At 42.5% G+C, this 288358-nt stretch overlaps 5 protein-coding genes across 17 annotated transcripts; 3 read left to right on the forward strand and 2 right to left on the reverse strand.

Moving 5' to 3' along the window:
* Positions 1-2974: 2974 nt before the first annotated feature.
* Positions 2975-42823, reverse strand: FBH1 (F-box DNA helicase 1). Of its 4 annotated transcripts, XM_081048123.1 has the most exons (22): positions 42010-42151; positions 41519-41641; positions 34012-34167; positions 31412-32013; positions 28187-28317; positions 27946-28081; positions 26448-26638; positions 24133-24225; positions 23714-23805; positions 21813-21981; positions 20860-21082; positions 20131-20218; positions 19963-20049; positions 19114-19250; positions 15825-15924; positions 15613-15734; positions 13765-13840; positions 12954-13151; positions 12297-12422; positions 10497-10603; positions 4589-4720; positions 2975-4077 (listed from the first exon to the last, which is right to left on the reverse strand). In XM_081048123.1, the coding sequence occupies exons 2-22, from the start codon at positions 41538-41540 to the stop codon at positions 3907-3909; spliced, it is 3159 nt and encodes a 1052-aa protein (XP_080904249.1). In that variant the 5' UTR covers positions 41541-41641; positions 42010-42151; the 3' UTR covers positions 2975-3906. The 4 variants fall into 4 exon arrangements, with proteins under 4 accessions (XP_080904249.1, XP_080904251.1, XP_080904250.1 ...); XM_081048125.1 differs by lacking the exons at positions 41519-41641; positions 42010-42151 and adding an exon at positions 42779-42823; XM_081048124.1 differs by lacking the exon at positions 41519-41641 and having other exon boundaries at positions 42010-42145.
* An 87-nt stretch (positions 42824-42910) lies between these two features.
* On the forward strand, positions 42911-53998 carry ANKRD16 (ankyrin repeat domain 16; the record flags this gene model as incomplete). 2 transcript variants are annotated; one of them, XM_081048168.1, is made up of 7 exons in its annotated part: positions 42911-43237; positions 45189-45409; positions 47111-47153; positions 50012-50120; positions 50818-50979; positions 52055-52133; positions 53158-53998. In XM_081048168.1, 7 exons carry the CDS (start codon positions 42918-42920, stop codon positions 53313-53315), a joined length of 1092 nt encoding a protein of 363 aa, XP_080904294.1. In that variant the 3' UTR covers positions 53316-53998. The 2 variants fall into 2 exon arrangements, with proteins under 2 accessions (XP_080904294.1, XP_080904295.1); XM_081048169.1 differs by lacking the exon at positions 52055-52133 and having other exon boundaries at positions 42918-43237.
* Positions 53999-83354: 29356 nt separating this feature from the next.
* GDI2 (GDP dissociation inhibitor 2) lies at positions 83355-110222 on the forward strand. 4 transcript variants are annotated; one of them, XM_081045209.1, is made up of 12 exons: positions 83355-83505; positions 83846-84687; positions 94904-95011; positions 96858-96957; positions 99262-99396; positions 101308-101506; positions 101772-101903; positions 105832-105931; positions 107318-107489; positions 108806-108950; positions 109146-109200; positions 109290-110222. In XM_081045209.1, exons 2-12 carry the CDS (start codon positions 84643-84645, stop codon positions 109434-109436), a joined length of 1338 nt encoding a protein of 445 aa, XP_080901335.1. In that variant the 5' UTR covers positions 83355-83505; positions 83846-84642; the 3' UTR covers positions 109437-110222. The 4 variants fall into 4 exon arrangements, with proteins under 4 accessions (XP_080901335.1, XP_080901336.1, XP_080901337.1 ...); XM_081045210.1 differs by lacking the exon at positions 83355-83505 and adding an exon at positions 91891-92029 and having other exon boundaries at positions 84099-84687; XM_081045212.1 differs by lacking the exons at positions 83355-83505; positions 83846-84687 and adding exons at positions 85925-86125; positions 91891-92029.
* A 1515-nt stretch (positions 110223-111737) lies between these two features.
* On the reverse strand, positions 111738-193277 carry TASOR2 (transcription activation suppressor family member 2). 6 transcript variants are annotated; one of them, XM_081044641.1, is made up of 24 exons: positions 192684-193221; positions 190546-190675; positions 169230-169375; positions 168840-168935; positions 167477-167549; positions 160131-160222; positions 158062-158199; positions 157795-157919; positions 157697-157716; positions 157497-157596; positions 155532-155632; positions 148160-148263; positions 144947-145019; positions 144790-144852; positions 138080-138796; positions 134984-135226; positions 130832-131705; positions 128882-129311; positions 122183-126052; positions 118095-118220; positions 117142-117295; positions 115793-115898; positions 113601-113782; positions 111738-113054 (listed from the first exon to the last, which is right to left on the reverse strand). In XM_081044641.1, the coding sequence occupies exons 8-24, from the start codon at positions 157818-157820 to the stop codon at positions 112936-112938; spliced, it is 7308 nt and encodes a 2435-aa protein (XP_080900767.1). In that variant the 5' UTR covers positions 157821-157919; positions 158062-158199; positions 160131-160222; positions 167477-167549; positions 168840-168935; positions 169230-169375; positions 190546-190675; positions 192684-193221; the 3' UTR covers positions 111738-112935. The 6 variants fall into 6 exon arrangements, with proteins under 6 accessions (XP_080900767.1, XP_080900768.1, XP_080900764.1 ...); XM_081044642.1 differs by lacking the exon at positions 158062-158199 and having other exon boundaries at positions 192684-193277; XM_081044638.1 differs by lacking the exon at positions 190546-190675 and having other exon boundaries at positions 192684-193269.
* A 13373-nt stretch (positions 193278-206650) lies between these two features.
* ASB13 (ankyrin repeat and SOCS box containing 13) lies at positions 206651-236231 on the forward strand. Its single transcript, XM_081045639.1, has 6 exons — positions 206651-207080; positions 222928-223115; positions 224368-224518; positions 224705-224839; positions 232852-233043; positions 234287-236231. The coding sequence occupies exons 1-6, from the start codon at positions 206732-206734 to the stop codon at positions 234412-234414; spliced, it is 1143 nt and encodes a 380-aa protein (XP_080901765.1). The 5' UTR covers positions 206651-206731; the 3' UTR covers positions 234415-236231.
* Positions 236232-288358: the final 52127 nt, after the last annotated feature.

The raw sequence follows: 288358 nt of genomic DNA on the forward strand, positions 1-288358 counted from the left end.
CCCTTACACTAAACTACCTTAACCACCCCTTACATACTGAAAATTTAAAACTTCTATTTCCAGCCCAAAGCCATCTGCTGAAGTATAATTCTGTTTCCCCAATAGCCTCCTGTACAATTCTACTTGGATTTTTCATAAGCACCCCAAGGTCACATGTCAAAACAAAGAAACAAAAACTCATAGACACAGACAACAGTTTAGTGGTGGGAGGGGGTGGTAGAAAATATATGGTAATGGGAGAACTGACTCTGGGTGCTGAACGTACAATGCAATATACAGATGATGTATTATAGAAAAGCACACTTGAAACCTATGTAATTTTGCAAACCAGTCATCCAATAAATTTAATATATATATTTTTAAATTCATCATTGTTTTTACACAAACCTATTACATTTCGTTTTCTGTCTCAGTGAAGGGTACCCTCATCTACCCTGCAGAACAAGGCAGAAAATTGCGGCCCTACTGAGAGCCTATCAGTAGGCTCTAACTCACCATCCCCACCTAACTCACCATCCCCACCTAAGCACTCTCTAAGTCTTACTGATTCTTCCTCTTAATCTCGAAAGCAAAAGTTCTCAGAATTTAGTGTGCATCAGAATCATTTGTAGGGCTTTTTAAATACTAACTGCTGGTCCTCAATCTCAGTTTCTAATCCAGCAGATCTGGGGTAAGGACCGAGAACTTTGCTCTCATCTGGGGACCACACTTTCAGAACCACTAATCTATGTATCCATCTTCTCACCAGTACCACGTCAGTTGCCTAGGTCCAGTCCACCAGCTGTCTTTTTTTTTTTTCCTGAGATTACAACTCTTAGCCTCTTAATTTATCTGACCTTCTTAAAACATCCTCCAGTCTGCATCTGTAATGTTCTCCCTATGAACAAAACCTGATGTCTTAAAATTTTTCAATGATTCCTCAACATTTTTCCGAATATCACTGAAACTCGCTGGCCTGGTGCTCTAGGCCCTTTATTACCTGGCCCTCTCACTAGCCTGCTACCACTGTATACATACTCTAACTACACACACATCTTATTTACCCAAGCTTTCCTGACAGTTTCACACCTTTAGTGATTGAAATTTCAGTGGCATTCTGTATACCAGACCTTAAAAATACCTATACACCAATATTTTAGATTGGTCTAATACCATCACATTACTTTTAAAAAATCTAAAATCTGAAATATGTCTTAATAATTATGTAAAAGGACAAACTAATGAACAGTCTACAATATATTAGGTTGGTGCAAAAGTAATTGTGGTTTTTACAATTATTTTTAACCTTTTAGACCACAACTACTTGCGCACCAACCTAATACTATGGTATTTTAACACTTCTGTTGCAAGAATAAATTTTTTTAATTGTAAATACCTTCTAAACAAATGGAATATGGCATAACAGCATTTATTGTTATATGGCTAACTGCACCTGAATCATTATAGCATGATAAAATCAAAACGAAGACAAATCAGAAATGCTTTCTTTAAATAAAAAACTAGAACTAGAATCTGCTATCAATTGATTGCAGATTCTTGAATTTAAAAAGACCTCATCTAAGTTATCAAATAATAGGAATTATTTGAAATGATTGAAGCAAAAAAAAATATTTGAACCTAGTTTATAATTATTTTCCTTATTCTTTTCCCAATTACTATGGTAAAAAAAACAAAACCTCAATAGAAAATCTTGCACAAAAATATACTCACAACTAAACAAAATCATGCAAGCCTCTTATTTTGAAGACTCTACTTTTTAAAATATCTAATAGATTTTCATTTTCATGTAGTGCTCAGTTTATATTTTTGCATAATACTTTTATTCTCATCTCATTATTTATATGAAAATGATAATGGACATTTAACATTTAAAAAAATTTTACTGAATATTTAAAAAATGTTTTTGAAACACACTCAATATTTAGTTTTACTGATTTTAAAAAAAATTCTTAACACTTAAAAAACTAATTCCTAGATTCTGTTGTTTTTCAAAATAAGTACCAAAATACTAATACTGACATTTTGTTCTGGTGGTGCCGTTACCTAACCCATGTCCTTTGCATCTTTCATGTTGTTTCTTCTTCCAGAATATTCTTTCACTCTTTAATAGCTTGATAACTACTCGTCGCATTATGATACACAACTCCCTTTTGTGCAGCCCTTGGACCTTGTCCCTGAGGAAGACGCCCCTCCCATTCCCAGAGCACTCACGCAGGCCTCTTGCCAAACACTTTCCACCTCAAAGCACAATCACCAATGACTGCGATCTCCATGAGTCAAGACCACGTTTTGATTCCATATACCCACTAAATGGCACCTGCCACACAGCAGGTGCCCAGTGAAGGTCCACTGAGTTAATGACTTGTCGTCCAATAAATAAGTCGTTTCCTCTGCTATGTTGGCAAAACTAAATTTCCAAAATATGTGTTAATGAGCCCTGGCTTGCCACCCCTCTGCCAAACCCTTCTTTTGAAGGACACTGACTACTGTGACCAATCCAAATTGAAATAATTTCCTTTCCCTTGCTCTTTTATTCCGAGTTATCCATAAACATCCAATAAAGCTAGGCCAGGAATACCAGTCAAGTGGATGAAACAGACCCGTCCCTTTCTCATTAAATTTGTCCTCAGGTCCAATTCTGTGAAAACGTCCCTTAATATGCACACAGTAAGTTGGCATTCACCCTTTCCAAGCACCCCTGGCCCGATCCAACAGCACCTTGGCTTTACTCACCAGCCCGCACTCTAAGCACTCCTAGAGGCCTAAGGGAGGAGAGGTTAAGGGGAGACTGCAACAACTGAAGCTATGAGGTCTGCTCTTGGACTCCGCCTGGGCTCAGACACTACATGTGGTGAACTCTTTGGGCAATGCTGTGCCAACTCCCTCAGCTGCCATCTGCATGCCTGAAGCGCTATATGGCAAAAATGTAAAAATACCAGATCCATGTCTATCTAAGCGATGTGCATTTTTCATTGGTTTCTATAACAACAGCTTTATTACAACCACCCAATATCCCCAGGCAGCTAACCAGGTTATCAACTTTCCATCTCTACCTACTCCCATCCCCCGCCCCCAACCCTGGCTGGCCATCTTCGCCTTCTTCTCAAGTATTTCTTTTTCTTTTGGTTACAAATTAGTAGACAACAGTAAGTTATTTTCTGCTGTTGCTCAGTAATGCACTGTATTTATTTATTTTTACCTTTGACCCTCTTCACCCATTCCCTCTCAAGTATTTCTGATCTTCAGTTCTACTTGTGGGAAACCCCAGAAGCCTCTGTGTTGTCACTTTGTGTGAGTCTTTTTATGGGCGATGTTGCCTCCCTGTGTAAACGGCGACCCTGTGACGACGAAGTCACACACTACGTCTTCTACAAGTGTGCGTCTCCCCCGCATTTCTGAAGCAGCAATTATCGCCCTGCACGTTAAGTCTCATACTCTGCTCGGTGTATCATGTGAGCAGCGACAGAGCGGCTAAAAAGAGTAAGTGGAAAAACAGAGAAAGCTGGAGAAAAGTTCGAAAACAACAGGGCTGAAGGCAGGTGTCACACAGTGCTATGTCAGTTCTACAATGCCTGTTTAATTGAAACCTTGTAATAAAAGTTTAAATAATAAAATGCTTTGTTGTTTTTTTTTGTTGTTTTTTTTTGTTGTTTTTTTCTTATCAAAAGAACATCTCTCACGCCCCCATCCTGGTATGCATGGAGTTGGGGGCAGTGGCAAGTGGCTACCTACAGGGAATGGAGAAATGGCAGGTCCAACTCCGGTTGGCTTCGTCTTCCTCAAAAATGCTCTGGGAGTGAATTCAGAGTCTTGGATGAGTGAGAGCCCCACCCCACACTGGCTTTCTTCAAGTAACTGGAGTCCACAGAAGGCAATCTGTACCCTGGAGAATGCTCCTCTTGGCTTTCAGAAGACAAGGAAAAGCAGGGCTTCGTGTCTGGGCAGCACGATGTTCTCGACGGTGTGTTCCATGGAGTGCACCTGCTCGGGGGAGGCGGTGAGGAAGGCCAGGGGCCCGACGCGCTGCTTTGCACACCAGTGGCACAGGTAGCCACCTTTGTTCTCCTTTCTGTTGCTCTGCAGGGCGGGACAAGGAGACGGGAAGGGGGACAGAGAAGGAGGGCTTTCCAACAAGAAGAGCTGAATTGCTGTCAGCCCTGTCAAGGGACTACGCATCTGATTCTGCTATTTTCTGACCTTTGCAAACCTCCAAGGTAACACTTCCCACTGCACGGTCATCTGGGGTAGACTCAACTCTATCAGACTGCCTTCGAGCGGAAACCCGAATTTAAGGCAAGGGCTGAAGAGCCAAGAACAACTCAACCGGGCCCTGCAGGTAGGCAGTTCTCCTTGGAGCGTCAGTCGACCCACCCCCTAGGCTGTGCTGTGCACGCTGTGTCTGTACCATCCCCTCTGACATGGGGAGGTCCGGCCTCTCTTATGCCTTATGGACGACCAGCCCCAGGGAAGGGTCATACAAATGTCGTTTCCCCACAGCCACAGCGCAGGCAGCATGCAGCTCACATGCACTAAGAAACAAGTGACTGGAAGCAGTCTGCAGGCGGGGGGCTGTGCCAGGACCACCTACGTAAGTGATGGGGAGCTTCTTCATGGTGAGCACCGTGTCCACCGGGATGGCGTTGCTGCACTGCCCCACGCAGCAGCGGACCACTCCTGTTTTTAAAACGTTACTTGTCAGCTCAGCTTGCAAGAAGTACTCCTGAGAGGGAAAGAGGCAGAGGAGAATAATGGCAATGCTTCAGCCACGTGCGACTGGGAAGCTAAAGGCGAAGGAGCTGGAAACGCTCTCCAACTCCCCAAATCTTGCTGTTGAATCTACTACTGCTGAACGGCTTCCCTCCCAGACTGCAAGTTCAGTGAGATCACAAAGCACGTCACTTGTTTTGTTTCCTGTACCTCCCACACTAACTACAGCGCTGGGTACCTAGCAGGAGCTCTATAAATCTAGTATTTGTCAACTGAATAAACAGGTAAATCAACTCATTAAGCCACCCACATTCTTTAGTGACATCCTGGGTAACCAATACATTCACAGGTATGAAGACCAATAAATATGGGGAATAACCAGCACCCAAAGAACTGTGACAGGGCTTACGTCAAATTAGGTAATGTACTGGCCGATGGACCACTGCCAGCTGCTGCAAACATTATCACAGAGAGAAAAGCTTCTTTGGAACCGTGGCCTTCAGAAATCCAAAGCGACATGATACTACCACCTACTCCTCCCCTCCTTAAATCATGCCAGGCTGTTTTGTTTTTAAATGTCGTGGCTCCCTACTAGCATCAGGTCCTTTGCTGATAAAGTACCGTACATATAATCCTCACCAACAACTTCCTAGGAGTAATACTGTCATTATTCCCATCGCACATAGGAGGGCATGAGACCTGAGAATTAGGCCACTTGTGCAGAAGATCGGAGAGCTAGACCACAGCAGATGTGGGGCTCAAACCCAGGGGTGCCTAAGTCCAGAGCTGTGCTTTTAATCACCCAGTTTCTCTCTCTGTCTCTCCTGTAACTTCCAGATACAAAGCTAACCGACCTGGAAGCACATGACTCAACAGCACTTTGGTCATGCAGAAAGTGCTCGACAATTACTGCTGAATGAGCACACACACACCATGAGCACAGCTCCCCCACAAATGCCAGTTGTCCCCTTGATACCTCCCTTCTGGGGTTCGTTGTCTTACAGACAACTAATTGCCTTTGAGTGTCCCTAATTGGTTGTAAGGCAGTTATTTCACCAGCTCATTATGGCCCTTCTCTACCTCCCTCCTCAGAAGTGCAGTTACTACTGTCATGCCAGTTTCACAGATTAGGACAGACGTACAGAGTGATAAGTAATCCACCCATGGTAACAAAGCGCCCAGGTGGAGGAACCAGGAATCAGGCCCTGCCCCACTCAGAACGGAGGGCTTTCATCCATTCCACAAACACTGAGCACCAACCATGTGCTCCGCACTGTTCTAAGGATATGCCTGCAAGATTTGGATTAAGGATCTAAGATTCTGGAAGGCTACTAGCATACTAGCAAAACTCGGTGTCACTTCACAATTCAATAATGTAATGATTCCCTTCACTTCCTCCAAACTTGAAATAAACAAAGGAACAAAAAGGCTCCCGGGGGTTAGCTCGAGTTTTCTGAAAAGGTCAGGGAGAAAAAGGAGGCTCTCTGCCCTACCCTAGAATACAGGGGCATCAATGGCTCACTTTTTTTCTAAAACGGCACTCACCATGCGTGACGCTACTGTTCACAACATGCCTTCATGTTCTCTAAATTATTACCCTCCTGTCCTCCCCCAGAGCCTTCCAGATCCTTATGGCCTTCCTCTCGGAGCAGAGGGTGTGCTTAGCCACTTCTGAAACAGGATGTCCCCGAACTGATTTATAAGCTGTGATAAAGAAAAAGCAGAAGCACTCCCCCGTCACAAGTAAACATCTACTCACACAAATGGGCCATGTATCCGGGGCTCCCTCCCAGCACTCCTGTGGGCCAGCAGATGTTTCCCAAACCAGTCTCGGTAAGGCGGAAGTATTATATTTCTCTAGATTCTGTATTCTTTTCTTTATGGTGAAAACTCATTTTCCCCATAAAATATATGCAGTAACCAACCAGCTTCCAACTGGCTTTAAAAAGCCTATTTGACTCTTAGACACAATCTGGTGGGACTCTAAAATATACAACCTCTGTGAAGAATTTGGCAATATCTATAAAAGTCACATATCCATTTATCCTTTATCCAGAAATTTAGATTCTAGGAAGGTATCCCCAAGATGCACTGGCAAGAAGAGAAAATGGCTTGTGCGTAAGATTATGCATTGTGGCATTATTATTAAAAGCAAAAGACTGGAAAGAACCCAACATGCATTAGTGAGAAAGTGCATAAATCATGATACGTTGACACAGTGAATACCAGTGAATAAAGGAATAAGAAAGAGCTTCATGAACTGCTAAATAGTGATTTCCATGCCTATTTCTCAGAGGCAAAGTGAGGTGCAGAACATTATATAGAGAATGCTGACTTTTGTGGAAAAAGGAGAATAAAATACACATATTTGCAGAAAAGAAACACTGAAGGATAAATCAAAAACTAATTTAAAATAAGCTATTAGTGACAGAGGGTGAGAAAGTCTGAAGAGGACAGGTAGGGAATGAGACTTCTCTGAACATACCTGTTACAGGTTTGACTTTGAAAATCATAAATGTCTCACACATTCAAAAAAAGAATTAAATCAAAAAGAAGCAAAGCAATTCCTACAGGGATTGTAAAGAAACCAACATGTCTAACTCGAATGAAATTGGTGATCAAACCACAGAGGAAAAAGGATTTATTCCAAGTGCCTTCAGAACATGGTATTCTGACTGCACATCCTTAGTGGAATATGAAGGAATGGAGCTACTCGGAAATCTTCAATTCCATTCAGTATTCTGTTAACAGTAATATTGGTATTATTTTAAAACTAATACACAGTAGAATAGTATAAATACAATAGTGTAAATTAATCAATACTGTTAGATTTTCAGTGTAAGAGAAAAGATTCAAGTGTAAAAGAAGTAAACATCCTTTAATGGTCATCTGAATTGGATTGGAGAAGTGTAATCGATGAATTATAAATGTACATGGCAGACACAGTGCAACCTTACAACAACGAAAGAATGAAGACAGCATGTGCCAAAGTGCTTTCAGTACTTACATTGTTGGTGGCACACACTTGGTAGGAAACTATAAGGAAATGGAAGAAAGTGCTCATGCTAAAAGCTGGGACAGTCGTTCCTCTCAGGAGGGAGGGGGGTACTGACCATGAGAGGCTACCTGGAAGGCACCTGGGGTGGCTGGCAAATCCAGTGTCCTTACCTGGATGGCTGTTCACTTATCCTAACTGCAAACTGCAAATCTGTTGTATATACTGTGTTATATTGAACAATAAAAAGTTTAAATAAAAAGTCAGGATTGGAATTATCAGTTTCAACTCTTGATTTTTCTTTCTTTTCAAAAATATAGATTTCCTAGCTCTGTCTATTAAAAAGGTGAACAATCAGCATTGCTAAAAGGGAGATAATGTGGCATCATTGCCTTCTGATGTGAGGCAATATGAAGCAAATACCCTCCCCCCACCCCCAAATAAAGGATTCCTGCCAGAAAAGTTAAGCCTGAACCTAATGAAGCCTCTATGGCCAACTTCCAGTTATAGGAAATCCAGGGTAGACAAAAGTAGAATAGGTTATACAACCACACAAGGAAGCAAAGCCGGAATGTGGAACATTAGGTGGGAAAACTGACCATTTCTGCAGAAAAAACCAGGAGCATTAAAAAGGAGGGAAGGGATCTTGACTGCTCTAAATTAAGAAGCTCAAGAGACATAACAACCAAATGTTTAGATCCTGATTTCAATACCAACTGTAAAAAGGCATTTTTGAGATAATCATAAAAGTATAATTATGGATTGGGTATTAGAGGTCACATGGAATTATTATAAATTTTGTAAGATGATAATGGCATTGTGGGCATGAAAAAAAGGCCCATATTTTTTTAGAGATGAGTACTTCAAATATATATAGGGGTGATTTGGACATGGTAACTTATTTTCTCGACCTTTGAATGTCTTAAAATTTTCCTAAGTTAAAGAAAAATTCTATTTAGCCCATGCTGTGAAATGATATTACTACTCTATAGCATCTCCATTAAAAGTTACCAACATGACAATTTGGTTTTGTTTTAGATTTAGCCACTAATGCAACACTGTTTCCATAAGAAAACCATACTGCAGGTATACTCATGATCAAAGTTTATACAAAAATTTATGTTACAGCTAGAGATTATTTGTACCTAAAGGTTATTATTCTACTCCATTCCCTGAGATTAAGAAAAGCCACACTTAATCTCTAAACCAAGAGTCAGCAAACTACAACCAGGGGGCCAAATTCAGACCAGTGCCTGTTGTAAATAAAGTTTTATTGGGACATGACCACATTCGCTTATTAACAAATTCCTGTGGCTGTTCTCTTGCTACAACAGCAGAGCTGAGTAGATGCCACAGAGATCCCCTGGCCTGCAAAGCCTAATGTATTTCTTGTCTGGCCCTTTCTAGAAAAGTTTCTAGAGCTCTGCTCTAAGTCATCTCTGGAAACACCACTGTAACCCAGCTACCACTGAGGATGCAAGCAAAGGAGAAAGCTTCGGTGCCAAGCTCTGCCGTGTGAGGTGTTGGTGCCAAGCTCTGCCACATGAGGTGTCACACACGGCGAAGCCCACGCGAGGCAACGCTGCTTGGGAACACAAGCAGCTAATTTCAAATTCCAGAAAAGTCTCAGAGAGGCTTGGAAGAAAAGTGAGACGGAGACTTGAAAGAGCAAAGTTCAAAAAAAGGCAAGGTAACCAGTCTTATGCAAGCAGCTTTTGCTCTTCTGGCTGGTCAGAGAATATTTATCTGTAGTTTCTCCTTTTTGAGCTCTGATATTCTCTTCCTCAAAAATACACAAAGAAATCCCATATGCTTACTTGTTTACTGTCTGTCACTTTACCTAGGAATTTCTCTTGCCCACCATTATAGCTCCAGAAATGTGCTTGGCACATATTAGGCACTCAGTCAATATTTCATGATGAGTATCAGGGTTCAGTTTCATCACCAGTGAACGCTGAGACTGTGAATACCATTTACTAAAACATGATCACTACCTCCACCCAGGCCTAAGGGCAAAGCCATTGGCAGCAATGCTCAGATTCCACAGCTCCACATATTCTCATCCACTTGAGAGAACACACGACGCGGCACTTTGACTAAATCATCCTGCTGTACAAAATCTTTTGTTTTGGAAATACCTAAGGAAAAGAGAGTATTTATAACAACTTTTACACTTAAGTGTTAGGTTTCAAGCTTAAGTATCTCTGGTTCAGAGAAAATAGGAACTGTTAGCTCTAATTTCTGCTCTAGTTTCCAACAGGGTTGAAAAGACTAAGTGGCTTATACTCCAGCCTGTGAGAGACAGAGATAGTATTAGAAAGGAGAAGGTTGGCTTGCAGGGTAAAGACTGAGTGCTGACACTTCTCTGCATCTCAGCCACTGACAAGGTGCAGGCCAGATGTCTGAATACTCATTGTCCCCAGGCAAGAATATGTTCTACTGGAGGCAGCAGTGGTGGCCAGTTCAAAAGGGACCAGGCAGTGAGAGGGAGAAAGTTCAGACACAGAAGACAGTCTTGCCTTTTTTTCTTCTCCTAAAAGTGCTGAGCACTGATTGACCAGGGAAGAAATTAAGACAAACATGAACACAGTTGATATTTTAAAAAGAATGTTTGAAACTGAACTAGGAAAGAACTTAGAAAAGAAGCCACGTTTTTGTTTCCTTGGTTAGGACACTTCCGGAACTAGCAGTCGACCTTTGTGCACTCAAGAAAGAGACCCTTCTCTTCCAAGCCAGGATAGGTTGATCCCTTATTCAAACCCAGTAAAATCCAAATGTTGTTAAATTAATTTACCCCAGCCAAAGTCAAAATGTTCTCCAACGATTTGGTCATGATGAGACGCTTCTTGGCACGAGTTACTGCAACATACAGTAAATTCCATTCATCCTCAGAAAATGACTCTAAAGAAAGTAAAGAGAAAAGATGTATCAATTGAAAAGCCTGCTTACAATTTATGTTCTCATCTAAATGTTTACCACCCTTCACCACCACCCCCCCCCAAAAAAAACCCACTCAAGATTTGCTGGCTGTGTGTGTGTGTGCACGTGCATGTGCATGTGTGTATGTGTACACAGAGGGTGCCAAAAAATGTATACAGGTTTTAAGAAAAGAAAAAACTGTATTAAAATTGTAATACTCAATATATACCTATAACAAAAGATGAATACAACTCATGTGTATACATTTTTTTGGCGCGCACACACACACACACACACACACACACACACACACAATTATCCTATAAACACCAACTCCAAAAAATGAACAAACCCTAACAAGCTAGTGGCACAAAAGACTTGAGGTTTAGTTCGTGCTACTACTGGGAAATCCTGGGAACCTGTTCACTGGTTATTCCACCCCGGTGATGTGCCCAGGGCATATTTCTGTTCGTTCTCCCAGTTTTCCTCATGACAATCCTGTAAAACTGGTGGGGAAACTGAGGTGTCCAGAGGTTAAGTCACTTGGACAAACAGGCCATGGCTAATCAAGGGTCCAGGAGTCGAGCCCAAGTCTCCAAAACCCTAGTTCATCCTGTTTCCTGATGCTGTCTCCGTTACTCAGGCCAGTCTGGAAATGACTTATGTTGTCACAGAAAACCAGAGAAGAAAAACACTCTACAGGTCTTTACTGCCTACCTCATGCCTCGGTTTGGTCATTTACCATACCTAGCACAATGGTAAGAACTGAATAAAGAGCAGTTGATCTGTGAATACACCAAAGGCCACTAAATTGTGTACTTTAAATGGGTGGACTGTATGCTTGTGAATTACGTATCAAAAAGCTGATACCCCCCCCCCAATACATAGGTAAACATGTAATGACCAGCAGGGGGGAGAAAAGTAGTGTATTAAACATCTCTTCCCCAGTGTAAAGCCATTGATCTCTCTTTACAGCCATTCCTTTTCCCCACTCTACTTCAATTTATGTTCAATACAAACTCTTCCTCTCATTTTATGAGTATGTTCATCAGATACAAGGAATTTTTAGTATTTCTATTTCAGCCCGCCAATGTACACCCTATGCCCCAAATTTTGAATCCAGGGTTAAAAGAGAGCTTTCGTTTGTCTGTAAGAAAATTCCAAAATGATTTCATTCTGAGATTTAAAACCAAAACAATTGCATGATGCTTGGGATTTTTATAAATAGCCTTGAGTATAAATATATACAAAGCAGGCAAATGATAAAGAGTATTTACTATTTTACCTTTTGTGATTTTCTGGCCTCTTTAATAAAAAGGGGAGTTAATTAAAGAAAAAACACCTTGGGGAGCAGGTAAACTGTATGTTTTAAAGCTTTTCTGAGTCTGATGGTGAAAAACCCAAAGGTGAAGAGTTGCTGCAGGCTAAATAGGGCCACTATAAACACAGCTGCCCTACATGCAGCCCCCAGAGAGGTGGGCTCTGTAAGTTCAGTTTTTCTAAAAAAAAAAAAAAAAAAATGTAGTCTACGAATAACAAATGTAAGACTAGGTGCTTTTTTTCTTCTAGAAGACTCCTTCCAAAAGGCCACATCATCCAACAAAAAGCAAGGCTTCCAAGGGCAGCATCCCTGGTCGCCTCCTAAAGGCGTGCTCCGTATGACCGGTCCCCTTACCGACTCTGAAGTGGGGCAGCTGTGCGAGGTTGTGCCTGGCGCATGGCACTTTGACAAAATCATCCAGAACGTACACGGTATCAAACTCCAAGCCTTTGGCTTTGTGCACGGTCCCCAAAATGTACTCTGGAATAAAAATGGCACAAAGTTAGAAGGGAAAGAAATGAGAGGAAAAAGAAAACTGACCCTTTAAACTCTAACTTCCGTTTTTCTACCTGTGTTCAGCTTTGTTTGAAAAGGGGGAAAGAGGAAAATACAGTCAGAAAAAAAAAAAAGAGAGAAAATTAAAAGATGAGGGAGAAAGAAGAAACTTGGTTGCAGGCGAATTAGTGCATCTTAGAAATCCCTTTCCAGAGCTCACAGTGACCTGTCCACAAGCTAAGCTTCACACCACGGAACAGAGGCCAGAAGAGGGGTGACTGGCTTGCCAAAGTCACCACAGCAGAGCTGGGAACAGCAAGTCCCATTTGGGCTTGGAGGTAGGACAGAAATAAAGGCCCCACAGAAAGACGCAGCTCTGCTCCCCTCTCCTAGGCAACGCCAGGAACGCAACAAAGCCGCCCACGGTCACACAAGATATTCGTGCAGGCAAGAAGCGTCAGGAGACCATTTGTCCCTCCTCCTGGTGGGAAGTGAAAAACCAAGCGTTTTCCTTACCTGCAAAGTCCAAATCTTCTATGTGGCATTTTTCTATCCTTTCCACCAGTTCTGGGATCCTGATGTTATACTTTTCAACAACTGCAATCTTTGCTTCGAGCTCCTTATCCTCGGCTGCGGTCACATACCTCTTGAAGCCACTGAAGCCTTCTTTGTGCACCCATCTTCTAATAAACCTGTCTTTAATAATGAGGTTTCCTAAGGAGAATACAGACGCAGGTTAATGTGATGCAGGTCACGGTGCCACACAGTGGCAGCAGCCCCACATCCTAACAACGGCGTAACAAATGGTCTTCAGGGGGGAGACCCAGGTTCTAGTCGCGAGTACATCACTAACATGCTGTGTGTTCCTGGGCAAGTCAGTGAAATGACCTGTGCTTTAGCCTCTCCGTCTCCAAACTGAGGATCAAGAGCCCTACCCTTGAGATCCTTACCTACTTCACAAGGATTTGCAACAGCGCAGTAATGAAAAGAAAAGCACTATAGAGATGTTAGAAATGATCATTTTGGGCCCATGCAGAAGTTTCCACGTATAAAGCTGCCCAGGAAGACAGAAAGATGTGACGGAAGACAGCCTAAGGGGCCAACGATAGAAATTTACACTCCTGAAAGAAGAATCTGGAAAAGCTATCAGTATCTCCGAAAACAGGAGGCCTTGGGTATCACAGTCTCGATGGGAAAAGAGCACCATTCGCTGCACCCTTCTCTAGAAGAAAAGTAAGAACTCTGACTCAAAGCAAGCCCATCCTTCTCCCATCCCTCGTCACTAGAGTGCTTCTATCCACTGTACCGTGGCCAGGAGGGTACTTACGTCTCTTCCGTTCTTCCTCCGGCTGAAGAAGGATCCAAATATCAATGATTCTGTCCAATCCAAATGACTTAATCCCCTGAAAAAGTTTTTTGGTGGGATTTTTGGTTTTTTGTTGTGTTTTGTTTTTGTGTTGTTTTCACAAAACAAAGTAAACCAAAGGTATAGATGGGATTCTGAAACGAGATGGTTTCTTGAAAATGGACTTCAAATGGCATCCAAAGCATAAATACTGTAAGCAGAAAACTTCATCAAGCACAAAAGCACCAGGCTATAATGCAGCTTGAAAACTCAGGATTATCAAATGCTAAGTTTTAGCTGCTACCTCAAACTCTTCTAATGTTTTAAAGATGGCAAGAATTAGCTCTGCTTTGCTTTCTTGTTACAAAAGGGCAATTTAAATCATCTACCTTCCAGGAACATAAATAGGTTGCAATAAAAAATATAATGATACCTGAACACTGCGTGTGGAGTATGAATACTTACCATTGTTTCTTTTGAGAAAAGAACTAGAAAATGTCTAGAGATCGAATTTATTGTATGTTTTAAAATGTTACCACCTGGAGGAGAGGGCCTGACTGTCTCACAGGTCAGCCTAGTTCTACCCAGAAGCATGTAGGGCAGGGGGTCCCCAGCCTTTGCATGGCACCAGGTCCCCGTATAGAAGAAACACGACACAGGCCGCACACGCCAAGGATTTATCATCATTTTGGGAAGGGACATGCAACACACTGACATAAAAGAGACCAAAATAAGACAATATATCTCATAATTGGACACCATATGTGATCCCGTGTAAGCACACATGCTACAGGTGATGAGTGGATGGAGGGGGAAGAAAGCCACTTACTTTCTTTCATCCCCAGCATGGATGGTACTCCAAAAGTACTATTTTCTTACAATAAGGAAAATGGCTAAATTATGTTATATCCACTGGATAAAATACTGTAAAGTCATTAAAGTAGCAACATGAAAGAAAACATGCTTATTGCGTTGAGTAAAAACAGCATACTTTTTAATGTACACTATAATTACAATTATGTAAACATATATGTCTATAAAGACAAAGACGTAAACGATTAGCAAAAATGAGAATTGTATGCAATACTGAGATTAAGGCTGAATTTTTTCCCTATAACTTGGTTATATAATCTTTACAAACAAAAGAGAGAAAAGTGAGAACATCTTTGATTATGACTCACTCGATATATTTACTGAGTGCCTACGCATAGCAGGCCCTTCAAAATGTCTTTTCACAAATGAGTAAGTGCATGTCTTTTAGTCATATAACTTTGCTTCGAAGACTTGAAAATGCCTCACACATCACTTAACCCTAACTTCCCTGTGAAACAGGTAAAGGAAAGGCATTATCTTAGAGATGGAGAGAAAGAGGCACACACGCGTTGTGACTTGCCGCAAGCCACACAAAGTTAATGACAGAACCAGAGCTAGAACCCAGGTGTTCACACTCTATCCGCTGCAGCCCGCCGGCATGTCCCAGCTGTGTTGTCACCTCACTGTTTCTTAAACTAATCAACATCACACATCAGAACACTCGTGGAGAGCCAGCAGCCTCGTTTGCATAGTCAAAGGAGAGAAGGGCACTTATTTTTTTAGAGAGTAGAAGAAAAGATCCTCGGTCCCTACTGGGTGTGACTTTATAGGAATGTTTGGCGACCATCACCAGCATGGCCAGGGAGAACGACTTCAGTGGCGACACAGAGGGTGAAAATCATCAAAAACCCAAATGCTTGCCTGTATAATAATCCTAATGAAATTCAACGTGTGTATCGGCCGTGTTTGTCTGCAACGTTGCTGCGCATGAAGCAGTCAATAGAACTGTCCTCTTACCCCAATCAAATGTATCCTTGCAGGTACTTCTCCGTCGGTCACCCGTACAGCCTCGTCAAACACACTGGCGTTGGTCCGGGACAACAGGGCCACCTGCCCCTTTGTATCTCCTCTAATGCCACCTTTGGGGAGAGAGTACAAACTCTACGGCAAATTCAAATAAAAAGGAAAACTAATGTTTTGTAACAAATGAGAGTAACTGAAAGCCTTACTCTGATGGTTTCCTCCAACCAAAGTCTTTTTCCTTACTCTCTTGCAGACATCCAAGATAGTAGCTCCCACATAAGCTATTTCCACACCAAATCTAAAACTCTGTTGGAAAACAACAAAACAAAAGGAGTTAGCAACCTTTCCCTGAAGTATGTTGGCACATTTCTATCACTGCCAAGTCCTGGCCTTGTCAACCCCAACCAATCACTCCTGATTCGCCCTACCTGGAAAGGGTATTTGGAAATTCCCTACTGTAAACCCACTCGTACTGAACAGGAGCTTGACAATCAAAGAATCACTGACTTTATTTTTAACTTTTCAGAATAGTATTTTTCTATCCTGAAACTTTAAAGTTACCTATTTTTCTTTACTCCTTGCCCCTAAATCCAAATCTCAACAACTCACCCGCCATGTTTTCTATACCATTTTTATTACCACTGCGGCCAGGTCAGCTCAGAAACCCAAACTTCATACCTCACCTACTTGGTCTCTTTCCCTCCAGTCTCCTCCCACTGCCAAACGCCCCACCTCACCTCTGTCAGATCAATCTTGCCCACGCACTTTGCTCAAACCATGCCCTTTCTACAAAAAGGAAGAGCAATACACAAAGGAAAAGGCGATGCATACACTTTCAAGATTCCTCACAGCCTGGACATCCTACTTCTCTTTATTCCCAAAATTAATAGCAAACTTTTCTTTTAAGCAAAAGAAAAGTTTTTTTTCTTTTTTCCAAATCAAATCTAACGCATACGAGTTGTACAAAAGATTAAGGGAAGGGAGGGAGGGTTTCTTTCCTTGCCTTTGTGACTCCCTCAACGTTTATTTAAAATCTCTGCCCCACATAACCAACCACAAGTATAATCATCAGTTCCTGAGTGTTTCCTGCGCTTTCCCTGCCTTGGTTCATAGCAAAACAATTTCCTACCCTTCAAAACTTGACTTATCACCCGACTTACTTGACCACTGCAGCGGGAATGACACCGTTCTTCTCTAAACTCATGATATTTGTTGCCTTTTCCATGCATTTTTAACTTAGGTAATAAAGTATTATATGCTTTGGTGAACATCAATAACACAGCCTAAAGAAAACGAGGTTTTTGACAAACAGTACTTTGTTGCTATTGTTGCTCAGAACTATTCTGAGTGAACCACAACCGAAATTATAAAATAAATATTTGTGAGCCCATACTGATATACAAATAAAGAAATCATTGAATAAATAAATGGGAGAGAAGACACAAATCTCCTTTGCAGAATAATTCCAAGGAATTGACATAGATACTCCAACACTCCTTGGGTGAGGACTGAGTAGAGTCCCTTTCTTCCAAACATATAGTACGGGAAGGGCAGGGGGCAGGGAGAGTAGCTTCACAGTAGAGAAACATGGCAAACACTACATTAGCCAGCTGATCAAGGTCACATCAACAGTCATAACTCATGCGCCCTTGAGATTATGTGATGAAAATAATAGCATGTGCCCCAAATATTGTGACAATTTTCCTTCGGAGATCTTCGTCCCCCAAACATGTAACATCCGTTTGATTGTGAGAAAAACATCAGACAAATTCCAGCACAGGGGTATTCTACAAAACATCCAACCAGTACTCTTCAAAGCTGTCAAGATCATCAAAAACAAGGAAAGTCAGAGAAACTGTCACAGCCAACAGGAGCCTAAGAAGACATGACAACGACATGTAATATGGTAACCCTAATAAGATCCTGGAACAGAAAAGGACATTAGGTTAAAACTAAGGATATCTGAACACACTATAGACTTCATAATAATGTGTCAGTAGTAGTTCACTAATTGTGGCAAATGCAGTACACTAAATAATAGGGGAAACAGAATGCACAGCATGTGGGAACTATTTTCTCAATGTTTTTACTACTATTTTCTAATTTTCCTGTAAATCTGAAACAAAAAAAAAAATCTGTTGAAAAAAATTACTCTGAGTTGACGCAACCCTGAATCACTATAACATACAAGAGGAACTCAAGGGAATAAAGTCACAGAGTAGGCTACAGGACTTTCTGTAACAGAACAAAACAGTTTAGATTACCCTTCAATACAGTGGCCACATCTCAGATCCTCTAACCAGAAATGAATCTCTTACAAGCAATGGTTCTCGCACCTCTAAATCTCAGGACTCTTCACCTACTAAAAATTGCTGAGGCCCCAACGGAGCTTTTATTTATGTGAGCTGTAGCTATCTCTATTTACCATACTAGAAACTTTAATTTACACTTAAATTACATTTAAAATTTACATTTAAAAAGTAACAATAATAAGCCCATTGCATAACGTAAAAAACATTTTTTTTAAACTATATTATCCAAAACAAAAAAACGTTTAGCAACAAGAGTAGTCCTGTTTTCCGTTTTTTGCACATCTCTTTGATGCCCTGCTTAATAGAGGACAGCTGGATTCTCAGTTCCGCCTGCACGTAGTCCGCGGTGATGAGCTGTTTTGGCTGAAGTAGGTGTAGAAAGCTCAGCCTTATACACATGCGAACTGAAAAGGGGAGGGCCATTTCACAGCCTTTTCGGGCAATCAAGGACACCATGAGTTCTCATGCTCATAGTGGCAGGCACAAGTTTTTCAAATTTTGATTACACATGAAAGCAAGAATTTTATCTTTGGCAACAAACACTGGTCAGTTGTTGTCACAGCTCATTTCATTCATTTTTGGGAAAATACCAAAAACTCAAGTCTGAATCACCTGAGTTTGTCTGTTAACAGTTCTTTCGATGACAAATGGTACTTGAAGAAAAAACTACCAGTGTAGCTCACAACACAATCACAAAAGTGCTCTTCATCTGACATCCATGAGACTTCAGTATGCAGACGGATTTTATTCTTACTTCCCATCTCACCACCCAGAGGCGTACTCAAGGGACAGCTGTTAATCTAATTAATCAGTTTTGCCGTGTCACCTACATTCTTAAGTGACCTATTTTTGTTTTTTGTTTTTGAACTCTAAAAGTGCGTTGCAGTAAAGAATACAATCCCTGCCCTGGCTCATGGGAAGGCACTGGCAGTTTTACCCATCAATGCTCTGCATCCTCAGTGCAAAAGTCAACCCAGTGAAAAGGGGAAACGACTATGAAAACCATTTTGACTTTGTAGATCCTCTGAGAATCAGTGCTTAGAAGCAAGGGTTGGCTGCTACCGTCAGTCAGACAAGAAACCTTGCCCGGGGGCTGGCACATAGTAATCAATGAAAAATGAAGGTGGGGAACCAGTGCTTGCTTAGATGCTTCTAGAATGCTGGAAGCAAGGGGATGTCTTACCTGCGTGAGATAGAACACGTGTGTGTGAGGGACTGTGAAGAGAGCGTTGACCGCACCACGGAAGGTGTAGATTTGCTGGTGGGGGTCCCCCACAAAGATCTTCCCACATGGCTGAGACAGAACTATATTCATGATAGCTGCAACCAAAGAGGGAAAGTCAGAGCTCCAAAAGAACGCCAACCCACGTCATGAAAAGAAACCAAATTTCAGAGAGAGGGATGAAAAACGCTTTCATGAAACTAAGCCGGGGCACAGTAGATAGCAGTTGTCTTTTCCTGCCAGATAGGCACACTCAATGCAAAGAAACGATTTGATAATGAATAAGAGACACTTTCTAGTCCTAGGAATGTACATTATTTTTAGCCCTGGGCAAATTATTGTGTATAAGAAACCACACAGGCAAATACAAAATGAGGCCAATTGTCTTTGCTCGCTGATATTGTAACTTAGGGCCCCAAAATGACCTGCAAAGGCACACCATCTATTTTCTGTTGGTCGTGTGAAAAATATACGACATAAACTGTTCACTCTAAACTGACTACCTTTTCCCACTCAGCTAAGTCTAGGTCCCAATCATCTGATGACCTATGTGTAGTCAACATTTTAAGAATAACCCAAGCAAAACATTTAGAGGAAAATTAATCTGCTTTGCTGGGGGTTGGGGGGGGCAGACAACTATTGAAATCCAAAGTCAACTAATAATGGATTTCTGAATGACTGAATGTCATTTGCTCCTCTTCTTTAGGACAAACAAGAGTAACTGACTGATTTCACATGTACGTCGTCTTCCGTCACCCTGCTCCCGTTTCCGTGTGTGGGAGACTACCGAGGTCCTGAACAGTTTATCACCTGGGGTGCAATCCTGTGCCTCATCCACAAAGATGGCGTCAAAAGAGGCCAGCAAAGGCTTGCTCAGCTGCCAGAGTTTCAAATAGCCTAAAAGAAGGGAGAAGCTAGACTGAGAACTCGTGACTAAAGTTACGTTTAACGGACTCTAACATTTGTGAACTTGCATACCATCATGAGTCATTTGGTAAGCCTCTTCTTTGCATTCCCGAAGCTTCCGCATGTTGTCCCAAAGTCGGCTTGCTTCAAGGACACTGTTCTAGAAAACAAGTAATTGGTAACTCATAGTTTAAGACCCTGGAAGAACCAGCATCTTGAAATCACCTTTTCGTTTCCACCTAGAGGTCAGAGTAGAGAAACCATCCCAGCTCGGTGAGTGTAGTCACTTCCTCAAGCTCCCTCCGGCTCCACGACAGCCTTTTAGTAATGGCCTAAGCCCAGTGACAGAACACTTCTCAAAGAGAACATCAAAAACAACATCTGATGGACCAGAAAGGCTGGATTATTTCTCTAGATTTATGACTAACAGTTAATTCATAAAAAGAATGGCAAATGATTAAAAAAACTTGATAAAAACTAGAAAAGGGATTCCCAATCTTTAGATTCGTCCAGCAGCCCCAGTGACAAGCTCCTGTAAACCCTGGGCAGGTGCCTCATATGTTAAATGAGTGGACAAGTGTGAGGATTAAGTGAAGTGTCTACGAGTGTTCTTCACAGAAAACGCTTCACAATTCACAACTGTCAAGACGGGCCTACAGTCTTTCCGTCCATTTCTTTCCGTCCAGAACTGCATTTTCTGCCAGCAGTTCTGAAGAAATGAAAGGCGAATATAATAATGTACCATGTCGACGCTTCTCTTTCCTCCCCGGCCCCAACACTTAAAGATGTTTAGATACTCACCAGTTTCTCACTCTGCTCAACCATCACTCTCTGTCCTTGGTTGTCCTTACACCAAATAGGCACGTGATCAATAGTCAGCTCTTCGTCAGCCGAGGCAAAGAAGTTTTCCAAAGTCTTACACACTAGTTTGGCCCTTATGAAGCCACCTTTCCCTTCAGCGAGGACAGAATTGACCATAAAGGGTGTTAACTTGAAGAGATTCAATTTCTTCTTTGATTGGTACCTGCAATGCACAGCCCAAATGAACAGTATTGGACTTTACTGGCAATGCCAATAAAGTGGCCCCCCGCACCCCACCCTCTTCTCTCTGATGACACCACAAGGTCACTCTCGGTGTCACATATACGTGAGGGGAAAAAAAAGAAAGCCAGAGAAGTTGAGCTAGGTCCATGTATGATTTGAAATGGCTTCATTAGGCTTTCAGAAATTCACATATATATTCACCTAGAAGACGAAGTGGTTCATGGCAGATACTGCTATTCCAAAGTGTGGACCAGACTTCAAGAGGCCCTGGGGGTGGGGGAGTGGACACTCGAAGTGCCTTGAAGCCTTCGCGTCCAAGGGAACACTGGTTCAGAGGCCCCAGGTGACCTGGGCCAAGATCACCTCAGCTTAGGCTCTTTCTCTTCCCTCCTTCCAAGGAAAGCCTGACACTAATTAATCAGATTGCTGATATCCTGAACTTTAAACAAGTCATTTTGACTTTCTGTGCCTCAATTCCAGAGAAAGGAGAATGCCCCCCTCAGTAAGATATTAACTGGTAAACAATATATTTTCATGGGGTAAAAGTACAAATCACTAAATCTATCGTTATAGTTCCTGCCTATCAGTGGAGGTAAAAGCATTACATTTTCTTAGTGTCACTGTGGTGTAAGGTCATATGTGGTCATGGTGACTGCAACATAAATAACAGTAATTAGACATAACAATGACGGTGGCAACGCAATGCTCACTTCCGCCCGACGTGTCCATAGGCCATGGAATGAAAGGTTTTGCAGATGACATTGCTGGGGAAGACTAGCTCAGCCTGCTTTGCGATGCTCTTGTTGAATGTCACATACAGAAACCTGCTCCCAGACCACTTCTCAGCGTACTTGACCAGGGTAGAGGTCTTCCCGGTGCCTGGGGAAGCCAAGAGGAAAGGAGGTGACCCTCTAACCAGGAAAACCTGTTCCAAAGGATGTCCTAATCAGGTCTTATCCACGCCTATCTTGCCTCTTGCTTGCGACCAGACAGTGTCCACTTTTTTAGTAAGATAAAAACCAACAATGGTGAAAAGAGAAGCAGATTCTAAGCCAGATTAACCTGTGTTGGGATCGTGGCTCTGTCAGCTTCTAGCTGAGGAGTGAAGGGCAAGCCACTTGACCTCAATGAACTTCAGTTTTACTCCTCAGCCTCGAGTGGTAACACTGACCTTGCAGTCTGGCTGGATAAAGATAATCATCAAGGTACCCGGAAGAACTCACTACAAGGTAGCTACTGCTGGCCTGGGAGTCAACTAACGGCAAGAGCATACAAACGAGATTCATTCTGAACGCTCTTGTCGGCCCTGCCTCGCCACCATTCAGCCAACCATTCAATTATGCAACTGTCACTCATTTAACAAATATGTATTGAACTACTACACGTGCATCTAAGCACTGGAAGTATATTAAAAGACAGAAAGCAAGGCTCCTGCATTACAATCTAGCTGGAAATAAAATACCAACACAGTTGAAACAATTAGAACAAAATGAGAGTATGATGGTAACCCAGTAGAGTGAAAAAGAATATGGACTTGGAAACAAACAAAAAAAAATCACACCTGCCAAAGAAGAAAAAAATAGTACCTCTTTCCCCACCTGGGCTGTTTTGAAAATTAATGATCCAGTGTGGAAGTAGTGATAAAATGCATATGTTGGCTATTCTTACTGTACAATCAGGTACCAAATAGTTAATGTGGATGATTAGTTATAGGTATGAATTCGGAGATCATACAGGACTCAAATCACTGAAGAAGCCTCCATCAAGAAGAAAGAGAAATGATGGGAGTCCATGTGGCAGGACAAAGAAAGAGAGGGAGTGGGAGGAAAAAAAGAAAGAGGGGCTGTGTTTTTGGAGAGAAACAGATCCAGCTTTGAATTCTACCTCCCTCACTTATTTGCCTATTTAATCCGGGGCAAGTCATTTTAATTTCTCTGAGCTCCAAGTCTTTACCTACCAAATAGAGGTAACTAAGCAACCTTACAGAACGTTGTTAGGATTAGCCCAGCACCAGGCACATGGCAGGCATTTAAGAAATGGTTGCTGTTTTTGGCAGGATATTTAGGCAGAAAAGAAGTGGGAAGGAATTCCAGGTCAAGAAAACCACATGAGCAAAGGTTCAGACAAAAGAATAACCAAGTCCTTTAGGAGACTGTAAGGACAATCAGTTGACCAAGGCAGGAGAACAGCAGACAATGCATTCAGGGATGTAGTTAGAACCAAATGGTGGAAGGGCCTTCTAGAACTTCACCCGACAGAAATCAGGAACTACCGAAACTCTCCAAGCAGGAGATTACCACGGCCTGCCAGTCTATAAGCAGTGACTGAGCGTATACGATGATAAATGACAGGCGGGATTGATGCTAGTGGGACCTACTCCACAAATTAATCCCTATGAACTATTTGTCTCACCAGGAACTCCAGCATGGATGCTCCCTGGAGTGCTAAGAAAAAGCAGGTGTTACTTGGCGGCTGCTTTTTAGATTATTTCATTGCAGTAGTTCGCTAACAGATCAAGTTAAAGATCCTCTGGCAGGGAGCAGGGAAGGGGGATGCAGTGATAAGAAGTATGAACCTGACTCTCTAGTCCGGTACTGGCGAGCCCCCTTACCTGCAAATGCCATAATTTTTACCACCTGGAGAGGTTCCATCTTATGGCTCAGAATCAGCTGTTGCTCATGGGTCAGCTGAATCGTTTTCTTGCTAAAATCATTACAGAAGAGAAATTAGAAAAATACAGTGGAAGTGAAAGACCAGGTGATGACCATCAAAAACCAAATCGGCAAGTCCGATAAAAAAAATTTAACCAAAGAAAGGGCCTCCCTTTAGGGTGATAAAAATGTTCTAAAACTAGATTATGACACTGATTGCACACTCTCAGTAAATTTACTAAAAATCATTGACTCATGCAATTAATACGGGTGAATTTTATGTAATGAAATTATACTTCAATAAAGTTGTTAAAACACCGCTCCTCCTTAAGCATGAGAAAGAGTCAAAAATGGAACACACACACGCACACGTACATACCCTGGCCAAATCGATGGCTCCTCTTTAACTTCTGTAGCGTGAGTATATGAATTCTCCTGAAGATACAGGCAATAGAAAATGTTGTAGTGAATCCTAACAAGGAAAAAGCAGATTTAGAGAGTTTCAAAGTAAATCACAACCTGTATCTTACTTTTCCTTAGATGTATTTAGATTCCTTACCATTTCTACAAAGAAAACAGTATTGTATGAAAAAAAGGAAAGAATTTAAATATACCTAGAGCTGACCAAAGCCCTCTGGGGAGCACGGTTCTGGGAAAGACACCTGGCTCCAGTGTGCAAGAGCAAAGGCAGAGAGACCAGGTCATGCTCTTTGGGGAACAAGGCACTAGCTAAGACCTTAAGAGACAGATTATCACAAAGCAGTAAGCATCAGTTAAATACAAGCATAAATTCTGCTCCTAGTGGCGAGATTCGTGTTCAACATCAATGTAACACCATCTTAGTTTCTGAGCCCCCCTAAAGTAGTTGTTCTGCTCCCTGCTTCCTGTAAGGTTATATTGGCTTAAAAGCATGAAGAATATTCCACCTTTTATGGTCCCAAAGGAAGGGTGCTGTACAGGTAACAAGATATAATTACCAAGGATTAGAAAACAAAAAAGCCTCCAAGTCACTAAGAGGTGCTAAATACGACAGTGCACTCAACAGAGACCCTGGATAAAGCCAAACCCATCCCACCACTAGCCACACCAAGCCTCTCCATGTTCACTGAATCCAAATTCATCTCCTTCCATCACCAGTCGCCCACCACTGGTGCATTACTCCCCATCTTGAGAGTGAGAAGAGGTGAGCTCGAAGCATCAATCTTTCTGAGGCAACAAATACCTTTAATAATGCAACGTTTCAGTCTCTGGTCATATTCAGATTATCTCAGAGGTAAAGCAGGAAAAAATACATAAACACAACAAAACTCATCATATCATCCCTCCACTCCTCATCTGTGTCCTTGCAAACATGCAGATAATATGTAGGTTCATATTTGCACTTAGAAATTACCCATCGTTTGTGTATGTCTTGTCTGAGTTATGTCATACAGGTCCTTGCCCCACGCCTCTATGCCATGGAGTAGAATACAACATAAACTGTATTTAATGAATTGAAACATATCTCAGAAACACAGAAAATACTGGACATTTCTGGAGAATAAATTTTCCATCCTTGAACCTCACCACGGATGACTGGGCCCCAGCTCACTGGTGCCATGACCTACGTTCCTCCTGGGGCTCACTCACTGCAGAAAAGAAAATCCCCTCTGGACCTTCTGCTTCTGTAAGACCTGCTGCATTATCACACTGCCTGTCTCTAGATCAGCGCTCAGGGCCTTCTGGTCGCTGCTCTGGATTCCATTGTAACTTTTTACAAGGCCTATAACAGTCTCCTTCATCTGGTCACTGTTGACCTCTCACAATCGTATGCCAGGCTCCCTCTTACTCATTACATGCTTGCCACGAGACTTCTTCTGTTCCTTGTATATACTAAATTCATTCCCTAAATTCATTGGGCCCTTAAGTGATCTGTTCCTTCTGCTAAAATGCTCTGCCCCAAATTTAAAACAGCCTGCTATTCCTGGCGTCCCGGTTTCAATCACTATGGTACTTCCTCAGGAGTCCCTTTTTCTCACCCCATCTAAACGAATGCTCCCCAACACATCCTTTGCCCGTCACCCTGTTCTTTTCCTTTGCAGCACTAAGCACTTGCTAAAATGTTGTTTAACACATTTACTTATGATGTGTGTCTCCTCACTAGCACACATAGACCACGGGAGCAAGAATGTTGTCCAGCTCTTTCACGGTGGCATTGCTAGTGCCTGAAAAGGTGGGAGGTGCTCAAAGTGTTGCTTAATGTACACATCCCTCCCAAAACTGGCCTGTACCATGGAGGTCACGCTGAGTTAGCAAGCCACATGCTACAGCCTGTCCACGCTGAGATGATAAACAGACAAGACTTAACCACGATTTTTATATCCTATCCCCAAAAAGTGAGAAATGGAGGAACCAAATCCTAATGTTGTCCTAGGAAAACGTAGCCACATATGAATGAAGAAATCTTCCCTTTGGGATTCAACAGCTGTGAAACTAAGTGCCTCAGTGATTAATTTTACAGTTGCAGGGCACATTACTTTTGCAGAGCACTCTTACTGTGTCACTACACTGAAATCTCACAATGCCATCATTGCACAGACAATGAGTTTTACTGCTCGCCCAGTGTTAAAGCAGGAAGTGGCAGAGCTGGGACTTGTGGCAAATCCAGGACCTTTCTCTCCATCAGCATCTCCGCTCTTCCACTCACCGCCTTACCGATTGCTGATGTTAATCCCCTTCTCCCTCATGGCGTAGAGAAGCACGGCGATGCAGTATAAGGTCTCCGTGATGTCCGGCATGGTCACGGTGGAGCCAGGTCTCCTGAGGCAGAAGAGGAGCAGCTGGATATCATTCACGCTGCTGGAGAGCAGGACAATGGCTGCTACCAAAGCCCACACGTTGACACCCTGCAGGGAGGTAGACCAGGGAAGGGAAGAAAGACCGAGAAACACAGGGCACGATGAATAAAAACCATATCAGACAACCAGTGAAGAAACTCAAGTTTGGGGTTCAGGTGACATCTACAGACTGGGAAACCTTTTCTTTTGCCCTGGACTCCTTTCTTTTAATCACTTGTGGGTTTGATTCTTAATTTTCTTTAATTAAATAACATTTATAAAGTATTTAACATGGAACCTTGTGTAGACAAGACTCTCACATCCCCACCCCTCCTCTCCAGGTCAGTGCGAGCTCTCAGGTCTACACATACTCAACAGCGTCAAACAGGGTCATTACTAAATGGGCACCTACGTGGGAGGCACACAAGACATGGGGTACGAAGGAAGACAGTAGTCTTTGGTGGAGAGGGAATCAATACTGACCATTCTCTGGCAGTAAGATGTTAATTTACTATTTACTTTGGTATTATTACTTAATAATTATTAAGTAATAAGTTAAATACACATGAAATAAATTTTTTATAATAAATTTATTATTATGAATACAACATGCTCCACTTAGTCATGTCCCAGAAAATGTTCACTAACGTGGAAATAAACAATAACGGACATGTATCTGTAATATTTTAACTTTAGTACAAGTCTCCCTGTTAAAAAATGCATTCCAAAAAAGGAAGTTTCCATGCACCTCTCAGTACAATCATCCTGTGGAAGAAAACGCTCCACCACCATCAACAATCATTCCACTGAAGACAGAGAAACGGACATGGCTGGATTTCCAACCCTCTACCGGTAGCAGATCTTCAACCTTCTTCAGGCTGAGGTTGCATGTAGCTTCCAAAAGAAAATCTGAAAATCCCTAATCTAAACAAGGAGCCACAAGTCAGGAAACTGAGGACTACTTATAGCTTCTCATTAACTCAGTGTGCACTGTAGCAAGACCCGTAACTTCTCTGGTCCTCACATAACCCACATTGTTGACAATGGAATCGGCTGCCTTATACAGAAATCCTTATGAATCAAAGTGTTCCGAAGTTACATGACCATCACTGTTGAGGATTCATTCCTAAGCAGAATGGGAAATTGGACTAAATGCCTTTGAAAATTCTTTCCAAATTTAAGAATCTACAGCAATGTGGCCTTCTCCTTCTCTAATGGGGCCTATAAAACGATTAAGGCTTCAAAACAGAGGTTAAAGAAAGATTTCCAAAATAAACCTAAAATAACCTTCAGCCGAATTTAATCACCAATACACTTTCTTCCAATGAGAAAAGGTGTCGCCTTCCCCAATAATTCCCCACGGCCCCTTCACGCACCACAGCGGCAACGTAGAGGTCAGGGAGGTGTTGACGCAGGCACGCCTCTGCCTCCGGAAGGAGGAGGTGATCCCTCAGACTGCACAGCGCCCTTGCAGGATCCACACTGGGGGAGCATTTAGTGGTGGCTGTATAGCTGGAAGACATTCATGGCAGAGACCATGAGAAAAACGATCGTAAGTGCTAATACACGGGAAAGGACTTTAGAAACTGTCTTCCTAGGAGGAGAAAAGCAACTCACCGGATGAGGTTCAGCACACACAAGTCGGACTCCTTCTCTATCCCATTTTCCAGCAGGATGCCATCCACTTTGCTCACAGCTTGCTCTTCATTCATCAGGTACTGATGATACAGCTTCTTCCAAGGAATGAACTGTATGGTTTAAAAAATCCAAAATAACATGCAGGCAATGGCTATCAGAGAGCAGGTTAGGCCAGAAACATATAGATAACCTTCTACCAATTGAAAAGCAATTTTTATAGTTCACAATCAAAAGTTTGGTAAATAGGTTAGAGACAGTTCACAAACTTTGGTTGGAAACTAGGAGAACTGGGTCTTGGTTTTGGTTTGAACACTAACTTGTGATGGAATCTGGGAAAAGCTAATGTTTCCATTTCCCTATATGAAATACCGGGACACAATTGCTCAGCATTTCAATGAGGGTTAAATAATATGAAAGCTGTGGCTATACTAACATCAGACAAAATAGACTTTAAGTCAAAAACTATTATAAGAGGCAGAGGAGGAGATTATATAATGATAAAAGGGTCAATTCACCAAGAATATATAACAATTATAAATATATATGTACCAACAACAAAGCTCCTAAATCTAGGAAGTAAACATAGACAAAATTAAAAGGAGAAATATTGCTATAGGCGACGTAACAGCAATAGGAGACTTCATTTCATAACAGCAATATAGCAGCAATAGAAGACTTCAATACTTCACTTTTAAGAATGGATAGAACACACAGACAGAAGAGCAATTAGGAAACTGGGAGTTTGAGCAACACTAGGTCAATTGGACCTAATAGACACATACAGAACAGTCTACCCAACAACAGCCGAGTATACAGTCTTTCTAAGTGTACATGGAACATTTTGCAAATAGATCACATACTAGGCCACAAAACAGGTCTTAAGAAATTTTAAAGGATTGAAATTATAGAAAGTACCTTTTTCAATCCCTGCGGAATGAAACTAGAAATCAGTAGCAGAAAGAAAACTAGAAAACACAAAATATGAGGAAATTAACACACTCTTGAAATAATCAATGGGTCAAAAAAAATAAATCACAGAGAAATTAAAAAGAACCTTGAAACTCATGAAAACTAAAACACAGCACACCAAAACTTATTGGATGCAGTGAAAGCAGTGCTAAGAGAGAAATTTATAGTTGGAAACACATTAAAAAAGAAGGTCACAAATCAACAATTTAATTAGACACCTAAAGGAACAACAACAAGAAAAATTTTAAAAAAGGAACAAACTAAACCCAAAGCTAGCAGAGAGAAGGAAATAATAAAGACTAGAGCAGAGATAAATAAAATACCTAGGGGATAGAAGAAATTTTAAAAATCAATGAAACCAACAGTTGTTGTTTCTAAAAGATCAACAAAATTGACAACCCTTACATATATTAAGAAAAAAAAAAGAGAGAAAATTCCAATTACAAATAGGAAATGAAAGCGAGGACATTACAACTTATGTCACAGGAATCAAAGAGATTATAAGGAAATAATTGTGAACAACTGTGCATCAACAAATTGGACAACCTAGATAAATTCCTAGAAACACAGAACCTACCAAGACTGAAGAAATAGAAAATCTGAACAGACCAATAATGAGAAAGGAGATTGAATCAGTAATCAAAAACCTCCCATAAAAAGAAAAACCCAGAAACAGATGGCTTCCCTGGAGAATTCTACTGACCATTTAAAGAAGAATGAATATCAAATCTCCTTAGACTCTGAAAAAACTAAAGAGGGAACACTTCCCGACTTAATTCTATGAGGCCGGCATAAACGTATATCAAAGCCAGAAAGACACAATAGGAAATGAAAAGAAAATGAGAGCTATAATAGGTTACTGACATTAAATACATCATGTCATTGTTGGTGATGACAAAAAAAGCATTATTCTAACATTTCAAGAGGTAAGTAAGTATAAGCTGGAATATCTTGCCCAAAATCTTCGTAAGCAGAATGGAGAGAACCCTTACCTATCCCCATCTATGACTATTCAGTTCACATCAGAGAGATCTCAATTTAGTGGGTGGAAATACTATGACACAAAACAGAGTTCACATCTAAAAGCAGAAAGATATTTCTCAGAAAGTAGGAGACAAGACTCCAAGCAAAGAATGGAGCAAGAGTGATGTGAAATTTCCTCCAAAATCTTTTGTGCTTAGAAGAAAAATGTACTAAGTCATGATATATCCATTTTGCACCCCATCCCTAAATTTTTAAACTTTAATATAATTGAAGGGGAGTTAATTTCTGTGTCTCTGATTTATTCCCAATGGCTAGTCTAAGGGATATACAGGGGGTGCCAAAAAAAATGTACATACATCTTAAGAAAGGAAAAAACCTACTAAAATTGTAATATTCAATATATACTGAAACAAAAGATGAATACAAGTCATGCATGTACATTTTTTTGGCATCCCAGTACAAGCTAAGAAAAACATTTTTCTAGCCCTCAGGTTTACCTGAGAACCTGAACCTGGGATGGAAAGAAGTGCTATTAAACAACAGAGAAGGGAAGAGTGACAGAGCAGTTATATTACTAATTGTAGCATTGAGAATTCTTTTCTGAGAGCATGGCTGCCCACTGTACCAACCTCAAAAGGTACTCCAGGGTGATTCAACATCACGCTCATTTATAATTCACCTATTATATGTAAAATAGCGTGAGGCACAATGGAGAATGCAAAAACATTTATAGGACAACCAGCCTTCTATCAACGAGCTAATAATTTAAAGGGGGGAGGAAGGCTCCCTAAGCCATAACACAAAAAGGTAATAAGCTTGTAACAGAGGTAAACATTCCTGCAGCAGCACATGAGAGAGCGAGCAATTTCAATGGGAAGAAGTAAAGCCTTGAAGAAGAGGTAAGATGTCAGCAGAGATATGAGGGGCCCTTTATGTGGGGGTGGGGGTGGGGTGGTTAGGAAAGGAAAGGTGTGGAAAGGAATATGCAGTCTATGGTTGGGATGCAGCAATCATCTGTTGTGGATAGAGGACACAGGGATGTGTTGAGGAGAAGTGAGCAATGAGGCTGGGGTAATAAGGTAGGACAAACATGGAAGGTCTTACCTGCCTCCAGGGAATCTGGGAATTATTCTGGAGGCAAATGGAAAGTACCATTTCGGAAGAAACGCTATAATCAGAAGTACGCATTAAGTGAAGCTAACCTCTGTACTTTTAGAGAAAACATCAGAGAACTATGAGCACTCTACGTACCAGTGGATCACTGATTATGTCCCTCCAAAGGTGGCACACCAAGCTCAGGTTCCCATAGAGATCTTCCATGGGGAGGAAAGCAAAGATGTGCCTCAGGACCTCACTGGGCATGCTACAGATGTGGCTCTGGGGTTCTTGGCAGGGCAAGGTCCCAAGAAGCCCATAGCAAGAGTCAGGAATGGGATCAGGACCCATGTCCTCCACTTCTTGGCTGGATTCTTCAGACTCTGCAGAGAGCCATGACAGAGAGCCCTCTGCTTCTTGCCTAGCTTCCCTGGGCTTTGTGTAGCACAGGGACAAATGATGCCGTGGGGTTTTCTTGGAAACCCCATCCCACTGGCTGGTCCCCGTAGCTTGACTCCTCTCGCCCTCAAAGGACCGAGAGCGCTTCCTTGCAGGCAGAGCAGAGCCTGATGGGCCCAGTCTTGCTTCTCCATCACCTTCCTGGGGCAGGGCACAACTGCTCTCTGCAGCAAAGATCATTTCACCCTCCAAGTCCTTAGAGCTGTCCTGGCCCACAGAATTGCTTTTGGCCATGTCATTGGTGCACCGACGCTGGCCGGTGAGGAAGAATTCAGCGATGTATCTTTGACATCCTTGACCTGTACAGAGAACCCAAACAGAATGAACGAGAAAAGGATAATGACTGCTGACCCACTGTTGGCCCCAATGAGACAAACTAATTTTCAATTGCCTATATTAATAGAGGAAGGAGACAAGGACATAGTGACTGGACAATTGATTATATAAAGAGCTTAATCCAAAATACATTTGTATTTGGCTCTATCATATAGTCAAACACACATCTGGAAAGAGACAGAGACCAGTTTGCAGATGGTGCGAGGACCACATTACACCTTGCAATATATACAAACTGAATACGTAAATGGACAAAGAGCAAACGACTGCTCGCATTCACACATCCACTTACAAAAATTCAGGCCTCCTGGCTTGCTCTTAAAATAAAAAAGCTAAGTCTGCTTAAGTAGAAAGGAAAATGTTTTAGGTTATCAGGAGTCAGTACAACACACTCTCTTATGGGACCGAGTTAAAATCCTTTTATTTTCATTTCCTCCTGTGAAGCTGACACATTGATTTATTTCAAAATAAAGAGTTTATTTTAAAATAAGATTTTTTTTCATAGTATTAGAGTGGTACCTAATCTAGTCTACATATTTATTCAGTCGGTATTTACTAATAAGCACCTGTGATTCTGAGACAAAAATAAAGCGAAAAACGGTATGTATACTCCCTGACCTCACAAACTTTTCAGACACTTAGGGTGCCTGAAATGGTGACTTCACACATGACCACTGCATTGTAAACTCCTATACATTACTGTCCAAGGCCAATAAAGTATTTAAACGCCTTATCAATTTATATCAAAATACATGGTTCCTTCCTGAAATGACTATAGCCAGAATTCTCACTTTGGAAAATACGAAAGTGGAATAAAATGAGGTTTAACCTTTAATAGATCTACAGAATTTAGTATTTTTTTCTATGTTAGGAAAAAAACTATAACTGCATCTGGGGCAATTTAATAGAAACCCAGAATTTTGAGTCAACAGGCCTGGGTTAAATCCTGTTATTTTCTAATTGTGGAATTCAATCAAACCAATGTCTATGAAGAGCCTTCTACAGGGTCAGTGCTAGGACTCCCCACTGAAACATACACATGCTGATGGTCTTTGTCAGTAAAAAACTCACAACACAGAGAAGCTGACTTATACACACAAAACAAACAAAATACAACCACTTAGTTAAAAACTGCTTCATAAATTGGTTACAGCAGTTCCAAAAGTGATAAACACGTATTATAATATTTACGGAAAACTGTGTAAGATTTGTGTTGGATTCTGAAATTAGATATAGCAAAGGTAAACAAGGCAATCTGGATCATACTAACAGGTATTAACGAAAGCAGGAATTCGCTTGGCACATCAACGGGTTATAAGAAAACCAAACTGCCAGAAATACATCTTGCATGTAATAAATATCAGGTAACGGCAAGTTTGCACTTGAGTCCGTAATAGTGACAGGGAAACACTTCACTGTAGGCTCTTCAGAGGGGCGCTGACATGACAGGAAATGGTCCTCAAGATTATCTACTTAATGACATATGTTCCCGTTGATTTGAAAGAAATAAAATCTATAGGCAAGGAGAAGTGTTACTGCAACAGTCCAGGTTTGAGGTGACAAAGGGCACAGTCAACCATGAAAGCACTGGGTGAGGGAACATTTTGAAGAAATGTAATCACACAGCGGACCTAGTGACAACTAGACAAACAGGACTGTTGCAGAGTCAAAAAATCACAATGTTTCTAGATTGAAATAGTGGTGATATTGGTACATGTTTCCTACCATGTTATAACTAAGCAAGCTAATGAAATTCATTCAGTCACATTTTCCCGGGGCTTTTACCAACCACCATAATCAATGGGATTTTCATGGAAAGCCCTCAAATAACGAAAAAGGTGTCAAACAGTTGCAACAGGACTACGAAATCACAGCAGCAATACTTACAAATACCGGGAAGTATTCAAAGACCACACACACCACAGATTCTGAAATGCAAGGTAGTTTTTCGGAAGACATACCCCTAGTCCCTCTTTTTGTTCTGGGTCTAGGATAGAGACCGTGGTTTGGGTCTCTGTTTGTCCATCTTTGACTGAAGGGCTGGGTCACAGCCAAGTGACTCCGAGCTAAATGTTGGCAGTCGATGGCTGTAAGATGCTTCCGTTTAAACCGTCTCACTGTTTTGTACCAACAGGCAGAAGAAATGAGACACTTGTTAGTTATCATTAATTCTACAAGCCAGCCAGTAATACTTAATTTTCAGGAATACAGTGATTGTGGGTCACCCCAGCCAACCCTTTCCTTCTTCCCTATATTCCCACCAACTTTTAGTCATTTCCGAGTTCCTTACCATGTCTTCCTTAGACTTTAAGAAACAATCCTAAAATCAGATCCTGAAAAAGACTTTTTTACTTATTATACTTTCTAGAAGCCCTAATCACGAGATACTCATTCAAAAAGAAGTTGCCACTAACAGATAACTCAAGGTCTGGCATCGTTTTCTTGACTTAGGCAGGCCACTTATGTTCCCATAATAACCATAAATATTTAAGAGCTGGTTATAGCTTTTCAAAAATAAACTCACTCATCATCCCCTTACCCACTTCTCCAAGTCTCAGAAGCAGAATGCAGTGACTAATAAAAGTCACTATAAATTCCCAGGGAAGACCACACTGTACACCTCTTAGCCCCCAGAGGATTTGAGGATCAGAGCAAGACTCCTAAGTAGAAGAGAATGGAATCCACTTTTAAGGATCTTCAAGGGAGGAAATTTCATATTCTCCCACAGCAACATATTATAGCAGCAACTGTACCTAGGATTCTGTCTTAAGTATTCAAATGCCCACCCAAATCTAAAACATACTCTTAAATTCAGCTTTTGGAAATATGCAAGACAGATGTTACCAGCAGATTTGTATCCAAGAGGTACTCACACATTGCAATGCACCTTGGAACTTTTTCTGTAAAAAGTATGTAAGAATGGCTTTATCTACAGCCCTCCCCAGCCAACTATTATAATGATGCCACAGTAAAAACAGACAGGCACTGATAATGACCATCAACTAGGTCGTCATGTCTTAATCACATGGCTAAGAGTCAAAGCATGCTCTAGGGTAAGGAAGTATTCGGTCTTTTCACTGCTGTACCCTCTGCAGGTAGCAGGTGCCAGACACACAATACATGTTCAACAAACACTGAAAGAGTGAAGGAGGATGATAAGGCAGCAAGGTCAGAGCGGTCAGGTTGGCTGGTAGAGGAACCTAAGCCCTAGACTACTAGGAATTTACTGTACGACTGCTTTCATGTGGAACTTGGCAAAAGCGGACCACCTGGGGGGACCTACCTTAAAGGTACCACACCTGACAGACAAGAGAACATCAAACATACCCAAAAGAAACTGTTTTGGAAAAGGAGATTAATATGGACAGAGGCTGACTTTTATTTGTGTATGTATTTTATAAAACATGTCTGAATAGTAAATGCTCGTTGAAAAGATTAAATGTTTGCAGAATTCTAATAAAGACGCAGGAGCAAAAGAAAAAGGGCAGTGACTGGAAGAGGTGTTCTGCTTCCAGAGTGCTGGTATATTCCATCCTGTTCTGGCATGAAGCCATCATGGATGGAGCGATGGCTAACAGGTGGGGGGCAGGGGCGTCTGGACTGGGAAATCTGACTTCTGGGTACTAACTAATACAGCCCCCTGTGTTGTCCATTTGGAATGGCATCACCTCAGCCATGACTGCTTATCTGGGAAGCAAGCAAACACTCTTACTGTATTTACATATCAAAAATTACTTTTCTGACTTCAGCTAGATATCAGAAAAACTGGACTGTATTGTATCTGCCTCTCAGACCTCTGAGAGATGAAGTGCTGTGATTCAGAGCTGGAAGCCAGGAGTCCTGCCGCTCTCTTGAGTTAAACAAGTCATTTAACTGAAAGGCTTCGTGATGTATTCAGATTTGGAATCAGAAGGCCTCCTCCGCTTGGAAGGTATATGAATCACCAAAAGCCTTGATTCCTTATCATTAAAAATGGGGATTATAATAATGTGCCACACTGAATTCACAGAATGGTTAGGAGGTTCAAATGAGACAACATAGATGAAAGTACTTTGTAACACCCACGCTGAAGCTCACAAAACCTGTCAGCTGAAATATTGGAAGAATTACACGTCGACCACAGCATTCTGAGTGTCTCCTAAAAGATGCATAAGGTTTCATATCATTAAGAGTCTTGCAAAATTTTTAAAAAGTACTAAAATTCTAACCACCCTCCTGTTTGTATTAATATACTTTTAAACTAGCAATTCAAATACAACTTTATCAAAATAAAGATGCTCAAAGGCCACCTCTTCCATCCCTGAGCCCCCCAAACCCCATGGTATGCCCCCCTCTAAACGGCAGGTGCGCTCTGCACCTCTCTGAAAGGGCATTTGTTAGAAGCCGCTCCAGATGCTTCCAGGAGCAAAGGCAGAGCACTCCGTGATGAATACACACAGGTTAGGGCCTGGAGAGAGACCAGACTCACTCGTGGGCTTTCCAAACTCTGCAAGGTGCCAAGATGCTCAACTGAGTCTCCCCCATAGCTCAGCGGGTATGTGAACCCCTCTTGGAGACTCTCCCACACTGACTAACAGAAATGTGTCACATCCTTCAGGTGTGAGGACAGAAAAAAGTAATGAGACTGTATGAAAATCACTTTGTCAAACAATTTTGCCCATTCCCATACAGCTTTTCCAGTGACGGCTTTCTTATGGCATGACATCCCCGTGCCCCCTTTTCTAGAGCCCCCAGCTCAGACCACTGGTCCCCAGTCTTCGCTGTCAGACTTCAAAGTGGTGACTACCTGGAGTTTGGCCTTTACCCATCATGGATCTCCTCACCTTGACGACCTGTCCCATCCTAGCCCCACTTCCGGCCCCCACCCCCGCCAGTTAGGCCCCCTAATGAGACTGGACTCTGATCCGTCTCCCTTGATTAGTTACTAAACCTCTGCTAGACTACAAGCCCTTAAAAGGCAGGGAACATGTCTCATCGCCTTACTCCTCACAGCACTTCACACAATACTTTGCAAGTGACAGGTACTCAAAGACTTGGTGAATGACATGTCCGTGGCTGATTCCTCAATTCTGTTTTAATCTGCCCAGCTTCATTTTGTAATCTTCTTTATTGACAAACAATTTACAAAACAAGTCACAGAAAGTGAAATGGGATGCTTTGGGTTTTGTGGCGAAGGCTGTACTCCCTCTTCCTCAGCTTCCTGTCCTGCTTGCAGGTGGATGTCACCTAGACTGAGCTCTGGCCCAGGGAATGTGACTGAGACGTGTGCTTCTTTCAGGCCTGGCCCATGAAACCTCTCATGCTTGTCCCTCCATTCTCTGCTCCCCGGCCAGGGCACGGGGAAGCCGATTCCCCAGGGTATTCTTAGGAGACACACATTCAACGAGGAAGACTCCAGCAGCCTGCGTCCTTGGATTATAGCTTTAAAGAGTGCGACTCCTCCCCCACCACACACACACACACACACACACACACTGCAGCAACCTGGACCCACCTTAGATTGTTATGGGATTGAGAAACAAACTCTGGGACGTCATTACATGTTTGCATCTGTCACTGCAGCCAAGCTTACCCTAACCATTCCCAGATCATCTGAAATGACTACCAAATGATTTCCTTTCTTTCCCTACCTTTACTAATCAGAATTTACCAAAAAGTTCTCTAAAATTTGCAGGTGACAGACCTAAATGGACAAGACGAAGATAATAAGTGCCTACAATTCCTGGAAAAAAAAGATTACTATTTAAAAAAAAATTAAGTCACTCTAGCACAAGGTGTCTGACTGGCGAGATTGTCCACGAGAACCACAGAGGGCAGCTGTGCCAGCCGAGATAACTCAGAGTCACCTCACCTCGGCCGTTAGTTCCCCCTAAGCCTCTCCCTCTTCTCTGAGGGACTCCGTGAAGATCAGCAAGTATACTTTCCCTCTTGTGTTTCCTGTGGCGACAGCAGATGTGCTATGTAGCCCATTATGACAAGGACTCAGGTCAAGTTGCCACCTGGGAAACCCACGGAAGAGCACAATTTAAACACAGCTGAAGGTGGGCTTCCCCAACTCCAGCATAGGAGAAAGTACTCATTCCAGGCAGGAAGCACTTTGCCTGCAGTAATAAAGCCACCCTGCATGTCTCTGAGATACCTGTCACAGCTACTTGTATGTGTGTTCAATAGGTGTCATGTACAAATGATTATTACTACTAGAGTATATTTTATTATTTATTATAAACCGTTGTTTGTGTAAGTGGACTGATATGACTTCCACCCCTGGATTAAAAACTCTACAGTCTCGTGGGAGGGAAGAGCAGGAACTCACAGAACCCTAGCACAGTGTGTATTACTCCACAAATAACTGTCGATGAAATGAACAGTTGCACAATTATAGTACATCCTTCTAAAGAAGTTTAGGTTGTCTTCCTTGGCTTTGCAACCCTGTGCCATCTTAGAGCTCCTAACTGCTTCACAGTTTTTTTCCACACGTTCTCATTGGATCTTTGCACAATCCTACGAATGTGCCACGATTAAACCAGGGCTCAGAGAAGACTTGTCTGAGGTCACAACACAGCTTGTAGGTGACAGAAGGTAGGTCTTCTGACTCCCCACGTCCAGTGTTCTTTCTACTATAACATTCTCCCTTCTATATCCAGAAAGATTTAAAGCAGCTTCTAAAAACCTCAGGTTTAATTTCTAGGTCACTTTTTTTTAATCGCTGTGAAATGACATAACCAAAGATTTAATAACAAGCAAATATTTGGAAGATGTAATGAGAAGGAAAATATCACTAAATCCTGTAGATTCAAAATGGAAAAACTTCAAAGCATTTTGTCCCCATTCGCTCTAAAATAAACAAACGCAGAGAGAAAACACTACCGTGCTAGAGAGCTCCTTCCCGAATACTCAGTCTTCATACAGAGTCCTCCCCCACGCCACAGCCTGCTCCCCTCTAAACCCCAAAGGTCCAGGCTCCGCGCTCAATGGTCCTTAGATCGCCTCACACCCTACAAACACCTGCCCCTGCCTTGGAGACACATTCACTTCGCAAAGAAACTAGGATGGAGGGAGCTTCTCTATGCATGCTTCCCACAAGGAAAAGAAGGAATGGTGAATAAAAGGAAAACCACGAAAATGAACATTATCTACAGAATAGAATATACTTTTACACATTTGAAAGGCTTCTACTGTCAATTCATTCCACAACCAAAGCTGATGGGGAACACCATGAGTGCTTCCTCTCCTGCTATCTCTGGTATCAAATGCAATTTTAGCATGTGAACATACAAAAATGAGTAAGACTTAGCCTGCCCATAGGGCAGCTACCAAAAGAAACACAAATTACTGTACGGAAGGCAATATAAGTTCTATACAAATGCACACATGAAGCGCTCTGATAGTAAAGAAAAGTAAACAGAGTTAGGAAAGTTGAAAAAGGCTTTATGAAGCATTCAGCCTTGAAAGGTGACTAGAATTCAGTATGGCAAAAGAAACAATATGTGCAAAAACACAGAGAAATAGCACAGGACTGGTGTGGCACAAGTTGGGTTTCATTAGGACAAGAGAGTCACGGATGGGGGACAAAGCTGGAAAAGGAATTTGGAGGCACAGACAATGAACGTCCTTAAATATAAAGCTAAGGAAATTGGACTCAATCAGGTAGATGATTCAGAGAATCACCAAGCTTTTAAGCACAGTCAGTGCACAAATTTACACACTAGAACAGTAACTCTGGAGGTAGGATAGATGATGGGTAAACACGAAGGTTGTCAGGAAAATATGGCAGAAAGTCACTTTTCTAGCCGAAGGGAGAGTTGATAAAGGCTTGAGAGCAGCAGCAACAAAAACAGGGAGAAGGGGAAAGCGAAGATCAGTAAGTCTTTTCTGACAAGACTGGAAGAGAAAGGGTAAAGAGAAAGAACAAAGAGAACTGGCATTTCCACCTAGAACTGATGTCATTAACCATGTTAATTAGTAAAGGAGAAACAGTGTTTTTGTTTTAATCACTTTTTCCTGGCATGAAGGGAGGAGGAAAGTTGTCAGTTTTGAAAACAGGTGTTTGTTTCGTTTTAATGTTACTGTAGAATGCCAGGTGAAGCTCCAGGGGGGTACTTTGAAATATGAGACTGGTCCTCAAAAGGCATGTGAATGACAGTTGGAGACATCAGATTTGAGATACTTTAGTGAGATGCTTCTAGGAGTAGGTGATTCAACAGCCAGAAGGGCAAAGTCAGAATCAAATTCAGTCTTCAAACAAAATCACCCCAGAAAGGATAGAGGGATGTGACAAGCAGAGAAAAGATGATGGCAACCAATTTGAAATCAGAGTGGTAAGTCCAATACCAAGAGTTTGATGCTCACACACTCAGACCACAGAATGTGTCAAATGATTACGATACCAACGACCACAGCTGAATGCTACATACCTACAAAATACAACATAAGAAAAAGGAAGGAAGCCAAGTAACAAATCACCATGCCAACGTGACCACATGTGAAAAGACAAAGTAAAGGCCAGCCCACAAACGCCAAAAGCCTGCACAAAAGAAATGAGCTGTCCAACTGGGAAATCAGCAAGACCCCAGAATTGCTCCACCCGTTAGCTTTCTGTATACCAAGCTTTTGCTCCAGAAACATCACAGGGACCATGGAGAGAGTCACATACATTACCACCTAGTTATCTAAAGGGGGATACAGACCAAAATATGTTTCTAAAGAATACAGGAGAGGCAGAGTTGCGTTTGACATCAGTTAAGTGACCAGTCATCTGGATTTAAAACATTCTATCCTACTGTCCATCCGTGTATTTCAATTTTGTTTTTAAAAACAGGGAAACTGGTGGCATAAGGCAAGAAAAGGTGGGGTGATTTGTAATTAGGGTGAAGGTGGGGGGAGCATTAGCAGCAAAAAGTGTGAAACTATCAGATGCTTCAACTCCATTTGCACTGAGTCCACAACAGCAGCAGCAGACAATGCTCGGCCTGTTCTAAAACTTCATGCCTTTCGAAGCACTTTTATGCCTTCCCTCGTTTTGGAGTGGTAACATACAACACAACAAAAACTTTGGCAAAGTTGATATTGGACCTAGTTCTGCCTCCAATGACTATCAATATTACTCAGGAAGTTAACCGGATTCGCTCTGCTCACTGGTAAAACGGGCTTGTTTTCATAGGCGCATACCAGAGGTCTTTTTTTCATTTTATCGCCCTTAATTTATTTTAGCTCAAAGCCAGGCACTAGCAGACACTCACTAGGTGCTACCCTACTTCCCTCAATTTCCCCACCTGTAATGATGTCTAACAGGGCGGTCTGCGGATCACACAATTAATGTAAAGTGCTTTGTAGACCACAAAGTGCGATAAAATACGTAAAGCACAATTGTTTTTAGGACTGGCAAATAGTAGCACTCCTATTTTATCTCTAAAGGAACTGAAAACACCAAGAGGTTTCAAGTACCTAAAAAGAGCGGAGAAAACTCACCACCTGCCCAGCTCCCTTCCATCACCCCAAAGAGCTTTCTCAGATCTCGGCGGACCCTCCACAAGCTTACGGCCTTCCCACATCACCTTAATTTTCTTAACATTCAGGTAAGGGGGAGAGAGGCTACAAATAAAAGAGGCAAAAGGACACAATAAATAATGACTTGCCCAAGGTCAAAACCCCAGAGGAGTAAAGGAAATGCTGGCTTCCTGGCAGCCGAGACCACGTCCCCCGTGATCCCTACAACCACCAAGAAACGACGAGCTCCCACTTCCCGGGCGCCAGAACGCAGTGTGGGGGCGCCCCTTAGCCTCCGGCTGGCACGCCCCGCCGCTCCCCTGCAGCTCGCCCGCCGCCCACAGCCCCGGCCCCGGGTCCCCACGTCCCCCGCGGATCCTCTCCCCGCCCCGAGAGGCCGGACCCCAAAAGGTTAAGTGTCCACAGCGCAGGGCCCCACTCGCGCTCCCTGCCACGTCAGCGGGCTCACGCACTATGGCCCTCCAGACCGGGGCTCCAGCCACCGCCGTCGCCCCCGGGCCCGGGTCGCCCGGCCTCCCAGTCCCGGCGTCCCCAGGGCAGCGCGAGCCGAAGCAGGCCTCGGACTTCCTTTGACAGCTCCGCCCCGCCGCAGCCCCGGGAAGAGCCCGCCGCCCGGGCTGATGGACTTCCTCCGCGGCCAATCGGAAAAAGCAGGCGGAAGGGCGCGCTGACGGACAGCTCCTGCGGCCAAGCGCAAACCGCGCCCGGAAGGGGCGCGGCCACCGCTAGCGGCCCCGCCCCGCCCGTGCTTCCGCCGGGGTGAGGAGGCGAGTGGAAACTTTCCCAGAGTTCCTTCGAGCTCCCGGGGACCCGAGGAGCGGACACGGCGGGGCGGGAGCCGGTTGCACTTGGGTCAGGGAGGTGCGGTGGGTCGGGACGCGCGGGGCCTCACCCATCCAGGAGGGCCGCGGCCCCCTGGTGAAGACACGGGCAGCGGCTCCCGGCGGGCTGCTTCACCGGTGTCCACGCGGGCGCGACGACTCCGGTGAAGGGGCAGCTCGCCTGAGCCGGTCTCGCGCCGGCCTCCTCCGGCCGCAGTCAGAGCCGGGGCGGGTCCTGCTGCGGCGCGGAGTGGGCGTGGGCCCCGGCGGCAGCTCGCTCACTACCTAATGGTTCGCCGCCACATGAAACGAGCCCCACGCCCGCGAGCACTGCTCCACCCACACCCGGAGCGCGCGTTCGCCCCGACCCGCGAGGCGAGTTGTTCGTGGGGGGACTTACCCCGCGCCGCGTAGGGAAGCGCGGCCTGTCCCCGCGCCAGGCCCGGCGCCGGGCCGTCCCGCGGCGGGCTCCAGTACGCTGCTGACCCCCGAGCAGAGCAGTGTTGGGGGCTCCGAGGCCCCGCCCGGCGCCGGTGGCCATGGTGGCGCCGGGGGACCCGCGGCGGCTCTGCAGGCTGGTGCAAGAAGGCCGGCTGTGCGCCCTGCGGGAGGAGCTGCAGCGGGCCGGGCGCGCCGGCGGCCGGGGGCCGGCCGGGGACACGCTCCTGCACTGCGCCGCCCGTCACGGGCGTCGGGACGTCCTGGCCTATCTGGCCGAGGCCTGCGACATGGACATCGAGGCCGCCAACCGGGACTACAAGCGGCCTCTGCACGAAGCTGCCTCCATGGGCCACCGGGACTGCGTGCTGTACCTGCTCGGCCGTGGAGCCGCCGTCGACTGCCTGAAGAAGGCGGACTGGTAGGTGGAGGGAGTTCCAGAGAAACACGCCGCCCCCCGCCCCGCACAATCACAGGTTCCCATGGACTTTGCCCCTGCAGCGAAGCTACTCAGCCTTCTCCTTAGGGCACATTGTTCCCATCCTCAGGGGTTAACCGGTCCAGGTGGTTGCTTCCCTTTATAAAGCACAGAACAAGAATATCATCAAACGGTGTAATCATTCAAACAGTGAATTGTCTGCACTGCACGTAACATGAGCCCCAGAAAGCGAAGTTCTTCTGTGGACATCAAGCTGAATGATTACTTCACCAATGGCATTGCTTGTTTTGTTTTGGAAATAGTTATAGGTTCATAGTAAGTTGCAAATAAGTGTTCAGGGAACTCCCATGTCCCCTTCCCCGGGTCTCCACCAACGTTAACATCTTACACAGTTACAGTACAATAACAAAACTAAGAAATGGGCATTGCTACAGGCAAAATATGCTTATTCACATTTCTCCAGATTATACATACACTGTGTGTGTCGCGCTGTCAGAATTTATCACGTGTAGCCTGTATAACCACCTCCACAGTCAAGTTACTCATCAGTACCATCACACCAATTCCGTTTTGTGAGGTCGACCTTGTTTTCAGTGCTCACTATGTCAGGCTCCTTAGAGGTTCTGAACGTCTTAAGATTCATAACATAATGAAGTTCCTTCCTGCACATAACTCCTGATGTGATATAAATAAGAAACCCAGCAGACAGCTATATACAGCAGTTAAACTGCATCTTGCCTACTGAAGAGGGGAGGAGGACTGGTTGTGTTTTGAGGGTTGCACTTTGGCTGTGACTAAGCACAAGACTGATTTTCTTGTACTGCTGATAAATTGATATAAAGACAGTTCTAAGAGTCAAAGACCTCAATACTCAGCAATTTTGTGGATAAAGAAATAGGCTCCTAAAAAGCAAAGGACAAGGTTCATTTGATTATGTATTTGGGAGATGTTGTCACAGTGAGACATTTTTGCCTATTCTCACCTTTTTGGCTTTCTGAAATATCTTTCCTGATTTTCCAATCATCCTGCCTTGCTCAAGATTCATTCCCCCTGTGAAGCCCTTCTTGAAGATTCCAACCTTCATTTATCTGGGTTTGTCCCTCTTAGTTTCTCGTTCACTATCATTATTACATTATAAAAAGAAAAGTGTTGGTAATTAATATCATAGCAATCTTAGAAGATAGGTCCTCGATGAGACCTTAGAGGTCATTCAAGTACAGTGAGCTCCCACTATGTGCCAGACATGGGTTCTAACCCTAGGAAATAGGAAAACAAGACCTACCCCTGCTTTTCAGGAGTTGGAGCTCCCTCATTTTGCAGATGAGAAATCAGAAGCTCATGGAAGCGAAATGGCTTATTCCAAATCATTAATGTAGGAGAAGAGGAAAATCAGTCACCTCCCTTGATTTTAATATAGTTCACTCCCATAGTTGTAGACACAAGTCAGTTGAGAAACTAATCACACTGTTTCATTTGCTTCACTAACGTGTGCTTCTTATGGCCAGGCACCGTGTCAAATACTCCTTTTAAACTCCTTTTCAGCACAATTTAATTCAGAAGTGGTTTCTGACTGAAGTGAATGGGATAAGTCCAGAATACCTCTCATGCAAATATTCTTCAAGAAAACTGTTTATGGTTTGGATTAGCTTTGTCCCAATTCAGTACCATACTATAAACTAGCTCAGAAGCAATTTTGCTTCCTCATTACCCACCTTCGATAAGTATGCCTACAGTGCAATCATTTTCCCCTTGTTATTTCACCTAGGGTCCTCACAGCAGGCAGAGAAGATGCCAGTCAAAGCTGTTTTCCTGCTTCCTAGACTGCTGAGTCTTCTAGGATTTCCATCTCTGCTGAGGATGTGCACTTTTCTGAAGACCCAGTTGCACAGTTCCAATGCCCTTTCATCTGACAGCTTGTCCTGTTTCACCTTAGGACTCCTCTGATGATGGCTTGCACGAGGAAGAATCTCGAGGTGATCCAGGTCCTTGTGGAACATGGTGCCAATCCGCTTCTGAAGAACAAAGATGGCTGGAATAGCTTCCACATTGCCAGCCGAGAAGGTGACCCTTCCATTCTCCAGTATTTGCTCACCATTTGCCCAGCTGCCTGGAAGACAGAGAGCAAAATTGGCAGAACGCCTCTGCACACGGCAGGTATGGCCCAAAGCTGTGCAGCGAGGCAGGCGTGCGTGTGCGGCCTGCTGCCCCAGCCCTGAAGAGCTGCTCCAGCCCTGAGTTACCCACAGGGCATGGAGGGCAGGGAATAGGAGCAGCTCTGGGGTATTTGGGCATACACTTAGTTTAAGCTAATGTCAGTTGGCACTTAACATGTATTCTTTCTTGTATTAGTTCACTTTTTATGCATATCTGTCTTACCCTCCCTAGCTAGTTAGATGGTAAGCCGGTTCTGTTTCTCACTGTCTTTGACCTTGGGCAAAGACCTTAGTCTCTAGAGCAAGTTTCCTTATCAGCAAGATAATGACAGCAATGATGTCCATATCACAAGGTTGTTACAGAGTGTAAGAAGCCAGATGTGTATAAATTCCTTAGCACAGTGCTCGACACATCCTGAGCACAGAACTGGCTGCTGCTATTTTCATGATCATTTTCACGTTATCATTATTAAAGGAAAGAGGAAAAGAGATGTTTTATATATGTGTGTGTGTGAGTGTGTGTGTATATATATATATATATTCACATATACATGTGTATATGTATATATGTGCATATATATATACTGTGTGTGTGTGTATATATATATATATAGTGTGTGTGTGTGTGTGTGTGTGTGTGTCTGTATATATATATGTATAGTGGACTTGTGTCCACAATTATGGGAGTGAACTATATTAACATCAAAGGAGGTGACTCTGATCTTCCTCTTCTCCTACATTAATGATTTGGGGTAAGCCATTTCGTGTGTGTGTGTGTGTGTGTGTATATATGTGTATATATGTATATGTGTATATATATACATACACACACACACAAATACCTGGGCCTGAGTATATTTTACTTATCTAGCGATAATGTCAAATGTAAACATGGGGTACAATTGTCATTGTTCGGAGTAATTATGCTTAACTCTGAATTATTTGTTCATAGATTATTTTAAATTAGTAAAAAGCAAAAGTGCTATGGCATAAGATGAAATGGATATTAAGGAGCTCAACAGTCCAGATAAAGACATTTAGAAAATAATCTTTAGCCTTCTAGATAGTACATTGAATTAGAATACAGGGCTTTTAGTTCTCTAAAAATCAATACCTGTGACATGATATAGTTTAGGAAATATGCATACAATTATTGTAGCCACAGTGGGCAGTTAGAGACCAATGAATCCTTTTTAAAACTTTGCAGGTAAGTAGAAAATATTTCTCTGCTCACGAAGTTTGATTAGCTCCCCTTCTCTTCTGAAGAAATAGCACCCAGCCATTTACACAAAATAGTGGGGAACAGATAGTCAAAATCTTTATTATCGACTATAGTTATTTTTAGTAGAATTGAATTCCTGGTTATTTTGTCATGGATTACTATTAAAATATTTTACATTTCTTGGGCAAAAGCAGACTGGCCCTAGGGATTTGCAGCATAAAAGTCAGGAGATAAATTCAGGATTAAACATTTGCCATAAAAGTGCTCATAGTGACGAGACAATCAGTGTTGGCTATGTACCTGTTCAGTAAAACCATCCTACTTTACCACTTTCCAGCTAAATTTTTATTAGTGTACCTAATTGAATTACTTCTTCCTATAAGTCATAGCTAAAAAGATGGGGCAGAGATAGGTATCAGGAGGAAAGAAGCATTTTATATGCACATTAAAAAGCTCTAATTCTCAACTCTCTTCTCCCAGCAATGCATGGCTGTTTAGATGCAGTAAAGGTGCTTCTTCAGAGGTAAGAACAAAACAGCAAATTGAGGAAAATATTTGCTAATTATGACGGAGTTAATGTCGATGCTACATAAGGAGCTCAGACAAATTGTTCAGAGAGAAGCTAAGGTATCAAAAGAGAAACGAAAAAAGGACAGAAGCAGATAACTCAAAGCACATAAAACAAAAATAACTAACCAACAGGAGAGGAAATCATTCATTTGTCTATTAATTTAACAAATATTCATCTATTCATTCAATGCGTAATATGACCTATACCAGATGCAGGGGCTACAACAGAAACAAGACAATGTAATTTCCCCCTCATGGAATTGTGTGAGTCTGGTGTGTGTTACAAGGAACTGCAGGATCCCTACAGGGCCATATGACAGGAAGACCCAAGTTGGCCAAGAAGTAAGGCATCTCAGCCCCAGTGATATCTAAGCTATACCTGAAGGAGGCTGAGAGTGGAGGCACGGGGCATTCCAGCAGAGGTGACAGTGCCTGTGAATGCCCAGAACCCGGAGAAAGCATCGTGCATTAAGAAACCAAAAGAAGCTAATATGTGCAGAAGCCTGGAGTGAGGGGGAGAATCGTGCGAGGCGAGGAGGGAGAGGGAGGCCAGGTTTCCATCAGGTGGGAGGGACATTGTAGACCATGGGAAGGATTTCAGATTTTATGCTAAGCATATAAGATGCCATTGAAGGGTTTTAAGAGGGGCATGGGGAATGTGCATTTTTCAAAGATCCTCTGGTTGTAAAATAGAGAATGGTTTGGAGGGGGAACAAGAGTAAGTGCTGTGGAAGCTATTGAGAGGCTATTGTAGTTAAACAGCAGAGAAATCATGGTAGCTGGACTAAGAAGCTGACTGTAGATATGAAAAAAAAGACTTGGAGATACTTAAGTGGAATCAACAGATCTAGATGAGGAATTCAATAAAGCTTATGAGGGAGAAGGATGCTCTCGCTTAAGTAACAGGTGATGGTGCTGGTGTCATCTACTGAGGTAGCAAACAGCGGAAGAGGAGCAAGTTTTGTGGGAGAAGATGACAGTTTCACTTTTGGACACCTGGAGTTGCATGTACCTGTAAGACATCCAAGTAAAGACATAAAGGGGGCAGATACAGATATGAAGTCCAAAGGAGACGTACAAATGTGGGCCTCATCAGCATAGAGGTAGTGATTGAATCCGTAAGTGTAAAAGAGATTACCTGAGGAGACAATTGATAAGAGCGGAGGGCTTAATGTGCCCTGAACACCTTGTTTATGTGTAGGGCTTGCTACTGCAAATTGAAACTTACTTGGTTGTCTGCAAATTTATAAATATTCATTTGTTGAATAAACATTTTTAAAGTAACTTCTATGGTGTTAGGTGGTAGGTGATAAGCAAAACAGTCCTTTCCCTAACAGCGTATAGGCTAGTGTGGGAGTCTAGTATAGACAATCATAGAAATAAATATCATAAAATTATAAATTGTAATACAGGTATCCTCACTTTCTGAAAGTTTGCATTATTGCACTTATACGCAAGATCTGCATTAGTACCTGTTTTCACTAACCAAAAAACTCCAAGGAGGATTTTTGATTTTACAAAAAAAGCTGTTACTGTACTAATGTAGGTCATTCATAAAGGTTAAGTAGCATATGTAACACGAACTTTCAGAAAACTGGAGATACTCTTCACTTTACACCAATTTGGCTTTCAAAAGTTTTCATAGGAATGCTCTACTTTCAGATGGCGGGAAAACCTGTAAACTACAGAGAAAAAGGACACAGTGGTATGTGGAAGCAAAGGTACTGTTAGTGCAGGAGAGAAGACAGGCCTCAATGCGGTCACGTTGAAGCTGTGATTTGAAGGATAAGTTGTAGTTTGGCAAGCGAAGAATGGAGGAAATGTTCCAAGGAGAGAAGATCAGCAAATGCAAAAGCACCAGAGCCGGGTAAATGAAAGAGCAGAAGAAGGTAGGAGCGGAAAATGTAGTATGGAGAAGGAAGAACAGGAAGAAGGTAGGGCCCTGACGAACGTAGGACACGTGGGAGGTAGGACTGAGAAGAAAGCAGGACGAGTAGAACCGGGAGGAAAGTAGGACAGGAAAGTGGTGGAACAGAGAAGAAGGTGGGACAGGTAGGACCGTGAGGAAGGTAGGCACGGAAGAAGATGGGGCAGGGTGGAAGCAGGACCGGAAAGAAGGTGGGTTGCGGTAAGCACAACGCATGTCGGCGGGAGAAACTTGGAGGCGTAAGTTGGTGCCATATTATCCTGACCACTGCAGGTCATGTTGAGGTTTTGGATTTTGTCTTTTGTTTTGGCGAAGTACTTAGTTAAAGGTTTTGAACGACAGCGACCATATCCAAGCTACATGGTGAAAGGATTATTCTGGTAGGTGTGAGACTATTAGCAAGGCAAGTTCCAAGAAAATGGAAGAAAATATTAAAAAGCTGAGAAGATATTTAAAAAGTGAATAAGAAGAATTAAAAAGTGAGAAGAAAATATTAAAAAACTATTGTCTATTGACTTGGTCTTAATGTGTGAAAGCAGAGATGGAAAGGAAGATACAGTTTTTAAAAATACTTTGAATGCAGAATTGACAGATTTTGGTCATAGATCGGTTTTGAAGGCTATGGGGTGACTTCAGGGCTTCTGGCATGAGAAGCTGGAGAGATGATGGTCTATAAAATGGTCTGATGAAGGTTAGAGGAGGAACAACTTTCCTGGGGGAAAGCTAAATTCTGATACTGAGCTGGGAGAAAGAGGGAGAGCTCTCCAGATTTTCACAGACCATTTGTTACCATGTCACCTACTGCAGGTGGTCAAGAGTCAAATGTCCATTGGATTTGAAGCGGTGGCTTTTCTCAACTCTGTTATTTTGGGTTTGGGTTCTAGCTGTCAGTATGAACCAGACTGCAGAGATAAGTGTGGCCTCACACCCTTTATGGATGCGATTCAGTGTGGACACATCAACATAGCCAGGCTGCTCCTTGAAAAACATAAGGTACAGCAATGGTGTGAGTTCGTTCCTTTGGTTCTTCCTACAAGTTTTTGATCATAGAATAGACAGAAATTATAGTTTTTCAGATCCTGGGTTAAAATTCCAGTGCTGCCACGGTCCCCCCGTGGAACCCCTCAACTTCTTTAAGCATCAGTGTTCCTATCTGTAAAATGACACTAAATTTAAATTTTTCAGAGGTTTACTCTAAGGATTAATATAATGTACATGAAGCAGTTAGCAAAGTAAGTATTCAATAACCAGTAGCTGTTTTATAGTAATAACAGCAAACTGTCCCCACTGAATGCACTTTTGTCACCTTAGTGTAGAGCATTGAATCTTAAACATTTTGTTTGTTTGTTTAGGGAGTCATTTAAGAATCTGGTGGGCGGCTGGTTATGTCAGTGGGTTAGAGCGCGGTGCTCTTAAGAACAAGGTTGCCAGTTCCAACCCCACAGGGGCCACTGTGAGCTGCGCCCTCCACAACTAGATTGAAACAACTACGTGACTTGGAGCTGATGGGTCCTGGAAAAACACACTTACATAAATAAAAGTTTAAAAAGAAAAAGAACCTGGCAAAAGTTATATATTATCTGTCCAGAAAAAATGTACATAGACAACAGAATTTAGCCAAAATGTCAGAAGGTCCCTGGGCGCAGGTTTCTCTGCTGCTTATTGTTCCTGTCTCTCCCCGATCGGCTAGGCTTGCGTTTCTGCTGAGGACTCCCTGGGGGCCCAGGCTGTGCACAAGGCCGCAGTCACTGGGCAGAGCGAAGCCGTCCGCTTCTTGGTCTCTGAACTTGGCGTCGATGTAGATGTGAGAACAACCTCCACCCACCTAACGGCACTTCATTACGCAGCTAAGGTTTGTTCTCCGAAGGGTGGCCCTGCCTCCGTGGGTTTGACTTACTCCACTGAGGACAATCTCCATAGTCCTGCTTCTTTGGCTCCATCTCTGTGGAAGAAAGAAATTGCCCAGGACACACTCCTGAAATGTTCATGGTTCTGAAGCCTTTACTCCATGTAATGCCTAGGCTTTATGTTTCCTCCCACCCTCTTTTTGGCTTCAAGAATGGTGTTGAAGCCTTAAAAATGCATTGTATTAAATTTCTAGCTCCTTCTGTAACAGTAGATTTCAGAAGTTAAAATTTCTTTAACTGAGGCAAGGAAATTGCATTTACTGGGCTCTCCAATGTATAACATATTTAAGACATGCAAAAAGTTTCCACTAAAAACGTAGCTGCTTACGTCCTCCCATTTTAAATGCTAGGAGGCTTTTGTGTATTATCTTTAATGTTATTGGCTACTGCCTTTTTTTGTTTTTCTAGCAACAGGAATGTTTTCTGATGAACTACACACTCCTACTTGCATTTCCCTATGATACAGTGGAAAGATAGATGGGGGTGGGCTAAGATTATGGTGTATGGCCACAGAGGAATAAAGCTGGTGGATCTACCCATAGGAAGACTGAATTTGCAGCCTTGATTTTAGTCTCAGCACATACTGGACTAGCTATCTGGACAGAAAGTCTATAAATTGCCTCATGAATGATAAGGCCAGCTGTGATGAGACCGCCATCCAGGAGAGGGCATCGTTTCTAGTTTATCTAAAGATTTTAGCAAAGAGTATGTTTGCTTGGGAGCATTTGGAATCGTATGTTCTGTGTAAATCACAATATGTATACTCCTTACACTGAAGGAAACCCAACTGTATTAGTCCATAATTTGGCCTACAAAACTGATCATCTGTTAATAACTGAACATCACCAAAACCTGTCTTTAATGATTTATATGAAATTTGAGAATGATCTGACAAGTTTTCCTTTAAATGTGAAAATCAGATTTAGCAGTTGAGTATTTTAGAAAAAGGACCTAACATGCAATAGAGTTTGTGTTTAAAGGTCCTTGTCACAGTGATAACGGGTTTATTTCAACCCTCAGGAAGGACATGTGAGCACAGTTCAGACTCTAGTAACTTTGGGTGCTGACCTCAACTCTAAAGATGAAAGAAACCGATCAGGTACGACCTCTTTGTATATGTGCCTGGAAATTATTAGTAAAAGAACGTAAACAATATGTGGATTTTTAAAAACATTGGTGTTAATGTTATTCCTCTAGTAGCTCAGCAACTTTTCCTTAAAATAACACCTCTGTTTACAAAGCTGTAGAATTATTGCTGTTACCATAGCAGTATGATGATTACTACTGATTATTGCTTCTGTTATTATTGTTATTATTTTAAACCACAACAATATATGTGACATTAAAGCACTTTGTATCTTCACCCATGATGCTGCCAGCTGTCCAGGTATTGGCATAGATTCTTCATAGGACATCTTGCTTTGAAGTGTATTCGGAAACTGTAATCACTACAATTTTCTAAATTTAGGGCTCAGAAAACATTTCCAGAGATAATTCTTTAGACTTGGACTATAGAGCAAACCGCAGTGACACTCTGCGCGGCAGTGGCCACCCCAGGTGTTTGGTGGACGCTGCGTGATGCTTCAGAGCCTCACAGATGACCAAGTGCTCCCCCCAGGGCTGCAGGTCACAGCCGCTGAGTCCAGGGAAACAGACTCTCCTAGGATACGAGCAGAGCCAGGGTCCCACAGTGCTAACTTCTAACCAGAGTGGGAAGATTTGTCGGCCGTTTTTGTTTTTGTCATATTCTTATTCATGGTGAGATTTTTACTTACACAGATTTTTACTTACACCTGGTAAGAATTTTTACTTACACACAAAACTTTGAAAATGTTTTCTATACCAATTAAAGGCTCTTTTTTTTCTGATTGACTTGCTTTGTTGCTTTAGACAAGTCTTCTAAATACTCTCCAGTTGGTTATTTTTAAACCATTTCCAGCCCAATCAGGTGAAAAGGGAAAATGTGTTGATGTAGTACAGGCAGAGTCATGTAGCTGGATTAAGGAAATATAAAGTCCGTGTCATCGGAGAATCCGTGTTTTGCTTAGGAGCAGCCTATTTGCCATGTCAGTGTTGCTTTGGGGGTCATGCACTAAGGTCGTGTGATTTGTGTCTCTGCTCAGCCCTGCACCTGGCCTGCGCGGGTCAGCACGTGGCTTGTGTCGAGTTTCTTCTGCGCTCTGGGCTAAGGGACTCTCCGGACGTCACGGGCACCCTGGCTCAGCAGCTCACACGGAGCCCAGACATCCTTCAGTGCTTCAGCTGCAGCATGAGGACGTGAGGGTGTTTCTGAACAAAGGCAGTGAAACGCCTGGTGACTTACCTCCTGCTGCTTGAGTCGTCGCTGGGTCCGCTGAGATGGTGGCTAGCCCGTGTCCTCTGCCGCACCCCCAACCTCGCACTCTCCACTCCAGCTGAGGATTTCCAGATGACATCCTGGCTTCCGGGTGGGAGGACGGGCACCTGGGCTCCTGAACATGCTTAGACTCTCCTTAACCTGCGCATTGCACTCTTTGCCCCCTGCAAGTGGACTTCCAGGACCTTTGTGCGGCAGTGCCTGGGCTCCTAGAGAAGCATGTGGCGCGCGTGAATGTAATGTACACGTATGTATATATTTGTATGATATGTGAGATAGATGTTTTATAGTAAATATTATGTGGTGAGGCAATGGTCATTTAATAATAGAAGAAATTGCTATTAGCTCGAGCCATAAATCATAATCGTCCTATTTGCTTTTTCTTTCATAGGCATTTCTTGGCCATGGGTTTAGCTTTTGGTTTTGTAGCCAGGAAATAAGTGCTTATAATCTGTTTTATTTAAACAGACAACTATAAGGAATTAATTGTAAATTCTGTATTCTAAGCACTGCTTTTAAGCTATGTTTTGATCCTGAAGTTATTATTTTTTTATTAGACAAGTTCTGTATTGGCTCTCTTCACGTAATAAATACACATAAAAAATGTATCTGAGATATTTTCAAAACTTTTCTGTTACTTCAGTTGAGGAACAGGGTTTGTTGTTAAAGCCCGCAGGTCACATTTCCTGTCCCCTGCCATCTGCCCCTGAAGCCTGTGATCATAAAGGAATGAACCCTTGATATTGTAACTTTAAAAAACTTTGCAACAATTGAAACAGATTTAAGATAGGATGAGTCCTCAGGCATTTGGATTCTTTTTCTTTTTTCTTTTTTTTGATTATTTTCTCTGAATTACAAAAGATAGTTATTAGTCCAAATCTGTCTATTAAAGGATCGTGTGCATCCATCACAAGAAGACCTGCTCCCTTTGTTCAATGTCATCCAGTAAATCTGATCACACACGCAGCTGTTCTCAGCGTCATGCTGGGCGGGTTAGAACAGCAAGACCTTGCAGTTCTTCTCCATCGTTCCCAGAGGTGCTGGCTGAGTCCTCTCTGTAACAACCAAGTGAGCGTCTGGTAGAAACACACATAATTCTGTCTTGTGACCTCTGAGTCACATTCTCTGTGCATCTGCACTAATTCAAGCTGCAGTTACCATTTTCCTGTGGCTGCGGAATGCCTTGTGTCGCTGCCCTTTGGGTCTGAAGATGGCCCTGTTACATGCACAGCCGCATGTGCAGGTGGGACAGAAGGTGAGTCTGGTGCTGGAGATGAGTCTGGCCGCCTCGTCCCCTCAGCGTGCACGTGAAGCAGCTTTTTATTCTCAGAGACTCCGTGCAAGACCCATTCAGTCTGCAGCTTTGCCTCTGCCTTTCCAGCTTGTACGAGCTTGGCAGTCCGCAGCGACGAGGGAATGTCAGGCTCCATGTTTGTTCCCAGGAGTTCCCGAGATGGCTGATGATGAGGGCAACTGCGGCAAAGGCAGTAGTGGTAATATAATGGTCTAACTAATAACAGTGCACAAAGGAGGCTAACCACAAGAGGTAGTCATTAGTATTCCCTACTTCTAATTCCCTGCTTTCCTCACTTCTTAAAAACAGTCACCCTCTCTGTCAGGCCACCTGATTTACAATTTTATCTCCTGTGTCAGCATTTTATATCTTCTTTCTCTAGTTTCTTTTTTCTCCTCACACTTACCACCATCGACTATACTATACATTCCGAGTTACTTGTTTCTTGCCTGTGTCCCCCAATGGAATGTCAGGCCCTTGAGCAGGGCTTTGTCTCTCATTTACTATGTCTACGGGCCTGGCACATAGTAAGGTTTGAAATGACTGCTATATGCAGTAAGGATTCGTGTTCCTCGAACACTTAGTACAGTAGTACCTGTTTTCGAACGTCTCCATTGACAAACATTTCGGTTTATGAACGCCGTAATCCCGGAAGTAAGTGCTTCGGGTTCCGAGCACACCTCGGAAGTCGAACATGGCACGTGGCTTCCACTGAGTACAAGATCCTGAGGCCCAGCTGTCGGCTGTTTTCAAGCTTTTCAGAACTCGATCGGTCTTCCGGAACGGATTATGTTCGAAAACCGAGGTACCGCTGTGTATGCTACAAACTGTGCCACGCGTCTCCTCTAGGTTGTTTCATTTCCTCCCTTGGCTCTTGCACGATGCAGGCCCTCCTGGTTACTCCATCTGAAGCAGCCTTTCTCACCCAGACTTCTTTGGGTACACTCGGTCCCCGGAACTCCTAGGCCCTGGCCGGCCCGCTGCGGTGCCCTTCCTTGCTGCCACCCTGCGGACTTCTGTCAGCTTCCCAAAGACTTCCTGATCGCCCAGTCAGGTAATAGAGTTTGAGCCTTCAAGTTACTGATCCTTTCAGATCCTTACCAATCACTCCCGCCTTCTGGAAGCTCGTTTTTGTCACCTGCGAGGACACGCTCCTGGCATTTTCTTCCTGAGTTTTCCTTCACGGGGCTTTTGGCTGGTCCTCATCCACAGTGACTGTTCCACAATGACTGACATTGATGGGGCTGACACCTGGGAAGGGGCACACCCTGGTAAGACATGTAAACATCTGAAGATAGGTGGGACCTGACATACATTACCAAAATAAATTACACAAGAAAGTATTTACAAGACAAAACTAGGAAAATGATTGCAAAATCGAAAAGAGATTACAAAACTCAGCCTGAGAAAAACCGACAGCTGTCTATGGAGGGAGCTCAGATGAGAAAGGGAGGGGCAGGCACTAAATTCAACTTCATTGTGGTGTTACTAGAATTCACCAGCAGGTGGCAGGCCTGAGCAATGTCCCCTTTTTTCTGCCCAGATTTTTTTTAAGGCTCATTGTAAAATATAGAACAATTAGAGGAGAAAACAAAAATAACCTGTAATTCTACTACTTAGAAGTTTCCCCTCATATTTTCTCCTAGTTTTTTTAAATGCGTATAGTCCAAGTGATGCTTATATATGCAGTTTTTTCCTAACTTCGTATTGCAAGCATATCCTACTGCTTGTCAAAATTTCGTGTACTTTTAACTGCACTCTAGTACGCCATCATATTATTATCTGTGTTTATTGTATGTTGTTGTTTTCTTTGTTAAGGCAGACGTCGATAATCTGTGGGGCTTTGTCAGATTCTTCTGAAAGCAAGGATGGGAGTGAGGACTGAAGAAAGGCTGTGTCATCTGGTCGCGGCAGCTCGGGCTCAGCAAGGGGTGGGAGATGTGGCCTGCACTCTGGCTGTATCGAGTGGTGAAGAAGAAGAAAGAGCTAAGAAGGTGGCTTGATGGGATAGAGTTTTGCAGAGACGGTGAGCGTAGTGTTTGCAGACGTGAAGGAGGCCCCAGCAATGGGAGGAGAGCAAAGCAGTGAAAGCAAAGGCTCATTGATGGAGCAGGGCCGGCGGGCGGTTGGGAGAGGCTGAGCTCCAGGTGCAGGAGGCTCATTTGGAAACGGAGAGAGGATGGAGATAAGCGTTCCAGGGAGACCCACCCCGTACCATGGAACATCAGTATTTGGAGGGTATGCAGTTGGTAGAACATGTGCTACATTTTCTACAGAAATGAATAACAATGTTGTATATATTTGGTGGTCTTCTGATTTCTTAAAGTGGCTTTCACAAGCCAGCAAGGATGTGGAGGGGGTCAAGAGCCAATCTGAAAGAATGATGGGATTTTTATTGAGAAAAAATTAGGTAGAAGTGGGGCTGGCCTTTGACTGTAGCTGTGATGGGAGGATTTGCTTGGCGTGGTGATGGAGGTGTAGCATGAAGCATTTACAGCATCCCTGAGAAAGGCAATTCACCGTACTGTGCAGACAGGCCTCGGCATTCCTGAGAAAGGCACTGGGGAACCATCGCCTTGTCAGCCACCCAGGTTTGCCGCTGTGCCTTGTCTGGCCTGAACACATCAGCATGAGTGCAGGCCCATCAGCCAGCCTCCTGTGGGCTAATCACTCCTTCCTCTTTCCCAGGCTCGAAAGGCCCTGCCATGCTCCCTGGGGAGGCACAGAAGCGAAGGGAGCCATGCTAATGAACTCCTGTGCAGCAGCTTCTTATGGCACCAGAGACTTCCCGAGTGGAGGACAGGCGGCAGGCGTGGCTATCAGTGTCCTGTGGACCCACAGTATTTGCCAGCAGGAGCAGGTCCTCTGCACACTCAGCCAGCTAGCAGGATCCAGCTCCTGTGTGGAAACCTCGCTCTGAGGAAGCCTGGCAAGTGCGTTTATTACTTTACTGCTTCTGCAATATAGCAAACCCCATAAAAAGGGGGTGGGATTGGACTGCAGCACCACACACCCACCAGACGTGGTCGCCAGGACGCCTCCAAAGTCCACCGCGGATAAAGTGCTGACCGCCTGCTCCCTCACCAGAGCTGCGTGTTATATGAGGTGTAATATCTTGTTGCTTTAGTTTGTATTTCTTCAGTTATGAGTCAGATTGAAGATCTTTCGATTTGGTGGTTGGCCATTTTTATCTGTATTAGTCAGCTATGACCTATTAGCAAACTACCCTGAAACTCAGTAGCTTAAAACAACCACTGATAATTATTTCTAAGAGTCTGCACACCAGCCAGGTGGTGTTGCTGGTCCTAGCTGAGCTCAGAGGGTGGCTGGGGTCCTTCATGCATCTGCGGTCAGTTGGTGGGTCCTTCGAACTGGCGGTTTATGAAGGAGTTGGCTGTGCTTCGCATGGTCCCCTCTTCCCTCAGGCTGGTCCAGACTTATTTTCATGACAGTGGCAGGGGAAAGAGAAAGACAAGTGCTTTTCTGCTCTCTGCTGTTTGTGCGGACACTCCCATCCCATCAGTGTGACAGGGCACAGTGGGTACAGGCCCTTGGTTAGGACCATTTGTGAAATCGATCTCTTGCATTATCTTTTGACTTGTTGATTTGTAAAAGTCTCTTTGATGTTGAGTTAATCAGCTCTGCACAAAATTGAGATAGTAACTGTAAAATTGTTAGTATACATTTATAAGTAAAAAGAAAACCAGACTACAGCATTGCAGGACTAACCGCCTATGTATCTCCTTTTATAAAAAGTCTCTTTTGAACACATATGGACAAACACAAGGCCAATATCTAAATGCTAGAGGTCAGGAGGCACACGTGGGTGGGTTGGGTACTTCTGTTTTGATTACAGTCTGTGATAACTTTAAAGAAGCTCTCAGAGTTCAAGAGCTTTCATCTGAGCCAGCTACAGTAGGCTGCATGGGCTTTATTTTTCCCCCTTTTGCTGAAAATCCAGTCAACTGAGATTCAGATGAACATGAAAGACCCAGGAACAAAATCCAGCTTGCGGATGATCCTGCCCTTGGGAACAGCCTCTGGGTCTCTCACACCCTTCCCACTGTGGCTAACTCAATTTAATCACTTAATGTTGGACAGAAACAGAAGTCACTCAGTAAGAGGGGTCTGCAAATGAGGAAAAACATACACCCTCAAAGTGAAGGGAAATGGTTATCTGCACCATTAGTGTAGTTGCTGTGTTCTCTCAAAATGCCCACCTCCCACACATGCGCACACAGGCATTCACGGGGGTAGGACAGGAGAGCAGTAAAAATATTTTCACATGTAATTGTTCCTTCTCAGAGCTTCCATAGCAGTCTATTTACACCTCCTGTGTTGCCTACATTTGTTAGGATATAAATTCAGATCCTAGAGCTAAGACCCAAAATAGCAGTGGCATAAATGCAAATCTGTTTCCGTCCCACGTGACAGCATGGGCAAAATCAACCTGGGATGAGTTAGGTCAGTGAGCCAGGCTCCTTCTGGTGGTTCTGCCATGCTGAGCTCGGGGCCCTCTTCTGTGAGGTCCAGGATGGCTCACCAGCCCTGTGAAGGGGGCAAGGATAAAGGAGATGTCACACCCCTTTTTAAAGAAGGCCTGGGGGCGGCCGGATGGCTCAGTTGGTTAGAGCGCGAGCTCTCAACCACAAGGTTGTTGATTCAATTCCCGCATGGGATGATGGGCTGCGCCCCCTGCAACTAAAGATTGAAAACGGCGACTGGACTTGGGGCTGAGCTGTGCCCTCCACAATAGACTGAAATTGACTTGGAGCTGGTGGATCCTGGAGGAACACTGTTCCCCAATATTCCCCAATGAAAATTTTAAAATGTAAAAAATAAAAAAGGCCTGTGTATGATTTCCATTTGTGTCCCATTGGCTACTGCTTACCACGCGACATTAGAAGTGAAGTCGGGGGACACCTAGGGTCTCTCTACCACATGCCTGTAGCAATTTTACAGCCCTAGAGAGCAGCCCACTTACTAAGACATGAGGTTGTGAGGGACAGGAGGCCACCTGTGGAGACAGCGGGCGTGGGTCCCCTCGCTCCTGCTTGTCAGCACTGTGACCCTGTGGTAGTTGCTTCAACTCCCTGCTCTCAGGTTCCTGTAAAAGGGGTGAGATGGCACTTCCTTCTGGGCTCGTGCGTGATGCCTGCCACACGGGGACACCGTGAACGTTAGCCATTGGCGTCATTAACAGCAGTGGCACCAGCAGACTCTTGTCCAAGCTGAATGGAAACCATCACCATTAACAGCAGCGAGACTGAGTAGGACATTCCCCCAAAGTACTTCCAGGCACCTTCCGGCATCTTCCTCGGTGTCACCCCCCCTTACCCTCACGTGCCTCCATTTTCTTTATCAAAAAGAAAACTTAGTTCAATCTTTATCCGTGTCAAGATGTTAATGAATGAAAAAAATTCAAATTTAACAACCCCTGAGTTACGTACATTTTAACAGGGATCCAATTATTCAACAAAATGAACAAAGCCACGCTCAAGATGAAATGCAGGTGTTCTTGAAAGTGTAAAGAAAGACATTTTAAAATGTATTGCATCACAGATGCCGTAGACCTTCGTAACGGAGTTTTCTGGCCCTTTCAGGACGACATCTTGTTAGTTGTATGATTTCCTTTCTGCATCTCACGTGGATCCAGCTGTCTGCAAGTCTGCTGCCTCTATATAAGTTCCGGCTGCTCTTCTCGTGTTCCAGGTACGGTGGCTGCGTAATAGCTACCCCAGAATTTAAGGGTGTAAAACAGCCAGGCATCCCGCTCATGGGTTCTGTCGGTCGGGAACTGCGACACCACAGGACGGGCGACTGTCTGCTCCAGTGACCAGGGACTCCATCGTGTCTGGCAGTCAGCCGATACTGCTCTTGTTTGGAGCCTGAGTTCTTCACAGGGGCTCCTCCCAGGGGTCTCTCCATGGGGGCTGGTGTGCGCTTCTGCACAGGCTGGAGGTGGGGTCCCTAGGGTGAGCGTCCAAAGGGGAGGAAAGGTGAGGGGCAGGCAGGCAGAAGCCAGTCAACTTCTTACCTAGCTCTGAGAGTCAGGCAGCATCACTCCCCACGTCCCATTTGTCAAGGCCGCCCAAAAACTCTCACCCTGGTTTAGGTTTAAGAAGAAGGAAGTAAACACCACCTCTTCATGGGGGGGTGGGGGCGGCAAAGTTGTAGAACAGCAGATGGGACCAGAAATACTGTATGAGCCCTTCTCAAACCTAGACTACCACTCCTGCCTGAATTACTCTAATGTCCTCCCCTTCGTGTAATTCTCAAGTAGCAGCCTGAGAAAGCGGATACTAGATTAGATCCTGTGCCTCCCTGGCTCATCAGCCACCAATTGGGATGACATCTAGCTGTGAGACTGACGGCCTCCAAGTCGGCGCGGCCCAGCCCTGCCTGTGCTCCGTGTAGAGGTCTCTCTCTAGGTCACGCTTCATGTCACAGACCTTTCAGTTCCTCAGACCAAATTTTCTTCTACCACAGCATCTTCCTAGAAATTTCTCTTCTTGCTTTGCCATGTGGTTTACTCCTATTTGTCCTGGTCCCTGAATGTCACTCCCCCAGAGCAGCCTTCCCTGAGCCATCTAAAGGCCGACCCTTCCTGATAAATTCTCTCATAGCACTTGAAGACTCCTTCGCATAACTGTTCATATTGCTGGAAAAATGCCTGTCTTGCCTCCAAAACTGTAAAATCCACAAAATCAATGTTCGTGTCTGTTTGTGCTTGGTACAGTGTAAGCCCTCTGGAGATACCTGCTGAATGAATGGAGTACAGGTGAGGAAGACAGAGAATCTGTCTCTACCTTCCAGAATCTGGTCTAATAGAAGAGCATGACTTGTCATGTAACTATGACAGGACCAGTGGGCTAAGGGCCATGAAAGAGCTGCACGGGAAGGGCTGTAGGAGACAGATTCCTGGGCGAAGTGGGACTTGAAGGATGGAAATAAGTTTGATTTGTGGAGATGGTGGGAAAGAGCTTTCTGAACAGAGTCAACAGCAGTGATATACTGAGATCGGGGTTGCCAGATGAATAGGGTTCCTGGACCCAGTTCCAACTTGGGGGTGGGGTTCCCCCACACCAACAAACAATTCTCAGACACCAGCAGAGTGTCTAGGAGTCCCACTTATTTCTGACACTATCTACCAGGAGATAGACTCATTCCACAGGTTAGGGGTTCAACTCACAAGACTGCCCATCACCTGATTCTCTCTCTCTCTCTCTCTCTCTCTCTCTCTCTCTCTCTCTCTCTCTCTCTCTCTCTCTCTCTCTCTCTCTCTCTCTCTCTCATGTCAGCCTCAAGCCCAGACTCCAACCCCCTCCAACTCAGGATGCCAGTCACAAGTGTACTTCTGACCAACTGACTGGCTATAAGTCAGAGATTCCCATAACCTCCTCCTCAGGTTCAATTTATTTATTAGAATAGCTCACTGAACTCAGGAAACCCATTTACTCATTACATTACCATTTATTACAAATGATATTAAAGAATACAAATCAACAGCCAGATGAAGAGACACATAAGGTGAGGTCCCAAATGAAGGAGCTTAGGAAGCATTCTGGTTCCCCATTCGAAGTTTCGTAAAAGGGCCATGAGCTGTCCTCCTGGGTTTTATGGAGTTACTGAGCTGTGATCATCTAAGTCGTTGGCCCTTGGTTATTGAACTCAACCTCCAACCCCTGTCCCCTCCCTAGAGGAGGGTGGGGGAGATGAGACTGAAAGTTACAATCTTGTAATCACATTTCAGTTTTCCTGGCATCCAGCCTCCCCTCTTGGGCGGGGTCCAAAGACACCTCATTAACACAACACCTTAAAGACGCCTTTATCGCTCCTTTTTTGTTTGTTTTATAAATTTTATTGGGGAACATTGGGGGACAGTGTGTTTCTCCAGGGCCCATTAGCTCCAATTAGTTGTCCTTCAATCTAGTTGTGGAGGGCGCGGCTCAGCTCCAAATCCAGTTGCCGTTTTCAATCTTAGTTGCATGGGGTGCAGCCCACCATCCCATGCGGGCATTGAACCGACAACCTTGTTGTTGAGAGCTCACACTCTCACCAACTGAGCTATCTGGCCACCCCCGCCTTTATCACTCTTGACATTCCAAGGGTTTGGGGACCTGTGAACCAGGAACTGTGGATGAAGAGCAAATACCTCATAAATCACAATATCCTACCTGATAATATGCAATTCGATTTGAATCCCAGATTGACAAAGAACACTGTTTTAGTGTAAGCATGTCCCAGATAGTGCATGGAACATACTTATATTAAGGAAAGATTTGTTGTTGATCTGAAATTCAGATTTACTTGGGTGTGCCCTGTATTTTCATTTTCGAGGTCTGGCAACCCGAAATCAGATGCTAACTCACAAAGCAACCTTACGTCTCCTGAGCCATGATCCACCCAAGTGGTGCCACCACCTGAAGAGTCGTATGTTCCTGGTCTCACAAACCGGGAAGAGATGGCATGAAAAGTCCTGTGGCTCAACGTGGGCAGGCCTGTACTGGCCCCCCTCAACCCTGGCCACATTCCAGTGGCAAAACCAGTAGGAGCCAGATGGGTGGTTCCACCCCGACACAGGAGGGCGGGGAAATGTCATCTTCCTGTGTCCCTGGAGCTTGCTTCGAGCAGATGGGTAGAAGGAACTGAAAACTCTCTATTTAAATCACAATCCCTGAGACTTTGGACCAAGTTATGCAGTTTTCTCATTTGCCAAAAGGTCCCAATACCCAATACGTGGCTCCAAAAGGTCCCAATACGTGGCGCCTGGCACGTAGAAGGCACTGGAGGAAGAGCTGTTACCACAGCGTTATTTGGTCTGTGACCTGCCGTTAAGTATTGCCGTGGCTTGCACTGTGTTGTTGGTTTCCCCAGTAGCAACATGGAACAATAGTATCAAAGGTTTTCATGTCTCACATTTTTACGTCCAAGAAACCATACAAGCCAGTTGAGGCTTGGCTGAGTCCTCAGTGTCTCAAGGAGCAGCTTAGTAAACAGGGTATAAGGGTCACCAAATTCTCCACTCCACGAGGAAGCATCAGCTCGTTTGCTACTGCTTTTCAAACAGTTGGGAGACATGTTTTCTTTTAATTATCAGAATTGTGGCTAAGCTGGAATTGACGTTTCCCACTGCAGTTGCTTGAATCTAATTCAATGAAAGAAAACTTGAGAAATTTTCCGACCTTTTCTCACTGGCCTCAGCACCGTGCATGACTTCTCCATGGGGCTGAACTTCCCCTTCACGGGTCTTACTCATTTTTGCAGCACATACGACACCCCCCATAACAGTAACAAAACACTTTCACTGTCATATGTCAATGTGGGTCAAAAATCGGTTGTTATGACAACAGGCAGTTAACTAGCTCAACCACATGTTCCCCTTGCTTTGTGTGGTGGTTTGGTTTTGAATTTGGTTTTATTTTTACCATGTCAAGGAACCAGCTAAGGAGGCTGTACTGCCCTTGACCCGATAGCAGGGTCTGAGACCCTATAACTGAGAATCTTCTGTGGTTGGCACTGCTTTGTTGGGTTAATGTATCTTTACCATAGTTTTCAAAGTGAGAAGGGAGAGTGACTCAGAGAGGGAGGCCGCTGGCTGTGGCGTGAACTTCTCAGACATCTCAGCTTTGTGACCTTGGCTAGTTTATTGTGGTAGCCGTGCCCATCCGCTGGTGTCCAAAAATGGAACAGAGGCTGGAAGAAACATTTCTCCCCATCCTAGGGATAAACAGTATTTCCCCTTTTCTCATAACCCAAAGATAAGGTGGTCCACTTCATAGGCATATAATGTCTTTCAAAATAATTAGCCTACAAACTGTCTGGAACCAGTTGTTCTTCTTTACGAGTTATTCTCAGCAAGAAGCAAGATCCCACTCTCTAAGTCTAGATATTTCAACAGGGCAGATTGCAGTACAGGCATTTCCCCTGGCAGATGGGCAAGTATGTTCAAGGCTATAAATGAAATACCTGGTTCTACAGGAAGGCTCAAAAAATACCTTTGACAAAACAGAGATGAGGTTTAAGATTTAGAGTCTATTTAGAGCTGATATTTGAAAGGGTGTTCCCTGAGAAAGAGTCATGATGGCATTCCGTTTGCTCTGTCTCCCCTGAGGGAGGGGTGCCCTTTGGGTCACCATATACAGGCTGAGAAAACATCCGTAGGCGCCCCTGAGCCAACTCCCACGCCTCAAATGGAGGGACGCCTGGCTCTACCAAAGATGGGAGTTGACTACTCTGTTGTTTTGTTTTGTTTTAAACACATGAGAGCTGCTCATCAGATAACTCAATAAAGACCAGCAAGTAAGTCCAGTTCCTCTTGTGTTTCCTCTGAAGTTGGTCACCATTCTTCCTGCTGGTCAACTACAGCGAGCCAATATACTTACATAGGTTTCTTTTCAAATAAACAGAGGAAAGACAGGGAGGGAGAGAGGGAGAGCGAGAGCGAGAGCGAGAGAGAAAGAGAGAGAGAGAGACAGAGAGAGAAAGAGAGAGAGAGAACACAGCAGGTTAATGGAAGGAAATTATTCTGTAGATAAAAATGATTTCACATTTTCACTGAAGGAGGAAGGAGAAGCTATTTGATAGAATAGCTGCTCTTTTCTGAGATCTAGGGACCCTTTGAAGAGTCACACACAATGCCAGTTTGAAATTGTGCAGTCAGAAATTGTAAGCCTCGATTTGAACACAAGTTCCAAGAACTAGATTTTTTTAATGAAATTACAAAAAAGAATAGCTAAAATGGGTGTGTGCGGACAGAGCCCCCAGAGAGCAGTTTCCAGGCTCCTGGCCTCACATGGAAAGGTGCTGGCCCGGGTAGTAGATGGCCGTCAGCTGTAACCAGTGAGCCAATTAGCCCCTGATATAATTGCCGGGGCTGTGCTGGTTGGGGAGTCGAGTGGAGAGTCGAGTTGAGTCGCGTCGGTTGGTTGGCAGGCAGAGAAGCAGACAGCAGGTTGCAGGCCGTGTGACTCCAGCCTCCAGTGAGACCATAGTGGTATGACTCCCCTGCCTATGGCTCCATGGGTGTTCCTTTTTGGCCTAGCCATATACCGTGTTCTGATGCGGGGAGTGGGACTAGAGACCCCACAGGCCGCCTCGCACGACAGGGTGACTTACATTTTTTATTGCTAACCACAAAATTAATACATGACTAAATTCAGGAAAACATAAAAAACAAAAAGGAAGAAAAGCCTAAAAAATAGATTTTAAGTGTTTACTGAAATAGGAATATATACATATAAACAGCGCAAGCAATATAGAAATATGAGCACAGAAAGTGAAAGTTCCCTATTTTCTTTCCCAGGAACAACCAGAGTTAATGGCTTAGTGGGCAGCTTCCAGATGTTTCTCTGTTTGTGTGCAAGCCAATACACTGAGGGAGGGCACTACAAAAATGTGATCGTACTTTAGTACTTTGTTTTTGGAATTTATTTTCTTTTTTCTCATAACTGTATATATCTTGGACATCTTTCCATGCTACTACTTTATAGACAGACATATTTTATACTTTTTAACTGCTGCATAGGGCTCCACCGAGTGGGTATATCTGCAGATGAATATTTTAACCCAAGTTTTATTTAGCAATATTCTAATCATACCAAAGGCAATTTTTAGGGGATTCTGTTTAATCTTACTCTCATTAAATAAATACAATACTTTCATGTTTTCTTCTTGCCTCTGTCCATCAGCACACACGTTTTCATCAGTCAATCCTTTCACCAAGAACTCCTCCCTCCACCCGCCCACTTACAGCTGTGTCCTGCCAGCTCGCAGGAAGTGAGCATGGCTAGTTTTTTGAGGGAATGATAAAGCACACAGCAAGGTCATGCCAAAATGTCATTGCTAAGATTTTCCAGTCACTTTGTCATTTAAAGTTAAATAGATGTGTTTGTATACATTTTAAATATATTCCTAAAGAAATCAAAAGGCCCTCATTTTTGTCAGATGCTTTTCCGAAGGGCAGAATTCCTTTGCACTCCCCGGTCTGCTGGGTCAGCAGCACATAGGAACACCAGCAATGGGTGGGGAGGGCAGTGCTAGATTTGGCGTTCATTGGGTTATGACAGCATTGAGCTAACGTGGTTCTACCTCACAGTGCGCTCAGTTCCTTTGGGGCCAGGCAGGAAGCGAACTGTGTTTTCCTGCAGAACCTCCAGGCTACAGCGACGCTACAAGGTATATCACCTGTACATGCTACAGACACGTCTCTCTTCTTGTAACACTGAAAATAAGGGTAGAATCAGGGACCTAGATTATTATGAGAACAAAAATTGTGATGTTTAATTCCTTGTAAGTAATGAGCATTTCTTTTGTGAGAAAATGTGTGTCATACGTTAAGTATTTAAATGGCTTACGTATTTAGAAAACTCAGGAATGGATATTAAACGCTCTCGTAGTATCAAAATACTTACGAGGTATTTAAAAATAGTATATGTCAGATTTTAGATGGCTAAAAATTGAAACTCAAGTAATAAAGAGGAATTGTGGAAAGTGGCATGGTGCCTTCTAGAAACTAAAAAACAAAAAAAAAAACAACAGTTGTATGTAATTCACATGCCATAAAACTTACCCCACAGTACACAATTCAGTGTTTTGGGTTTTTTTAGTATATTCACAGATAAGTGTAGCTATCACCAGTCAAATTTTAGAATATCTTCATCAGTCAGAAAGAAGCCCCATACAGGGGCAGCCGGTTGGCTCAGTTGGTTAGAATGCAAGGCTCATAACACCAGGGTTGCCGGTTTGATCCCTGCATGGGCCGCCAATGTGAGGTGCACCCTTCACAACTAAATTGAAACAATTACTTAACTTGGAGCTGATGGGTCCTGGAAAAACAGTCTTAAAATAAATTAAAGTTAAAAAAAAACACACACACACAAAAAACCATACCTTTTAGCTATCACTCCCACTCCCACGTCTAGCCTGTGGCAACCCCTCGTTTACCTTCCATCTCTGGATGTGCCTATCCTGGACCTTTCATGTAAATGCAGTGACATAACTTGGTCTTTGGTGACTGGCTTCTTTCATTTGGCACAATGTTTTTCGTGTTGTAGCATGTGTCAGAATTGTATTCCTTTTGGTGGCCAGATAGTATTCCATTGCATGGATGGACCACATTTTGTTTATCAGCTCGTTAGTTGATGGACATTTGGGTTGCTTTCACCTTGTGGCTGTTAGGATTAATGCTGCTATGAACATTATTTTACAAGTTTCTGTGTAGGCATGTGTTTTCATTTTTCTTGGCTACCTTCCTTCAAGTGGAATTACTGGGTCATAGGATGATTCTGCGTCTAAGTAACTCCAGTGTGTAAGTTTAATCATTTGAGGAGCTGTTTTCCCAAGTGGCTGTCCCATTTTACATTCCCACCAGCAGTGTGTAAGGGTTCTGCTTTGATCACACCCTCACCAACACTTGTTAGAGTCTGTCTTTTCGATTCTGGCCCCCCTGGCAGGTGTGAAATGGTTTTGATTTGCCTTTCCCTGATGCCTACCAATGCTGACCATCTTCTCACGGCTTGGTGGCCACTTTTACATTCTGCTTATAGAAATGTCTATCTAAGTCCTTTGCATATTTTTAAATTGGCTTGCCTTTTTATGTTGAATTGTAAACCTTCTAAAAACTTTCCTTCCTCCCTTCCTTTCCTGCCCACTAGAATCGTGGACACGATGATTGTGCAAGCACAGTCCTTGAGTGCAGGATGCCACAGTCTCGTAGAGGAAATAACAGTTGTTGTTAGGGGTGGGGTCTGGGCCGCCTCACAGGAGATAGCGCTTGAAATGTGTTGGGCAGAGCATTCCAGCTCACCTGTGAATGCAGGTGAGTCTTACTCTTGATTCAGTTCTCCAGTGTACAGAAGGTCCTCCACTCACGACGTGCTCCATCCTGATAAACCCATCATAAGTTGAAAATATTGCTAAGTCGAAAATGCATTTCATACACCTAACCTACTGAACATAGCTCAGCCTGCCCGCTTCTTGCTGAATGCTTATTGCCTTTGTACCATCACAAAGTCAAATAAGTTGGGGATCTTGTATATAAGGTAAGGGGATGGTGAAGGAAGTAACTTCAGTGCATCTGTGCTCACTCAGCGTCATCTGTCAATTCAGAGAGAGTAAACACAACTATTAAGCCATTTGTTAAATAAAGCTGTTAAATTGCAGCTTCTTGGAAATGCAGACTCAGCAGTCATGTATGGCAATTTAGGGGTTATAGAAAGAACCCCCACATACAAATATTTATCCAAATTCCTCCCATCTCTTTACAAATATAGCAGATCCTCAAATAACATTCTCCCATGTCTGCGTGGGTTTTATTCGGGGACTGAGCTTTCTTCCTACGTCCCAAAGCTGTGCACATGAGATAAACGGGTGTTTGCATTGTCCCTGCCATGTGGGTGTGGGTGGCCCTGCGCTGGAAGGCTGTCCCATCCAGGTTGGGTCCTGCCTTGGTCCTGAAGGTGCCGGCACAGACTGACCACCCTGACCCCTGAACTGGAATCAGTGAGTTGGAAAATGATGATCTTCTGTATGCACTCCTATGTTTATTGCAGCACTTTACACAATAGCCAAGATATGGAAACAACCGAAATGCCCATCGGTAGATGACTGGATTAAGAAGCTGTGGTACATTTATACAATGGAGTATTACGCAGCCATAAAGAAGAAAGAAATCTTATCATTTGCAGCAACATGGATGGATCTAGAGAACATTATGTTAAGTGAAATAAGTCAGAAAGAGAAAGACAAGTACCATATGATCTCACTTATATGTGGAATATAAAGAAAAGAATATGTGTATGAACTAATCAGAAACAGTTTTGGGGACACAAAGAGTTGTTAGATGGGTGTGTGGGGGGGTTGGGGATAAGGGGGAAGGTGAAGGGATTAGGAAGCAGCTGGTAACCACAAGATGGCCTCAGGGTTTTTTGAAAATTAATTTGGGGAAGGTATTCAATAATATTGTAAAGATTTTGTTGGGTATCCGATGGACATGCGTCCTATTTGGGAGACCACCTCAGGGATACTGTGGATACCTGATCATGGCATTGTACACCAGAAGCTAAACATTAATGAATGCCAACTATAATTTTATATATATAATGTGATTGCTCGGTGTGAGGTCGGAGGGATGGTGGATGGGGGAGGGGGGCTCACAGTGTGAGAGATATAAATGATGAACATCTAAGTATTACCTTGTCTTGTACACCTGAAACTAATAAATAAAAAAAAAAAATGATGATCTTACTTGTTTTTATTCATCTTTCTTAAGTGTATGTATAGCTCACATTTATTTCAGTGTTAACTATTAGAAGTGTTTTGAATCTTTATTTAGAAGTTTGGTGATGTTTCTGTGGCCAGAAATACACTGTAGTACCGGAGCTCTTGTTTATGTATCTTGTTTATAGCACGTTTAGCCTGGGGTAAACTTGGTTTCCTTGTATGTGGTTTTGCTTAAAGTCACAGTTTCTAAGGACCTATAATGACGTTACGTGAGGACTCACTATATATACCATGACCGCAAAACTCGGTTATTTTTACTGCATTGAGACATGATGTCATTTGGGGGATAATTTCTCTAATAACTGGTTTATGAGTAGGGCTCAGTTTATTGAACGTTAAATTCGAAATGTGAATCCTATTCCACCACTCACCAGCTGTTTACTTTGGCCAGATCCCAATTTCTGAGTCTTTCCTTATCTGTGCACCGGACTTAGTAATACGTACTTTATGTGGTAATTACAAGGAGTAAGTGGACCATCGTGTGATAAATACCTACTAGTACTTGGCCAAAATAGAACCTCAAAATAGTAATTTGATTTTGTGTGTGAAAAACTTGCAAGAGCGGAAGAATGGAACACAAACTAGGCGGGCAGCATGCCTGAAGGAGAGAAGCCAGGAGTTGTCAGGTGTTTATGAAAAGGAAGGTCTGGCAGGGCATCTGAATGAGGTCTTTACAGTGAGGGAGGAAGGGCCAGGAATAAGGGGGGAGAAGGGGTTCTGAGGACAGTGGCAGGATGAGCCCCACCGAGTGCAGCAACTGTGACCTGTTAGGTTCTGTGACTCTCCAATCATCACGGGATTGCCAGGAAAACTTTTGACTAGGCCTGAACACTAGTCAGCCTAAACTCGAGGCCCAGGGCGAGCAGTGGTCCCTCGCCTCCCCGTTTCCCCACTCTGCAGCATGCAGCCTAGACCTGAATGGTCACGATGGCCTGCGACCCTTAGACACGAGACGAGGTACTCTGTGAATTGGAAGGACATCTTCCTGCCTTGCAGGGCCGGGAGTCCACCTCAGGGAAAAATGTACTTTCTAACCGCTTCATTCACACAACAGCAGCTTTGTTCCTGCCTAGTATACGTGTGGCCTCTGGGATGCTGTCTGTGCAGGCCCGCTGTGGTCGGGCAGGGAACACGCGGTCCTTTGATAACAGCCCTTATCCGGGCCTCTAAATCACAGGAACACACACACATGAGGAACGGCTCCAGCAAACACAGCCAAGATTCCGGGTCTGACCTTGAAATGAGACCCACCTCCATGGGGAGAAGCACAGGCCTCCTTGGGAATTTTGGGCCCCTCTTGCAGCTGCGCTTACCTCAGTCATTCAGACAGAACATCTTCAGAGAACACCTATTACCTGAGAGCCCTCCCTGAGCCCCCCACGTACAGAATCACCCCTCTTCTCTGGCCTACCTCTTCCTGCGCCTTATGTAACTTACGGGCGACTTCATAGGCTTTCTGTGTTGTTTTTTATTGAGGTGAAATTCACATCAGATCTGGGTGCCCAAGCCCCTATCCATCTTACTCAGTTACATCTGGTCGGAAAACCAAATCTCATTCCCCAAGTGCTTTTCCACCCTTCCCCAAGGTTACTATTCCCTAAATTCTCTTTGTGCTCTCTCTAAAGTCAAAGCAAACTTCCTCAGGACAAATTTCTGCTCACTAATGCCACTAATCTTTGGCCCAAGGGGAAGGAATCATTTTATTGTTACAAATCGCATTTCAGTGCGAGAGCCCTCCTGAATGAAATCCTCTGCCCACCGTACTTCATTCACACCTTCCCTCCTGACCTGAGTCACCCAGCCAGGCTTTTTCTGCTCCTCTCCAGCCAGCTACGACCCTTCCCCAGACACGTTGCCCACAGGGAGACCACTCTCCTCTGATCTCAGCGTACTTGGCTCGTTCACTGATTTATTCCCCATTGCCTGTACCCTTGTAGGTCAGAAGCTGTTTGGACTGCAAAGAAATGTGTAGATTATTTGGCCCAATCTCCTTATTTTTTAGAGGTGAAGGAAAAACCAAGACCCAGAATGAGTAGGTGGCTTGGCTTCAAGTGGACATTTAATGCCATTTAAAAGGATGAGGGCAGGACTCCTGACATGTAGGTTAGCGCGATGCAGTAGTTTCCTAGGTCTGCCTGAACAAACTACCACAGACTGGGGGGCTTACAACAACAGAAGTGTGTTCTCTCACAGTTCTGGAGGCCAGAAGTGTGCAGTCAAGGTGCCGGCAGGGCTGTGCTCCCTTTGAAGGCTCCAGGAGAGGGGCCTTCTGGCCCTTTCCAGCTTCCCATGCTTCCAGGCCTTGGCGTGGGGCAGTGCCACTTGCCCCTCTTTTCACATGGCTTTCTACCCTGTGTTTTTGAATCTCAAGTCTCCCTCTGCCTTTCTCTTATAAGGACACCAATCACTGGATTTAGGACCCACCCGAAATCCAGGATGATCTCATCTCCAGATTCTTAATGATACCTGCAAAGACCCTTTTTGCAAATAAGGCTACATTCACATTTTCCAGGGGTGCGGACATGGGGCTTTGGGGGCTGCACGCTCCGTGGGGAATCCTGCCATGAACGCAGTGCTTTGCCAGAAAGGTGCAGGTCACTCTTTTATTTAGGTGTTAACACTGAGTGTCTCCAAACTGTTTTCTAGCTTTAGTTTTTTAATACATAAAAAGAAAAAAATAGTATAGCTGAACCGTAGAATGCTATACAACTCTTAAAAAGAATGAGTTAGGTCTATATGTGTGGAAACAAAACAATCTGTTAAATATATAATTGAGAAAAGGCAGGAACAGAATAACGTTAGGTGTTATGTACGCAGCCCTTGGTGTTACCATGTATCTATAAACAGATGGATTCATGCTTGTGTATGTATACAATGTTTCTGGAAGGACACGTAAGAAACTTAACAGGAGGGAGCAGACAGTGGGGAGTGGATGTCCAGGCGCAAGGAACACATGCTACTTTCTACTGTATACTGTTAAGTAAAAATTAATAAAAATATATGATATTGGCTTTTGATGGGAGAAATCTGCAATGTAACTTTTCTAACATCGTAGACATGTTAGGCTCTAAGGTCACACGTTTACATCAGAGGCTTTCTCTCCTGCCAACCAGGCTAAGCCCGAGTCAGTCAGCGTTGGCTTTGTGCGGCACGTGAAGGGAGGGGAAGGTTTTTGTGCACCAACAGGATACTCAGGTACCTCCCACAGAAGGACACCTGCCAAGCAGGCCCAATATGCAGATAAAGCTGTTTGACCAAGATGCTAATCTTCCGAGCAGTTTTCCCAGGAGGCACTTGGATGAGCTGAATGAAGGATTACTACAGGGCTGGGCATAGCCCTCAAATCCACATTCCAGGTCATTTTGACTCCACACCTTGAGGATTTTTTTGGCACTGGCTTGGGCAGAACCCCTGGAGAGATTACAGAGCCCCGACAAACCCACCATTTGACAGCGCTAGGGGGACAGAGACACACAAGGAAGTTCATGGCACATTCCAGAGGGTGGAAACACCTACATAATTATGTCGCATTTCCAAACAACACACCTAGGCACCATCTACCTTCTTATGTTAGTAGTTTGGAAAAGTGTCAAAGGTGCCACGGGTGGAAAAGCCTAAGAAAGGGGAAGAAAGAAGGCAAGAAAACAAGGGAAGAGGAAGAGGAGAGAATGTGCGGGAAGAGATTGTTCTGTCACAATCCAGGGTCTACCAGGTGGCCTGCTGACCCAGCTTCCAAACCTGTTCTTTTTTTTAAAATGAAAATACTGCATTTTATTTTCTTAAAATGGGATTCTGTCCCAAAGCATTTCTTTAAAACTTCTGGTTGATTTTCTTTAACAGACTTTATTTTTTAGAGCATTTTCAGGTTCACAGCAAAATAGAGCAGAGGTACAGAGTTCCTTATATCCCCTGCATCCCTTGCTGGCAACATCCACACCAGAATCCCATCTGTGCACACGTGGCATGTCTTTCTCTCTGTGCCCCGTGTGCCAGACTGAGGGCCTTTCTGCTTCAGCCTGTCCACAGCCAACTGCCTGCCCTTGCTTGGTGGAGAGGGGCAGCAGCAGGAGGCGGGTCCAGGAACCCACAGCTCCTTGCAGGTACTTTCAGCCTGTTCCGTTTTCACCCCAGCTCACAGCCTGGCCTTCCAAGTACCTGTTTCCTGTACCTCCTGGTCTGTGTGAGTCCTCTAGCCTGACTGAGTTTGCTGCTTAATGTCCCACACCTCTTTGCAGGCCCGGAGGTTTTGTTTTTCTTTGTTCTGTTAGGTCAGGTAGATTTGACCATCTGCTTTCTATCTGTCAAAATTCCATCACCTTCTTTCAACAGCTGATCTTTTCTATTCTCTTTGAACTCTTGGGTTTCTATCCCTTTTTTATTCCTTTAATGCTGTTTTAGCAGACTTTGGGGAGGGAATCAAGGTAAAGGCATGTGTTCAGTCTGCAAAATGTCATCTCAAGTTCCGTGTTTTATTTTATTATTGGTCTCCCAGCCTCTTCCCCCAACATGCACCCACTCTAATGAATGCCAGCACAGTTCAAGTCTGGTCAGATTTTTAAACATGGTATAATATGCATGCTTATCAATTTTTACAATAATGGCAGTGTACTAGAAATCTCATTGTTTCTCTCTCTCTCAGCCACTGTTTCCAGCTTCTTCCACCTTGCCATGTTGTAGTTTAATCCTTCTGACGGCTGCACAGAGATTACGTCCAGCTCCTTGCACCCTGTATTAGCATGTGATGAACATTTCAGCATATCATCTTATACCAGATACTTTCTTTTCGGTACGTACCCAGAGATAGGGAGCTGGGATACAGGATTTACACACTTTAAATTTTTTAAATGTTACCAGATTTCTCTTCCCAACAGCCAGGCAGTGAAAACTCTGCAGAGCCCTTGACATCTGAATTGTGACTCTCCCAAAGGAGGATATAACAGGCAGCATTTCTCAAACTTAACGTGACCATGGAACTCTTTCCTGTAAAGCCCCGCGAGCCTTCAGCATCTCCCAGTCCCCTGGAGATGCTGACAAAGAGGCACTGTAGGACCAGCATGCTGTTTGGGAGATGGGACAAGACGAGTAGCGGCAAACCCAGCTTGTTTTGAATCTCACAGTCATTCTGTATAACCTGTATACAGGATATAACCTGTATAACCTACACTGCACAGTGAGTCCTTATTTGCTGGCTAGCCCAATAACTTTCTGAGAAAAGTTGAGAGGTTCATCCTAATACTTTGTTATTATTATTATTTTGTTTTTCCTGGTAGGAGTCAAGACTAACTTTGGACTTTCTTTCCAGGGCTGGGGGCAACTGAGATTCAGTGGCCAAAATTATGGCTCTTCCGGTAAAACACAGGATCTGGCCACGAACTGCGGGGACGAATGCCAAGCCCAACACCAACTCTAACAGGAAGATAATGCCACACAGGCATGAAGATGAGGAGTGATTTTTTTTTTCTTAAAGATTTTATTGGGGAATGGAAACAGGACTTTATTGGGGAACAGTGTGTACTTCCGGGACTTTTCTTCCAAGTCAAATTGTTGTCCTTTCAATCTTAGTTGTGGAGGGCGCAGCTCAGCTCCAGCTCCAGTTGCCGATGCTAGTTGCAGGGGTCACAGCCAACCATCCCTTGTGGGAGTTGAACTGGCAACCTTGTGGTTGAGAGGACGCGCTCCAACCAACTGAGCCATCCGGGAGCTCAGCGGCAGCTCAGCTCAAGGTGCCGTGTTCAGTCTTAGTTGCAGGGGGCGGGGCCCACCATCCCTTGCGGGACTCGAGGAATTGAACTGGCAGCCTTGTGGTTAAGAGCCCACTGACCCATGTGGGAATCGAACCGGCAGCCTTCGGAGTTAGGAGCATGGAGCTCTAACGGCCTGAGCCACCGGGCCAGCCCGAGGAGGAGTGATTTTAAAACTTTAAAATTAAAGACAGTAAATTAGATACCAAAGGTAAAATGACTTAGAAAATGAAAAAAGGGCTGATCCAAAGTAGGACTTTCGACCGTAATCATTAAGTTAATCTGGAATTAAAGTGTAACATCTGTGTGCACAAAACCCAGTCTGCTTAGCTCCCAAGGCCTAGCCCAGTGCCTGGCACAGAGAAGACCCAATAAATAATTTTTGAAGAAATAAATGAAAAAATGAGGTTTTTATTTAAAAGGCCTGATAATAGGAGATTTGAGGTTAAAAATTTAAAGTTATGGAGATAGCATAAATATATGTGAGAAAATGTTTCCCCTAAACTACCTATGAATATAGTAGAGAGTCAGGCTAGCACACCTTAATTCTGATGTTAAGGAAACATAACGAACACCTACAGTATCTGTCCACCCCTTTTCTGGGACCTGGCCACGCCTCCCACAGGTATGCACTCCTGGCAGCCATATTTCTGTCACATAACCTTATGCCCTGGGTCAAGTTGGACACAGAGCCTACACTGGGCCATTCAGATTCTCTCTTCTGGAGATTTGATGTTGAGTTATAAAAACCTAGATAATTTAGTTCAGTGGCTCTCACCTGAGGTGATTTTTGCCCCCCCCCCCCCCCCCCCCCCCCGCGCCCTCCAGGGACATTGGCAACATCTGGAGACATTTTGATTGTCACAAATGGGGCAGAAGAGAGGCTGGGTGTTACTGGCTGTGGGAACACAGTCCCACAGAGCACTTTCCAGGCTCTTGGCCTCATGTGGAAAGGTGCTGGCTCGGTTATTAGATGGCCATCATCTGTATCCAGTTAGCCAATTAACCACTGATATAACTGCTGTGGCTGCGTTGGTTGGTTGGTTGGTTGGTTGGCAGGCAGAGAAGCCAACGGCGGATTGTGGATTGTGTGGAGCCTACTTCCTGTGTCTCACGAGGCCGCCAGTGAGACTGGGGTGCAGGAAGACCCCTTGTTGGGGTACTGGTGATGTTTACTCCCTGTATCTCCAAACCAGCCTCCAGTGAGACTATAGTGGTATGACTCCCCTATCTATGGCTCCGTGGGTGTTCCTTTTTGGCCTCACCACATCCTACATTCTTATGTGGAGAGTAGGAGCAGAGACCTCGCAGGCCACCCTGAACAACAGATGCATGAGCCCACATCCACTACAAAGACGTATCTGGCCCAAAAGCCAGTAGTGTGAGCCCCTAAACAGATATTGTGTGTGGGGACAAAACCCCAAAAAACAGTTTCCAGGCTCTCGGCCTCACATAGAAAGGTGCTGGCTCGGGTAGTAAATGGCCATCAACTGTGATCAGATGGCCAGCAGCTGTGGCTAGTTGGCCATCAGCTGTAACCCGTAGGCCATTGGCCACTAATATAACGGCTGTGGCTATGCTAGCAGAGAAAGAATGGGGGCTAGCAAGAAGATGGTGGCTGGCAAGCGCGGACTGCTGTTAGGCAGATTATGTAGATCCTGCTTCCTGTGTCTCCAGCCTAACCGCCAGCGAGAATATATTGGTTTGACTCCCCTATCTATGGCTCCGTGGGTGTTCCTTTTTGGCCTTACCGTGTCCTGCGTTCTTGGGCGGGGAGTGGGAGCTGAGACCCTGCACGACAAATGGCGCAGCGAGCAGGGTTCCCTGCGTGACATTGTGTAACTCAGTTCACTGGGGCTGGAGCCATCGTTCACCCACCACATTCAAGGGAAGCAGGCAGAGTCAGCCTGTAGGGAGAGAAATGAGGAAGTCCTACAGAGAAGAGCTGAGCTTAGAGTCAGTTCCTGATTCCAGTTCCTCCCAGAGACCTGACTATATTTTTGCCCCTTTATCCTTCTGATACATTCTCCTTTTATACTTAAGATAGCCTGACATGGTTTTTTTGCTTTAAACCGAAGTAGCTTGGGCATAGGGTCACGTGACAGAAATATGGCTGCCAAGAGTCCACACCTGTGGGAAGGGTGGCCAGTTCCCAGGAAAGAGGAGTAGACAGATACTCTAGAAGGTGTTCGTTACGTTTCTTTAACCACAGAATTAAGGTGTGCTAGCCTGACTCCAGTATATTCAGAGGTGGTTTAGGGAAAACATTTTCTCACATATATTTATGATACCTTTAAATCAGGGGTGTCCAAACTTTTTCAACGTTTTTTACCAAGGGCCATATGCGGTAAAATACACAAACAGCCGGGCCACTCACTTGAGGTGAAGTACGTATTGCCTCACCTGGTTTATTTAAGTAAACTAAATATATTTTTGGAATTTGCTGCGGGCCAATAAAAAATGGATTGCGGGCCACAGTTGGCTCGCGGGTTGCAGTTTGAACACCCCTGCTTTAAATTAATACAAGAAACATTCAAGTGAATGATTTTAAAGTGACCTAGGAAACTACGGCTCATGCAACTTAAAGATCATTCTCAGGGTGACCAGTTAGCTCAGTTGGTTAGAGTGTGGAACCAATAACACCAAGGTTGCTGGTTCGATCTCCATATGGAGCACTGTGAGCTGTGCCCTCCCTAAAAAAGACAAAAACATAAAAATCATTCTCATCTTCCAGGATGGAAAAAATAAAATGAGATCATCTATTGTCATTACTTTTCCATGACAGCCATGCTGTTTTCCCACAGCTTCTCTACAATTAGATGCTTCAGTGAGTGGATGTGTTTTGAAGGGCAAAGGGGTTTAGAACATGCCTGTATTGCGGTTATGAGTCTTCTGGGAATTAGGACATCTGGCTCACCTGCTCTGCCACTGCAGTGAGCCCCCATCTACTCACCAACACCTAGTCATTATGTTCAGAGCTCCCTAGAGCTGCTACGAATTATCCTTGCTAATGATTTCTATTCTACATATTATTTTGTATTTCCTGTACATCATCAGTCTTAGTGCTGATTTCATTTCTCTGTGTCCAGGAATTCAATAAAAGTTGAGATCTATGACAAGCCACTGAAATGCTCTTTGAGACTCCGTTTCATCCTGGAAGTTACATTTTTCTTTAAGTCTTAGGAATATTATGAAGTCATTCCTTTATCCAGACATATGGTTTCTTAATTTGACCCCTTTGGCAATCTGATGGTGGATTCTTTCTCTGGAAAAATGCACATTTGTATTTTGCATGAAGTTCTGAGGGTCCACAGACCATTTAGAGCCATCATAATTATCTCCCAGGTTATGAACCCTACATTAAATTATTTAGTGTATACTCTGATCTAGGTGATAAGGGAAAGGGTGAAAATGTAGAGTTCTACCCTTGAGAGGAGAAACAACTTAGTAAGACTGCAGAGCACTAAACATCCAGTTACAGCACAGGTTGTAATTGACGAGTGTTAAGAGAAGGGTAATGGAGTACTGTGGTAATACAGAAATGAAGAACTTAATCCATATTGGGAATTACAGAGATTCTTGGAAGAAGTGACATCTGCACTGAGAATTCTCACAAGCAAGAGAAAGCAAGGTTGCGGAGAAGGATGGGGAAGAACATTTGACATAGGGAAAGTACGCCCAGAAGGGAAATAGCTTGGTGAGTTCACAGAACACAAAAGCGTTCAGAGCAGCTCCACTAATCGTCTGTCTGTCCGGTGGCTCTCCGCTCCATTCCTGCTGTGCTTCAGAGACTGAGTCAGTGAATCACACGTCCTAGTGCCCTCTGCCAACTGGCTTCTGGAGGCATTCTGCCAGTGGAAAGCATCGGTGGAAGACTGGAGGCAGGAGGGAGGGAGAAGCATGTGGCCCTGCCGTTGGTAGTATCTCCAGTATTGGCAGCAAGAGCAGCCTGGGCTCTGGCACAGTGGTGGCAGTGGTCACCTCAGCATGTCACTGGCTCTGGCAGTGGCAGTAATGGCGGTGGGTTGGCCTGAGCAGCACAGCAGTCATGAGCGTTACGTGGCACCATTTCCCCTCCTGCTCCAGCCTAGAGTTTTAGGCAGTCCCTAACCTCTGTGTAACCTATCTTTTTTGCCGCTCCAGCCCTTTCAAGTTTTGAAATCAAATCCCTGTATTGCCTCTGTTTATACCTAGAGTGGTTTCTGTGTTTGTGACCGGACACTGACTAATACAGCAGTGAATCAGAAAATGTGAGGGGTGCAGTAGGGTTGTGGTGAGAGACTTGGTTAACCAGGTAATTAAAGGTCAGGTTTTCAAGCTCATCGTAGGAAATGATCAGGTGTTTCGACTTTATTCTTAGAGCAGTGGAGACCCAGGAAATATTTCAAAGAAATGGTCAACTTGGTCACTTTTGATTTTTATGAAGATCACTTGGGTTATAACATAGAGAACAGGTTGGAGACACAAACTGAAGGCCAGGTGCCCAATTAGGAAGCTTTTGCAATTATCTAGGAGAGAATTTTACAATGGTCTATACTAGGGTAGTGGCAGTGAGGTTGAAGAGAAGAGATTGGAAGGATTTTTATGAGGTAAATGGCCAGAATGTAATGGGATATTATGGCAGCTTAAAGATGGCTAAAGCTGCATTGACTTCTGATTGATATGTGGGAACTGTAGCTCCTCCTTTTAAATTTGGGTGTGCTCTGTATCTGCTTTGACAATCAGAATATGACAGGAGGGACATTGTGCCACTTTCTGGGCCCTAAGAGACCAGCAGCTTCCATTTTTCTTGGAACTTGTACTATTGGAATACGACTACCATACTTTGAGAAGTGCAAGCCAAATGGAGAAGTCACACATACATACCTGCTCTGGTTGACAGCCCCAGCTAAGCTCCCAGCTGAAAGCCAGCATCAACTGTCAGCCATGTGAATATGCCATCTTGGATGTGCCCTCTAGTAGACCCTTCAGGTGACCCCACTCCAGCCACTGACTCCAACTGCGTCATTAACTCAAGCAAGTCCCACCCATCCCACCCAGCCCATTCAGAGAACCATAAGAGATAATAATGCACCTTTGTTTTAATTCATTAATTATTTTTTTTAAGCCACAAAGTTTTAGGGTGGTTTGTTGCACAGCAAAAGAAAGCATAGACATGGAAGGAGAAAAAGGCAGAATCCAGGATGATCTGTGGAATGCTGGTTTGGGTCCAGGGTGGAGCCAGTAACTGCTGAGGGGCACGAGGGGCAGAAGAACTGGTCATGGGGTGGGCGGGGTAGATAAATGATCTGTCACGAACTAGGAAATATGTATTTTGGGGGACTTCATTAAAATTTGTTTCTAGATGTCCTATTATGTTTTATCTTTAGCATTAGCTATCCAAGTTTTAAACACCTATATTTTATAAATCCCTATTGTTCAGACCCTCTATAATATTAATCTTAGTATCTTCTGCTATAGGAACAGCTGCCCTTCTCGAAAGTATCAGGAGGATCTGGTACCTAGTTTATCACATTTAGTCCTTGTTCATCAAGGCATCAATTTCCAGGTTCCTCATTCATTCATCAGATATTTACTCACCATTTGCCTGGTACTCAGCGTTGTTCTGGGTGTTAGCGGCATAATTGTGCACAAGACACATAATATCCCTGCCTCCGTGGAGTTTCCATTCTGATTGGCAGCGCACCAAAACCAAGTAAAGAAAATAATTACCAATATGATAAAAAGTAATGAAAGGAATAAGCAGATGCTGATAGAGAGTAAGAGTTGAGGGGAACCTACTTTTGACAAGGTGGTCAGGGATTTTTTTAAGCTGAAACTTAAGGAAGTGGTAAGAACTAGCTGTGAGAAGAGGTGCAGGAGGGGAAGTAAGGGTTAGTAGCCATGGGACCAACGTGAGTGCAAAGGCCCTTGAGTGGTTAAAATCTTGACCAGATTGTAGGAACTGAAAGACTACTGTGTTTGGAGTGTTGTGAGCAAGAATAACAAGATAAAGTTGGAGAGAGATGCAGAGGCTAGATTAAACAGTACCTTTTAGGCTATATTAAAGGATTTGCATTTTATTCTAAATGCAAAAGATGTAAGTATGAACATGATCAGATTCACATTTTCAGAAGATAATGGTTAGAACAGACAGGGACAAGTGAGCAATTGTTTCAGTGGTTCAGGACAGAGAGAGATGGTCTGAACTAAGATTCTTTTTCCTGGACTCAGCGGTAAAGTGTAGGTGGAAACTTAGTAGAAATGAATCAACAATTATCCCCAAGTGCCCAAGTAGAAACAAGACTCCCACTGGACTCCTGCTTTGTATAACGATTTAAAATATGTTCAAAATTGATGATGTGTTTTACTCCTCCACCAGCTGCCTCCTTCCCCCACACCCGAGGTTTCACTCTGTCAGACACTGTCATCTGTGGCTTTTGATACACTGAACCAGTTAGTGGCTTTCAAGCTACTTCACCCTAAACAGTATTTGTTGTCTACCGAGCTCCTTGGCAACTGGAACAGGAGGGATGGACGATGTAAGAGCAGGCGTAGAATTTGGGGTGGACTCCATCTGTTGAAGAGTTCTGCCCAGTCGTTTGTTTTGTTTTGTTTTTGGTCCTTCTACAGGGCCTTAGGACGTGTACTGCCAACAAAAGTAAACTTCAGTGTATAAGGGATCAGATTGAGGAGTGTTATTAGCCTTAAATTCAGTTCCCATACCCAATGCCTTTAACTTTCTCAGTAACTCCATCTGAATGTTGATGAAATATTCTTCACTTAAAACATGGTAACATAAGTCAGCTGATATGCTTAAAAGTCTCTTCAACATTCAGAGGCTGATGGCAATATGTGAAAAAGGCTTTTGCTATTACTAGTTTTTTTAAAAAAATGGGTCGATATTTCATGTCAGTTCAAAAATATAGGTAAGTCTGCAAAAGCAGCCCCAGAGGGATCCCACGTCCCTCCTGCCCTGTGTGAGAACATGGTGAGAAGGCAGCGTAAACCAGGAAGAGGACCTTCACCAGACACACGTTGACCTTGTACTTCCTAGCCCCTAGAACTGTAAAAAAGACATTTCTGTTGTTTATAAGTATTTACCGGGGATGCCAAAAAAAAACGTATACATATTTTAAGAAAGTAAAAAGCTGTATTAAAAGTTTAATACTCAATATATACCGATAACGTAAGATGAATACAAGTCATGTGCATACATGTTTTTGGCACCCCTGGTATATTGCTGATTACTTGGGGAGCAACAGCAGGCCCTTAAGCCATCATGTTTCACCAACAGAAACGTCAGTTATCCCCGCTGTTACATAATCTGCTCAGGAGTCTAGCAAACTTTGCACTTGATTTTTGTCTACTTACGAAAATTCGTTTGGTCACTAACTATCCAAACCCAATGAAGGTTGTATGTAAATATAAACTGCTTCCCCCGCCAAAGGTCCCTTGTCCAATATAACATACCTTCTTAAACTCTCTTAATGGGGTGAAGAAACATTGTAAGAAAAGTTATTCTTTCCCGAATCTGGATGGTTTAGATATGAAGGAAGTTCTGTCTACCAAGGTTCGCTGTCAATAGCTCTTACCCAGCTCTATTTGAGAGCAAACCTTGAAGGAAATACCAGCTCTTCTGCTGCGGAGCGGGCAGGCCTATCTCACATGGAAGGAGGCACTGGCTGCGGACGCCTTTAGGAGTCACTTGTCTAGGCCCCCGCGGGTCCGTTCTCTGTGGTTAGAGCCCGGGCGTCCGCTTACGCCCGGCTCCGCGCCCAAAGCTGCAGGAGAGTCCAGTGAGAATCCCAACAGCAAGGTGTGTGCTGGGGTGGGAGGGATAAAGGTAGAGGCGACAGAGGCGGACGGGATCCTTCTGCGCTCGCGGCCTAAACCTACTCACCTACGGGTTGGCTTCTATTTTCACAGCTGGCTTAAGTTGTAGCTGTCAGTGGGCACAAACCCGATTCCTGATCGAATCTGACCCACCCCTCCCTTACGCCAAGGGTTGTTTTTTAAAAGGCGGGGTTGTTCCCTTCCACATTTCCTAAGGCTGCACATGGGACAACGCACTGAGCGAGAATGACAAAGGTGGGGAACAAAACCGGTGATTTCTCAACTCCTTAAAACTGTGTTGGGTCCTTTTTCCTTTACAACAGAAAGGGAGGCGAGAAAGCAAAACGGGACAAGTTGCAAATGACAAGACGTGGCGCCGCCGCCGCCGCGGGAGTGCCGGGGGCCGAGAAGCGCGCCGCGGGCCGCAGCGGGGCTCAGGCCACATTACGTAACCTCCCGGGTGGGCGGGCCGCACCGAGGCGGCCGCCGCGTTCCTCGCGCCCGCACCCGCCCAGACCCTGCGCGGCCGTTTCCGGCCCACGTGGCCAGCGCAGGCTCAAAGTCCAACAGCACCTCGGGGCCTCGGCTGCCACACGGCGGCGGGAGTAACGAACTGGGCCCCCAGTCTCCCGCCGAGGGAACGCTCCCTCCCCAGCCCTCAAGGGCCGGCGCGTGGCTCCCTCTGCCCGCTACCACGGCTGCCGCCGGCCGGGCGGGGAACCGGAACCCCCAGAGGGTCGTCCCGCCCTCTTCTCGCGGGAACTGGGAGAGGAAGAAGGTTGGGCGACGACGGAGATGTATAGCCAATGAAAGTGCGGAAGGGCGTGATGGACGGCCCCCCGAGCCCCGCCTCTTCGCCCTGCCCCAGCTGTGGAGCCCCGGGTCGCCGCCCGCCCTCCCTCCCCTCCCTGCTCCGCTCTTCTCTTCCCGTCTGAGGTGGCGGCGGCCTCACTCCTGTCCGGCTCCGTTTTACCTCTCCTCTTGACTTCCCCTTCCCCTGGGGCCCCGAGACTGGCCTGAGCGCCCCCCTCGCGTTGTCAGGGTGACCACATAACCCCCCCGACCCCCAGAATCCTGCGCTTTCTCCTTTCTCCGGGCTTCCGTCCTCGCCGGCCCCGCCATGAATGAGGAGTACGACGTGATCGTGCTGGGCACCGGCCTGACGGTGAGTGCTGAGTTCCGCGCGGCTGCGGAGGACCTAGGGGGCGCGTGCAGGCCCGGCGCGCGGGGGCCGGGGCCCGGGGGCCGGGGGCCGGGGGGCCGGGGGGCCGGGGGCCGGGGGCCGGGGCCGGGGGGCCGGGGGCCGGGGGCCGGGGCCGGGGGGCCGGGGGGCCGGGGCCGGGGGGCCGGGGGGCCGGGGCCGGGGGGCCGGGGGGCCGGGGGGCCGGGGGGCCGGGGGGCCGGGGCCGGGGGGCCGGGGGGCCGGGGCCGGGGGGCCGGGGGGCCGGGGTCCGGGGGCCGGGGGGCCGGGGGCCGGGGCCGGGGGGCCGGGGGGCCGGGGGCCGGGGCCGGGGGGCCGGGGGGCCGGGGCCGGGGGGCCGGGGGGCCGGGGCCGGGGGGCCGGGGGGCCGGGGTCCGGGGGGCCGGGGGGCCGGGGGGCCGGGGGGCCGGGGCCGGGGGGCCGGGGCCGGGGGGCCGGGGGGCCGGGGGGCCGGGGGGCCGGGGGGCCGGGGCCGGGGGGCCGGGGGCCGGGGCCGGGGGGCCGGGGGGCCGGGGGGCCGGGGCCGGGGGGCCGGGGGGCCGGGGGGCCGGGGCCGGGGGGCCGGGGGGCCGGGGGGCCGGGGCCGGGGGGCCGGGGGGCCGGGGTCCGGGGGCCGGGGGGCCGGGGGCCGGGGCCGGGGGGCCGGGGGGCCGGGGGCCGGGGGCCGGGGCCGGGGGGCCGGGGTCCGGGGTCCGGGGGGCCGGGGGCCGGGGGCCGGGGGCCGGGGCCGGGGGGCCGGGGGGCCGGGGCCGGGGCGCCGGGGGGCCGGGGGCCGGGGGGCCGGGGCCGGGGGGCCGGGGGGCCGGGGGGCCGGGGCCGGGGGGCCGGGGGGCCGGGGGGCCGGGGCCGGGGGGCCGGGGGCCAGGGGTCCGGGGGCCGGGGGGCCGGGGGCCGGGGCCGGGGGGCCGGGGGGCCGGGGGCCGGGGGCCGGGGCCGGGGGGCCGGGGTCCGGGGTCCGGGGGCCGGGGGGCCGGGGGCCGGGGGCCGGGGCCGGGGGGCCGGGGGGCCGGGGCCGGGGGCCGGGGGGCCGGGGCCGGGGGGCCGGGGGGCCGGGGCCGGGGGGCCGGGGGGCCGGGGGCCGGGGGCCGGGGGCCGGGGCCGGGGGCCGGGGGCCGGGGCCGCCCCGCACGCCCCTTCCTCGGTCCGCGCCAGACCCCGCCTGCGCCTCGGAGGGGCTCCTCGTGGACAGTATTTTGTCGTCTTTCCGGCTGCTTTTGGAGCGGAGTCGGGAAGGAGCGTTGGGCTGGGTGCGAGCGGCGCGCTCCGAGGCGTCTGGGCCTGCGGCCGCGCGGGGCCGGGTGGGTCGTGATTTGGGTGGGCCGTGTCTGCCTGCGAGAGGAGGACCGGGAAATGCAAACGCAGCCCAGTAGGTGACTTACTGGACAGTGACGACGACGTAAAAGTAGGTGGAAAATGAGTTTCGCGGTGCTACAGAGCAGACCAAAGGAAAGCCCGGGCCGGGGGTTGCTGCTCCCCCACCTCCCTTCGGTGGAGGCCTCTCCCGAGTGGAAACGGAAAAGCACCAGGCGGCGTGGGGGAGGGCGGAAGCCGCGCTCGGTGGCGTGTCATTTCCTCCTTAGCCTGCAGCCACGGCTCCTAGTCTGTGGCTGCCACAGCTAGGGAAAAGGGTTGTGACAAGTCGTTGGATAATCACTGTTTTGTAACTGTTCAAGTTCAGTTAACTTAGATTTTTTGGAGAGTATTACTTTTCTTATCCCCCTCTCCCACTCCAAATAAGCATTGTCCATTCTTGTAACCACCCTTCCGCCCCACTTACTGAGCATCGGTAGGGATGGAAATGGCTGTTCTCAAACCTTGTCTGTCAAACGTTTTCTCACTTGACCTTTGCCATCTTTTCCTTTTGTTTGGTCTGTTCCCCGCCTCCATTGTCTCTTCTCAATGCTTTCCCCTAAGAAACGATTGGGGATGGATTGCTAGAGAGGCCAAGTTCTCTACCGGCTTGCTCTTTTCAGGATGTTAAAACATAAATCAGTAACAGCGTAAAGAATACAATTGTAACTGGATGCCAGGTGTTACTAACACCGTGGTAGATTTATTGCGTCTGCTTAGAGACCTTTAGATAATAGTATTTTGCAAATGATGAAGGCAAGTGTGTTGTGTCTTGTACTTCTCTGTGTTGTTACGAAAATGAAGACTATTCGTCTTGCAGAAGAATTCCATTTGAAGAGAGGGCCATTTTCATTATCAGTTTTTTTTTTTTTTTTGGGAAAATTTTTTTTGGATTTTGGGCTACTGCATCTTAATCAGATGAACACTGATCTGTGTCTTGTGTATCCTGTATAATCTGGCCTCACATTCAAGCCATCACTTCAAATTTATTAAAATGCGTTATCTCTCGGGCTCGAATTAATATTTTTTCCAGTTAACACCCCAAATTAACAATTTTAGATTGCTCCAGACAAGAGAAAACCTTTGAACTTTCACTTGGCTAATTTTTTAAGAAGAGGTTGTTTTGAACTAGAATTGCACTTTTCTTGCCTGACCTTTTTCTATTTATAGTGATTTTTGGTGATGGTTGGAGAATACTTATTTCTGAATGCTTCATTAGGTTTGACCAGTCCAGAAATAGACTCGTGCCTGGCTAGAAAATAGTACCAAATAGATGAGATTACTTATCTAGAAAGTTATTTAGTCATTTTGAATGTGAGGTATTTGATTGGATTTCATTTTTGGTGGTGAGTTGGAAGACTTGGATGTCTAAATGAATAGGCCTACCCACTGCACCGTTGTTTCTTCAAGTTTTAAATGGCCTAATTGGGATTTTGAACTGAGTTTATTAGTCTGTGACGGATTTTGCCCAATGGCAGTGTATTGAAAGAGCCAGTTCTGTTTTTCCAATTTGCTGGAAAAATCGCTGGTTTTTCAAATTTGCTCTTGATTAAGGTCAGTTGAACGTGAGCTTGAGTGCAGATTCATCAGATTCATCGTCATGTGAGTTCAGAAGCATCACTTTGTATTAAAGATTCAGTCTTACTGTATAACAACCAAGTTAACGCACTTTATTTCATTGGATTGTGACCTGTTTGATGAATGGTAGATGCATACTTAACTAGAAATCAGACCAATTTCTCCTGTCATTTTATAGCTATAACTTTCATCCCTGTGAACCTTCCTATATTGTTTTATGAGATGTTGAGAATTATATCAATTCAGAGCAATCATATTATTACCGTCATTGCTAGGAGTAGTGGTGATGGGATGATTTGGTAATAAGTCTTCTACCCTCATTTTTGCTGATACTAGGACTTTGATTACTTCAAGTTAAATGAATAGACCACCCAAATTAAAAACTCTCAAATTAGAAATAACTTTGAGTGTTTACGGTGAACATGCCATTTAACTTTTTAAATTTTTTGGTTTATAAGTATTTAGTGCCTGAGATTTAAGAACCTAAAAACAGACATACCAGTGGTGCCGAAAAAATGTATACAAGTGAACACTTTACTTTGGTCAACGTTGCTCAAGCAGTAGTTAGCTGTAATCAGAAGTGTCTGGATGCTGATGGTAACCACTTTGAGCACCTCTCGTAATTGCAGAAGTCAAACATGACTTGTATTCATCTTTTGTTATTAGTATATATTGAGAATTATAAGTTTAATACAGTGTTTTCCTTTCTTAAAATGTGTATACATTTTTTTGCTACCCTTTGTATGCTCTCAGTTACCAGTGCCAAATGTTACATGACCCCAGTGTGTCAAGTACTTTTAATGCAGTTAACTTCTTACTTTTAATATAAAGTACTGTCATTGTTTTGTATTGGTTGTTACGTTTAAAATAAGGTCATATTAATTCACAAATATCAATAGTTAACTCTAATAAAGAAGGCATACAATGATTTGCTATGAATTCGAGCGAGATTTTTATTCTGTCTAGGAGAAATGGAATATTTTGTATAGTAATTGAATTTTCTAAGGAATTGAAGGTTATCCCTTTAAAGAACCACAAGTTGTAGATAAAAGCCTTTGCAGAGGATAACACAGCTTCTTTAACAAAGTAAGCAACATAATTTACTTGATAACTAAGATTTCACGTAGTGAGGATTAATTACTGTGATGCCAGAATGCAGTGAAGCCGCTGAGACTGAGTGAGGAATGTGGCCCTCCTGACTGAGGTGTCTCAGGCCTCCGGGCTTTGTGGATTCTTCCCTCTGCTTTTCATTTTTCCCTTTGCTTAGTTTGCTGCAAGGCTGGCGACTTTTACTTTTCTTTGATTTCACTTGTGTAGACATCCTCTGACCACGTAATTTGCTACTTCTGATTAATGGGTGTTTAGTTTGGTCACTTGAAAGATATATCACAATATTCATGTACACTGGCTCTATGCTCTTCTATGCTTAAGTTGCTCTCTAAGTAGGAAGGGAGGTGGCCGTTAACTTCCAGGTTTCGAGGATACTATTTATTAAGTTGGTACAAAAGTAATTGCAGTTTTTGCAGTTTTTCTCAACCTTTTAAACCGCCCTTACTTTTGCACCAGCCTAATAACTATTCAGGCTACTTCTGTACATAAGAGAAATTTGCCTCGTGTATTGTCCAAATAACTTATTGATTATTGCAATTCTAGTGTGAAGTGTATGGTGCTGGAAGGAAGTGAACTTCAGTATCACTGATACGATCCTTCCCCCATCCCATTCCCCCATCCCACGTGTCTACACATACTGGAGCTTTGCTGCAGCTGAACTTTAAACTGTTTTATCTGGTTACTTTTTTTTCAATGTAGGAAAACATGAAATGCCAGATTGGGAGGGGGGCAGATGCCATTATCATAAAGAAGGTGGAGTCTCAAGATGGTTTTATAGTTTTAGTTATTTTAGATGTGACTCTGTGTGTTCTTATTCTTCTCAGGTCAGTTGTGTAGGACTGAAATTAATATGGAGTACTCTCATCTGTTAGATTTGAAACCGATATGTTTCTTAACATTCATATGCAAATTTCCTGCTAAAAATTATCTGTATTCTTCACATATGATGAATGGACCAGATTTTCTAGTGCAAAAAAAGGGGGAATTAATTTAGAGTATTTTATTTTCTCTGACTTTAATATGCTTTGCTTGTAATTCTGTACTCACCAGATAGGTAGTAGTAGTAGATTTTAATTTTGAGTTGTTAATTTTGGAAGATATTAACATTTTAGGATCGTTAATACACACCCATGCACAGGTATGATTAATACATTTTATCGGTGAGTACTTTTTGTCAATGACACTTCATTTCGTGTTTTAAAGCCAAATCAAAAGTATTATGTTTAGGCTACTATGTATTTTATTCTTTTGGCAATGTAAAAGCAGTCTTTTATAGAGGGGTTTAGAAGAATTGGTGGGCCTGAGGATTTTTAATGAGCTTTCATCATTTTTGCTCCAAGTGATGCTTTTAAAGGTACTTAGTGTCAGCTCCTTGGACTCAGCTGAATCTTGAAATGATTGGGCTCTTTGTTAGTCTTTAGCCTTCAGCGCTTGCTTTAGAGATCCAGCGAGTGGGTCGCACTTATTTGCAGTGGAGTGTGAAAAGTTGTATGTAGAAGCTATGCAACACGCAACGTTGTTCACTGTGATTTTGCTTCCAAAAGGTGAACCTTGAAATCTACTTTTGTCACATTTTGGAAATGTGTCTGTTTGGTCTTTCTCTGTCTATTGCATAACCTATTTTTGAGACAGTAAATGTTATGCTACTTGCATATAATGAACCGTATGTTAGTTCTTTAGATTTTTTTTTTTGATCAAGTGAATTGCTTTTGACGGTATTAGGATTGTTTTTTGTAGTTACAAAATACCTTCAGATGTTTATTAAGACACTGTTAAGAAAGTGAGAGAAGGCAAGCCACAGAATGGAAGAATACACACACACACACAAAACAAATAAAGGACGTTTATGTATCCAGAATATATAGAGAATTTTTATATAGCAGTCAAAAAAAGGACAGAAAGCCCATCTTAAAAATGGGCATATAATTTGAATAGGCACTTGTCAAAAGAAGATACTATAATTATCAGTAAACTACAAATAAGTGCTCTACCTCAGTAGTCAGGAAATGCAAATTAAACCACATCCTAATTAGAATGGCTAAAATTAAAAGGATTTGAAATAACAGGAACTTTCATACACTGCTGACAAAAGTGTAAGTTGGGGGGCGGCTGGATGGCTGTCATAAAGGGTGTCATGCTGGGTCTCAGCTCCCGCTCCCTATATAAGAACGCAGGACTTGGAGAGGTCAGAAAGGAACATCCACGGAGCCATAGATGGGGGGAGTCACACCACTATATTCTCGCTGTCGGCTGGGTTGGAGACACAGGAAGCAGGAGCCACACGATCCGCAATCCGTCGTCCACTTCTATGTGCCAACCAGCCAACCCACTTGCTAACTGCAATCGTGCTTTGCTTGCTAGCTTAGCCGTGGCAGTTATATCAGTGGCTAATGGCTTAACTGGTTACAGCTGATGGCCATCTACTAACCGAGCCAGCACCTTTCCATGTGAGGCCGAGAGCCTGGAAACTGCTCTCTGGGATTCTGTCTCCACAATGGCTCAGTTGGTTAGAGTGCGAGCTCTGAGCAACAGGGTTGCTGGTTCGATTCCCACATAGGCCAGTGAGCTGTGCCCTCTGCAACTAGATTGAAGACGACTACTTGAGCTGAGCTGCTGCTGAGCTGCGGAGGGGCGGCCGGATGGCTCAGGTGGTTAGAGCATGTGCTCTTAACAACAAGGTTGCCAGTTCAATTCCCGCATGGGATGGTGGGCTGTGCTCCCTGCAAGTAAAGATTGAAAACAGGGACTGGACTTGGAGCTGAGCTGCGCCCCACAACTAAGATTGAAGGACAGCAACTTGACTTGGAGCTGATGGGTCCTGGGAAAAACACACTGTTCCCCAATAAAGTCCTGGAAATACACAGTGTTCCCTTTCCCCAATAAAAAATCTTATAAAAAAAAAAAGTGTAAGTTGGTACCACCATTTTGGAAAGCTGTTTGACAGTATGGATTGCAGTTGAACGTATTTGTACTCGCCTTGATAAATATCTGACAAATGAGTACAAAAAAGACCTGCTGAGAATGTTTATAGAGCATTATATGTAACATTCAAAAATGTGAAACAGTGCAGATGTCCATCCTAGTGGGATGGGTAAGTTGTGGTTTATCTGTGGTATATTCATTCAACAGGATCTCTACGGCTTTGTTACGCAGTGTTGTCCATGGATCAACTGCTTCTGCAACGCCTGAGAACTTAACTAGAAATGCAGATGGTTAGGCTTCACCCAAGATATACTGAACCAACATCTACATTTTTGCGTGATCCCAGGTGATTCTTACGTTTAATAAGGGTTGGGGAGCGCTGCTTTCGCACTGCAGTGGTTCTTGAAATTGGTCCTGGACCAGCAGCGTTAGCATCACCTAGGAACTGGCGAGAAATGCAAATTTGCAGGCCCCATGCCCAGAAGCTCTTGGGTGGGAACAGACCATCTGTTTTAACAGCCCTCCAGGTGATTAGATGCAAACTGAAGTTTCGAGAATCTGCTTAGCATTTAGAGTTCTAGCAAGTTCACAGGTGGTACCTACTTGGAAAACATATTTTGAAGTCCACTGCTTGCAGGGTTAGGCAAAGGTCCTTCTGTAAAGGTTTAGAGAGGAAATATTCTAGGTTTTGTGGACCATATGGTCTCAAGTATAGTCATAACTACGGTCTGGCTGTGGTACAGTGAAAACAGCCACAGTGTATAAACGCACGAGCATGGGTGTTTACCAGTGAAACCTAATTTACAGAAAGAGCCTGTAGGCCAGACTTGGCTCCTGGACTGTGGGACCTACCTCTGTTCTGTAGCAGTGATTAATGATAAGGAAATTTCGACTACATGCAAACCATGGATCAATCTTGTAAATATGTTGAATAAAAGGTGTACACAAAAACTGTACATCGCGTGATTCCATGGATTCTGAGTTCAAACACAGGCAGAACAAACCTTTGCTCTTAGGAGAGTGGCTGGGGTTGGGGAGTAGTTATGACAGGAATAGGGCACAAGGCCTGTGGAGCGCTCGTAATGTGTTTCTTGGTGTAAATAAAGTGATGCTCCCTCTTGGAGGAAAATTTGAAGCTGATAGTAATTTAAAACATTTAAGAATGCTAAAATGAATAGATACATTGTGGAAGAAAATTAAAAGTTTTTTTTTTTAATTTTTTTGTTTTTACTGGGGGATATTAGGGAACAGTGTGTTTCTCCAGGGTCCATCAGCTCCAAGTCGTTGTCCTTCAATCTAGTTGTGGAGGGCGCAGCTCAGCTCCAAGTCCAGTCGCCGTTTTCAATCTTAGTTGCAGGGGGTGCAGCCCACCATCCCATGCAGGAATTGAACAGGCAACCTTGTTGCTGAGAGCTCAGCTCTAACCAACAGCCTTGCTGCAACCCCTAAAATAAAGTTTTCAAAGTCATATTTCTATGGGGGAGATGAGATTGTTCTCTGCTACCAGGGGTCTTTTGGATAAATTTGAGAAATACTAAGGATTTATAAAAACATGGAATTTTCTTTCTCCTTTTAAAAAATAGTCTGATCTCCAAAACCCCCTGGTATAATGGTTTTGAGTGAATCTGTATCCCACCTCTGGTTCTTCTCATTAATTGTATTCTTTCTTGAATTCCCCCCACCCCATCTTGATTTGATGTGTCTTAGCTATCCATGTTTTGTTTACCTTTTTCTTGAGAGGTCGTTTATAATCCTCTTGATTTTCAATGTATTGGTGGTTATTCTGGATGCTTCCTTTAGGGCTCTAGTTCTCAAACGCTGGTCTCAGCATCCGTTGCATTTGTAAAAATCGAGGACCTTGAGGTTTTGTTTATAAGGATTACATTTATCAATATTTATCGTATTAGAAATCAACATTGAGAATTTTCCAATTTTATTAATTGACTTAAAGATAATGATAAAGGCATTAAATGTTACTGTATATAACATTTTATGAAGTACACTTCCCCAAACAAAATACATTTGTAAGAGTGTATCATTGTTTTACATTTTCTGCACGTCTCTTTACTATCTGGCTTAACATATAGCTGGACTCTCATACCTGTGTTGGTGTTCAGTCTGTGATGCATTGTCTTAGCTGAAGTATATGAAGCAAGTTGGGCCTCATACAGATGTGTAGGAGGAAAAGGGAGGAGTGTTTAAGTAGCCTCTCAGATTGTTGTGGATATTCGGTGATTTATACCAAAACACAAGTGGCAGCTTTTTTTTAAGGTAAATTGCAATAAGAAGTCTGAATACACTTCAGTGAACACTTCCAATTTTATTCCATGAAAATCCCTTAATCTAGCTTGCAGTTTGAATTCCTCTTTTATCTCCCAGCACAGTTTTGTAACATCATTCATTGGTCATTTGGGAAATACTGGTTTACTGAGTAACGCAGACCTTCCGAATTGTTGACACATTTCATTGTACAATATCGGAAACTCCTATTTGTTAATGTCATCGTGCTATTGTCTGAAAAGCCCTTTAAGTATTGGAGATCTGATGTGGACTGCTGGTGGATATAAGTTTCAAAATTCAAATTTTCACCTTTTATTTTTTGGCAAAAAAAATTTATATTCTTAATGTTCACATTTGAGAAAATGTCTGCCAAATGCCTACATATCAGTAATCATAGTTCGTTCGTTAGTTGTTCTTTCAAATAAAAATGTTGGTCTATGAAAACAGTAGCTGTTTTAACTTCTAAATAAGTCACACAAAAGCTTTCCTTAAACCAGAATGGCTTTAAGTGTACATTCAACAGTGGTCATTTTTAATGCTTCATCAGGGACATTCGTAAGTAAAACTGGCCTTGTTTTTTAAACTGCGAGTACCTGGGGGCGCAGAATATAATCACTAGTGCACTTTAGAGCTACTGCCATGGTTCATTTTATCCACATTGATCTTGCACCTTCAGTGCTAATGTCAGCATAGTAAAAAATAGTGAGTCACGTCTTCGTGTTATTATGAAAATAGTTTCACCCTTGGGACCAGGACCCACAGGAGTCCACAGACTGCACTCCGAACCCCACTTCAGGGCGTGGTCCTTGAAGTATATCGTATATTGCACAAACATGGGTATTAGTTGCTAAAAGAATGTTTCATGACAGGCTTTTTTAAAAAATAAAAGTATCTGTTTGAAACATGCTGTAGCACTTTCCTTCTTATGCTTTCCCTGTAGGAATGTATCCTGTCAGGTATAATGTCAGTGAATGGAAAGAAAGTTCTTCACATGGATAGAAACCCCTATTATGGAGGAGAAAGTGCATCTATAACACCTCTGGAAGATGTAAGTATTGGAATAAATTAATGTCTTTTATACTTTGAGTCTTTTACTTGTGAATCTCTATTCCTTATAGGTGGTTTTAATTTGTTATTAAATAGATTATCTGTAGCACCATAATTTTTCAGGAGCTCCTAGTTTGAGGCTTGTAGAAATTGATATTGTGCCCTTCGTTGCCATCTAGAGCAGTTATCTCTCAAAGTCAATAGAGGGATAGACTTTTGATGAAGACCTACTGTGTGCCAGGTACAATGCCAGTGTTTTCCACCTGGTCTTACTTATTCTCCCAGTCACTCAGGGATACTTTTATCTCCATTGTTCAGATGTCAAAATAGTCTCTGTGCGGTTAAAATCACAGAAGTGGGCTGTGTTCCTAGGTTCCGTGACTCCAGAGCCGAGCTCCTTTCGCTGTACTGCCGTTTCCTGCTTTTTAGAACATGGGCACACGAAGCATTTCCAAAGTGTGTTTTGCTAAATATATTTATTTCACTGTATGAGCTTTGTTCATCTCCCACATGTATGGATATGAGTTATCAATTCCTTTTTAAATAATGACTGATAAAATAAACTTAATATTTATATCAAAAAGTGTTTCTCTATAGTTAGGCATACCGAAAAGTTGAAAGAATAATACTAGTGGATCGAAAACCTTCCGTCTGGATTTAGCACTTAACACTTTGCTGTATTTGCTTCATGTCTATGTTTTCATGTTACTAGTTTTGAACCACTGAAAGGAACAGACATCATGATACATGACCTAAACATTTCAGAATTCATCTGCTGAAAATAATATTCTCCTACATAATCATAATACTGTTAATCACATTTAAGAAAATTAACAATATCCAGACCATATTTGAATTTCCCAGTGATCCAACCAAGAATGTTAGATTGCTGTGTAGTAATTTTTGTTTTTTTTAACCAGTTTAAACATTACTATTGAGTTGTTTCTCTTTATTCTCTTCATCTACTGAAGTCTCCCCACTTTTTACTTTTTCCTTTTGAAAAGTCCAGGCTAGTTTACAAAAAAGTATTGTTAGGTGCTTCATATTGCATCCCAGGGGCAGGCACGTAATGCCTGTCTGCCCCACTGTCCACAGTGCTGAGCTGAGTGTGACCCTGGGTAAGCTGAGGACCCCAGCACTGCATTGTACGTCATCTGTAAGGACGTGTTGGTACCATTCTTTCCACACCTAGTACCTTTATTAGCTAATCTTTAATAAAATGAGCAAGCTGTCTGTGTGCGTGTGTGTGTGTGTACGTGACATACTCAAGGACTTGGGGGATTTTTTGCTTAATTCTGTTTCACCTTAGCACTGTTGTCAGTTTGAATATTCTCACATTTTAAACTGCAAGCTTTTCATCTAGAGCTGCTACTCATCTCATATAAATTAGAATTTAACTGGAGCTAATTTTAATCGTCTTTTCCGGTTTGAAGAATCCAAAATGTATTTTGAACTCCTTACATAAACACAGAAGCAAAAATTAAGCCTTTTGATAGCTTTTGATCTAGGAGATAATGAGTTTAAATGGTTTCTACAAGTAATAAGGAATGGGTCTGCGGAACTAGTATGTCATTGACAAATTGTTTTGTATTCTTTTCTCCTAGGGAAAAACAAACACCACCTCTGCAGTACTTATTTTAGCATTCAGTAGTTTAGTAATATATTTAATTTACATGTGTATTGGAACTTCACCCCAAATTTTATCTGATTAAAAATGAAATGTCTTTGTTATATTTTATCTCATGTAGTGTGTTATTATACATAAACCATGTCATCGAAAAACAGTTGCGAAGCATAATGAAGATTAAATTTTGTTACATTATGAGTATTTTTTGTTTTGGTTTTAGTTATACAAAAGATTTAAAATACCAGGAGCACCACCAGCATCAATGGGGAGAGGAAGAGACTGGAATGTTGACTTAATTCCCAAGTTCCTTATGGCTAATGGTAAAGAATTCTAACTTAAATTTGTCACAGTACATTGAATCTGATTTAAAAGTAGAAACTAACTCTTGACAGAAGGTATTACTTCAGGTATGTGGAAATGGATTTTGTTGAATGGCTACAGTATGATGAGTAATATGGTCCGTTAGAGGGGTCTAGAGGCTAGAAGAATGGAGGGAAATGGAGGGTGGTGACTTATTAGTGGTTGGTTGTAGAGAATGAAAATTATGATGTGGCACAGTGCATACCAAAATTGTAAGCATTTATTACAGACTTTCCTGTTGATGCTTTGGTGACAATCTTAGAAAATTAGGCCTTCAGATATAATGTTTTGTTTCAGTTTGTAGGCTTTCAAAATTATTTTTTCATATTTTTGCTCATATTTTTAATTGGAGGAGCTAAGTATCTTTAAATTGCTTGATATTCGTATCTTTTTCTGATAGGACATTGCAAAACTAAATTGTTGGTATAAATCTATTAATGTTTCCTGAAATACAGTATATGTCACCCTTCTCCTTTTTTGAGTTTATAGTTTGTTTTAATGGAAATATTTAATTTGAATTTTCTCTGAAATTTAAAGTTAACTATCATTTCTCTTTAGGTAAGTTATAAACAAAATTTTTTATTATGTAAATAATAAAATTATTAAAATTAGAAAACATAGATAAGCAGAAGGAAATACAATTTACATAATCAGAATTTACCGTCTAGAATTATGGTTAATGTTTTGATGTATAACCTGTCCAGCTAGCTAGCTATATATTTAAAAAAAATTTTCTCCCCAATTAACATATTTTTCAGCCTATGTACTGTGAATGTTTGAGAGTGAGAGAGTGTGTGTGTTTGTGGGATAAACCTCATTGTATACTCCTTAGAGCATATTATGGAGGACAGAGACAGTGCTTTCTTACCCTTTTTCTTTGTATTGCTAATCAGCAGTAGACTGAGACCACCCCTCCCCCAGTAGCTTTACCAAGACTGCATATTGTTCATTTTAGTTTTGTCGTTTTGTCATGCCAGAAGGCAAAATGATGGAGTTTTTAAATATAGCTATTAGCAGATGAAATGTTTTTTTGGTGTTTACTGGCTTTCATGTTTTTCAGTGAATTGTCCAGCTTGCGCTTTGCACATTTTTCTGTTGAGGTTTTGTGTTTTTCTGTATTGACATGAAAGAACTCTTTGTAAATGCTGTTAAATATACCCTTTTAAAATATGTTGAAAATATCTTTGCAGTTTGTGATTGGCCTTACATATTACTGTTTTATTTTGTGTGTTAGTACAAAAGCTTTTAATTTCTTGTAGTCATCATAGAGATTGATCGTCCCTTTTTTTTACTGCTTTTGATTTGGAAGAGTATGCTTAAATTTTTTCTCTCTACCTCACGGTTATAAAAATACTAACATTTGCTTCTAATGGTTTTATAGTTTCATTTTTTCACCGTATAAATAAATTCGCTTATTTTATCATAAATTATTTTATTATCCTGTTTGAAAAATAGAGATTGCAGTTTATTTTTTTTTAAATGGCTAATCAATTGTCTCTCAATACCATTTCTTTTCCACTTTGATTTGAACTTTTGTAATATGTTAAAATCTTACACAGCGGTCTCTATTGTTTGTCACTAATTTGTGGACTAATTAATTATTAATTGTACAATGTACAATTAATAATTGTACAGTGTACTTTAACATCTGGCTGCACAAAGCTTTTCTCAAAAAAAACCAAAAACAAACGTGTAATTTGTCCTTTCAAGTGAGCTTTAAAATAATTTGATTTCTCAAAGAAGTTGGCTGTTTTTCGTATACCAAAATGTCTTTGGTTTATAGATAGGTAATATTTTTAATTGTAACCTGGCTTTTTCTTTATCTGAAATTACTGTTTGTTTTAATTAATATAAATTTACTTAGAAACTGAAAAGCACAAATAGCTGAAAAATTTTGCCTATGAGTTGCCTTTCTTTAAAATATAATAGAAACTTGAAAGAAACCCATACCCATTTGCAAAAGTACTGTAATTCTAAACTTCATACCTGTAACAATTTTGTAGCTTTTACAAATCAAGTTGAAGTTATTAACCTTGAAGTTGTAACATTAAAAAAATACTTCTAAGTATGCTAAGCAATAGGTATGCATTCTTATTGTCCCATTTAAAATATGGCTTTGGAGACCTTTTTTTTTTTTAGGAGTTATTGGACAATGCTAAGAAAAAATTGGGAAGCCATTAGTATTAGTAGGTGTACTTTTATTTCTGCTAGTTTTTGAGGATAGTAAGATATAAGTTATAGTTTGAATTGTGTGGCTTTCGTAGGTCAGCTGGTTAAGATGCTGCTTTACACAGAGGTCACTCGTTACCTGGATTTCAAAGTGACTGAAGGGAGCTTCGTCTATAAGGGAGGAAAAATCTACAAGGTTCCTTCCACTGAAGCAGAAGCCCTGGCGTCTAGTAAGTAATTTTATTTTTCTCCGAATGTTAAGATTTTATCATGGAAATGAATCTTAGAGATTAATTTTAATGTCCTCTACATCGTCCATCCATCCACTCATCCAGTCAACAAATAGTTACTGAATGTCGGTCACGTGCCAGACACCATTCTGGGCAGTTGAGAGTACACCAGCGAACAGAATGTTCAAAATCCACCCTTTTGAAGCTGAAAGAGTGTAAATGACCTGCCCTATATCATGTAGGTTTCCGGTAAGTTCGAGCCTATCTGGTTCGAGCCTATCTAATGCTCTTTTTATAACAATAATTCATAGGAGCCATTGTTTTGTTTGTTTCCTGTGTGCTAGGCTCTGTGCTAAACACTTCACAGAGCCATAATAATGCTGTGGAGAAAGATGAAAGGAGGAGGGAGTGTTGGCGGATAACAGTTTTAAATAGGGTGATCACGGGAGGCACTGTCATATAGAAGTAGCTGTTATGAAAATTGTATAGCAGGAAATAGCATTTGAACTTTCAAGTCGGACTTTCAGAATGAGCGCTGCATCTCTAACCTGCAATTGCAGTGGTGTCTGGCTCTGAAGCCAGAACAGCTCGTGAAGGCGACCACTAGTCGGCGACATAAAAGGGGCGGGGAAGCAGCTGGAGCATCTCCTTGGCTGGGAAACAGGAGTCACCAGCAGGACTGAGTGTCGCTGGGCAGGAGGAGGAGGGCAGGGAGGGAAATTAAGGAAGAGAGAAGAGGGGGGTTTAGGAAAACACTGTAGATTTTTATTATGATTTTTTAAAAGTTATGCAATAACCCCACAATAAACTGTTGTGGGAGCTTTAGGTTCTAGCAGGTGCCGTCCACCGGTGTGATCCCGGGTTAACAGTGCATTGCAGTGGCGACTCGTGTTCCTTTCTGACTGTCTTCCTCCTCCACTGACAGATAAACGTGTGTCTTAACTACTGTGCTGATGTGGTAATAGAATCTGTCTTTTTAGCTGTATGCCTAATTAACTGTGTGTGCATTCTGTCCATTTTTTTTTAACGCTAGGTTGTAAGCTTGAATTTAAAAAAATTAAATGCAGTCAGCTGTCAGTAACCGCCTTGTGATTTGAATTTTCAGTTTTGTTGGTTTCATTACAGTCTTGGGAGAAATAATGTTGAAAATATCAACACATTGAACTGTTAACAGATATAAAAGAAACACTTGAGTGTGCTATTTTTAAAGCTATAGTTGCTTTTGAAGTGGCTATATAGGTTAAGAGATGGGAAAGAGTCAGCAAAACCAGGAAATTTTCTTTTCCTTTGGCCTTGTCTTTCTACTAGCTCTATACTAATAGTAGAAATACTTTCCAGTAGGAAGAACAGAGGGTTTATTATGTGGTAGTTTATAGCTGCTTGTCTCCTCACCTGTTTTTTTAGTGTAAAAAGTAGCGAACCGACTATATGGGATGTCATTAAAGTGAGTGACTAGCAGCATAATCAACACGTACATTTCTGTGAGTCAGTCTGTGCTTGGTAGCTAAGCCTCTTTCCCATCAAATGCCAGAGGGTACCTTAGCATACAGGAAAAGAAAAGGAAGAGCATTCAGAATTTAGGCAGCTGGCCCAGGATAGATCAGAGTTGTTAAAAAAACATTCAGATGAGTGCCATCCAACTCATCTACCTTGTGCCAAAAAGTGACACAATTAGACATACTACACTTAATTAAGTACTGGTTATAATTACTTGTAATTGTACTATAAAAGTGAAGACCTGACTGATCTGTTGCAGTTGTGTCAGTTTATTTTAAAGTGTCCAAACCCCCATATCTTAAATTGGACTTTGAGTTGGAACCTCAGCCGATCACACAGCATCTTTAAACTTGCCTCTCACACGTTCTTTTCCTCAATGTGTCTGTTATATGTGCTTTTTGAATTCTTTTTTAGGCTTAATGGGACTGTTTGAAAAACGTCGCTTCCGAAAATTCCTAGTATATGTTGCCAACTTTGATGAAAAAGACACTAGAACTTTTGAGGGCGTTGATCCTAAGAAGACGACAATGCGTGAGGTGTATAAGAAATTTGACTTGGGCCAAGACGTTATAGATTTCACTGGGCATGCCCTGGCGCTTTACAGAACTGATGAGTAAGTTGGTGGGTTTTTAGATTTACACACTTTTTGGAACACTGAATTTCCCAGTTCTCTAATGTGGAAATTCTAACAAATACATAGTCATGTTACACAGTGAAAAAAGGTTCTAGTTGCAAATTAATGTTAGAGCCTTTTAAGTAAAATACAAAGGTATTGAATTGCACAAATACCTGAAAGTATCACTTTAGAAAAAGATTTTAAAATGGACACAAGCATGAAAACCAAAGTCCTTTTCTGATACTCATTTCCTCTTCTTCAGCTATTTAGATCAACCATGTTGTGAAACCATTAATAGGATTAAACTCTACAGCGAATCTTTGGCAAGATACGGCAAAAGCCCATACCTGTATCCACTGTATGGCCTTGGGGAACTGCCACAAGGATTTGCAAGGTAAGAGAAGAGCCCACATTTAACCTGGGTGCTAAAACCCCACTGATCCTGCATCTCATCTTCTAAAGAAGAATAGGAGATACGGTTGTGAGTAATGAGATGAGACATATCTGTAATGAGATGCTTTCTGTTTTTATTGAAGTAAAATTTACTTACAGTGAAACCATGGATCTACAGTCAAAAAGTTGAGTTTGGATAAATGTATAAATCTGTAACCAAAACTCCATGATCAAGACAATGGAACATTTTTCTCACTCCAGAAAATTCCCTTATATCTCCTCTAAATCTCCCCTCCCCCTCACAGACACTGTGGAATTACAGCGGTGGTTTCTACCCCAATAGATTACTTTCACCTGTTTCTGAAGTATTTATAGAGGGAATAGTACAGTATGTACTCATCTATGTCTCGCCTTTGCTTAACGATATTTTTGAGATTCGTCCATGTTGATACAGGTGCTGGTAGTTGGTTTTTAAATTACTGAGTAGTATTCCATTTTGTGAACTTCATGAATGTACCACATTGTTCTCTGGATGGACATCTCTGTGGTTTTCAGTTCTGTGGTGTTGGGAATGAAGCTACTGTGAGCTCAGGTATACGTCTATGGACATGGCTGTCACTCGGGGTAAATGCGCAGGAATGGGATTGCCGGCTGCCTGCAGGCGGGTGTGGAACTTCACAGGACACTGCCAGACAGCTTCCAGTGGCTGCCTGTTTTACATTGCGCAGCAGTGTGAGAGCTGTCACTGTTCCTGTCCTTGTCAGCATTTTGCGTTGGCGGTCTTTGCAATTTAACCACCCATGTTGGTGTGACATGCTGTCTTGTTATGGTTTTGATTTGCATTTCATGAGGACTAACATTGATCGCCTTTTCATGAGCTTGGCCATCTGTATAATTCCGTGGTGTGTGACTGTTCGTGTCTTCTGCACATTTTTAAAGATTGGGTTGTCTTTTTGTTAGTAGGAGAACGTGATGTACCCTGGCAGCAGTCTTTGGTCAGATATGTGCATTATAAATGTTTACTTCCAGCCTATGGCAGAAGTGTTAAATGTTCATAATATATCAAGATTTTATTTTTGGTACGTTTAGTGCTTTTGGGGTCTCATCTAAGAAAGCTTTGCCTACCTCAAGAGCACAAAGATACTCTATGTCTTTTTCTTGAAGCTATATAGTCTCAGCTTTGTGTTTAAACTTGTGATTCATCTTGAAATAATTGTGTGGGGTGAGGTAGGGCTTCAAGTTAATTTTTTTCCATACCGGTATTTAGTTGTTCTAGCACCGTTTGTTGAAAATACTTTTCCAGTTGTCTGGGTGCATTTGCAGAAAATGGGTCTGTTTTGTTCCAGTGATTTATTTATTTTTCCTATGCCATCACCACGTTGTCCTGAATATTAGTTTTATAGTAAGTCTTGAAATCAGGTAATGTCAGTCCTCCACTCCGTTCTTTTTCAAAAATGTTTTGGCTATTCTAGGTTGCATTTCCACATATATTTTAGAACAAGTTATCAGTTCTAGAAAAAGTGCTTGCTAGAATTTTCATTGGGATTGAGTTAAATCTATAGATCAGTTTAGGGGAGTTATCTTAATATTGTTTTCCAATCCAGGAATGTGCTCTGTTTCTCCATGTGTTCAAGTTTTCTTTGTCTCAGCGATGTGTTGTAGGCTTTCGTTGGAGGGATCTAGCACTTTTTGTTCAAGTTTATTCATAAGTATTGTGTTATTTTGATGCTGCTGCTAGTGAAAGTGTGTTTTAAAGTTGTGTGCGACTAACACATGTACTTACGTATGTGACCTGTGTCCTGTGACCTTGTGCTCAGTACTAGTTGTACTAGTTTTATGGAGTTCTTAGAATTTTCCTTGTACATGGTTATCTCATCTGTGAAGAGACATTAGTTTCTTCTCAAAACCTTTGTGTTTCCAGCCTCCACCCCTTGCTGTTGTGCATTGGCCAGGGCTTCTAGAAGAATGAGTGGCAATGGGGAGAACGGACATCCTTGCTTTGTTTTCAGTTTAAGGGGAATGTTTTCAATGTGTATTGTTTTGTAGATGGTTTTGTCAGAAATTCCTTTTTATCCATAGCTTGCTGAGACTTTTTTGTTCCGAAGGGGTGTTGACACTCAATGATGCAGATTTTCATTACACTAATATTATGATCAATTACATAGATTGATTTTTGAATATTAAGCTAACTTTGCATTCCTGTGGCAGACATCACTTACTCATGATCTGTTTTCCTTTTAATTTAAAAAAATTTAATTTCATCTGTGTTGGTTAGCTGTCACTAATTGTGTGTGGTTCCCCATTCTGCCTCTGGTTGCTTAAAGATTTTGGGTTTTGGCAGTCTCACTAGGATTTGTCTAGGTGTGGTTTTGCTTGGGATTTGCTGAACTGCTTGGATATGTAATTTCATTTTTTATATCAGGTTGGGAATTTTAGAATCACTATCCTCTTCTCGTATTCTGTCCCACATTCTCTTCGCTCTTAGGACACCAATTACTTGTATGTTAGATGCTTGATTATTATTCCACAGGTCACTGAGGCTCTGCTTATTCTTCTCTTCACCTTTTTCCCCTCTCCTTCATATTGGATAATGCCTCTTGATTTGTCTCCAAGTTCACTGACTTTTGTTTCTGTTATTTCCAGTAGGCTGGTAACCTCCTTCAGTGAGTTTTAATTATTTTTTTAATATTGTACTTTGGAGATCTAGAATTTGTTTTTAAATAGTAAATTTTTCTTGTGAGATTCTGTATAATCCAGTTACTCTCCTGAATTATGTTATTTATAACAACATTCTTGAACATACATCCTTGAATGAGAATGTTTGTCTTTGACCACATTTATAATATAATCGCTGCCTTTAACCCTCTGCATTTTTAACATCAGTAATATGGGAATCTCTTTATATTGATTGCTTACCTTTTTTACCTTGGATCACATTTTCTTGTTTTTTTACATGTCTAGTAATTTTTGATTGTATACTGAACATATTGATTGGTTCATTGTAGAGATGCTAGATTTCTTTCTCTGAAGAGTATTGATTTTTGTTTGAGTAAGCAGGTAAATGGCCATTCACTTTGAAGTTTTGGAGGCTTGATTTTACACTTTTTTAGGGGGTCTTTTGTCTTTGGCTGAATTCTTAGTCCTGGTACAGTAAGGTGTGGTTGTCCTAGGGTTTCAGTGGAAACCCCAAGGTGTGTACCAAGCTCCTCTATTAGGACAGTTTCAAACTTCAAACCTGCAGCTGTAACCTCTGTTCGAATCTTTTTGCCTTTTAGCTGTTGTTTTTTGATGGCTTCCTTGGAGTTTCCTTCATGTACAAGCACTTCTGGAATTAAGGATTTGGAGAGATTTTATAGAGTTGGAGGACCCCATTTGTAGGGTTCCCCCCAACAATTTTCATGTCCTTTGACAGCCCCAAATTCTGTCCTGTGGCACCTTAAGGCAGTAAGGCCGCAGGCTTTTTGCTTGTGTCCTAGCTGCCCCACGTTCCGTCAGGGGAGGAGCCATTGGTGTGAACCACGTAGAGCTCTCATCTGGTTGCTTCCTCGCAAGTCTCTTCTCTACTTCCTGCCTGTTATTTCATCACTCTCAGTGCCTCCTGGTAGTTTTTTGGTTGTTTTGTTTATAAGCAGGAGGATTAGACCCATGTAAGTTCGTGTAATTTATTCAGTACTGGTATTGACTAATACCATTACTGGTCAGTGTTTTCTTTGCGCTTGATATTCCTAAGTCATATGAGACATCACATCATGGCTTGTTTTATAATTGATGCTTTGAATTGATTTGAATATTTGAAGGCCTTAAACTAAGGCCTTCTAGAAGGAAATTGAGCAAATATATATTGCCTATAACTCATTAAGATCTAAGAAAGAAGACTTGAGTATTTGAAACAATTATAATTATCAGTTGTAATTTTAAACATTTTCTAGGCTAAGTGCTATTTATGGAGGTACCTACATGCTGAATAAACCAATTGAAGAAATCATTGTGCAAAATGGAAAAGTGATTGGCGTTAAATCTGAAGGAGAGGTAAGTAGCTTTTAAAATTTAAAAACTGTGTTCTGAAAAAAAAATAAATAAATAAAAAAAATAAAAACTGTGTTCTGAAGAAAATTTTATTATCTATAAAGTACTTAATTTGCTATGGACAATGATGCTAGGTTTCAGACGGGTATGATTTCTTTGATTAGTTGGTATTTATAATAACTAAAGACTAGTAACAGGCTGTGCTTTATTTAAGAAAACAGATCAATACTTTGTTGTTTTATTGTTATGGGTGAGTTCTACAATAAGTATCCTGTATAGAGTGTGGGTTGGTGTCAGTTTTTTTTAAAATTTAGCTTTATTTGTGCTACTTCTAATTTATTGGTTGAAATTGGGCTTGGCCAGGACCATTTTGTTATTTAACTTTCTGTTATGTAATAAATTGTTAAATATTAATGACATTAGTGATTATTAACATTTGTTACCTAATATGGGGTTTAGCTGTGGAGCTGGCTAGGTAAAGTGTTGAGCAGTGTTTCTCCAATCTGAATTGAACATAAATCATTGTTCATCTTATTAAAGTGTCTATTCTGATCAGCAGGTGGATTGTGGGCTCTCAGGTGATTCCAGGCTGTTGGTCTCCAAAACAGATCATTCCTCTTTCATGAAATATCAGCTCTTACAATTAGTTCAACCTGCTCAAAAAAGGAACTCAAAAACTAAGTTTAAAGAAATACTTTGGTTTTCCTGATGGTATTCCATGGGTTAAGACCATATGAGCAACACTCACAGGTTGGCCGTCTGAACCAATAAAGTGGTAGACCTTTGAACTACCTTGTGCTTTCAGCATAATACGTGTTTAAGAAGTAAGGATCCACCTTAGAGACCTTTTGATTGCAGTTTCTTCTTTGCTTTACATAGCTGCTTCCTCTTAGGAAATTTTCAGGCTTTGCTATAAAGGGGAAGAAGACTACAAAGTGTAATTTATCTTGCTACTTAAGTTTTACTTAGAAAGCATAGTGATAAGATGCGAATGGTTTTGGTCAGTTTCTAATACTATTCCCATTTTGTAGAACATTTTACCGTTTACTGGGTTTGTTCACACATAATGACAGCCCTTAAATGTAGTTTCGTTTAATCCTTTCAGGTTGGGCAGAAACAGGATCTGCCCAATTCTAAAATTTACACTTCTGATCACTATGCAACGGTTTTCCTAATATTTGAATAGGATTTAGAACTGATGTGTTCCACTGTTCCAGGAAAATTTATAGGGATTGTTGGTGAAGGTAGTTTTAATAGTTACCTGTAGTTCAATAATTATCTACAGGTAACTTGATGAAGATAACATTCTATTCAAGAGAAAACGGCATCATTATAGTGTCTACAGTCATCGCGGACAGTGAATATTAGTCTTTCAATGTTTCGTTACAGATCGCTCGCTGTAAGCAGCTCATCTGTGACCCCAGCTATGTGAAGGATCGGGTAGAAAAAGTGGGTCAGGTCATCCGAGTGATATGTATCCTCAGCCACCCCATCAAGAACACCAGTGATGCCAACTCCTGCCAGATCATCATCCCGCAGAACCAGGTCAACCGGAAGTCAGGTGGGCTTTGAGGATCAGTGGATGTTTGTAGAATTTTGTTAGAAATAATTTGCTTCGTGTTTCATTCCAAATTCCTACTTTTATCTGCACTACTGTAGTGAAGAAGCTTACGTTGATACATGGGAAACAAAACGTAATGGATCCCTTTCAGCTCAGATCGTAAATCCTCGCAGGAAGTAGATTAACTAGCCTGGGTGTTGTGCCCCAGGCTGTCGCCACTGCCCGGGACTCAGGTTCCTCATCTGTAGAATTCAGAGGCTGAACTAAGATGAGCAGTCCCGTCTCTCCCGTTCGAACATTACGTGCCTGTGGAGGGTTACGCTCACTAGGGACCTGACTCCAGTTTCGAGTTGGTGACAGTGCTGCTTTTATGTCATTATTTGTCATCGTAATACATGTGGTTTTAGCAGTGTGCTGTGGAATAAAACTTAAATTCCTCTGATAAGACCAGGATTAGCTCTAAAATCATAATAGCTCATCTTTGCTTTAACCAGTTTTCATCCACTGGCATTTTCTATCTTCCTTTCAGTTAGAAGCCCTAAGTCTTTCATCAGAAATTCAATTTAACAGGGATTACCGGCTTTTCAATGGACAGTTAAGAGCTATCGGTATGAATTTTTCTTTCCATATAGGGAATCAAATCACAGAAGATTATTACTAGAACAAAGGGACTTGGACTAAAATAATCTTCCAGGGTTCCCAAGCAGAACCCTGAGTCTGTGAAAGTATGAAAAGAGGAAAAGGGAATTCAATAATTATTTTACATATTGGAAATTACAGTTAGTGTATACAGACTAATAGAACCTATGGAATTGTGAGTTTATTATGGCAACTCAAGAACAGCTTATGTTGATTTGTAATTGTATTAAATAAATGAGAAATCAATACAGAAGGTCCCCAGCTTATGATGGTTTGATTTATGATTTTTAAACTTTAAGATAGTGCAAAAGTGATAAGCATACAGCCATGTCACTTTCAGTACAGCACTGAATAAATGACATGAGGCACTCAACACTTTATTATAAACTAGGCTTTGTGTTAGATGATTTTGCCTAACTGCAGGCTAACGTCTGGGTTCTGAGTAAGTCTGGCAGGTCACTGCCAATCAATTCTTGATCTCCAGTCGGCTGAAAGGTGCTGAGTAGTTGCATATTCTGTGTATGGCCCTGTTTGCCTCCATAGACATAGAACTAACTTAGAAGGTATTGTCTATTCCAAGGAATTTTAACTCTACCTCAATGAAATGTGGGTGAGCCCTGAGTGCACACACGCCAAGTGTACAGATGTCAGCAGTGACGTGGCATTATTGTCCCCAGATATCTACGTCTGCATGATCTCCTTTGCACACAATGTGGCAGCACAAGGCAAGTACATCGCCATAGTCAGCACAACTGTGGAGACCAAGGAGCCCGAGAAGGAGATCGGACCGGCTTTGGAGCTCTTGGAACCAATTGAACAGAAGTAAGTGACATGCCGCGTACACCAGCTGACATCCAAGAGTGATTTTTGGCTCCAGGGACAGGCTAACCCCATGAGGACAATGAAAGCAGCCGTCCTCTCCACCAGCCTTCTTGTTTGGGCTTTGAGTTTCAGGCAGAGCAGTGAATTGGGTGTGGGGTCAGCTCACCTGTTCACTGAGTTCTTTTTCTCCTCCAGATTCGTTAGCATCAGTGACCTGTTTGTACCAAAAGATTTGGGAACAGAGAGCCAGGTGAGTGTGGCAGTCTGAAAAGGGTATTGTCAGCCTTTACTGTGAGACTTCCCTAAATAGTCTCAAGTCTTTCTAATTTTTATTTCCAGATCTTTATTTCCCGTGCATATGATGCTACAACTCACTTTGAGACAACCTGTGATGACATTAAAGACATCTATAAGAGGATGACAGGATCAGAGTTTGATTTTGAGGAAATGAAGCGCAAGAAAAATGACATCTATGGGGAAGACTAACCAGGACAAGTTATCACCTAATTAGGACAAACATAAAATTTGGCAGATGATTCATGTTGTATGAAATCAGTATTGTAAGGCCTGCTTTTGTGATCAAAGCTGATTGCAGAGACTGCACCGTAAATATTCCTCCCCTTTCTAATATCGTGTATTAACTTGTTTTCGTGGAGTGGCTGTTCAGAATTGGCAGGTGACCACACTCTGTACAGTTTAACCAATGCTGGCTTTTTTTTGTAGTGAAGGAGTTTGAAACAACGTGATACCGGCACAGAGAACTTGATACAGCATTTGTATCTTTTAATCCGTGTAGCCTTTGCAGTCCCGTGCTTCTGCTGCCCCAGAGCTGGGTCAGTGCAGTTTGCGTGCCATCTTTGTTGAAAGTTAAGATTGGGAATTGAATATTCCATAATTTGGGACAGCATCCCTAAGTTTTCCCTACAGCTTCCCATTTTGTGTCCTGTCAGGTATCACGACAGAGCCCATGCAGTACAGCCACAAGTTTGGTGTATGTGGGCCTAAAATTCTAACCCAAGTCCAGACTTTGAGAGTCATTTTGGAGGAAGCCTGTGTGCAGTGTTTTAACCTAATAAAATTGGTGAGAGCAAAGGGAATGAAAGCTATCCTAAAGCAGGTAAACGTAGAAGCTTCTTTTGTCCCGGGTGTGGCTTCTTCCATGGACCAAGCTGTAATGCAGTATTGATGTGACAGAGCCTCTAGTTCAATTTCTGTGTCCAAATGGCTCCAATGATATCTGTACTGCAAAATAAAGCCAAACTCTGGAAACCAGTTCTCTCTCGCTTGGTCTGTTTGTGTCCTGCTGTGCTGGCCATGACAGCTGTTTATTTCCTTCAGTAGAGCTGAGATTGATGCTAGGAGACTCCGGAGGAGAGGAGTGCAGTGGCTGCCGCACGTGGGCTCCCCTGTGGATGGAGAGTCCCTGCCATCGGGCTTCACTGTGAGTAGCCCCCAAATGATTCTTGACACACATAACCATGAGACTCGTAGATATTCTTAGTAGTGGTTTAGAACAAGTATTTTCCATACAAATGCAAGTTACTGCCTTTGCTAATTTTGCTTCTACCAGCAGTTAAAAGAACGTAAGTGTACCGTTGGGTGGAATAGGTGCTTTCATATGTCCATGTCGTTTAAGTTGTAGTTGGAAATCATGTTTAAGTGGTACCTCCTTCCCCCTTGACAGAAGCCTCAGTGCACATGCTGTCATTTACCTCAGGAATGAGGACATCGTGAGTGTATTCTCTTAGGGTGAAACGTCTGAAGGACATGTGACTGAAGTAGATGGCATTGGGGTAATAATCACTTAGATTGTTATTCAGATTGTCTGAGTGATCACTTTAACTCTGCCTCTCTCACACTATCGGTTTTGGGCCAGATAATTCTTTGTTGTGGGGACTATCCTGTGCATTGTAGGACGTTTAACAGCATCTCAGGCCTCTAGCCATTAGATGCCAGTAGCACTCTTTCCTAGCCCGAGAATTGAAAACATCTCCAGATATCATCTCGCAGAGCACAAAATCACCCCAGGTGAGAAGCACTGCTTTATCCACATGATAAGGTTATCTCCAATTCCAGCAAGCCTTGCCTTCACTATAGTATAAATTGTGAACTATTAATGCAGGCAGATGCATAAGCTAATTAATACTAGTACAAAAAATACAAGGCCTTTTTTGTATAGTCCTCATTGAACTACTTACATGCCAGGCCACAATTTGTGGAAGAGCTCAGTCTAGATTAGACCCATTATTCCGTGGCTTAAGTATTAAAATAGTTAATACCGTTTCCTCAAAAATAAGACCTAGCTGGACAATCAGCTCTAATGCGTCTTTTGGAGCAAAAATTAGTAAGACCCGGTCTTATATATTAATATTTATACCCGGTTGTATAGTAAAATAAGACCAGGTCTTATGTTAATTTTTGCTCCGAAAGACGCACTAGAGCTGACTGTCAGGCTAGGTCTTATTTTCGGGGAAACACGGTAGAAAAGGTGGTACGGAAACAAAGATTGCCTTGTGGGTTGGTGTTGGAAGGTGGAGCGGAGATGAACAACTGAAAGAAGAGTATGTTGGGCACAGCGCCTGGCAGGTGGCAGTAGGGGCTCGATGAATGTCACTTTGCTTCTCCTTAGTAATTTCAGATCAATTCAGTATCAAATATGGTTATGGTCCTCTTATCAGATTCTTGTTTCTGGGGTAAATATAAAATGGGTTTCTGAGCAAAGGCTAGTGTCACATTAACACTCTATTGGTCCTCCTCCTGAGAAAATAACATACAAAGTAAATGAATGGCTTTCAAATGAAGTTTATAGACGGCCAGGTAAAAAGTAGTGTGATGTCCTCGTTCTGTAGCTTGCTGCTTCGTGTACAACTTTGGAAGGGAAAAACTGGACAATCTGTGGGGACTAGACTGATAGGTCAAGGCCAAAGCGATATAAGCAGCAGGATTCCTCTGGAACCTGGGTGTTCCTGCTAAGTGGCCTAAAAACTGCTAAAGACTGTGGACATCTCCTAATTTCTGCTATAAAGTCATTTCAGAAACAGTTGATTTTTAGTTTTTATTTAAAAACGAAACATTATAAAAACATTTGTTCCAAATAGATACTATGTATCTTAAAACTTACAAATGTCTTTGCGTTTTAAAGATTACTATAGAAATTGTTTCTAATACAATTTCATAAATAAGCATTTCTGCCTCAGTTGACTTTGTAGTGCACTACTTACAGTTTATCAATTTGTACCATTTAGGGAAAAAGTTGCACTTTAGTGTTGCATGAATAAACAGCAAGTAAGATTACATTTTTTATAAAGGTGGTAAAACCTTTAGAAACACTCTTAACACGTCTCCTATGCCTTAAGTTCAATTAATAGCTTTGAAAGTATTCTGTTTAAAATGAAAATAATTTAAAACAAAGTAATATTTAACACTGCAACCCAAAGCTACTGGACAACTAATGTCACTGAACGAAGTCAGGCATTTCATAGCAAAATATAAAAAAAATGAAAGAAGGAACACTTTTCCCCAAGTTGTACAACACTGATTTTTCAAATGAGAAGACTTGTATGTGTATCAAAGTTTTTCAAAGAAAAGGGAAAATACTAGTTTGTTGGTATCATCAATGTCTAAGCAAGTTGCAGTTGAGTCACGTCAAACACAAAATTGGTAATTCCATTTTTAAAACAAAATAACCAAGAACTATTTTATAAATAGGGTGAACGGGGAAAACTTGTATGCATGGTAAGGTTACATTCTGTCTCGGAGAGCAGAATGAAATGCAGGTGAAAATGCACATATTTAGATAAAATGGGTAACAAAGTAGGCTGGCTGTTTCACTAGTGAAATTTCAAAACATCCACCCCTAAATAGATTATCTTCAACTTACAGCGTGATATAGAAGGTAAAGAACAGTTTTTGAACTGGGTCCCTCATACACAAGAATGTTAATATCTTCTTTAATTCCAGCTGACGTGAGGTACAGAAAGTGTTCTTACCAATAGCTACTCCTAAATGGAGCTGCTACTTTTTGAATATTTCCAATAAAGTTGTTTACATCTGTAACAAGGATGCCACTATTTTCAAGGAGTTCTCTGGAGAGAGGAGACTTTTCTGTGAAAAGAAAAATAACTTTTTGGTGAAAAATTCATTAACGTCATTTAAAAGTATACAGTTGACATACAATATTATATTAGCTTCAGGTGTACAGCGTAGTTAATTCAGCATATTAATGTACGTTTTTTTAAAGTAGCAGAACCTCTGAAACTCCCTAATACATGTGGGCAGAAAAAGGTTTGAAGCTTTGGGAGCAGCACCCTCTCTGGGGAGTGGGAAGGATGCTGAAAACCACTGAGGTATGACAACTATAGTCATAATAATTTTAAATGTTTGGTTAAGATTTACATAAGACATTAAACGTTAGAGGTAAATATAAAATTAAGTATTTGTAGGCAACGATGAAGGGCTGTTAACTGGACAAAACCCATGTCCCCCTCAGCTGGCCTTATGTGCACTTAGGAAATACCAGGCTAATGGCTAGTGTGCCTACTGCCACACACATCTCAGGTACCAGTGACCCCATCGCAAGGACATTTCTAGAGCTGACCTGTATTTGGCGTTAACTGATGAAAATGAGGCAAAACCAAGGCTGTGACCTACCTGTTAGGAAGACAGCAAACCTGGCGTGGATATGCTGAATTTGCAGGTTTAGCAGACATTTGAAATGTTCTGCTTTTGTTGATGAGCGAGAGTCACATTGGTGATAATAAAGCAATTCAATGATATTTGCACTCTGATATGACTTCAATATTAAGTTCTTCTTATGTGCAATTGAATCAACTCTGGAAAACATGTAGAAACGTTAAATTTAGATTCAGTGAAAGTTTGTAAGTTTAGTTTTTTACTGTATCTTAATTTTCAGTTTTATTCCTAGGTCTTTTCTTCCCTTCACTATACTTACACTCCTATTTTAACCACTTCTGTTAAACTGAGATCCTTGTTCCCTTTGCTCTTTTTCACAACACACTTGTCTTCCTAGACGCCACTGTTCTGTCACATCCCTCAAAACATCACAGGTGTACATTATAAAAATAGGATTAAAAAAAAAATACGGTCCGGGACATTCATCTACTACCACATCCAACAATGTCACTGGGCAAGCCCTTCATGAATTTCCAGTGACCCCTTTGCTGCATTCTTTATTACACAGCAATGGTTCCAAATCTTTCAAGTCTCTGCAAAACCCTCTTTTCTGTACTTCTTGCTAAAATTATAGAGCAGCTAGCTTTTCCTTAACTGCTCACCTTCAAATCTTGTTACTACCTGTTTTTCATCCTGTGTTAGAGGAAAATACTTAACTTGTAACCCTCTCTACCTTTGCTCTTGATTCCAGCCCTCCAGTCCTGTCCGTCACTCACAGGCCTCTGCCTGCTTGCTGGAGAAAACTCCAATCCGCCACAGCCATCACTAGACAGGCACGACCCACACACCACGATGTGAGTCTCCTTCCAGGCTTTATCTTTCGTATCACACCAGTTTATGGCTGGCGTCACACCACACACAGCTTTTTGTTTTAGGATACCAACTTTCCTATGTTCCTTATTACTATAGACACTCTTGTGTGCTTCTACTTTCTGTGTCACGTTATTTGCATATGTTAAAAAAACTATGCATCTACTTAGTCCTTATGTCTATTTCTTATATTTACCTAGAGATGGAGTTGAGGCTGGTTTTGGAGTTACTGAAAAACACCCATGCACAAATTTGTAGAAATCGTGATTTTTAAAAGCTAGGGTTTTTTTGGAATTTATCAGAAAAGTCAAAGGGTATGAGTTTCCTCATGGACTGTCATTATGCCAGACTGGTGTAACTTGAAGAGCATATTACAGTGTGACAGTGATGTATTTGTCTACCCACAGTCCTTTGAGTGCTGAACTAATTCATCCTCACTAATTTCATGGGTGTGCTGAGGCATCTCGGGGATTTCATTTGCTTCTCTCCTCATTCCTGAAGTGGAACCTTCCTCTCAAGTGCTGGCTAACTACTACTTGTGAACTCATGCTCACAGCGTTGGACCCTGTCAGCTGCTGGCTGTCATCCTGGCCTCCTGCCTCTCCTGAGTACAAGATATTCCTGAACTTCTAAGCCATCTTTCCTTTCAGGAGCTCACATACTTCCTGTTTTTACAACTAGGTTTATTTCCTCTGGAGAAAGCAGTATGGTGAATCACAATAGCTGTCATTTTAGAGATGAACATTGTGGGGTGGAAGGCTCGCATCATGGCTCACTGACTGTGTGTGCCCTGGGTCAGGCCCGTGGTCCTCTTGTGCTTCCGTTTCCACATTATTAGAGGCTGTTTCCCTTCTCTCCCCCATGTGCAGTTAGAATGCCACGAGTGGTGTAAAGCACCCACCAGTGCCTGAAACAGTCATTTAACAAATGGCTGGTCAAAGCTATCCTTTCTGAGTCCGTCTCAGCTCCACACTGTTTCCACTCTTCCCAGAACCTGGAGGCACATCTTTAATATGGAAGAGCCACCCCAGGCCCTTTAGCCAAGGAATCAAACACCCTACATCTGATTTCTTTACTTCTGTTGGTCTAGCTACAAGTATGTGCCTCACACTCTTGATTATGATTACAGCACACCGTTTGCTCCACGAAAAGCCCTGCTATAGAAACAATGCAAACAGCAGTCAGCAGGCCTCAGTAAGAGCCGTGTTCAGTGACATAGGGAGCTCCCACTGCAGCACAGGCTGGAGGACCGTGCAGAGCACACATGGCTTCAGGGTGCATCACAAGATGCCCCCAGCCCATCGAAGGAGAAGGGAAGAACCCCCACACAAAAGGCTTACCTTACATCTTCTTTTAGCTTTTTATTCTCCTTATAGTGAAGCAACCACTTCCACCGTCCATTTCCATTTAGTTTCTCCAGAATTTTGACAATTTCCTTCAGTTGAACTGCAGAATAGAATACGATCTGTTTTAAGACTTTTTGCTTCTCTACTCAAAGCCCAGAAATTACTACTTATAAAAACTAAGACCCCGTGTTTGAGTGTGTACCATCATTGCCACATGCGTGACTGGGCAGGATCACAACACTGCACTCCAAACGTGTGACCCCTACTCAGGGCTGCCAGTGACATGGCAGCAGCAGAGAGCTGTAGAGGACGGCCCTGCGCCTCCTAGCAATTAGACCTGTGAACGTAGCACAGAAATCACACAGGAAGTGCCGTGGTAACTGTACTCTAGGTTTCTATCCACCCTGTTTCCCCGAAATAAGACGCAGCCGGACAGTCAGCTCTAATGAGTCTTTTGGAGCAAAAATTAATATAAGACCCTATATTATATTTATTATGTCACATCAAAGACCCGCTCTTAATTTTTGCTCCAAAAGACTCATTAGAGCTGATTGTCCAGCTAGGTCTCATTTTCGGGGAAACACAGTATACCCAGAATCTGCAAATATTTTTCAACTCCAACTTCCAAGAATTGTGCTTGTTAAAGTATATCCTCCTCCTCCCGACCCAGAAGTGGTACCTGAGCTAAGGCAGGTTTCGATCATCCATACAGTGTCTGCCCTGTGCTGATTTTCGGAGAGGAGTGAAGTACAGTTAACTTTTGAACAACCTGGGGTTAGGGGCACCGACTGCCCGTCAGCCAGACATCATGTGACTTAAGTAGGGCCCCGCATACACGGATGTCCTACCTGTAGTTGACCCTTGAACAGCACGGGTTTGAACTGCTCAGATCAAGCAGAAGTGGATACAGAGTTCAGACCTGTGTTCTTCAGGGGTCAACTGTATACAAGGGTTCAAGTAGGTAACTAAAGACATTTAGCAGCCATTGTAGATTTCCATGGCATCAACAAGATGGCAGAGGTGGTGGCAACAGACATGGAGCAGAGAGGGCTGATTCTAAACAAAAAAATTAACGTGGCTGACTTCAATTTGGCAAGTAATAGGGTCAAATCTGACAAAAATCTCAAATTTGTGTGAGTGTGTAGCCACACCTGAGAAGGGACTTGGGAGCAGGGTTGGTGGTGAAGACAGAATGAGAGGTTATAAGCGCACCGGGAATGAAAACTGTACAAAGAGGGCGCGCGGGGCGAAATATAAGCCCTCAAGAGGTAGCAAAGGACGTGTCTGGGGTGAGGAGAAAATGATTGGACTAGATTTCAAAGAAGGGAAATTAAATGACCAACCTAACGTCAGCGTTTCTAATATTCTGTCATCTGACACCACAAAGCCTCCGGTCTGAAAGAGCTCTTGGTAGGTGTAATTGAGGACATCCTCAGGGCTGTCCACTCCGGCGAAGAGGACACTGGGAAAATGCTTCAGCTTCAGCAAAGAAGGAATCTGAAACATAATAGGATCCCCAATGAAGAAAGGTTCACTGGGTCGCTTTTGTCATTTTTATCTGGGAGTTTAAAGATTCAGGAACAGCTGAAAATCCGTTTAACCTGATGACTGGGTGGTTCTGCCACACTTGAGAAATACTATTTCATCACCAATGCTACTAATTCACTAAAACTATTAATTACAAAGGTCTCTACACTTCCAAAGGTTGGAGATGAGTGAGGGAACAATGTCCCTGAGGTTGGGGGTACCCACCTGTTGTCAGGCAGGTAACAAGCTCACACCATCATCCCATGCGGGCACTGTAAGTAGGGATCGGTTACTACCTCCTGCCAACAGGACTGGACACCCAGTCTATGCCCCTAAGTTACATCTCTTGGCAGAAACAATTACCGTGTTTCCCCGAAAATAAGACCGGGTCTTACTATTAATTTTTGCTCCAAAAGGCGCATTAGGGCTTATGTTCAGGGGACGTCATCCTGAAAAATCATGCTAGGGCTTCTTTTCCGGTTAGGTCTTATTTTCGGGGAAACACGGTACTTCAACTAGTAAGTAAATATTCACAAGTCTTCTAAAGTAAGATTAAACTCTTCTGAAACGTTTTGTCCTATAAATACCTTGGTAATTATTACAGTATTCCTATTGCATATCATCTCAACCCCAGTATCTTTCCAGTTAGATTCAATGGTAACGTGTTTTCATTTCTTCCATAAATAAAAACGGCAGTGATGAGGCTGATAATCAGAGTAACAAAATGCCTGGAATACATTTCTTTGTAAGAAAGGTTTTCCAAACCTACTTGATGTAAATATGAGGAGATATCTTCATTTTTGATGATGACCATTAACGTGTCGTTCTCTCTGTGATAAGCCTGGCAGAAATGCTGAGGCTCGATTTCTGTATGGCCACCTTTCCTCAGAAGAGTCTGAAAGATTTGCAAATAGCCATTACCAAAACAGATGCTTGCACAGACCAGTTTACTAAGCATCAAAAAGCACATCCGGTGTACTAAATTATATCCTAATAAGACAACACAAAAGGCTGTTGATCTTACACTAAGTGAGCTTTCTCCTGTAAACAAGTGACTCCTCCGTATCATTACCAATTGGTTTAGAAGTGTATTTTAAAGGCAAAAAAGCAATTTATAATAAATGTTTCATGTCCACAAAGTATCAAAGGCTGATTCTATTTAAACATCAGACTAATACATAGGTCCCACCCTCTCAAGGGAATTACCCTGGGGATGCAGAGATAAACTCTTAAAAATGACACCTCCAGTCACGATGTTTCTAGAACTCTCCCCATAATAGCTGTGCATTACTGTATCAGTAATGGGGCCGGGTTTTGGGGAGAGCCAACAGTCCATTGGACATGGGGGTTTGAACACGACGGGAGATGTCTATTAACTGTATGTTTACTAGGCAGCCTGAGAGGGAGGTTAAGTTCATGTAATCAGACATTCTCCAGCCCTGTCCTCCTCTGATGTTGACATTGTTTCTGTCTGAAGGGTTCTGGAGGTTTCCGTTGCACACTTTGATAGTTACACCAAAAACACTGTTATCATCACTTATTTCCGTTATGAAAATAAGTGTTACATAACTTAGGTCAGTCTCCCCTGAATCTAAAAATAACTCAAAGTTTGATTATTTCCATTCACTCAAAATGTACGGCAATGTATTTTCAGAAATATTCTTACATGCAAGATTACTTTTAACAGAGCCCACTGAAATATCTAAAATGTAAATCTTTAGGCTTCACTACTTTACTAATAAGCTATTTGAATGAATACATTTTGTTACGTGCAATATTTTCATCAAATCCTGTGGTGTTCCGGGCTTTTCGTCATGCACTCTGAATTCTGACAATAAAGGCGCTTGCAGATCCTCATCTTACAAATGGGGGGCTGCCATCCCACTAACAAATGCTTCAGGACTCCATAAGAGTAAGAGACTGAAGAATTACAGGGATAGTTTTGGAGCTTTTAAAAACATTTTGCCTTGACAGTACTTTATTCCCATTTATATTTTTGTGTCCACTTTCTCACTTGAAGATTAGTTTCACCTTTGCATAAAATTGGTTATTTTCTGTTGTAAATAGTGGCCGTGTGATATTATCGTGAAACAGTCCACCCACTACTGGAACAAGCCGGGTATCGTAGAAGTACTCCTGCTGTAAATGAATGTAACACAGCTATGAGCTCTCTTCTATGTGAAAACCAGTATCATCTGTGCTTACTGTGGCTTTTGAGAAGATGGAAGCAAAAAGAAACCCAGGATGCTGCTCAATGGCAAAACGGACACGGCCACGATGCTGACTCAGCCGATCCCTGACTATTCTGGCACACATCAGGGTATAGTATATATAATTAGCCAAACAAAATTAACCAAGGTAAAAAGGAAATTAATTTCCAGGTTACTTTTGGAGGCCAAGCACCTTCAAAACGGAAGGCCATTTAATGCTTTTTCAACTACACTGCTTACCAAAATGGCATTGAAACTGGAACAAAAACAATGGGGGGAGGGGTATGGGGACACTGACATAGCAACCATTTATGAAGAACCTTGGAGAACAAGATGATCCTGATAGGAAAAAAAAATCTTAAAAACCACACTCCATAAATTTGGGAAAAGCTTTAAATATTTTAAAATCATCTTTCAGTGATTCAACATAGGAGCTCCCAGCCGTCTTAGAGAAGAATGCGTGAGGAGCAACAATGGATAGCTTCAAGTTGAAGCCTGTTAGCTGTCATTGTCCCGATCATTCTCCACACTATCTGAAGAGATCCCTAAAATGCAAATGTGATGCTATTCATCTGTGAGGAATTACTTTTCAGCACCTCTTCGGTGACTCAGGAGAGTCTAAGTGCCACAGCATGACCCTTCCCCCCTAACACAGCCCTTTCTTGCATCTCCTGACCTGCATGTGGACTGTGCACGGTACTGTGGGCATACTGCCCAGCGCTCCTCACTGGGCCCGTGCACCCACCTGGCCTTTCGGAAACCCGCTCGGGCCCCCTTTCCGCTTTTCTGGCTACAGCACAGCCACTGACTGGAACTGGCCCGTGCGGGCAGCGTCTGCTGCATCTACTGCACCCCCCACCGAGACACTCACTTCACCAACATCTTCGGATTCTGTTGCTTAGTAATTCAACATTTACAGATTTATCATGTGACGCATTTACCACGTGACCTACCGGGCTTTCACACGGACATACCCGAAGTGCTGACAAGCGAACTCGGAAACAAATCCAGTCGAGTGTTTAGAACCAGGACACTAGCAGTACGGCTGTCCATACCCGCGCGAGGTCAGCCTCACCACTCACGGAACACATCGCTGACACTGACACCTGCTGCCCTCCAAACGCGGTACAAGCCCTGCATCATCACACTCACCATCGTTTAACTTTACATTCTCTTGTAAAGTTATCAGTGGGCTTCATTTCCCCTCCCCTGCACACGGGGCTCTAAAGCAGACAGAAGGACTGCCGTCATTGGCCCCTATGTTGCTCCTACGGTGAGGCTGGAGGGTCCTACTTTGGGCCGGTGATCGGAGCAGGTGAAAGGGAGGGGGCTGCAGGCCAGGAATGCAACCACACAGAGGTAGGGGTGAGCTGGCCGTGACGGCTGGAGAAGGAAACTGCAATCCTGGCAAAGGCCAGGACAAACCTGGCAGGGCTGGACCAGAATTGGAATTGGGGAGTAACATGGACCTACTCTGCTTTTTAAATGTAAATACAGATACAGATGTTTGTACATTTAACACATATATATTTCCTGGCTCTGTTTGCTAGCAAGACATAGATGCAATGACCCCCAGTGGCAATGAGTTCACTCACTGCCCAATCTTGATCCCAAATGCTATTCTTTACTAAAAAGAATCACAGCTCCTTGGAGGAATGGCTGACGTCAGCGCTGCAGCAGGAAATATACAAGTAAGCTTGTGATGTCACATCGTACCACAAAGGAAGAAAGTGTTTAAAGAATTATAGGGACTTGTCAAAAGGACACAGAAGACAGCTTGAAGGGACTGTCGCTGCAGTAGCTGCGTCTTGAGACAATTTGAGCATTAACATAAATGACGAAGGAACAGATAGTAACTGAGTAAAACAATATATAACACGGGTCCACACTGATATAAATAAGCAAATAAATGAACAAATGGAAGCTCTAAAAAAATTAATATAAATAAGACCCGGTCTTATATAATACAAGATTTGATCTTATATTAATTTTTGCTCCAAAAGACGCCTCAGAGCTGATGGTCTGGCTAGGTCTTATTTTCAGGGAAACATGGTATGCACGTATGCATTACGGGATGATGGCACACCTTGTCTGCAACATATTTTCAAATGGTTCAGAAAAGTATCTGGGTGAAGGGTTCCATTTCTGTAACATTTATGTGAATTTGAAATTATATTTTAAGAATTAAAGGAGAGAATTGCCACCATTTCCAAAAACAGAAGAGAAATCCTGAGAGGATAAAACGAAACTAATGGTGAATCAAGACCCACTTAGAATGTTAACCGTGATCACACATTTAAAATTAGGTCCCTATCATCTATCCACACTAATGAAGGAACATAGGTAATTTTAAAAATCTGAATTTTACTTTTGGAGCATGTCTGTATTTACATTTGAATATCTCTATACTGGTAACTTTTTTTGAAAATTAGTCACTGCATTAACTCTGGACCATCATACAAATATAGAGCCAAATGACAGATCCTTGTAGTGTAACATTTAGTATGCAGACAAAGACTGAGCTGTGCAACCCAAATACTGCTTCATACATTTCTTTCTGAAGCCAAGAATGCTAAATTACTTTTAAAATAAGCTTAACATTAGATGGCAATCAAAATAATATAAACTGTAAGACCTGGCAGCTCACCTTTGTTCTCACAAAGAAAGACTTGTCTTCTGTCTCAACGAGGTAGAACAGGAAGGTACTTTTGCAAGCCTCTTTCACAACCCTTTCCAGTTTGACGTGCAAGCTGGCGCACAAGTCTGTAATCACATCTTCATAGGAGGCTGACCTTCTTGGGGAAGATGAATACATTTCTTGAGATGCAGCTTCTCCAGGAGCAACATCTGACCCCTTATCTTGGAAAAGGATTTGGTTGCTATTCATCACCACCTTGTTGAATTCGGCATATTCACTGAGAATAAGTGAAATATCACTCCGGGATTCTTTCAAAGTGCTATTATATTTCAGTTTGTTGAGATGGAATGCAGTCTGATTTCTTTCAGGATTCGTAAGATGATTTGCAGTCTGATTTCTTTCAGGATTTGTAAGATGATTTCTACTGTGATCACATCTTTCCTTCCAAAAGGAAGAGCTGTCCAGATTGCTGGGTGTGTGGCTTGTCAGATGATGACTCTGCTGTCTGGCGTCGGAGAACATGACTGTGACCACAAGGGGACTTCTGCTCCGGGATGCAGGGTGTAGAACCAGGGACTCGGCTGCTTTTGTCAAAGAGAGAGGCGACTCCTTCAGAAAGACGTTGGTGGAAGAGGCAGAATGCTGAGAAGCCCCCTTCTTTATGATTTGTTTCAGTTTATGATCAAAACGCAGATATTCCAGATCTAAAGTGTTCTGGGTAAGGTTGTCTGCCACCTGCCAAGTGTCTGCCCAGAAGCTGACCAACCCACATTTTGCAGTGAAACCGGGGTGCTTCCTGAGGCTGTGCGAAGCTTGATTGGTCTGTTTGAGCTCTTTAGTTACAGTAAAGTTAGCGTAAGTCCAGGGGAGACCGTGGTAGTCTCTGATCTGGATGTAACGTGGCAAACACTTACCTTCTTTCTTTAACCCGCCAGATCGGTTTCTGGGAGGTGTGTTGGTCTCCAACCCTGTAACTCGGTTAGAGTAGCTCCAATCTTCATCATCACTATTGTTTAGCCTCAAGAAAGAGTCATAATCATCTTGTGTAGCACCTTCCTTTTTCTTGGTGTGACTACATTGCAAAGTGCAGGAACCCTCCATGTCTAATTTGAGATTTCTACAATCACCAAGATAGTCTTGATCGGAGTCTCCGGAAAGTGGTTCGTACCGGATGTCAGAATTCACACTGATAGCCATGTCCCCACCCAGGGGTTCAGAGTCCTTCTCGGCCCTGAGCCCCTGGCCTGTGCTCTTCTTTCCCATCTGCTCTTCAGAGACTCCATACACAAGAGGGGTGCAAGATTTTGCAACAAAAAAAGCAGAAGGGTCTTTATTGGTATTTTCGTTAGTGATTTCGGTGTTCTGGTAAGAATCAGCATGGAAATACATGGGGGAAAGCCCACCGTTCAACAGATCTTTTGTGTCACATGCCAACATATCTTGCAGCTTGTGGATGGATTTTTGTTTGCCTTGTGAAGAAGATGTATTGTTTGACTGAGAGCCGAAACCTCCTAGATCTATGGTTTTTTCATGTAATCCAGCTTCAGTTTCACTATTAAGCAAACCGGCCATTCTGACTACTGATATTTCCTGTGTTTGAAACTGTCTCTCTGTGTTTACGGGTCTTGTACAATGGGTCACAGTACCATTACCCGAGGAAAACACAAGTTTGGGGACCTCTGAGGACGTGTGCGCCTCTGTAACACCAGCTCCATCAACCCAGTCAGACCTCAAGGGCCGAGCTTGCAGGTAACTGCCTTCATTTATTTTCAACTCACTGCTAGAGAGACTTTTCTTAATGCTTTTAGGGCTAGTCTGCTTTAATGGCATGTTCACTATACCACTTGGAGCAGTTGTGGAAACCAACGGGTCAGCCAAAGACTTATTTTCCATAATCTTTCTAGGACTAAATGGAGGCTCACTGGTCTCCAAGGCAAGATGTTTTAAGTCCAAATTTCTGTTCTCTATACTAATGGGCTGCAACGGATTTTCTGATATTATCAGTTTTTCTAAAGAAGTCTTGAAGTCAGCTCCATAACTGGCAGTTACAGGATGGTTTAACTCTGTATCACAGCATGGCACCTTTTCTGAGGAAGATACACTCTCCTCATCCTCACTTGGGACAGTTTCCTCACTTACTTTACCTGGAAGGGTTAAATGTCTATCTTTTCTTCCTGGATCATTAATTAATACTAGAGGCATTTCAGCAGAAAGCTGCATTTGCTGAACCTGAGTTAAGGTATCGTGTCCCACTGGGTGGGTAGGGCCAACAAAAGGATTTTCTTTTTCTGTTATAGCCAAACCTACTGACTCAATCTGGGAGAATTTCTTATTTTCCTCACCTTGTGAATCAGGAAGTTTTAAACTACAAGGATATACAGATTGACACGATTGTGTTTCTTCAACTGGTACTTGAGGGTCAGGACTAGAAGCTGGTGACACTTCTTCAATTAAAGAACCAAAGGGAAAGTCTGAGGTAACATTAACTTCTGCAATCTCAAGGGCACAAGTTTCTTTAGGAAGTATTAAAGTAACCATTTGTAAGTTATCACCTTGTCTCTCCTTATTATCTAATGGTTTTTTGGACACCATGGGAAGCACTGATGTATATTTAGCAGAATTCACTTCTCTGTTTTCTATCAAAGTCACCTCTTCTGGCTCAATTATGTTTTCATCCATATCCTGGAGTGCCAAATTTGGTAATGGGTCCTCCTGATGTTGCCCTATTTCACCAGCGGGCATTTCTTCTCTGGGACTTGTAGGTGGTGATATTGTGAGAGTTAGGTCAATGTCAGAATCGTCCTCTAACTCGAGGCTGATCTCCTCTCCATTTATAGATCGTCTGGTTGGTTTGGTAAATGCTGAATTAAATGATTCAAAATTCCTACTGATGCTCTTTAGACTGCTCTTGTCACTCTTTAATTCTAAAGAGAGATCTGATGTATTACTTCTTGATGGAATACAGTTAAGTGAGTCACTTTGTTCCAAGGTGGCAGAGGCTGATGATGGCACTTCTTCAGCCTGCGATGGCTCCATAATCTCTTCCGAAGGAGTGCTAAAGAGACTCTTAGGCTGCAGAAAAAATTCTTGAGGGAGTTTCAGTTCTTCTCTGGGTAATGAATAATTAGAACTTCTAACTAATGGTAATGCCTCCTCTGCCACTGAATTCTCAGATGGTGACGACAAGCCTGGATTAGGAATCTCTTTCTGTAACGAACACATTTCTTTAGCAAGTGTCTCCCCACTTACTGAGGAGGCACTGAGGTACTTAGTGCCTTTTTGTCCTGACATTGCTAGAGATGAAATGTCCTTAAGACTTTGTGTTTGTGCCTTTTCAAATGTGGATACAGGATGTCTAAGACTTGTACCAGCTGATACTTGTTTAACGAACTCCACATTAAGGGCTGTAGGTTTATCAGCTCTGTTTACGACTTCTGTCTGTATTGGTACACAGGCATTTTTTTCAAAAGTGAGAGTAACTGGTTCCAGATTAATCATTACATACCCCATATCATCCTTCCTTTCCAATGAAGGCTGACATCCTTTGTTTATGGGGCTGTTATGCTGGCTAAGGCTCTGTAAACCACTTGTTTTTGCTTGCATTGTTGCATGAAAAATATCAACTTTGCTTTCAAGGGTGCTATACACAGACTTCTGACAAATCCCCGACTGATTGCTGACCCCATCACAGGTTGTGGTGAATGTGGTTTGTGTGACAGTATCATCATAAGAAGTCACTCTTGTGCTATCAAGTGGCTCAAAGGTTTTCCCTTCACCAGGAATAGAAGGTCCATTAGTTTGGGTACTTTCAATGCTAGAAAGCACAAGATTAGAAGTCTCTAGTTTATCTGATGATTGTTGTTCTTTTTCCTCCATTATCTGAAATGACAAAAGTTAAAAAATAAAGGAGATTATTTTTTTTTAAACATTTATGTATGTAAAGAACAAACTAGCCAAGGATTAATTTTAGTTTGTCTCTTCTTTTGAATCTTCTGATCCATAAGACTATAATAGGGTAGAGATAAAGTAAATCTCTCTCTCATTAGGCTTAAAATACCCAATAGGAGAGTGTTTTCTTTAAACATACAACACACAGATGAGCGCTCCCAAACTTTCTAATTGCACAGCCTATTTTTTGAATGGACTTTTGGGAAGAAAAGTGGCTAGACCACTGACAACTTAAAGACTTGAAAATGCAGCCTGTTTGCTAAGTAGTATCACTTAATTCAGAAATGCAGCTCTAGAGAAAAGTACTCAATTAATTTTGTTTTTAGTAAGACTGAAAGATGATTTTTAAAGCAAAGAACAACTTATTTTAAACACCAGCTTTCAATTAGACTGTAAATACATTGTCATCTGTAACTTTCCTATAAGGAAAAAGATTAATTACTCTCTTGTACTCAGACTACAATGATTAGCAGTTTTTCCACAGTAACAATTTCCATTCTGATAAATGAACATCCCATATGCCTTAGCTATCGTCTTTGCTTATAACTGGAGATAATTTCTCTCTCATTGTAATGCCTCCTAGTCAACGGAGCACAAGAAAACATAGTGCAGTTTGCATGAATAAATTAAACCAAAAGAAATGACGGTGAATGGATTTAGGTCAAACATTAGCAGAAATACCTCTGATAATTTTGATATCCTCATATAAACAGGTTATTTTGGTATTTTTTAAAAGGCTGAAGCATGGTCTTGTTTGGAATATATTAAAATGGACTGATCATACAATTGACTATACACCTGTAATTTTTGGAACACTGCGATCACAGATTTCCTGCCATGTCTTGAGACAATCATGTGGGAAGTCAGGACCTGTGTATCAAATTTCTTGTTAAAAACATTTCTGTCTTAACCAAAGAAAGACAGGGAGTCAAGTAATTGGCAGAGTGGACCTGAGACCCAGAATTTTAAGAGGACATGACTGGCTAGGCACAAAGCACAGAAAAGTCTTGATGCTCAGAGTCTTCTGAGAACATTCCCATGACCCTCCCAGCACATCGTGGCTGTGAATGTTTGACCACAGTCCCGAATCTCACCAGGCCTGTGGTCTTAGTGAAATGCAAATTGTGGTTATCTTGGAATGTTTTCTGTTTTCCTACAGGTGAAGTATAATGTTTTTAAAAGAATGCTAAATTAAACACACGACTAAAAGAACATGCTATTGACTTCTAATGCCCACTGTGCATTCTCTTCACATCCTAGTCTTCCCACTTGTAGAATAAGGGAGTGGTTTGGCATGTGAGTGTGTGCTGTAAGGTATAGGCACAGTATCCAAGAAGATGGAAAAATTTTAAAATATGTGCTATAGAAATTTTTAGGAACCATTCATTTTAATACTCTACCTTCTACTTCTTAACTACTCTATTTCGTATTTGCAAAAGATCATTCCTAAAATTAGTACTGATGGTAATTATATATTACCACAACAAAAAATACTTTATAAGAAACCAGTACATATGTAAGTAGTAATCAACAGTGGCCTGACTAAATTATAAATATTTTTTTATTCTAAGGTAGTAGTAATTCTTAACCAGATTTCATGTATCTCTGAGAATCAAATGAAATTTATGAACCCCAATGGGAGAAAAACCACATACATACATACAGTATTACATATGTATAACTGTATGTATGTGTGTGTATGTATGTGTACACATACACACATACATGCACACAGAATATGGCACTGAGAAGCATCTAGATAGATTTGAATCCTGGCTTGACAAGTCACTATGTGACCCCAGGCAATTTTCGTACTTCTCTATTCCTTAGCTTTCCCCTCTATAAAATGAGGAGGAATGGTCTTCACCGCATCGGGTGGAGACAGAATTAACTGAGTTGATGTGAGGGAAGGCTCAGACCACTACCTGGCCCAGTACTTCCGTCAGTCTCCATTATGATGATGAAGCAGAGCATCTGGAGACATTTAAAGACCCCCCTGCGGTTCACCCCTGGACCGCAAATCCCCAAGTAACCCCAGGTTTAGAAACAGTGTCTATTCAATGTGAAGACAGGCACTGTAAGTACCCAAACCCATGCAAAATTATTCTGTAATAAATCTGTAATAAATCACTCCATTTACTTAGAATCTTGCTACAACTTTTTTACTTGTTCCACTTAATATCTGATTATCGGGCCTGCCTGAACATTATTTGAGAACAATGAAATGAAACAAAATGTATTTTCAGTATTTACAAATAATTATCTACAGACCTGTAACCGGTCTGCCGTTTCATTTACTGTTCCAGTATGTTTTCAAAAATAATTTTAATATATTCAGTTTTAATTTACTTTGAGGTTTATCAAAGATTTCTAATATTTATTACCTCATCTGATCCTTATTGGATCCTGCATTCTACGTAAGGCATGATAGGTATTATTCGCTTCTTTGAAAAGAAAAATAAGCTCAGAGAGTACAGACATTATACAACAAATAAACGACACAATCATGGTTTGCTCCCATGACCTCTACGATTTTTTTCTAGTTTCTTCAATCACACAATCTAGAGCAACACTTGTGCTAGAGCAACACTTGTGAAGACAAAGTTTTTGGCATATGTAATCCTTTGCAAAGCTAGATAATCCACTTTCCTAAAAGAAATCAATGCCTTGTTTTGAATGTGATTTTACATACAAAGAAAAAAAAGACAATGTCTGCAAAAATATTGTCACAATTTACAGTATCCATTCAGCTTTACTTACCTCATTATTATAAGAGTAGATGAAATTCTGGCTTTCTGGGGTAGCTGGATGACCCTCTCTTGCAAACATTTCTTTCTGCTCATTCTGTACCCAGAGTTCCAAGCCTCTTGCAGGTTGTGGTTTAATGAAAGGAATCAAGGAGTGAGTGTCAGGGAAGGACACTTCAGCACTAGGACGTCTGGGAGCTTCCTTTGTCTCCAGCAAAGGGCCTACAGTACACCTTTCCACGCTGGGAGACTCCTCAATTTCACTGACTTCAAAAGATCCTATCCTGCTATTTATAGACACGTATTTGGCAGGGTTGCTGTGTTCTACTACTTTCCGGGATGATCGGATGACTTTGCTTTGATTACTGTAAAACAGGGCCACCCACATATGAAGTAAAAGCTTCACTTCTTCCAAGTTATCAGGTAAATCAGTGTTCCAGGGCCTGAGGTTTTAAAGAACACACAAAATCAATGAAAACGGTTATTTTAGTTAATTATCCATAAGCAAGTGCCTTCATTATTAAACTTAGTTTTTGTGTTCATTTTTATTTTAAAAAAATCACACAAGCATGAAACAATAAGATAAAAATGAAGTTGATTTAACAAATAATTACACTGAATCTAATCTACGCATTTTACAGAGACAGAGAAAGAAACGGAAACTGGTAGAACCATGATTGGAATGTAGGTCTCCTAACTCCTAGTCTGGGATTTTTCTTTGGTAACGTGCAAACTCTCCTGGAAACAATATACCTAGTACAAATCTTCAGCCAACTGCACAAATCTTCATCTCTTTGTTTCTGCTAAGTCTGGCTGACTCATTTCTATTTTTGTGTCTCTCTTCTAATAGGTGGAAAAGTCTGAAGGTTAACATATCTCTGTGGGCAATTCAGTAGAACTATATTATTTTCAGATTACAGTTCTTGAAAATCTCCTGAAACCAAAAGGGGAGGTACAAAACATTTCTGGCCATCTACCAAGCAAAAGGATAGCAGAGCTGGAGTGGGATGAGTTAGAGGGGTTACAGAGTTACCCTTCAGTTAAACAGGATTAAGACTAAGGAAATGACCCTCACGAGTAGATAGATGGGAACGCAAGTATATGCTCTTACGAGTGTGAGCTCATAACTGGATCAGGGAAAGAAGCCTGACACAATTCAGTCCCTCACATGTGAAACATTCCACTAACAGGTAGCTCAGTGTCATTTCATATACCTAATACTTCCGGCTAATAGTAATGGTTACCATTTATTGGTATGCACCCCTGTGCAAAACCCTTATGTACGTAACAACCTTAACATATAGCTAGTACTAAACCCACATTTTAAAGTGTGCAGTGCTCCACTGGCATCACCTGGAAATGTAGACTCTCAGGCCCAATCCCAAACAGACTGAGTCAGAATCTGCAGTCAGTGAGGTCTCTGGATGAGTAGTGTACACAATAAAGATGGAGGAGCACTGTCCTGAAGCACAGGGAATGGGATCACAGAAGCCAGTTAAGTGGGAGAACCCAGATCAAAAGCACACTCCAAAACCCGCGCTTTCTGCCACTCTGCTGGGTAAGGAGGACTTCCACAAGCTAGAAGTAATTCTTTAGATGTTTCTTCTGGAATTCAGTCTGGAAAGCATTATTTCTATATCTCACTATTTTAAATAATGATCCCATTTAAATATTATAATTCAGAGGCTGCAAAGGCTTATTAGAGAGGAACATCTCAAAATGGAAAGCCATTCAGGAGGCTAAAATTGTCTTGCAAAAGTTCTCCCTGTGATCACTGCTAGACAGTGGGAAAACCAGCCTCAGTTTTCACTGTCAGTAAACACAATTGAATTATTAGCCAGTCACTGGATTTACAAACAATACTGCTCTCTCCTTCTCCAAAGTTAGGCACAAGCCTCCTTGCACACTCCACTTATCTCAATAGGAAATTTACCCATTTGCATCAAGTGCCACTCCTACTCACCCATGTAATGCTCTTAGGACAGTTTTCTCCAGTGGGTTGTTGGTGTATTTGCTGTCTAAGCTGAATACATAGTTTGTCTCACATTTGAAAGTAACCTTAAAAGAGCCGTCACAGCTGAACACAGTATGAGAACAGTAAGCGTTTCTCAGGTTGGAGGACAGCAACCTGCTCTTACGCCTGAGTAGCGGGACCTCAGAAAGCTTCTGCAAAGGGGAGGTGTTCTGCTGATGCCGAAATGGCATTACTTTTCCCACTGGGGTTCCTGCTTCTGGGCCTTTTGTGCCATTCTTGGCAAAGGCAGGGCCTGGTACCCCTCTCTGCTGTAGAAGCTTCTTTGAATGTTCTGCAAGGAGCAGCGCATACGAATGCTCCACAGCAACAAAAGAGCTCTGGCTTGCACCGCAGGTCTCTAGTGTTTCCTCAGGAAGTGCCGCCTGGGATTGTACAGGGGCCTCGCTACCAGGAGCCAAGCTCTCTTCCTCTTGGCTGACAGCGAAGTTTGATGTTGGATTACTCTTCTCAGAGGAGGGCTCGGGTAACAGTTCACTTTTTTGACTTTTAACTCCTCTATGATATTCATGGTCAGATGCACTGCTCAGAGAATGTTCTTGAGAAAGTAAAACATCGTTTTGTGGCAGTTCAGAGGAGTGGGGAAGGTTTCTGGGCTCAGGTGATGGAGCGGTAGAGGAAGCAGCGCTTAATGCTAGGTCAGCTAACAGATTTAAGGCCTGGGAGTCACAGTTGGCAATGGAGTTCTCAGCTGGGTCTTTCTGAGCCACCGTGATATTTTCCGGTTGAACTGTATTTATGTTAACATCTTCTTGCCCATCTGATGCAATTTCTGATTGAAGCTGTGAAGTGGTTTCTTCTTGGGCTTCCACATAAAAGAAAAACAGACACCATTTGATTTCCATGTAATTAATTCTTTTCCATATTACGATGGTTTAGTGAAAATCAATGATTAAGTCAATATAGTCAAGAAAAACCTCTTGATATTGCATATAGACTGTACATCAAAATTTTCCTATCAGACTGAAGTCTCTTCCAGCTCTCAGATCTATTATAATGTATTTACCGGAGGAAAAGTCCTAAGGAATATGTATATTAATTTAATAAGAAATCACCCTTCAAAAATGCATGTACTGAATACACACAAGACATCCTGCTCAGCTAAAGGAATATACAAAGAGCAGAAAATAAAAACAAAAAAAAAGAAAATAAGAGCCCTGCCCTCATAAAGCTTACAATCTAGGGCAAATACAAGAATTTCTGTTCGAACTGTATATTACAGTATGTTAACATACTTTCTTAGAAATCATGTCCCTTAAGTGATTAATCACCTAAGTTCAAAATAGAGATGATTTTGACAATATTGATGTTTAATTATAACATGTAATGATACGAATGAAAAATAAGATAGTTATACAAGTATTCAGAATCGCTAATTGAGTTCGTCACCATTTAAAACTTTCTTTCTGCACTGAAAATATTTCCTCTATCTGCAAGATAGCAAATCTCCTTGTCTACTGACAATTCTCCTCTCTGCAGATAATCCAGTCTATCCATTTGCCTTTAATCAGAAAAATGGCATTCTCAAGTGGTTTACTTGCATTCTCAGGACATAAATTCTTAAAAGTGGTTATGATGAAGGACAAAGTTCACCATACTAGGCAACCATTCCTTATAGCAAGTGGCTGGTGGACAGAAAAGCCAACTGTGCTCCCCTTAGTAATTAATAGTAGCAAGTCTGGAGTAAATTATCAACCTGCCTATAAAGCCAATGACTGATCCATTTAAAAAGAAGAAGAAAACTTTGGCCTAAGAGTTCATCAAACAGAATGAGAAAGGTGTGTGCATATGGTGGGGCAAGTAAAATTAAATTAATCAGCCACTGTCCAGTTTTTATTTAAAGCAGCAAAACCCAAGGGGGCTTGGTGAAACGCAGTGACCCAAACTGACCCAAAGCAGAGTCATCTCAGCCCCATGGGTGTATTGGAAACATGAAATTCATTTTATGATCTATATGTTTATTGACACTACTTTCATTTTACCTCTGTGAAGATTATGGCTCTTACAGAATATCACCTATAAATAAAGTTCATACAAATAATACTGTATTGAAGTCAAGAAAACGGGTTCAGTTTTAATGTGTAGTCTCAGATAAATCATTTAATTACTACCTTGTTTAATTGTTCTCAATCAATTAAAAATACAATACCAGTAATCTGTGTCTTTTAAGACATACAGGTAAGATAATGCCAAATTATAAAAAAATATATATATATAAGTTCCATGAATAAGAACTATATTGAGAACTATAGAAAGGACAGGAAACCATTAATTTCAGTTTTAACAAAATGAGCCTTCTTAAACTCTAATATTTCAAGTATAAGAAATGAAACAGGTTAATATAGATGATTAAGAAATAAAAGAAAAATTAAGAGATTAAATAATCTCTTTAAAAGGTGGTAAACAATGTAAACCTAGTCCATCAGATCATGTGTTCTGGAGAGTGTTCTTTATTCAATAAGGTTTTAATTTAGTGTTAAAAACAAAAAAGGTGGTAGGTAATCTAACATTTTAACTTGGAACACGGCTGCACTATATGGACAGACATTTGCAATACAAAGAAGCCTACTTTTGAATACACATTTTGAAAACTCTTCATTTTCTGGGCTCATTTTTCTGCCAATACCCAACTGCACAACTCCTTCCCATTAATCAATTAGTCTCCATGTGAGAGCCAACTGAATACAAAGAATTCAAATAACAAGGCTAAGAATACAGGCATTCTATGCTCATAACGCTTATAAACTAATTGGAAAAGACAGGACCAAGACACATCAAATGATTGGAAAATAGTATGACTTTAATTCTAGAATGTTCTCAAAAACCCAAAAGGAAATGAGAGAAAAGAGAGATCAGAGAAGATCAGAGCAGAAGGAAATGTCTCACTGCGGAGGTGCCTTAGCTGCGCAGGATCTGGACGAAGAGGGGAGGGCACAGGACTAAAACGAGGTGTGATGCAAGTGGGGCGCACTGCGTGCCTGGCAAGGAAGGGCCCCGTTAGGCAAGAGCAGGAGAGAAATATGGACACGTGGGGTGAGACCACATTATGAATTGCCTTGAGAGACAAGCAAGAGAGTTTACATTTGGTGTGGATGCCAAAACTGTGACACTGGGTTTTAGAATGACACGATGAGCTTTTGAAATTTTTTCAGTCATAAAACAATATTAAAGAAAATCAGAAAAACACCAAGTTCACCCCAACAAAACCATAGCTTCTTTCTCTGAATTTCCACTAAATGTAAGATTTAAAAAAAAAAATCTGAAAATAGATGAGGGAGCTTAGACAGAAAACAGAGAGAACTATAAAGGTATGAGGAAATGAAGCTTTTGTTAAAACAAATTTAAAAAAACATACATACAACACATGAGGACTCAATACCAGAGATAAAGTAAAATGCATAGATTTTGCAGACTGAAAGAATTACACTATACACAGAAAGAGGAAATTTAAGAAGGGAGATGGAGCTGGGAGAAAAGTTAAGTGTTTCTGAAAAGTTTCAGAAGTAAAGTCTGTAGTGACGATGGACTGCAAGCAAAGAGGATGTGTCTAGCAGCTGGAAATGTAGAACTAGTCAGTTGTTTGTTCTCATAACTAGACTTCATTACTTAAGCAAAATTAGGAAAGTAAAACTGCTTTTAAAGTTAATTGAATGCCTTTTAAAACCAAATAGAAGATTCTGAATTACTATTTTGAACAATCTCTTTACAGTTGCCTCTGGATAAATAAACTTAATCTTACTTTTTATAACTGATCATGGTCCTGAAAAATACTGCCAGATAATGCTACTTGCTTGTGCATTTAGACATAAAAGAGGCTATTTATAACCTTTGCAGACAGTTCATGCTCAGGTTTTACACAAACTAAAAAGTAAGTCTATTTTTTGATATTTGAAGCTGTATCTGTACTTTCCTAATTTATTTACAGTAGGAAACCAAGTTACTTTGTCCTGTTAGTGTCGAAACTAAAGAATACAGCAAGAATTGTTGATAGATTTTAACTGTTCTTGTTATTTCCACACACTATTTTGTAATCTTTATTTTCTGGATTGTGGTGTTAAAATTTACAGGAAGAGTATTTCTTACCAGATTGTGGCTGCTTTCTGATTCTGGGATTCTTATTGCCTTTCACTACATGTACCCTCGGTTTTTGTGGTGACTTCTTCCCAGGTGGCTTAGCCCTTGGAACAGTTTTGACGGGAGATCTCTTTTGTTTCCTTGCCCTTTTAGCACTCGTGGCAACTGGAACATCTTTAGAAATAGGAACGTCTTGGTTTTTCCTATCCAATTTGGTTGTCTGTACAAACTGTGCAGTCAGCACTTCAGCACCTTATGTAGAAAAGACACCGTTTTTTAAGGGCTTTGAGGCTCAGATATTAGCATAGCTTTTCATCAATTTTTTTTTTTGTAGGGGGTAACTTTAGTAATGAAGAATAAAATGTAAAATTTGGGGTATTTCATTAAAAGATTTTTTTTTTTTTTTACAAAGCAAGAGTTAAAAGTTCTCATATAAATACACAATTACGAACTTGCTAAGTGTTGGTCTATATCCTACCAGGTGAAGGAGAAAAATATCAGAGTAAAAACTTTATAAAAACAAGGTATGACTTAATTTTTTAAAAAAGTCTCCATAATCTTCCCTGACTGATGTGGCAGGCCAGGCTGAATGTGCCAGTCCCCAGCCCTGGGAGGCGGATAATTCAATACACACAGGCAGCTCAGTCCTGTAGGCTGGTGTGTTTAAGCGGTAATCACACGGCGGAGAAGAGATTATCTATTCACAAAGAGCCATCTTACGATATTTCACTTTACTACCCCTAAACATCAAAGTCTTAGTATCATCCAAAGAATCATCTTTTAAGATAAGAAAGAAAAAAGTACACTGGACAGTCTTTACCTGATTTAATTTCCTACCAATCTATTATAATTGCTGATCTATAAAATGCTCAGCTTTGCTTCTCACATGAAAGGAAGGAAATAGCAAAAGATGGAGGTACGTGAGGGAAACACGTACTGACTACCTGCTTATGTAACACAACAGAAAGTGTTTCAATGTTTTGAGAGTTTAGAAAAATATTAATAAAATACTAATACTAATAAGCATTGAAAATACTTAAAAAACTTTTTTCCCCATTGACTTTGTAGAATTTCAGCTATTCCCACTAAAAACTTTAGCCCCAAAAGTATCACAGAATAATCACACATGTGAATGTTGGCAAATATTTTAAAATTATATTATACAGAAAACTATTTCTGAGAACAGGAAACATGATACTGAACAGTTTAAGAAATTTTGATGACTGTTAGTGAAATGTAGAAAAGAGACCAATTTCATTTCATTCTTTTGGGGGTTAGAGAAAGAAGTGGTTTAAGAAGAGCTTTAGAATCTCTTAATGTACATTTCCCTGGGTATAATTATTTTCCTCCTTCCTAAACTATTACAGGTAAAGCAGCATATTGATTTCTTCAAGGAATAAGACTTCTCATTCCAGTAGTTAACATTTTCTAAAATTTTTAGCATGAAGAAAGGAAATAAGCAAATTAAGACTATAAATCAAGCAGGAAAACAGTTAAGAGACTAAATTGAGAAAATAAAAAGATGAGATGACCAAGACCTAGGGGAAGTCTTTAGCATCTGCACCTGCAGGAAGGGAAGCTCTCTCACAACCAAGGTGGTGGGAGGAAATACAGAACCAAGAGACACCAGGGAGTCCAGCAGCAAGGACTCTCCTGCCAGCTGTATCACACCGTGCCATGTTTCTTAAGCTGCATGCCATAAGCCACTGGTGACTGTAAAATAATGGGTCTCAACCAGAATTCTTTCTTAAAAGAATGAAACAGAATAGAATAGAAAATATCAGATTGTATTACACACAGGGTAAATGTTTCTAGAAATTTTTGTTTTAGTCATGTATGAATTTGTGTGTACTAGACTATAATATAAACATTTCTTATAGTGGATGAAATTAAAATATTTGAGAAACAGTGACAACATATATGTTGAATCACATATAATTTATTCAGTATCTTAAAGTAAACTGGTACACACAGAGCAGAAACTCAATCTGGTTGGCCTGAAATTTATTTGTAAATAGCTGTATAGTTTGATTCACTGCCTTCTATTGCCATTCTTTCTACCACGCTCCTAAACACACACACACACACACACACACACACAATTTCTCAAACTGTTTAACAGGCCAGGAATAACTATTTGTTGAACCACAGGATAAAACCTTAATCATCTAGAATCAAAGTACAATGGACAGGATTGGCAAACCTTTTTTGTGTAGGGCCAGACAATACATAGATTCAGTGTTGAAGGTTGTATGTTCCCCATCACAAGCACTCACCTCTGCCTGCAGAGTGTGAAGTACCCGGAGACAACAGGTAAGTGCTTCAGGGGCCCTGTGGGCACAGTTTGCTGACCCCTGCTCTATGGGATCACATAGCATATAGTTCCCTACTTTTCAACAAAACACACTACTCATAATCTGAGATGACTCTAAGCCAAAATCGCGTTGTTCATTGTTCTGTGCATTTATTTGACTACACGCTAAATGACTCTAGACTCATTCAATTTTCAGGGGGCAACAAAACCACATGGCAGTGTTTCAATACGTATGTCCCCAGGCCACTGGACGTTCTGTTTCAATAGGTCTACAGCAGAATTCAGGTGACCATTTTTAAAACTCTGACACACATAAATGATTAGAAATTCTGTCGCAGATTGTTTTAGTTTAGGAGGCGCCAGGCATTTCGCTCCCCCCCCCCATACATGTTCAGACTAGCAGGTTATCAGTTTTTGCTGCTGTTGGTATGCCTGATTTTATATTTTATTTTTTATATTTTATTTGTCTGAGTATAGCTCAGAAACTGGATAACCATCTTTCTAGTATGGTACATAAATAACGGACAGTTTGAGCAACTATAAAGTGAAATACAAGCTTTTGGTGGGTGGGCTTTTGCGATATCTTACCGTTTTTCCCGTTTCATGATTTTAATCTGTTATCAACGTCAGTACTTCTCAAACTTACGCACACAGACAAATCACTTGAAGAGAAATGTTAACAAACATCTAACTGATACTGCCAAGCTGCCATACACAATAATCAGACAGGAACAGTGTTAGAATACTTATCACTAACTCCTCATTTAATAATTTACATGAATCATGCTTACCTCTTTTTTTTTGTGGAAATTGTCCTTTAACTAATTTGAGGGTGGCCTGAGAGGCTGACCCCTTGTCTGCTCCAGCAGGAGTTCTTTTGGGGAAGGGACGGCACAAGTTCACCCTTTTACTCGGCACCACAGGCGGCATGCTCGCCTTTCTCTTCGGTTGAACTCTCACATTTGATACTGGATTTAATGGAATCGCAGTTCTCTTCCTTGCTCTAAACATTTCTTCAGAATTCTTTTCTGCTTCAGTTTCTTTTCTTACTTCTGCCTCTGAGTCAAGAAATTCAGGATCTGGAGTCATAACTAAGGAAAATCCAGCATCACAAATTCCATCTGAAATACAAGGAGACTGCGGATGCTCTGCCAATAAATCTAATGCAGTAGAGACTTCCAAAATGTACCCACTAGGGTCTGAAAAATAAGACTTCAACTGAGTTAAAGATTGTACAGGGCACTTTTCAGCTGGAGGAATCAAGTCAAAATCACTGGACAGTTTGGCGAAGAATGCAGTCTCTTTCATTTCACCCCGAGAAGCAGCAGTCAATGACGGACTTCTATTTACCTTGCTCAATTCTTGGAAACTACGCTTTACTAACGTGTTTGGAGCGATTCCTTCTTCAGTAAATGATTTCTTTGCTTCTAGCAGGGCACAATTAAGGGCAGGTAAAACAGGTATCACCTTCAATGAGATGTCATCTTCAACAGTCAAGTCTTTCAGCCCTAAAATATATATACACATGTTAAAAACCTGAAATTTTGGGGTGTTGTTTTATTTTACAAAAACGTAGAAAAAAATGCTTTAGATTACAAAATTATTGGATGATTAATTATGATACAGTATTCAAAATGAAAATCTAAAAGGAAATTAACAGAAGACTTATAGGTACATTTAATGAATATATATATAAAATCCAATCACACATTGTGGTGGGGACAGAGAGAGAACTGAAAAAGAATCATTCAAATGCAATCACTAGGTAGAACGAAGAAGGTAGACCTGCCTCCAGTTCCATCTCATCTGACCAGGAGCTCAGCATGAGCTCAATGCACCATCAGAGCAATAGCACTGGCTTTTAGAGTTGGCAGATTTGCTTTTCTACTTTTTGCTTTTAAAATGTCTTATTTTATTTCTACCTTATATAAGTTACTTCAAATTCTTTTAAGAAGTTACAGTGCAAACCAACTGAACTGAAAAAATAAAACCCCTAAGTAACCAACAAACCTCATGGTAATTATTGGTGTTAATTTCATCACATTCTCTATCAAATGAAATTTTAAAAAATATTAAGTAACTAGATTTCTGGTCAAGATGGCAGAGTAGGTAAACGCTGGTGCTTTCATCCTCCCATAACCATATATCAAAAGTACAAGTAAACTACAGAACCATCATAGAAAATCACCTGTAGTCTAGCTGAACAGAAGTCCAACAGCTAAGGACATACAGAAGAAGCCACCTCAAGACCGGGAGGAGGAGTGGAGATATGGAAAAGGCTGGTGGTTAAAAAGTGGGAGGAATATCTCGGCTGCAGAGGGCGCCCCCAGAGGAGGAACAGGCTCCCCAGTCCAGGGTTTCAGTGCTGGGAAAAGGGGTCCCCATAACTTCTAGCTGTGAAAACCAGCAGAGACTGTGGCTGAGTGAGACAAGAGCAGCTAGAATCCCAGGGATTCCTATTAAAGGGCCAGTGCACAACCTTACTCACTGATGGACACTTGCTCTGAGCTCCACAGCTGGGGCAGAAGTTTGAAAGGCACCAGAGACATACAGGGAGGAGCGGAATTGTCTGGCTTCCAGGCATGGGCTGGAGGGGCCTCTTCTACCAAAGAGAAGTGCTGGCAGAAGCCACTGTTCTTTTGTTGAGCCCTCCCTCTGCCAGTGTGCAGACACAGGCGGCCGCCACATGTGAGTTTCCATCAACATGGCTAACATTGTTAGCCCCGCCCTCGTGATTCCCTAAGACTCCACCCAACTTGCAGGTCCACCCAAGCTCCCTCCAGTGGCTTTTCCATACAAATGGCCTGTCTTGGCTTATGCTGCAGACTTTCCCAAAAATCTCTCAAAGGTTCACAAACTCCAAATAAGCAGCACTGGGCCTCAGTATGTCCCATACCTTTTGCTAAGCAGCCCCAAGCCTGGCATTGGCAGCACATGGCCTTGGTTCAAGGCTTGGCCTCTCCCAGGCAGGGCACAGGCTACAGATGAACTTGGCCTGTGGTGACACCCCCCCTAGGATGACACACCCAAAGGGAAGACTGGGCAGGCACCAGAGCCCAACTCCTCCACTGTAGTCATGGCCACTCCTCACAACCAATCAGCCTGAGGGTCAATCCCTCCCACTGACAGGCAAACAGCAACCAAGGCTCAACTACAACAGAAGGGCACACAAAACCCACACAAGGGACATATCTGGAGCACCCAGCTCAGGTGACCAGGGGGATTGCGCCACTGGGCCCTACAGGACACCTCTTACATAAGAAAACTTTGCTAAGATTGGGAGACATAGCAGCTCTACTTAATACGTACAAACACAGGGATGCAGCCAAAACAGGGAGACAAAGAAACATGTTCCAAATGAAAGAACAGAACAAAGTTCCAGAAAAAGAACTAAAAATGGAGACAAGCAATATACCAGGTGAAGAGTCTAAAACAATGGTTATAAGGATGTTAAATGATTTCAGTCAGAATTTCAACAGAGATAGGAAATATAAACATGGAGATTGAAAAACATAAAAAAAACCCAGTCAGAAATAAAGAATACAATAACAGACATAAAGAATATATTAGAGGGAATCAGCAGATTAGATGAAGCAGAGCATAGAACCAATAATTTGGAAGACAGGGTAGCAGAAAACACCCTATCAGACCAGCAAAAATAAAACACAACAAAACAAAAATCCACAAAATGAGGATAGTTTAAGGGGCCTCTGGGAACAACATCAAGTGTACCAATAACTATGTCATATGGATACCAGAAGGAGAAGAGAGCAACGAATTGAAAACCTATTTGAAGAAATAATGACTGAAAACTTCCCTAACCTGGCAAAAGAAATAGGCATACAAGTCCAGGAAGTGCAGAGAGTCTCAAACAAGATGAACCCAAAGAGGCCCACACCAAGACACATCATAATTAAAATGCCAATGTTAAAGACAAAGAGAGAATCTTAAAAGCAGCAAGAGAAAAGCAGTTGGTTACCTACAAGGGAGCTCCCTAAAGACTGTCAATTAATTTCTCAACAGAAACTTTGCAGGCCAGAAGGGATTGGCACAAAATATTCAAAGTAATGGAAAACAAGGACCTCCAAGGACAACCAAGATTACTCTACCAAACAGAGCTATCATTTAGAATCAAAAGACAGACAAAGAGCTCCCCAAACAAGAAAAAGCTAAAGGAGTTCATCACCACCAAACTATATTACTAGAAATGTTAAAGGGACTTCTTTAAGAAGAAGAAAAGATAAAAAATATGAATAAAATGACAATAACTACCTATCTATCAACAATTACTTTAAATTTAAATGGATTAAGTGTTCTAATCAAAAGACATAGGAGGGCTGAATGGATAAGTAAACAAGACCCTTACTTATGCTGCCTAGAAGAGATTCACTTCAGATCGAAAGACACACACAGATTTAAAGTAAAGGGATGGAAAAAGTTATTTCATGAAAATGGAAACCGAAAAAAAAGAAAAAGCTGGGGTAGCAATACTTATACCAGACAAAATAGACTTTAAAACAAAGGCTATAACAATTGACAAAGGACCTAATAATCCTACTTCTGGGTATTTATCCAAAGAAACCCAATACACTACTTCAAAGGGACATGTGCATCCATATGTTCACTGAAGCATTATTCAGAATAGCCAAGACACAGAGGCAAGCTGAGTGTCCATCAATGGATGAATGGATAAAGAATATATATATAATGGAATATTACTCAGCCATAAAAAAACATGTTGCCATCTGCAACAACATGGATGGGCCTAGAGGGTATTATGCTGAGTGGAGTACATCAGACAGACAAAGATAAGTGCCATATGATTTCACTTATATGTGGAATCTAATGAACAAAATAAATGAACATACAAAACAGAAACAAACTCACAGATACAGAGAACATTTTAAGGGTTGCCAGATGGGAAGAGGGTAGGGGAGATGAGTGAAAAAGGGAAAGGGATTAAGAAGTACAATGGCAGTTACAAAATGGTCATGAGGATGTACTGTATAGCACAAATAATATAGTCAATAATAATTGTAATAACTATGTATGGTGTCAGATGGGTACTAGCTTTATCAGAGTGATCACCTCGTAAATTGTTGTACACTCGAAACTAATACAATATTGTATGTCAATTGTAATTGAAAAATAAAAAACTAATTAAGTAACTAAACTGACTACTCTGTTTCACTTCCTCTCCCTAGCTCACTCTTTGACTAAAATATTAATTTTTCAGTAAATCAGTAACCTGAAGGGAAACAGTAAGAGGGGAGTAAACATCACTGAGAAATGGGTAATAAAATTCTAGAAAATTTAAGTGTTATCAGAAATAAAAAGCCACAGATAACAAAGACCTCTGGCGCCTATTAATCTGAAATATAAATTACACCATTTTTTAAAAAGTAAAAGTAACTGCAGAATTAAGAAAACACTAAGTTAGTCCTAGCTAAATACATTTGCACTCAAGCAGGTATTAGGAAATAGAATGACAAATATGAATAAACAGAAACATGTGACTAGACTTTAAAAATTCCTTTCTTTGTAGTTTATCACTTAAAAAGTAACAAGTGAAGAAAAATAAAATATAAAAAGGTTCTTATGCACTACTAACAGTTCACACTAAAGTAGTATTTTTCCACACAACTTCATTATTTCAAGAATTTGGAAAGGCAGAACCAAGAATGATTTGTGATAGACTTATAAAATCTATGTAAAAGAACTTTTTAAGTCTGCTAAACAAAGTATCACTCAATTTAAAACAAGTAACCATGGCTGTGACCCTCTGAACGACCACAAACAAAACATGTCTTATGAACCAGAGGAGGATATGAACACTGTAACACAACACTTCAATGTTTAGAAATTCTGTGCTGCTCAATATGAATGGTACGACCACCAATGTTTTTTATGTGAGTGGTAGTTTCCCTTTAAAAATAAGCACGAAGCCAAAGCTCCTACAGAAGAGGGAGGCAGTATGGGATAGGAGTTGGAAACTAGCTCGAGAGTCAGTTTGACCTTGGATAAATTTGCCTGTTTTCTCATTTTTGAAATGGTCATAATAAGAGTACTTATTTTAAGGACTGCTATATCAATTACTGTATACCTAGTACAATACCACACATAGTGAATGCTTGAAAAAGACAGTTTAAAAAAATAAAACATTATGTTGTTATAATTGGTAATGCTTTTCTTAGTCTAAAAAAGTGATGCCCAAGAAAGTGCAGTTCTCTACTTTGAGTAAACACAATTTTAAGAAATCAACTTTAAAAACATTTTTGTATTGGTTGTAGCTTTATAAATGCTATATACATTAAACACAGAGTATGATTATAAAACAATGAAGAAAATTTTCCTCATATGACAAAAAGAAATGATTCTTTATTTATTCAGCAAACATTATTTTTTATGTTCCTAGGATTGTGAGGCAGTGGGGATACAGTAGAATAAAGAGAAAAGGCAGGCATTAAATAATACACAAATAAATATTTAAATTCTATTGATGATAAGCTTAAGGGTCCTCACCGAGGTCGGTGTGGTTATGGGAATCAATAGTGATAATAAAACTACACATGACAAATATGAATGACTAGAGACTAGGTCAGTGCTTCTCTGATTTTAGTCATTATCCCCCTCAACCCAAGACTTTAGTTTGCTAACTGCCCTCTAAAATTTTAATACCACAGATATACTGTATTATCTATTTATCTACTGTACAAGTAAATTTTTTTTGTCCCAAGAGCCAATTCTTGGTCCTATCCTCATGCGATAAGGGGGAATGAGACAAGTAGTCCAAACAGAGAACTGCATCTGTGAAGTCCTTGAGTCCTACTAACTTAGTAGACACGATAAAAGTATCTCTTAGCTAGGGTGGGGAATTTTTTTGAGGTGAATTTTTACTTATTTTTAAAATTTATGTTTAATTATAGTTGACATACAATGTTATATTAGTTTCAGGTGTACAACATATGATTCAACATTTATATACCTTAAAAAGTGATCACCTAAGGGGGATCAAATATATGGTGATGGAAGGAGAACTGACTCTGGGTGGTGAACACACAATGGGATTTATAGATGATGTAATACAGAATTGTACACCTGAAATCTATGTAAATTTACTAACAATTGTCACCCCAATAAATTTAATTAAAAAAAAAGTGATCACCATAATTAGTTCAGTAACCATCTGTCACTGTATATAGTTATTACAGCACTATTCTCCCAACCATTGTTCAATTAACAAGTAAATTCAGTGTTGGACATGCTGAATTTGGGGAACATCTGAGACATCTTAAGTCAAGAAGTCAGTAGATAGCTGGTTATCTGGGTGTGAGGCGCAGTGGAAAGCCTCAGCCTGAAAAGGGACAAAGGATTAACCAGGGAGGTTAAAGGAAGAGTTATTTAAAAAAAGAATATAGTGACTAGGGTTGAGAGGCTAAGTAAGTTGAGGATGGAAAAATATGTGACAGATTTATGTGAACTGGTGAACTGGAGCCCTTACCTCTTGACAGGGATGAACGGACTAAATGTAACCCATGTAGACCCATTTGCTCATCTCCAAAACCTACACAGAATGAGAATCAGAAAAAAAGTTAGGTTGGTCTGATAAAACAAAAGTAAACATACTAAAAACAGTTTTTCAAAAAGGTTGTTCTTACTTGTTTCTGATATTAAGGCTGATGATGTAAGTAAAAGGAAAACGCCCCGATCTTCTAAGCATTTGATGAATGCCTTAAACATTAAAAAAAAAAAAAGATTGAATTATTCTCTCCTCCCTCTACCACACTACTATTTACTGAATGTTGAGCTCATGAAAAGTAAAAAAACAAAATAAATGAAAATCTTGAAATGTTAGTGTTTATAGGAATCAGGAAAATTTTGCTTCCAGTATCAGAAATTGCAAGCTCCTTAGTTAGCCCTCAAATAATCTTGGCCCTGTTAGGGCTAAATATAACTAGAACATTAAGGGTTAGTTTCAGGATAATGTTCAACTATATAATCAATCCATCAGAAAAGACTTTTTTCATTTTTTCATTGAGATGCTTTACATTTCATACTGCTCCCTAGGTAGTCAATCTACTACCATTTAGCCACTACAAATTCAGGGGAATGAGACCTATGATTAGCTCATGTTTACACACAACACATCACAGAACACTGGAACTGGAAAGACAGGAAGATTGTATCCAATTAAAGAATCTTTTCTATAGTATATCCTAAGAGATGGAAAATAATAGAAAAGAACATAATTAGGTCCCATGACAATAAGAACTGCCTATGAAAATAAATTCTTCCTTTCCTTTTCCTCCACCAGTCTTCAGTGGAATCTTGAACTCAAGAAATAAAAATCTTGAAATTCTAATATTTACAGTAAATTGGGAATTTTGTCCCCAGGTGAGGTGAAGTTCCCAAAAGCTACTATTCTGTATCGTAAAGATAACAGTTCTTCTTTTCCATTATTCACTATTTCTAAAGTTTATATACCAATAACAAATACAGTAATTTTTCAGGTAAAAAAACTAAATGTACCGTTTTATAAAGTGATAAAACATTCTATTTCAAACACTGATAAGTCATAAGCCTGAAAATATGGTAAATTGATAAAATTAATAATTCAAATATAAAAAAAGAATTCTTTTCTAATTATTATATGAGAACTAAGTTAAGACACTGACACTTGATTCATAGGCATCGCACTACAGTGAGTGTCCACATGCTTCTATCATCACCCCGGTGCACGAGAATTTACATCTGTGTCCAGTCTTGTAAGTTCCTTGATGGCAGGGACTATTTCCTATTTTTGTTTCTGGCACATGGTAAGCACTGAAGAATGAATTACTGAATAACACACCAACAGTTATATATACCCACAGCTTTGGTATCTACTAAATTGCAAACAGGTATAATTCTTGTTTCATTTTCTATTGATGTAAAAAAATGAAAGTGACACCATTGGCTTTTACATTGTTCTGCATTTTAATTTTGTAAAATAGATGAAAAGTAAAATCTATCTACATAAAACCATCTTCTAAAAATTTTAATCTTCTAAATAATGTGCAAATTAAACAAATATGTAGCATAAATTATTAGTCTTTCAAATTATATACTGTAAGGGCTACATAAAGTTCCTGTTTTAACCTTTGGGGGAGAAATAATAGAATCTTTAAAACATCTACCTCTAGATATTTATACATAGAAACTATTAGGTTGCTGCAAAGTAATTGCGGTTTAAAAGGTTAAAATTAATTGCAAAAACCGCAATTACTTTTGTACCAACCTAATACATAGCCTTTCATGTCCTTAACACCCTTTTAAAAAGAGACCTTGATCTGTACTGTTTTTGAAGTTCAGTATTCTAGGTACAAGTCTACATACACTTTATTCACTGCTCAACCACTAGACACTAGCACTAAAGTGTCAAAGATGCTTACGACATGATACCTGCCCTCAAGAGACTGACATGTACAAATTATCCACAATATAATGAAGAAAAGCAAGGAGCACTGAGAAGAAAGGACCTTCTGTGATATGTAATTTCTGTAAGTAATTTTTAATGAACAGGTTTCAAAGCCAAGTTCTGCACCAAGTCTCCACTATTTTCAATACTAAAAGCACTCACTAACGCATTTTTTTGAAAATATCTTTGGACTTTCTTCCTTTTAATTTCCAAATACAAAACGGACTATGCTACTTCAGAGAAACAGCGTACAGTCCTATAGGAGATATTCAATAGTTATCCACTCAGCATCCAGTGCCACTATGCCACCTCCTTACTTGGAGAACCACTGCAGACTGGGTGGGACTGACCTCATACCCACTTCTGGAAGGTGGGCTCGGAATGCCATGAGCTAATTAGCGAAGTCCATTCCCTTTGCAGTCACTGGCGGAGGGATGTGCAGATGACATAAACTGGTCTAATGAAACTGATGTGACAATTTGGAGGAGGGTCTCCTCCTTCTCCCTCTCTCCTCCCCCTCCCTCTCCCTGGAAGCAAGTAACCCTGACTAGTAGTCTCAGGACAAAACTATCACAGAGGGTGAAGCTGAAAACAGAGAGTATCCTGAGCAAACAGTCCCTGAACTTGCCTTATCACCTAGACTGAAAACTAAGCCTATTAAAACCTTTCACTGTTTAAGCCAGTTTGGATTTGTTACATGCAACTTAAGGTATGTTAACTGACACCATCGCTGAAAGCTTACTCACAGCTTACATACATGTTCTATCTTAATTTACTGATTTCTCACTATCCACCAGGGGGACAGTCCATCGTATCAGTAAAGGGCTCTCACTTGTGTGGTCATTGTCCCATACTCACACCATCTCCTTTCGGGTGTTTAGGAATCACTCACTGCAGTCAGCATCTACACCTACCCTCACACTGCGGAACCCTGGTTCACATAACGAAGAGAAGTATTTGGACTGTTACCGAATTTCTCAGGAGAGTCTCACTTTCTCTATGGAAGCAGTAGAACCAGCAATTTCTTTTTCCTTATAAACCTACAGATTGACGCAAGTCACTTTTAAAAAATATCTCACAAGTGGTCCTTTGATTACTGCAAAAACACTAGAGATCCATTCAATTCTTCTGTCATAAAACAAAACAGGAAAAAAGGACTTGAGAAAAACTGTTCCTTTATTTTTCAAATCAGGGGTATAAACTGACTAATGAAACACAAATGTAAACTAAGATACACAGGGGATGAAAATGTTAGTCAATAAATATTATATCAATAATGTGAATCAATATTAAATGATGAAAATCCTTTCAGCAAGCAAAAACAATTCAATCTAGGCACAGCAACTAATAATAAGATATCAAATTCTCAACTTAAGAAAAAAGAATAATTATATTTTAAATGGATAATTCTTACCAATTGCTTGTTTTTAATGAATTCTGTTAGTTTATCTATTTTTCCCCCTTGTTTGTTTGACAGTTCCACTTCATACATACTGAAGCACATATCTTGACAATAGACTGCAACAAAAATCAGAAAAGCAGAACATTTTTTATTTTAAAATGCTATTATGCCTTTTTATAACCAATTTATTCATTTTATATGCTAAAAAAATGAAAGAAGAACTAGGATATGATTCAAAAAATTATTCTTCAATTTTCTTGGTTATAAAATGCCTCAATAAAAAGTTGTATGAAGTATTTGAAAATAATGCTTTCATTTATACTGACACTACTATAGGACTAACAGGACAAATAAATACTACATAAATAATATAAACATTTATGTTCCATGAATTAATCTAAATGACGAAGAAATTTCCTTCTCATGCTTTCTGCTTTTCCCCCCTTCATTTACAAGTACATAACTAAACTTTGCTTGATGAGCACACACTGCAATATAAGATGTTGTGTTACAGAACTGTACACTTTCATCAAAATGGCGGTGTGAGGTGAGTCTCTGTAAAGCTCCCCTGGAATTTACAACTAATCGAACAACAATAACTCCACAAAGGACTCCCGCACAGCAGACAGGCAAGACGAAGAGGCCCACTACTGAATGCACCTTAAAACTGGGCGAATAGTGCGAGCGGGGGAGGAGGGAAGGGAGAAGTGTGGAGATGGAGCTGCGTGGTCTCAGGACATAGACCTGGCTAAGTGCTCCCAGCTCACTGCATCCCAGAGCTACCGCAGCTGCCAAGAGAGGGAAGAACTCGGACTGCTAGGGCTCCGCTTATGGCCCACAGGGCTGAGGGGGCAGCATATAACATGGCTGAACCCAATGCTCATGGCAGAGACCTCGGAGCAAAGACTAAGGGAAGAAGGCTGAAAACTGTGGTTTAAGCCCTCACTGCCGAGCGGAGAACGGAAGCCTTAGGCACTGAGACTAGCCGCCCCCTCCCTATCCTCCCAGAGCTCGCCCCGCCCCCACCAGCCCTGTGCTAGAAGCGGAACAGTAGCAGGGTCAGATCAAAAAAACAGAACATTTGCTGTTCTGAGAACTGTGGACCACAGACACAGATTCGCAGCCCAACTAGTTCCGGCAAAAGGGAGGGAGCTGTGGAAGCTGGACCGGCTGTGGTGGTGGTCGCCGCCATTGCTCTGGGCCACCTCTCACAACTCACCCCGCCCCTGGCCCCACCTAGCTGGGCGGATCCCTGCAGGAGTAAACAGAACTGCTGAAACAAACGGGCTCTGAATCTGGTGCAGAAAGAGCTTTGGAACTTCTAAAGCTCTCCACATACCCACATGGACACTGCACCCTATGACCCAGGCGAACTATTAACAGAGGAGAAGCCCGTCTCCCAGGGAATCCCCCCATTGTGTGAGAAGCTGGAACAGTGCAGAGAAAACATAGCACTACTGTGTGAGAGAGAAAAAAAAAAAGCTGCAGTCGGAGAGAAAATAAAACATTCTACCAACAAGTACTGGAAAACAAAAGAAAGACCTCTTATTATCAACCTGTTGCAGACGCCGCTCCTATACATGTCTATGAAAAGAAATAATAAATCAGTAATTGCCATGAATAACCAAGGCAACAAGACAGCTCAGAAAGAAACTGAAAAGTCTCCAGAAAAGGAACTTAAAGATATAGAAATATGTGACTTAAATGACAGAGAATTCAAGATTGCAGTTCTGAAAAAACTCAACGAGACGCAAGGAAACACAGAAAGGCAATTTAATGAACTCAGAAACGCAATCAAAGAACAACATGAGCATTTTACGAAAAAGACTGAAATTTTTAAAATGAACCAAATGAAATTTCTGGAGATTAAGAACTCAGTAGAAGAAATTAAGAATGAAATAACCAGCTTAGGTAGTAGAGTTGACCAGATGGAGGAAAGAATCAGTGGCATCGAAGATAGAACCTGGAAATTACAGATGGAAGAAGACAGAGAGTTGAGACTTAAAAGAAATGAAAGAACTCTACAAGAACTTTCTGACTCCATCAGAAAGAGCAACATAAGAATAATGGGCATACCAGAAGGAGAAGAAACAGAGAAGGGAACAGAGAATATATTCAAACAAATTGTTGATGAGAACTTCCCAAACATGTGGACAGAACTGGATCCTCGAATCCAAAAAGCAAATAGAACACCTAATTACCTCAATCCCAACAGGCCTTCTCCAAGGCACATTGTATTGAAGCTGTCTAAAATCAACGACAAAGAAAGAATCCCCAAGGCAGCCAGGGAAAAGAAGACGGTAACCTACAAAGGAAAGCCGATTAGATTATCATCAAATTTTTCAGCAGAAACTCTACAAGCCAGAAGGGAGTGGAACCAAATATTCAAACTATTGAAAGAGAGAAATTATGAGCCAAGAGTAATATATCCAGCAAAGATATCCTTTAGATATGAAGGAGGAATAAAGACCTTTCCAGACATACAGAAGCTGAGGGAATTTTCTAATACACAACCTGCACTACAAGAAATACTAAAGGAGGCTATTCGACCACCATCAACAGGGACAATTTGTGGCAACATAAAAAGGGGGAGAGTAAAGGCCTGAACCGGAATATGGGAATGGAGAAAATAAGCGTGCTGAAGAAAATGGAATACTTTAAATATCAAATTTTCTTTTACATAAACTTAAGGGTAACCACTCAAAAAATATCCAGAACTAAAATATATACTGTAATAAAAGAAGAAACAGAGGGAAACATCATAGGATACCACCACACAGAAATAATAGACAACAACAAAAAGGCAAAGAAACAATGGAGACATAGCCTTACCGGAAAACTAAAGATAGAATGACAGGAAATCCTCACATATCAATAATCACCCTAAATGTAAATGGACTGAACTCAATAATAAAAAGGCACAGAGTAGCAGATTGGATCAAAAAACTAAACCCAACTATATGCTGTCTCCAAGAGACACATCTCAGCTACAAGGACAAGCATAGACCCAAAGTGAAAGGGTGGAAATTGACAATACAAGCAAATGGTACCCAGAGAAAATCAGGTGGAGCCATAATGATATCAGATGAAACAGACTTCAGGGTGAAAAAAATAACAAGAGACAAAGATGGACATTTCATAATGGTAAAGGGAACTATACAACAAGGAGACATAACAGTCATCAATATTTATGTCCCCAATCAGGGAGCACCAAAATATACCAAGCAACTACTAACAGAACTAAAGGGAGAAAATGACCAAAACACAATTATACTAGGGGACTTTAACACATCATTGACAGCTATGGATAGATCATTCAAACAGAAAATAAATAATGAAATAGCAGCCCTAAATGACACATGAGACGAAATGGACATAATTGACACATATAGAGCACTTCATCCTAAAACATCAGACTATACATTCTTTTCGAGTGTACATAGAACATTTTCAAGGACAGACCATATATTGGGACATAAAATCAGTCTCAGCAAATTTAAGAAGACTGAAATCATACCAAGCATATTCTCTGATCACAAGGCTTTGAAATTGGATATCAACTGCAAAAAGAAAGCAGGAAATAATATAAATACATGGAGATTCAACAACATACTTTTAAAGAATGACTGGGTTAAAAAATAAATTACAGGAGAGATCAAAAGATACATAGAAACAAATGACAATGAAAATACATCCTACCAAAATTTGTGGGATGCAGCGAAAGCAGTTTTAAGAGGGAAATTTATATCATTACAGGCCTATCTCAAGAAACAAGAAAAATCCCAAATAAATAACCTCATGTTACATCTTAAAGAACTAGAAAAAGACGAACAAGTGAAACCCAAGGTCAACAGAAGAAAGAATATAACAAAAATCAAAGCAGAACTAAATGAAATAGAGAACAAAAAGACAATAGAAAAAATTAATGTGACAAAGAGCTGGTTCTTTGAAAAGATTAACAAAATTGACAAACCCTTGGCTAGACTCGCTAAGATAAAAAGAGAGAAGACACTAATTAACAAAATCAGAAATGAAAAAGGGGAAGTTATCACGGACACCACAGAAATACAAAGGATCATGCAAGAATACTATGAAGGACTATATGCCACCAAATTCAATAACCTAGAAGAAATGGACAAGTTCTTAGAAACATATAGCCTTCCAAGGCTGAACCATGAAGAACTGGAAAATCTAAACAGACCGATCACCAGTAACGAAATTGAATCAGTCATCCAAAACCTTCCCAAAAGCAAAAGTCCTGGACCAGATGGCTTCACTAGTGAATTCTACCAAACCTTCAAACAGGATCTAATATCAATCCTGCTCAAACTCTTCCAAAAAATTGAAAAAGAGACAGTACTCCCTAAGTCATTTTTATGAGGCCAACATTACCTGATACCAAAACCTGGTAACGACAACACAAATAAAAGAAAACTAAAGACCAATATCTCTGATGAATACAGACGCAAAAATCCTAAAAATTCTAGGAAATCTAATACAACAATGCATTAAAAAGATTATTCACCACGATCAATCGGGGTTCATCCCTGGGGCACAAGGATGGTCCAACATCCGCAAATCCATCAATGTGATACATCACATAAACAAAATAAAGGACAAAAATCATATGATTATATCAATTGACGCAGAAAAAGCATTTGACAAGATACAACATCCATTTATGATTAAAACTTAATAAAATAGGTATAGAAGAAAAATACCTTACCATAATAAAGGCCATATATGACAAGCCCTGAGCTATCTCATAATTCATGGTAAAAAACTGAAGCCCTTTGCTGTATGTTCAGAAACATGACAGGGCTGTCCCCTATCACCTCTGCTTTTCTACATAGTGTTGGAAGTCCTTGCCAGAGCAATCAGGCAAGAGAAAGAAATAAAAGGCATCCAAATTGGGAATGAAGAAGTTAAATTATCACTCTTTGCAGATGACATGATGCTATATATAGAAAACCCTAAAGACTCCACCAAAAAGCTATTAGAAACAATCAACGAATACAGTAAAGTTGCTGGATACAAAATCAATGTACAAAAGTCCATTGCATTCCTATATACTAACAATAAAATCTCAGAAAAAGAAATACAAAAAACAATTCCCTTTGCAATTGCAGCAAAAAGAATAAAATTCCTAGGAATAAACTTAACCAAGGATGTGAAGGACCTATATGCTGAAAACTATAACACATTTTTGAAAGAAATTGAAGAAGACACAAAGAAATGGAGAGACATTCTGTGCTCATGTATTGGAAGAGTCAACATAGTTAAAATGGCCATATTATTCAAAGCAATATACAGATTTAATGCAATCCCCATCAAAATCCCAATGGCATTTTTTAAAGAAATAGAACAAAAAATCATCAGATTTGTTTGGAACCACAAAAGACCCTGAATAGCCAAAGCAATCTTAAGAAAAAAGAACAATGCTGGAGGTATCGCACTGCCTGACTTTAGCTTGTACTACAGGGCAACAATAATCAAAACAGAATGCTATTGGCAGAAAAACAGACACATAGACCAATGGAATATAATGGAGATCCCAGAAATAAAATCACATAAATATGGACAGATAATTTTTGACAAAGAAGCTAAAAACGTACAATGGAGGAAAAACAGCCTCTTCAATAAATGGTGCTGGCAGAATTGGATAGCCACGTGCAAAAGAATGAAACTGGACTGCTATCTGTCACCATGTACCAAAATTAATTCAAAATGGATCAAAGACTTAAGCATAAGACCTGACACAATAAACTGCATCGAAGAAAACATAGGTACTAAACTTATAGACCTTGGGTTCAAAGAGCATTTTATGAATTTGACTCCAAAGGCAAGGGAAGGAAAAGCTAAAATAAATGAATGGGATTATATGAAACTTAAAAAGCTTCTGCACAGCAAAAGAAACCATCGACAAAATAAAGAGGCAACCGACTGAATGGGAGAAGATTTTTGCAAACAGTGCCTCCGATAAGGAGCTAATATCCAAAATATACAAGGAACTCATGAAGCTCAACAACGAAAAAACAAACAACCCAATTGAAAAATGGGCAGAGGACCTGTAGAGACATTTCTCCAAAGAGGATATACAAATGGCAAATAGACATATGAAAAAATGCTCAACATCACTAATCATCAGAGAAATGCAAATAAAAACCACAATGAGCTATCACCTCACCGCAGTCAGAATGGCTATCATCAATAAGACAAATAGTAACAAGTGTTGGAGAGGCTGTGGAGAAAAAGGAACCCTCATACACTGTTGGTGGGAATGCAGACTGGTGCAGCCGTTATGGAAGGCAGTGTGGAGATTCCCCCAAAAATTACGAATAGAATTACCATATGACCCAGCAATCCCTCTCCTGGGTATCTACCCAAAATATCTGAAAATACTTATATGTAAAGACACGTGTGCTCCAATGTTCATTGCAGCTTTGTTTACGGTGGCCAAGACATGGAAACAACCAAAATGGCCTTCGATAGATGAATGGATAATGAAGTTGTGGTATATATATATATACACAATGGAATACTATTCTGCAGTAAGAAAAGATGATATAGGAACATTTGTGACAACCTGGATGGATCTTGAGACTATAATGCTAAGCGAAATAAGTCAGACAGAAAAAGCAGAAAATCCTATGATTTCACTGATATGTGGTATATAAACCCAAAACAACAAAAGAACAAGACAAACAAATGAGAAACAAAAACTCATAGACACAGACAATAGTTTAGTGGTTACCACAGGGTAAGGGGCGTGGGGTGAGGGAGATGAGAGTAAGGGGGATCAAACATATGGTGATGGAAGGAGAACTGACTCTGGGTGGTGAACACACAATGGGATTTATAGACGATGTAATACAGAATTGTACACCTGAAATCTATGTAATTTTACTAACAATTGTCACCCCAGTAAATTAAAAAAAAAACAAAAAAAACCTGTACACTTGAAACCAATATAATCTTCTTAACCAATGTCCCTGAAGCAAATTTAATAATAATTTAAAAAGTAGTATAAATAAAAACAACCACAATAACTCTGTTCTCCTTGAAACGAATGCTTATGAGTCTTCAACTATTTGTAAGCATATCTGCTTGCTTAAATCCCATAGTATTCTATATAAAGCTAGTCTTTCCCATCTTAGATGAAATTACCTTTCAGTTTCTAGCTGGCCTCCAAGGAACTGAAACACATAGCAACTCTACAGCTTTCACTAAAGACCCTATTAAAAATCACTTAAGGCAAAAGGAGGGAGAGGAGAAAGAGGTGAGAGGAGAGGGAAGAAGGAAGAAGGGAAAGGGAGTGTGTAAGAGGGGAAAATAACTGGAACAAAGCTCAGGACATACTGTGTATCACTACAATTGAACAGACCTTTTTGCTCCAAGTAATTCTGTTTTCTAAAGGCAGCTTCTGGTAGGCTTTTTTTCAAAGATGATACTTTCATTACATACTTAAAATCTAGTTCACGTGGTCTACAAAACAACAATGTCATGTGATGTAATAAACATTGAAACAATCTGCAGCTTCACAATATTTGTTTTTTTAATATAAATTCAAAGAGAAATATTGTAACCACAAAAAAGTCCTTAAATTGATAAACTCTAGGTCAAATAATATGTATGTTTACGTATATATGTACAGTATAGATTTTCAAATATATGGCACTATTAGCCGTGGTCTCAAATGTGAACACATGTACTTCTGGTATGACTAAAATGTCCAGATGTGTGAAATAATAACTATGCATACTGTAATGAGAATTTTCTAAAAATTCTGCTATGAAAGAGTTGCAAACTTTTGACAATACTGCACTGCCTACCATGCAATGCCACAGAATGAACCACATCCAGACTTTAGCGCCATTTCACCTGAGTACTTTTTCGTTCTTTAAAACTCATTTTGAAATACTTGTAGACTACAGACTTACAGACTTTTCCTCTAAATACTTCCCTGTGTATATGTCCTCAAAAAAGGACACTTTTTTAACAACCACAAAACAATTAGCAAAATCAAGAAATTAACAATGGTGTGTAGTACAATTATTTAACCTACAGACGTTACTCAAATTTTGCCAATAGTCTCGCTAGGATCCTTTATAACAAAAGAACATTTTTTTGCAGTTCAGGGTCCTCTCCAGGATGACACACTACATTTAGTTACGTCAGTTTAGTCTCCTTCAATCCGGAACAGTCTCTTAGTCTTTATCTTTAATAACCTTGATATTTTTTAATATAGACCATTTATTTTACAGAATGTCCCTCAATCTGGGTATGTCTGTTTCCTCCTGATTAGAGTGGCAGGAACACCACAGAAATGATATGTTATTCACACGCTTCCTGATATGATGCACAGAGATGTTTATTCCATTTCTGATGACATTAACTGCTTAGTTAAGATGGTATCTACAGTTATTTTTCCCATTGTAAAACCTGTATTTTTTCCCTTTGTGATTAAAAGTTAAGTTCTGGGGAACTACTGTGAAATACATAAATATCACCCAAAGTTTCACCTACTATTTTAAGCATCCACTGACTATTGTGGTGTTGCCACTGGTTATTTTCTAAATTCATCATTCTGTCTACACTTACTAGTTGCCTTCTATAGTGAGGAAGAACTTTCCCTCTCTTTCATTTATTTATTCACAGAATTCTTACTTTATTCTATGGGTTATAATATCCCTCCCTCTTAAAAAATGCCAGTAGAAAGAAAATGAATTCTGATAGCACACCAGTATTCACCTTGTATTTCAGTTAAACTATGTTGATTTTTCAATAGGTTGGGGTGCAAACTAAGAATAGACTAAACAAAAAGATTTCATAAGATGCCCTTCACTGTTCCCCAGAAGAAAATATTGTAATTCATTATAATGTAAATGTAGTAGCTACTCTATTTAATACTACTCTAATTTTCATACAAAAATTAGAAAATCCAATAATGCAAATCTTAAGAAAGACTCAATAGTATAATACAGTGGCCATAATCTGCTGTATCTGCTATCTAGGCAAATCCAATTTGTTTCTTGGGAAAAGTCAAGCTTCTAGTATCAAATCAATTTAATTTAGCTTGAGGTCATTTTCCCATGAATAGCTTAACATACTTAAATTTAAAAAGTGAGTTGTCATGAAACTAACTTATTTCAAAGTCAAGGTCATAATTTGCATATGAATTTAGGTCTCTCATATCATGGTACTATGCTCTATACATCTGTCCAAACGTACTCTAATCGAAAGCAAAGCATAATTGCTACATCTCACACTAGTGCAACCAAGCAAGAACTCAAAATTAGAATTTAGAAAATTACACAAACATTATAAAGGACACAAATTCAATACTTACAGTTGTGTTGGAACCACTGTATTGTAAGAGGAGCAAAGAGTTATATCACACAGCAGACAGCCTTGAATAATTAATTTCCCTTTCCATGGGGAGGTGAGAACTTTAAGAAATGAGGGTAAGAAAGAAATTGATTATTTTATTTATGAACAAAACATTTACTTAAAAAAAAACCTAAAAGAACCAATTAAATAATTTCTTACCATTTTCACTGAGTTCAAGTCTAGGAGGGAAAAAAAAAAGCATTTTTATAAGAGTAAAGGAAACAAATCCAGTAAAACAAAGTATGCACATTACTTACATGCTTTTTGGAGCTGGGGCTGCCATCTTTTTAGGTTCCCTGTACTGAAAAGCTACAATTACGTAAGGATGGACCTGTCTAGGTCGCTCAGTAACAGTGCTGCCTGAAAGTTCATAGAGATAATACTGAAAAAGAAAAAGAAGTATAATTAGGACAGCACTATAGAATTTCGTATGCACCAAGTTGATCTCAACCAACCCAGTCCTGAAACTTAACACATTAGATGCAGAAATGTACCTTGGAAATGATTAATCCCAGTGACTATACCTGACTCAGTTCAAAGGCGCGAAAATGACTTGTCTTGTGAGAAACCCTGTTAGTATTTGCAGCCACGTGGCAATCATAGCCAGAAGATGGGCTAGTATAGTTAGTTGTGTAATTCTCAGACACAAACTTGATTTTTCCCTAGAATGAAAACATTAAAACTAATCAGATGTCTTTAACTAGCAATAATCTTACTCTAGGATTCATTTACAAGTTGCCTTATAAGGATGGGGATATGTTTCAACTAATAGTTAACTGTGTTAAGAATTAGAACTATGCTTCTTAAAAAATTATCTTTAAGGTCAATAATAGTTTTAATTATCCATCAATCTCTTATTTAAAAATCTGCTGTTTGGGCATTTTTCTGAGGCAAGTGTCCATTTCTTTTACCACAATATCAATGATGTACATGAAATCACTCCAAATATAAGAGAAGCATTTCTTTAAAATAAAAATTATATAGCTCACCAAACAGACTGCCTATTCAATGATTATAACAGATGACAAATGAAATTTAAAATTTCAAAAGATGAGTTTCCAAACTGAATTATTAAGTTATCAGTTGTAAATTACAGACCACAATGTCTCTATTATGCCAGGACCCAGTAAATCACCAAGGAGCAAATATGCATTAAAGTGATTAACAGACCACTGGCCTCGATTATTGAACAGTCAACAACATTTCTCATTATAGAGTTCTTTTCATCAAGGATTACATGTCTTCCATAAAAAGAAGAAGGGGGAAAAAGCAGTCAAGTTTATCACATTATGAAGTATCACACAATGATTTTGAAGTTGTTTTGAATAATATAATGGCATATGTGGGAAAAACAGAAATATACAAAATATATACCAAAATGAAGAGTGAGATTATAGGCAACTTTTGTTTTTATCTTTACAAGAAGAATTTTAATTTCTTTTATTGAAAAAGGTTTTTTTGTTTTATATTTTGCTGTTATGGTCTTGCCTCTTCATTTATAGGACCAACAAGGGCAATTCTTTGGTCCAAGAAGCCAAAGAATATAAATAGTACCTCGCAGTGAGCAATCACAACCCGTATTTTTCCCCATCAAACATCTTATGCTAGGCTGGCTGGCCTATGAGCAGTAAAGTCAGGAAAACTGAGAGCATACAGGCAACATGTAAAACGGCAATATCCACCAGACAGGGTGGGATACAGGGGCAAGAAATCAAGGATGAGGAACCTGACATAAATAAAAGCCAAACACTTGTTATCTGAGCTGACAGGTACACTTCCTGCAGCACAACTACAGTACTTATCCCAAAGCAGGGAGAGGGAAGATAAGAGAGGAAAGGCAGTGACAGTGCCAGAGCAATGCTACTTCCCCTCCAGTTTTTGGGGACAAATGTGGAATATGAAGAGTTTGCATTCTTATCAGTATTGTTAGATTTATAACCAAAGAACTTAAGATAGTAGTAAGAAAGCTAAAACAAAAGCAAAAACAACAAAATAAAACCACAGAATTTGTCCTCAAAAAGCCCACCAATCTCTAAAATCAGAGCTTCCCTACTATTTGAGTGAAAGTTCTAACTGAATGATTTCCTTATATTGGACTATTTAAGGGCGTTTAAGAATTTCTGAGGTCATCAACCACAGCTGCTACAGGAAGCTGTGAACAAGGTATGGATGTTTTCGGGATAAAGAAAATAAAGATTTTTTATTTTGACAATTCAAACCAGACAATGAATGCTGTTTTCTAAATTGTTCTCTTATTAACTATAATCACTGTTTTACAGGCAGCTACTTGTTTTGTTATTTAATGTCTAAAAAGTGGCATTGGGGGACAGAGTTTGTGAAAGGAAGACTTTTAATTGAATACCTTTTGTATTATTTTGAAGTTTTTTGTTTAACATATTCACAGATTATCTATTAAAAAGACAAAAAGTTTTGCTTTGAAGGAAAGCAAAAACAGCAGTTACTTTTTCTGAATCTGGATGGCTGTCTTTGGTGAGGACTATGTTTAGCAAATGATCTGCAAAGAACTTTATCACAGACTGATAACTTTTGTTTTTTTTAAAAAAAATGACATAGAAGCACATTTGGGCATTACCTTAATTAGATTAAAAATTACAATATAGCCAGACTTCCCATGATACCACGGTCTTGTATGAAGACAGTCTGAATATCTGGAAATGTATACACCTATAAAAGTATAAAATATAGATTAATTGACACTTTTAAAAGATTGTTTACATATACAGAATTCCCATGTAGCGTCACACAAATAAAAAATATAAGTCAATGTTAAAAACTGTTTTGAAATCCTTACTTTTTAAAAACTATTTGAGTTATTCTAAAGGTATCAAAACATTAGAGCTAAGAAGACAGAACGTATCTATTAACTAATTTTCTAATTGGGTACAACAATTGGAAAGGGATAAGTGTATCACATTCTTGGAAAACTCTTAAGTTTGTTTTTTTTCTCCATTCAATCATTCAATGAAAAGATCTATGGGAATCTGATTCTCAAGTTATTTTTTACAAAAAATCTCACTAAGTATAGTAACCCCCCCCTTATCCACAGGGGATATGTTGCAAGAACCCCCCCAGTAGATACCTAAAACCACGGATAGTGCTGAACTCTATATATGTACTATGTTTTTTCCTATGACAAAGTTTAATTTATAAATTAGGCATAATAAGACATTAACAATAACTAATACAAAAATAGAACCGTAACAATATACTGTAATAGAAGTTATATGAATGTTTTCTCTTTCTCCTCTCTCAAAATATGTTATTGTACAGGCACCTTGTTTTATTGCTCCTAGCTTTATTGTGCTTCACAGATAACTGTATTTTTTTACGAATTGAAAATTTGTGGCAACCCTGCACTGAACGAAGTCTATCAGCAACATTTTCCCAACCGCATTTGCTGATTTTGTGTCTGTGTCACATTTTGGTAATTCTCAAAATATTTCAAACTTTTTCATTTTCATTATGTTATGTTTATCTGTGATCAGTGATCTTGGATGTTACCATTATAATTGTTTTGGGGTGCCACAAACCACTGCTATATAAGATAGTGAACTTAATCGATAAATGTTGTGTGTGTTCTGACCAACCATTCCCGTCTCTCTCCCTCTTTTTGGTTGTCCCTATTCCTTGAGACACAATATTGAAATCAGGCCAATTAATAACACTACAGTGACCTCAAGTTGTCAAGTGAAAGAAAGAGTTGCACGTCTGTTGCATTAAATCAAAAGCAAGAAATGACTAGGCTTAGTGTGAAAGAAATGTCGAAGGCTGAGATAGGCCGAAAGCTAGGTCTCTTGCACCAAACAATTAGCCAAGTTGTGAGTGCAAAGGAAAAATTCTTAAAGGAAATTGAAAATACTACTCCAGTGAACACATGAAAGATAAAGTGAAACAACCTCATTGCTGATATGGAGAAAGTTTTAGTGGCCTGGATAGAAGACCAAACCAGCCACAGGCATTTCCTTAAGCAAAAGCCAAATCCAGAGCCAGGACCTAACTCTCTTCTTCAATTCTTGGAAGGCTGAGAGGTGAAAAGTCTGAAGCTGGCAGAGACTGGTTCATGAGATTTAGGAAAAAACACAACAGAAAAGTGCGAGGTGAGCAGCAAGTGCAGAGGGAGCAGCAGCCACCAGCCCAGAACTAGCTAAGATAATTTATGAAGGTGGCTACACACTAAACAACAGGTTTTCAATGTAGACAAAACAGACTTATACTGGAAGAAGGTGCCATCCAGAGACTTTCATAGTTAGAGAGGAAAACTCAATGCCTGGCTTCAAAGCTTCAAAGGAAAGGCTGACTTTCTTGTTAGGGGTTAAAGCAGCTGCTCACTTTAAGTTGAAGCCAATACTCACTTATACTGAAAATCACAGGCTATTAAAAGAATTATACTAAATCTACTCTGCCTGTGCTCTGTAAATGGAACAACAAAGCCTGGATGACAGGACATCCGTTTGCAACCTAACTGTGTGCTGAATACTTTAAGCCCAATATTGAGACCTACTGCTCAGAATAAAAGATTCCTTTCAAAATATTACTGCTCACTGACAATGCACCTGGTCACTCGAGAACTCTGATGGAGATGGATGAGATGAATGTCGTTTTCATGCCGACAAACACAACAGCCATTCTGCAGCCCATGGCTCAAGGAGTCATTTCGACTTTCAAGTCTTCTTATTTAAGAACTACATTTCCTAAGGCTATAGCTGCTATAGACAGTGATTTCTCTGATGGATCTGGGCTAAGTGAACTGGAAACCTTCTGGAAAGGATTCACTATTCCAGATGCCATTAAGAACACTCGTGATTCATGGGGAGAGGTCAAACATCAACATTAACAGGACTTTGGAAGAAGCTGATTGCAATCCTCGTGGAAGACTTCAGTGCAGGAAGTCACTGTAGATGTGGTAGAAACAGCAAGAGAACTAGAAGTGGAGCCTGAAGATATGACTGAACTACTGCAATCTCATGATAAATCTTTAACAGATGAGCAGTTGCTAAAGTATTTTTCTTGAGATGGAATCCACTCCTGGTGAAAATGCTGTGAAGACTATTGAAATGACAACAAAGAATTTAGACTATTACATAAACTCAGTTGAGAAAGCAGCGGCAGGGTTTAAGAGCACTGACTTCAATTTTGAAAGTTTTACTGTGGATAAAAGGCTATCCAACAGCATTGCATGTTACAGAGAAATCGTTTATGAAAGGAAGAGTCAGTCAATGCGGCAAACTTCATCGTTCTCTTAGTTTCAGAAAACCCTCCAACAGCAAAAAGATTATGACTTGCTGAAGGCTCAGATGATGGTCAGCATTTTTTACCAATAAAGTATTTTTTAATTAAAGTGTGTAAATTATTTTTTAGACATAATGCTATTGCACATTTAACAGACTACATATAGTATAGTATAAACGTAACTTTTATATGCACTGGGAAACCGAAACATTTGTGACTCACTTTACTGAGATATTTGCTTCATTATGGTGGTCTGGTACCAAACTCACACCATCTCCAAGGTATGTCTGTACTGTACTCACCCTTCTTCTTGTGACGTGTTGGTGGAACCATACCATAAACAAGATGGCTGTTGCCCACACTGATTGTTGCTAGAACACGGGCAGGTAATTTTTGCTTTTGAAAGCGTGTGGGTTCTTTGCTCTGTATGCTAGCTACACCTGGCTTTATCATATGCCCTAAAGTGTTACCACATACATAATACCAGAGTTAATCTGTCCTTCCATGTTTTACGTCCTGATGCTTCCTCTGCGTTTTTATAAATGTAGGTTTTATTGGGCATCTTCTTCCAGAAGAGCCCAATTTCAACACAACTGAAGACTTGCTTTGGATGGTATTAACTTCTTCAACTCTAACAGAAATGTGGCAGCAGCTTCTTCATAGGCAGATGTAGCCTCTCCAGTAATTTTTACATTTTTCAGTCCAAACCTATTCCTGAATCTGTGTAACCATCCCTTACTTGCAGTAAATGGCTTGGTGCCACTCATTTCACGGGGTCCCTGGATGAACTCTTTATTATAGGCTTAGTGCCTTCTGGCTCAACACATTGCCATTAATTGGAATATGTTTTCTGTTCACGTCTTCCACCCACAAATGTAATTAATGCCTTTTCCATCTTAACTAAACACTTAATTATGCACTGTGGCTGTAACTTTTGCAGTTTGAGGTATGATAGCAAAACTAGCACACATTTCTTTTTCCTTCTTCACAATTTCACGGAGAAATTTCTTATCACAGATCTTAGCAACTTCAGCACACAATTTTTTTTCTTTCCTTATTAAGATGAGAACATCCAACTTTTCACTTGAAGGAAGTACTTGACAGCTTCTCTTCGGCATATCTGAATTGCCAGCATCACTGCTCTTGCACTTCGGGGCCATTATTAAGTCAAATCAGGGCTACCTGACCACCAGCACTGCGATACCAGGACAGTCGATCTGATAACTTAGAGGGTGTCAAAATGACTAACGGGAGGGCAGCCTCTATAGTGCGGATAATGCAGAACAAAGTGATAACACGTCCTGGGTGGGACAGCTAGAGATTTCATCATGCTGCTCAGAGTGGCATGCAATTTAAAACTTATGAATTGCTTATTTCTAGAATTTTCCACTTAGCATTTTTGGACTTCAATTGACCACAGGTAACTGAAACTGCAGACAGTGAAACCACGAGATAAGGGGGGAGTATTCTTATTTAATACTATGTGCTGAGGTTTACTAAATGGCAGGTCTGTGCTAGGCAGCTTTGACACAAAAGAAAATAAAACAAGGTCCCAGTCTTCAAGCAACTTATTCTGCTAAACTGTAAATTCCAGTAAGATAGAGGTTATATTAGTTTTGTTCACCACTGTAGCCACATCATAGCCCAACATACAGTAGGTACTTAAATGTTTATCAGACATATGTTATACCTGAAGGACACACAGATATGGAAATAATTAAATTTGTCTGGGAAAGGAGTCCTTTAGACAGAGAGAGGAACAAAATTCTAAGTAGAGAACAGAGTGAACAAAAGTATGGAAGCATAAAAGAACACACATTATTTAGAACAATAAGTAGGCCAGTGTTGGAACAAGGGAGAAAGTAGTAAAAGTTGAGGCTGAAAAAAAAGCTTGGAACTCAACAGTAAAGACCATCGTAAGACTTGCAAATCAGCTTAGACTTTACTCTGTAGGGAGCAGAGACTCCTCAAATCTGAGTCTATAGAAGGGAGACATAGAAGCAAGAACAACTAGAAAGCTACTGTAGGAGTTGAGAAAGGAGAGGAGGACCCTCATACGGCAGCAACAGTGAGAATAAGGAGGAAAAGGTGGAGTGGAACAATGCAGCTTCCACTCCACCATGCTACTGAAGCAAGCCTCTCAAACATCAACAATAAAATCAGATTTCAGGGATATTCCTGAATGAAGGTATCTCTTTTGAAATATAAGACAATGGTGAGAACACTTTGGTATAGTGGAACAAGCAATAAACTGAGGGTCAGAAGCTTGGGTTCCAGTTCCCAGTTTTCCGCTTACTAATAACAACCATGTGACTGAGGAGTGTCACGAGGGAGGGTGCGCTTGGGTTACAGATACATAAACCACAGGGTTCTCAGGAAGATTTAAAAAGAGCAACACACTTTTAAAACTAAAACACTACATTAATATAAAACAAAACATTACCATTATACACAGAACTATCCATTTCTATTTGAGCCCAAAACTGTAAAATATACACAGGCAGTAGTGCTATTTTATTCTCATCCCCAGTGTGTGTCTTTGTTAGGAACAATGCAGCTTCCACTCCACTATGCTACTGAAGCAAACCTCTCAAACATCAACAATAAAATCACGGATTGCAGAAAAAACTGGCCTTCTATTTTAAGAGATGTAAGCTGAGGTGTTTAGTTGTAATTTACTTTCAAATTCTTCAGCAAAAAAAAAAAAAAGAGACGAAAAGAAAAAATTAAGCAAATGAAGGGAGTGATGTAAAACATTATGCTAAACCTAGGTGATAATGGGTATATTATACCATGCTGTCTACTTTTTCTGTTGGCATTTTTCATAACGAACAGAAAAGCGAGGGTGAAGACGAATAGGCAAAAAGAAAAAAAGATTTTATGTAAAATATTACTGGGTTATGAATTTATCCTTTTTTATGTCTTTTAGAAGAGCTGAACGTAAGTTTTAAAATTTTTGTTTTACAGAGTTATCCAGCAATTCCATTCCTAGGTATATACCCAAGAGAAATGAAAACACACATCTGTACAAAACTTGTACACGAATGTACATAGCAGCTAATAGCAGCTATTTTGAATACCATATTTCCCCGAAAATAAGACGTAGCTGGACAATCAGCTCTAATGCATCTTCCGGGTCTTATATTAATTTTTGCTCCAGAAGATGCATTAGAGCTGATTGTCCAGCTACGTCTTATTTTTGGGGTAACATGGTAATAGCCAAAAAGTGGAAACAACCAAATGTTCATCAACTGCTAAATGGATGAAGAAAACATGGTATAACCATAAAATGGAATATAATTCAACAAAAATGGGAATGAAATACTGGTACATGCTACAACATGGATGAACCTTAAAAACACTAAATAAAAGATAATAGTCACAAAAATCATATTTGACTCCATTTATATGTACTGTCTGGAAAAGACAAATCCAGAGGCAAAAAGAAGATTAGTGGTTACCTAGGCTGGAGGTAGTGTGGAATGGGAGTTACTGCTAATAGGTACAGGATTTCTTTTTACGGTGAAGAAAATGGTCTAAAATTGATTGTGATGATGGTTCACAACTCTGTGAATATACTAAAAATCACCAAATTTTGTACTTTAAATGGGTAAAACTGGTAGGTGAATTTTATCTCAATCAAGCTATTTTAAAAAAAAGTCAGCAGGAATCTAGCCATGAAGTTCAATAATCTTTCTGTCTTGCTTTCCACATTCTGCAGCAGCTGATACAGCTAAACCACTTCTTAGATCCCTCTGAGCTGTAAAAATCTACTTCCCGATTCTTCATCCTGCTGACTGCTTCTGACTCCTTCTCCTCCTATACCCTCCCCTCCTCCCACCTCTTGGTCCCACAAGGATCCAAAAGTTCTGTTCTTTGCCATCCTTTCCTTCTCTACTGTCCCATGTAGAGAAGGGCTTCAACTAAGACCAACCCCCACCACCTTGACCCCCAACCTCCATTCCCAATCCTTTTCCCAACTATTTCTACCACCAGCAGAATATCTTCCAGAAACACAAAAATCCCATTATTTCTCAAATTTAACTCATGAAAGTAGTATTCACTTACTGAGAGTTTACTAGGTTGCACTGTGCTCAGCACTTTACTGAGTCTCATGCATGCATCCTCACAACAAATCTAGAGGATAGTTTTATCTATTTTACAGCTGAGAAAACTAAAGCTTAAAGAAATTTAGGGTTAACCGATTTTCTTACCACAAGATTAGCTTTCTCTTTTAACTTATCAGCTTCCCTACCAATCTCCGCTCCTTCTGTGTCTCTTTTCTATTAGTAATATCACTGTAGTGTAAGTTTAAACCCTTATCTTTATTTCCTTTCTCTTACTTCTCACATTCCACGGTTGCCAAGGTTGCTTAGTTCTATCTATTCTCTATTCCTATTGCCATTATGATAGCATAGAAGAGGACTTCACCAGCCCTGGATGACTGTCATAATCCACTGGCACTGAAAGATACCTCAGTATCTGTTCTAGTCCAAACAACCGGTAAAAAAAAGTTCTGATCATATCTCTCCTATTATACTCAAATCAAAGTTCATTTATAAAGTTCTGATTCTAAAGATTATTTGTTTATCATTAATGAAACTGGTTTTTAATATGGGTACCTTATGAAATAAACTAAACCCTACTTCATCTTCTAAAAGAAGAGATTCTTTTTTCTCACAGACTTACCTTTTGCTGGGTCACCCAGAGTGGTAATAGCACTGCTGCCAATATAGAGTCCCCGCTGACATGCCAACTTTGCCTTTAAACAAAAGAAAGTACCTTGCTTATTACATCAGTCTTGGGAGAGTTAATTAAATATCACTATACTCTATAAACTTTCAAATAAATTAAGAATCCATATACTATATGTATTCATGGCACAAAGCAAGCTTATGTGAGACAATTGTGTTCTGGTTAATAGTTGAAAGTTTTTCATGAAATGTTACCATTTCTGTTAACAAAAACGTCAACAGCAAAACCAAATTAAACAAGATCACAGATAAGTCCTCTCTTAAAGATTAATTTTCCAATTATAGCTTTGGAATCACTAAATTTGAAAATATCTTACCCCATATGTCTTCTGTAGTATGAATCCATAACATACCTTACTTGAAAGTAGATGATTAAGAAAATATATAAACTTACAGTATTACTATGTGTCTTTGACCCTGTTTCCCCGAAAACAAGACCTAGCCAGTCAGTCAGCTCTAATGTGTCTTTTGGAGCAAAAATTAATATAAGACCCAGTCCTATATTGTATTATATAAGATCCAGTCTTATTTTACTATATATTTTACTCTTATTTTACTGTAAGACCAGGTCTTATATAATACAATATAGGACTGGGTCTTATATTAATTTTTGCTCCAAAAGACACATTAGAGCTGACTGACTGGCTAGGTCTTATTTTCGGGGAAATACGGTAATATTAATCATTTTAAAAATAAGCCTACCTTTGTTCTTTAAAAATCATTAACCAAACCAAGATATTACCTTTAAATCATGTTAAATTGCATCTAGATGCCATACACATCTTTGGAGACATAGCCTGCACAGTTTCCTTCTCCCACAAGTTAGGTACAAGCAACAATATAGATGTTCAATCTTCAAAGACAGGCATGAAACAATTCCAAGTAACTAGAATGCTGTAAGTGTTCATCTTATCCCAAAACCATGGAATTTAAACTTGAAAAACCTCCACAAGGGACAGACAGTATCTATGTAAATAATGATACAGAATGGACAAATATCCATTCACTCCATCAAAAGGCATTACTGGTATTTAAGAATCTAAATGTCACCACGAGCTTACAAATGCACTTAAGGTAAAACTAAAAAGGACCTATAAAAAGCTGTAGAAATCACATCTCTTTCATAACTAGCTTTCACTGTCATTTGCACTGCCACCAAACTAAGTAACAAAAAACACTGATGAACAGTAATCTTACAATTCTTACATAACTGAAATACCAATATTTAAGTTTAATGATATCTTTAGTTTTGTACATTAATATCACAAAATTAATTTTCTACAACCTAATTCCCTTACCTGCTTTTCAGTTTCAAACAGAAGAAACCCGTAAGTTTCTTGAAGTTCTTCCTGAGTATAGTTACTTGCTTTCTTTTCTTGGTAAAAAGTTTTATACTGTGTAAAGAGAGAATGACCAAATGCTATAAACATGTTATTTCTGCCCTGCAAATTAATTTTTTAAAATGCATCATCTGAATTCCTCCTGCTAAAAGACTAACAAAATTTATCATTTTTCTATTCCCTAGGATATATTATTATTACCCTCCAACTGACTATTTCCAAGGATCTTTTATCTGAAAAGTGATAGTTTAAAAGAACTAGGCTTATTTACCCAAAATGATGGGTCTATTTCTTTAAAGCTAAAATAAAACTAACACACAGTGCCACAGTATGCACCAACCACCTCACCTCATTTAAGAAAATGTCATTTTTCACCAAAGTCACTTGACTGTACTGAAAACCATGCTCAGATGCAGAGTCCAAGTAAGAAGTATGGAGAATTGAAACTGCCCTCTGGAAGAGAGAGTCTGAATTCAAGGACACTGTTTCAAAAACTGTAAAACACAAACAAAAATAATGCAACTGTTTAAGATAACTGAAGGATGGAGGTTTTTGGCACACTAAATATCCCTGAACACCTCATCTACTTCCTTCCTATGTAAGACTTTCACAAAGTGTTTTGGCTGTCATATCTGTACTATCTTAACTTAAAAGAGCTCTCATGTAAAGAAAATAATCTAAATGGATTACAACTGAGGGTGAATTATTTTAATACAAGAGTAAAATATACCCTGCCAGATCCCTTATGCCTTATAGTTTAAAACTGTTACAACTGCAGTTGGTAAAAGAAGATCTAACTGTATTGTCAAGTTAACGGTTAGCAATCACTTAGACCAATGTTTCTTATCTTTATGATTTTTTAAACCTATACCATATTTTAATAAACTTTCCCTTCCCATCTTCTCATCAAATCCCCAAGTAAGTCTATTACATTCCTTTTAAGAAGCCTACTATTACATACTCAGCAAACACATTAGAAATCATTGGATCTTTGGGGTTTCCTCACCAGCTCAGATGTGTCTACTGAACTTTACTTCTTATGGGTTGTATTATAAAATCATATTTTTCATTTTACAAAAACTTTATTATTTTTTCAAAGTGCTTTTTTCAAACCATACCCATGTGCTTGCTATCCCACAGATTCTGATATGTATGTCCCACGAGAGGTGTATTTCGTAATTGAGTATTGCTTACTCGATCCAATAATTCTCTTGATTGAGCCTTGGTGCCTTTTGATTTTGCAAGTCTTCACTTTGGCAAGAACTGAGCCTAATGAATTCTTGTAACGTTTAACCATTTGATTTGTTTGATTTGTTAACCATTCCATTTGTATACTCTTTACTTTCTTTAACAAGGTATGTGTGGGGGGTACAAACTTGTTAATAGTTTATAAATAATAAAGAGAATGGAATAATTTCTACAGCACTGGAAGTTTTACTCATAGAGTACAAATAAGTACATTAATACAGCTTCCTACTCTTACAAGAATTCTGCAAATTACATTAGGGTTCAAAAGTTACAGGAAAAATAGCATTTTAATTAAAATTAACTTATGAACAACAGGTAAGAAAAAAGGAAGCTACACTATCACAGAAATGAAAACAAACATTTCAGTAAAATTAATTTGGACTAAACCATCCTAACACTTCAATTATATGAAAGTAGTTTAAAAATGCAAAACTTCCTAGAACCAATGATGAAAGATTATAAATAGGAAGGAAGAGGATGAAATATTTAAGAATATTCTGAAGTTGGTACATCTGATTCATATCAATTGTTTTACTTTTTCTCCATTTCACTTTCTCCTTCAGTATTAGTATACTAATGCTGTACAAAATAAGGATATTCTAAAGAGATTAAAATAGCAAGACACTCGTGATAATAACTAAAATTATGGCTTTTCTTTAGCTGCATACTCAAAACAAACTCGGAAGCCTATGTACTTGCAAATTCATCTTACAAATAATCTACACTGCTAGCTCAAATACAAATCAGGATTCTTTCAAAAATTATAATTCTGGAAACCTTGTATTTAATGTTTTTAAAAAGGCAATATAATAAAAAAATCTGTGTACTCTGAGGCTCAATATTTAAGAAATATATTGCTTACAGTGAAATATAAATGGTGTCACAGCTTTAGAAATGAACTGTCTCTGTTTATCAACTTCTCCAAAATCTGTAAGATGTTAATAGGTAGGCACAGATTTTAAGTTTCAGAAGTACTAAATACTACATATATCCCGATGTTTGAGTGTCAATGAATAAAATACTGAAAACTGTAAAAAACAGTGCAACTAAAATAAAAGCCTATCTCACATAGTGTTTCCCAAATACATGTGGTCAGAGAATACTTAATTTACACCAGTGTGTAGAATATTGTTCCCAATAAAGCTATTAATAAATGATTTAAAATAAACAAGGAGAAACAGTAGGAAATAAATTACTTTGTACTTACATATTTTTATTTGTAAAATTATGTATTTATGGTTAAAAATGCTTCCCCTTTAGGTCAGCATTCTCCAAATAATAATATATTTATAAAAGTAATCATTTTACAGTTAGAAGGAAAAGCATGTCAAAAGCCAAGTTGTTAGAAAATCACCGTAAATCTTGACTCTTTCATGACTTCATAACAGATGACTATTACATCAATTATACTCTCAAGAAAGCACAAGTTTCCTACTCTATAAATAAGTAGATGAGCATTTTATTGAGAAATTATTTGACATTGTCTCTTCTTACACAATATACTTTCATTTACGAGTCTAACTAGTAGACAACAATATGAGCACCAAATAAGTGAATGACCTCATTTTTGCTGAGCAATGCATGTGTTTTATTTATACATTCAAGGTTATGAGAAAATTAGGAGAACGAAGAGGGGACTATTCCACAAAGAAACCTAAAACAACATCTAAGAAAGTAACTTGAAAAGTACCTGACTCTAAAGTGGAAATAATGTTCCTTAGGGCTTACGTGATCAATAGAGAGCACACAGAGAAAATTTAAGTTCAATCACAATAGCTCTATACAAACTGAGTTAGTATGCTTTCCTGTAGCACCTGGTTTTGGGCACATTGCTCTATTTGTGAATTAAATCTGAAAAGTCAAGTCAAGCTTGACACAGGGTGGATTCTGCTCAAAGCACCCTGCACTAACTCCCCTTCTTCAAAAACCGTCACAGAGACAGTGAGTTTCTGGTTTTGGACACTTCTGTTTTAAATTTCTTTTTTTTCTTTCCCCTTCCCCCCCACCCATCTCCCCCCCCCCCCCCCCCCGCCATTGTTTCTCAGTAGGACACAGCTCCCTGGCCCATGCTGGTATTATGAGCCTTCCCACCTGCCACCCCCCCACCCCCCGCCCGCCCACAGTCAGTCACCAGTCTTCGGTTGGCTCACAGAAGCTCTCACCGGCTGCCAGCCACTCACACTGGCGCACGCTGGCCACTGGCTGCTCGTGGTGGCACACAGTAGCCAACGGCAGCTCACACCAACTTCGGGGCAGCCCAGCTCCAGGGAGAGCAGTTCACAACCTTAACTATAGATGGCACAGCTCTCTGGCCCATGTGGGAATCGAACTAGAGACCTCAGCATTAGGAGCATGGTGCTCCAACCACCTGAGCCACTGGGCCGGCCCTGTTTTAAATTTCTAATAAAAGGGATCAGAAAATAGTAAATCAACTTCTGATGCTACGCCACAGGTATCTCTTTTCATTCTATAAGCATCTGATCTGTAAGCAAATAATGACAACGACGGAGATGTCACAGAACTCTGACAAAAATTGGCCACTTCTACATCTTCCCAGAACTTCATGACCATATCTCCTATTTGCGCACTAAGAGGTAGCACTCACCAAAGATGGAAACACTCAGAACCCAACAACACCTGCCGTTCAAGGCCCTTATTTGGGTTCCCTACAGGCAGACTCAAGCTACATCTATCATACTACCTATGTCACAGTCCTATCTGTGACGTTATACCTCACTCGTCTAGTCTAAGTAGGCCATGTGATAGCTGCTGAAGGAACAGCCCATTCCTTAATCATCTAACCCTAAAATGCATTACCATTACTTTTAACATATTAAATAATTGCCAGTTTAAGATAAATACAACTTTTTTAGAACACAATTTGGCAGGATTTAACAAAAACTGAAATGTGCATACTGAATAACCATTCCATTTCTGGGAATCTGTTCCTCAGAAATACGAGTGTAAGTGCACAGGATATATGTATGTACAAGGGTGTTCCATGCACCAGAATTTGTAATAGCAAAAAACACTGGCGATAACCTCAATTGTCATCAACAGGGAATGCATTGGAACTACTAACGTAAATCTGTACATACTAACATATAAAGATATCTATTATATTCTATCGAGTAAATAACATACATTATATAATGTCATTTTGGTTAAAAAAACACATTCTGGTTTGTGTTTGAAAATGTAGATAAAAATCTAGAAAGATGGGAAACCAAATTGTTAAGTGTTTAAACCAATGGTTATTGAGACTGGGAAGTGGGTAAGAGAGAAACTTACACTTTTTACTTTATATATATTACTACAATTTAGGTTTTTCCTATATAAGCATGTGTTACTTCTATCTTAAAATATCTCAATTCAGATTCAAGTAAAATGAACCATAATTTCAAAGAAATACAAATAGAGAAACGTGACAATTTTCCTTAAACAAGTATCTTTTCTGATACTTGTTTGAAAACTTAATCACCTACCAACTAATGATTATAAGAAATTTAGCTAATGGAAAATTTTTTTAAAGTCCTTTCATTTTATATGATTAAAATTTTTTAAATTAGCTTTTCGGCTGGAACCACCATCTTACATTAATTGTTCAAAATGACCAACACAGGGAAAGAGGAAAGGCCCCTGCTGTATGATCTCTAGGCCTTTTAGAAAACATGGAGTTATTCTTTTGGCTGCATACACGCATCTCTACAAGAAAGGTGATATTGTAGACATCAAGGGAATGAGCACTGTTTGAAAAGAATGCCCCACAAATGTTCCCGTGGCAAAACTGGAAGGGTCTATGTTACCCAGCACGTGGCCGGCACTATTTTACACAAACAAGTTAAGGGCAAGATTCTTGCCAAGAGAATTAATGTACGTACTGAGCATATTAAGCACTTTAAGAGCCGAGACAGCTTCCTGAAACAGGTGACAGAAAATATCAGAAAAAGAAGAAAGCCAAAGACAAAGGCACCTGGCTTCAACTGAAACGCCAGCCTGCCTCGCGCAGAGAAGCCCCTTTGTGAGAACCAACAGAAAGGAGCCTGAGCTGCTGGAACCCATTCCCTGTGAATTCACGGCATGATAGGGATAAAACATAAAAGACCTGCACTGTTAAAAAAATTTTTTTTAAAAATATATACTGGTCTACTTTGGATTCATTGGTAATAACTTATAGCATTTAGTTTAATACCCACTCTTTTCTGATATGAACCCTGCCTTGGTCTTCTCTAAGAGAGAAGGTAGCTGGGAGGGTGGTCTTAATTCACTTTTACCAAGTATACCCCCAGAATTCTTGACCTAGTCCTGTTCTCTGTTAATGTCATAAATGCTAAAAAGAAAAAAAAAATTACATCATAAAGTGAATAGCTCTTTTTATGGTATATCTACTATATAAACAAATGTTCACTGAGCATCTAATCTGCATTAGGTATAATTCTGTAACGTTTACCTCCTTTAACAACTACACGGCTAAGGGCTAAATTTGCTCTATAAGCAGTAACACAGAGAAAAAAACAATTTTCCTCCAATATTCTTTAAGCTCTAAGGAAAATTTTGTTCACAGAAGTAAATTATGCTAATATGAATCACTTTTGCCTCACTGCAAGAAAAAAAACTTTCAAAAATGAAGAGTGGAGATTATAGAAACATCCATGTTCTACTGGTTAGAAATAACAAAATCAGATAGAACATAAATAAAATCTCTCCCCACACCCAAATTAGTTGTATATGATTCATTCATTCATTAAACAAACTATTAGTGGCAATTATTATCTATCCAGGACTACACTATACCCTGGATTTATTAGACAAATACGAATCTCTACAATGAAAGCTCTTAGACTGGAAAAGGAACACATGCCTGTCAAGAAACCAGTACAGCAAATGTGTAGGGGAACCTAGAAATAACGAGTGCATAATGGTACAAACAACCAATGTCACCGAGACGGGGATATGTCAAGAAAGGTTTCATAGAGGCATTGATACTTGAAAATGTGAGTAGTATTCAAATTGATAAACCAAAAAAGGGCACTATTGTGTGTTTTCTAGGCAATGAAAGTACTAGGAGCAAATGCAGAGGCTTCCAGATACACATAAAGAACTGCAATTCGTTTATATTTAACGGATTCAATATGCTGTAAAAAATGGCACGTGTAGTTTTATAACAGTACAACTCTTTTTTCAAAAAGGATTTGAGGCAGAATTATGTAGATATATTCAAGATTCTTTAGAAAAATTAGCAATATTGATGATATTCATTCAGGAAGCAAGTAGGTTGTTTATGTGAAGAGGGGAGAACTGAGAATCAGGAGACCAGGACCCCAGTGCAGGCCTATCACTAACTTGTCCTGAGACCTTAGTGTGACGATGACATTGACTTGACTGCCTTCCCAATTATCACACCTTTTTCTTCCCTTTGCCCAATTTTGTTTAGGTATTGGATGATCCCAGGCTTCCGGAGAGGCTTGGGAGCAGGGTGGTGGTTGTGGGGTGTGTATCTTACTTACTCTAAACTCACATGGTAGTTTTACTCTTTGGTTAGTGACTGTTTTAGGAATAAACAGGTGACTCAATTCTGGCCAATGTGATGTGAATGGACTCTACAAAGAGAATTCTGGAAAAGGTTTCTTACAAAAGAACAGGAGGAAAAGATGTACTCTTCCTGCCTCCATCTTTTTCTAGCCTTAGGGCCTTGTCGGAAGATGTGTTTACGGCCTGGACCTCCCTGCAACCAAGATGAGACTCAGCAGCCAACGCACTAAGGATGGACCCAAACAGAAAGAACCCAGATCCTTGATGACGACCTTGAACTGGTGAATGAACTAACCTGGAGCGTCCGGCTTCTGGGTCTTTTAATATGTGAATAAATGTCCCTTGTTGTTTAAGTCACTTTTATTGGCAGCTGACAGCACATTAACTATGGACTTCGTTAAGTTACTTATTCTAAGGCCTCAGTTAGTCGTAATTATCTCTCTAAGGCTCCTTTCAGTTCTAACACCGAGACGCTACAAACTGCCTTACAGAAGGCCTGTCACGTATGAGGCATTGTGCATTGCACTAGATAATTTATCAAATTCCTTTTTTATGTGTTGCCATACAGAAACATATATCACCCTAGTATTTATCAGAAGTTAACATAACTTCTGTGAAAACTTGAAACTTAAAAATATAAGGTATTTAAAGCCTCTGACTGCTTGATTCCCATGTACTCAATAAACCTTATCTCCCTCCCAGGCACAACGGCAAAATACCCTTGACTCAGATCACTATTCATGTAATGTCCATCATTAGTTATATATAGTCCGATTTTCACACCCCTCCCCCACTTGACGTCTAAATTTTCCCCATATTTAAAGCCTAGCCCAAGATCTAGTTTCTCCGATGTCTTAAGATTTTTCCAGCTCACATTAATCATCACAGCGTTCCACAGTTATTTACCACAGCCCTGTTACATGTAGAGCTCTAAATGGAGATGGAGATTATAGAAGAAAACTGAAAGAGCGGCTACCTATCGAAAAGGGTGGTCTTTAACATTTAGGTCATAATTTCAGAATATGTGTCACACAGTTATGTTCAGGAGAATCTCCTCTTCAGACTGAAGGGAGGGAGTAGAACAAGTGATTAAGGGCATGAACTCTGGAATCAAAAGCTTGGTAAGGCTAGATTTTGAAGCCAGGTCTTTCTAGCTTTGTGACTTTGATAAAGCTTTTTAAACCTTCTTCCCCTTCTTTTTAAAAATAAATGTCAACAAAGCATATACACTAAATAAAAAGCCAAATACCACTAGGCTTATCAGTCGCAGCCTCCACCTTCCCAGGGAGCCCCTATTTTCATTCCTCTTAAGCAACCACTTTCAACTTTAGCTGTATCTTCTGGTATAACACCATGCTTCTAAATAAAATACCTGTATAAACTTTAGATATTCCTTTAATGAAAAAATACCTACACACACACACACTTCTTCCTGTCCTCTCAGTTGTATCACTATTTTTGTTCTATTAGTATTTGATGTTTCACTAAATTGAATGCACTAATCGTGCCTGAGCCACAATTTCTTTTCTTACACCATGTTTTATTTTTCGGAATTTCAAATTGCCTCTGCTTAATTTTCAGTTACCAATCATTATTTTCACCTAAAAATGTACTTAGAGATCTAAAAATATCCTCTGAATAGACAGATACATCAAGCGTTTTTGGAGACCTCCTTCGCGAAGCCGTGTCGTCCAGCTTCAGTCTGGACTTGTGCTCTAACACTACTTGCCTAGCTAGTGCCCTTGCTGGGAGATGAGGAGATACAACACTGATCTATAGATGTTCAACACAATCCGTGTGTGCAGAGACTGATAACACGATTCTAAAACTTGTATGGGAATTCAAAGGATTTAGAAAAGCCAAAACAATTCTGGAAAAGAAGAACAAAGTTGAAGGACTCAAAATCTGATTTCTGAGTTGCTACGTATTAAAATAGTCAAAACTATGGTGTTGATGTAAACAAGTACAGATCAACAGAACAGCACAGAGTTCAGATACTTGATTTTCAGCAACACTGCCAATATAATTCAATAGGGAAAAACACATTTTTACAACAAATTGTGCTATAACAACCAACATAGAAAAAATCCATAAACCTCAACCCTACTTCAAACCATAAGATTAAACTTGAAATGAATCACAGACCTAAACACAAAAGCTAAAACTATATAAAGTTACTAGAAAAAGATCATAGGAAAAAAAATCTTCTTGACTGTGGGGCATGTAAAGATTTCTGAGGGCATAAAAATCAGTTACCATAAAAGAAAAACTGATACATTAAACTTCACAAAAATTACACCTTCTGATCTTCAAAAGACATCATTAAGAAGCTGAATATATTTCAGAAGAACTTCTGTCCAGAATATACAAAGAAGTCTTAGACACACCTCACAGAAGACATACTAATGATAAATACATGGGGAAATGGTCAACATTACTATTAGTTATCAGGGAAGTGCTAATTAAAACCACAATAAAATTCTAGTCACCCACTAGAATGGCTAAAATTAAAAAGAATATGCTAAGTATTGACAAAGATTAGGAACAACTGAAACTCTAATACATTCCTGGTAGAAATATAAAACTATATAGCCAATTGGGAAAATAGTTTTGCAGTCTCTCATAAAGTTAAAGATACACTTACTATATGACCCAGCAATTCTATTCCTAGATATTTACAAGAGAAATGAAACACATGTCCACAAAAAGATCTATACATGAATGTTCAGGGCAGCATTATTCATCGTAGGCTAAAAACAGGAAATGACCTAAGTGTTTATCAACAGGTGAATGGATAAACAAACTATGGTATATTCATACAATATAATAGCACACATCAATGAAAAAGAAAAACTAATACATGCCTGAACCTCAAAAACATTAAACTGGGCAAAAAACGTCAGACATAAAAGGGTACACACTGCAGGATTCCATTTATATGAAGTTCTAGAACTGACAAAAATAATCTGTAATGATAAAAATCATACCAATGGTTGCCTGAGGTAGAGGGTAATAGGGAAACTGATCACAAGTGAGGTTGGCACAAGCGAACTTTCTGGGGTGACAGAAATAGCCTCTATTTTTATTGGTATGGTGATTACAGAGTGCATGCATTTACCAAAATTCACTTAACTATATACTTAAAATGTGTTCAGTACTAAATATTGATCCTGTACAAAACACCAGCTCTGACCAAAATCCAGTAAAATTACAATGCAACTATAAAAGGTTAATCTCAAGAGCCCATGTTTGGAAATTTAAAATAAAAAAAACCTATTTATAAATAATCCATAAGTTAAATGTTATAAAATTTAAAAGGGTTTGAACTGAATGACAATGAAAACACCACCTATCTAATCTTAGATGCATCTAAAATACAAGGAAACTTAGTTTTAAATGTACATATTAGAGAAGAACATTTGAAAATCAATGAACTAAAGAGTCAATTCAAGAACTTAGAAAGAGAAACAGTAAATTCAAAGATAATAAGGAAAGGAAATAGAAAAAAGAAGAACAGAGCAGGAAAAAATGAAGATTAGTTCTTTGGGAAGAAAAAAAGATACATCACCAAATTAATTTTCTTAAAAAGGCGTACAGGGGCTCCACTCCAGACCTACTAAGTCAAAAACTCTAGGGGGGAGGCCCAACAATCTGTGTTTTAACAAGTTCTCATAATTCTGATGCATATTCAAAAAAAAAAAAATCTCCATGTATATTGATTTTAAAATCGTTTTAAAAAGGTACACACAGAACAATTCCATTTTTGTTTAAGAATGTGAATAAGTGTGTATGTATGCACAGAAAAAAATGTGTAGAATGATACATGTAAAATATTAAAAGCTGTTATTTCTGATAAAAAAGGCACATAGAACAACATTAGTAATAAAAGGGTACAAGTTATACATACTATAAAAATGAAAAAATAGAAAAAAATTTATGACAAAAATTGAAATTATAGACAAAATGAGAGAATTCCCTAGAAATAATGTAACACCGAAACCTAAGAAACACAGGAGACCAGAATATACCTATAACTATTAAATAATTGATAGTTGTTTAACTGTTATAGGCATATGTCAGGTACAGAAGTTTTCCACATAAAAGTCTTCCTCAAAAACAGAAAACGAGAAAATCTTCTCAAATTATAAGGAAAATAAACCAGAAAAGGAGTTATGAAAGAAAATTTTAAGGCAACATCACCAACAAAAATAGATGCAAAAATCTTAATGGAAAACAGAAAACCTACACTAGCAATACATACCAGGGATGCCCAAAAAATGTATATACATCGGTATATATTTTGTTCATTGATTTTCAAATGTTCTTCTCTAATATGTACATTTAAAACTAAGTTTCCTTGTAAGTATTTTAGATGCATCTAAGATTAGATAGGTGGTGTTTTCATTGTCATTCAGTTCAAACCCTTTTAAATTTTATTATAACATTTAACTTATGGATTATGGAAATACATTATAGAAAAGAAAATATGTATACATGATTTTGGCACCCTCTGTAGATAACATAAAACAACAGATCAAGTAAGGCTTATGCCAGGAACTCAAGGAAGGCTTAACATTACAAAATCTATTTAGGTAATTCACCACACTAACAGATTAAAGAAAAACTTATTACCTAGTGGTATAGAAAAAGCACTTCATAAAATTCAACAGCCACTTGTGATTAAAAAGAAAATGTTTAATAAATTACTTTGCATAATAAAAGGATATATAGAAAATAGCCTGTATATATAATGGTGGAGCCTAAAAAGTATTCCCTTTAAAATTAGGAAAACAATGACCCCTAGTAATACCTTATAATTAATTCTAGAATTTCGGTGGTCAATTCCTTGGCTAAAGTTTCCCTTCTCATTTACTGATCAACTGGACTTTGTCTTCTAGTTGTTTCAAGACAGGCTCACATAAAAGACAGCAGAGGCCCTGAATGTTCAAAATTACTTGTCAATAGTCATTATATCCACAGGACAGGTTGTCAGGACAAAAAAAAAAAAAAAAAAATCACTGGCTCACACTTTCTTTCTTGAGTAGCTTGCATGTGATGTGGGTCATCTACTGTTTTCTGTTCTGCCACAAACCTGATTTTCCTTCCCTTATAATACGACCTTTTGCCAGTCCAAAGTTTTTACTAGAATGTCTCAGTGCTGGGCCAATTTTCCTTGGAACATGATGCAACCTTTCAATGGGTAGATTCAAATCTTTTCTTTTTTAATTTAAGGAAAACAGTTGAATTATACTTTAAAATATTTGTTTATTGCACTGTTTTGATTTTCTTTTGGAGGGGCTCCAGCTTTGCATATTTTGGATCTCTTTTGGCTGTCTTCTACATAGCCTGTCATTATTTACTTTTTTTTTTTAAACTAACGTTCTTGTGGTGACAATGGTTAGTTACATAGGTTTCAGGTGTACAGTTCTATAACACGTCATCTATATATCACAGTGTGTGTTTACTACCCAGCGTCAGTTCTCCGTCCATCACCATATATTTGATCCCTTTCACCAATATTGTTTTCTTTTATTCACTTTTCTCATGTCTATCATTTTTCATTTTTAAAATAGTGGTAAAATATACGTAAGACTTCATTTCTACCTTTATGTCCTTTGCCATGGTGCCTTGTCTCCCAGGTGTACGTCATAATATCCGCTCTGTTTCTAAAATGGTTTGATCTTTTTCTTCCATATCTCTTCTCTGGTTCTGGGACTGAATAGGTTGCTGGAGATTTCTGAGCCATGCCTCCTCTGCACAACTCTACCTTTCCACAACTCTACCTTTCCAATAGTTCCAAGAGAACTATTGGAACTTCCTATTTCAGTTTTCCGATAGCACTTAGGAGTATAATTAGTATGTTATTATCCTAAATTTGTTCAAAATGTAGTTTGAGAGGTACCCTCCCCCGATTTTTATGTTCATAAGTAGAAAGATTAAGAACTCATCTGGTCTTGTTCCTTTTGGAGCTATCCATTCAGTCTGGTGGTTTTGTTTTGTTCTCTAGTTTTGTCAGGGCACCAGCTAGACCCTTTAAACCTAGAAAATCACACCCATCAGTTCTGGGATATAGACAATAGTTTCCTCCCACTGTATTAGATGAAGGACCTCCTTGACTGGTCCTCCGATTTTCTTACTTTCTCACTCTATTTTCTAATTCTGGCGTTGTTCCATTTTTTGAGAGTTTTTCAGCCTTACTAGCCAATCCTTGCATTAAAATTTTGTTTTTTAAATTTCTGTTCTCACAGAGCTCTTTCCTGTTTTCTGAATAATTTCTCTTTTAAAAATGGAATCTCTTTCATGAATGTTATATCATCTCTTTTGTCTGTAAAGATACTATAGTTTTATTTTGTTGAAGATTTTTCTGTGACCTGCAGTGTACCTATTTCTATCAATCTTTATTTCCTACTTGCTTATTTCTGTTTGGTCTCTGCTCTGTTAGAGACTTCACAGAATGGCTGGTGACCCTTGGTTGTCCATTTCTGTTTAAGTGTGGGCACTTAACACTGACTGCAGTTTCACGCATGAACAGTGCTTCCTGACCAGCAGCCTTCACTCCTCTCAGGTTGATGTGAGGGTGATACAGCTGTTTCATCAGGTGAACTCCTAAAGTCCGTCCCTGTTAAATATTTTGCCATGGATTGATCGGTTTCCACAGAAAAGAATTCTTTAATATCTTGTTTTGGGGGGAGCATAAGCTTGACTATTAGTTCTGGGAGCCTCACAGAAAGACAGCTCTGATCCCACTGTTCAGTATGTTGACTTTCACTTAATCCTCATTTTCTTTTAGGTGCTTCATCCCGACCTCAGCGGTCTAGACCCTGCCTAGTTAACGTCTCCTGACTGTAAACCTTTCACTCTTCTGTAAGGGCAGAAGCGAGGTAGTTATATGGACGTATGTATGGAATGAAGAAGGGGATCAGAACATCAAAATTATAAAAAAATCATCTTATCCACCCTTCTATTTCCACTCCACCCTGTATTGTTGCCTTGAAAAGTACTCAGTACCTCCAAATCCTGAGCCATTTCCAGATTCTGTGGTGGGAATCAGCTTGCTTCTTGTTGGCTTACCTCTCCTCAGCCTTCAGTATTCTCTAATCTACTAAGTCATTTACAATTTGACCACCTTCTTTCGCGTTTCCTAAACACTGATTTCACCTATCTTCTCCTTTCTCATTCTCTTGATCTTTGGGGATTTATATCTTCATTCTTTTATTAAAATCTTAGTGGGATTTCCAGAGGGTGTGTATACCTGGACATATTAACTAGAAGCGTCCACTTAATCTGTCTTAATTTCTTCAACTGAAAAATGTAGAATACACCATCTACTATGGTAGCTACTATTACCATTATTTTTTAGCTTTTAAAGACATTTTATTGTGTATTTTCTACAAACCTAACTACACATCAAATCTTCAGCAAAAATTTGATTAATTTAAAAAGTAGATTTTAGCACACATGTACTCAATAACCATTTACTCAAATACATAAAAAGTACAATCTAAAGTAGATTTTCAATGCTATTTTCTCATTAATACTCAGCCTGTTCTTTTCTTTCAGAGTACATACAATTACATGTTTATAATGACTTCATTAGTGTCTATTTCCCTAATAGACCACACGCTATGAGGGTAGGTACCATATCTGTTTTGTTCACCTCTAATTACCAAGCATCCAGCCCAATGCCTGGCACACAGTGGGTGTTTAATAAGTATGTATTTGGTAAGTGAATGAAAGAATGATATTGATTCTACTTAATCTGTTCTAAAACTCAGAAAAAGGAATAAAGCTTCCCAATTATTTTTTTACAAAGCAGTCAAATGTTGGGGATGACTGGTTAGTGCCCAGCTCTTAGCAACAAAGTTGCCAGTTCAATCCTCACTTGGGCCTCTGTGAGCTGCCCACAACTAGATTGAAACAACTACTTGACTTGGAGCTGATGGGTCCTGGAAAAACACACTTAATAAACAAAAGTTTTTTTAAAAAAAGGCAGTCAAATGTTAATACTAAAAGCTGACAAAGAAAGCACATTAAAAAGGAAACTATAGACCTATCTCTTAGGAATATTGATACTAAAAATCCTAAAATATATGCACTGGCAAAGAGAATCCATGAAGATATTAAAATAACAGGGTTTGTTCTAGGAATGTAAAAATTGGTTCAATAAATAGGAAAACCATAAACTAACCACATTAATAGGTCAAAGTTAAAAAAACACACAAAAAAACAGAGGGGCTGCTGGAGTGTGGGATGAGGTAGAAGAGCCACATGTCAGACTGTCAAAATTAAGTTACTTTATAATTCTATCACAACAGATGCCTTATGTAAATTTTTGTTGTTGCACAGTACTTTATGCATTATTATTTTTGCCATACCTAATCCAAAAAACAAATGAAGATGCTCCCAAATAAAAGAAAGCTGTTCATTTGGTAACACAGAAAAATGTCCTACCATAAATTGTCTAGGGGAAACAAAAGCAGACTACAAAAGACAAGCGTGTGTGTGTGTGTGTGTGTGCATAGTCTTGAAGAACATCCACCACAATTTAAATAATGGTCATCTTCTAAATAACATGTATCACTATCTGATATTTTTCTTGTTTGATTATCCTCCCACCACTAGATTATTAACTTCATGAATACAAAAAATTTGTCCTTTTCCATGCTGTGTGCCTAGTACACAGTCACGTTTCAATGAACATTTATATAACGAATCAATCAATTCGTTTTCCAGGTCACCTGATTTCTCTACTTAACTGCCTCGAGTGGCTTCTCGCTGCCCAAAAATGCAATGCATACTCCTGCCGTGGCCATGCAAATTCGGCCCAGCCTTATTTCCTGTATCACGTCTTGACCCACCATCCCATGACTTACTAAATTCTAGCTACACTGATCTTTCCCTCAAGCTCTTTCCTCTCTTCTGGCCTTTGCACTGGTTGTTATTTCTGACTGCAATGCTCTTTCTCCAGTTCCTGCCAATCACTTAGCAACCTGTCTTCCTTTAGTGAAATCCAAAAGCTATCCCTCAGATAAACCTCTGATCACTCCACCTAAAGTAGGTGTTTTTTAAAGCACTCATTATAACATGCAATTATTTTATCAATTTACTTTCTTTTTTTTTGGGGGGGGGGGTCTATCTACCACACTAGAATGTAAGGTCCATAGATGCAGATACTCTTTGTCTCATTCACCCAAGCCCCCCAGTGCACAGCAGAGCTCCCACCACCACAGCAAATACTCAATACTCTATCAAGCTGTCTTGGGGAGGGCAAGCACAGGTAATTTTTGTATCATTTTTTATAGCTTTATGTATTATCTGAAGTGTTACATAAGCATAAATATAATCTGGGGGAAGTAAAGCTATTCTCATTTTGGAAAAAAAAGATATCCCATAGCCCTAAGTAGCAGCAAGTTAGTTTTTTAAAGTGAAGACAAAAATAGAGAAAACAAATGGAAATAGCATTTCCCATAAGCCAAAGAGTAATAAAGAGACCTGTAAAACAAAGCATCCCTATTAAAAAACAAAATATTATAGAATGAGAAATGCATGATTTTCATAAAAATTTAAAAATGTTTGCCATATGCAAAACTTTAAAAATTTCTAATATCAAGATAATCGTTCACAGAAATAACAAAACCCGCTGCTTTAAATTTCAAAAGATCTAAAATACTATAGGTCCGCACACCATATCATAGAATCCAATGAGGAGTTAGGAGCAAAGGCTCTCTAAACCTTAAGTACCATACAACAAGGTGTGGGGTGTGTCATCACCTGTGTTGATGGGTTGGGGGGGGTCCCTTGAGTCACTCCTTAAAGCCTCCAGCAAGTAGGGAACTAGGCTGTCCCTTCTCCCAGTTTCCTCTGCACCCAGCACTCTGGCAGGCAGCTCCACAGCCAGGTAAGTGGCCCCTGGCACAGTTGTCTCCCAGCACCCCCAGCAGCTATTTAGGGGGGTCGTGGGAGCTGAAGCCTGGTCTAAGGGCTGTACAAGCAAGCAGAGTGCTCCGGTCCTCTGTGATGTCCCCCCCAATACCCATAGGTGGATGGTTTTATTGTTATTTTACAATGATTGCCCCAAGATTCAGTCTCCTGGAGAGTCTTGTCCACAGGCTCCCAGTAACAAGGACAGATTGCAAATCCTAGACCTAATCCAAAAATCAAAATCTTTTCACTACAGTATCCCCAAATTATTCTAACTCATTGACCCTATAAGGCTTTCTCCATTATCCTTTACAGTAAACTCACCAACTATAGTCATGGGACTTTGCTGTATAATTTACAAAATTGAAAGGCCTATTGAACAAGGTTTTGAATACTCCTTAATCCCCAAGAAATGCTGGGACCACCAGCCTCTGGGATTTGGGAGGGAGGTGCTCCTCCCTCCTGCTAAGCCTCGCAGCCCTAACAAAACTCACCAAACATCAAATTAAATGGGGGAGGGAGGAAAATGAAGTATTTGGCCTGACTTAAGGACATCTTTACTTTTGACTCATGTTTTAACCAAGAAACCCAGGACATCCACATGCATTTCCTGGACCGCATCTGCACTTGCTGGAGGAAAATAAGGAGATGCTACAGAATTGTTACCACTATTGTGCAGTACATGTAGAAAACAGGAAAATCTGAACTCACAAAGCAAATTACAAAAATATATAAAGAGTCATGTAATTTAATTATGTACTATTTAAATTAACAAATTCACTTCGGGTATTTAGTATATCCAATGAGACAAAAACTGCTTTTAAAAAAATATTTTTTGGAGGTCAGCCATTTCGCTCAGTTGGTTAGAGCATGATGCTCGTAACACCAGGGTTGCCAGTTCGATCCCCACATGGGCCAGCATGAGCTGTGCCCTCTACAACTAGATTGAAACAACTACTTGACTTGGAGCTGATGGGTCCTGGGAAAACACACTTAAAACAAAAAAATAAAAATATTTTTTTGGGGATTATATCCACTGTGTAAAATGAGTTATACCTACGGTATGTAACATGACTTTTTCATTTAATTGTTGCTTACTTACTTTTGGATTTAATATTCAATTTTTGAAGATTAACATTCTCAAAATCCAATCCAACTACAAAAGATGTTTTTGTATATCAAGCAGATGCTTATTATCTATATATGTCAAATTCTGTTTTCTTTCTTGCTACGCTATATAAAAAGTCAACAGATTCTTTAGAGACCATACTTTCCATATTCAAAACTATGCACATTTTATTAGAATCACTTCAAATTTTATATGGTGACATGTTTAGACATCCTTATAAAGTAATTGACCTTTGTTCTGATTCCTCATGAAACTCGGTTTACTGATTTGTTTTAGCATTAAACGATCAGTCTGCAATGAAATGGTGGCAGTAAACTCATTACTCTATTTATTACAAGGATATTGCTAAGTAGTTTTATCCCTCTTACAAGAATATCCTAGAATAAATTTCTCTCAGGGACAGTTACATTTTAAGACCTGCTTCAGATCCTTTTGATTACTACAGATGACAAAAGGGAAAGTGACACCTATCCATGCCATATCGAAATTTTCTTTTCTTCTTTTTTTTTTTTTTTTTAAATTGAGACCACCCATAGATATATCCCATCCCAAATGCTCTGGGCAAAGAACAGGTCTGTTCATTAAAGGTGGTGCACAGAGAGGTACAGGATAACCCAGTGTGAAGCAGGAGCTTGAACTGGTCAAACCATGCCTCAACAGTTGGTGCCTCGAATATTCTTTCTCTTAATGAGGGAGCAGGTGTACCTAAAGGTTCTAAAAGGGTCTATTTCACCATGTCAAGGAGGGTAGTGAGTCTTTACACAGAATATTAGCTAGGGACTTAGTCCTCCAATTAAGTGTTATCAAAATATTATTAAGAGAAAACAGGAATTATGCCCCAGACACATTTCTTCTAACAAAAGTAGTAATTTTAAAAACAGAAGCCAAGTTTAAAAACAAAAACAAAATGCCAATTGAGTTAATCAATAAAAGTAAAAGCTGATTCTTTTGGAATAAAATCGATAACCTTTTAGCATATATAATCAAGAAAGAAAAAATTTAAAATCGGGAACAAAAAGGACATAATCACAAATATAGAGAAAAGATTTCTACAATTATAAATTACTATACACAATTTATACCAGTAAACTTGAAAACTAAGAATTTATCAACATTGGTCTAAATGGAAGAAACATCTGAATAAACCAATTATGATGAAAGGCTGAAAAGAGTAGTCATAGTTCTACCCCCTCTTGCAAAAGACAAGTCCCAGAGTTTCATTATCAAGTTTCACCTTTCACTTGTCAGATTATCAAAAATCGACAAGTTTGGCAATGCATTCTGTTGGGGAAGTCATGGGAAACAAAGTGAAAAGCAAAAGACCAGGAGAAAAATATATACTATGTAGTTTATCAAAGATTTATTTATACATTAAGATAGACATATCAATAGAATATAAAAATGGAAATTCACAGTACAGGAATTATGAATAGCCACTAAACACACTTCAAAACATCTCCAATTTATAGATTTTAGAAGTCAAATAATCCCAAGCAACATAAAGATGCATTACAGTGCAACAGCAGAAAGCTGAAAACAAAGAAAAATATCAAAGCAGCCAGAGAAAAAAGTATTGAGACTGACAGTTGACTTCTCAATAGCAATCATGGAAACCAAAAGATAGAGGAATAAGATCTTCCATGTACTAAAAACAACTGCCAAACTAAACTGCTCTATTCAGCAAAAACATCCTTCATAAGTGACAGTGAAACAAAGACATTTTCAGGTAAACAAAACTTGAGACAGTTCATCCTCAAAAGCCCTTCAATAAAAGCCATTCCAAAGGACATACTTTAATTAGAAGGAAAATGGCCCCAGATGGATGGTCTAAAAGATAAAAGAAGCAATGAATAACAAAGTAATAAAAATGTGGGAAATATACATAAGCACTGACTGTAAAATATAACAATAATTCTAAACAGGTATGCTTCTGTCTGGTAAGAATGTTTTTAAAAATTTATATGACAGTTAACATATAAGTGATGAAGAGGCTGAATGAAGTTAAACTTCTAAGGTTCTGGTATTGTCTAATAGGAAGGTAAAGATGCTGGTTATTTTTAGATTATGAAGAGTCAAAGACACATGATATTTCTAGGCTAACTATAAAGAAAAAAAAAAAGCACAGAATTTCCAAACTATTATGTGAGAAAAATGGAATGATAAAACATATTAAGTCAATATTTAAAAAATAAAAAAAGGAGAGAAAAAGAAATATAGAGCAGCCAGGACAAATAGAAAGCACAAAATAAGAGCAATTGTAAATATAAAAATGTAAATATCCCAGCTAAAAATGTTTTAAAATTGCATTAAAAAATTCCAACAGGTGCTCTTTAAGAGACATCTCAAACACACAAGTGCATATGAATCTACAGCTATCTCAAAAGTTTTTTTAATTTATTAAATTAACACAAAAAGAAACATACAATAGAAATACCACAAAATTAAAAAAAAGTCACTGAAAAGACAATTCTGACTGATAAACTAGACGCAAGATGAATTAACAGAAAGAGAGGAAATGGACAGAAACATTCAATATCAGAAATGAAAAAAAGGAGACATAATTCCATATGCTTCTGACATTAACGATAGTAAGGGGACACTCTTAACTATAGGGGCTGGCCAGTTAGCTCAATTGGTTAGAGCATGGTGCTAATAACACTAAGGTTACCGGTTCGATACCCACATGGGCCTCTGTGAGCTGGGCCCTCCTTAAAAACAACAACTCTGTGCCAAAAAATGTTAAAAATTTAGACAAAATGGACAAGAGTCCTAGAAAAATCTAACTCACCACAACTGACAAAATTACCAAAAAAAATTTGGATAATACTGTAACCACTAAAGAAATTACATCACTAGTCAAAAATCTGCCAGTAGCAAAACTTCAGACCCAAGTGGATTCAATGGTAAATTCTACCACAATTAGTTATCCACATGAGAATAAAGTTAAATTATATCTGTTCTCCAAACTACACACAAATAATTCCAAGTATACAGGCATGAAATGGAAACCTTTAAAATTAAGGATTTCTGCTCATCAAAAACACCACAAAGAGACAGAAATGGTATTTGCAACCCATTTCTAAATACACAAGTGAGGCCAGATTTTCTTTATATACTTCAACCAAAACAATATATTGCAACAGATGGAATGCAGAAGCCGACATGAGACTCCATAGTCATTAAAGATCTTTGCAAGTGTAAAACAAAGCTACTCTTGTCACTAATTTTTTGTTTTGTTTTGGAAAATAGTGATTTTTTATTAAAAATGTTATTTATGTTAAAGCGTACTAGGTTTTTTATTATTACTAGAGGTAGCAATAAATATACCAAGAGATGTCACATCTATTATATTTAAAATTAGCTAGTTTGAATGTCTAATATAATCCAAATAAACAAAAGATCTTCAGAGGTCCTCAGTAGCTTTTAAAAGTGTTAAGGAGTCCCGAAATCAAAAAGTTTCTGAATTGCTGAACTATAGGCACATGCTTCAACATGGATGAATCTCAGGAACATAATGTTTAACAAAAGTAATTCACAGAATATACAGTATGATCCTATTTAAATAAAGTTCCAAAACAGGTGGAGTTATATGTTGGTTAAGGGTACATATATAGTTGATAAAATTATAAAGAAAGGCAAGAGAATAACACAAAATTCAGGATATCCATGGTGATGGGGTGGGGAACACTTTGCTACTGGGGAGCAGTAAAGGCTTCTACAGCACTTGCGATGTTGTATTAAGCTGGGTACAGAGATATATTTTTTTGTTTTACAGTACATATAAATGACATATTTCACAACAAAAATTTTAATAGAAGAAACAAGAAGACATACCTATTCTCCTAGAAGGAAAAACTCAAAAGAATGTCTCTCTTCTCAAATTAATCTATAAATTCAATGCAATCACAAACAATATCCCAACAAGATTTTCTACAGAACTTGAAAGGATGGTTCTAAATTTCATCTGGAAGAAAAATGCAAAAAGAGAGCCCAAAGCTTTTTTCAAAAGAAAGCACAAAAATATATTATAAAGCTACAATCATCAAAACAGTCTGGCAATAGCTAAGTAGGTTAAAGAATAGTTCAGAACCCCCAAAAATAAATGAGCAAAGGATGACCAGGCAACTTTCTTATTACCCAAGGAAGACAAAAATTAAAATGAGATGTTATTTTCAACTATTAGAAGATTAGTAAGATATTAAAGAAATGTTACCATCCAATGTTGGCCAGCAAGGAGATAAAAACACACCTTTTGAGTGAAGATAAAGGGGTACAATCATTTCAGGACAATTTAACAGCATTATTAACCAGCATTCCAATAGAGAATCAATTCTACAGAAATACTGTCAATAGGAAATCAATTCTACAGAAATACTGTCATGAGCACCTGAAGCATTGTTTATAATACCAGAAAACACAGTCACTGCAGCATCATTAACTATAGGGGAAAACTTGAAAATAACTTAAACATCCCTTCAGAGAGGGATGAAAAACTCACCTTTGATAAATAAATGCCATATCTATTTCATTATACTAAATAGATACCACAGTGCATTTAATTAACAGATGACTATGTCTCAGGCAAGTTTTTAGGCACTGAGAATTTTAATTCATTTAAGCGACTATGTTGTTGTTACAGGAGATGCTCATGATACAGCTCCTTTTAAAGAGAACTGATAACGTTTGAGAAATGTCCTGAAAACACAAAATTTCAAACACTGTTCTTTGTCTTTCTTAAAATAATTGTGTACAATGTCACTTTTTATTCTTCTCTAGTCTGGGTTAGTTATTTACTGATGTACTGAACATATTATACAGTGCCATCCGGTTCTAAAAGGTAGTTTTTCAACAGAAGAGCAGTCTTATACCATTAAGGAGTATCTGCTTGGTATAAACTTCCTGACTAGGCTTACCACCAATCTGGATCCTATAATTTTAAATATCATATACACACCCCTTTTCCCGTCTAATGTTTTTTTCAGGGGAACACTGTGGGCCTTCAGATCACTAATGTTAGTACAGTAACACCATACAAAACACTTACGTTTAGAATACGTTTTCATAAACCTTATTCTAATTTTACCTTACAGGGAGAATAAAGGTTAAATTTTTGGATTGCAAATAGACAAATGGTAATTAAATGAAACTTGAGGATTTTCAAAGTACCTTCCTCAAATGTTGAGGTTAACCTGCCACGTTCTCCCACAAAATGCAGCTTGGTGCCTCTTTCAGACAAACTGCTGGGTTGCAGGGACCAACCCATTATGACATTCCTTCTGTGCTACTTCACATGTTTTTGCTAAATAACTCTCCCTATGGAGACACGTCTTCCTTTTATAACTACCTTTTAAAAGAAAGGGGCATGCGCTGCCATGAAGTCCCTCCAGAAAGAAACCTGAGGGGCAAGGTTCCTGAAGAACCCTTAGAAAGTTATTTAACAGCCCATAGCAAACGAGCAGAGCTTCAACTGCATATTTATTATAACGCCCACATGGATGCCGACCCCTCTGAAAAGCAACTCAAAGGAAATGTTTAAACCGTCCTAGACGCTGCCTCACACACGGGAAGGATGAATTCTGACGCCCTATAGGGACTTGTAAAAGGCTGACTTCCTGGAACAAACTAAGATCGACACTGAGAACGGCCACAGGTGGTAAGAGGGGTAGTAAAATGTAAAAAGCAGCAGAGCAAAAACGATTCTGAAGCCCACCGGCCCCTCCCGCCCCACGCACCCCAGAGCAGGGAAAACAGGCAGGAAAGGCAGCGTTAGTCATTCATCATGCAAGAAAAGCACGCCAAGACTTTTATAACTTTTAACATTTCAACGACAGCAGCGAAGCCCCCAGGAGGAACCACAGACGCCCCGGCAGCTCACGCCAAGCATTTAGCCCTGGAGGCCGGGGTCTCCCCTCCCGCCCAGGGGTCTACAAAGGTGCACAAACCAAGGGGCGCACCCCGAGGAACTTTTTTACCTGTCTTCTGCGCTGTCGCCGCCGCCGAGGACTTGGGATTATTCAATTTCCTCCTCATGCTTTTCTACGCTGTCCGCTCCTCCACACACGCGCTTCCTTTTGGTCCGCCCCTCGCGGCCAAATGTGAGACGTCTTTGGACCCTGTTACCAAGCTGCCTTCTCTGCCTCCCTCCCGGCTAGGGAGCCCCCGAGCCGCCTTTTTTCGGGACTCTCCTCCCGGATTTCCAGTGGGCGCTCTCGGCCCCCGCTTTGCACGGGTTCGCCCGAGGCGCGCGGGACCCTCCACGTCGCAGCCCGTCCTTCCTCTCCGCCCAGGAGCGTGCGGGGGGCGGCCCTGAGGCGCAGGCGGGAGGGACACGGGCCCGGGCCCGGAGTCCACGCTCGAAGCCCGCAGGGCCCACCGCGCTAGTCAGCCAACCGTCGTCCCTCCCCCACAGTCACAGAAAGCAACCCACCCCGAGAAGCCCCTCGGCCCGAGGGAACATGCCGAGTTTCTCCGTGACGCCACTGGCAACCGGAAGTAAAACCCCAAGGCCTCGGCAAAGGCGGGGAAAGAGAAAGTGAAAACTGAACTGTGGCGCACCCCCAAAAGGCAGAGCCAATCACGCAGGAGAAGTCGACGCGCAGGCGCCGACTGCGGCAGGCGTCCACGCGGCGCTGCCTTCTTATCTCTGCGCAGACTCGAGGCCGCAACGCGCCCTGGGATTGGACGACGGAATCTGGCGTGCACAGCGTCGGAGCGGGCCCGGCGTGTCGCGGGACTGGCGCGTCGCCGAATGTGGAAAAAGGGAATGGAAAAAACGCGGAATACCTCTGTGACGTGCCTACGCGTGCCGTGGGGGTTCGGGTGCTGCACGGGCGGGCGGCTTTGCGTCTCTCGCCGAAGCTGCCGTGATGACGCTTGTTTGGTTTTCTCCAAAAGAAGCATTTATGAATTTTCGTCTGTTGTAATTTAATAAACGTTAAATCCATGTAACATTTGTTTACGTGGTAAACGGAACAGGGAACAGGGAACGTGGTAGTTCCCTAGGAAAACATCTTTAGAACTTTATTATCTATGCATAGAGAGCTAAGGGACCACAAATATCAATTCTACCAATGAGATATATTAACGTACTATAGACACCATGAGCCAGGCGCTGTTAACACAGGATGGGAACAGAAAAATCTACTTTCATTATCAACTTTTTTACGGTGGCCAGATGCGGAATGAGGCACTAAGATTACAGTCGTGAAGAAACTAGAAAAGGACACTGCACATAATGAAATTTATTCTACAGGTGGATGACAGTTACAAGTAAACCACCACAACAAAAATAGAATTTCATTTAACAATGCTGCTGTGAAAACCAATTGGAAATGCTGGTCGATGGGGTTGGAGTCTGGAGGCCGGTGGCAGAACAGGCAGAGCTACAAGGTCTCACTGAAAAAGGGACGTTTCAGCTCAAACCCCAATGATAAAAGCATGCCAAACCAGTCTTTAAAAGACGGGAGAAGAGCTTTTCAAGCAGAAAACAAAACGAGGTTGACTGTAGAAACAGAGAATGAAACAACAGATATTTTGGAAATACACAAAACCAGAGTGTACAAGTCTCTCATGTATCACAGAGCAAATACTTATGAAACCACTACCCTGGTGTCGTGCGGGGCAGCCTGCGGGGTCTCTGGTCCGCTCCCCACATAAGAACGCAGGACGTGGTGAGGCCAAACAGGAACACCCACGGAGCCATAGGTAGGGGAGTCATACCACTATAGTCTCACTGGCAGCTGGGTTGGAGACACAGGAAGCAGGAGCCACACTGTCTGCAACCTGCTGTCCACTTCTCTGCAATCCACAACCCGCACTCCGCCGTGCTAACTGCAATCCGCACTTGCCAGCCCAGCCACCATCTTCTTGCTAGCCCCATTTTTTCTGCTAGCATAGCCACAGCAGTTATATTAGTGGCCAATGGCTTAGGGGTTACAGCTGACGGCCAACTAGCCACAGCTGATGGCCATCTGATCACAGTTGATGGCCATTTACTACCTGAGCCAGCACCTTTCTAGGTGAGGCCGAGAGCCTGGAAACCGCTTTCTGGGGCTCTGTCCCCACACCTGGTCAAGAAATAGAACATGGCCCAAACCCCAGAAGTTCCCTTTTGTGCCACCTCCTAATCAATACCCACCCCCCTTTCCTTATCATCAAACCTAACCACTAATCTAATTTCCATGGTCACCTCTTCCTTACCTTTCTTTATAGGTTTGCTACCTAAATATACATCCCTAAACTTTATCATTTAGTTTTGCTTGTGGTTTGAACTTTACATAAATTGAATGATTTTTGTGCTTGGTTTCTTTGGAGTAACTTTGTTTGTGAGTAACGTGTTTTTCTGTGCACTTACTTTTTCATTTTCACTGCTATACAGCTATCGCTTTCAGAAAATTTGCGTTTTGACACTTCACTTTTACAGAAGCTCTACCTTAGTACCTGTTTTCACTACAAAAAAGGCCATTACCATACAAATGTAGCAAAGTAACTGTGGGGACAGAGCCCCAGAGAGCAGTTTCCAGGCTCTCGGCCTCACATAGAAAGGTGCTGGCTCAGGTAGTAAATGGCCATCAACTGTGATTGGATGGCCATCAGCTCTGGCTAGTTGGCCGTCAGCTGTAACCAGTGAGCCATTGGCCACTAATATAACTGCTGTGGCTACGCTAGCAGAGAATGGGGGCTAGCAAGAGCGGATTGCAGAGAGGCGGATGTCGCCAGTGAGAATATAGTGATATGACTCCCCTACCTATGGCTCCCTGGGTGTTCCTTTTTGGCCTCACCATATTCTGCGTTCTTATGTGGGGAGCGGGACCAGAGACCCGCAGGCCGCCCTGCACGACAGTAACATCACGTGATGTTTTGGAAAGCGGGAGATAGTCTTCACTTTTCGCCATTTTGGTTTCATAAGGAATGTTCTACTTTCGGATAGCAGGGGATAGCTGCAGAGTCGATACGGATGTAGCACATTTTCTTTATCCATTGTACTGTTGATCATCCTTTAGATTGTTTCCAGTTCTTGGCTATTATGAACCACGCTGCTTGAACATTCTTATTGTTCCTTTGTGCACATGTGCATCATTTCTGTTGGGTGTACACCATTCTGGATATGATTTGGATTTTTTTTTCAGTAAATATTTATTCTCTTTCCCCTCCCACTGTTGGCAAGTTTACTTCTCTAGTCCATTGTTATTGGCCGATAGAAAATTAGCAGACATGATATGAACCGGACTCTTAAGTGTGTTTGTACAATTTGATTTGGCTCTTTAGCTCAGATGATGCACATGAGAAGACCGTGTCTCATGTAGCCATTGCCTCTTCAGCCTGGGCTCTCAGACCAAACATATGTTGAGCAGATGTGAATCCAACCTGCAGCCCAAATCCAGTTTAGATTTGCAGAACCTTAGACATCCGGAAGATTGGTGAGAATGAGAATTAATGCAGTTGTCATAAGCCACTGAGTTTGGGGTGATTTATTATGCAGAATTATTGTGGCAATAAAGGAGGTCTATGTTCAACTTTAATAGATAATGCCAAACTTTTTGCAAATTGGTTTTACCAAGTTACATTTCACAAGCAATGTATGAGAATTCTAGTTACACTACATTTATTGCCAACACTTTTCTTTCTTTAATATTTTTACTGGGGAACAGTGTGTTTTTCCAGGACCCATCAGCTCCAAGTCAAGTTGTTGTTTTCAATCTAGCGCAGGGTGCAGCTCACTGACCCACGTGGAAGTTGAACCGGCGACCTTGGTGTTATGAGCACTGCACTCTAACCAACTGAGCCAACCGGCTGCCAACACTTCTCAATTTTAGCTACTCTGGAGGGTGTGTTACGGTTTGAATTTGCATTGCCTCCAACTTTGTTCTTTTTCAAATATGTTTTGGCCATGCTTTTATGAATTTCTGTATAAATTTTAGAATAAGCTTATTTTCTACCTAAAAAAAAAATCTCCCCAAAAATGTTATAATTTTTGTTCAATATATAGATCAATTTGAGCAGAAATAACATCTTAATATTTTATTTTCAAATTCATTAACATGATATATTTATTTATTTAGGTCTTTTTAAAATTTCTCTGAGCAATATTTATAGTTTTCAGTGTACAGGTCTAGTACACATTTTGTTATATTTAGCTCTTTATGTTTTTGATGGTATTTAAAAGTTCTACTTTACAATGGTTTGTTGCTAATATATAGAAATAAAATTGATTTTTCTATATTAACCTTCTACTCAAAACTTGCTGAACTCACTTACTAGATCTAATAACTGTGTGTGTGTATGTGTGTGTGATGTGTGTTCTTTAAGATTTTCTAAGACAAAAGTGTTGACTGCAAATAAAAATACTTTTTTTACACCTGAAACCTATGTAACTTTACAAACAATTGTCAGCCCAATAAACTTTAATAAAAAATAAATAAATAAAATTTAATTAAAAATACTTTTTCCCCCAATCTATATTTTTTCCTGTTTGCATTTTTTAAAGCCTCTAATTCAGTGATTAATATAACAGGTGAGAGCAAACATTTTTATCTTATCACTGATCTTAGGAGAAAAGCATATAGTTTTTCACCATCAAGTATAATATTAGCTTTGGTGTTCTGCATCCTTTTTTAGGTTGAGGAGCTTCCCTTTTATTTCTAGTTTTTGAGAGCTTTTATCATAAATAGGTGTTGAATTTTATCTGCATCTATTGAGAGGATTATATAGTTTTTCTTGTTTGGCCTACAAATAGGGTGAATTATATTAAGTGATTTTCAAATGTTAAGCCAATCATGAGTTCCTGGGATAAGACCAATTTAATTAGGATGCATTAACATTCTTTTCTTCTTTGAAAAGTGAAATTGTTACTTGTTTAAGGAGGAGGTAACGGTTCTTGTTGACAATCTTTTCAGTGTCATAGTTTTTTGGAAAGGAAAAAGATTTGCAGAATTTTTTAAAATCCTTTTTTATATTACTGGACATGAAGCACTGATATTTTGTTAAGGATCTTGGCATTTATGTTCATGAGGAATATTGGTCTATAGTTTACTTCTCTTGTAATGTCTTATTTTGGATATTAGGGTAACTCTAGCCTCACAGATGAGTTGGTAAGTATTCCCTCCTCTTTTAATTTTCAAAATACTTTGATTAAAATTGGTAGATATTTCTTCCAAAATTGCCGAATAGAATTAAGCAGTGAAATCATCAGGGCTGGCATTTTCTTTACAGGAAGGTTTTTAAGTACATATTTTATTTCTTTAATAGATACAGAGTTATTAAGAATATCTATTTCAAAGGAAGAGAGTTCGACCAATACTACTATCATATCAGAGTGACTGTGGGCATACCCAAAGCTGTACCTCCCTGAAGAGAAACAACAGAAGCTCAAAACTGTGTGTATGGGGAAATATACATCATAAAATAATCTAGCAAGTCACTAAATAAAGAAGCAAATAACATTAACACGCCTGTAAGTGGGGAGGAGAGGTAAGTACACAGAGTTGGGGCAATTTACTATCTAAAATGTCCAGCTTCCAACCAAGGATTATGAAGCTTGCAAAGAAACAGGAGAGTACGCCCCATACAGTGAGGGGGAAAAAAAGCAAGCAACAGAAACTCCTGTGAGAGTGACTAATGTTGGATTTAACAGAGAAAGACTTCAAAGTGGCCATTATAAATATGTTCAACAAACTAAAGGAAAGTGTGATAAAAGAAGTAAAAGAAGGTATGACAACGTCACATCAAATGGAAAATATCAATAAAGAGAAGATATAAGAAATATCTAAATGTAAAGTATGAAGTTGAAAAGCACAATAACTGAAAAAACACTAGAGGGGTTCAACAAAAGGTTTTATACTGAAGAAGGAAAAATAAACAAACTTGAAGATAGATGAATAGGGATTATGCAAGCTGAAGAACAGAGGAGGGGAAAAGGAGTGAAGAAAGATAATCAGAGCTTTGGAGAAATGTGGGATAATACTGAGTACACAAACCTATGTGTAGTGGGAGTAAAAATAAAGAGAAATAAAAGAGAAAAATATTCAAAGAAATAATGGCCTTTCCCCCAATTTGTTGAAAAACAATAATATACACATCCAGGAAGCTCAATAAACTCCAAGTGAGATAAATTCAAAGAGATTCACAGACACATGTTGTCTGAAAATCAAAGACAAGGACAAAACCTTGAAAGTAGCAACAGAAAAAATGACATTACTTACAAGAGAATCCCAATAATATCAGAAAAATGACTTCACTTACAAGAGAATCCCAATAATATTAAGAGCTGACCTCTCAGCAGAAACAAGAATCTAGAAGGCAGTGGGATGACATATTTAAAGTGCTCAAAGGAAAAAAATCCTGTTAACCAAGGATCCTATATCCAGCAAATCTATCTTCAAAAAATGAAGATGAATAAGAGACTGTCCCAGGTAAACAAAAACAAAGAATTTATTACTCGCAGATAAGCCTTACAATAAATATTAAAGAAATCCTTCATGTTGAAACCAAGTGACCAAGATGGTAATCTGAATTCACATGAAAAAGCAAAGGACACTGGTAAAGTTAATTATGTAATGATAAAAAACAGTATAAGTGTACATTTTCCCCCTTCTTATAACATAAAAAAAATTGTATGAAATAATATGTATATAATATAATATTGGACTTAACACATATGTATAATTTGGTAATAAAAGCACAATAAAAGGAGAAAGGCTATATTTGGCTAAGGATATGCTAACTGGTGCTAAAGTAATAATTATAACATATATTATATAACATATATTATATATCATATAATATTATATATTATATAATATTACATATTATATATAATATACATATTATATATAATATTATATATTATATATAATATGTATAATATATATATAATATGTATAATATAATATTACATATTATATATAATATAATATATATAATATATAATATATATAATATATATTACAAAACATAAAATATATAAAATATATAATATATAAAATATATAATATATAATATATATAATAAATATAAATAATAATATACATTATATATAATTATATATTATATATTATATTATAATATATATTATATAACTATTATATAACGTATATATTATATAACATATAATAATTATATGTTGTTATATTGGGTTTGTAACATTTAATAAATATAATATGTATAACAATACCACAAAAGGAAAGAAAAAGGAGAAGACCTATAAAGATGTAGCATTTCTTCATATCACTGGAATAAACTGGTATAAATCTGAAGCTGATTCTGATGTTATGTACAAGGTCTGCCAATTAAGTTCGCAAACTCATCCTAGAAAAAGTGCTACATACCTCATTGCTGAATATCACTATGGTCACCTTCAAAGTACTCCCCTTTGGAAGTTATGCACTGACATCAGTGCCTAGCCCACCCATCAAAGCAATTTTGGAACTCTTTCTCTGGAATGGCCATCAGAGCTGTCATTGCTCTGATTCGTGAATGTAATTGTCAGACCTTGTATATGGCAAACCCTAGAGCAACCACTAAAAAAAATAAGATTAAAGTTAAAAAATGAAAATGCTACAATAGAAAATATTCGCTTAATGCAAATGGAAGTAAGTAAAGGAGGAATAGAAGACCAAATAAGATATGAGACATAGAGAAAACAAAACATATAATAGCAGACTATATCAATCCAACTATATCAATAACATTAAATGTGAATGAATTAAACAATCCAATAAAAGGCAGAGATCAACACAATGAATTTTAAAAATATCTAACTATAAGCTGTCTGTGGGAGAAAGAGTTTAGATTCAAAGATACAAGTATATCAATTGAGGGTGGCTAGATGCGGGGTGTGGGGATAAGGGGGAAGGTGAGGGGATTAGAAAACAGTCAGTAACCACAAGATGGCCACGGGGTTTTGAAAATTAATTTGGAAAATGTAATCAATAATGTTGTAAAGATTTTGTAGGGTATCCGATGGACAATTGTCCCATTTGGGAGACTACTTCAGGGATGACGTAGATGCCTGATCACTGCACTGTACACCTGAAGCTGAAGCTGAACAATAATGAATGCCAACTATAATTTTATGTGTATATATATGTGTGTATATATATATATATATATATATATATATATATATATATGTATATACTTACAAGAAGCGGAGTACAGCATTAGGAATAGAGACAGTGGAAATGTAATGGCTCTGGGCGATGTCAGAGGGATAGTGGATGGGGTAGGGAGGTTCACACAGTGTGAGGGATATAAATGATAAACATCTAAGTATTACTTTGTCTTTTGCACCTGGAACTAATAAAAAAAGACACAAATATTTCAAAAGTAAATGGATGGAAAAGAAATATCATGCAGACAGGATCCATAAGAAAATAGCTATACTAATATGAGATGAAATCAACTTCAAAACAAACAAAAAAGATGTTACTGGAATAAAGAGGGAAATTTTATCATAAAAGTGTTGATTCATAAGGAAGATAAAAACAATTGTAACTGTAAAACAGAACTGTAAAACATGGAAGCAAAAACTGCAGAAATGAAGGGAGAAATAGATAATTGAACAGTAATAGTTGGAGACTTTAATATTCCACTTTCAGTAATGAGTAAAATAACTAAATAAGAAGTCACAAGTAAATATAAGACTGGAACAACACTATAAACCAATTGGAACTAACAGACCTCTATAGAACAGAATACTCAACAACAGAATATACATTCTTCTCAAGTGCACATAAAACATTCTATAGAGTAGACTATATATATACTAGGTTATAAAACAAACCTCAGTATATTTAATGTAGTCTCTGAGTGCAAGGCAATGCAATTAGCAATCAACAGCCAGAAAAAAATTAGGAAACTTACAAATATGTGGACATTAACACACTCCTAAGTAGCCAATGGGTCCAAGAATAAATCAAAAGAGGATTAAAAAACATACTTTGTGTTGAGTGAATATTAAGACACTGCACACCAAAACCTAGTTTAAAAAATGCTGAGAAGGAAATTTATGCCTGTAAGTGCCTATATTAAGAAATAAATAAAATCTCAAGTCAACAATTTAATCCCACCTTGAGAAACTGATAAAACAAAAGCAAAGTAAACCTAAAACAAGCAGTAAAATAGAAACAATAAACATTAGCATAGAAATTAAGGAAATGGAGAATAGAATAACAATAGAAAAAAAAAACCCAATATCAAATGTAGTTCTTTGAAAATACTGACAAAATTGACAGACCTTTAGTGAGATTGACTAAAAAAAAAAAAAAAAGAAGAAGACTCAAATAACTAGAATCAGAAATGAAAGAGGGAACTTTATATGAACCTTACAAAAATAAAAAGGGTTTTAAGGAAGTAATAGGAAGTCTGACAATAAAGTTTGCAAACTTGTTGCAATGATGTTGCTAACCTTTTTAGATATCAGATATTCATTATGTATTGGTACCAAGTGGACAAACATTAACCAATTTTACTATTTGAAGTGCTGAAAAGGCTGCATGAAAAAGTTAGAGTAAAACGACTCGAACTTTTCATCAACAATTCATGATTCTTGCATCACAATGAACCAGCTCACAGGGCACTGTGAGGGAGTTTTTAAGCCAGTAAACAAATAACTGTATTGGAACACCCTCTCTACTCATCTGATCTGGCCCCCAGTGACTTTTTTCTTGACCCAATGATAAAGAAAATCCTGAAAGGAAGACATTTTGATGACATTCAGGACATCAAGGGTAATACGACGACAGTTCTGATGTCCATTCAGAAAAAGAGTTCCAAAATTGCTTTGAAGGTTGAACTAGGTGCTGGCGTCAGTGCATAGCTCCCCAAGGGGAGTACTTCGAAGGTGACCGTAGTGATATTCAATAATGAGGTATGTAGCACTTTTTCTAGGATGAGTTCGTGAACTTAATTGGCAGACCTCATATATGCAACTATATGCCAATAAATTATATAAATTGGGTGAAATTGATGGATACCTAGCAATACTAAAAAGCTACTGAAAACTGACTCTAGAAGAAATAAACAACCTGAATGGAACTCTAACAAGTGAAGAGATCCAATCAATATTTAAAAAAAAACACAACCGATCCTTTTGTAGTTCATAAGTGTGATGATTGGGTGTTCACACTTTTGCGTGAGATGTGCCTCCCACGAACCTTGTTACGACATCGGCACATTACCCGTTGGACGTGAAAAAAAAAAAAAGCAAAAAGAAAGAAAAAAGAAGCAAAAGAAAAAAAAGAAAAAGAAAGAAAAAGGAAAAAAGAAAAAAGGAAAAAAAGAAAAAAAAAGAAAAAGAAAAAAAAAAAACCACAAAAAAGCCCAGACACAGAAGACTTCATTGTTGAATTCTACTAAACATTTAAAGAATTATTATGAATTATTCACAAACTTTTCCAAAAAATAAAAGAGAGGCAAACATTTCCCAACTCATTTTATAAGGCCAATATTATCCTGATACCAAACAAACAAACAAAAAAGAAAGACCAGACAAAACAAGAAAGACCTAGATTTCTTATGAATATGAATGCAAAAATTCCCAACAAAATACTAGCAAAATATCCAGCAACATGTAAAAAAAAATTATAAACCATGACTAAGTGGGATTTATCTCAGAAATACAAGGTTTAGTATCAAAAAAATTAACTAATGTAATAAATCATATCAATAGAACAAAAAACCAAAAGTCACATAGTTCTCTCAATAGACACAGAAAAAGTATTTGACAAAATCCAATACCCATTTCTGATTAAAAAAATACCAAACAGAAAATAACCACTCAACAAAGTAGGAATAGAAGGGATCTTCCTCACCTTGATAAAGACATCTATGAAAAACCCATTCTAACATCATATTTAAAGGTGAAAGTCTTTTTTTTTTTAAACTAGACAGAGCAGAGTTTATTCAACCTAAGAAACAATTTAAGGAGTGTCAGTTTGGTAGTTTTGCTCAGTGGAATGTGCTAAAATTAGTTTTGGTAAAACCTGTTTATTTCATAAAGTATTTCAATGCAAATTATACCAGGGACAAAGTGAAATCTTTCATCAGTGCAGCCTAACTATTTGTATAACTTCGCCAATATCATAAGGAACAGATCTAATCCAAAAGTGATGTGTTTAATTTTAAAAGTTCCCCCATTCCAAGTGTAAAACCTTGTTATACTGATTTTTTCTTTAAAAAAGAAAAAAAGACAACAACTAAGTTTACTGCATGGTTTTCCCCTGAGATCATGCACAAGACAGGGGTGCCTGCTCTCATTAGTTCCATTTAACTAGGTACTGGAGGTTCTAGCCAAGGCAAATAAGAAAGAAAAAGAAACAAAAGGCATCTAGATTAAAAAGAAAGAAGTAACATTATCTTTATTTTCAGCTGACATGATCTTGTATATAGAAAACCCTAAGAAATCTAGTTTTTAAAAAACTATTAGATGTAATAAATGAATTTGGCAAGTTTGCAGGATACAAGATAAATATACAAAAATAAATTGTATTTGAATACATTTGCATGAAAAATTTGAAAATGCAACTAAGAAAATTCTATTCACGATAACATCCAAAAGAATACAATACTTAGGGATAAATGTAGCAAATTCAAAACTTATACTCTGAACTACAAAACATTGTTGAGAGAAGTTAAAGAAATCTACATAAATGGGAATACATCCCATTTTCATGGATCAGAAGACCTAGCATTGTTAAAATGGATATACTCCCCAAATTGATATATAGGTTACATGTAGTCTCTATAATATTCCCAGATGAAGTTGTAGAAATTGAGAAGGTATTCTAAAATTCATATGAAATTGCAAGGGACCCAGAATAGTCAATAAACAATCCTGAAAAAGAACAACAAAGTAGGGAGACATACTTCTTGATTTAAAAACTTACTGCAAAGAAATGAAAATAAAGACACTGAAAAAAAAAAAGGAATCTTTGTGTACCATTGGTGGGAATGTAAATTGATACGGCCACTATGGAAAACAATATGAAGGTTCCTCAATAAATTAAAAATAGAACTACCATATGATTCAGCAATTCTACTTTTGAGTATTTATCTGAAGGAAATGAAAATACTTAAACTTGATAAGATATGCATATGTGCACCCCTATGTTCTTTGCAGCATCATTTACAACAGTAAAGAAATGGAAGCAACCTAAGTGTCCACTGATGGATGAATGGATAAATGAAATATGATACACATGCATACAACTGAATAGTACTCAGACATAAAAAGAAGGAAATCTTGCCATTTGTGACAACATGGATGGATCTTGAGGGCATTATACTAAGTGAAATAAGCGAGACAGAGAAAGACAAATATATATTATCTCAATTATGTGGAATCTAAAAACAAAACAAAAAAAGCAAACTCATACAGAGAGCCAACTGGTGATAGCCAGAGATGGGGGTGTGGGCAAAGTGGACGAAGGTAGTCAAAAGGCACAAACTTCCCGCTACAAAATAAATGTCATGGGGATGCAATGTACAGTATGGTAAGTATAGTTAATAATACTCTATTGTATATTTGAAAGTTGCTAAGAAAGTAGTTCTCATCATAAGAAAAAAAATGTAACTATGGGTGGTGATGGATGTTAACTAGACTTACAGTGGTGATCATTTAACAATATACTCATATACAAATATCGAATCATTATGTTGTATACCTGAAACTAATGTGTCATATGTCAATTATATCTCAAAAAATAAAAAAGATAATTGGAACATAATATGCAATAAAAGGAGATTAACACAAAATAGATAAATGAATTTAATGAGTATTTTAGAAACAATTCTGTTTCAGTTTAGAAAAAAAATTAACTTAGATCCTATACATTGCAACAAATTCCTGATGGATTAAAGACTTAATAAGAACAAAATGGAATAATATACATATTCTGATTCTTGGTGGAGAAATACATTCTGAATATTAAAGAAGGGAAATACTCTCAGAATATATTTCTGAATATATAAAAACTTTAATAAGGTTTTCTGCAATTAATTCTTGAAATCAAGCAATAAAATGAAGAAAAAAATTATAACATAAGCTAATAATAAGGAATATTTGTTTTGCAGTGTTTTAGCAAATACCTGCATACATACATATATAGAATAAATACATACATATACACATAAGTATACAAATCTGAATAAATATGTATGGTTTATAAATATCATGGCATTGTCATGGAGAAAACATCCTATGGCAAATACATTAATTCAAAAGTGTACTACATTTAGTAAAGAATGCAAGAAATTTGCAAAAAAAAAAAATTCAAAAGCCTAATTTTAGTAGACAAGTGGCAAAAAGAGTACAAACACACATTCCTGATAGGCTTGAAATTTCATTCCTAGGCCTGGGGTACTCAATTCCCAACATTCCCAATCCCTTTGGATTCTGACAGACAGGGCTCAACCACTTCTCAATATAGTGCCCATTGTCCGGACTGGAGATAAAGATTCCCGTCCTGGGGAAGCCTTGCCCAGGGTGACAGATAAAACCTTTTTGCTCTCTGCTAGTCCTTATGTATTTCCAGACTCAACAATTCCTATTTTTACTTTCTAGGCCAAACTAATTTCTACATTTAGGCTCAGTTCAGGTCAGCGTGGGTGAGAAATTGTGTGTGGAGACTGCAACGAACTTTGGCAAGGTCAAACGTTCTGCACCTTATTAGGGGCTTTACAAAATAAACAAAAACAAGCAAACAAAACTCCCTTATTCAATTGCCAACGTGGAGTCATTCGGAAACAGGTTCTTCATTTCTGCCATGAGACTCGGGTAGCGGTTTTTTTAATCGTTTTGTTTTTCAAGGAATGTGAACAATTTGGAATTCATGATTTCCCTGGAAAGATGAAACAAATAGGGAGTATGCCAGCTTCCGTAGAAAGTTCGTCTTTAAAAATTAAAGCAGGGAGGAACTCTGGAGCTCTGCCGAGCGCGGTCAGTGCAAAGGATGGAAGGGAGTTTTAGCAGCTGAACACTTTTGCACGTCGACACAGGGATACGTTGTGCACATACAAACACATGGACACGCTTTGCACTTGGACCTACGGGCACATTTTACACATGGACACATATTTTGCACATGGACACGTATTTTTTGTGGGTGGCGGCAGTGACAGCAGACTTGGAGGCAGACGACCACGATGTGGCGCTGGCCCCGAGTCCCGGGAGGCGCGCCAGCGGGGCAGGGAAACTACAACTCCCGGCGCTCACGGCCACCTCCGCCGGACGCTCGGCCCCAAGGCCGGTCAGCCCGCCCAGCCCGCAGCGCGGTCCACGGCCCTCCGCGCGGGGACGCGGAACTGGGGGCGCGTGGCAGCACGCAGCATGGAGCCCCGGACGCCGGACGGCTACTTCCTGGGTGACGTCGGTACGTGCGGGGCGCCGGGGAGGCTCGGGTGCAGGAATACGCGGCTGGGGGCTGGCAAAAGGAGGACCGCCCGCGCAGGCTTTCGGGGACTGAGAGGTGCATGCGATGACGTTGGCTTTGAGATCCTTGAAGCACCCTCCTCTGAGTGTGTCGTCAGGGGCGTTTTCGTGGGCCCAGGTGGGAGGGTGATGTCCTTAAAGACGTGGGGTCCGGTGAGCCCAAGCATTCAGAGGTGGTTTCTATGTCTGTTCCTTGTCCCCGGCCAGTGCGTTGCAGGGCTGGTCATCATTGTGACGCGACAGTAGTGGGACTTCAGAACTGCAGAACCATCAGAATGCTGCGCACCTTGGGGAAGATGCGGGCTGTGTGTGTGGGGGGTGGGGGGTGGTACTGCGTGGTCACTGTCAAGCTGGAGAAGAACCTAGGAAATGCCCATGCAGGACCGTTCATAGGGCAGCCCTGGCACGAACCCAGGGCTCGTGCTCCCAGGGTGGGAGCTGGAAGGTCTCTGAGAGAAGGCGCCCTGTGAGAAGGCCGTGTGGCAGCGGTATCATTAGCATCCCACAGATACACCCAGGTTAGATAGAAGGAATCAGCTCCAGAAGGAGGATGTGCCCTTGTGACATTATGTCACACTGTAAAGAAATGCGATCTCAGTTCTTCACTGAATCTTATCATTGGGGCTACCCAAGGATGAAATGGATTAGAGGACAAAGGGATATTTCTTTGGGGAAGCAAACTTTCCTGCCTATGAAGTAATACTGTGGTGAATAAGAGGAGCTTTGAAAAGACTGGAAAGAAAACAAAATTGGAAGTATGTTTACACTAGTGAAAACAGTATGCAAATAAAAGTGAGAAATCTTGAGGGGAAATTTAGCTTAAGAGGAATTGCAGTCATAGCAAGGCAAAGTTATTTTCATTGATTTTTCAAAAGCGCCACCTTCAACACCATCAAAGCCATTTAATAAACATCTGGTTTTACTTGGCATTCTGCCCCAAGTAAACACAGGACTTCGACCCTGCCAGTGTGATATATATTTGATTGGATCAATTAAGTAAGGAGTGACTAGCTAGCTGTGGGAGCCTATTAAACACATATTTTGATATTTTGATTCATGTAGAGCATTCAATAGCACAGCATAACTTCTGAGCATGTTTTCTGCATAGTTTAAGGAACGTGTCTTTAGAAGAAAAGCACATTCTAAACTAATGGATAAACCGCTTCTGGGGTTCGTGGATATTTTTGACTTTGTTTTAATATATTTCTTCAAGGTTTGTCCTGCTGACATTTTATTCTCAACACCGATGAAGAACCTCAATGTGTTGAATCTAAAACAACACTGCTATCTCAGGAGTAGTAGAAGTAGAGGCCCATCACAAGGCTGTTGAAATAGTCTGATCTCAAATTCTGTGTGTGTGTGTGTGTGTGTGTGTGTGTGTGTGTGTGTGTGGTGTACTCCAACCAAGGCGTGTAGGTTTTCCATTTTTTACTATAACAGCTCACACAGGTAAAGATTGCCGAGTCTCACAATACAGCCTTATCAAGGCAGTACAAAGAATTTAGGGCAAGTCACACCTCAAAGTGAATCCCATGTTTATACTGTGTTTCCCCAAAAATAAGACCTAGCCGGATAATCAGCTCTAATGCGTCTTTTGCAGCAAACGTTAATATAAGACCCAGTCTTATTTCACCATAATATAAGACCAGGTCTTATATTAATGTTTGCTCCAAAAGATGCATTAGAGCTAATTATCCGGCTAGGTCTTATTTTCAGGGAAACACAGTAACTTAGCAAAGGTAATACAGATCATTATTAACGTAAGGTATGTTTTTATTTGCAAAGTTGAAAGAGTGATCCCCATACTCAGCATTTGTCCTCAAGAGCTTCTGACTTGGTTGTAAGAGGCTGGCCAAAGATGAAAGGGTGTTTTAGGGACTTTGGGCTCTAAGCAAGGTGATCTGCTGCTGTTCTTCAGTTCTACTTAGCCAACAGCTCTAAACACAGTTCACTGCCATCTACGGTGTTCAGAAGGTGAGATGGAGAGCAAAAAAGGAGAGGCAGCTCCTGGGACCGCGTTAAGAGCCACAGAGCTGCCGGGCACTAGCCATCAGCCCTGGGACAGCCCCTAGACAGGTCATTATTGTTGATAATGTAAGGCGAAACAGTTCACACAGCTGGAAAGAAGCAAAGCTGATGTTTAAACCCAGGTGGGGTTTTTCGGTTTTTCGGTTGCTGTTTGCTTTACGCCAAAAGGTGCATACCTTCCCCATTCAATAGGTTCATCTCTAATCAGTTTGTAGGGTTACCTAGAGTGCTGGCCTAGTTTCATGACTGAATGGGTAAACAGTCTGCGGTAGGTTTCTCAGGAGACCTGGTGAGACAGGTTAGCTAGCATTGTCGCTAGGTAGACAGGGAGGTCCCTGGTGGAATAAACAAAAGGCAGCCATATCCTGAAACTCCAGATTTTGAAATCACTCCTTCACTCCAGTACATAATGTAACAAGGCCTTGAGGTTAATCATAAAATTCCTTTTGGCCTGACAAATGGAGCAGATCTGATAGATAAGAGTGGGTTATTTTGCTAATTCCTTCAGGATGCGCAAGCAGAACAAACCTGGTAGAAGAATTTCATTAGAAGGCGTCAGTTCCCTTCTTCAAACAGCTCCCCTTCCCCAAACAGGCAAGGGAAGGTATAAAAGTAAGAGCTTTTGCCTCAGTCACTGGGCACCCCCATTCAGGACCTCGTCCCGCTGGGGAGCCCTGACTCTTTGCTTTCAATAAACTATCCTTTTTTAAAAAACTCTTTGCCTCTCCTGGGTCCGTGTTTCCATTCTTCGGTCTCACGAGACGTGATCCCAGTAGTCACTCACTCACTCCAAAGTTCCCTACATCACTTGAGGACTCACAGAGACATATTCCTCCTTCATTGGGAGTGCTTTACCACCTACCTGCCTTCTCCGCAAGGTACCTTTCCCCTTCCTTGCTGTGAGAAATGTATTTGCCTCAGGGGTCCACAGTCAGGAGCATGCCAGTGCCCCGGAACCTATGTATAAGTTCATCCTTCTGCTGTGTCTGTAGAATATGATTTTTAAAAACTACAGTTGTATTGAAAGCATCTTGAGAGATTTAGATAATCAGTGTCCTGGCTGAGAAGTAAACTTCTCAAAGTCTTTTCTCAAATTGTGTTTCCATTTCTGCCTTAGAGAAAGCTGGATTCTAGAACTCTTTAGAAAAATGTCCTTTAGTGGAGAAACCTCTGGGCACTGTGTTATACTGCTAATAAAAATGTCTGAAGGAAATCCATTTAGGACGGTTTTAACACCAATTGGGATTCCGAGGCAGTCGCTGTGGCTGGCAGTAGCTGCCATCTACAGCAGTACAAAGGAGTTTTAAGGTTTTGGTTTACCTTTGCTGCCTTGGAGAATGGGGAGGGTTTAGGAGTTTCTTTAGCTGGGGGTTAAGGAACAGTAATAAGAGCAGGATGTCTTGGGCTAGACCATAAAGATCCTTCAGGAGGAGAGGAGAAAAGATAGCTGCTCTGGAAAGCTGATTCCAGGAAGGGAAAGGCAGTGTTTTCCTGCAATAGAGAGATCACTGAACACTGATTCGCAATCTTGGCTGCACACTGGAATAACCTGAGGATCTTCAAAAAAATGCTGATGCTTGGGTCCCATCCCGAGAGATTCTGATTTAATTGGGGGTACAGCCTGGCTGCCACACATTTTAAAAGCACCTCAGGTAATTTTAACATGCAACCAAAGTTGAGAACCACTGAAGTAGAAAAAGTCTTGGCCCATCACATCCTTAAAAATTTAGCAAATCTGGAACAGGTCTATGGGAATGGGATGGGGGAAGGATGGAGGGAAGTAAAGTAAACCCAAGCACTTAAGCACAAGAAGAAGGCAACTGAATGTAACAGCAAGGTGAGAGATTTAAGCTTCTTTTTTTAACTATAGTCATCTTTGATGGAGACCCTGTGTGCCAAGCAGGAAGATGAAGAGTTAATCAACTAGTTTCCTGCTCTGTAGAAGCTTGCTGTGGGAATCTTCTACGTTGGGACATTGCTGTCCCAAGGAGACATCCAGCCACCTTCTTGGGTTTTCTCCCCAAGTTCTTTAAGCCAGGTGTTTTCAGCCCATATCTTGGGGTGAGTTGCTTCTGCGAATGGTTTACGATTCCTGTTTTCTCTACTAAGTCTGACTTATGAATATGGTAATCTTATTCCAAATTTAGGAGTGGAGTCTCACGTTGCCCTGTCTGTAGTAATTTTTACAATGGATTTGAGGCATAAAAGGGCAAAGTAATGAATTTGGAGCATAAAAGGGCAGTGTCTAAATTAAAAGGCAGGATAAAAATAATTTTTCTTTATATGACTTGTGAAGTTGTTTTGTGAAACGCTGGCTGAGGAATTCCATGACCTTCTCCTTCTCCTTGCTTGTTGGATAGATGGCTTTGCTCCTCAGGCTGCTGGCAGGCCCCGGCTTGACTGCCTTCCTGGGACTCACCTTTGGAAAACATTATACATATTTTGGTTTTAAAAGATTTCCTCTCCAACTTGTATTGGTGAAGTAGAAACAGAGATAAGCACTAATATTAATCAAGAATTTAATCAGTGTGATCTGATAGAAAGAAGGGAGGAGGCAAATGTTTTCCATCTCCTATTCCTACCTTCCTAAAGATTTAAATAGCACCAAACTGTGATCTGGAGCAGTGTACTGAAGCAAATGGATGAACAAGACTAGCTTGAAAAGTAGGTCCTTCGAGATGCAGAAATCACTTACCGCTATTTTAAGAAGCAGAATTTACAGAAATGATAAAGAGAATTTAAATTCTCTGGATCTTCCTTCATAGCCAGTGTAGGTACGGATGGAGAATACTAATAGGCAAAAGCTGATGAAACCCTTTTAAGTCTGTGCTCTGAGATCTGCCTTCTCCCAAGCATTTTAATAAACCTGCCATTTAAAGTGCCCTTTTATACCTGATGAGACTAACAGATGTTCCAAGGTAGCGAGCTCAGCTGTGGCATCATGGTTACAGCTGAATCAGTAAAATTTTAACACAAGCACAAACACACACACCCTGCTATGAGATGACAGAATTCTGTGTGGGTTGGGTAGTTTGGGGTCTCATTCAAAGGTACTTACACTGCGTCAGATACCAAAAAACTGTCTTTTTGTTGGGAGTTTCCCTCTGTGTGAGGTGAGTTTCAGTGCATGGTTCCAGAGGTTCAGACTGACAGGGAAGCGCTAAAGCTTATGTTACGTTCCATGTTTGGAAGCCCTTGCAATTCCAGAAATGGTAGACTGCCTGGGCTTGGGGGCGGTCAGGGGTCAGTGACTGCTATCCACATTTGCAGTGATACGAAGGATCACTCAGAATCCATTGGGAAGAAGGACAGGTAGAAACAGTTCAAGAAGTAAACCTAGAGTTACCCGTGCTTCTTGTATGTACACTAAAAAAATCACTGAAATCTATTCGATGTTTGTGTGAGTGGTCAAGCTTTGAGAATTTGATTTTGATGGGCTAGAAAGGCAAAGCCACAAATAATCATGGCCATTTCGGCAACAATATATAAACTGTTTTTTGGGAATCAGAGCCAAGAATCCCAGAGGTGCTGAATGGCCCTAAATGGTTTTTGGTTTTGCATTGGCACAGAAAGTATGTCCCATGTTCAGATGGGCCATTTCCTAAATATAGGACACACACAAAAACAGACACGCAGAAGCCTGGGGTGGTTTGAACAGCAAAGATTCCTATGCTGTGTGATCTTAGGCAAGTCTTTTGCTTTATTTCAGTTTTCTAACATGGGTTAAATGAGGGATTATAAAGGATTTCTTATTAGTATTTATAATATCTTATGGATATAAGAGTGTACATAGTTTAAAAAATTAAATGAAGCCACAGGACTTAGCGTGAAACATTTCTGTTTTCTTCCAACCCTTCTAGCTGTTCATCTGGTTTACCTCCATTTGTCTAACCAAATCAGATAGTGTGACTTTCTGACTTTCAAACTTTATTCTCCCTACAGACTTCTTGTTACGAGAAGGAAGCCCTCGCCCACGTGGTGCTCCTTCACTCCCTTATATTTCTCTCTGGTATCCTCTAACATAATTACATTTTCGTTGTTGTTGTTTAAATTAGCATTCAGCATTGATATTATTATGACTGTGAATACTTCACCCCCTGGCCATGATAGGATTACATTTCTCCCTTCGCATAACTTTTTGCTTTTCTTGGTGGTAACGACTTATTTTTGTTTGCTTAGTTTTCTATACACACAATCACTACCTTATTCCCAGGCTGCCTCTCAGTCTGCTTAGGCACCTCAGGCAACCCACCCATTCCACCGTCTTTCCTGTCTCACAGATGATTTGGGGACACCCCCCCAACAGCTTGCCCCTTCCTGCTCCATCCTCGAAGGGTGCTCCTGACGCCGCTGCCCACCTTTCACTCTGGAGCCTCCCTTGACAAAATCCCAGGAATTCACATCATCTCTCTCCCACATTGAATCCTAGGTCCCGTATCTCCCTCTTCCTTGATTTAACTCCCTCATTTTGATGGAACACATCTTCCAGGAAGGTCCCCAGAAAGAGGGATGAGGAGGCAAGTTATTTGAGATCTTGCTTATTGTCCCCAAATGCCTTGATTCCACACCTCCTTGGCAGCCTGGCTGTGTTTGGAATTCTGGGCTGGAAATCCTTTTGCCACAGAATGTTGAAGGCATGGCTCTTGTCCTCGAGTTTCCAAAACTGCTTTAAGAGGTTAGACGCCATTCTGAACCCTGATTCTTTGTGATTTTTTTTCCCTCTCTAGAAACTTTTAGGGGTTTTCCTTATCTTTGGTGTTCTGAAATTACATGACAGTGTGGCTTGGTGTGGACCTTTTTATACATCATTCGGGCTACTCATAGGACTCTCCTCATTTATAGGCTCCTCCCCTTCAACTCAGAGACTTTTTAGTGTAATTTCTTTGAGAGTTCTCTTTTCTGCTTTTGGAACCCCTGCTAATTGGATCTAAGACTTCCTGGATGAAAACTTTATTTTCATACTATTTTTTTTGTGTACTTTCCATCTCCTTGTCTTTTTGTTCTTCTCTCTAGATTATCTGAACTTCATTTTCCAATTCTTTTATTGGATTTGTTTTTAATTTTTGCTATCATATTTTTTGTTGCTGAAAGCTCTTTCTTATTCCTTGAGTTTTTCTTTAGAAAGTCCCCGGATAGTTTTTCAGTATTTCCTCTCCTCTCTTCTGAAGGATCGAGAATAGCTTTTTAGACGCTTTTACCTGCATTGACCTAGTTTCTTCAGAAGTTCTTATGTTCTGTTTGTTTTGATCTCTTTTCTAATACACCTTGGCTGTGCATTTGTGTTTGTGAGAGAAGCACTGCAGAGAGGTTTGGGAGTCAGGCCAGATGCTTTGATTGCATGCAGGGAGTTAGGGTAGGGACCTCAGTGGATTGGGGGCTCTCTGTAGACTCAGTGTCAGTATCTGTAGCCCTTCCCTCCCCACTGCCCCCATGGGTAGAGAGATATTTACAGCCTAAAGATTATCCTGAAATTGCGCTTCAAAGAGGACTTGTAAACAAACAAACCAAAGAAGCCTATTAGGGCAAATGAAGGTACTCAAAGAAATCACAGGTAGTGAGTTACAAACTCTTACTGAGGTACTTTTCTGGGCAAAGCATTGTACATCATTTTTTTGTTTTCTCCTTCAAACAGCCCTGTGAAATGTGATCTCCAATGATAAGACAACTGAGACTCAGATGATTTCAAAGGAAAAACTTCCCAAAGTCCCTCGGCTGAGGCAGAGGATGACTGCTCAGTGGTTAGCATGCAAAGCCCCCACCCTCTGTGCTCTGTGGTTACCGAAAGGGGGAGAGTTGGTGAGAGCAGGAGATGAGCAGATGTGATGGTGTTGGGGAGACCGGTCTGCAGAAGGGCTGCATTAAGAAGCTGCCTCCTCCTACCTCTCTCCTTTTTCTGGCTGTCTTTCACTTCTTAGTAGTAATCTATTTTCACTTCTCTTTCGTTTTCACTTATTCTCTTTCACTTTCTTTTTTTCTTCTCTTACCAAGTTTGACTGTTTTGTCTCTAGGAAGGTAAACTTTTCTATTTATGTTTTACCTAATTTAGCATATCTTAAAACCACACTGTATGCCATTTGTCTTCATGTTTACCGATACACAATACTTGGGTTATTATTCATAATTAAAACATTGAAAAAGACTTTGCTAAAAAATCTCTTACAAAGCAATGGATTATGTGCGATGTCAGAGGGGTAGTAGATTGGGGAGGTATCACTTTGTGAGGGGTATAGATGATAAATGTCTAACTATTACATTGATTTGTATACCTGAAACTAATTTAAAAAAACTAAAGATTTTAAAAAAAAAGCAATGCAACACTTAGCCCCAGTTCTCAAGTAAGTTTCTACATATAAAAAGAAAGATTTGTTTTCCCTCGAGAATCAAGGTGACTGCTACATTCTGGTACTAAAACTGTAACTCAGACTGCACTAGTCACAATTACTGGTCCTGATAAACACTGTTTATTAAGTATGCACTTTGTGCCAGGCTCTTTCACATATATTGTGTCTTTGGACTTTAGAGTGTCCTGCAGAGTAGGATTTGTCATCCTTAGGTGCTGGTCTGTTTGTCCTTATGGGTTTATGACCTGCTTCTTTTTTGATTCCTTTACTGTGAGAGGGATGGGCATACGTTGCCGTACTTTTCTGGAAGTGTTGATTGTAAAGGATTTCTAAGGTCCTTGCAGCTCTTCAATTCATTGTTAGCTTTTACACACATATCCTTGTCCTTCTGGGACCTTGGGGGCTGTGTCTGTCACTCAGGACCCCTGTCTTTCTCCTGAGAGCTGAGGGTTGGCCCAGAGAGAAGGTCTCAGAAAACCATCTCCCCTGTAGCTTCAGAGCCCGTCCCGACCACTACATCCCTCAGGAATGGCCTCCCCTCCCTTCCATCTTGCTCTGCATTTATGGATGGGGTATGGCAGAAGGTCACCATGTCAAGAATGTTTGCTGGAATATTTGGGGGAAAGGCTTATGCCAGAGCCTGAAGATTATCTTCAATGCACAGCTGTGGCAGAGAAGGGCCTTCCTGCAGTGAGGACCCTAGGCTGCCCTTAATGACATTCTTGGAACAAAATTCCCAGCCCAAGCAACATGCAATGGTGCTGGATGGATGTTGACCCCAATTCATTGCCAGTGTGCTGGATTAGCTTTGTTGTAAAGGTGTTCTCTGCAGTGTTTGGAAAACACGCTTTGTTAGAGCATGGCTGCTGCCCTTGGGGAGGCTGGTCCAGCTGGGGGAAGAAAGGCCTGGAGCAGGGCCAGGGTCACGGTCAGGGCCAGCTCAGTCAGATTGGCCTGGGTTCCTGTCTCGGGAGACTGTGGTAGGGCCGCTGAGCACCCTCCTCTGATGTGGGCAGGGACCCAGTAGGCCACATACATCGCAGGCTGTCTGGGGTGGGGGGTGGGAGGCCTTGGAGGCCCCTTTGTTTGGAGGTTCTTTGTTTGACTCAATGAGCAGGATTCTGGTCTCTGTGACGACTAAGTGGATGCTGGTAAAGTGGCTCTCTGGAGGAAAAAGAATTAAAAAGGAACAAAAACGAGATCCTGACTTGCTGCTCCCACTGGTGTAAATACTCACACCATGGCTGATTTTTGAGTCCCCAGTGGCTTCTGGCTGGCGGGATTCCTGGATATTTAACAGCTGGCTGTGGTGAGCTGGTGGAAGCTGGTGGGAATGCAGGCTCCATCCAGTGTCAGGGGGCCCAGGAACTGTGCAGGTAAAGCGGGCCTAGGCTCAGTGCAGGGGCCTCACACAGGAGCCAGTTACTGAAAGTGGGATCCGAGGTAGAGCTTATTATGGAACAAGGACAGATAGTGAAGCTGGAACCCAAGATCCCAGCAGGGCGGGCAGAAGTAGTCATGTTGATAATGATCCTCTCATAGTCATAGCGTCTGTCATTCACTGAGCACGTACAATTGGCTGGGCACTGTGTAAAATAGCATCCATTCAGTTTTCACAGCCACCCTGCGGGCGAGGCAAAAATATCTCCATTTTATAAGCGAGAAAACTGAGGCTTTGAGAGGGTAACCTGCCCAAGGCCACAGAGCTCATGGTAAAGGACAGGCAGATGTTGGGTAATTCCTGAGGCTCCTCGGTCACTACATACTGTCCCGTTCAGGGCAGGTGGATGCAGAAACACTTGAAGTACTCAACTAGGGCTTCTTAATTCCTGAAGGATGGGCTTGGGTCTGGGGCCCTCAGATGTGAGGTGCTGGGAGCCCCAGCTAAGGCAAAGAAGGTGCTGGAGCTGGGAGCTAGGAAGGTGCACATGGGTACACAGGCTGAATCAATTAGGTCATATTGTGGGGCAGAAAAGTGGCACGTGTTCTCAAGCGCCTGTCATTCCTTCTTGGGTGACTGACTGACTGTCACCCAGCAGTAGATGTGTAGAGGACATTGGTGAAACTTCCTGGTTTTCAAGAGGAAGGTCTTTATTTAACCCTTCACGAGCTTGGGCTTGCCAGCAGCTGGTCAACACGAGGCATGACACAAGTGTCATCATGACCTCAAATCAAAGCACAGGAGAGAGGCGAGCTGGAATGCAGCTCTCAGTCTGGGGCATAAGTGCTCAGATGCTTTTCCAGGACTGCGGCCTCGCTCTTGTTACAACAGACTATTTAATTGGTACTCTGGCACCTGGCTCAGTGTCATGGGCTGAGCAGGCATGTAAGGGGCTGGGAGGTAGTTGTGCTTTGGCGGGGGGAGGGGGGGGAGGCAGATCCAACTGTGGGGGGAGGGGCAAGTTGTCTGGCAAGTAAAACCTGCTTTTGGAGAGTGTTCATTCATCCCACACCTGTGTATCAGGTGCTGTGCTGGAACTAGAGGGTTTTAACCCTTGTCCTATCCTAAAAATGCTCAAGGAAGGATGGGAGAGGAGTGCAAATGAGGTTCAGGGAGATAGGTGTGCTCAGCTATCTGTACAGAGATGGAGTAGAGACGGGAGAGGCAGACATTCGACTGGGTCTTAATGGGTGAGGAGCAATTTACTCACTCAGGCAGAGGATGGGGAATGGGGAGCTGGGGGGCCTCGTTTCAGTTGGGGACAACATGTATAAAGGCACAGGGCCTGGACCACTTGACCCTGTGTGAGCCATGTGAAGCTCAGTATATTGGAGACAGTGTGTGTCTGTGTGTGGGGGGAGGGCGCAGTGGCGCCAATGGGAGGGATATGGAAGGGGGAAGACAGGGAAAAGGTCTGGGACTCCATCCTGGAGGGCCTACGTACCTGGCTTGCGAAGGAGTGTGGATTTTATTCTGAAGAAAGGGCCAATTGAAGGGTCCTGTGCGGGCCCCACATGACCTACGCAAGATTTAGCTGCATTAGGCAGGGGCCAAGGGAGTAGGCCAGGGGAGGGATGGGAAGACTGGAGGTGGGTGTGAGGTGGGGGAAGGAGGTGACGGAAGGAGGGGAGCTAGGAAACCAGTTAGTGGCAGGGCTGGGGTTTAGGGGAATGCTCTCCTGTAAGGAACTTGCCAGAATAGGAAGGTCTCAGGTTTCCAGGGGGGCCTCTCTCCCAGGGGGATGGGGTATCATGTCAGAACTGGGGTCCAAGCACAGGGCTGGAAACAGAGCCCGAGGTCTGGCCTGGCAGGGGGCCAGACCAATGTAGTGTCTCCCCCTGCTTTCTTCACTGACTATAAGAGGATGTATAATTTTGTTTTAAGATAAATAACTCCTCACCTTTTCTCTGAGTGAAAGCTGGGCTTCCCACTAAGGGCCAGGGCCTTCTCAAAGCTCTGTGGGGCACCATGCAGTCCCCATGTCCTTTATGTAGGGGTGGTTCTCCCCTCTCCTTGCTTCTCAGCCCTTCCTGGAGTCCCCAGAGGCTACTGTGGCCACCATCTCACCCTCTGCCCCTCCCTTCCCACTGTAACTGTCTCCTGTTGATGACAGCCTGTGGTTGGTACCAGCTGCAGGTGACAACCTCTCCACTCCCAGGGCTTCCTCCATCTTTTTGTTACGTTTTTCTGAAAATGGTTTTAACATTTTTAATTGTGGTAACAAAAAAAAAAGCCACATAGAAATGGTTAAGATGGTAATTTTAAGTTTACAGTTCAGGAGTGTTAACTATATGCACATTGTTGTGCAACAGATATTCAGAACTTTGTCTTCTTGCAACATTGAAATTCTGCACTTGGTAAACTCTTCCTTTCTCCCCCCACCCCCCATCCCCTGGCAATCACCATTCTACTTTCTGTCACTATGAATTTGATAACTCATATAAGTGGAATCATATAAGTATTTGTCTCTCTGTGACAAGCTTATTTCACTTGGCGTAATGTCCTTAAGTTTCATTCATGTGACAGAATTTCCCTCTTTTTTAAGGCTGAATAATATTCTTTTATATGGATAAACCTCATTTCTTTATCCAGTCATTCATCCACAGACACTTGGGTGCTTCTGCCTCTTGGCCATTGTGAATATGCTGCAGTGAACATGGGGGTACATGCATCTTTCAACACACTGCTTTTGATTCCTCTGGATATATACCTAGAAGTGGGATTCCTGGATCATATGGTAATTCTCTTTAATTTTTTGAGGAACCAGAATACTCTTTTCCATAGTGGCTGCTCCATCTTACATTCCCACCAACAATGCACAAGGGTTCCGATTTCTCCACATCCTCGCCAATATTTATTTTCTGTTTTTTTGATCGTAGCGTCCTTGTGGGAGAGCTCATTGTGGTTTTGATTTGCATTTCTCTGATGATTAGCGATGTTGAACATCTTTTCATATGCTTGTTGGCCATTTGTATGTCTTCTTTGGAGAAATATCTATTTAAGTCCTTTGCCCATTTGTAAATTGGATTATTTGTGTTGTTGAGCTGCAGGAGTTCTTTATATATTCTGGATATTAACCCCTTCAGATATACGATTTGAAAATATTTTCTCCCATTCTGTAGGTTGCCTTTCAGTCTGTTGATCGTGCCCTTTGATGTGCACAAGTTTCTTTTCTTTGTTATCACACCTGCTGCTTCTGATCTCTGCCCTCCATGGCTGCCGCTGGTTACCAGTAAGTTGCATTTCCTTTATACATGTAGACTGATCGTAAAGAAAGAAAATTAGCTTTTCTTTTAAAAATTTGATGTCCAGACTTTATAATTTTTTTTTAGTGATTCCCTCAATTCATGCATTCGCTTATTCTTAAACAAGTGGGTGGATATGAGCATCTGTGTTGAGCCATATTTTGTGCCAGACGCTGGGAATACACAGCCAAACAAGCCATGCTTGTCTCAAACACAAACACACTGTAGCTTGCCTCCTCCATGATGCTTTCCTGACTGGCCCTGGACACGTGGGTGGTCTTGCTTCTAAGTTCTCATAACTTGAAATATTCCTCCAGTACCAAAGTCATCATTTTGAATTATTTGCACATCCTCTGTGACCAGGAACTGCTCATTTGTCACATCTCATTCGTCTCTCTTCCCTGCAGTGGAAGATGCCACATCTCTCTAGGTAGCTGCTGCATGTGGGAGCCATGCCAGGCTGCCTGCCACTCAGCCACAGGCACCCCCAGTGCCCAGCATTCCTGAGCTGTACTTTCTTCTTGCTGCAAGTCCTAGGGCCTCGTCCTACTCTCCTCTTTTTAGGGATGCCATGCTCATTCTGCCCTTGGGGTATTGCTCCCCTTTAATTGACTTTAAAGTAACCCATAGCCACTTTTCACTACCTCCCAAGACAGGCCCACGGGTGACTATTAATTACTACTGGGAAACACACTGGGAACCCTTCTTGAGATGGTAAGTACAAAGTTCCTTAAGCTTGGCTTATATATTTTGTGGAAATCAAATCTTCTTTGCGTTTCAGCACTCCCTTCATCTCCCCCACACTCCCTAATGGCCTCACTTTAACTTAACTACTTCTGTGAAGGCCCTATCTCCAAATACAGTTATGAGTACATTCTGAGGTACTAGGGGTTAGGGCTTCAATATATTAAATTTGGGGTGGGGATGGGGGACACAATTCAGTCCATAACAAATTGTATGCCGAGTTAGTTAACATGGATGAAGAGAATAGATTCCTGGAAAGGCACAACCTACAAACTACCAAAACTGACTCAAAAATATAAAATCTGAATAGAGCTATAACAAAGAAAGAGATTGAATTAGTAATTTAAAAACTTAATATAGGATAGCACAGGCCCAGATGTCTTTACAGGTGAATTTGATGCAACATTGACAGATTTAATACCAATTCTTCAAAAACTCTTTCAAAAATTAGAAGAGGAGAGAATACTGACCAGCTCATTTTATGAGGTCAGTATTACCTTGATACTAAAACTAGACAAATCCATCAATCACAAGATATACGACACTTATGAAAATAGACGCAAAAATCCTCAAAGAATACTAGCAAACCAAATCTAGCATCATATAAAAAGGATTATACACCACTACCTAGTGGGATTTATCCCAGGAAAGTGTGGTTGATTTAATATCTGAAAACAATGAACATAATGTACCATCCTGATAGAATTAAATGGCATGATCATAGTTATAGATGCAGAAAGAGTATTTGACAAAATCCAACACTCTTTCATGATAAAAACACTCAACAAATTAGAAACAGGCAGGAACTTCTTCGACCTGATAAAAAGTATCTACAAAACCCCACGCTAACATTGTCCTTCATGGTGAAAGACAAAGTTTTAGCTCCAAGACCAGAAACAAGACATGGGTGTTTGCTGTCACCATTCCTGTTCAACATTGTACTAGAAGTTCAAGCTAGGGCAACAAGGCAAGAAAAAATAAAAAAGCATTCAGATTAAAAAGGAAGAAGCAAAATTATCTTTATGTGCCGATGACATGATTTTGTGTGTAGAAAATCCTGAGGGATCTGCTAAAATTGAGGCATTAAAACCTGGTCCCTACTTTCAAGGCACTCCCAGGCAAGGAGGAGGACGGTGTAAATGAGTGTGTATGTGCGAGTATTGTGGGAGAAGTGTTTCCCAGAGAAGGAGGTATTTCTTTTCTTTTTTTTTTTTTTGCCTTGGAAATCAGGGTATTTAATTAGGGTTCCTTTAGTAACAGTAACAGAAAACCATTGATACTAGCTTAAACAAAAAAGAAGATTTTAAGGATATGGGGGCTATTCCATTCAAGGCACAGAAAGGCCACATGAAAGTCTGTATTCAGCAGTCTCATCTGTCTCTGTCACTCTCATCTATCCCTCTCTGCATGTCCGTTTATTTTATTTTATTTTATTTTTTAATTTATTGGGGTGACAATTGTTAGTAAATTTACATAGATTTCAGGTGTACAATTCTGTATGACATCATCTATAAATCCCATTGTGTGTTCACCACCCAGAATCAGTTCTCCTTCCATCACCATATATTTGAGAAGGAGGTATTTCAACTGGGCTCATGTGGAATATGCAGGTGTCTAAACAGTAGATTGCAGGATGGACTCTTGGGGTCAGGGTGAAGGTGGGCATTTCAGGCAGAGAATACATTCAAGGAGATGCGGGTGTGACATGGCAGGGGCAGTGATGAGCTGCCAGTGTGACGGCACAGAGGCTTGTGTGGTGGTGTGGGAGAGGGGCCGAGGAGGGGAGCAAGGCCCCATTACGAAGGCCCTCATATGCCGCCAAAGACTCGCCAAAGTCCAGTCTCCGGGACTTTGAGTGGAGTATTTGGACCAACGACACGATCACGCGTTGTGTCTGAGTTTCATAAGAGGTCTCTGGAGTTGTAAGTGTATTTGTCTGACCTTCGTAGAAGTGGCATGGTCTCATCATTAGGTCCATTGCCTTTCCAGGCTTCTGGGTGGAACGCACCCCCGTGCACGAGGCTGCCCAGCGTGGCGAGGCCCTGCAGCTGCAGCAGCTGATCGAGAATGGCGCCTGTGTCAACCAGGTCATGGTGGACTCCATCACGCCCCTGCACGCAGCCAGTCTGCAAGGCCAGGCACAGTGCGTGCAACTGCTGCTGGCCGCTGGTGCCCAGGTGAGCGGCCCTTCAGGACACCCCGCGAGACTGGCTGTGGCTGTGGGCATCGATGGGACAAGGTCAAGTGGCATATAGAGGGAAGAAAAGAGGGTTTTTGAATTAGCGTTCTGTGATTTGCAAATGCTTGGAAAGGAAAGAAACCCCTGCAGGAAAGGAGAAGAAAAGGAAAGCAGAAGCCAGAATGAGGCACGGTGGGAACCAAGGGCGGGGAGGGGCCCTTTCTGTCAACCGCACACTAGGACCAGTCAGTGTGGCCATGGACTTGGCTGGTAGGGGAGTCACTGGCGGTAAAAGGGAAGGCAGTTTTAGCAAAATGGTGGAAGGAGTGCCCTGCCCTGCACTGGGCAGGGGGCCTAACAGGCCGAGTACATCGCAGACACAGGCTCTCTGGAGAGCTGGTGGGGCATTGGCTGAAGTGCTGCCATTTGGGCTCAGAGAGCAGGATGACTAAGTGGGATGCTGGCACACTGCTCTCTGGAAAAAAAGGTTAAAAGGAACATAAACAAGATTCTGATTTGCTGCTTTCCCTGGTGTAAGGACTCATGCCATACCCAGGGCATTCTGGCTGGCGGGATTGCTGGATATTTGACAGTGCGCTGTGTGAGCTGACAGGGGCTGGCCGGGACGCTGCTGGGATGGATTGCATCGGAGAATGCAGGCTCCAGGGTCAGGCTTCACGGTGTACTGCTTACTTTTCCCCAAAGTTTGGCCATGAAGGCGGTTCAGGAGGAAAGGGAACAAGCTTCAGCATGTACCCAAATAGCAGATGAATTTGAACAAATTCTTAGCAGAACCTGCCAGCTGGGGAGTTGCCTTTTTTCTGCCGTGTGATTTTCCAACTAGAAAAAGGCACACTAAGCAGTTTCAGGCACTCCTAGCTGAGGCTGGAGTTAAAGCCCATTTTTACGCCCCACCTTCCTCAGCCTGAATCTGGAGCTCTCCTTGCGTGCTTTGTGCATATTAGGTGTTGGGATGGTGGCGAGAGTGAGGCTGAGTTGATAAGCCCTAGAAAGAAGAGAGCCCCAGACAGGACGACACCTGTGCTCAGGAGGCTAGTAGGCCATCCCAACCCAGGTTCCTTTCCATCTGAGAACTCCCCTACCTGGCATGGCACCTTAGCACATACTAGAAAACCTAAGAACTTCTCAAAGAGAGCCAAGAAATGTCTTTGCCAAGATGAATGTGCATCGAGACGAGCAAGTGGGTTTTCTAGCCTGCCCTGTGATACCTGTTTCTTCCTCCCCATGAGGTGGACGCCCGGAACATTGACGGAAGCACCCCACTCTGTGATGCCTGTGCCTCGGGCAGCATTGAGTGTGTGAAGCTCTTGCTCTCCTATGGGGCCAAGGTCAACCCACCCCTGTATACAGCCTCTCCACTGCACGAAGCCTGCATGAGCGGTGAGTTGGGTGGAAGGGAGCCATATGGACGGGAATTAGAAGCCATTGGCTGGCCCAAGAGAGCTCCCTCTCTTCCCCTGCAAGCAAGCCTGGGGCTTACCTGTTCCAGCTGCTGGTCCTATCATACTTGTCATTTCAAATGCATTTGTTCATTGACAGTTTTCATTCTTTTTCATTTCTTTTAAGGAAGTTCTGAATGTGTGAGGCTTCTTATTGACGTTGGGGCCAACCTGGAAGCACATGATTGCCATTTTGGGACCCCTCTGCACGTTGCCTGCGCCCGGGAGCATCTGGACTGTGTCAAAGTGCTGCTCAATGCAGGTGTGTTGTGTTTATACCTGCTCTGTTCAGTGTAGGTGCATTAATGTTTATATGTGCACTGCTCCATGCAGGTGTGTTGTGTTTACCGACACCATATGCCAGCAGAGAGCTAGGTGGTAGAGTCAGACAGCCCCTGTTTGAAGCTAGCCCTTCTGTTTGTCAGCTGAGAATAGGGTCTCAGTTTCTATATCTATAAAACTGGAAAAATAAAACCTACTTTGCAGGTTTGTTGGGAGGATTTGTGATAACATTTCCACAGGACCCAGTGCATAGTAGTGCTCCACAAATGCCAATCATTATTTTTAGTGGCCACCGGGGACCATCCAATACGTGCCTAATAAGGTTGCCGTCGAAATCAGAAAGAGATGGGGATCCAGTGGAAAATGGGGTTGGCGGCATTTGGAGTCCTAGTTGTTGTCGAGTGTTCTAAAAATGCTCAGGATACTTCTGGTCAAGATGACAGAGTAGGTAAATGCTACTACAGTGTTCACTTCCTTCCGTGACCACATCAAAGTCACAACTAAATTACAGAATGGCCATCACTGAGAACCACCTGAAGACTAGCTGAAGAGAACTCCTATAACTAGGGAGATAAAAAGGAAGCCACGTTAAGACTAGAAAGAGGGGTGGAGATGCTGAATGGGTGGGTCCCACATTGATGGTGTGTCGATTAAGAATCAGGAGGGATATCTCAGCTGCGGAGGTCCCCCCTGAGGAGCGAGGGTCCTAGCCCCACATCAGGCTCCCCAGCCCAAGCTTCCAGTGCTGGGAAGAGGAGAGCCCATAACATCTGGCTGTGAAAACCAGCAGGGACTCCGTCTAGGTGAGATGGAGAGCTGCAGGTGACCGAGGTGCTCCTCTTGAGGGGCCTGCACACAGACTCACTCACTCACAAACTTACTTGCCTTGGGTTCCAGTGCCAGGGTGGCAGCTTGAAGAGTGCCAGGGACATACCCGGAACTGAACTGACTGGCTTCAGGGTGAGCGATAGAGGGGAAGGGGTCAGGGCAGCTCTCTCTGAGGACGGAAGTGCTGGCAGGCGCCATTGCGCCTTTGGTGAGCCCTCCTCACACCCAACCAACAGGTGCCAAATCTGAGTTCTCCATTAACCTGGCTATCATCTCTCTCCCTGCCTTGGTGAATACCTAAGTCCCTGTCCCACTCAACTCATGTGCCCAACCCAAGCCACTTCCAGGGGCTTTTCCACACAAATGGCCTGCCTCAGCTTGTGAGCGTGTGCTGTGGACTTTCCGAACACAAACCCCAAACAAGCAGTGTCTCACCTTGGCATGCCCTATACCTCTTACTAAGTGACCATAAGCCTGGCACAAGTGACTACCGGTCTCAACTTGCATTGTAACTCCCATCAGGTGGCACTAATCCTGGCATAAGCTGCAGCTAGAGTTGGCCTGGAACACAGCTTCAACTCGGTGGCCACAAACCTGGCACAGGAGGCAGTTGGCTTCAGCTCACATTGTGGTGCCCACTGAGGGGTCCCAAGCCCAGCACAAGTGGCAACCAACCACAGGTCACTTTGTAGCTCCCACTAGGTGGTCCCAAGCCCGGCACAAATGATGGCTGACCTTGGCCTGCACCAGAGCCCATTCCAAGAAACTCCAGAACCAATACACCTGGTAGTCAGCTTCAGACCACACCAAGGCATTACCCAACCATCTCCACAAACGACATACCTGAAAGGCGGACTCAGCTGGCACTAGAGCCTCGCTAAAGAGACTCCCACTCCATAGGTAGGTCACCCCTCCATAAGCTTGTCTGTTGTAGTCACCACCAGTCCTCACAACCAGTTAGGCTGAGGGTCAAATCCATACACTGACATGCCAACAGCAATCAAGGCTCAATTACAACAGGAGTGCACACACAGCCCACATAGGCACAATCCTGGAGCACCTGGCTCTGGTGATCAGGGGGACTGTGCCACTGGGCCTCACAGGACACTTGCTACATAAGGCCACTCTGCCAAGACTGGGAGACATAGCAGACCTACTTAATACATAGAAACAAACTCAGGGAGGCAGCCAAAAGGAGGAGACAAAGAAACATGTCCTAAATGAAAGAACAGGACAAAACTCCAGAAGAAGAACTAAAAATGGAGGCAAGCAATCTACCAGATGTTGAGTCCAAAACACTGGTTACAAGGTACACAATGAACTTAGGGGAAGAACAGATGAACTCAGTGAGAACTTCAAAAAAGAGATAGAAACCATAAAAAAGAACCAGTAAGAAATGAAGAATATAATAACTGAACTGAAGAATACATTAAAGGGACTCAATAGTAAATTAGATGCAACAGAATCCAATCTGGATTCCAGTGATCTGGAAGACAAGGTAGAGGAAAACACCTAATTGGAACTGCAAAAAAAGGAAAAAAAATGGGGCTAGTTTAAGGGACTTCTGGCACAACATCAGCCATCCTAACATTTGCATGATAGGGGTACCAGGAGAAGAAAGAGAGAGAATGACTGAAAACCTATTTAAACAAATAACGGCTAAAACTTCCCTAACCTGTTGAAGGAAATAGACATACAAGCCCAGGAAGTGCAGAGAACAAATGAATGGTTGCCAGGTGGGAGGGGGTTTGAGGGCATAGGTGAAAAAGATGAAGCGATTAAGAAGTACAAATTGTCAGTTATAAAGACAGTCACAAGGATATAAAGTACAGCACAGGGAATATAGCTGATAATATTGTAATAAGAATGTATGGTGTCAAATGGGTCCCAGACTGATCAGAATGATCAATTCATAAGTTATGTAAATGTCTAATCACTATGTTGTACACCTGAAGCTAATAATATTGTATGTCAACTGTAACTGAAAAAAAACTTTTTTTTAATTAAAAATTCTCAGGCTAGAGAGGCTCCCAAGGTGAAAAAAGCAAACAAAATAAAGAACAAACCCAGCCTAGTGAAGGTTAGATTCAGGACTTGTCTACCACATGGGTTTTACAATGCAAAGTGGGTATTGGCAAGGAGCTTTTACTGTGAACCCAACTTCACTATTTTTGTTGAGAGAAAATTTTAGCTCATTCATTCTGGGTACAGCTTAGGATAAAAACAAAACTGTTCAGAAATAGAAAGTTTATGAATTCTCTTCATGTGATGGTCATTTGAGCTTAAGTTGTATGTAGTTTTCTATTAGTGTTACTCACTTTAAGGTGTCACTTTTAAGTCTTTTCAGTGACAAAGATTCGTTTTGTGTAAGGTAGGTCATGGGGGCAGTTTTTATTTTTATACAATGATAAAATATCTAGATTAGAAACAGTCATAAGTCTTCCAGTCAAGTCACTCATCAGATAGTTGGATCCCATTTCTGTCAGTCATTATTGTTGAGCTTTTCAAATAAAGATTTTACAAGTGCATCAACTCTCTGCAGAGGGCCTGGTAGTATATATACGTGCTCAGCACACCTTCATCCCATGTTTTTAGTTCTTTTTGTTGTGGCTATGGGGGAAGGATCAAATTAGTGGTTTTAACCCCAACATCCTCTCTGAGTTAGTTAGGACTTTATAGACGTGATTTTCCCTTTGTAAGTCATGGGAGACCAACTCCACGTGGGTGAGGGGACTGATTTCTTGGTTCAGATAACTGAAAAGATCAGACTGGAGCAAATTTCTGGGTCAGGTTGATCCAGGGGTTCAACAGTGTCACTAAGAACTCATGTTCTTTGAATTTTGCATTTTTGCTTGGTCATTTTTGATGGTCAGTGTTCACCTGACCATCTGCCATTTACCCAATGGGCTAAAATGGCTGCAGCAGAGTTGGGCTGAAATCCAAATGCTTTATTTCTTGAGGTTTCTGATAGCTTTCTCGGAAGAGTGAAAAACTCTCTTCCCAGATGTCTCCCTCACACCTCCCATTATGTCCCATCTGCCTTAATTGGGTCACAGGACCAAACCCTATCCAGTTCCTTTGGCTAGATTCTGCCAAATTCTAATTGGCTCCGCCTGGGTAGGAGCAGGGATAAACCCAACCGGGGCCCACACTGGAAGCTGGACATTAGGTCATCCTGCCCACCCCCATCCTAGACCACATCCCATACGGTAGAGTGGCAGTTCAGTGGGGTGGGTTGGAAAGGAGTGGGAGGGAAACCATAATGTCCATGACAGCCTGAAACAGGGGGCCTGGTAGGTAGATTTCAAAGGGAGTTTCCATCCTCCTGGCAAATTGAAAGAGGGATGGACAGAATTCTCCTGGGGAAAGCTCCCTATGTGTCGGTGTTACCATGTGATGTGGAGTGCCACTGCACTGTCAGCTCTAGCCTCAATCCTTGATTGCTCTTCTAATCTCAAGACGGTCTTCTTTACATCCCTTCCTACATTACGTGGAGTCTTTTTCTTTTTTAAGAAAACTATTTTTTTTGTTGAAATTCATTTCATTTCAGAACCCTTTTTAAACAAAAAACACAAAGCAACTATAGGAAAAGTAGAGAGAAAAGGACAGCATATGGATTCTTTTTAAAGCAATGATTCTCAATCTAATGAAAGCAACAGACCTCATCTCTAGAAAAACATGCATGCTGGTGCATTTGCACGTGATTTCAGAGGAGCCAGGCTGTGGGTGCCCTCAGGGGTGGATACGAAGGCTGTCGGTCTTTTGTAGGCAGTGAGGCCAAGTGGCTGAGGCGCACATGGTTTTTGTGGAGGAGGAGGGCTGGGGAAGGGGAAAGTCCATTTATTGTGGTGGGGTAATTTTTAATCTCATCACCACAATAAATGTTTAACTCTGCTGGAAGTGCTCGGAGGAGCTGATTGAACAGTGTTTGCATTCACCTTCCCAGCACAGTACTTGTCACACATTTCTCAGTTGTTGTATCAGCAAGTATAGTACTGAGCTCTGCCCAGGAATCGCACAGGGGTCTTGGTGTGCTAAGCTCGTGACAGCCCCTCCTTGTTTTGCCGGCTAAGGTTCACTCTGAGTCCACTGCAATCCCACTGTGTTTTGAAATCAGGATTTTGATAATGAGCAGACTTTGACTCCTTGTCTCCGAAGCATGAAGTTGAGAATTTTTAATGCCCTGATGGCATTAACTGTTTCGCTGATGTTCATGCTCTCTCCTTCTCTCCTTCCGTTCAAGGCACATTATTGGCCTTTGTCCACACAAAGCCACTTTCCCCCTTGCTTCTCCCGCTGCCTCTTCTTTCCTCTGGCCACCCCCCATCCCACCATTCTAATGTGTATCTGTTTTTGTAAGATACGCATTGTCAATCGAGGAGGCATGTCTTTTTAATGGACATAAATGGTATTATGTTATAGATCTGACTTGCTTTCCTGTTTTTCCACTCAGCCCTGTGTTTTCAGGACCCACCCATGTTGCCATGTTCCTCTGGTCTGTTGTTCCCATCTGCTGCAGAGCATGCCAGCTTTCCTCTTAGTCACCACGCCTTTCTTTACATCCAATCAAATGATGCCAAGAACACATTTTTAAAAGATACTGTTTTGTACCTCTTGGAAAGGGTAGTCACCCTGTCGAGGCCTTGTATACTGGGGACCATGTTGAAAGGGAAGGAAGGGAGGTGTGTTACTTCCCCTGTACCCGCTTCTCTGTTGCTTTCGTTCCCTATTAGCAAGAATATTGCAAGAATTAATGACCGGAGAGAAAGCTACTTGGACTTTAGATTCTGTAGACTTTACAACTTATTTTTCATTACAAGTTTGCATTTAGCATTCAAATTCATGTTTGCATTATGATTGCAACACTATATAATGTTTTATTCATATAGGCAAGCATTGGAAGAAAACCCCTGATGTGGCAGAGTGGTTAGACTGTAGGCAAAATATTTCTTTTACTTAATGTGTTGCTTTTAAATATTACTTTTGTAATACACATCTGCCAAATTAAATAATTAGGGAATTTAGCCTTCTTCTGAATTGAGGGATTGTTTCCTGACCTGACTTCTGAGTTTGGCTGTGGGAAGTGGAGAGAACATATCTTCACTTGTCTTATCATGATGGAATGCTTGCTGTATTCTTAGAATCATGCAGTGACCACAGTCATGAATATAGTTTTTATGTTCCGCTAGGGAGTTGAAACTATTTTAAGTCAGAAATCAAAAAGCAGGATTTTTTGAGCAGTGGGACTAGAAGATCTAATAACCTTACGCTTTCTCATTTCCTCCTATTTTAACCCTCTAAATTTACCATTACATGGTCACATGCTAGTGATCTGATTTTTAAAAACCCCGCTTTAATGACATTTTATGATTGTGGTTTAAATCTATTATTTGGGGATAACTTCACTGCTCCAGGGCTATTTGCTTGACTTTTTTTTCTTTCTTTCTTGACTTCTTTAAAATATTTCTCTCCAAGGGAACCCTCAGGCATTGTTGGTGAGATTGTAAATTGGTGCAACCACTATGGAAAACAATATGGGGTTTCCTCAAAAAATTAAAATAGAACTACCATGTGACCTAGCAATCCCTCTGGGTATTTATCTGAAGATATTGAAGACACTAATTCGAAAAGACATATGCACCCCTATATTCACTGCAGCATTATTTACAATAGGCAAGATATGCAAGTAACCTAAGTGTCCATGGATAGACATATGGATAAATAAAAAGTGGTACACTTATACAATGGGATATTACTCAGCCATAAAAAAGAATGAGATCTTGCCATTTGGGACAACATGGATGGACCTAGAGGGTATTGTGCTAAGTGAAATAAGTCAGACAGAGAAAGACAAATACCATATGAGCTCACGTATATGGGGAATCTAAAAAACAAACGAGCAAACAAAACAGACTCATAGATAACAGAGAACATTTTGAGGGTGGTCAGATGGGAGGAGGGTTGGGAAGATGGGTGTAAAAGAGGAAGCGATTAAGAAATATAGATTGCCAGTTATAAAAATAGTCATGGGGATGTAAAGTACAGCATAGGGAATATATAGGGAATATAGTCAATAATACTGTAATAACAATGTACGGTGCCAGATGGGTACTAGACTTATCAGGGTGATCACTTCATAAGGTGTATAAATGTCTAACCACTATTTACACACCGGAAACTAATATAATATTGTACGTCAACCATAATTGAAAAAAGAAAAGTACGGTTTCAGTCTTTAAAAGGTTCAAACCAGTGAATGTAGAAAACAGAAACAAAAAATCTTTTCTTGTATCCCCTTTATCACCTTCTCATCTACTTAGGAGCAGATTTCAAGGCAGTATTTTCTTTAAAAAAAAATTCCAAAGCTTCAAGAAATCTCATTGTATAGAACCTTGATGGCCATGCCTGAAGGATGTCATTGTACAGAAATCATGTTTTCATGAACCTGTATATATTTTTAATGCATCTAACAGTGCTGTATTTTATCTACTTGTGTGCATCTTTCTGGACATTGACTATTAACCTGGGAAAAAGGTGGATGGCCGGGCTACGAGACTTCATCTCTTACCTGAAGTTCAGGGTGTTTGGAGAACAATCCCCTACCTGTTTTCATTTTCAGCTGCCCTTTTGGAAAAATATTTATATTTAAGGAATATTCATTCATTCATGCAACACACATTTTTGGAACCTGTCCTTTGCCATCCATGTGCCTGCGTATGTGCCTGCACGGTCATGTTTGTGTGTGTGTGTGCATGTGCACACGTGTGTGTGCATGTGTGTGCGTGTACATGGACAGGCTGCAGAGCCTGAGTAGCTCAGTCTGAGCTTCCAGTCTCAGGACCTATGGGCACAGACTGCATAGGGCATTAGGACTGCCTCTTACCTCACAGGGAAGTTTTTATTGTTGTTTTTCTATCTCTACTTACATTTCTTTATTATTGCTACCTGTCCTTAGCTCTCTTGCTATAAGAAAAAGAAAGTAATTATCGCTTTTGGATTTTTGAAAAGGATTTTTGAAAAGGTTGTAGCAGAGTCTGTCTTGAGTTTGTTTTCTGGGTGGAGATTGTTTTTGTATGCTGTGTTGGACAGACAGGTACAAGCCGATGTTTCTCTCGACTCCGAGTTCTCTCCTTGGTGATTTTTGTTTCCACTCTGGACATTCAGGGGCCAATGTGAATGCAGCCAAGCTTCACGAGACAGCCCTTCATCACGCGGCCAAAGTGAAGAATGTGGACCTCATCGAGATGCTCATTGAGTTTGGAGGCAACATCTACGCACGGGACAACAGGGGGAAGAAACCGTCCGACTACACGTGGAGTAGCAGTGCCCCTGCCAAGTGCTTCGAGCACTACGAAAGTAAGGCCAGGCTCTTGTGGTTTGAATGACGTGACACAGTTTAAAATAGCACGGGAGACAGTGACGCAAGAAGCCCCAATCTGACAATATATCAGATCATTTATGAGTCCGGAAACAATGTCAGACTCAGTCCACGTGAGGCTGAAATTATAGAGGCAGCCTTCAGGTAACAAAGTACAAACAACCTGGCTAAGGACCAGATTTCTTCTTGGGGTACAATTTTTTAAATGCATTTCCATAGAATTAGAATCCCAAGAGGCTTTCAAACACCTATCAGTTTAAAAATGAACTATTTATTCCAGTTTTTGCCAGCCCTAACTACCCAACCAAAATCCATTATGAACTTAGGGACCAACTCCATCCATACCTGTCGGGTCAACATTTCCTGGAAGATGATGTTTCTTTTCCAAATAATTGGGGGGAGGAGAAGGGAGTAACATGGGAAAATGAATTCCACCAGTAATTTTTTTTTCTTTCAAAGAACTTTTTATTTCAAAAATTTTCATAAAGTGAGAATACTCTGGTTCATTTATATTTTTGTCAAACACAGATCATTCTAAAAGGCAGGTCCTCGAAGCCAGGCTCTGTTTTGCAAGTGTTCCCGAGCCTCAGCTGCCAGGGGCCTCCAGGCATCTTCCATCTCTGGCCCTGGTTTGTTCGCATTCCTGAGCCAGTGCTCCGGGCTTCTGAGGTCCTGGTCTCTGTCACTAGGACAGGCATTGCGTACTGTTTGTCTGCGGAGCCGTTTTGTAATGTGCGTCAGTTCTGGGGGTCCTCCTGCCCCTGCGGCACTCAGTAATGAGAACAGAGCCTGCGGCCTGGAACAGCAGCTGCTGGCAGCCAGCACCTGCCTGACACTAACCTTCACACTGTCCCTCATTTGTCTGGAAGTTCGACAAACAAGCCTACTATTGTAGATTACTGCTTTGCGGACAAATCCTTGTACTAGGTTATAACATTATGGGGAGGGGGAATCACAAAAAACAAAAAGAGCAAAATGCCACAAAACCCCCACAAAAATGAAATGCCCGTGGACATCACCGAAATTCCCTTCTGGCTCTTGTTTCCTCTCCCAGGCTGTCCTTCCTGGTAGCCTTCTAGGGAAGGCACGCAGGGCACGTCCTATTTCCAGAAAAGGGAGGCATTTCCAGTCCCACCTTGTGGTTCTTTCAGTCGAAGGATGTCAATCTATGTTCACCTCTGTTACGCTAACATCATGTACTTCCTGTTCCCTGTTTTTCAGAGACACCTCTGACACTGTCACAGCTCTGCAGGGTGAGCTTGAGGAGGGCCACCGGCGTCAGAGGGCTGGAGAAAATCGCCAAGTTGAACATCCCTTCTCGGCTCATCGATTACCTTTCCTACAACTGAGCCGCAGGCACTGGGGGTGGGAGCAGGCTGGTGGAATCTAGCTGCTCACCTTGCAAACGAGCAGCATCGTTTGCAGGGACAAACGAGCCCAGCGTCATTTGTCTGAAGCCCTCGATTGCTATAGATAGTACAAAGTTCCCTGAGTCCCTGTTGGCCGTTCTGTTTCGTCTTCTCTGCAGGCTCTTGGAGAATATTTCCAAGGCATTGGGAAGGCACCACTGTGGCTTCTGCTGGGGACGTGGCCCTGTGCTGGCTCTCCTAGGACTTTGCTCTAACTCTGGTATCCCCAGATGTCCAACTGTCCTCTTTTATTGACCTTCCTCAGAGGGACTCTCAGGAAGGACTCTTCTGGGAGCACAAAGGAAGGCCAGGCAGGGCTGGGGGTCCAGGGCACTGTGGTTGATTTCCACAGGCCTGGGAGGCCCAGGAGCTCAGCACCATCTCTGGTCCAATCAGCACCAGGGTGGCCCTGGGGGTTCAAAGGGTAGAGCCTGTGCCTCGGGAAGGGAGGTCCTGACCATGTGGCCCAGGATGGCTTCATTGGGGGCATGATCCTGCCACTTGGATGCTTTTTTCTGGAGTCATTGTGGGAACCTTCCAAGGCCTACCTGTGCCCAGGTGTATCCATCACTCAGGGGCTTTGTATGGTTCTTGTGGGGGAAGGCTCAACTCTTCTTTCCCCCACAACCAGCACAGTGTTTCGTAGGAAGTTTTCCTTCAGTTTTAGGTCTCAACTCTCAAAAAAGTTTATGTCTGGCATAAGAAACATTTAGAAGATATGTATAAGCTGTAATATACATTTCGTTAATGAGACTTTAAAACAAAAGGTAATGTGAAGGCATGTCAGCACATGTGCCCATGAGCCATCATTTCCAATGTGAACGACTGGAAACACTGTAGAGATTATTTTTCATGTTTTTGGGTTGCCAAATGAATTCTTTCCCACCCTAAATTTTGCCAGCTCCTTGAAGCTCTGAAATTGGTAGAATAGGTTGCCAGAAGCCAGTGGATGCTATCAGCCACTGATTTATGCACTTTACAGGTACTTATGGAACATCTATCATGCTTAAGGCGCTGCCTCGATGCTTTGAACTGGATAGGAATCAGACTCATTACCCAATGCAGGGAAAAACAGTGTTTCACAATCGGTTCCTATAGTAACAGAAACAAGTAGTTCTATAAGCCATGAGATGAACTATTAAGTATATTCTGACTGCATTTGTCTGCCTAAGATTGTTTTGTCATTAAACAAACAAGCAAACCAAAAACCAGTGAGTTAAACTAGGGGACTTTGCATAATTATTTCAGGTATATTTGGTTTCTCAGAAACAGAGAAGTCACCACTTGTGAACACTGTTGTAGATCATGCCCAAAGCCAGTGTCCCCACAAATGTGGACATCGCCACCTTCTCCCAGAGTGGAATAGAATGAGCTCGAATTCTCCAAGGTAATGCCAAGTGTGCTACACGACCAGAGGTGTCTGCACAGAGCTACTTGGGTGTGGCCTGAGACCTGATGGAAAGTTTCATGCTGGCTGCACAGGTATTTTCCATCTCACTGTTGCAGCCATCGTTATGTCAATGAATGCTGAGAATAAGAGCCACTCCCGTTTGGTTACAGTCATAGGTACAAGTTCTGGGTAAATCAGTGTTTTTGTATGTGCTAGTAACAAGGAAAAAAAAAAGCATTGCATTCTGCCCTTTCAACTTTTTAACAGAAACTTGCTTCTAGCAACGAGCTGGTAACATTTCCACAAGCAGGTGTGCAATGAAGAATCTGGCCCCGTCCTGGCAACTCAATAAAAGGTGTTGACTAGAGTCCATCTGTGTGTTCTTGTTGAGAGCAGGAACACTAGATGGCCTTCATCCTGTGTAAGTCCAAAGGGGCCGCTGTCATCTTCCCCATATTTTGCAAGGTCAAATGAGGGAACCGTGCCTGTCTCAGGCTGCCATCTTCCTGCCTTTCTCCTTGTCCCCTAATGCTGATTTCAGTGCCGCCTCACGTGGAGAGATACTTCCAAGGGATCAGATGCCTGAGATTTTAGGGACTCCTGTACCTTTCTCCCCCAGCTTTATGGAGCTGTAATGGACAAATAACCCACCTGTACCCTTAGGAGGGTTGTGACTCTCCTCTCCTCCTCTGCCTGCGTCTCCCCAGTTGCAGAAGAGGGACAAAAGGTCAGACTTTTCTCATTAAAAAGACGCTGATGATCAACTTCTGAATCTTACAAATGAGAAATGAGGCCCTGCTAGCCTCAGACGTGTTTTGAGGCTGAAATTAGGTGATTAAAATATGCCTTGTTGGGCAGCTGGATGGCTGTTGATTAGAGTGCAAGGTCTTAACAACACATGGGCCAAGGAGCTGCGCCCTCCACAACTAAACTGAAAAACAATGACTTGACATGGAGTTGATGGGTCCTGGAAAAACACACTATTCCCCAATTAAAAAAAAAAAAAAGATGCCTTGTAAAGAATAAAGTGCTCCCTAAATGTACAAGTTATATGGTAATAACTGGACTCTGGCCATGTTGGTGTTTACAGATTTTACAGCTCTGTAATGACTCCCTTCTGACGTTGGGGTAGTACCACCTATTTCAGGAGGAATATATTCAGAGGACCTCTTCATTTACATTTAAAAACCCAATATGCAGCCGACAGATTTAGAGAAGACATTTGCAACATAGATAACAAATGATTGGTAATCAAACTATATAAAGATCTTCTATAAATCATTACAAAAAAGATTAACAGCCAAAACAAAACAAAACAAAAACAGGCCAAGACTATGAAGAAGAAATGTACAAAAGAGGAAACTTCAAATGTCGCCTGACAGGAAAGCATGGTCAGTCATGATCAGGGAAACACAAATTAGTGAAGATTTAATTCAAGAAAATTTTACCATCATATACAATCATCTTGAGGAACATTAACAGGTCTGACAGTTCCTTCATGGTGGTGGACCACGTGGGCAAATGGGAACTCATACACTGCTAATGGGATATAAATTGATGTGTGCATTTTGGAGAGCTATTAGATGATACCTAGTGCCTTAAAAGTGTATAGCACATGTGCCCAGTACGTCTATTTTTACAAACATAGCTTAAAGAAACTCTCAGACATCATAAAGAGAATGTGAGGAGGTTTACAGCCATTTCATAGTAGTAAAAGATCCCATCCATAGCGGAGAAGTTGTAGAATATATTTGTATGATGCCTACACTCTACAACAGTTAAGATGAAGTATAGCATCATATGTGTTAACACGAAATAGCTCTAAAAAGTATAACAGCAGAAAAAATTTGCCAACCTATTTATGTTTAGTATGAACCTATGTGTATAAATTGAAATACAAAACAGTGTAAGTATCGGGATAAATGATGAGGGTAGCAAATGCGTAAAATCATGGAACACACACACCAGCGTCACCTGTGCTTACCTCTGGGTGAAGAAGGGACGTGTAACTCTGGGACAGGAACAAAGGAAACTTGAACACTCTGTGATATTTCATTTCTTAGAAAAAGATATTAAACAAATATGAAGAATGCTGCTATTTGTTCATGGTGGGTAGTGAATACATACATGGGTGTCATTCTCCATGTGTTTTGGTATTTACTTTTTTCATAATAAAAATTTAATGCACTGTAGAGAGACAAGGGCAGAAATGTCTTTGAGGAAGGAGGAAGAGATCTGTGTGATAATCATAAGCTGTATTCTGTTGATGAATACCTTTCCGCTTCCTATTGGCTACAAAGTTGTATTGTGGCATATAAGATCTCATATGCCAAAATAGGTGCTGATGCTTTGTTTTGACCAACCTCATTTTCAGATGAGAAAACAGGTTGCAGCTACTTCCTTAGATAAACCAGATTTTAAAAGCCCTGAGTGTGCTGTGTAGCTCATGAGGCCTACCCGCATCTCACTTGAAAGGAAGTGTCTGGTAAGGTCCCTTTTCCCTCTCTTTGGTTAGCCTGTCCTGCTTTGGCATGGGTCACTCCCTACATGACTGTGAACCTTTTCCACGTACCTCTGGGCCAAGTTCCCAGCTTCAACTCCTACCCTTTGGAGAGATCAGATCCAGTTCCTCTAACTTGGGGAACCACGTCACAGCAGGAAAACACAGCCTCAAGTGGGCCTCCCAGCAGTCCCTGCTGTCACCTGTCATCTCGGGGTCCCCTCTAGTCTACAGGGAGGGAAATGGAGTCTCCTCCATGCTCCTTCCCTTGCTGACACTTACATAGAAATGCCACATGTGATAACCAATCCATACTTCTAGATGAGTATGCACAAAGCTTTGAAGTTGTTTGGGACAAAGAAGAATGCTTTGCATGCCCACTTCCTCCCCTGTCCTGCTTTGTTAGAACTACTGTTCATGCTTTCTTTCCAGGAGGCAACCCTCTTTACTTGCAAGCAGTTGAGTTCCTTTATTCATGAAAATGACCCGACAACTGGCTCTGAGTACAAAGCCTGCAAGCTTCCTCATGTTGTGAGCAGCTGTGCTGCCTTATAGACTAAGCTGGGATGGGATCGCCAGGGTGGAGCGGGCTCTGCTCAGGTCTCCCACCATCTGGGCAGTGTTCTCCCTATAATGGCATTTACTGTTCTCCCTATAATGGCCTGGAAAGTACTTCCAGAGCTTGGAGTTTTTTCTCAGTGTTGGTACCACATGGCCTTGACAGCTAGGCCCCAATTATGTTGGCGTTAAAGTCTTGTGATCTTTGGCAATTTGAATGAAAATATGCCTTAAGTTGGTCCAATCAAAACAGGGTGCCTCCTAAAAGCCGAATGTCTCAAAACCATAAAGATTCATGACTGGTCTCTCCCTCTCTCTCTCTCTCTCTCTCTCTCTCTCTCTCTCTCTCTCTCTCTCTCTCACACACACACACACACACACATTTATTTATATAAAATTTTACTTTCCAGCAGCTGGTCTCCAGGTGTGTGGTTCTGGTGAACCACAGACTTCAGAGCTGAAAGAGAATTTGCAACAGAACTCTGCGCCAGGATGTACAATTGGTTTAGTTCTCTGCTTTGTGTGTGATCAGCAAGAAAACTCCCATTGCTTCTTGGTGTCACTCTGAATCCTGAGGCTCATTCTGCAGTGTTAGAGACAGAGGTTTAGGTAAAACAAGAAGCAAGGACATTCACTTACTTATTGGTCCACTTTATCCATCCATCCTTCCATCCATCCATCCATCCATTCTGTTTTTCTTTCTTTCTTCCTCCTTTTTAAAGCACTTGTTCTATTTTAGGTTCTCTGCTGGGCACAAAGGATACAAAAAAATCTATAAACACAAATCTTGGCCCTGAAGGATCTCACTGTTTCTCAGGGAGCAGATACAGGAACAAATGCTGCATCTAGAAATGTAACCACAAACAGGAAGAAAGAACTACCTCTGCTCTTGGGAGAGAAGGAGAGCAGAGATGACCTTGACTCTGCTTCTCAAGTCTCAGGTTTAATAAATGCAACTGCGTAATACAAAAACCTTATTTTTATATTCACAGTGCCATATAGTTTACAAAGCTTTGTGAGGACTTGGGTTATTGGCACAGAAACAAGAGAGCTCAGGTTAAGGTTGTGGCATTCTGCATGTGTAAAGAGTTTACTGTAACCCCTTCTTATGCTTATGGTTCCCAAAATATTGGAAGGGAGCTCTACAAAGGGCCAGATCTGACCATTTAAGCAGCATGGAGATTTTGCCCTCCAGCCTGTGGGAATCCACACCTTGCAGAACACAGATGGGTGCTTTAAAAAATTCAATAAACTGAGCCATAGAATAAAATCCATCACAAGCCACCTCCAAAGGGTTAATCATTAGTTTTTCTTTTCTTTGGGGGAGTCAGGGGGACCCTTGCTTCTTATAAAAAAAAGCAGAATGTAAAATTTTATTTAAGAAATACAGCAAAAACATGAGTTCCATATAATTGCGAGTGGCAATGGGATAAGAGGGGCAGCAAAGGGAGAGGATAGAGGTACCGAGGAAGGGAAAGGAAGAGAGAATGCTGGAGAGCAAGTGGAGGGTGGGGGACCGGGCCATGTTGTTGAGCTTACCAAGTCTGTGACTGCCCTTTGTGACATCACCTGAGGGAATACCAGCCAAAGCTCTGTAAGGACAGGAACTTTCCATTCAGAACAGCCTGGCTGTAACAGGACACTCTTTTGGATGAATATGGCACTTATCAGAGCAATATTATCAGAAAGGCTGGATGACATGGAACCAAAGCCCCACATCTGCAACAGCCAGGCCCAGGGCAGTGCACCTGAAAAGCTGGGAGGCCTCCCCAGAGCACCTGACCTAGCCCACGATCAAGTCTGTGTGGCCCTAAAACAGGGCAGCCCAATCGCCAAGACTCGATAAAGCCGAATGACATTTCTAATAACAAGGAGACTGACCCAAAAGGGGCCTTTGGTTCTTACTTGAACACATTTCTTCATGGAAACAAATGTTACCAATTCCCAGGTCAACCTACCACAAAATATTCCTTTGCATTCCAGAAACATCCAATCGATTGCCTGTGATGGTTAGAGTACTCTGTGAGAGTCTGCCCTGGTCACAGAGGGACAAAACCTCGCGGAAGGAGGCAGCCAGCTAACTGCACACGTGAGGGCTCTGTTCGGGGATGACAGGACGACCACTCAGGAATGAGCAGCCAGCCACTTCCCATAGGGACGGGCAGGAAGCCCAGACGTGGGACGGTGAAGAGACATAACTGTATCTACTAGAGTCTAAACAAAGCAAAATATGATTTCAAATATAGAGGCTTTTGATGTACACTGAACTTGAGAAAAAGCAGGAGGAAGTTGAAGAGGAGGGCAGAGACCTTTACGAAGATGCGCAAGGCATCTTGCTACTTGGAAGGGTTTTAGAAGTTTGTAACACGGGCCGTTCCTCGAATGTGACTTCAAAGTGGAGATGGTTCCTTCTCCCTGTCGGGTATGCTTCCACGATTACTGTGTGTCACCAGAAAGGCCAGTTTGGGGCCAAGAATGGGAAAGAGGGTGAAGAGAGAAAATGAATAATGAGAGGGAGAAAAATAAGTTTCTCAAATTACTGGGCAAATGTTGGATGAGAAGGGAACAATTTAGGGTTGAACGACATGTTGGAAATTTGGCCTGGCATAGCTTAGTTATTCTCTGGGTCAGGATACCTCAGGATGGGTCAGGAGAAAGGGGTTCCATGGGAAAGAAGTACGATCGTTAATTTTATGTGTCAACTTGACCGGGTCAGGTAGCTGGTAAAACATTACCGTGGGGGTGTCTGTGAGGGTGTTTTTTCAAGAGACTTGCATTTGAGTTGGTGGACTGAGTAAAGCAGAACACCCTCGCTATGATGGGCAGGCAGCAGGAAATCTGCTGGGGCCCCTCTGAAGAGAACAAAGAGACCAGAGGAGCTGTGTTCCCTCTCTCTGCCTGACTGAGCTGGGGCATCACTTTCTCCTGTGCTCACGCTGGGACTGACACCATTGGCACCCCTGCTTCTCAGGCTTTCAGGTTGCCTGGACCACACCACCAGCTTCTTTGTTCTCCAGCTTGCAGACGGCAGATGTGGGACTTCTCGGCCTCCATAATCATGCGAGCCACTTATAATAAATCGTGTGTGTGTGTGTGTGTGTGTCCATCCTATTGGTTCTGTTTCTCTGGAGAACCCTGACTAACACAAGGGAGCATTTTACAAACATGATCGTCAGAATTCAACACAATGTTACCCACTGAACACGAATCTAGGACCATCATTTGCCAACCAAGAATGTTGTTTAAAATTTGGCATTTACTAAACTATGTAGTATAGTCTATTGCCTACTAAGCTGTGTGTTTAGTCGTGGGGGTAATGTAGGAGAGCAGCTAGGTTGGGATTTCCAGGGCTCAGGATCAGATGGACCTGAAATATCATATCCCACTCCCTGATTTACCAGGGAGGAGATGAAGGTAGTCATGGATCTTTTTTATTCTTCTATTCCATGGCTTCTCAAACGTTTAATGTGTCTCAGAGTCACCGGGGGCGGGGGGGCTTGTTAGAATAAAGATTGCTGGGCCCCACTCCCAGTTTCTGATTCAGTGGGTCTGGGGTGGGGCCTGAGAATCTGCATTTCTAGTAAGGTCGGTGGGGAGCACTGCCATTGCTGGGGGGTGCAGGGAAAAGCCTCACTTTGAGGACCATGGCTCTCATCCACTGCAGTTCCCTTTTCATCAGGCTCTCTCCTTTTAGTTTCCAGCCCCAGTTTAATGAAATGTCCTTGGAGTCTAGTATTTTAGGGAGGCGTGGGGTCTCGAGATACCAGGCACAGCTCAGGCCCATTTCCTATTTTGGAACCCACTCTGGGCTTCTCACTTGGATCCAGGTTCCTACAGCTGGAAATGTGCTTTGCAGATCTTGGCTCCAAGGAATACAATGGTGTCTTTCTCTCCGCCACCATTTGTTTAGATTCCCAGCTGCAGCCAAACATTTGAAGCTCAGGAATGGAATACCATAATTGTATGTACTTTGTGCTGACAGATGACGGCTGATTACCTCAGACCAGGTGTGAATCATTACTTTCCAAAGGACCTTCCAATCACTGAAGGAAATGATTGATGAACAGAAGAGATCCAAAGTTGTCAGGTAAATCTCTATCGCAGCAGTGAATAAGGACATGCCACAATTAATTGTGTTTTATTTTGTGTTTTTTACAGTCATCCCTTGGTGTCCATGGAGGATTGGTTCCAGGATCCTTGCAGATATCAAAATCCAAGGGTGCTCAACTATCATATAAAACAACGTAGAGTATTTGCATGTAACCTATGCCACCTTTCCGTATAGTTTAAATCATTTCTAGGTGATGTATAATATCTAATACAGTATAAATGCTATAAAATAGTTGTTACACTGTACTGTTTAGGGAATAATCACCAGAAGAAAAAGTCTGTATACATTCAATACAGACACGCTTCATTGACTACATAGCACACGTAAGCAACAATGTAACTTTTTTTGGAATGTTTATGATCCCAAGTTGGTTGAATTGGCAGATGTGGATGGAACCCATGGATACAGAGTGCCAACTGTATTTCCAAGTGAATTAAGGTCCTTTGTAACTTTTGGCCCCAGAGCAGCTTCATGGGATGAAGGAAAGGAGTTGCCACCATCTTTCGGCACGGAAACACTACGTGGTAGAATAAAAATATAACTTGGGAAGTGACTATATCGAAATTCATAGCAGATGGGGACAGTCTCTCTCCCTTTGGGGAATTTGCCAGACTGAGGTCTTGGCTGCACCCTGTCTCCTCAGGAGGTCCTTTTGCCCAAACTGGGACATCTAGTCCCCTGAGGAAATCAGAATGCTCATCTGGGCTTGTGACATGTTCCCAAGTGGACACTGAGGAAGGCATCCACCTGGGGATTGTTTCTGAAGGTGCTCAGGAAGATACAGCTAGGACCCAGCCCCTGCCCAGTGCACTCAGGACTTTTTACATGGCTTCAATAGCACCCCCTCCAAGGCCAGAGATAATGCTTGTTTGTTCCCAGGAGGCAGGGGAATTCTATCCTGGAGACAGAGGGGACCGTCTGAAGAATTTTACTCAGGGAAGAAATCGAGCGGAAACGTGTGTTCTGCAAGACAGGAAGATGGGCAGAGACTGGAGGCCTGAGGTCTGTTAGAGGTTCTTTTAGGAGCTGAGGGGAGTGATGAGAGATGAGAGGGAGAAGAACGAGGAAGGCCATGACTGCCCACTCAGAGGTAAAATCCACTGGATTGGGTGACTACGTGGATTATGCTTTGGTGGTGGTGGTGGTGATTTCAAGGGATTCTAGTCTGAGTTTCTAGGAAAATAGTGATGCAATAAATAAATAAATAAATAAATAAATAAATAAATAAATAAATAAATAAGGGAGTCAAGAGATGGAACCGGTTGACCAGCAGCCACCTCTCAATCCACTTAGCACCCTGGTTCCACCTGCGGCACTTCCAGCTCTGCAAACACCTGTGGGTTTCAGTCTCTTGTCCCCTGCTGATTCTATCAGTGAAAGCCCATTTTGATAGCAGAGGGTGGAGAGGGAACTTGGGGCTCCTGGCAGCCTCTCTTTGGTACCTGGAGATTCCTCCAGACAGACTTATACCTGGGGTGGGAATCGGAATTTTCCCTTAAATCCTGGAGCTGCTGTGACTTGCCTGACACCCTGTAAATCTCTTGGCCTGGGACAGAGGGGAGCAGTATTGATCTCTCTACAAGACAGTCCCTCCGACCTCCAGCATTTAAGGTCTTGAAAGGCTCAGGCATTTGACCCTGCTGTGTGGAATTGGAAGGCAGAAGCAGTGACCTGGTCAAGTCAAAATGGAAAAGAAGACTCGCAGACTTCAGACATGGTGGAAGTGAGTGCTGGGGGGCTTTCATTTTACCCGTGTGCTAATTGTTTAACTTTCTACTCAGACTGTAACATTAATGGAGCCAAGGTTCCCAGAGTCAGGAGTTCCATTGTCCCCACTGGGGCTCAGGGTCACGGTCCTTGCTGGCATCCAATAGCTAGAGCATGTCCTTTGTTCTCTGACTGTTGCCAAGCTGGAAACATTCTCTCTACTTCTATGTAACCCAAATGATGATGGTAAGAGAGTTTTTGCAAGCTTTACTTTCGGAAATTAGTCTCCCCAAAAGTGGCCCCACAATTTCTGTGTTTCCCAGGGGCCTGGTCCATAGGTGCTGGGTCAGGGCGGGGTGGGAGGTGGTCTTCAGATCCTTGCATTCTGGCCTCCTTCGTGTCCTGTCACCTTGTGTTCTTGTGCTGCCCATAACCCTCTGAAAGTCACTGTTCCCCGGGGACTGCCACTGACTCTCACCATGACCACTCTCTTTCTGGACATGGAGATAAAGACCCTACTGCCTGGTCTTCTTTGCTCCCAAGAACAGGACAGTCCTCTCTCCTTCATGCCTCCCAGCGCGGGAGTGACCAAGCTAAAGCGTCAATGAGAACCTATTGCAAATCTGGGGGTAGTCTCTCTCTCGTTCCCAGGTTGCCTCCATGTGACTGGATGATGGACCCACCTCCTCCCCGGACACCCTCCTGGCATCTACTACTGAGCCGTTCATCTGGATGGATCCCCAACACAAGACAGAAGAAGAACGGTTTGTTCCCATCAAAGACTTGTCTTCCAAGTCCTCGTTTCCCATCTAGAATAGCACCCTTGATGTCCTTCCAGGACAATTAGTGAGAATGACCACCATCTTCAGGGGACTCCCATGTTTGCTCTCAGAGTTCTGATGGATCTTATACCCTGGACAAGAAAAGCACAGTAGTGTGACCTGGGCACCTCTCCTAATTCTGGATTATTTGGTGTTGGATAATACGACAAGCAGAACATCCACAGCCCATCCCAAGAGGAGGCATATCCAGCTCAGCCCAGTTCTTCACTCTCTGTCCTGTAAAAACCCAGAGCCCAGAACCGTCACCTTGCAAGTGGGGTTGCTTAGGGTAGAAGGAATGGGACTCTCCTTCCTGAAAGATGGAGAGTTCAATTTGGACCCTCTCTAATGCTCTATTCTCAAGTCTCTGTATTTGTCAGGAGAGGTCAGCTGCTGTAACAAACAGCCCCAAATCCCAGGGGCTTCATAAGAGAGATGAGTTTTCCTTCATGGCACAGGGAACGTGGGTTGATGGGGGGCTCTGTTCCTTGCCATTAGGGACCCAGCATTCACGACCATCTTGGACCTTGGAATTCTCTGAATCTCCTGGCCCACAGACAAGGGAGAGAAACCATATGGAGGACACATGCTTTGCTCACCTACCTCAGCTGAGAGGTAATATGCATTACTGCCACTTACAACCTGTTGGGGAGAACAGGACCCACCTAGAAGCAAGGATGCTGAGAATATCCTGTCGCTGTACAATAGGGAGGATGAAAGCACGGATACGGTGGACAGCTAGCCTGCGTCTGCCACAGTCCCCTCGTCAACTTGAACAGCATGTGGATCAAAGCGTGCCAAGCGCAACCTCCTTCTAGAACTTCCCCTATCTCTACTGGCCTGAGAGTATCCACCCTGTCAAAGGTCTGGACCAGCCTTTTTGGTAGCCCCTGCACATATAATGAGGAAGGAAGGAGGAGGGCCACAAGGGCCAAGAAATGTTTGTGTCCTTGGAGCCAGACTTCCTGTTGTTACTCTTATCTTCCCTTTGGGACAAAACACACAGCTGCCCTCTTCCTAATCCAACACTTATCTCCAGCCCCAAAGGCCACCAGGCAGAGCAGAGTCCAGATTTTCTTTCACATGGCCAAATGCTGACACAAGGAGAAGGGAGACGAGGTAGCAGAAACATTCCCCGGCTGAGCTCAATTGAGGTTAAGAAAATGTTATTTTCCAAAATACTATAACATAATATCAGGAAATCAAGCATTAAAAGGAAGACAGAAACTTCAAGTCCAACACAAGGTAACTGAATAGTTCAGGCACGGCAGCATAAGTGAATAAAGAAAGCTCCAAACAGTGCTTCGTCAGTGTGTTTTTCTCCCTTAAAACAGAAAAGGGCTGTTTCTTGTAGACCAGAGAGAATACATTACAGCAAGTAAATTCGCATCTCCCACGTCAATATCAGCTTCCCAAATAAAACATCAATCAAGGAAAATCTCTGGATCAGATGGGCAGCCTGAACTCAGGGAATGCCACGCTCACCGTCTGAATGGAAATGGGGGCTGTCACATCCCTGTCCTCAGGGCTCATCTATTTTCTATAATATATTTACCTCTTTGGGACACCTAAGCCCAAAGCACTTTGTGGCATGTTTATATACTGTCTTGGCTGGCTCAGGCTGCCATCAACAAGATACCACAGACTGGGTGGCCTAAATAACAGACATTTGTTTACTCACAGTCCTGGAGACTGGAAGTCTGAGATCAAGGTGTCCGCAGGGTCGGTTTCTCCTGAGGCCAATCTCCTTGGCTTGCAGTTGGTTGCCTTCTCATTGTGTCCTCACATGGTCGTCCCTCTGTGAGTGCATCTCTCGTGTCTCTTCCTCTTCTTATGAGGGCACCAGTCCTGTTGAATCCGGGCCTGCTTCCATACTTGTGTAAACGCTAAGTGCCTGAAATGTAAGTGTTATTATGTCAACCAGACTGTGTGTAACAGAAACCTGACCTCATGTCTTAAATACAAGATTACTTATTTTTACATAATAGGTCTGTGGTGTAGAGCAGTGGTTGACAAACTTTTTCTGTAAGGGGCCAAATAGTAAATATTTTCAGTGTTTTGGGACATATGGCTTCTGTCGCAACTCCTCTACTCTGTCATGACAGGACAAAATAGGCCACAGACAAATAAATGAGCATGGCTGTGTTCCAATCAAACTTTATTTACAAAAACCGGGGATGGGCCAGATTTGGCTCATGGGCCATAGTTTGCCAACTCCAGATATAAAAGCTCAAGTATGCCAGGGCCAAGTTTTTACAATTTCCTTGCCTTTCCCTCATGTTCCCGACGTGACTACTACAGCTCCAGTCATGTCCATGTTTCAGGCAGGAAGAAAAAGGAAGGAGCAGACACAAAGCTGTGTCTGCCAACTAAATAAGCCTTGTTTTCTGGAGTCCAATCTGGTAGCTTCTGTTTCTATCTCACTGGCCTCCCACATATGTATGCAAAGAAGACTGGGATATATAGTGCTTATTATTATTATTGTTGTTATTATTATTATTATTTAGTTTGGGTACATTGCCATCCCAAACAATATACGTTTTCTCTTATTAAGGAAGAAAGGAAGACTAGCTAGTAAGTAGCACCTAGTAGCTCCTACCACCCTGCTCCTTTTTTTTTTTTAAATCTCCAACTAATCAGTCAATAAACTCTCCCCAGTTTACAAGTGTCTGGTCACCTCTAACTTCTCTTCATTAGGAAATACTTAGAGGAGAGTACAACCTTCAGCCTACCTCTGCAAAAACACTATTCAACTTTTCCTATCCTCATTAAAACACACACACATACGTGCACACGGCCTCCATAGTTTCTTTAGTGCTACATCAATTTCCAGATGGGGAACAAAGAAGAGGCAGCAGAGAGAGGGAGTTGCATCTTGCGAGCACGGCAGGGATTGCTAGCAGCGAGAGGAGAGGAGAGGCAGAAAGCTGCTGTGCCTCCTGAGCATGACTGATGATGTGTGATGAGGACCAGGAACTAACTGTCCAGCATTTGAGGGTCTGGGGAAGCAGATCCTATGATGTCTCTTGATTATCATTTCAATGCTCCCTCATCCAAAAGTATTTTATGAAAAGGCAGGAGCTCTCCTTGAGCTCCAGGTTTTACTCTTTTTTGTGTGTGTGTGAATCTTTCTAAATGAGAGCGTTGAGACCCTGCAGACTCTCTCCTGCTCCTCATTTAACTTCATCACCTCCTGCCACACACCATCTCCAAATATAGTCACATGGGAGATGGGGGTTTCAACATGTGAATATACGTGGGGGGGACACAATTCAGAATGTGACAGGCACGCACAGCAATGCATCAAAAAACATGGACAACTGAATGGAGAGAATGCCAGAGAGGAAAGAGTCAGGAAGAGAAGGGGCCATTGTTAAAGTGGTTATGTGCTGCAGGCAGTTATGTGCTGAACTTGTAGACCACAGAGACCCATGTCCTGCTAGGATTTAAAGTGTAATCGTCTCTTTCTGTTGTCTTTTCCATCACCCCTTCCCAGAATGAGCTTTTGGAGTCTATGGTGACAAAGGCAAGATGAGACAATGCCCTGAGTCAGCATTAAGAATCCAGGGAAGACCAGCATGCACCTTTTGAGCCCTTCCCCTGGATTTAGGAGTGGCCCCTGATGGTGGTCTGAATCCCCGCTTTTTCACTTGTCTTTGGTGCTCTCCCTCACACCCATCTTAGAAGGCCAAGATCAAGGCGCTGGCTGATTTGGTTTCCGGTGAGGATTCTCTTCCTGACTTGCAAATGGCTACCTTTTCACTGTGTCCTCACATGGTGGTGAGAGAGTCAGCACTGGTCTCTCTTCCTCTTCTCGTAAGGGCACTAATCCCAGCATGGGGGCCCCACCATCATGGCTTCATTTAACCCTAATCACCTCCCAAAGGCCTCACCTCCAATCCCATCACATTAGGGTTTAGGACTTCAACATAGGAACTTGGAGGGCCACAAACATTCCGTCCAGAATGTTATGATTATTCGGCTCCCATTTCCTGAGCATCTGCTGGGCATCACAGTAGCTGTTTCGGAAAGCATTCCTATCTTCTGTTTTTCAAATAAGAGGAGGTCCTGAAAGGTTAAACCATTTACTCAAGATTACATTCTAAGGAAGAGATAGTTGTAGAGAGGAACCAGGGTGTAGCTGACTTCTCATCTCTTCTTACAGCTTCAACATTTGTGGCGACGGTCCCACAGTCTGTCTGCCCAGCCCTCTGAGTTTTCTCCTCTCAAGATTAAACATCTCACTTTCCTCCACTGTTTTGCATATGACTTCCACCTTTCTGGTTGCATAACCTAACTATGCTCCCCGAGTTGTCTGCCCTGCCTCAGTCTCCGTGACAACAAACAAGGATGGGCTAATTAGGTCCCTTCGTTCTGGGAATCCAGTTTTCCCTTAATAAAGACTGTCTGGAGACACAAGCCTTTGGGCCTACCCTATGGCTGACCCTAGGCACTTTTAATTTCGTGGTCTCTCTTCCATTACAAAAAATTTAAAAATTACACTTTACAACTATGTTGGTACAAAGATGAATTTAATCTAGGCCGGATTCATTATTATATATTCATCATTTCCTTCTAATTTTAAAAGAGCTTAAAGTTAAAACATGTTCATGGGTCCTTAAAAGTATCATGGGCCCGAGGCACTGTCCCGACTGGGCCTGGAGATACGTTGGGTCCGTAGGTCTTAGTGGGGAATTTAGTGCTGGGATGAGCAGCTAAGGGGCTGCTCCAGGAGGAGTGGCCATTTTGGGATTCTGTACCTGCTGAAGACGGAACCAAGGGGGAGATTCTTGAGGTTCGCTTTTTAAAGTCACCATTAGGCTCCTTGAAGCTTGAGGTCCTCTGAATGTCCTCAGCTTTCATAAATAAGCCAAGGGTTTACCCCCAAATAATGGTCAGCCAGTGGGAGGTACAAATTTATGGCCCAAGACTCCATGCACATAGACTTCCTCAGCTTCCCTGGCCAATGACCCACCAGGCTGGTGAGCTCAGGTGAAGCGGCCCCTGCGTTACTGGTCCCCAGACTGGCGTTTCAGCTTTTGGCCACATGGGGGCACCGAAACACCGGCCTGCTGCTGGGACTGCCAGGCCTGGTTTTGCACATCTGCCCAGGTCTGAGGCCTGGGCCAGGGCAGGGTATTTGTCTGGAAGGCTCCTCTCTCCCTGCTATTTTCAATAACCCCCCATAAATCTCAGGACACTAAAGGCAAAGCATTCCAGGAAAACGTTCATCGGGTGGTGAGCTGGGCTCCCACCTCAAGTGTCACCACTGAGCTGTGTGGTCCTGGAAAAAGAGTCACCTTCCTGGGCCTCATTCTTTATCAGAAACACTCAAGGTGGCCTACAAAGATTTCTCACGCTCTTTCTGCTCTCAAATTTTAATTATGGTGGAAATACAGCAGGCTGATGTGTGGTACACACGCTGCCAGGGCCCAGAAGAGGCTGTTTCCCTTTTCTGCTCTTCCATTGTCTTGAATGGGTGACTTTAGACAGGTCACTTTCCTTCTCTGGTTCTCACTTGCTCTGTCTGTAAGAAAAAAGCCTTTCCATGGGCCACCAGCCTGTTGGGAGTGTCCCTGGGGCCCATGTGACCCTTGCCTTCTCCCATCTCCCTCTCAGAAGTTGGCAGAGAAAGAGGTGGCTGGGACCCTGTCAGACGAAGGGGACTGGCTGGATGCAGGCCTCCAGGCAATCCACACCTGAAAACTAGAACCTTCCACCTTCCTGTTGCTGAGGCCTGAGGAACTGCTGAGTTCTGGGGATGTAGAAAAGCCAGGAGAACCGAGCTTCGAGCACAAATTCCACCCTCTCCTCTGGCAACAGACCTTCCAACAAGGGCTCTCACTTAGCTTTGCCCAAACTCACTGATGAGTAACATTGATTTTTGTTTGAAGTACCTTCATGGCACTGCAAATTCTCTTGTATTTAACATCTTGGTGTTTCCAGCATCCGGCCCAGGGGCTGGCAGCAGCACCCCCATAAGCCAACTGGGTGCTGACTGACAGAGTTCCAGGCCCTGTTCCTGAGATTGATTTCATAGGTCTGGGGTAGGCCCCAGAAATCGGCATTCTTTTAACCCGCCACTGAGGTGAAATAAGGCCATAGAAATGTTGTTGAAAGTATGAATAACGGTCATTAGCGGGTATTATTTTTTTTCTATCCTCTCTTTGTTGTTTCATTTTGTTTTAAATCATATCTTAGTACCTTGGAACTCTGGGAAGAGGGATGCAAAAATAGCCATTTTTCAGAGCCAGGCTTTTCCCGTCTTGTGTTTGGTCTGGGGCAGCATTCTTGGCCTCCCCTGGGCTGTGGTCAGTGTGTGATGCTGGTAGCAACGCACACCCCAGCACCCTTCCTCTCCCTGGCACTCAGCCTGTAGTTCTAAGGGCTAGGAGCTGGGTCACCACCAGGTATGTCCCTGGGAGCTGGCCAAGGGCACGCATGTGCTTCTTTCGTCCTGGTGGGCCTCGGAAGCCAGAACCTAAATCCTACCCCTCAATCATCGCAAGCACCTGAGGAACAGTTTGAAGGGGATGACTGTCTCCGCTAGGAGTACATCTAAAAGCCAACACGTGTTTGAGAGAGGGTTCCCTCCTCGGGAGATGGCAGATCCATTTTCTCCCTTTTCCCCACTCACTCAATCAACCCTATAAATCCCAAACCACTTTCTAGGCGGCGAAGCTGAGGCTGCTGTCCCTTCCTCTTGCCCTTTGGGATGCAGCCCCATCTAGGCCAGGGGCACCCTGCTGGAGCCTCTGTCCACTGCTGGGCAGGGCCCTCCCAGGTCCCTTTGAGGCTGCCCTCCCCTTCTTAGGACCCTGCCACCTCCTACAGCCTACACATTCTCTCCCCTTCTGTAAGCCAGGCTCCAAAACCAGTCATAACAAGCTCACAAAACAGGAAAGGGGTGGGGGGAGTTAGAAAATGTACCTTGGCCTCAAAACCAGAACCAGATTCACTTCCAAACCACTTAAAAGAGTGACGTGATGAGGTTCCGACATGTGGGCTGAGGTCTCTGTTTTAGCGGGGTCCCCCTGCCTCAGAGAGAGGTCTCTACTGGGGGCGGGGCTGTGGGAAGGGGGCACAGGGAGGGGATAGTCCCCGAGGAGCAGGGCTGAAGGTTAGCCTCCTTTACACGCAGCGCCTCAAGGGGAGGTACTGGGATAAGTGTCAGACCTGCTTTTTCATGGACTCTTTTGTGCCCTGCCCCCCTTCTTGGCCTTCTAGCCAACCCCAGCCTCTCCAGAGAGTGTCTGGCTTGTGGGTTCCCTGTTAACTCTCTCCACATGTGTCTCTGCCCCAGGCCTCACAGTTCAGCACTTTCTGGGCCAGAGCAAGGGCCCAGGCCCCCCAGCTCCCTGCCTTCTTCTGGAAAGGAGCCCCCATCCTTGCTCACCTTTTCCAGGAGGCAGCGGGCAGGCCCTGTGCTGGGGTTTGGAGATGGTGTCCAGGTACCGAAATACCCTCACTGCCGGGATGGATGCAGTGCACAGGTAGGAGTGAGAGATCACTGGTCAGGAAGGAGCTGGACACCTGGGTTAGCCTGTTACGGCTGCTGCAATTTGTGAGGCATGAGGGGTGGGTCCTCCAATACGGCAAGACCTCTTTTTTTTTTTTTAAGGCGGGCACAGCTCAGTGGCCCATGCAGGGATCAAACTGGCAACCTTGGTGCTACCAGCTCCACGCTCTAACCAACTGAGCTAATCGGTCACCCCCGTAGGCCCCCTCTTTTAAGCACAGTGCTGGAAAAGCCCATGAACCAGACCGTATGCCTTTACCATAGAAGAGGTGGGAGGTCTCACTCACTCATTGTTACTGCAGCATTTCTGTTCCAGGCTCTTTCTTAGAGTGATAGACAGCTGTTCCAGACATCAGGCTGGAGAGATTCGCTCGGGCTCTAGCAGCAGCTCTCAGTGACAGCTCCACGAGGCTACAAAACCACAAGGAGCTGGACCCTTGACCCTTGGCCAGTGCTGCAGCTGGGACCAATTACCACGCCTGCACGAAGCGTTTGGCCACCTCGGGGTCAGGGGTCCTTCTTCCTCTGAAGAAGAAATTCGGATGCCGCCCACAGCTGCGGACAAGTGCAGGCCTGTGTGGAGTGATGGAGCCAGCCAGGGTCCTTGTCTCCATGGCCTCCTCCTCTAATTCTGCCCACCTGCACCCTCCAGGGACGCAGCCCTCCAGGACTTGGCTGCTCCTATTTTTGTCCCCTTTCCCAAACATTAAACCTTCTGTAAGGCTCAGGCCAGCACGTGCTTCCTCCCTACCAGGCTCAGTGATGGGAAGTGGGGAGGCCTCCTACCTGAGCTTGGCCCCTTGTACAGCTGTGCGATTCTGAGTGTAATTTAGCCTGTGGAGGTCTGGTTTCCTCATCCGGAACATGGGGATAATTGTAGTTTCGACTGCCAAAGTTCTCAACAGGCTCACTGTTATTCAATTTTCCAAAGACAGTTTCAAAGCCAAATACTGGAGAAACAGATCACCATAACAGCTCATTTTATGGTCTTAGAGTATGCCAGGTGCAGCTGAAAGTGTTTTACACATATTATCTCATTAAATCCTCAGACTGTCTGTCTGGGGTAGATATTACTATGATCCTTAGTTTACTAACGAGGGAATGGAGGCACAAGGTCACACATCTATTAGTGGGAGAGCTGGCCTGCAAAACCCACGCTCTTAGTTTTCCAGCTTAATTGAGATATAACTGACACACAGACATACCTCGGAGATATTGCGCGTTTGGTTCCAGACTACAGTAATAAAGCGACTATCACCATAACGTGAGTTGTAATCTTTTTGCTGGTGGAGGGTCTTGCCTTCCATTTGTAAAAATGCAACACCTGGGAAGTACAATAAAACGAGGTACGCCTGTGTAACTCTAAGTTTAAGGTGCATAATCCAAGAACCCAGTTCTGTGGTGTCCCAGATAGACTGATTTAGGGAGGGACAGGGCACGAGAAGGAACCCACAAAAGGGGGACTCACTGCACACAGCCCAGGGCTGGCAAAGGGTCGCTAAAGACTACACGACTATTCTCCTGCCAAGAAAACCTTCCTTCTCCCTCTCTCCCCAGATTCCTATATCCCAACAGAGCAAGCAAAGGCATAATAATGAAAAAACAAAATGAAACGTGTCTCCCCGAACCTCTAAACCCTGTTTATTACACTTATCTGAAGGATTAAGTAACTGGTGGAGACCACACAATTTTAAGCTCCGGCTCGTGTGGTCAGACATACACCTGGTCCTAAGGGGAGAAACCCAAAACATGAGAAGACCAGAGGGCAAGCAAGTGGGAACTTGGCAGGAGCAGCATGCTGCTGTTTGTGGCGGCAGCCAGACGAGGAAAACTGAGATGGTGTGAGCAGAAATGGCTGGAGGGAGAGGCCTTTCCAAGGAATTACAGAGAGATCTCCTTGCAAGGGGCTGGGGCCTCTTCAGACATGATCTCATCGCCCCTCCCACGTGGCCTCAGGGGGCCCTGGGGCCCTGCGTCTCTGCCCCGTCCCAAGTCCAAAGATTCAAACCTTAACTCTCCTGAGAGACCTGGATCTGACATCGCTCACTGACACTGGAGGGACCAGAAAGTTCCCCCACCCCCAAGAGCTGATCAGCAGAATCTCCTCAGGCTTCAAGGGTCCTTAAAAACACTTGAATTCCCTCAGGACAAAAATGACCCCCAAAACACTTGAATTCCCTCAGGACAAAAATGACCCCCCAAAAAGTAGTTATGCAAAGAGAACTGTTTCATTCTGTACTAAGGGGGTTGATTGTCTCCTTTGCTTTGGGAAGAGAAGAGGGAATGGGACCTGATTGCATTAGTCAGGGCTCTGAGGAAAAACAGAACCAGTAGGATATAAAGAGAGATACAGAAATTTTTATACGATTTGGCTTACGTGTTGATGGAGGCCTAGAAGTCCCACACACTGCCACCTGCAAGTTGGAGGCCCAGGAAAGCGGGTGGTGTAGTTACATCCAAGTCTGAAGGCTGAGAACCAGGAGTGCTGGTGTCTGAGGACAGGGAAGACGGATGTCCCAGCTCGAAGAAACCACCTTCTCCCTTCCTCCACCTTTTGGATCTGTCTGTGCCCTCGAAGGACTAGATGCTGCCCACCTGCATTGGTAAAGGCTGTCTTCTCTCCTCAGTCCAGTGAGTCAATGCTAATCTCTTCTGGAGACACCCTCACAGACTCAGCCAGAAATAGTGCTTCCCAGCTCTCCGGGCATCCCCGAGCCCAGTCAGGTTGACACAAAAGCAGCCATCACATCAGCTGTGTGCAGGGCATTGCAAGGTGCCCAGTGCTGTGCTTAGGGTTGACTAAGCAACATGTCTGGGCCTCTTCCATGCCATTAGCGCTTAGCTAGATGCTGGAGGATACAAACATGAGCCAGAGCCAGACCTTATCAGCGTGTCTGTGTCGTGGCAGTGACAGCCGCACATGTGGTGGGTGAGGAATGAGTGTATAGAGTTAATTCAGAAGAAGACAAGTTTGGTGGCCATGGGTGTTACGAAGCTTCTTGGGGTCCTCGTTACTCACCAGCCCCCATAGCATAGCAGTGCCAGCTATGTGCCAGCACTGTGTTAAGTGACCACAGACCATCTCGTTGAATATAACAACTCTGGGGCCCCTTAGCAGCACTTAGGGCAGTGCCAGGCACTTCCCACTGACACTTGAGTGAGTGGTTGGCAAGATGCCATTACAAAAGAAGGAGAGTGAAGCCATAGAAGAAAAGTAATTTATCACCAGTTGCTGAGTATATGAAGAAGACCAACACGCCAGGACCCCAGGGTTTAAGAGTCCAGGCCTCAGAGCCACACAGCTCAGCCTGGACTTGGCTCTGTCTGTGAATGGCAGTGTGACCTTGGGGAGGTCACAGACTCTGCATGTATGAGGTCTGATAATTAAGTTCATGAACTCATCCTAGAAAACGTGCTACACACCTCATTGCTGAATATCACTACAGTCACCTTCAAAGTACTCCCCTTGGGAAGCTATGCACCCACGCCAGTGCCTAGTCCACCCTTCAAAGCAATTTTGGAACTCTTTTTCTGGAATGGCCATCAGAGCTGTCGTCGTATTACCCTTGATGTCCTGAATGTCATCAAAATGTCTTCCTTTCAATATTTTCTGTATCTTTGGATAAAGAAAAAAGTCATTGGGTGAGTAGGGAGGATGTTCCCATACAGTTATTTGTTTATTGGGTAAGAACTCCCTCACAGACAGTGCTGTGTGAGCTGGTACATTGTCGTGATGCAAGAGCCATGAATTGTTGGCGAAAAGTTCAGGTCGTTTTAGTCTAACTTTTTTATGCAATCTTTTCAGCACTTCCAGATAGTAAACTTGGTTAACTGTTTATCCAGTTGGTACAAATTCATAATGAATGATCCTTCTGATATCAAAAAACGGTTACAAACATTGTTGCAACAAGTTTGAGAACGTAATTGTCAGACCTCGTATTGATTTGAATATGGAGATAACAATACTTATTTCAGAGGGCTGTTGGGAGGATTAAATAATATAGTGTATAAACTTGCTCAGCATAGGACTGGCCTATGACAATTATTCAATACATTATTTCATGAGCTTCACACCAACGCTGAGTCTGTGAGCACCTCTTAGATTCTCGCTTCATCACCTGAGATAGCATTTTATCATTCCTCTTTGGGTGCTACTTCTTAAACTTGGGGCTAGGTTTCAAAGTCTCCCCACGTCAACGTGAAATGACCCGTATGGGAACCTAAGGCTGTTTAGCACAGACAATCATGTTTTAGAGAGAAAACATGCCACCATGATTTAGGTTAGAACTTGGATAGACCTTGCTGACTGTGGTCACTGAATGATGCTAGAATAAGTGACCACAGGCTCTTAGGAGCTGATTTTATCTAAATATTTAGAATAATAATAAGAGTGTTAGGGCTAAAGATTAGAAAAAGAGAAAGAAATGGCAAAAATGCCACAACAAGAAGAATGAAAACCAATTGGTAATTGGGTTCTTACTTGAATATCATTGGGATCAGTATTTGCTAACTTAAGTCAAAGTCTCTATCTTGCATTAGGTTATTCTAGGGGAGGATTGGTTGAATCTGAGCCGATGGCTCCTGAAATCTGAGGTCTGGGAAACCCCACACTTCATTGTTTGCGGGTATAATGAAGCAGAACCAAGGCAGCAAAAGCCCACCCTGGAGAACCATGGCCCGATCAGAGTGTTAATGGGCGATCCTTACTTTGTCATAGGGCAGATACCCACATTTGGGATGGTTCAAAGAAAGGGCAGAAATCAGTTTCTTGTCTCTGTAATCACAGAGCTGTGGTCTGAGATAGATGTAAGAACATGACAGTTCCGGTGTAGCTGTATCCCGTTCCCTTTGCTGCCCACCTAGCGTCTTCGCAGCTGGAGGCCAGGGAGGTGCCTGGGGCCAGCGTGGTGTGCAGCTAAGAAGCAGGTGGAGATGGGCCTGTCCCTACAGAGAGAAGCTCGTGCGGCAGCCATTCCCGTTCAGCCCTCATCTTTTCCAACTCCCAGTATTTATTTTGGCTCTGTATGCGGACGCCTCTGGGGACAGAGGGACCTAGAGGAACAGGGGCAGGGAGGACGCATTGAAACACCACAGGGTTAGTCATGAGGCGGTGCAAAACAAACCTAATCAAAATGCTGAGTTTAGGGTGGGTCGGGCCTGGTGGATTTCAGGACTGTTCCAGGACTGTGAAGGGCACTGTGCAGAGCTAAACACACCCAGACCTCCATTTCCTGAAAACCTCCATGAATGATTCCAAATGGCCATGATCATAAGCTTGGAGATGGATGAATCACATGTGAGAAGCAAGGATTCCTAAAGACTGCAGGAGGTTTTTGCTCAGCTTCCCACCCCCATGTGGGCTCTCTGGGCTTGTGAGCCCGTGTATCTTGTGGCCCCAGCACAGACTGGGCCTCCATCCTTCTCCAGCATCCGCAGGGACGTCCCCCAAGCTCTCTGAAGGCTGCAGCCGCAGATCCTCATCTCCAGCTACAAAGCTTCCCAGAGCCCGCTCACCTGGAGTTGTAGGGATGGAGAAAACCTATGGGCATAACCTCCTGGACTGGAGCTTTCAACCTGTCCTGGTAAACGAGCCTCTTTGTTTCCTTCTGCTTGCAGGGAGGTGGAGGAGAGAACTTGATGGGTACCACATTCAGTTTCATGTGGGGTCCGGTACTGAAGAAGCACTTTCTAGGTGGGAGGGACTGCATGATCAAGGACTGTCCCTCTAGGAGCTGTCTCTCAGTCTTCTGCCATAATTCTGCTGGACCCGGAAACTCAGACCACCAGTGTGGCTATTCAGGGATCTCACAGATTGCCTGTTTGTCTGTCAGCAGGGCTCAGGGGTCTGCCTCTCCCTTGGCTACCAGACCCTCACCAACAGTCTGCTCACATGTTTGGGCATTGGTCCCTTAGGACCTTAACTAAGTACAAGGTCAGCAGCCACCCTCAATTGTTTCCAGACGGCCCTACCTCCTCTCCCATCAAACAAGATACAACACACAAGCAAACAAAAACCCTTCCACCACCCAGCCCTCGCCTGCTCAGGAGGAAATCCTATCTTGGCCAATGGAGAAACTGTCAGATTCAAAGAGGCTGTGGCCTTCTCTCTGCTTCCTGACTGTAAATGTCATCCCGTGGGATGGTTTGGCTTGTGGGCTTTAGTAAGGAGCACATAGCTATGCCGAGACTAAGTGAGACTGGGCTCAGAACCTCACCAGACTGCACTTCATTTTTTCCTCCTGTGCTTCTGCACAGGTGTCAGACCTACCGTGTTTCCCCGAAAATAAGACCGGGTCTTATATTAATTTTTGCTCCAAAAAATGCGTTAGGGTTTATGTTCAGGGGATGTCATCCTGAAAAATCATGCTAGGGCTTATTTTCCAGTTAGGTCTTATTTTGGGGGAAACACGGTAGGAGGTCTGGCTGTGCAGGACCACCCCGTGGAGGCCATCTCTGAGATGCTATGCTTAAAAGGGTTGCTGCTGGGTGACCAGCGGTGCGTGGTCAGGAAAAGGAGCCACAGACATAATTCTGATACAGCGAACTCTTTGGGAATGCTGGTACCTCATACCCAGTGCTGCCTTCAGGTTTGCAAGGAAGCCCCAAAGCAGTGACGGCTTTCCTCTTTGAACCGCTCACTTGCAAGAAGTGGTGCTCAGGGACTCAGCCTCCCTTTACCTCTGCACCCCACACTCAACGTGACATGCAGCTTTCTCTCCTGGCTGGTCTCAGTGTTTACCTTAAGGTCAGGGATGCTGCCTCATCCACCTTCTGCAGGGCTTAGCATAAAATATAGCACAGAGTAGTTTCCTAAAATGTTGAGTGAATGATGAATGAGAAGTAGGAAGTGACAGAGGGAGAGGAGGAAGAAGAGGAAGGACAGAGAAGTTACCTTGGGAGTGGGGCAGGGAAGAGAGGAGAAGGTGGAGGTGGCCATCTGAATGGTGAAGGTAAAAACCCCATTTCTCTCATCCTTTTGATATTGTCTGGACATCTCACTAATTCCCCTTCTGCAGTCTTTCCTAGATATTTCCTCATGAAGCCAAGAAGAGAGGCAGTTACCCAGAGACAACAGGATTCTCTTTTCATGGCCAAGAGTCAAACAGATGGCTGAGGGTGGGGATTGGGGTGCTGTACCTGTGGCCCCAGCACAGGCGGGGCCTACGTCCTTCTCCAGCATCCCTGGGACCCCACCCAACTCACTAATTGGCTGGAAACACACACCTGGTCCTCATTTATTATGAGACCCAGGTTCTGGACAGCTCCAGACAGGCCCGAGTGCTGGTGAGGGCTGGTACAGAGCAGTGAGTCTTTCATTCTGTATGACATCGCTGTCACCCCCCGGGAAATGGTACATATGGGGCAAGATCGGTGGCTCAGGTGGTTGGAGCGCGGTGCTCCTAATGCCGAGGTCGCCGGTTTGATTCCCACATGGGCCAGTAAGCTCTACAGCTAAGATTGTGAACAACAACTCTCCCTGGAGCTGGGATGACATGAGCTGCTGGAGGTTGGCATGGGCTGCTGTCGCGGGCTGCCGATGAGAGCTGCCATGAGCTGCCATGAGCTGCCGTGAGCAGCCAACCGGTGACCAGTGACCTACTGCCTTATCCGGGGGGTAACACAAGGCTCATAATACCAGCATGGGCCAGGGAGCTGTGCCCTAAACAACTAGACTGAGAAACAACAGCTTGAACCGGAGTGGGGGTGGGGAGGTGGAAGAAGGGGGAAAAAAATAAATGGTACATACAAGATCAGACAATTAAGTTTGCCAACTCATCCTAGAAAAAGTCCTACATACCTCATTGCTGAATATCAGTACTGTCACCTTCGAAGTACTCCCCTTGGGAAGCTATGCACTGATGCCAGCGCCTAGTCCACCCTTTAAAGCCATTTTGGAACGCTTTTTCTGTAATGGCCATCAGAGCTGTTGTCGTGTTACCCTTGATGTCCTGAATGTCATCAAAATATCTTCCTTTCCATATTTCCTTTATCTTTGGGTAAAGAAAGAAGTTACTGGGGGCCAGATCAGGTGAGTAGAAAGGGTGTTCCAATACAGTTATTTGTTTACTGGCTAAAAACTCCCTCACAGACAGTGCCGTGTGAGCTGGTGCATTGTCGTGATGTAAGAGCCATGAATTGTTGGCGAAAAGTTCAGGTCGTCTAACTTTTTCACGCAGCCTTTTCAGCACTTCCAAATAGTAAACTTGGTTACCTGTTTGTCCAGTTGGTACAAATTCATAATGAAGAATCCCTCTGATATCAAAAACAGCAACATTGTTGCAACAAGTTTGCGAACTTAATTGTCAGACCTTCCTATAACCATAGATACACACTGTGTGTACAGCATGAGTGTATACACTGGGCCCACCAGTAACAGAGCTGATACCACAAGACCTGCCCACCCACGGTACCTCCATCCCTGCTCCAGCAGATCTTGGGATGTTTGGAAGTGTAAGACCAGGTGGACAGAAGATTTACTGAGATGCTTCTTGTTTTTTGTGGCGCTATTGTGACCGGGATAAAGACTCTGGTCACCCCGGGGCCCCTGCATAGGTGAGCAGACGTGAAGACGATATGAGTCCACAAATATCAATTAACAGGATGCTGTAGAGACAGTGAACCTGGGGACTGTGAGCCTCAGAGGCTCAAATGGATGTTCTTTCTTGGTTACTTCTGAAAAGTCCCAAGTATTTTAGTGGGAACCTAGAGAAATCACCATTCAGATCATTGACGGACCCCTTGCTGTCAGACCCTCACTCTGCACTGCCCAGGGTCACAGGCACAGGGGTGTGTGGAGAATTTAGGAGACGTAACTCAGGCTCTAATGCAAACCTGGTCATGCCTTGCTGTTGGGAGTCTGTCCAGGACGGCAAATGGCACGGATACCAAGGTTAGCTGTCATGTAGACAGCAGGAGCTGGACAGATCATGGCAAGGCCTTGCCGCTTCCCAAGACAGGCAGTGGAGGGGACCCAGGCCCAGGAGAGCTGGATTTGGTCCTCAGATCTGTCACTGACAGACCGTCTGGGGAGGAGTCACTGGGTTTCTTGGGCCTTGGCTTTCTTCTCTTCAGAAAGGAGTTTCCAGCCTTGGTAGTCTCTGCTCTAACCTGTCCAAGGATAAATTATGAAGTTGGGCAATATGCACAACCATCCAGAAGGAAAAGGAGGCCTCGATGTGACTCAGTGTCCCCAGTCGAAGGACCATGTCCATGTGGACAAAGAACCACACCAGGGCCTACTTGCGCGCCTTCCCTCCCTCCTCGGCTGTGTACTCGAGTTGCAGACCGAGGCCTTGCCTGACAGCAGCTGACCACATGCCAGGCACTGGCCTGGGCCAGCCCCTCTACAGCTCTGAACACCCCGGGGAGGCTCCCGATGGCCATGGCTGTTGGACTTGTGCTTGCAAGGGCTTGATAAATTAAAGAGTTGTGTGCCAATGGTGGGGAGGTGAGTAGCACCTGTCTTATATGCCTTGGTGACCATTCTTTTGGGGTTTGGAAGTTCATAACATTCCTTTAGGCTCACATAGCATCTTGGGTCTTTCTCATTCATGCCTACCAGGGTCAAGGAAATACGAAAGTCTAGACCACGTTGTTTTTCCGAATGTCATCACGAGCTGGATGGGAAGACTAGAATCTTCCTTCCCACTTTCAGTTTTCCTTCACTCTTCATTGTCTTTCTCTCTCTCCATCTCCCCTCTTCTGTCTTTCCCCAGGCTGGAAGACGACAAGATAATTAAAAAAAAAATAAAAAAAGGAAACAAAACTATAATTAGACACATAGGAGCAATAATTCTTCTGTGGGCAATGGAAAAATAAACCATACCCACATCTCTATTTTTCCCAGGATCTGAAGAACAACCTTGGTGGTTTGGGCAGTTGGCTATTCTTGGGTACATTTCAGAAATAACTCATGTTTATTTATTATTCGGTATTTACAAGAGTGTTTCAGAGCAGGTTTCCAATAACCCCACAAAGCAGTGTGGGCTCCAGTGCTGGTTGGTGGGGGTAGAAAAGGAAGGATATCATCGCTGCTGGGAATGACAACCCCACCCTCTCCTCAGCATTTCTGCTTGCTGAGGCCACAACGTGGGGCAGGGGTGGCTGGATTGAAAAACAAAGGTCTGAGCTTTGTTTCTGGACTGAGGCTTCCCTGAAAAGATGTCAGAGCCTGAATCGGATTACTCCCAGCATTTGATGGAGGGGAGGCATGCGCATGTGCACACGCATACACACAGGCACACGCGTGTGCACACATGCATGTGTGCACCCAAACACTCACACACTCTGGGCTCAAGCAGAGATCAGAGGTGACATTTCTGGAGCACAAAAGGATGGTGGATTCCTGAGCAGTCACCCACAGACCTGAGCCACTCAGGAATGCTTGCGTCTCAGGGGTGCTGACATCACCCCCCTACTGGCTTTGGGAGGAGCCCTCTGACTCCCAGGTCTTAGGGCAATTATTTTTAGCCAGCAAACCCATGCTGTGGCATTCCCATGGCGTGCTGAAGGGAGCCGGAATTTCAGGGAGGGACCCTCTGACTTTACTGTCTCTGCCTGTGAAGTTAGAGACTCTGAAGGATGGAGCCCTCGGAGCCCTTGGGTCCTGTGCCAGGAGAGGTCAAATGGCTTGTTCAAGGTCAAACAGCCAGGTGCAAATCTGCCTTCCTGTGCCTCCTACCTCAACCCTCCTCCTGCTCTTTGTTACAGCAGTTCCCAAACAATTTGGGACCGCTAGAACTAAAGCTGAGAAATGTAAAAACATATGCTTTATTAATTCATTAAAATACGTAAATAAACTCATTGAATTACTATCATAAAATATTCTATGATTAATAACGATGTTTTCCAAAACAAAAAAGAAAATTTAGTGAAAAGAGTGGCATCATTCTACATTTTGCAAATGGTTTGAATGGCTGGTTTAACAGGTGACAGTGGGATCATTATACCTTCTTCTGCAGGTAATGAGTTGCAATGTCACATGTCTTGTCGCCTCTGGAAAACTCCACTGTGAGAGGATGAGAGTGGAAAAAGCAAATGTCTATGGATTATTATGACAGCACCTGACACTCCAGGGGTCCCGGTAGCACATTTTGAGAGCCATGTCTCTATTTGCCTTGTCTATAACACTCTTTTTACTCCTGTTCATCCAGTCACTGAGTAAGCAGTCGTTGAAGAACTACTGGGGGTTAAGATGGAAATGGAGATAAACGAAGCATGTGTGAATTTCAGTCCAAAAACTCGGTTATGAAAGGAACGGGGCTGACTTGATTTTTCTATAACAACCATCAGTAATATCTGATTTCACTCCTGTCTTCTGCCAGTCTGCTGGAAATTTAACCTTAATCCTTCTTGGGCCTCCCCATCCAAAGCCTGTAGTGTATTCTGGGGCTCTCGAATAGTGCAAAAGCTTTGATGGGGGCGGGGGGGGGGTGTCGTGTGGCCCTTGGTGCTCAGAGCACACCAGAGCACTTGAGATGCCCACTGTCATGTCTGGTGACCACTCCGGCCCTGTGCTTCCAGGTCAAGCTTGAGGTGGGGGACAGGCTCATGGGTCCACCCCACCTCTCTCTTAGAGGAGCAAGATTATGGGCATAAGTCCCCCACCCCTCTCCTGCCCCCAGAAACTACGATCCTCTCTCTCATTCCTTCTTTCTCTCCCTTGGGTCCTGCCTCACGGGCCAGATGAAACTGTTGTCTGGGGGAAATCCCTCTGCATGCAAGTTTCTTCAAGTCTCTCTCCACGTCTCTCAACAAAAGTCAGAAAAATGTGCAGGCTATTTCTGCTTCCCACCCTGCCTCATGCCTCCCTGAGGATTAAATGAGTTAATAATAAATGGGCCTCGTGCACGCCAGGTACCCAGTAAATGTTGCTAGTAATCTTCTTGCTCCTTTTACTCAGGGACATTTAAGCAGAGTTTGGATGGGGAAAGGGAAAATAATCAGGGAGAGAAACCTTCCAGGTTCACATTTCCACATGCCCCATGACGCTGGTGCCTGGTCCCCCTCTTTGCCAGCTGCCTCAGTGGACCTTTGAGGCTGAGAAGCATCTCTTATGCCCCTTGCCTTCTTTCCCTCTCTCAGCTGGCACCACAAGTTTTATTTATGGGGAAACCTGCTCTTAGGTCACTCCTTGGTGCTCCGGAGGTGAGCTCACCCTCATGGAATGTGGGTATCAGCAGGTTTTGGAAGCTTCTGCAAGTTCCCGGGTCCCCAACACCACCCTGCTGAGGTCATCCAGCCTGTGCTCAGGTCCCTCCAGGAATGGGCAGATCTGTAGGTACAGACTGGTGCTCTCCAGCTCCTCAGTCTTCCTTCAGACCATGTGACTTTTCAGTGGCATTCACTGTGCCCGCAGTGCCGCCAGGAGGCTCCCTTAACAGCCTGATGGGTGATGTTAGCCAGCCCCAAGCCATTCTGTGATGCAAGCAGCCCACGAGTGACAGCTTTGAATGGTCAGGAGTCTCTGAGCAGGCCAAGAGCGTCCTCTGTGGGAGGCAGGTGGTGTGGCCACATGCTCTCCCGACAGAGCTGGAGCCCATGGGTAAGTCTGTCTTCACCAGGACTCATTCTATTCACTGCTTGCTTTGCCTGACCTGATGGGGTTGTGTGTGCATGGTCACCGCTAGCTGTGTGTGCACACATGCACATGCGTGTGTGAAACGCTACTACTGTGTGTCCACAGGCACACAGCAGAGCAAAAAAGGACGAAATATGGAGCGTCTTCTTCCTTCTACACTGTCCGTTGCAGTTCCCTTCACCAAGGCTTGGGAGTAAATCTTGAAGAAATGTGGTTGGTGGGCAATTAAGACTTTTTAAAAGTGGAAATGACCCTCTGCATTTTTCTCAGGGTGTGTCATTCATGGCTGGGTGGGTGTCCAGCCTGGTGAGAGCTGCTGGTGAGCCTCCTTGTAAGGCCAGGCTGGTGATGAGCAAGGTCCCCAGGCTTTCTGTGTGCTCAGGACAAGTGGGGTCTGGTCCCGACTGGACCCTATGGTTGGACATCACACTCCTTTGAGTCTGGGCAGCTGTATCCTCCTGTTCCCCAGGGCAGAAGAGAGATGAGTGGGACCCGTTCCAGGCCAAGTTAAGAGTGGAGAAACAGGATTAGGGCTCAGCCCTACAGCCTCAGCCCTGGGCTTCCGGCACAAGCCACATGACCTGTGTGGGCTCAGTCAAGAACCACCATAGATTACAGATCAGGAGACAAAACCATGCTGTTTGGTTCTGAGCAGACTTGTGCGAGGTGAAGCCAAGGTGAGTCAAATGCCTTTGGAGGAGGAAATGACTTATCAGGCTGACCTTCCTCGCCAGGGCATCCATCTGTCACTTGCAGAAAGCAAAAGACAGCAAGAGAGAAGAGAGTTTGCAAACTCCTCGTTGCAAACCTCCTCCCTGCCCCTCGCCCCCTAGGATTTGGTAGAACTATCAGGACTGGTGAGCCTCCCTTGGGGAACTGAGGATAGATATCTTTTAGCCAAGTCAGGCCTGCTCTGTGAGGTCGAGGTGTTTCCTGAAGACGAAAGTCCATTCTCCATACAATTTCCAGGGTCCCTTCTCCCAGAGTGTAACATTGGTTCTCCTAGGGGTGGGGGTGGGGGGTTACTTTGAAGGCAGAGCACGTTTGCCGAGGGGCTGGAGAGACTGTTGCATCATAAAGTAGCTCCTGCATGACAGCACTTTGTAGCACTTTGTGGGTGAGAACCCCAGTTCTACCATGTGCACAGGGGTTCTTGTCCCTGCCAATATGCTGTCTTAGATCATGGCCTCTGGGACGGCACAGACTTCCCTGCCTGACATGCTTTGGGTGGTGGCCGTCCAGCTTTATTCATTGTGGTGGGACAGTAATATCTCAAGTCATGTGTGACTTTAACTGCTATGATTTTATTTCCACACCTCATAACGGAGCTTAGAGTCCTAGAGAGTGAGAGATGGAGAGAAATTTGGGTCATTGAAACCCTTAATCTGACAGACGAGGAAACTAAGGCTCCATGTCTGTGACATGCCCAAGGTCACGGAGCAAATCCAAGGAAGGAACTGGACAAACGTCAGTTCTCCTCTCTGGTTGGTCCCCTGTGTGTTTTATGAGGCTAGTTAATCACAACTAAGTTTTTAATATGCTGTGATTAACAATAATAATAATAATAATAATAATAATAATAATAATGGCATATTGTTCCCATAATGCTGGAAATTACTCCTGAAGTTTGGGTTCTAGGTCTCTATGGCCTGACACTTGTAAAGCTAAGCTAGACGCAGCCTAAACTTCTTGACACCATGATTTGCTGACAGTGATTAGACATTCGTATTTTTGGGGGGGGTGGTATTTGTCTCTGCAGCCTAGAACCTAGATTCCACCCCTTCTGTTCTCACAGTGAACGCGGGATTCCATCTCCGTACAATCTGTGAACTGTTTCACCCCAATGCGATTGTCATCATTTCACTTCACACTCCCGTCGGTAACACAAAGGGCTGTAAGTGATGTGGTTCAGAGACCAGAGCCCATGCAATAGAAATGAATCCCTCATGACAGTCTGCCACGACGCACATAGATCCAGCGTCTGGTTTTAATGGGAGCGGGAAATCGCTAACAGATGACTGCACTGTCCGCCGGGCGAGAGTCTCTGGCCTTCCAAGTACAACCATGTCTGATGGCAGCCAGTCGGCCTCACATGTGCTCTGCAGACATGGGTTATTTACAGGACGCCCGGAGAACGCGATGCCAGATGTACTGCAGCAGGGGCTGCGTGCGTGATGGCTGAGGTCATGGTTATTCATTTCAAGCTGTAACGACAGTCGGTTTTAAAAGCCTCAACGACTCCACTGGGATTGGCTTTCAGAGAAGAAAAAGAACCCCCCGAGTTCCGAGTTCCTTTCTTGTCCATACACGGAGGGGGGGGGAAGTGTGTGTGTCAACATTTACATCAGAGGCCCCCACTTAACCCTTTGGGGCAGAGGGAGGTCCTGCATCCTCCAACTTGCTCTGGGCAACTTTGTCTTTTGGACAAAGACCAAAAGGTCTTTGGAGGAAGATGGTGGGTCACAGTGACTTACTATGAACTCACTAAAAATGTGTCTGACATGCATGCACCCAAACCGGAAGCCACCAGAAATGCTTCGAACTTACATCAGGGCTCAGAAACCCACATTTGGGGACTTTGCAAGAGACCTTTGGATAAGTCTATTTCTGGAAGCAGTTTCTTCATCTGTAATATAAATGTAGTGGTGGGGGGACAGAACTCGTTCCCTCCAGCTCTTACATTAGGCAAACCCATGAAAATAGTCAGTCTTGTAAATATTATGTGATTCTGTCAGTCTGTGTTACTGCCTCTCCAAGGATGGACGCTTCCTTGAGGTCCAAGGGGACCCCTTCCGAGGGCACACGGCTATTTTTTTACATCTTCCTGCCCTTGTGGGTTAACTATTCTTGAACCAAAGCAGTTAGACGGGAGGGAGGGAGGTATTAGATGTATTTTAAATATGCCTCCTCTCCACGCTGTATCACAGACATACACTATGGGCAGCAAAGGTGAAATGGAGATGATAATGTAAGTGATTATGTCATGGGCTGAAGAAATGGTAGGTAGAGGGCCCGGCCTTGCTTGATACAAAGATGTCCAGGTAGGTGATAACTCGAAGGGATGGTGTGACAAATAACGGTCATGGTTCCCAAAGGGTAACTCTTTCCAGCCCTCCTGCACACAGAAGGGTCATCACCATCACTGAGCCACCTTTGAACATGGGCAACAATAGTACAATCTAAGATAAACATACCCTGAATTGATGCTCTGTTTAACAAATTACAATTTAGCAAAACCATGCTCATGCAGAGAGGAGACTGGAGCGACGAAGGGTTGCTGTGAATCAGAAAGCACATGACTTGTATTTTCCTCTGCTTGTTCATATGTATTTTCCAAATTTTCAACCACAAACACAAATGAATTATTTTGGTAATGAGAAAAAAATTTTAATGCCATATAATTGGTAGTTTAGGAAAGATAGCGCCTAGGGGAGTTTCCCCAGATGGACTTCCTGCCTTCCCCAACACAGAAACATGCTCATTTCCCCCTCTCTTCACTGGGATTTTAGCAGTTCTACATGTCTTCCTGCTTCTGGCATTGACTCCAGCATCTTACAGAGAACCACGTTTCTCCGTTCTTCCTAGCATTCCGACTTTCCTGACATGCACAATGGATGAATTCTCCATCCTGTCATAGCATTTCTGCAGCTCTCTGTGGGCACTGATCTGTATTCCAAGCAGGCCACATGAGAGTGGTGATCGTGTCATCGTCCTTTTTTTTTTTTTTTTTTTTAATTTTTATAGAAAGTATTTGCTTTTGTTTTTTTGGAGAAGCAAACATTAGTATTTTGTTAACTTTTTTTTTTTTTAAAGATTTTATTGGGGAAGGGGAACAGGACTTTATTGGGGGAAAAGTGTGTACTTCCAGACCTTTTTTGTTTTCAAAGTCAAGTTGTTGTCCTTTGAATCTTAGTTGTGGAGGGTGCTGTTCAGCTTCAAGTTGTTGTCCTTTCAGTCTTAGTTGTGGAGGGCGCAGCTCAGCTCCAGGTCCAGTTGCTCTTGCTAGTTGCAGGGGGCACAGCCCACCATCCCTTGCGGGAGTCGAACAGGCAACCTTGTGGTTGATAGGACGCGCTCCAACCAACTGAGCCATCTGGGAGCTCAGTGGCAGCTCAGCTCAAGGTGCTGTGTTCAACCTTAGTTGCAGGGGTGGAGCCCACCATCCCTTGTGGGACTTGAGGAATTGAACTGGCAACCTTGTGGTTGAGAGCCCACTGGCCCATGTGGGAATTCAGCCTTTAGAGTTGTGAGCACGGAGCTCTGAGCCACTGGGCCGGTCCCCTGTGTCATCATCCTTTTAAGTGCTTTCTTTTTTTGTTTCGTTTCCCGGCTTTATTAATGTATAATGGACATATAACATTATGTACATTTAAGGTGTACGAAGAAGTGATTTTATATAAGTATGTCTGTATTGCAAAATTGATCATCACAATTAGGTTAGTTAACACATCCAAAAATATGGACTGCTTCAAAATTTGTGTGTTATCCTTGCGCAAAGACCATGCTAATTTTCTCTGGATTGTTCCAACGCTAGCATTTAAGTTACTTCTAATGGCCTCAGAAGCTCGGTGCTTCATGTATGTTAAGCATTGAAAACATCAATGAGAAATTCTATTGTGATAGCATCCTGCCTAAATTCTGAGACTCTCTATAAGGACTTCAAGGCATCCTGGATGACGTTTGCTAAATGTGACAGAGAAAGAGTTTTGAACACCACGAACAGGGAAAGACATGAAACTGTGGCTGTCATGGGTCACCTGTTTGCATCTGCCACCTAGGTGGCTGAGGAGCAGTTGTCACAGGTGTGGCCTGGAGGGGCTGCTGGCACTGACCTTGATGGAAAACACAGCTGCAGCTATGCTGCCCCCTCCGTCAGACCCACTTGTATTCCGGAGTGAGAGGGAGCTTCCTGAGGCACAGCCAGCAGGAATGCAGCCCAAGATCCTGGGGCAGCCCAGCTTCAGGCTCGGGCAGCAGAAGCTCCTAGCCGTGGTGGCATAGTGATTTGGAGGCTGTGAGTCAGCCTGAGTTTCGGTCACATTCCAAAGGATATGACGGCAACAGTGTGTGTGTGTGTGTGTGTGTGTGTGTGTGTGTGTGTGTGCGCGCACAGGCCACCCGGGGCTGCAGCCAGCCTCTCCGCGCTGGCCAGCTCATTCATCTCCACAGCTGTCAGGGCAGAGAACAACAGGTGAAATCAGGCCCTGCTCTTATTCCCAGGAAGCTTATAGCTTCCCCCCTACCCCCCGCCTGGCTGGCGCAGACCTCCAGCTTAGAGCCTTCGTGCTGGGAGGCCAGCTCCCGGAGCCACTGTGACCCAGGAGGGCCTTTTCCAGATCCAGCCCTCGAAAGTTCCTGCATCGGAGCCTGGAAGCTGCTTTGGGGCCTCTCCAGGGGCTGGGTGAAATGCAGTGACAGGTGGGGGCAGTGCCCGGGGAGCTCAGCCTGGGGCCCCGATGGCGGCAGGTCAGAGAGCACATTCCACCTCCAGCCCCAGCCCCCTGTCCCCCGCCAGTAGCCTGGGCACTTGGTATTTCAGGTCCCTGTGTCAGCTAGCCTCCCCAAATCTTCACGCAGGCCACCTGAGAGCGGTGATTATGTCATCTTCCTATTAAGTTATTTCTAATGGCTTAGTTGGGTGCTTTACATATATATTAAGCATTGAGAAATAAATGCAAAATGCAATTGTGTCTGAACCACACTGACAGCATCCTACCAAAATTCTGAGAATCTATAAGATAAAGACTTCAAGGTATCCTGGCAGAAGTTGGCTAAATAGGATAAAGAAAGAGATCATTCTGAACATGAGGGGACATTAATGAGGCAAAATATGCAGGAGAAGTAAAGAGGGGGGTGCGATAAACGGGACAGTGCCCTGAATCCTGGGGAAGGGAGCTCGGTCTTGATCCAGTGGGTCTTGCTCAGCCACCGGCCTCTTTGACATGGACGCCATCCAGTCTCCGCTTCCTCTGTTCTGATGTCCAGGCGCTTTGTCACCGTGTTACTCGTTTTCCTTTATTGTGGGGGCAGGGCAGTGGGTATGAGTACATGTAGAGTCACAATGAGGTAGGAGATTTGGAAAAGGAAGGTAGTTAGGCAGGGACTGGGCCCCTAGATCGTGAGAAGAATGATTCAAAATCATAGACCGCAAGAGTGAATCGAAGCTTGGCATCAAACATAACTTTAAAACCAGTGACTCCCAGCTGAGAGGCCTGGGGCTGGCTGCATCAGACTGTGAGCAGCTAGTGTTCCCCAAAGGTGGGAATGGGAGGGGCCCACGGGTGGACGCTGGGGCTGGCGCTTGGGCCTGCCCCATGGACTAGGCTTTCTCCTTCCATCCCCATCATACGCATAGAAAAGGGGTAATGAGATGGGACAATTTACCCCCAAACTCTGCTCCAACAGTGTTTGAAATTCCTGGCATCAGCTTCACTCCTCATGGACCTGCTTGAAAGGTGTTATTTAATTTGGTTGCTTAAGTCCTCGAGTGAGAGCAATTAGCAAGCGTCTATTACATTTTCTAGTCTGGAAACTATGGAGTCCTCATTCTCCTCGGTCCTCCCCTCCCACCTCTGAACTTCTCTCCGTGTCCCCTGAGTTTAGTTCAAGCCTCTAATCTTCCCTCAGGCCTGGACAGCCTTGGGCCCTGTGGTGTCCCCTTTCTGGAACTCTTGTAACCACTCTTATTGGAGCAACGCTCTTACCACTTGTTGTGCTGTAATGCCATTCACGTTTTTCCTCACATATTCTACCTGACAAGACATCCACGTCGTAGTTTCTCAATGGTCAGTAGATTCTGAATTATTATCATGAAGCTGCCCCTCAAGGCAGCAACGCAGGTCAGGTAATTAGTGGTGGGGCTTTTCTTCCTTAGACATGGCAAGTCCTGGAGCTTGGGGACAACATGAGGGCACTGAGAATGAGGCTGAAGGAGAGCTCCAAGGGCTGGTAACCCGTTTCAGGGTCTGACCACCCAACTGGGGACCAACGGGAGTCACAAGGAGGTGACTTTGCAGCCGCAGTCAGAGCTTCATGGTGTGGGGCTGGGGTAGCAGGAGCTGTTACAGAGGTTGGGTTGCAACAGAAGAGGCCTCACACCTCGATTGTTCTCTCCGGAGCACTGTGCCAAGGGACCTCTGTGAAGCCCAGGCAGGGCTGGGCGCCGGGCACAGGCTTCAGCCAGTGGGATGGGAACTGCCCGCAGGGCCTCAGTAGGGGGCAGATGGCCCTTCAGGGCCATGGCCACTGGAGCCTACAAGGCACACACTGCCCCCAGGAGGCGAGGCTCACCTGCTTCTGCCAGCCTCCGCCAGCCAAGCCCTCACGTAACAGGAGGTGGCTAGCTAGGTGGCCCTGCAAGCTGGTGAGACGCCCCCTGAAGCTCACCACCTCCACACCTCTGGCACCTCCAACTGTCCCCTCTCTTCCTTTTGCTCCCACCCCTGACTGATGTGGTCTTCCCTGAGCTGTTCCCCCCACCCTGCATGTCCCTGCACCCAGAGTCTTGAGTCACCATGCAGGCGTGGGGAAGCCATCCTGGCTGCCCAATAAACCAGCTTCAAAATAGCTTCACTAAGCCCGCTGGGAACACCCAGTCTCCTGGCTCCGGCTCCCCCGTTTCTCTGTCACACAGTCCCAGCTGTGCCCTTGGAGAAGCTGTCACTCAAAGGCCTGCAGTGCATGCCAGCCCTCCCTCTATCCACAAGTTCCCTCATGTCCACCCTCCCAGGAGGACTGTCGCTGCGTGTCCCTTGGTTTTCCTAAGGAAAGGCAGATCTGGCCAGGAGCACCTGGAGTCTGGCAGAGGAGATAGATGGGGACAACAAGATGATGGGCCCCAGAGAGGCAATACTTGCTAAGTTTTGGGTGGGTTCTCCTTGGAGTAGAGAATGGGGACAACTGGGCTTGTGACTACATGACAGAGGGGTTCCACAGGGCTAGGACTAGGGTGAGGCAAGCAGGGTGTCCTAGGCCCTCAATTTAAAAAGGCTCTCACTCAAGTTTCTGCAAGTCCTTCCTCACTTCCCTCACCCCTGCACAATACCCTCAATGCTCAGCCTCGTGTTCAAGGGAAAAGCCCCTGCAATGAGTCGGTGGGGCCATTCCATCGGTCGCTCTCTGGTCCTGGGTTTCTCATCTGTGAATGGGGCACAGTGACACCCTCCGACCCCCGTCTACTTTGCAGGGTTGTTGTGAACACACAACCTGCCACTTGGCAAGGCACACGAGGTGTTTACAGCACCTGCAAAATGTCCCAGCTTCTGGAAGAGGACGAGAAACTGTCTGACACCAGAAAGAAGGGGCTGTTAGCCAACTATAGAGATGCAGAGAGTAGCGGATGGCGAATACCCCTCCTCATTTTCCCTGGGGTCACACATCCGTCCTTGCCTACTGGCCTCGCTAACCCGGACATGGTAGGAGACCCCCCCACCAGCCCGCAGCAGGGGTGGGCTTTTATCTGCTGTCTCCTTCAGAGCAGACCTTGCTCTGTAAACCTCAGGGGCTCCCGGAACAAAATTCCTGTGTGCCAAGCAAACACCCCAGAAGCAGTGGGGTGGTGCATGCACCAGAACCAGGGCTGGGGGACACATGCCCCACGTCCCTGTGACACAGACGTGAGCTTTGTCATCCCTCCCACAGGAACGGGGCAAGCCCCGTGCTGCCTGTGCTAACACAAGTAGGTGCCATTCATGAGAAGAGGGGCTGAGCCATATGAGGTGCCCCTGTGTCCTTCCCCAGCCCCCAGGGCTCAGGCCAGGCAAGCAGCTGGGATTGTTTGTAACTGGGAACCAGCTTTTGTTCCCTCCCAGCTCAGCGTCTGCAGTGAGCATGGGTCACCCACAGAAGACGGGTCATCCTGAGCTGCAGGCTCTGGCAGAGAAGTGTGGCGGTGAGGCTGCCTAGGGCCCAACTTCTTCAAAGAACAATGAAGAGAAGATGCTGTTTCTGTCAGGGAATCTGGAAGGGTGTGGTTGTTATAGGTTTTGGAGAGGCCAGGCAGAGGGCCACTGGGACGCCACCTCTGCCTCTCCTGGTGGAGCAGGCATCATGCCCGGCCCTTCCCAGGGCCCCTGGAGCACTGCCGCCGGCACCATTCTATGGCCACCTAGGCAAGCTGTAGGGGCCGTAGCTCCAGCAGGAAGACCTCCCATGGCGGCAGTTTCCAATTAGTGGTATGGCAGTAAATGACACTGCTCGGTCCTTGCCACAGTGTTAACAGCTATGAACACCCTCAGCACCTGCACCCTGCCTGCAGGACCCCTGTCAGATGTTCTTATGAAGTCTTGTGGAAAAGGACAGAATGGAAGGTAGCACAGTGGGTTAGACCATCGACCCTGGAACCTGCGGCCCAGGTTCGAATCCTGACGACTTACTAGCTACATACCTTGAGCATGGCACTTAACCTCCTGTACCTCAGTTTCCCCCTCTGAAAGTGGCAAGGAAGATGATAACAGCGTCTACTTTGTTGAACTATTATGAGGATTAAAGAATACTGTTTGCAAAAGCCCTCAAGACAGCGCCTGGCATTGTACTCTAACAGCGCTGGTAAAATAAATAACATATAAGTAAAATGAAAATGTGGGGAGAGACTGTATTCAGTGTACAGATGTTTGGCACCTTTCCAGTGTGGGTTCTGTTTTTTAAGGCTAGTTTCAGTTGCTTTGAGTCTGTTTTGGTTTGTGGGAGAAGCACATGGAAAGGAATGTGATTCTCAAACACAGGAAACTTTACAAAGTGGCTCAACATCACACTCCCACTCGCCACTCTCCCCGAGATCAGTGATCTGCCTGTTTGCAAAGAATGTGTGAAGTCACTTCTCTGACAAGTTCGGGTGGACAACGAGGGTCCAGAAATCAATGCTGCCACGTTGGCGAGGAGAAAGTATGCACGAGAAAAGCCTTGACTGAGGTCACGGAGCGTGCTGATGTCTGAGGGAGTGTGGAGCTGATTACAGACACGTCCCCTGGGGACTGAGCGAGAGCATGCCTTTTGTTCCTCTGAACAAGCAGATGTTTATGTTAATATAATGTTACATCCCCACTGGCCTGTCCAGTCCTCCCAAGACCCAGTGGGGAGGCAGAGAGAGACCCCTAGCTAGAGGAAGGAGATAAAGATGGTGGCTTCTCCCATTCTCTCCAAAGTAGTTAGGTGTGGGGTTGGGAAGGAATATGTGCTTCCCCTGCAGCCATGGGTCCTTGTGGACTAGACTGAGGAGGGACAGCCCACTCATGAGTGGGTCCCACCAAGGGCAATAAGGTGGGCTGGGAACTTGTAGCCTCAGGCTGTCCTGGAGAGAGACAGGGCCACTGGTCCCTCTTACAGACAGGGCTACCTGGACGTGGACCTCACCCCTATCAGCACAGCCTGACCGTATTAGGTTGACGAGGAGTTTGGAGATTGAATTGTCCAAGCGTACTGAGGCTGGCCAGGCATCCAGAGTCTTGGGCCCTTCAGGCAAAAATAACTCATCAAGGTTTTAAAAGCACACAGCTGACAATTGTCACCCCAATAAACTTTAAATAAATAAATAAATAAAATATTAAAAAAAAAAAAACCCACAAAGCTGAGTAACTGATACCAGTAACAATCACTTATAAGCATTTACTGTGTGCCAGGCACTTGTCTAAGTGTTTTTTTATCTAGATAGAGCCACTGGCTCAATCCTTGCCAAACTCTAGGAGATAGGTGGTGTTATTACCTCCATTGTATAGACGAGGCAATTGAAACACAGAGAGGTGAAGTAAATTCCTCAAGGACACACAGCTTATCAATACTAGAGCTAAGGTTCAAACCCAGCTGGTTTGGCTCCAGAATTCTTGCTCTTAACTACAACATTAAACAGCTCCCGAGTTACACAATTATATATTTACATTCTAAATACAATACTTGAGCCTGAATTCAAATACCATTAACTCCCTGAACATCTAAGCCCTACACACTTTACCTGAGGGACTCCCAGCCCCTAGGCATGTAGGGAGCAGGTGATTAACTAGCACACAAGTGTGTTCCAGCTGAGTCTGCTCTCTCAGGTGTCATGTCTCTATTGGCTCACATGAGCGTGATTAGCAGCCTCAAGACAATTTCCGTGCAGCCAAACTTCCCCTATAATGTATTTCTTAAGATTGTTGGTTTCAGCTCATTATTGCAACCTCATAAAGTCTGCTTTGCGAATACGACTCAGTGGTCCAAGCACAGGAACTCCACCTCGCAGCCTTGTGTCACCCGTGTATCTGACAGGCATGTTTTCATTGAGTCACTGGTGAAAACTATGAAGGAACAGGGCAAAGACACCTTCTTCTGTTGCTATTTAATCAATGGCAGATCAGTTCCACTGTGGACTCTCATCCAGCTCATTTACCCAAAGGGGGTCATAGGAAATCCCTCACCTCCACTCCTCTGCTGCTTCTCTCCTGGCTGAGCTGCCTCTGTGGCCCCCTCTTCACCTTTCCTCCCAGATCCTGTTCCCTCCCCTTACTTGGAGGGTGTCCTTGGGGACAGGTTCAGAAACCAGAGCTGCTGCCTCACATCCCCCTTTTGTCTTCAAAGCCGGTGGAGCAGAACAAACCTGCCTGAGATCGCATTACAGTTCTGAGCTTTGAGCTTTGGGAGGCCAGGGGCCAGAAGCAGCTGTTGCCAAGGCAACCAGGGGTGCAGAAAGGAGCAACAAAAAAAGGCCAAGGGCCTCTGGGATCACGAAATTGAGGGGAGCCCAGGGGTTGGGCCAGGTCTGCTGTTTAAGCGCGATTGTTCCAAATGTCAAGTGCGGGCCCTCTGCCATCTGCCCGCCCCACTCGCCTGCCCCAGCCCCGCTGTGTGCTCCTGATGTCAACCTGGTCAGGGGCCAGGGCTCCGAATTGTAAGTTAGGGGACTCTGGAGCTGGAGGAGTGACAGAATAACGGAGGGCATCTAATGCTTCAGACCACAGTTGTTCAGGCATTTTTGACTTGGGGTTTCCTGCAATTTGCATTAAGTTAGGTGTTTCACTTGACATATTTTGCATTGTTTAGATAGGCTTGCTCGGTTCATATGTACTGTGTGCATGTATGTGTGTGAATATGAGCATGTCATGTGTGTCTGGGAATATGACGGTGCATGTGGGTGTGCATGTGTGAGCATGCCAGTGAGTGTGAGGCAGTGCGTGTGTGCGTGTGCGTGTGAATGTTGCTGGGCATGTGAGTGTGTGCGTGTGTGACTGTGTTTCCATGTGTGCCTGTGGTGTGCACACACATACACAGGCACGCACAGGTAGAAGCCGATGTGGCCTCAGAGCCCTGGATCTAAGGTGGCAGCAGAAGGAACCAAAGACGCTCACTCAGCTGAGAAGGCTGAGGGAGCCCACCAGGAATACACTGCAGAGGAAACCCACGATGACTGGTCTCAGCTCTCCCTCTCTCCACAGCCCCCTGACGGCCCCTCCTGGTCCCCACTGAGGGGAAATGGAAACAAATGTCTGGAGGGAGGCCAACAGTAAAGTAAGCTGTCTGGAGGAGGCCGTGGCCACTTCAGAGGAGACAGACAGGGGTGGGAGAGAGAAGGAGGGAGGGAGGGAGAGGAAGATTGAGAGGGAGAAAGAAGACAGACAGATACCAGCAGGCCTCAGGGCCTGGTCACAGGGTACAGCGGGGAGGGCTGTGGGGGCACAGCAGGCAGTAGAGCCCACTGAGGTGTGGGCCTGGCTTTTCTCTGAGCTGCTCCTGCAGCCCCCGAGGAAGAGACGACTCTGTCCCCACCTGGCCAAACTCATTTCTGAGCTGATAGGGCAGGAATCATTCAGCAGAGCAGGGCCTTGCTTGGAGGTGGGTGGCAAACAGGGACAGCTGTCATCTCTGACCCTGACCACAGCCCCTGACAAAGCAGGGTGGAGGCCCATGGTTCCCGCGGGGGAGGTGCACTGCTCAGAAGCCTGGCCCGGGTCTTAGCTGGAGGCTTCCAGGTGTGAAAAGGGGCAGTGTGAAGAGATGCCAGAACAGTCAGGCGTCTCTTCAGTGTCCTACTTGTAACTATGCCATGCCGGCTCCTTTCTCACAGTGTTTCCATATTCACCACAGCTGTGCCAGGTGGGGTCCCATCCTCCAGCCCGGTGTCTGTTGTGAATCCATCAGATTCCTGTGAAGCCAGACTCTCTCCGCTGGCCATGCTTCAGGGCCACCTCACTGACCAGGGTAGGGGGCAACTTTCTGTCAAGTCAACAAGCAGCTAGATGAATGACTTGAGAAACTGAGGTGGTTTCCCTTTAAGGAAGGGTGCAGAACAGTGGGCATGTGAATCACGTGCCCCATAAGTTTACAAGGGAGCGAGTAAAAACAACTTCGTAAGGACGAACACTTAGCAGGAGAAAATGGAAAATCCTCTCTCTAACTTGGGAATGCATGAAGCGGTTCTTTCCTGCTTTTCATGAGTGGGACCGTTTGGCGTGATCGTGGCATTGAGGGGCAACGTTTTCTATTTGGGCTTACTTATGCTTCCCTCCCTCTCTTAGCACAGATATTCAAGAATGGTCTCTCTACTAAAAAGAGATGTCACTTATTGGGCACCTGCTCTGCGGGAAGAGGATAAGACACATTCCCTGCCCTCAGGGGCATGCTGTGACAGGACAGAGACCTCTGCTGAGTTGGCAGGACCAGCGGCCACGGGACCCAGGAAGAGTGAGCATCATGATGACACAGAGCTTGCTACCTGTTACATACACCCTCGCTAGTCTAATCCTATGGTCATCAAATTTTATAAAGGAGGAAACTGAGGCACAGAAACTAAGTGCCTCAGAAACCCAAAGCCACATGGCTAGTGACCTAGATTTGAGGCAAGCCACGCTCCTGCCCACTGCCTACTGTGGCTTCATGGGAGTGGAGCAGCTAACCACTGCTGTCCTGCCTTCCTCTTCTTCTGGGGCAAGGAGCTGGCACAGATGCTGCTGAGCTGGCTGTCCTCTGAGGAGCCTCTCCCAGTTTCAGGTAAATGATAAGGGCAGATCCTCCAGGGATGGGGGGAGAGTGCTCTGACCTGAACCAGAAACCCCAGTGTTGGACCCTTCCCCATTGCACAAGCACAGTGTTTCTGAAAGAACCCTGCTCACAGCCTCCCCTCACCATGGCCTGGAGGGGAGAAAAGAAACATAGATGGACCCACTTTCTGGAAGAGAAGGCTTTTTAAGAGGAAGGGACTAGCCTGTGAGGGCCTCAGGGGGAGGTATTCTGGAGGAGGCAGGCACGCGGAGGGGGGATATGAGTCCAGCGTGCGTGGGCAGTGGGGGACAGTGTGCCAGCACTCCTGCAGCACAGGGTGTGTGGGGCCAACACTTCGACATGAGGAGGAAGTGTCTGAGTGTCTGCCCAGCTTGGCTGTGTGTCTGACAGTCTCCTAACCCATGTCCTTATGGTCACAGGACATTTATGACCGCCCATGAGACAGCAGGCACTGGTGAGCCAGCAGACAGGCACACTGTCCGAGCACTTGGGATGCTGAAGAATGTGTCAGTCATTAACCAGGTGGCCCTCCTGGCTGGGAGGCAGAGGCTTTGCAGATAAGAACCACAGGGACATGATGGGAAAGAGGCCTAATTCCCTAGCGCGACCTTGGGTCAGCCTCTTTCTCCATGCCTCAGTTTCCTCGTGTGTAGGAAGGAGACAGGAGCAGTGCTCGCCTCTCAGGTTGCTGGGGGACTTGAACAAGTGAGTAGGTATGCCTGTGAGACATTCTCTCTACGTATTGGGTGCTGCTGTCAACACCAAGGTCAGAATACAGGTTCCAGTCTTGTTTCTGACTCTTAGGCAGCCGGGTGACACCCCCACAACCTCTCAGCACCTCAGTTCAGTCCAAGGTCCCTATAGGTCCATTCTGCTGAGACTGAGACTGGTCTAGAGAAATCTGGCCCCATTGAGGGCCATTTAGTCCCAGAGGTGGGCCCAGGCCTCCTACCTGCTACAGGCTCCTTGTCTGGCTCTGTGGCAGGCTTGGGCAGCCTGGGAGCTTCTCCTCATCAGATAATGAAATTCCTGCTGTATTTTTCAGGCTCAAGAACACTGTGTGCTGCCCACTCCAGAGGGAGCAGCTGTGACTTCTCCCTAGCCTCCTCCAGGTGGACCTCAGAGCTGGAAGGGAGGACGCATCCTGGGTGAATGGCACAGGCTGAGGTGCCTGGAGGCGGATTATTGCTCTAGAGGTGACAGACACAGAGTCAGCATCTTACCACAGCGAGGGGGGCCTCTGAGGCATGTGGGAGGCTGGGTTTGCTGTTGGGAGCAGTTTAACAGGCCCTTGGACATCTGAACCGCAGCTGCTCACCAGGAGTTCCTGGGCCTTCAACAAAACCACCTCCTGGGGCTACTGTGAACATTTTCTAGAGTCATGCACAGAAAGCTTAGCACACACAAGCTCTTGGTTGAACACTCATTAATTTCCCCGTTTGCCCGACCAGGAAGACTCAACCATACTGACTTGAATACCTACACATCCCCTGGCCTACAAGTACTTTCCCTCCCGCTTGCTAAATTGTCACACAGTCCCCATAAAGTACCAGTCACACAGTAAAAATATCTGAGATGGAGTGTGTATTCACAATCAGAAAGAGGGCCAGGGTGATGCTACGAGTCTGTTTATTTTTTGGCTAAACTAGTCACTTACTCGTGGGGTGATTTCTGTCCCCTCACATCTTATTTCTGTCAGGGACCTGGCCTCGGGCTCCGTCCTTGTTTAAACAGTGTTTGTAAGGTGGCTGAATGACTCAATGTGCTGTCACATGCTTGGTCTTGGCCATGTATTTACTCTATGTGAACTTTAGATTCCCGACGCTGTAATGCAGGTAGGCATGGCACAACTAATCAGGTCCAGACTTTGTGGGCCGAAAAGCCTGGTGAGTAGCTCCGCTGTGTGCACAGACCAGAATGTGCTCGAGTGCTTGTCTGGAGAAGAGATGGATGCAAGCAGGGGAATGTGCTCAGGCCCCTGGGAACCAACCCGCAAGGAGGCCCAGAGCGATGTTTCTAGTGTCAGGGCTGCGAAGAGCTTGTAGGTCCAGGGTCCTGGCCCGTCTGAGGAACAGGCTAACCTGGAAAGTCTGGTTATTTGTTCAGAGGCTGTGCAAACATAAGGTGACAGTGAGAGAGAAGCGAGAGGGCTGACATGTCTCCCTCAAGCCTGGACTCTGAGAGCCTCTTGCCATGCACAAGACCCACCAGCCCTCTAGCTCTTCAGTGAGTGGGACTCCTGCACCGGGAAGTCTAGCCGGTCAGGAAGGTGACCCACTGGGAAGTGTGGCCATCAGAAACCGAGGTCATTGCCCACAGAAAGGCCACTGCTGTCCTGCCTTCCTCTTCTTCCAGAGCAAGAAGCTGGCACAGATCCTGCTGAGCTGGCTGTCCTCTGAAGAGCCTCTCCCAATCTCAGGGGAATGATAAGGGCAGCTCCTCTGGGGTTGCGGACAGGGTGCCCTGACCTGGACCAGGAACCCCAGTGTTGGGCCCTTCCGCATTGCATAAGCTAAGTGTTTCTGAAGGAGCCCTGCTCGCAGCCTCCCCTCACCAAGTCCGTGGCCCAGAGGGGAGAAAAGAGACATACATAGACTTGCTTTCAGATTTGTGGTTATTTGCCTGTCTCCACCTCTCCTCTCCACCTGGAACCTACTGTTCAAGCTGCATTTATCCAGCTGCAGGATTTTCTAAAGCTACCCCTGGGCCCCAGGTGTGGAACCAGATGTGACCAGGTGTGCCCACCTCCACAGGTGTGTGGGTGGGAGCAGCTCTCGCTCCTCCACTCCCAGATCCTACAGGGCTCGTGGGCACATAGCCTGCTCATGGTCACTGTGATGTTTCCCTCCCTCTGCTTTGAAAATCCATAAGCGCCACCATAAGACACCATAAGCGCCTAATGCGCTGTGTGGATTGACATCAATAAACTTGTATTGAGTCTATAAGAAAGTATCAATAACTTTGGGGCCCTGACCTTGGCCCCATTCACCTAAAAAAGATTCTAAATCCAGTGCATGTTAGCTGCTCCGTAGACACCTGTTGAATTAATCCTGCTGCAAGAATTCTTCCCTCCAGCCCCTCCACCTGAGAGCAACAGCTGCCAGGGACCTACATTCCCCTGAGGTCCCGGGAGCACAGGGTCTCCACCAACAAGGATGGACCTGGCTGGGTAGCAACTGGTGTGAGTGTCCAAGCCTGGAGGAGTGTCCAATTCCTCCCCAGCAAACACACCGCTCACATTAACAAACAGGCACAGAACACACGTTTATGTAAGTGCACCAGCAAAAATGCAACGATGTGTGAACCACATCCTTATGGGTGAATAGAACTCTATCTACAGAGTGATGGCTCCATTCACGACCCTTGCACCTGCTCTCCCTGCAGTTTGCCCAAGATTACAGAGCTGGTAGAACTGAGATGCCTCCCTGCCCCTCCCCAAGTCACATAGAGGCAATAACAATCCAAAGTCTTCTCACCTGTTCACAGTTAGAGCAGGGATTGCAGAAGAGGGAAGAGAGGAGGGCATGGTAGTTTGTCCCCAGTAACAATGGCAGTTGAGTTCACCTAGACGCAGGGAACCAGGACCTATGTTGCCAGGCAGCAGCCTACCCGTCTGTCTCCTTTCACCTGCCCCTAAAGAAAGGAGAGTCTGTGAGACGGATCCTTTTAGGGACCTTGCTTCACCTTTGTGCTTACACCTTCTGTCTCCCTGTTTGGCCCCAGAAAGATGGCTGGTCAGCCAGTAAGGAGTAAGATTCCCCACCCCCCGTGGGGACAACTCAAGCCAGGTGCAGTCGGGTGGGGACCAACAGGAGAATTCACGGGGTTCATAGAGGTGGGCACAGCCCCCCCCCCCCCCCAAGAAGAGCCTTTGCCTCTGTGGCTGCATTCCTTCCCACAACCTGCAGGGAAAGAGATTCAGAGATGTGCTCTCCATCTATTCATATGCATATAGATTTTGTCCCTTGGGGAAGTACATACATCCTGAGACTGAGGGTTCTGCTGCCTGCAGGCAAGGGTGATTGGCTTGAATCAGTTCCTATTATAATGTATAGGATTCACAGACCTTGAGACTGACAAGCTTTATCTCCTTTACTTCCCCACCTAAGTAATAAAAACTATGCGTTGGCCCGATTTGGGGTCCAGTCCTTGAAGCTGCAGCTCCTTGGCCCCGCTTATACTCTATTCATGGCTACTGTCTTTTCTTAACCCTGAGCTGCCCTCCTCGTTCCCCACAACCCTCGTCGCAGGACATGACCGACCAACCCAAGACTAAAGGGGAGGGGTTTCTGCAGACACTCATTTCAAGTCCAGAAGTCCAGCTAGCACTGAGCACTTCCTGGGTGCAGGGTGCTGGCTGGACCACGTCCTTCTTTCAGCCAAATGCCCAACTGCTGGAACCTCTAACGAGAGAGATGGAGGAACTTAAGGCCATTTGAAAAGGAGAATTCAACTCAGTGTAACAAGTACTTATACTTATCGTGGGCTGGTCTTGGCGCCAGGCACTGGACACCTGAGAAAGTAAGGCAGGGGTGGGTGGAGAGGCAGTGAGGGAGGATGACAAAAGTCAAGGGAGAACAATCAGCACGCAAAGCCCTGGGCATTTCGGCTTCATCCCCACGCAGCCCCACAGGCCTGCTGGTGCCCAGGTTCTGAGACCCAGCCTGAGGCCCTGAAGTTGTCTCTCAAACTGGACTGTGCCTGTACAGCCCCAGCTCCCCAGCCATTGTGTGTGATGGACGTGGACAAGCGTGCGAGGCTCTCAGCCCACCGTCTCTTCCAAGGCTGGCCTGGCTGGATCGGCAGCCAGTGGACACACACCTTCACTCAGCTATGAAGACAAGCCGTCCTCACTCTTCCTGCGCCCCACTATTTAATGGCAGAGGCTGCTCCTTCTAAAAGTACAGGACCCCCTCTGCTCCTGAGAGGGCAGGGGAAATTGTCAGCTGCACGAAGCTTGGCCCCGAAGCTCTGAGTATGCTCCTCAAGCACTGCTTCCCGTGCCCCCACTCCTCACCCCATGGCTTCTTCCACCAAGGCCTTCACACAGTGTCCCAGGCCCAAATGGGCTCATCTTCAGACCATCTGGTGGGTATTTAAGACACACCTTTTTCTGGTCCCAACCGAAGGACTGCTCCCAAAGGTTTAGATTGGGGCCTGGAAATCCGTTTGTAAGAGCATGCCAGGTGGTCCTGGCCGCCACCAGGCTTGAACCCTCTGCAGATCAGGATACACACCTCGGGCCGGGCTTTTCAAGTGAGCTTTTTGCTGAGTTGCAGTTCTAGGGTGAAGTGTTTTTGAGAAATTTTGCCTACAAAATCCTCCTTTTGGGGAGATCATGGTAACATATTATAGGATTGGATGGACCTTTACAACATATTTCCATCATGTAAAGATGAACAAAGAAGCTCATTTGAGAAGCAGCTGAATGCGCAACAGTTTTTTGGGAACTGGTGTGGGCAGTTCTGCTCCAGACCTTTTTTCACTTCTTCCTTCCCTTCCATTGAAACACACGCACTGTCCCTCTGTCCTTTGCACAGGTGCTGTGGGATGAAAGAGAAGAACGACTAGAGAAATGAGTCCTGGGGAATTCATCAGCTTGTTCATAGGCTCCCACTTTCCTGGGAAAATAATTACATGATCCAGTGAAAATATTTATGTTTTCATCAAGCTTTGGAACTAGGGATCTTTAACATTGGAAATGGCAGAACTGGAGACTGGTAGAGAAGGGATTTGGGGGAAGGTGGGCTTTTGAGAGCACAGAATTCATTAATTCATTCAACCTACCAATCAATCAACAGCCATCCAATGCTGACTGAATGACCACTGTGTGACCACGGAAACATGACAGGTCCAGCTCAAAATCACACCTCTGCAGGTGAGACCGCGAGTGGGGCTGGATTAGAAGTCAGGGCCCGTGTTCGGGTAGGATGTTCTGAAGAGAGGAGAAAGGGTCAAATCAGTGTTTAGGTACATTGAAGAGCTGGTTCAGGTCAGCTGAGGTCTCTCTCTTTGAAGATTCCATCTTATGTCACCTTAAACAGGCCCATTTTAAAGGGACACCATGGTAACCATTATAGTATCTGGAGTCAAACTGTCAGGTTTGAATCTGAGGCCCACCCACGTTTGTGTGCAAGGGAGGGTTATTTACCTTCACGTGCCTCAGTTTCCTCACCTACCAACGGGATTGTTATATGGATTAAATGAGATAATGAATACAAAATGCTTAGAAAGAGACCTGGTATATAAAAAAGGCTCGATAAATGTTAGCCTTTATCACCATCAATTTGTTGCCAATGGGTGTAGAATTTATGAGAATTGGGACACCATCAGTGCTGGTGATTAGGCTATAAAGCACGTACCCAGACAACGGAGCTATGTAGAGAAAGACACAATTGCTCTTGGGGTCACAAGCCGTGGATTTGAAGCCAGGCTCTGGCTCTGGCTCTGGCTCGAGGCACTTTCTAAGCTGCGTGACTTTGAACAAACCACTTAACCTCTCAGGCTTTCGTTTCCTGGCTGAAAAACAAGGCCTGAGAGGTCTTGGCAGAACTTGAGACTGGTAGAGAAGGGACTCTAGCCCCAGGACTCCCACTGCAGTTGTTTACCTCCCACTTAATTGCAGAATAAAATGAAGTGATTTAGGTGAAAGCTTTGTAAAGCATGAAGTGCTACACAACTGCAAACTGTTCGCCTCATCTTGCCTTTCAGGTCAACCCACAGGAGCACCGAGTCACTTACCCCAGACAAGGAACAGGGTAGGGTGCAAGAAGAGGCTGAGGTATCTGAGTGAGTGCTGGGGGCTGGAAACTTCCAGAACGGTGTCCCTTCTCTGCCACCAGAGGTCTGGGCTGGCAGTTGGCAGGTGCTGATATTGACTCAACCAAAGAAAAGGTAAAGAGTGAGGAGAGAAATGCATTAAAAGTGAAGGCAGACACCTTTCCATTCCTAACTTCTTCCCCCTCTCCCTCTGTCCTTGCATTCTCTCTTCCTCTCACCCCTTCATTTTCTTTCTTTCTCACCCTTTTCCCCTCCCTCCCTGTCTTTTCTTTTTAACTACTTTTTTTTTCTGAGTATAAATGTAAGTGCATCAGACACCTTGGGTACATCTTACATTCCCTCCTCGCACTAACTCTCCAGCATTCCCCATGGCCACAGTTTTGATCAGCCAGCATCCTTCAAGGGCGCTGAAGTCCCAGTCGCCTGCAGCAATGACCAGCTCAGTGACACACCATCACACCGCATCTCTTCCTGCCCTACTCCACTGCCTATCCCCACACTGGAATCGCCTCCCCAAATAAACCACTTGCCCTCGGCCTTAGGCTCTGTCTGCTTTCTGGTACAAACCCAAGCTCAGACACCAAGACATGCTTCTTGTAGAAAATTTGGAAAAGAAGAAAAGCACGACAGCAATAATTAGCACCCACGGATGTGTCGTGTGGGTATATTCCTACTAGTCTTTTTACTTCGAATACATATGGCAACATAATTGCCATACAGGTGGTTTGGCATCTTACTTTAAAAAAAAATTTAGTGTGAGCATTCTTTAAAAATGGTTCCTGATGATATATTTTTTATTGGTTGTATACACCATAGTTTATTTAACATTACCCCAGTGAGGACAATTTTGATTATTTTAACATTGATTACTGTGAACCACACTGGGGAGAATATCATTGTACAGCACTTTACCCTTATTTCTGATAATTTCCTAAGAATAGTTTTTTAGAAGTGAAATGACTACAGCAAAGGCTGTGGACATTTTAGAATTACTACTTAAAAAGAGAACCTGGCCCAGCCTCGCTTTTCCCAGGACCAGCCAGGTACCTTTGCTTTGTTTGAGTTCCTCCCTTGGTGCTACAGAAGCAGACCTGATTGGCTCCCACTTTCGAGGACCTGTGGGCGGCATCTTTGGTTGGACTGGGGTGGACACGGGAGTGAAAAGTGAGGCATTGCCGTCTCCGGTGTGGATGGCTGTTGAGGCATCCTGACCCTGGCCAGAGACAGCACCTGGGGCAGCAGACCCACCGCTTACTTCTCAGTGATGCCCTCGGTCTCTCCCCTCTCGCCGCCTCCCCCAGATGCATGGTGGGGGTGGGGGGCAGCAATCACATTGCAGATCCATTGCTCTGGGCAACTTGTCTCCCATATGGAGATCTGTGGCGCAGGTTGTCATCCGCCCAGGCCATGCTTTAGGCTAAGATCTGGGGCACAGCTTCCGGAATCTTCTTCAAAGAGTTGTACTCTTTTGAGAATTTTCTCCTGGCGGGGCGGGGGGGGGGGTCTCCCAACATGAACCAGGTGAAGGCCGGAGTATAATTATAGTCTCATGTTCCCAGGCTGTCAATTGATGGCCACGTATCCCGCGGGCTTATTCTCAGAGTGGGACTTGGCCACATGGAAGCTTTGTGAGCAGACATTCACTGTGTTTGGCCATGGAACTGAAAGGGGGGTGCAGGCTGTGGCGGGTGCTGCTGCCTGGGTCGCTGATTCTCATTTGTAATGCCCCAATTCTCATTTTGTAATGTCTCTGGTTGGCGTTGTCACCTAGAAGGGAAACTTCCATGCCCTGAGCAGGAAGACTGATGCATTATGAGGAGACAGGGAGAGGATTTTTGAGCTAGGATCAGCCCTGGACGCTTTGGCTCTGTCCTGTGTTTCAGAACCTTCTCTCAGACCTGGTGACTTTGGAAGGAAACCTGTTTACTCTTTGACATAGAGGCAAGAAAACCC

The sequence above is a fragment of the Rhinolophus hipposideros genome (genome assembly GCF_964194185.1).
Source record: "Rhinolophus hipposideros genome assembly, chromosome: 1".
NCBI lineage: Eukaryota > Metazoa > Chordata > Mammalia > Chiroptera > Rhinolophidae > Rhinolophus > Rhinolophus hipposideros.

Bases quoted from the DNA above. Each gene is read 5' to 3' on its own strand.
- FBH1 (XM_081048122.1), bottom strand. From the start codon at position 34,216: ATGATAACTAACAAGTGTCTCATTTCTTCTGCCTGTTGGTACAAAACA. The intron at 20,219-20,859 runs GTGAGTATCTAA...CTTGTTTTCTAG, and splicing joins TTGAGCAGAGTGAGAAACTG to AACAGTGTCCTTGAAGCAAG. The intron at 15,735-15,824 runs GTAAGGCTTTCA...CTCTCCCCAAAG, and splicing joins GGTTGGAGGAAACCATCAGA to GTGGCATTAGAGGAGATACA.
- GDI2 (XM_081045209.1), top strand. From the start codon at position 84,643: ATGAATGAGGAGTACGACGTGATCGTGCTGGGCACCGGCCTGACG. The intron at 84,688-94,903 runs GTGAGTGCTGAG...CTTTCCCTGTAG, and splicing joins TGCTGGGCACCGGCCTGACG to GAATGTATCCTGTCAGGTAT. The intron at 101,507-101,771 runs GTAAGTTGGTGG...CCTCTTCTTCAG, and splicing joins GCGCTTTACAGAACTGATGA to CTATTTAGATCAACCATGTT.
- TASOR2 (XM_081044637.1), bottom strand. From the start codon at position 170,208: ATGGAATGGTTAACAAATCAAACAAATCAAATGGTTAAACGTTACAAG. The intron at 155,633-157,496 runs GTAAGTATTGAA...GTTGTTTTGTAG, and splicing joins ACAGTGGTTCCAACACAACT to ACCACGTGAACTAGATTTTA. The intron at 129,312-130,831 runs GTGAGTAGGAGT...TTAAAACCTCAG, and splicing joins GTCCTAAGAGCATTACATGG to GCCCTGGAACACTGATTTAC.
- ASB13 (XM_081045639.1), top strand. From the start codon at position 206,732: ATGGACACGCTTTGCACTTGGACCTACGGGCACATTTTACACATGGAC. The intron at 207,081-222,927 runs GTACGTGCGGGG...TTGCCTTTCCAG, and splicing joins CTACTTCCTGGGTGACGTCG to GCTTCTGGGTGGAACGCACC. The intron at 223,116-224,367 runs GTGAGCGGCCCT...CCTCCCCATGAG, and splicing joins TGCTGGCCGCTGGTGCCCAG to GTGGACGCCCGGAACATTGA.